Consider the following 288,358-nt stretch of genomic DNA (forward strand, 5'->3'; position numbering starts at 1 on the left):
AACAACTGAAATCTTGTGATCCACCTTTATATACAGATTATGCGTAACACTAAAACTATGAACTCACCAACCTTTGTGTTGACACCATGTTTATTCTCAGGTTCTCTAGAAGTTTTCCGATGTTTGCTTATATGTTAGAAAAGCTATGTGCATGGAGTCTTACATGGCATATTTATCAAGGAAACGTTGCATTCACCAAATCATCACCATGTAACTTATTTTGACTGCATTGTCAACGGAAGTACTATTGTAAACTATTATTTACGGTGATTGTCTATATGTAGAAATCATCAGATGTCTAAAACCTTTGATTTAAATATTCATTTATGGTGTGCCTTTTCAAAAGAATGCAATATTTACAAAACGTATCATATAGAGGTCAAATACCTCGCAATGAAATCAATGAATGACGTTTTCGTCCATATGGATTTGGAGTGATCGTCACAGTTGGTATCAGAGCGTTGGTCCTAGCGAACCAGGTCTTGCATGAGTGTGTCTAACTGATAATTGTTAGGATGCATTAGTAAGTCTGGACTTCGACCGTGTGTGCATGTTAAAAGTTTTGCTTATCATTTTTTGTCGAAAATTACATGCTTATCATTCTTAAGTCTAGACACGTTTTCCTGCATTTATTACATAAATAGTGTAAAGACAAAAATTCATATCTTAGCGTATCTGATACTGTAAACTTTTTCTGACATCTTCCGAAAATTTCTCCGTAATTTATGGAATTTTGGTATTATATATACATATGTAAATTATGTATTGAAAAATATCAATCTAAGTTCTATAATCTAATCCATATCAAAAATCATCTCCCTAATTATACAAAATGGATCCCGTATCTAGTTCAAATTCCTTAAACTCCGACAGCTATTCCGATATGGATATTCACCTGAATTTCGAAGACAATGTAACCGGAATGGATCAACCAATCAGCCATCACCTATTCTGGATGAATTGGGGATGGGTTCGTAGCTTACTTAATCATTGGATACAAGAAGAAGGTGATCCCTTGCATCCACCACATTGTCCTCTTGGCGAAGAACCTGAAGCACTTACCGGCGAACCTGTTCGTAATACCATTTTCTCTCTCATCTCCAGGATATCTCATCATGATCATATACTCTCTCAAATTCTGGATCTTATTCATCCGCTCGTCCGAACCGCCAATCATCCTGGTGTAGTAGAAGAAATTAATGAGCTTCGCGCTCGGGTAGTGGCTTTGGAGAATATGGTGCAAAGGTTACAAGCACCAGCAGTAGCACCGGCAGAAACAGTACCACCGACAACAACACCAACATTACCATTACCACCACCAACAACATCCGCATTGCAAACCTCAACTTCACAATCTGTTCCACGAGCATCAACGTCATACGCACCGTAGTTACCAAGAAATACCAGCAACAATAACCAATGAAGTATTAACACATTTCCCCTGAAGAAATTTTATGTATATTTAATCAAAATAAATCTTTTCGTACTAAGCTATTACGTGTGAATCTTAACTGGTAGGTACTACTCGGTTAGTTCATATTACTAATATGCAATAATGTACATACTTCCTTAACAACTTAACCATTGTTAACTACAATCTCTGTTTCAACCCAATGAATTCCATTTCATAATAAACTAAGTGTATTAATCAATTACATAATTGATTTTACATTTTCAATTTCGATATACTCGAAACTTTCCAAAAACATCATCTGTGCCTTGTAAAGTTCACAAAAATTCTACGAGCACCAACATCCTTCACCGAGGAATATCAATAAGAATAAATAATGAAGTATTGATTTCATTAGTGAAAAACTCCACAAAGATTATGTAATCTTTAATGTTTTAGAGATTAATCATTTCTAAGTCAAGCCGAAAATCAAATGAGCTTAATATGATATTAACTCATTAAATTCGTATTACATCTGAAGAAATATACATACATATATTTTCATAAAGACTGTAATGAAAATTCTTTTGTACAAAATATTAATTGTGAAATCTTTAACGGGTAGGTAATACCCGGGAAATATTTAAGTTCGCAATTAATATGTTACACTGTACATTCTTCAACTTTGATTCAAAAATTATTAACAATACTCACAATGATATACAATCGTTTTCATACAAATTCAATTACATATTCTGATATTGACGGATCAGAATCCAAGTCATAACTCTGAACCGGCGACATCATTCTTAGATCTTTATACCTTTCAAAGCTATACTTTGACTTCAAAACTGTGAAAGATCCTTTAGCATTGTTATTACCAAAAATAATCTTGCAATTCCTTTTCAAAGTATCCAGTTTTACCACACTTTCAACTAGTCAACTTCGAATTTTCAGATTAGCCTTATTATAACTTTGACATATACGTTCTTGTTACTGGGGAACCTTTCATGTTCCACCACATTAGCAGTAAATTTACCAACAACTTCATTGATCCCTGACCTTCCGAAAAATCATTATACTCATTGAAACCCTATCATGTACTCATCCACATCTTGTAACGGTAATTGCCATACCAACTACTGGGAATTAGCAATCAGTATTTTGAATTTCATAGCAATTTTTGGCCAACAGTTATATATATACATATAACGTTTACTTTCAATACTTACAGACTTCGAATGTGAAGTTTCTGAAAAACACCCTAAACTACGAACTAGTTCTATGAAATTGGAACAATGCTGATGAAGCAGCAAAAACTGTAAATGACCTTAACAGTCAAAAGTTTGATGATAAAGAATAGTATGGTGGTAAAGCTGAGAAAAAGAGAAGGTTTGGAACTGGAAAACGGATTGAGCAAAGTATGAAGGAGGCTGTGGATAAATCACAAAGACTGAACCTGTCTTCAAAGAATCCAAATGATTCAGTGTCTACTGAAATCCTTAGCAAATACCTTGCTCCTTACTCTAAAACCTTTGCGGAAAATATTCTTCATCATCATCTTATCTTAAATATTCTAAGATATCATCGTATCTCTCATTATAAATATCCTCCATATTTCTGAAGATATTTTCATAACCATTCTTATCTGAAATCATTACCTCTTCGCGCTATCTGTGTTACATCATAAAAGAAACTATTTTAGTTTCTAAATTCTAAAAATTTCAAAAAATGAATGTTTTTGAAGTAGTGTTGGGAACTGAAGCATGAGTTAGTATAATATAATGACACTTGATCAACGTGATTATATTACAGTAAGTCATGCTGAGTTTCTAATGGAACGTGATAAAGGTTCATGGATCCCACCCTCATCATGAACCATGTTATATAACTCTTTCATTCTATTTAACCTCTAAATATATCAAGAAAATATTTTTCTTGATGATTCGGTCTTTTTCGGATATTCTGGTAATTTGACAAATCAAGATTGTGCCATTACAATTTCTTTCTTAGAACATTGACTATGTTCATTCTGAAATGCATAAATACGAATTCTGGACCATTATCCGCTTGACTTAAGGTCGGGAAGAGAAAACGAAATCATGAAGCTCCGAAATATAATGGAGAATATAAAGCCCGATAACAAACCCAAAATTACAAACCGTGTGTATCAATGCGTATAGCAATATAAAGACACGGGAGAATGATAAACACTATAACCCCAAGGTAATAGTAGAAGAAAATAACCTCCTCTGGTGGCAGATGAAAAAGAAGAATGAAGGATACGATAGCCAAGAAAATATCAAGAATCAGAACTGGATTAAGCATTTTCACAATCTATTAGGAAGTATAAAATAAGGAAGAAGCTTATAGGAGTGGTGAAAATAAATGAAACGGGAGAGGTCAATTTAAAGTGAAATATCAGACATAGAAATCGAGGCAGATTACGCATTTAATTAAAGAAGATCTTAATCTCCTTAATTCCCGAAGAATCAAATCTTATTTAGAATATGAAGATTTTCTATTCCTTAAAGTCCGGAAATCAATCGTTACAACGTCAAAAATTAAGACGAATCTCTATTCCTTCATTTCACTCTTTTACAATCATTTCTCTCATACGCTTCGAATAATTGGATTGTTTTATCCATATTATTCAATGGTGATAAAACTCTAATTATCAACTCATATTCGTCATGAAATCATTTTTATTGTTAGCCATGACGACCTCACTCAAATTTCGGGACAAAATTTCTTTAACGAGTAGGTACTGTGACGACCCGAAAATTTCTGACCAAATTTAACTTTATCTTTAAATGATCTAATGTTTTCGACACGATAAGCAAAGTCTGTAATGTTGAGTCTCAAGTTTTGGAACTATATTCATGTAATCAATTATTATTTGACTGTTCTCGACGATTCCCGAACAATATATATATAACTTAATGTGCATATATATATATATATATATATATATATATATATATATATATATATATATATATATATATATATATATATATATATATATATATATATATATATATATATATATATATATATATATATATATATATATATATATATATATGATTTCAAGTTATTTAGTAAACGATAGTAACATTCGATTATTGATTCGATTAATATTTAGATAAGTTAACTAAAACGTTTAAGATGAACCAGTAAAACACTAATTTGCTACAGTATTTTCGAATTGCTACAGTACCCTAAAAGCTACAGTGTTTTCGAAAATCACTATTTGCTACAGTAAATTTGCTACAGTAAAACACTATTTCAAAATGAAAATGTATATATTATATATATATATATATATATATATATATATATATATATATATATATATATATATAATATATATATATATATATATATATATTAACAAATAGCGAGACGATGATTTATAGAAGTAAATGACCAAAACACTTGAAAGTTTAAGATATACTTTGAGTGGTGTAGTTTATGGATAATTTAAGGCTATATTTTGACAAAGGTACGTGTCACGAAACGTAAAATGCAAGTTTTCTAAGTGTACGAAAGGACATTCGAAAAACCGGAACCGAAACATAAGTCGAGTAACGACGTACGACTTATCGGAACAAAAATTACAAATCAACTATGCACGTGAATTTAATATAATATATAATTAATTATATAATATAAATATATTATATATATATTATTATAACATGTCGACGAGAATAAAAACAAACGTATATTAGCTGTGACAAGGGGCCATGCGATCGCATGGGTTCCCCTCACATTCCCCATGCGATCGCATGGAGGCTGGGGACAGAAGACACTATAAAGCTCGATCATTTTTGGCCAGTTTATATGATCTCAATCTCTCTGTCTCTCTAATATATATATATATATATATATATATATATATATATATATATATATATATATATATATATATATATATATATTAAGATTAATATTATTATTAATCTTATTATTATTATCAGTAGTATTAATATTATTATTATTAGTATTATACATAAAATACTACGACGAAGTACTGCTCAAATGATTTCAAACCGAGTTTTCAAATGAGTCAAAGCTAAGGAAACTATGGGTTATAGCTATGGAGGTTATGGGTAAAGTTCATGGGTATTGTTTGCAAATCAAACCTAGTGTTTATCATCTCTGTTGCGTCTACGTACTTTCCTGCAATATTGAATCACAATATTGATACGTGAGCATTCATATCTTATCTTTTATATATTAATTGTGTATCCATGTCTAGTGCTCGAGTAAATATATGTTTATGTATGCTTGTATGCTAAATTTCATCGTTAAACAGTTTATAATGAATCACGAATTAAATACAAATATTACTGATAAAAGGTATATGATATGCATGTCGTTTGAAAGCTGGCGAAAAATCAATAACTTTTCATTTAGAAACCGTGTAATTTCGGTGAACGAATTAAAATTTATGATCAACTGAATTATGATTAACGTTAATTGAAATTGCTTTTGAATCTGCAATTGATATTTAAACAACTTTTTAATAAGATTGATAAAGTGGATTTTTGAATATTACCTGCCGAGTAAATGAATCCTTATATAGGACACGTCTCGTTTTGTTAAACAACTGTCAAAATTGACTTTTTGAAACAACTTTGGATAACATTTACTGACCAACATATGTTCTCTAGGTTGAGATCTACGGTTATTTGGTAATCTGAGTTTCGGTCACATTTTGGTGAACGACTTTATATGCTGCTAAGGTGAGTTTCATTACTCCCTTTTTAAATACTTTTGCAATATATATTTTTGGGCTGAGAATACATGCACTTTATTTTAAACGCAATGGATACAAGTACATACTAAATTCTACACCGAGTTTGAATCGAAAATCCCTTAGCTTTGGTAACTAGTAACTGCCGGTTATAAGAACTGGTGGGCGTGAGTAGTTATATATGGATCCATAAGGCTTGACATCCCCGTCTGTTCCAGGTTTAGAAACCCTAGCCTGAACTATTAAACAGACGTATGCTATTTGAGTTTAGTACACGTTGGTTTGTGTGTATTGTACATGTTGGTTGCATGTATGTTAAAACAGGGGTACTTATTATAACATTAAAGCTTAGTTACCAGGGTGCTCAATCTTGTAGAATATTTTGATAAACGTTTCTGGATGAAACAACTGAAATCTTGTGATCCACCTTTATATACAGATTATGCGAAACACTAAAACTATGAACTCACCAACCTTTGTGTTGACACTTGTTAGCATGTTTATTCTCAGGTTCCCTAGAAGTCTTCCGCTGTTTGCTTATATGTTAGAAAAGCTATGCGCATGGAGTCTTACATGGCATATTTATCAAGGAAACGTTGCATTCACCAAATCATCACCATGTATCTTATTTTGACTGCATTGTCAACGGAAGTACTATTGTAAACTATTATTTACGGTGATTGTCTATATGTAGAAATCATCAGATGTCTAAAACCTTTGATTTAAATATTCATTTTTGGTGTGCCTTTTCAAAAGAATACAATATTTACAAAACGTATCATATAGAGGTCAAATACCTCGCAATGAAATCGAAGAATGACGTGTTCGTCCATATGGATTTGGAGCAATCGTCACATATACCATGCTAAGTCAAGCATACACAAAACTAATAATACGATATAAATTGAAAAGGTTCAAAGAGAACATTGAAAATGAGTAAAATGTCTTTTTCGGCATCCTGGCAACCTCGATTAGCAAGACACTTTTCGAGATTCTTGATGTTAGGGTCGTTTTAGGGTGATCTGGAGAATTTAATCACAATCTGAAACCAAAGGTGATGCTCCGCCAAATGTTACTCCATTTGGCTGCGCATCTTTGTAATTGAAAAAGCGTGTTTGATGAAGTGACATTAGATTCAAAATTATAAGTGTTACACATAATTACATTGTAAGTGAAATAATAGGCCTTAAAACTATATGTACCATGCAAAGTCATGCATACAAAGAAGGAATAATATGAAAGAAATTGAAAACGGTCAAAAGAGCGTCAAAAAAGGCAAAATTGAAAACTTAAGAGGTCTCGTTTCGAAAAATATTTGGGACAAACTCACTTCGGCAGTTTGCCAACGGATAGATCTCAAAAAAATACACGATTAAAAAAATGCTGACTAAATCAGAGATACGAGTCAAAAGATACGATAGATCTAACATTTTGGCCAAAGATACAAAATACTAAGCACCACGAAATGTCGGTGGTGTTTGGTGCGTGGTGCGAATTTTCCAGGAAAGATGTCTTTTTCGGAATCTAGACGACCTCGAATGGCAAGCACATTCTGAGAGTCTTGCTCGTTCGGCCGTTTTAGGGTGATCTGAGAATTTCAGCACAATTTGAAACCGATAGTTATGCACCGCCAAATGCGACTCCATCAGTCGGCGCATATTAACGATTTAAAAAGTATGTTTAATGAATTGACATTAGATTCGAAATTATATGCGTTATACATAATTACATTGCGAGTGAAATAATAGGCCTTAAACCTATATATACCATGCTAAGTCATGCATACACAAAACTAATAATTCGATATAAATTGAAAACGTTCAAAGAGAACATTAAAAATGAGTAAAATGTTTTTTCGGCATCCTGACGACCTCGAATGGCAAGACACTAATCGAGATTCTTGATGTTAGGGTTGTTTTAAGGTAATCTGGAGAATTTTAGCACAATCTGAAACCAAAGGTGAGGCGCCGCCAAATTTTACTCCATTTGACTGCGCATCTTTGTGATTTAAAAAGCGTGTTTGATGATGTGACATTAGATTCAAAATTATACATGTTATACATAATTACATTGTGAGTGAAATAATAGGCCTTAAAAATATATGTACCTTGCAAAGTCATGCATACACAAAAGGAATAGTATAAAAAATTGAAAACGGTCAAAAGTGCATCAAAAAGGCAAAATTGAAGGCTTAAGAGGTCTCGTTTGGTTAAATATTTGGGACAAATCGCCTTCGGTAGTTTGCCAACAGATAGATCTCGAAAAAAGACACGATTGAAAAAAACGGTGACTAAATCAGAGCTACAAGTCAAAAGATACTATAGATCTAACATTTTAGCCAAAGACACAAAAAACCAAGCACTATGAACTGTCGGGTGGTGTTTGGTGCGTGGTGCGAATTTGCCAGGAAAGATGTCTTCTTCGGAATATAGACAACCTCGAATGGCAAGCTCATTGCGAGAGTCTTGTTCATTCGGTCATTTTAGGGTGATCTTGAGAATTTCAGCACAATCTGAAACCGAAGGTTATGTGCCGCCAAATGCTACTCCATCTGGCGGCGCATATTAATGATTTAAAAATCATGTTTAATGAAGTGACATTAGATTCGAAATTATATGCGTTATACATAATTACATTGTGAGTGAAATAATAGGCCTTAAAACTATATATACCATGCTATGTCATGCGTACACAAAACTAATAATACGATATAAATTAAAAATGTTCAAAGAGAACATTAAAAATGAGTAGAATGTCTTTTTCGGAATCCTGACGACCTCGAATGGCAAGACACTTTCCGAGATTCTTGATGTTAGGATCGTTTTAGGGTGATCTGGAGAATTTCAGTATAATCTGAAACCAAAAGTGATGCGCCGCCAAATGTTACTCCATTTGGCGGCGTATCTTTGTGATTTTAAAAACGTGTTTGATGAAGTGACATTAGATTTAAAATTATACGTGTTATACTTAATTACAGTGTGATAGAAATAATAGTCCTTAAAACTATATGTACCATGCAAAGTCTTGCATACACAAAAGGAATAATATGAAAGAAATTGAAAATGGTCAAAAGAGCGTCAAAAAGGCAAAATTGAAGGCTTAAGAGGTCTCGTTTCGAAAAAATATGTAGGACAAACTCCCTTCGGCAGTTTTCCAATGGATAGATCTCGAAAAAATACACGATTAAAAAAACGGTGACTAAATCGAAGCTACGAGTCAAAAGATACGATAGATCTAACATTTTGGCCAACGACACAAAACACCAAGCACCACGAACCATCGGTGGTGTTTGGTGTGTGGTGCGAATTTTCCAGTAAAGATATCTTTTCGGAATCTAGACGACCTCGAATGACAAGCACATTCCGCTAATCTTGCTCGTTCGGCCGTTTTAGGGTGTACTGAGAATTTCAGCACAATTTGAAACCGAAGGTTATGCGCCGCCAAATGCGACTCCATCTGGCGGCGCATATTAATGATTTAAAAAGCGTGTTTGATTAAGTGACATTAGATTCAAAATTATACGTGTTATATATAATTACATTATGAGAGAAATAATAGGCCTTAAAACTATATGTACCATGCAAAGTCATACATACACAAAAAGAATAATATGAAAGAAATTGAAAACGGTCAAAAGAGCGTCAAAAAGGAAAAATTGAAGACTTAAAAGGTCTTGTTTCGAAAAATATTTGGGATAAACTCACTTCGACAGTTTGCCAACGGATAGATCTCGAAAAAATACACGATTAAAAAAAACGGTGACTAAATCGGAGCTACGAGTCAAAAGATACGATAGATCTAACATTTTGGCCAAAGACACAAAACACCAAGCACCACGAAACGTCGGTGGTGTTTGGTGCGTTGTGCGAATTTTCTAGGAAAGATGTATTTTTCAAAATCTGGACGACCTCGAATGGCAAACACATTCTGATATTCTTGGTCATTCGGCTGTTTTAGGGTGATATGAGAATTTTAGCACAATCTGAAAACGAAGGTTATGCGCCGCCAATTGCTACACCATCTCGCGGCGCATATTAATGATTTAAAAAGCATGTTTAATGAAGTGACATTAGATTCGAAATTATATGCGTTATACATAATTACATTGCGAGTGAAATAATAGGCCATAAAACTATATATACCATAATAAGTCATGCATACACAAAACAAATAATACGATATAAATTGAAAACGTTCAAAAAGAACATTAAAAATGAGTAAAATTTCTTTTTTCGGCATCCTGACAACCTCGAATGGCAAGACACCATCTGATATTCTTGATGTTAGGGTCGTTTTAGGGTGATCTGGAGAATTTCAGCACAATCAGAAACCAAAGGTGATGCGCCGCCAAATGGGCGCATCTTTGTGATTTAAAAAGCGTGTTTGATGAAGTGATATTAGATTTAAAATTATATGTGTTATACATAATTACATTGTGAGTGAAATAATAGGCCTTAAAATTATATGTACCATGCAAAGTCATGCATACACAAAAGGAATAATATGAAAGAAATTGAAAACAGTCAAAAGAGGGTCAAAAAAAGGCAAAACTGAAGGCTTTAGAGGTCTCGTTTCGAAAAATATTTGGGACAAACCGCGTTCGGCAGTTTGCCAACGCATACATCTCGAAAAAATACACGATTTAAAAAAACGGTGACTAAATTGGAGCTACGAGTCAAAAGATACGATAGATATAACATTTTGGCCAAAGAAATAAAACACCAAGCACCACAAACCGTCGGTGGTGTTTGGTGCGTGGTGCGAATTTTCCTAGAAAGATGTCTTTTTCAGAATCTAGATGACTCGAATGGCAAGCACATTCCGAGAGTCTTGATCGTTCGGCCGTTTTAGGGTGATCTTGAGAATTTCAGCGAAATCTGAAATCGAAGGTTATGCGACGCCAAATGCTACTCCATCTGGCGGCTTATATTAATGATTTAAAAAGCATGTTTAATGAATTGACATTAGATTCGAAATTATATGCGTTATACATATTACGAGTGAAATAATAGGCCTTAAAACTATATATACCATGCTAAGTCATGCATGCAAAAAAAAAACTAATAATACAATATAAATTGAAAACGTTAAAGAGAACACTAAAAATGAGTAAAATGTCTTTTTTCGGCATCCTAACGACCTCGAATGGAAAGACACTTTCCGATATGCTTGATGTTAGGGTCATTTTAGGGTGATCTGGAGAATTTCAGCACAATCTGAAACCAAAGGTGATGCACCGCCAAATATTACTCCATTTGGTGGCGCATCTTTGTGATTTAAAAAGCGTGTTTGATGAAGTGACATTAGATTCCAGATTATACGTTTTATACATAATTACATTTGTTAGAGAAATAATAGGCCTTAAAACTATATGTACCATGCAAAGTCATGCATGCACAAAAGGAATAATATGAAAGAAATTAATAACGGTCAAAAGCGCATCAAAAAGGCAAAATTGAAGGGTTAAGAGGTCTCGTTTCGAAAAATATTTGGGACAAACTCCCTTTGGCAGTTTGCCAACGGATAGATCTCGAAAAAATACATAATTTAAAAAAACGGTGACTAAATCGGAGCTACGATTCAAAAGATACGATAGATCTAACATTTCGGCCAAAGACACAAAACATCAAGCACCACGAACCGTCAACGGTGTTTGGTGCATGGTGCGAATTTTCCAGGAAAGATGTCTTTTTCGGAATCTAGACGACCTTGAATGGCAAGCACATTCCGATAGTTTTGCTCGTTCGCCCGTTTTAGGGTGATCTGAGAATTTTAGCATAATCTGAAACCGAAGGTTATGCGCCGCCAAATGCGAATCCATCTGGCGGCGCATATTAATGATTTAAAAAGTATGTTTAATGAAGTGACATTAGATTCGAAATTATATGCGTTATACATAATTACATTGCGAGTGAAATAATAGGCCTTAAACCTATATATACCAAGCTAAGTCATGCATACACAAAACTAATAATACGATATAAATTAAAAACGTTCAAAGATAACATTAAAAATGAGTAAAATGTTTTTATCGGCATCCTGACGACCTCGAATGGCAAGTCACTTTCCGAGATTCTTGATGTTAGGGTCGTTTTAAGGTGATCTGGAGAATTACAGCACAATCTGAAACCAAAGGTGATGCGCCGCCAAATGTTACTCCATTTGGCGGCGCATCTTTGTGATTTAAAAAGAGTGTTTGATGAAGTGACATTAGTTTCAAAATTATTCGTGTTATACATAATTACATTATGAGAGAAATAATAGGCCTTAAAACTATATGTACCATGCAAAGTCATGCATACACAAAAAGAATAATATGAAAGAAATTGAAAACGGTTAAAAGAGCGCAAAAAGGCAAAATTGAAGGCTTAAGAGGACTCGTTTCGAAAAATATTTGGGAAAAACTTCCTTCGGCAGTTTGACAATGGATAGATCTCGAAAAAACACAAGATTTAAAAAATACGGTGACTAAATCGAAGCTACGAGTCAAAAGATATGATAGATCTAACATTTTGGCCGAAGACACAAAATACCAAGCACCACGAACCGTCGGTGGTGTTTGGTGCGTGGTGCAAATTTTCCAAGAAAGATGTCTTTTTCAAAATCTAGACGACCTCGAATGGCAAGCACATTCTGATAGTCTTGCTCGTTCGGCAGTTTTAGGGTGATCTGAGAATTTCAGCACAATCTGAAACCGAAGGTTATGCGCCGCCAAATGCTACTCGATCTGGCGGAGCATATTAATGATTTAAAAAGCATGTTTAATGAAGTGACATTAGAATCGAAATTATATGCGTTATACATAATTACATTGCGAGTGAAATAATAGGCCTTAAAATTATATATACCATGCTAAGTCATGCATACACAAAACTAATAATACGATATAAATTGAGAACGTTCAAAGAGGACATTAAAAATGAGTAAAACATCATTTTCGGCATCCTGACGACCTCGAATGGCAAGACACCATCCGATATTCTTGATGTTAGGGTCTTTTTAGAGTGATCTGGAGAATTTCAGCACAATCAGAAACTAAAGGTGATGCGCCGCCAAATGTTACTCCATTTGGCGGCGCATCTTTGTGATTTAAAAAGCGTGTTTGATGAAGTGACATTAAATTCAAAATTATACGTGTTATACATAATTACATTGTGAGTAAAATAATAGGCCTTAAAACTATATGTACCATGCAAAGTCAAGCATACACAAAAGGAATAATATGAAAGAAATTGAAAACGGTCAAAAGAGCGTCTAAAAAGGCAAAATTGAAGGCTTTAGAGGTCTCGTTTCAAAAAATATTTGGGACAAACTGTAGTGACCCGAACTTTTCCATGTTTATATATATTAATTGAGATTGATATTTACATGATTAAATGTTTCCAACATGTTAAGCAATCAAACTTGTTAAGACTTGATTAATTGAAATATGTTTCATATAGATAATTGACCACCCAAGTTGACCGGTGATTCACGAACGTTAAAACTTGTAAAAACTATATGATGACATATATATGGATATATATATATATATAGTTAACATGATACTATGATAAGTAAACATATCATTAAGTATATTAACAATGAACTACATATGTAAAAACAAGACTACTAACTTAATGATTTTTAAACGAGACATATATGTAACGATTATCGTTGTAAAGACATTTAATGTATATATATCATATTAAGAGATATTCATACATGATAATATCATGATAATATAATAATTTAAAATCTCATTTGATATTATAAACATTGGGTTAACAACATTTAACAAGATCGTTAACCTAAAGGTTTCAAAACAACACTTACATGTAACGACTAACGATGACTTAACGACTCAGTTAAAATGTATATACATGTAGTGTTTTAATATGTATTTATACACTTTTGAAAGACTTCAATACACTTATCAAAATACTTCTACTTAACAAAAATGATTACAATTACATCCTCGTTCAGTTTCATCAACAATTCTACTCGTATGCACCCGTATTCGTACTCGTACAATACACAGCTTTTAGATGTATGTACTATTGGTATATACACTCCAATGATTAGCTCTTAGCAGCCCATGTGAGTCACCTAACACATGTGGGAACCATCATTTGGCAACTAGCATGAAATATCTCATAAAATTACAAAAATATGAGTAATCATTCATGACTTATTTACATGAAAACAAAATTACATATCCTTTATATCTAATCCATATACCAACGACCAAAAACACCTACAAACACTTTCATTCTTCAATTTTCTTCATCTAATTGATCTATCTCAAGTTATATCTTCAAGTTCTAAGTGTTCTTCATAAATTCTACAAGTTCTAGTTACATAAAATCAAGAATACTTTCAAGTTTGCTAGCTCACTTCCAATCTTGTAAGGTGATCATCCAACCTCAAAAAATCTTTGTTTCTTACAGTAGGTTAACATTCTAATACAAGGTAATAATCATATTCAAACTTTGGTTCAATTTTTATAACTATAACAATCTTATTTCAAGTGATGATCTTACTTGAACTTGTTTTCGTGTCATGATTCTGCTTCAAGAACTTCGAGCCATCCAAGGATCCTTTGAAGCTAGATCCATTTTTCTATTTTCCAGTAGGTTTATCCAAGGAACTTAAGGTAGTAATGATGTTCATAACATCATTTTATTCATACATATAAAGCTATCTTATTCGAAGGTTTAAACTTGTAATCACTAGAACATAGTTTAGTTAATTCTAAACTTGTTCGCAAACAAAAGTTAATCCTTCTAAATTGACTTTTAAAATCAACTAAACACATGTTCTATATCTATATGATATGCTAACTTAATGATTTAAAACCTGGAAACACGAAAAACACCGTAAAACCGGATTTACGCCGTCGTAGTAACACCGCGGGCTGTTTTGGGTTAGTTAATTAAAAACTATGATAAACTTTGATTTAAAAGTTGTTATTCTGAGAAAATGATTTTTATTATGAACATGAAACTATATCCAAAAATTATGGTTAAACTCAAAGTGGAAGTATGTTTTCTAAAATGGTCATCTAGACGTCGTTCTTTCGACTGAAATGACTACCTTTACAAAAACGACTTGTAACTTATTTTTCCGACTATAAACCTATACTTTTTCTATTTATATTCATAAAATAGAGTTCAATATGAAACCATAGCAATTTTATTCACTCAAAACGGATTTAAAATGAAGAAGTTATGGGTAAAACAAGATTGGATAATTTTTCTCATTTTAGCTACGTGAAAATTGGTAACAAATCTATTCCAACCATAACTTAATCAACTTGTATTGTATATTATGTAATCTTGAGATACCATAGACACGTATACAATGTTTCGGACTATCATGTCGACACATCTATATATATTTCGGAACAACCATAGACACTCTATATGTGAATGTTGGAGTTAGCTATACTAGGTTGAGGTTGATTCCAAAATATATATAGTTTGAGTTGTGATCAATACTGAGATACGTATACACTGGGTCGTGGATTGATTCAAGATAATATTTATTGATTTATTTCTGTACATCTAACTATGGACAACTAGTTGTAGGTTACTAACGAGGACAGCTGACTTAATAAACTTAAAACATCAAAATATATTAAAAGTTTTGTAAATATATTTTGAACATACTTTGATATATATGTATATATTGTTATAGGTTCGTGAATCAACCAGTGGCCAAGTCTTACTTCCCGACGAAGTAAAAATATGTGAAAGTGAGTTATTGTCCCACTTTTAAAATCTAATATTTTTGGGATGAGAATACATGCAGGTTTTATAAATGATTTACAAAATAGACACAAGTACGTGAAACTACATTCTATGGTTGAATTATCGAAATCGAATATGCCCCTTTTATAAAGTCTGGTAATCTAAGAATTAGGGAACAGACACCCTAATTGACGCGAATCCTAAAGATAGATCTATTGGGCCTAACAAACCCCATCCAAAGTACCGGATGCTTTAGTACTTCGAAATTTATATCATATCCGAAGGGTGTCCCGGAATGATGGGGATATTCTTATATATGCATCTTGTTAATGTCGGTTACCAGGTGTTCACCATATGAATGATTTTTATCTCTATGTATGGGATGTGTATTGAAATATGAAATCTTGTGGTCTATTGTTACGATTTGATATATATAGGTTAAACCTATAACTCACCAACATTTTTGTTGACGTTTAAAGCATGTTTATTCTCAGGTGAATACTAAGAGCTTCCGCTGTTGCATACTAAAATAAGGACAAGATTTGGAGTCCATGTTTGTATGATATTGTGTAAAAACTGCATTCAAGAAACTGATTTCGATGTAACATATTTGTATTGTAAACCATTATGTAATGGTCGTGTGTAAACAGGATATTTTAGATTATCATTATTTGATAATCTACATAAAGCTTTTTAAACCTTTATTTATGAAATAAAGGTTATGGTTTGTTTTAAAATGAATGCAGTCAAAAGATACGATAGATCTAACATTTTGGCCAAAGACATAAAACACCAAGCACCACAAACCGTCGGTGGTGTTTGGTGCGTGGTGCGAATTTTCCAGGAAATATGTCTTTTTCGGAATCTAGACGACTCGAATGGCAAGCACATTCCGAGAGTCTTGCTCGTTCGACCGTTTTAGGATGATCTTGTGAATTTCAGCAAAATCTAAAACCGAAGGTTATGCGACGCCAAATGCTACTCCATCTGGTGGCGCATATTAATGATTTAAAAAGCATGTTTAATGAAGTGGCATTAGATTCGAAATTATATGCATTATACATAATTACATTGCAGTGAAATAATAGGCCTTAAAACTATATATACCATGCTAAGTCATGATACACAAAACTAATAATACGATATAAATTGAAACTGTTGAGAACATTAAAAATGAGTAAAATATCTTTTTTCGGCATCCTTATGACCTCGACTGGCAAGACACTTTCTGAGATTCTTGATGTTAGGGTCGTTTTAGGGTGATCTGAAGAATTTCAGCACAATCTGAAACCAAAGGTGAAGCGCCGCCAAATGTTACACCATTTAGCGGCGCATCTTTGTGATTTAAAAAGCGTGTTTGATGAAGTGACATTAGATTCAAAATTATACGGGTTATACATAATTACATTGTCAGAGAAATAATAGGCCTTACAACTATATGTACCATGCAAAGTCATGCATACACAACAGGAATAATATGAAGGAAATTGAAAATTGTCAAAAGATCGTCAAAAAGGCAAAATTGATGGCTTAAGAGGCCTCGTTTCGAAAAATATTTGGGACAAAATCCCAACGGCATTTTGCCAACAGATAGATCTCGAAAAAATACACGATTTAAAAAAACACGGTTACTAAATCGATTCTACGAGTCAAAAGATACGATAGATCTAACACTTTGGCCAAAGACACAAAACACCAAGCACCACGAATCGTCGTCGGTGTTTGGTGCGTGGTGCGAATTTTCCAGGAAAGATGTCTTTTTCAGAATCTAGCGACCTCGAATGGCAAGCACATTCTGATAGTCTTGCTCGTTCGGCCGTTTTAGGGTGATCTGAGAATTTCAGTACAATCTAAAACCGAAGGTTATGCACCGTCAAATGCTACTCTATCTCGCGGCGCATATTAATGATTTAAAAAGCATGTTTAATTAAGTGACATTAGATTCAAAATTCTATGAGCTATACATAATTACATTGCGAGTGAAATAATAGGCCTTAAATGTAACATCCCGTGATTTTCCGTTAAATTTATTTTAACACCGTTTTTTTTTTATAATATCTTTCGTTATTCAAATTTGTATCTTTCGTTAACTAACGTTCATAATATTCTCGTTATCTAATTATAACGTCATCCGTTACTCGAACGTTTTTAAAATATTCGTTGGGTTAATTTTCGCACCCGACTACAAACTCGAGGGACTAAAATTGACACGGGGCAAACTAGTTGACTAGGTCACCTAGTCCACCCCAAACACCACCATTCAACCATCTCCATCTCTCTCTCTTTCTCTCTAGCAAGAACACACACACAAACCCATTCCATTCATTCATCATCTAAATTCAATCTTGGAAGCTCACAACAAATCCGACTACATATTCTTAATCCTCTCGTCATTCTCTACGATTTGATACTAACTTCATCGATTTTAGGTAACATTTCTAAAACTCTAGATTTTTCAAATTCGTGTTTTTGACTTGATATGTTGTTAGTTAGTGTCTATGGCTCGTGTATAACATGAATATATGATTTGTATGCTCGATCTTGATGTTTTGGTGTAACTAGCTTGAAAATGAAAAGTGTATGCTTAATCTTTGATTTTTGGATGATGAAATGTGTTTAGATGTTAATGTTGTGTGTTCAAAGTGTTAGTTACTTCAATAGCTTCGTTTTGGTGTGTTGATTGACATGAAAACCTTACATTAACATGATTAGTGATTTTGAGGTTTGGTTAGGGTTTGACAACTCTTAAAACGAACTTTTGATGCGTTGAATGCTTATTAATGTTATTGATAAGTGTTTAGTTGTATTACATGTTTCATTACCTTCAAAACGGCATATCATATGTATAAATTGGATTCCCGAAACTTGAATTGCAATTGATGAACTTGAAACCTTGTTTTGAAACGTTTAACGAACTTTCGACGAGATTTTTGTTGTCTAAAATGATAAATTTGATTTAGGAAATGTATCTAGTTGTGTTCCTTGTCGAAAGAGCTTTCCGGTGATATAAAATACATGTCTTGATTGTTTGCGGATCATAAACTAGGATTGATTGAAGTTTGGCTCGTGCCTTGTGTTTTCTGCAAACAGGACCTGTAAGCCTTTTGGGACGCCGTCCCAACCTCCTAGACGCCGTCCCACCCTTCATATTGGGACGCCGTCCTGACAATTGGGACGCCGTCCCACTCTTCATATCAGGACACCGTCCTGATTTTTGGGACACCGTCCTGATACACTAAAATGGGCTGTTTGCTTTGATATTTTGACGTAAAATGTTTGCTATGCTACGGACCTCCGATTAACATGAAACTTGGCCAACATGCTCATATATGATTATATAACTTAGAAAAATTGTCGGATACCCAACCCGACCCCGTTGACTTTTCCGTTGACTTTGACCCGACCAAGTTTGACTTTTTGTCAAACTTAACCAAATACTTATGCAACCTTTCTAACATGATTAATTACTTGTAACTTGCATGAAACTTGACTAGTTGATTCACATGTTAATATAATCGAGTCGTAACGAGCCATAGGACTAATTGAACATCTTTGACCGTTTGTGCTTACCGATATTGATATAACCTATATGTTTAGGTCAAGACTAGCTTTGTCTTTGCACGCGTTTACTTGTTGAAGTACTTTATTAACTCTCGCGCTCAAGGTGAGATCATAGTCCCACCTTTTCAACAACTTTTATACTTTTAAATCGTGGGCTGAGAAAACATATACTTTGTTACATCTTGTACTACTTACTTTTATGTTTTGAACACAAGTGTGAAAACAAACATTCCACGTGCGAGTTAGAACAAAAATGCCTCAATTCGATTATCATTAGTTACACTTGCAGGGTGTAAGCGAGAACTTATATTGTGTGGCCATACGGGTTTAACAAACCCTCATTCGGACGGTTCGCTACCGTTATGCGGATGAAATATATTTTTGTGTTTTAGTGTGGGTTCTAGCACTGCGTGATGGGGTAACGTTGGTTAAGTTTTGATAATTGAGTGCTCGCGTATAACAACACTTTTGGAATGCAAATGATTTGGATAATCTACGTTATGGAAATACAAAATCTTGTGGTTCAAAAACAACGTTTAATACTTACTAAACCTATGATGTCACCAACGTTTTCGTTGACAGATTCTTCTATGTTTTCTCAGGTTTTGAATGCTTAGTGATACATGCTTCCGCACTCTTTTGATACTTGCTTGGATGTCGAGTATACATGCATTTTGGAGCATCTTTTGAACTTATTTAAACTGTGTCGCATAGTTTTCATTTGTACTTATAACCTTGTAACTTAACTTGTGGTCAATTATCTTTGTAAACTTTGAAACAATCTTTACACTTGAATGGATGCGACATATTTTTGGTCAAACGTCTGTTTTAAAGACTTATGACCAGGTAATGGGACCTACGTAGTCGACGCCGTCACTTGACGATTTGTCGGGGTCGCTACAAGTGGTATCAGAGCCTTGGTTGTAGGGATTTAGAGTTCATTTGTGTCCACCCCGAGTCATAGGGTACATAGGTGAATCTAGACTACAACCGGCATATAGACTGAAGTAGGAATTACTTGACTATTTGTGCATCTATACTCGAACTCTTCTATCATATCTAACTCGTATTCGATCTTGATCTTACGTTGATAAATTTTGTTGACGCGCCACCTTGACTTTATGAGGTAATGTTAAATGCACATGAGAATCAGGGTAATATAATTTCCGGGATTATATTACGGTGATTCATATGGACATTCCGACATTATGACATAAAGAATTTAAGGCGAGTCAAGGAAAATTTTCTCTACATCATCATTCCCTATCATGATTAGTATTATTGAGAATACTAATCAACGATATTCTTGTGTCTTGAAGGAACAATGCCTCCCCGTCGCGGGCCACGTAATGAAACTTCCGAACAAGCTTTTCAACGCATGATAGCCACCGCCATAGGTGCGGCTATGGCTAGTATCTCCTCCGACATCAATAACAACCACAACCACAACAACCATGGAGCCGGTAATTCAAACGAGGGTTGCTCCTACAAAACTTTCATGGGGTGCAAACCTCACACCTTCGATGGGACCGGAGGACCGGTTGTGCTCACCCGATGGTTTGAGCAAACAGAAGCCGTTTTTAGCATAAGCGGTTGTCGGGACCAAGACAAAGTCAAATATTCCACCCACACTTTTGCCGGTATTGCCCTCACATGGTGGAATACGTATGTGCTATCAGTGGGTATCGATGAAGCTCACACTCTCTCATGGGCTAACTTAAAGAAAAAGATGATCACCGAATACTTCCCGCGCGAAGAGACCCGTAAGCTCGAACACGAACTAAGAACTTTAAAAGCGGTCGGGAATGACCTAAAGGCACATAATCAACGATTTTCTGAGCTATCCTTGATGTGCCCAAACCTCGTAACCCCCGAACCTCTAAGGGTTGAACTTTACATGGATGGTCTTCCCAAGAGCATCAAACAAGGAGTAATGTCATCCAAACCCAGTAATCACCAAGAGGCCCTGAATATGGCCCGTCAATTGATCGAAACGGTAGACGAGATTGAAGTGCCGGCACCTAAAGCCGAGGATGAGTCGGGTGACAACAAAAGAAAATGGGAAGCCCCCCAATCGAGTAACTACAACAACAACTTTGCCAAGGAACCTCTCACCCCCGTCGGCAAGAAAAGTTATGCCGGGACACGACCTTTTTGCAACAAATGCCACAAGCATCATTTTGGTGAATGTGGCAAGCTAATTTGCCATCGGTGCCAAGGTAGTGGTCATATTGCCAAGTATTGTGGAAGTACCGCCCCCGTCACTCAAAAGGGGCCCGACGCACCAAAGCCGAGTATTTGCTACAAATGTGGCCAATCGGGTCATTTTAGGAATGAATGCCCAAAGAATAAAGCAAAAACCAACGCGCGCCGTTGAACTTACAACATCGACACCTAGGATGCCCGAGACGATGATGGACTAGTCACGGGTACGTTTCTTCACAACAAACCGTATATTTCATACTTATTCGATTCGAGTACCGTTAGACGTTTTATAACCAAGGATTTGACTCGTGCTCTTTATATTCCACCTCTTTCCCCCAGATACTACTTAGACGATTTAAGTGACCGACGGAAAATATTGTGTGCCTATAAATTTTATCGGAGGATATGAGTTAAGAAATTGGACTCGACACCTATAGAACTAAGGAACTCAAAACCTATTCATTAAGGAGAAATTGTTGCCCTACATTTATGTATAGATTATCGTGAACTAAATAATTTCCGTTTAAGAACCGATATCCTCTTCCCCGTATCAACAACCTCTTGAACCGTTACACGGATCTCGCGTATATTCTAAAATCGACCTTCATTCTGGTTATCATCAATTGAGGGTTAAGGGAGAAGATGTCTCCTAAACCACTTTTCGAACTCGCTACGATAGTTATAAATTTCTTTTAGTACCGTTCAGTTTATCTAAGGCTCCGCCCGTATTCATAGACCTCCGGAACCGCGTATGCAAACTTATCTAGACAAATCCGTTACCGTACTTATAATTATAAGCTATTCAAGCGGAAAGGAAAAACGAACAACGTCTCCGTCTTACGCTCGAACTCTTGAGAAAAGAGCAACTCTATGCCGAATTCTCCAAGTGAGAATTTTGGTTAAACGAAGTCCAAATTCTAAACCATATTGTTAGTGGTCAAGGTATTACAGTAGATCTCGCAAAAAAAAAAAAAAAAAAAAAAAAAAAAAAAAAAAAAATTTGAATTAATTAATTAATTTTGGAGAAACCCTCACGACTCCGACTTGTATTCGTAAAATTTTGGATCTCGCGATTATTACCAAAGATTAATTTCCGATTTTTCCCGTATCGCTCGTCCTCTAACCTCGTTAACGTACTAAAAAAAAAAAAATAATAAAATTTAAACATTTTCCGTGTCCGGACTTTGAACGTGATTTTTCACACCAACCTTACTAGATAAATTCGTGTGACACAAAATGGAACTCAAATATAGAAATACTTCTACGTGAACGCCTGAAAGGCAACCCCTCTCGACTCGAAATCAAGGAAGCTGAAATTCGTTATTTTACACGGAGAATTTGAATACTTATTTATGGATCCGATCAATCTTCTCGTCATCGCGTACCACGATACATAGCTCTGCTATTTCACTATTACCGTCTGATATTACTGAGACCAAAGATAACACACAATCCAAGGATACCCCTTTCTTCTTTGACTTAACGTCCTTGTGTTTCTATTATACGGCCAACTACTACTCAACCCCGAGCTATACCACTACGTGTACTATCTCGTTTCCCACCAAGTCTCAACATTTGGCCACTAGATGCGCGATATGGCTACATCAAAATGTGAACTCATCCTATTCTAAGTTCTCATTTCACTCCTATCTTTTCGCTCGTACTTCCGTATACGGAAACCTTCTTATATAATTTCTCAATGGAGAGAGAGACTCTTCACGTGTTACTAGTATTCGCCACGAGGGTGACTAGCCCTTACGAACATTTTTCAGTAGCCGACAAGAAACCTGTTCCAACAAACGCTTTCAAACCCTAACTAACTTGTCCAAGCATATCTTAAGAAATTATATTCCAACACGGTGTACCATTGTCGACTATCTCGGATCACAATACTCGTTTCACTTCTAGTGTTACAAGAATCCTTAGAGACACGTTTAAACATGAGTACCATGTATCATCCACAACCAACGGACCAAACAAACGTACGTTTCACATCTTGGAAAGACATGTTACAAACATGTATTGTTGCCTTTAGTTGTCTCCTCTCACACAACAGTTACCATTCGTGTATTAACGCCGCACTTCCGAAACCCTATATGACCGCAAATGTCATACCCCTATTCGTTGGACCAAAGCATGTGGCAAGCAAATCACCGGATCCGAACTCATTCAAGAAACAACCTTTGAGATAGTTCAAGTCCGAGATGGGCTCAAGACGGCCCGTGGTCGCCAAAGGAGTTATACTAATGTTAGATGAAAATCTCTCAAATTTAAAGTCAGTAACCGTGTAATATTGAAAACCACACCTTGGAAAGGTGTAATCCGTTTCGGGAAATCGAGGAAATTTATATCCGCAATATTGATCCTTTTGAAATCTTAGGGCGTATTGGAACCGCTCCCTACCATTTAGAACTGCCGACTCAATTAAGTTTCCGTTTACCTTACATTTCGTGTAACAAACTTAGAAACGTGTCCTGCGGAACAGGAACTTGCAATCCTTCTAGATGCACCAACTATTGATGACAAACTACTCTTCATAGGAAAACCGGCTGAACTTGTGGATCGTAAAACCAAACCTTACTACTACGTAACACTCCGACTATTCATATTCGTGGAAATGCCTAAGGATGTATCTTCACTGCTCCGTAGATTGAACAACGCTAGGTCTCGAGTAAGAGACATCGACTACTACTTCCAACTAAATTTCGGGACGAAATTTCTTTTGAGGTGTGGATAATGTAACATCCCGTGATTTTCCGTTAAATTTATTTTAACACCGTTTTTTTTTATAATATCTTTCGTTATTCAAATTTGTATCTTTCGTTAACTAACGTTCATAATATTCTCGTTATCTAATTATAACGTCATCCGTTACTCGAACGTTTTTAAAATATTCGTTGGGTTAATTTTCGCACCCGACTACAAACTCGAGGGACTAAAATTGACACGGGGCAAACTAGTTGACTAGGTCACCTAGTCCACCCCAAACACCACCATTCAACCATCTCCATCTCTCTCTCTTTCTCTCTAGCAAGAACATACACACAAACCCATTCCATTCATTCATCATCTAAATTCAATCTTGGAAGCTCACAACAAATCCGACTACATATTCTTAATCCTCTCGTCATTCTCTACGATTTGATACTAACTTCATCGATTTTGGGTAACATTTCTAAAACTCTAGATTTCTCAAATTCGTGTTTTTGACTTGATATGTTGTTAGTTAGTGTCTATGGCTCGTGTATAACATGAATATATGATTTGTATGCTCGATCTTGATGTTTTGGTGTAACTAGCTTGAAAATGAAAAGTGTATGCTTAATCTTTGATTTTTGGATGATGAAATGTGTTTAGATGTTAATGTTGTGTGTTCAAAGTGTTAGTTACTTCAATAGCTTCGTTTTGGTGTGTTGATTGACATGAAAACCTTACATTAACATGATTAGTGATTTTGAGGTTTGGTTAGGGTTTGACAACTCTTAAAACGAACTTTTGATGCGTTGAATGCTTATTAATGTTATTGATAAGTGTTTAGTTGTATTACATGTTTCATTACCTTCAAAACGGCATATCATATGTATAAATTGGATTCCCGAAACTTGAATTGCAATTGATGAACTTGAAACCTTGTTTTGGAACGTTTAACGAACTTTCGACGAGATTTTTGTTGTCTAAAATGATAAATTTGATTTAGGAAATGTATCTAGTTGTGTTCCTTGTCGAAAGAGCTTTCCGGTGATATAAAATACATGTCTTGATTGTTTGCGGATCATAAACTAGGATTGATTGAAGTTTGGCTCGTGCCTTGTGTTTTCTGCAAACAGGACCTGTAAGCCTTTTGGGACGCCGTCCCAACCTCCTAGACGCCGTCCCACCCTTCATATTGGGACGCCGTCCTGACAATTGGGATGCCATCCCACTCTTCATATCAGGACACCGTCCTGATTTTTGGGACACCGTCCTGATACACTAAAATGGGCTGTTTGCTTTGATATTTTGACGTAAAATGTTTGCTATGCTACGGACCTCCGATTAACATGAAACTTGGCCAACATGCTCATATATGATTATATAACTTAGAAAAATTGTCGGATACCCAACCCGACCCCGTTGACTTTTCCGTTGACTTTGACCCGACCAAATTTGACTTTTTGTCAAACTTAACCAAATACTTATGCAACCTTTCTAACATGATTAATTACTTGTAACTTGCATGAAACTTGACTAGTTGATTCACATGTTAATATAATCGAGTCGTAACGAGCCATAGGACTAATTGAACATCTTTGACCGTTTGTGCTTACCGATATTGATATAACCTATATGTTTAGGTCAAGACTAGCTTTGTCTTTGCACGCGTTTACTTGTTGAAGTACTTTATTAACTCTCGCGCTCAAGGTGAGATCATAGTCCCACCTTTTCAACAACTTTTATACTTTTAAATCGTGGGCTGAGAAAACATATACTTTGTTACATCTTGTACTACTTACTTTTATGTTTTGAACACAAGTGTGAAAACAAACATTCCACGTGCGAGTTAGAACAAAAATGCCTCAATTCGATTATCATTAGTTACACTTGCAGGGTGTAAGCGAGAACTTATATTGTGTGGCCATACGGGTTTAACAAACCCTCATTCGGACGGTTCGCTACCGTTATGCGGATGAAATATATTTTTGTGTTTTAGTGTGGGTTCTAGCACTGTGTGATGGGGTAACGTTGGTTAAGTTTTGATAATTGAGTGCTCGCGTATAACAACACTTTTGGAATGCAAATGATTTGGATAATCTACGTTATGGAAATACAAAATCTTGTGGTTCAAAAACAACGTTTAATACTTACTAAACCTATGATGTCACCAACGTTTTCGTTGACAGATTCTTCTATGTTTTCTCAGGTTTTGAATGCTTAGTGATACATGCTTCCGCACTCTTTTGATACTTGCTTGGATGTCGAGTATACATGCATTTTGGAGCATCTTTTGAACTTATTTAAACTGTGTCGCATAGTTTTCATTTGTACTTATAACGTTGTAACTTAACTTGTGGTCAATTTTCTTTGTAAACTTTGAAACAATCTTTACACTTGAATGGATGCGACATATTTTGGGTCAAACGTCTGTTTTAAAGACTTATGACCAGGTAATGGGACCTACGTAGTCGACGCCATCACTTGACGATTTGTCGGGGTCGCTACATTAAAACTATATATACCATGTTAAGTCATGCATACACAAAACTAATAATACGATATAATTGAAAACGTTCAAAGAGAACATTAAAAATGAGTAAAATGTCTTTTTTTCAGCATCCTGACGACCTCGAATGGCAAGAAACTTTTCGAGATTCTTGATGTTAGGGACTTTTTAGGGTGATTTAGAGAATTTCAGCACAATCTGAAACCAAAGGTGATGCGCTGCCAAATGTTACTCCATTTGGCGGCTCATCTTTGTGATTTAAAAAGTGTGTTTGATGAAGTGACATTAGATTCAAAATTATACGTGTTATACATAATTACACTGTGAGTAAAATAATAGGCCTTAAAACTATATGTACCATGCAAAGTCATGCAAACACAAAAGGAATAATATGAAAGAAATTGAAAACGGTCAAAAGAGCGTCAAAAAATCAAAATTGAAGGCTTAAGAGGACTCGTTTCGAAAAATATTTGGGACAAACTTCCTTCGGCAGTTTGTCAACGGATAGATCTCAAAAAAATACACGATTTAAAAAAATGTTGACTAAATCGGAGCTACGACTCAAAAGATACGATAGATTTAACATTTTGGCCTAAGACACAAAACACCAAGCACCACGAACCGTCGGTGGTGTTTTGTGCGTGGTGCAAATTTGCTAGGAAATATGTCTTTTTCGAAATATAGACAACCTCGAATGGCAAGCACATTCCGAGAGTCTTGCTCGTTCGGCCATTTTAGCACAATCTGAAACTGAAGGTTATGCGCCGCCAAATTCTACTCCATCTGGCGGCGTATATTAATGATTTAAAAAGCATGTTTAATGAAGTGACATTAGATTCGAAATTATATGTGTTATAAATAATTACATTGCGAGTGAAATAATAGGCCTTAAAACTATATATACAATGCTAAGTCATGCATACACAAAACTAATAATACGATATAAATTGAAAACGTTCAAATAGAACATTAAAAATGAGTAAAATATCTTTTTTCGACATCCTAACGACCTCGAATGTCAAGACACTTTACGAGATTCTTGATGTTAGGGTCGTTTTAGGGTGATCTGGAGAATTTCAACACAATCTGAAACCAAAGGTGATGCGCCACCAAATATTACTCCATTTGGCGGCGCATCTTTGTGATTGAAAAAGCGTGTTTGATAAAGTGACATTAGATTCAAAATTATACGTGTTATACATAATTACATTGTGAGTGAAATAGTAGGCCTTAAAACTATATGTACCATGTAAAGTCATGCATGCACAAAAGGAATAGTATGAAACTAATTGAAAACGGTCAAAAGAGCGTCAAAAAGGCAAAATTGAAGGCTTAAGAGGTCTCGTTTCGAAAAATATTTAGGACAAACCGCCTTCGGCAGTTTGCCAATGGATAGAGCTCGAAAAAATACACGGTTTAAAAAAATGGTGACTAAATCAGAGCTACGAGTCAAAAGATACGATGGATATAACATTTTAGCTAAGGATACGCATATCCGCAAGACAATTCGGATTACGCATCCAAAGTCCTAAACCCCACGTAAATTGTCATGTCAGAGATATGACACAGGTATAGCCGCACTCTATGTGCCTATACCTTCTGATGCGAGTTTCGTATACTTGCATAAGGGTCTAGTATATTCTAGAAAGATGTATGATATAATCAATTCGGATTCTTTTCCTTAAATAACGAAAGTTAGTTGAGAAGAGATCGCATTTAATTAAGGAAGGGATTCTATCAAAACCCTAATTCGTGAGCCTATAAATACATAGCTCATAAACCTTAAAAATATATTCGGTTACTCATACGTAACATTAGCATACAAATTTTCATCGTACGAACAAGCTTCATATGATCCTAAACGTAAATACTTTCAGGTATGTCTTGAACAATAAGACCTTCATGTCTTTAGGTCACACAACCTCGTATGCTAGGTTGTTGGTGGACTCTCAAATCGGCCACCCTGTCGGAATCAAAACGATGAGTGGGTTATCCACGACTAAGTGTCGGAGATCCGAATGTTGTTAGTCCTTAAACCCCACTATGCACTCAAGTGTAGGTTCATCTTAACCTCGTGAAAATATTCTTGATCATTTGGCACCATCTGTGGGACCGGTTATACGAAACAAATAAGATTGGAATTTATGTTTTATACGATTTGTTATACGTGTCTTTTTCCATAAAACTTTTTTTTAATTAATCGGTCACTTTCAGGTTTTCAGATTGTCAGCAAGAATGGGTGGAGGAAATAAGAGTGCCAAAAATCAGGGGCGATCGGATTCTCCCGTAAGTCCAGGGTTTCAAACACCTACGGAGACTGTTACGAATACACCATTGATGCCACCTGCACCAGTCAAAGGCACGTCCAAGCCTCCATCAACATCAAGCATCGGAACAGGATCAGTTGCATCAGAAACGGTCCTTAAAGAATCATCTAAGAGTTAGTGGCATTCTCCAGATGGAAGCATATTAGAAATAGGAACTAGCTTTAAACCATTCGAGGATCTACCTCCAAAAAATCTGAGCTCCGGTTCTCCAAGCGAGACCATTCCACCAGGTTTTAAAGTTAAAACTACCTATGTGGGCACCATGCCCATCATCACTTCGGTGGAACCTGAAACTCCTATTGAAAGGGTTACCACCGAGAACGCTCAGGAAAGAATCAGGCAGATGGGTCTGAGAAATCAAGATGGTTCATATATCACGCTGACACCACAACAAGGGTCAACGACATATGCGTCTTCGCAACCTATCCCTAATGTTGCAACCAACCAATATAGCGGGTCACAACATGTCGTGACCCAGCCAAATAGTTTTATATCCCAGTTGCAGCAGGTCGCGCCACCGCATTTGGCACCAGCTTTTAATGAACCAGCAAGGGTTCAAGAATTCAAGAACAACTGGTTCGCGGTAATGCAAGGACAAAAAGCCAGGTAAAGCCTTGAGCTGGCTCCTACAACTGAAAAGTTTGTGCCACATATCGCAAATCATCCTTTTATAGTAGCACCAGTAGTACCCTTAATGTTAGGAAGTTACGATGGACTGTCAGATCCAGATGATGTTTTGCAAAAATTTGAAGGAACCGCAAGAACACACAGCTGGGGTGACGCAGTAGCATGTCATATGCTACCAATAGTACTGCAAGGGGTAGCAAGGGAATGGTTCAACAATTTGCCAGTGCAGAGCATCACAGGCTTTGCGAATCTGCGCTCAAGATTCTTATTAAATTTCCACAACATGCGCGCTCGCAAAAGAACACATGTTGAATGTCACGACATTAAACAAACCCAAAAAGAAAGTTTTGGGGAAGTCATCGATAGGTACACCAAGGAAGTGGAAAAAATACAAGACCTCCCGGAGAGTCAAAAGGTGTCCGGTTTTATACACTGCATAGACACCGATAGACATCTCTCTTTGTGGCAGCGGCTGCGCAGAAGAGTACCAGAAACTTTCGCGGAGGCTATAAAAGAAACACATGACTATATACGTGCGCAAGAAGATATAAAACAAACCCGCAGAAGTAACTCTTCGTACATGGACATTGATGAAGATTATTATCGAACGCAAGGACGAGCATCAGAGCATGGCAAAAGGTATAATAACAATGGGCCATCCCGAAGCGGTAATTACAATAACGATAAATACCGCAAATTTAACAACAACAAAGGGGGAGGAAGTCAGAGGTACAAAAGTAATCACACCGAAAATGTTGCAGTAGTAAAGGTCCTCACAAAAATGCCAAAAGAAATCCTGGCTACAGAGGCGGTGTGCAAAGACTTCGATCCACCGGTCCTTATGTCAAAATTTCCGAATAGGTACAAAAGTAAGTTTTGTGACTTTCATGACGATTACGATCATGAAACAAATGAATGTCGGCATCTAATCAAAAAGGTGGTTGCTGAACTTAAAAAGGGAAGATTACAACACTTGAAGAAAAGTGGAAAAGCATCAAGCGAGAAGTCAAAAGGAGAAAAAGAATATATGTGGCAAAATAAGAATGATGGAAGGGAAACGGATAAAACCATTAATATGGTAACCAGCGGACGAGTAAATCAGAGAAGCAAGTTAGAATTATCTGAAGAGTGGGAAAACACTCCCATCATGTTCCCGGTCATAGCACAGGAACCCTCAGATGCACCCATCACAATTAAAGGACGTGTTAAAAGCTTCGGGTACATCATAAAGTGATTACATATAGACACCGGCTGCGGTGTTGATATAATGTACGAACATTGTTTCCGCTTGCTGCCAGGAGCGGTGCGAGCCAAGCTAATATCTCCAAGCACCGCATTATCAGGATTTTCTGGGGAGTCTGCATGGCCAATTGGGATCATTGAATTAGAGCTAGAGCTGGTAGATGGTGATAATAAGGAGTTGGTAAGAAGTACAAAAATAGAATTTGCTGTAGTAAGGTCTTACTGAAAGTATAATGCGCTCTTGAGATGCACAACTTTGCAAAAGCTGGGAGCTATCCCTTCCACAGTGCATAGCCTCATCAAGTTCCCAACACCATTAGGAATTGCAACGATAAGGTCAGAAAAACTCGATGCAAATGTTACAGCCGTAAAACAAGCAGAAAAATAGCCAAGCGAGGCAGAACAGCTGTGAAGCTGCATGATTATCGCAAATTCGCGATATCCAGAGAAAAAAATAAAATCGGTGGAGGATTATTCGATGAGACAAAGTTTAAGCTTCGTAACATATTAGCTTCTAATACAGATGTCTTTGCACGAAAAGAAGCAAACATGACTGGCGTACTGATATTGCTCAATTACATCATATATATCTCGCAATATCGTGTGAAATACTCTCGAATCAAGGATAGTTAAGGCGGTTTCTACAAGTAATACACAAAGGTATGAAAAGTGTATCGGAAAGTGATTTATAAAGAGTTTTGGTGAATTATGACCATTCTATAAGTTTTGATTTCATCATAGTTGATCCTGATACAAGTTATGGTCAAATTAACGCTCTAAAATGATAAAACAAGGCTTCAGGTATGTTGGATGCCGTCCAAAATGATTGGGACTCCGTCCAAATGAAGGGAGATTATGAAAAAACGAGACAGAAACGAGACAGTGAAATTCAGCAAAACTGGACGCCGTCCAGATTTCTGGACGCCGTCCAGCCCTTTAAAACCGGACGCCGTCCAGAAATCTGGACGCCGTCCAGGCCTTTATAACTGGACGCCATCCAGTATCTTGGACGCCGTCTAGAAGTAGGTTTCAGCCTACTTTTGCTTTTTGACCAGCTTTAACTGCTTTAAAACCAAATAATTGAGAGGGATACGGGCAGATACGAACGAGAGGAGTTAGAAGACGATTTTAGGAGCAAAATTGGAGAACTCCAAGCTCTTGTAAGTGATCTAACATCCAAGAATCAATAAACCAATCCTTCTCCATCCAAGATTCATTCTCTATTAGGTTGATTTCTTGTTCTTAACAATGAATTCTACTTATAAATTGATTACTATTTTGTTTGTTAATATGATTGTTGGCTAAACTCTATTATGTTTTTCTAGATTAATAACTGAGGTATTGGATGTAATCTTATTGATTGAATGTATTATGTGTGATAGATTAAAGCTTGAATTAAAGAACCATGCTTATTGATGTCAAATCATTTGTATCTAGTTAATTGATATGTTGTTGATAAAGAGAACTCTTGTTGATGTATCATATTGATTTACAATCAACTTGTCTTAGATTGATTGTTTACTAAATCAGACCAAGGGGGTAAATTAGATCAAAATGATTAGACGATATAGGGATGAATTGTGTAGAGCGAACGCAAAGACAATTGGTATTCAAGTCTTTGATCTAGCTAATCAACTAGTCACAAACGAAAAGGTCTAGGTGATAGGGAACCCTCCACTTAGTAATTCTAGTTTGAGTACTTGCTAAAGAGAACTCTTGGCAAGTCGATTTGGGTGATTAGCATATATATCATAGTTATTTGGTTACAAACACGAGAACTATAGAAAAAAGGGAACCCTTGATCTTGTAATCGAGTTTGCGTGTTATTAAGAGAACTCTAAGTAAATCTATTAGGTAACTTACACACATATTCATTCAATCGGGTCTTAACTCTATAACTTACATCCAATAACCGAGGGTAAAATATCTAAATGAACATTTCGTATCTTTGATCTTAATCAAACTATCTTATTTGCTTTCTTTGCACTTGTTTTCATTATATAAACTTAAAAGACCAAAAATATTGTTTTTACTTTTAATCTTCTCTGATTTGGCTAAATCGTTAAATAGCCACAAAAACATAATATCTTATACCTTTAAGTTTGATTTACTTAGTTAATCATAATATATTTTCTAATTCTAGTTTGACAAATACAACTGTCCTTGAAACGATACACGGAACTAAACCATTATTTATACTACTACACGATCGGGTACACTGCCCGTTAGTGTGTAACAATCTTTAATCGGTATTTTTCCATATAATTTCATACAATAATTCATATACCACGTTTTGCACATCAAGTTTTTGGTGCCGCTGCCGGGGACAGTTTTGTGTCAAAATAGAATTGTTAACTAATTTGTTATTAAGTAGTTTCTTAATTATTTTAAATTATTAATTGTATTTGATTTTTAAACTTATAGAATTGGTGCATTTAATAGTTTTGTTAGTTGTGTGATTGACAGATTTTAGGTTGCATATGCCACATACCCGAAGTTCAGATTCTCCATTACTTATACCACTTACATAACCTGATAGAAAGCTTGGTAGGATCCCAAAAGAAGTACGTGAACTTTTTGAATCTTCATCAAAGAAAGAAACTTTTGATTCAGAATCAAGTACAACCAAGCCAAGATACTCTAAATTTGGTGAAAGTGTTCATCCTCCAAATTTTGAAATGGAAGGAGAGTTAAGGCAGGTGGTACCAAGACAATCAATGGCGGCCAAGATGAAAGCAACACGAACCGGACAAAGTAGTGCCATTACTCCGCCCACAGGTGAAGAAAAAATTGAAATAAAAGGACCTATTCTCCAAATGATTAACAAAAGATGTCAATTTGGTGGTGGTCTGAATGAAGACGCAAACGAACATATTCGTCTTTTTCAAGAGATATGACTTCTTTTCAAACTTAAACCAGACACTGACCAAGCCATATTTTTAAGACTTTTCCCATGGACACTCCATGGGGAAGCACGAAGTTGGTTAGATTCATTGACCGAGGCTACGATAGAAACTTGGGATGGTATGATGGAAAAATTTCTTAAGAAATATTTTCCAGCTTCTAAGTCCGCAAAACTCCAACAAGAAATTACCCAATTCTGTCAAAAGCCGATGGAAACCTTATATGAAGCATGGAATCAGTTTTCCAAAATCCTAAGAGGTTGTCCAAACCATGGTCTGGATACCTTCCAACAAGTTCAAATTTTTTACAAGGGTTGTGATGTTGCAACCCGAGTTTCCATTGATCAAGCGGCCGGAGGTTCACTCATGGACAAAACCGAGCAAGAGGCTTATGAGATAATCGAGAAGCAAGCCGATTATTCTCATGAGTGGCATCAAGAACGACCAATTACTCGTAATGCTCAAGTCCATAGCGCCGGTGCTTATGATGACCTTAGTTCACTAAGTGTGAAAATAGACGTTGTAGCTCGAAACATGGACAAAATCACCAAGGAAATTCATAGTATGAAGGTAGGTTGTGAATACTGTGGTGGTCTCCATTTAGGAAAAGATTGTGATGCTGGTTTAACAATGGCTCAAAAAGAAGAAGTGGCTTTCATAACCCAAAGAAATAATAGTCAATTTCAAGGAAGAGCCCAATTTAACCGAAACTTCAACAACCCCTACAATCCTCAAGGTCAAAATTCCAATTACCAACAAGGGTCAAGTAGTGGGTTCCAACAACAAACTCCGAGTTTTTATCAAAAACCCCAACAAGAAGAGAAAAAGTCAAATATGGAGAGTTTGTTAGAGAAGTTAATTGCATCTCAGACCCAGCTTATCACCAATATAAGCCAAACAAACGAGAAGAACGAACACCAATTTAAAAACCAACAAGCTGCAATTCAGAATCTGAAGAAGCAAATGAGTGGTTTAGCTAGTTTACTTAGTGAAAGAAAACCAGGGAGTTTACCAGGCGATACTAATAAGAACCCCCGAAATGAACACGCCAATGTTATCACCACACGGAGTGGTCTAGCGTACGAAGCTCCAAAAATGCCCGAAGATTCTAATTTTAGTATTCCGTTGAACAAAAATGACGAACCGGTTAAGGAGCCGGAACAAGTGGTTGAGAAGGGAGAACGGGAGAAACCCGTAGTGAAGCCATATAAACCACCGCTCCCATACCCAAGAAAGCAACAACAAGAAAGGCTCGAAGCCGAAAGGTTAAAATTTCTAGATATGTTTAAACAAATTAACATAAATATGCCTTTTATTGATGTGATTTCAGGTATGCCCAAGTATGCTAAGTTCATAAAAGACTTACTTACTAACCGCAAGAAGATGGAAAGCATTTCATCAGTCACTTTAAATGCTAGATGTTCAGCGCTGGTGTCCAACACACTTCCTGAAAAGCTTCAGGATCCAGGTTGTTTTACTATTCCATGTCTAATGGGTGACCTCGACTGTATGAGGGCATTGGCCGATTTGGGGGCTAGTATCAATTTAATGCCCTATTCAATTTACCTTAAATTAGCCCCTGGGGAACTCAAGACCACACAAATGGCTATTCAACTAGCTGATCGCTCTATAAAATTCCCTCGAGGAATAATAGAGAATTTGTTAGTTAAGATCGGGAATCTGATTTTTTCGGCAGACTTTGTGGTTTTAGACATGGAAGTTGATGAAAGAATACAAATTATTTTGGGTTGACCATTTTTGAATACTGCTAGATGTGTCATTGATGTTTATTACCAGCACTTGACCCTTAGAATTAGTGAAGCTAGTGTGACTTTTTCAATTGACAAGTCATTAAAATATCCTGAATCTTCAGATGATACTTGTTATTTTATGCAAAGCATAGATTCGCATTATGAGTTCTTGTAGGAATTTCCCGAATTCGATGAAATAGGTGTATATGATTTGGCAAGTGGAGATGAAGAATTTTTCGTTAAAGAAATGGATGTGATGGCCACTTTGATGGCAAATGGGTATGAACCAACTGAGGAGGAGATAGAACAACTGAACAAGGATAGCGAGTAACGGAGTAAATCCTCAATTGAGGAACCTCCAATTTTGGAGCTTAAGCCTCTCCCTGATCATCTTGAGTACGCTTTCCTTCAGGAAGATTCGAATCTTCCAGTAATTATTTCTTCACTTCTTTCTAAACATGAAAAAGAACGTCTTGTTTCCTTGTTACAGGCCCACAAACCGGCCATTGCATGGAAAATCCATGATATAAAAGGAATTAGTCCTTATTATTGCACGCACAAGATCTTGATGGAAGAAAATTCCAAACCAGTGGTGCAACGTCAAAGGAGACTAAATCCTCATATGCAAGATGTTGTCAAGAAGGAAATCATTAAATTGCTAGATGCAGGTCTAATCTACCCAATCTCAGATAGTCCGTGGATAAGCCTGGTCCATTGTGTTCCTAAAAAGGGTGGTATAACTGTTATCACCAATGATAAAGACGAGCTTATCACAACACGAACTGTCACGGGGTGGCGAGTTTGGATATATTATCGTAAGCTAAACGATGTCACGAGAAAAGACCATTTTCCGCTACCATTCATTGATCAAATGTTAGAGAGACTAGCAGAAAATAGCTTTTATTGTTTCCTAGATGGTTTTTCGGGGTACTTTCAGATTCCCATCTCCCCCGAGGATCTAGAAAAGACTACCTTCACGTGTCCCTATGGCACCTTTTCATACCGCCGAATGCCCTTTGGTCTATGTAATGCTCCCGCAACATTCCAAAGGTGCATGATGGCCATATTCCACGATATGATTGAAGAATGCATGGAAGTGTTCATGGATGACTTTTCAGTCTTCGGTGACACGTTCGATTCCTGCCTTCTAAATTTGGAGAAAATGCTAATTAGGTGTGAGAAATCAAACTTATTGCTAAATTGGGAAAAATGCCACTTTATGGTTAAAGAAGGCATTGTATTGGGGCACAAAATCTCAATTGTTGGTATTCAGGTGGATCCAGCAAAGGTTGACGTCATTGCCAACCTTTCACCTCCTTCAAATGTGAAGGGTGTGAGAAGTTTTCTTGGGCATGCCGGATTTTACTGGCGATTTATTAAAGATTTTTCAAAAATTGCAACGCCATTGAATAAACTTCTCGAAAAAGATGCACCCTTTGTTTTCACTAGTGAATTCACTAAGGCATTCAATGTTTTAAAACAAAAACTTTTCAACGCACCAATAATCATAGCTCCAAATTGGTTACTACCATTCGAGCTAATGTGCGATGCATCGAATTTTGCAGTTGGTTCAGTTTTGGGCCAACGGGTTGAGAAACGTTTTCAACCCATTTATTATGCAAGTAAGACTTTACAAGGAGCTCAATTGAACTACAAAACCACGGAAAAAGAGCTCCTTGCTATCGTCTTTTCTTTTGACAAATTCCGATCATATCTTGTCCTATCGAAGACAATTGTCTTCACCGATCATTCGGCATTGAAATACGTTTTCTCTAAGCCGGATGCAAAACCTCGATTGCTAAGATGGGTCTTGCTTTTGCAAGAATTTGATATCGAGATTAAGGACAAGAAAGGTGCCGAAAATCTGGCGGCTGACCATCTTTCTAGACTTGAAAATCCCAATCTTGAAGTACTCCATGAATCGAGTATTAAAGATGATTTTCCCGGTGAATACCTTATGCTAGTAGAGAAGGTGGAAGACCCGTGGTATGTTGACTTCGCCAATTACATTGTTGGGGGGTACCTAGAAACTGGTTGGTCACATCAGAAAAGAAAGAAATTCTTTAGTGACCTAAAATACTATTTTTGGGAAGACCCTTATCTATTTAGGTGATGTGCGGATGGAGTTATTCACAGGTGTGTTTCGGGGAAGGAATGCACCGTAATTCTGCTTAATTGTCACCTTGGTCCAACAGGTGGGCACTTTGGTCCCCAAATCACGGGGAGGAAAGTTTACGAGGCCAGTTTCTATTGGCCTACAATATTGAAAGATGCCTACACTGTTTATAAGGCTTGTGACGCATGCCAATGGGCCGGTCAAATCACTAAACGGAATGAAATGCCTCAATAAAGCATCCAAGTATGCGAGGTGTTCGATGTTTGGGGAATTGACTTTATGGGGCCCTTTCCAAAGTCTCATTCTTACCTCTACATACTTGTTGCCATAGACTATGTTTCCAAATGGGTGGAGGCAAAACCTCTACCAACAAATGATGGTCGAGTTGTAGTAACCTTTTTAATGGAACTTTTCTCAAGGTTTGGCACACCAAAAGCCTTTATCAGTGACTGGGGCACCCACTTTTGCAAAAAGCAATTAGAAAAGGTGTTGAAAAGATATGGATTGATCCATAAAATTTCAACATCCTATCATCCCCAAACAAGTGGGCAAGTGGAGAATACCAATCGGTCGTTAAAACGCATACTTGAAAAGAACGTTGGTACGAATTCAAAAGAGTGGTCAGTTAAGTTAAACGATGCATTGTGGGCCTTTCGCACGGCCTACAAAACACCTATTGGAACCACTCCTTTCTGTATGGTATACGAAAAATCATGCCATCTCCCGTTGGAGATTGAACACAAAGCGCATTGGGCGCTAAGGGCATGTAATTTGGATTACCAAGAGGCGGGTCGATTACGTTTGACCCAGTTGAATGAATTAGACGAGTTGAGGCTTGAAGCCTATGACAACTCTCTAATTTATAAGGAAAAGACCAAATAATGGCACGACAAGAGATTGAAAAGTCCAAAAGAATTCATGGAAGGAGACCGTGTCCTTTTTTATAATGCCCGTTTCAAGTTATCACCAGGAAAGCTTAAGTCCCGATGGTCGGGACCATTTGTTGTTAGAAGGGTGTACCCTTATGGTACAATTGAAGTGGTGAACTGGAAGGGCGATATTTTTAAAGTGAATGGCCACCGGGTCAAACACTATGTCGATGGTCCCCTGGAAATCGAAGACGAGGTTAGCCTCAACTTCGAGAACAAAGCCTAAATCAAAATGGGGACGAGTTGGGTGAACGACTCGTTAAAGAAAGTTCACGCGTGTAAATAGTGTGAATTAAGTATTTTATGATCGGTTTGATTGTTTTTAATGTACAAAATGATCTATGATGATGTTATGAGCTTTTGTGTGTTGAAAATGGGAGTTTTTAAGAGTTTTATGAAATTTTTGAGCCACCAGACCAGTGGGACGCCGTCCAAAATTCCTTGGACGCCGTCCAATTTCAAAGAGTTTTCTCAAAATGAGGTCAGTAGAATTTAGTGTAATTGGACGCCGTCCAGATTTCTGGACGCCGTCCCAGCTATTCTTTACTGGACGCCATCCAGAAATTTGGACGCCGTCCAGAAGCCTGACCCAGAAAAAAAACGCATTTTATATTCATTCTAACCCAATTTTCAACCACAAAACACACTTCTCTCTTATTTTCTCTCCCAAACACGAACCAACACTCTAAAAACCCTAATTTCTTCCTTCAAATTCGTGAATTCTTCCTTCAAATCCAAGCTTGAATCATGTTTTCTAGGGTATTGCTAATCTATTTTCATACTTTTCTTTCTTAATTACTTAATTTGTATGTCTATATGTATAATTTGGTGAAAGATAAGTGTGGGGTGTTTGATTTGCATGATTCTTGTTTAGATTAACATGCCTTAGTTGTTTAATTACCCATTATGTCTTGATTTTGCAATAATTATATGTTTGATGGGTATGTTCATGATTTTAGGGTCTGTAGTGATGAAATCCAAAATTAGGGTAATTAATTCAAGATATTGAGTTTGTTTGTGTTGTTTATGAAGCTTGTGAAGTGTTTAATTGTTGTTGATGATGTAGTTGTTAATTTGGCCGGGTTATAAATTGAATGTTCATGAATTTTTAGCATGCTTTGAATTGTAATGTTCTTATGAAAGATGTATGCTAGTTTCTCACCTATTTAAGCCTATTGAAGTGGATTGATGGTATGGAATGCTATAATGTAGTGGCGTTATAATGGTCATTTTGAACTAAATTGTGATAACTTGTGCTATGATTGTAATGAATATCATTAGAATGCAAGTTTAAAGGTCATGACCTATGAACGCAACATGCTTGAGTCCTAAGTTGACGCCTAATTATGGGTTATGTGACCAAATTTTTGAAAGTGTATTTGCAAGTATATGTTGACTTTGGTTGACTGTGATCAATCATTCTGAACATACGCTTTTGCTTATATGAATCATAATGCTTATGAACTTTGAATGGAATGACAAATTCCCCTTGCTACTCGGTTATGTTTTTAGCTAACATTAACACAACGGTTTCTATGTTCTTTGGTTTGGTGTTATTATGTTTTGCAGGGACAATCTAGTAGAGGTGGACAACCGAAAAGAGGCAGAACATCAAGAAACGTTCCACCACCACCACCGGTTCAACAACATTCATCATCATCATCTGGCGAAGAAGAAGACGCTCAAAATAATCCAATAGTATGGTTAGAACATCTTCGGGACAATGATGATTACGGGGAAACTTTTGCTCGAATTACCCGTAGGCCAATTAATGCTACATGGTATTTGGACTGGGCTCCTTTGATTGAGGCGGGTATGCACACCCATGTCACTCGTTTGTTAGCTATACCATATAATAACATATTGACCTACGCATGGGAACACATTTTCAGTCTACACGATCAAGTGTTTCCCGTGCTATGTAAAGAATTTTACTCAACTTTCCGATTCAATAATGTTCGCGATCCACTATCGGATGCTTTCTTTAGATTCTAACTAGGGGGTGATGAAAGAAGTTTGAGTAGTTTTGGGTTATGTAGAGTTTTGGGTATTTTTAACGAGCTTACTGATGCACAATTAAGGCAATATTTGATAAGCTCAGAATATCATGGGAGAGTGGGTTTTAATGAACAATCCTTTTGGAGAAGGATTAGGGGGCCAAATGCTTCTAGCCCATTCAAATCAAGCAGACACAGGTATACTGAAATAGCAACCCCGGATAATAAGCTTCTCCATCGACTTATCACATGTACTTTTAATGGGAGAGTCGAAGGACATGAAAAGGTAAAATCTCTGGATCTATGGATAATGGATCAAATAAAACGGGGTTGTCACACCGGATACCGGGGTTAATTGGGAACTATTTGCTGGGTATCGCTACGGATGCACGAAGAGACAAACCGCTTCTAGGGGCCACTACATTACGCGGATTGCTCGTCACTTTAATATTGATATTAATCGCCTGATAGAATGTGACCATGCAATGAAACCCTTGAAAAAGGTTTCTTATGTTAACGCTGAGAGTTTAATGTACGACGGAAATAGGCGTTTGGTACCTTTTGTGGCAGGTGGCGCGAGTGGTAGTGGAGCGAATGTATAACAGGAACAACAAGAGGAAGAAGAAGCGAAAATGGAAGCCCAGACAAATGTTCAAGATCAAGGTCATTGGTATCCGTCCCAATCTGGTTGGGATAATTTGGTTGATAGTGTAAATAATATGAGGTTGAGTCAGCAAGGAATGGAGCAACGCCAGATTGCTCAAGTGCATAATCAGGGATGGAACAGTTATGGTATTGATTGGAATAACCATAACACCGAGTTATTTTATTTCAACCCCGATCAGTACTATGGAACAACACGTCTGACACCCCAATATTACACTGATCCTCAAAACCCACCTCCGCCTTACCCAATTTATAATACTAACGATGCGATGCAGGATGCCAGGAACCGATTTGAGAAGGAATACCCGCAGGGACGTCGAAACAGAGATGGCTCAGAAAACTACTTTTGGCCTTACGATAACTGAAGGCCTGCGAGCCTATGATCCTTTTGTTACATTTTCAAACAATCTATTTATTTGTTATGGTGTGTATTAAAACAATATTGGTTTGTATTTTTAAACTAATTGTGTGGTTTGATAATGGTTGTGGTTGTGGAAACACCGTTATTTTTATTATTATTTGTGTGGTTTGTTATTTTGTGCAGCGTGGTTGAACTTCAAAGACTGGCATTAAGTTCAGCAACATTTGATATTATGATGTATGTATGTTGATAATCGAGGAATGGACGATGCTCTTATGCTGGCAGTAAGTTCAGCGGCATTCGTCTACATGTTCCACGATTTACAGGTTAAAAATTTGAAAATTTCTACAATCATCCTATCACTTTGCCCTCTAAATTTAATCCTTTTTCTGATTTCATACAATAAGGGCCTTGCATGATCTCAAGTGTGGGGTGGGAGATAGAAATTTATCAGGAATTCGTTTTACAAAAATTAAGGCGTTTATGATCAAAATTTTAAAATTTTCAGATAGCCTTAGAAACGAAAATTGTCCAAAAACCATTTTTCATACATTGTGTTCTAAAACTAGAAAAGAAATGTTGAGTTATGTTTTAAATTATTAATAGTCTTTGAAGTTGTACTATCATTCAATTATTTGAATGAAAATCCTATTAGTTTAGTAAAGCTAACTTGTAGGTCACATGTACCAAAACGAGTGTAAACCGTGAGAGAGCGGTGATTGCATAGCGTGGTCGGAAACCGGACCTCGCGCCAGATCGAAATCTAAAACAGGACGATCCTCATTGTTTCTCCTAACAAGGAAAATGTTGCGTCCGACCAATTTATTATTACCCATAGGATTTATCCATTCCATCCTCAACGAAGTAAAGTCTTCTGAACGACACACTTGCTGATTTATTTCAGAAGTTGTAGTCCAGACCAGTTGTAGGGTGACGAAATATCTTAAAAAGTCATTGCTAAAATTGACTGGAAATCTACCAGGCCTCAACGTCAAACAGGGAAACTGGTAGTCAAAGCTTATCTCAATGAGGGAGATTTGTTGGCCAAATGGGAAGCTTTAACGACCCGTCAAAGTACATTTAACGACCATCGTTATCTTGGTCCCACAGCTTGATCATAACTCTATATGAATTTAATAAATAACCTTGCATTCTTTATTTAAAAATGATTTCCTATAAAGGAAACCTACCAAAATGTGTAAGTTTAGAAAAACCATACATTATTACTTAACCAAAAGTTGACCAAAACAAAGTCAGCAATATCCACTATTAAATGTATCAAAATAGAATGCAAGTTAATGTTTAACAAAAGCTGCCATCATAGATATGCAGACTCTCTATGCATGGCGGAAGCAATCAATCATGAACCTGAGAATAAAACATGCGAGTAACTGTCAACAAAAATGTTGAGTGAATTATAGGTTTATTATTATAAACAATATCTAATTTAAACCATAAAAATTTATGTTTGAAAACATAAAAACTCCTTTGTGGACCACTAAATTATATGTTAGAAAACATATAAAAAAACATTATTCCATTTTTCCGTGAGCCACCTGGTAACCACTTAACCATTTATTTACCCTTGCCAAACACAATAAATAATATATACTGAACAAGTGTATCTACAATAAATTACGAAGTACTAAACATTTCGATTATAAATTGCTAGCGCGACTAGCTCGAAATGGGGTTGTCAAACCCGATAGATCTATCCGTAGGATTCACGTTCACCGGTAGAAACCAATGATTACAGTTACCAGACTAGGGAATATTTTTGTTCAACTCACAATGAATAATTTAAACTAACTTCCACTTGTGTCCAAAATATAAAATAAATTGCATGTATTCTCATCCCAAAAGATTTAAAATAGAAAATGGGACTATAACTCACCTTAATAGTAACGAAGTAACCAACATAATTAAGCGAACAGTAAATGAGTACAGTGATCACGAATGATCACAACGCCGACCTATAAATAAAGCAGGTCGATATAAATAACTAACTTAGGTCAAGTCTTAGTATGATAGCTATTGTACATGTTGCAAGTAGTCATAGAACAATACTCAATATGCATCAGTTTGATCGGAACAGCTTACGGACACACAGTTACTATTTTTAGAAAGTTTCTATTTTTAGCAGGTTTCCATTTTTGAAAAGTTTCTATTTTTGGAAAGTTTCTATTTTTGGAAAGTTTCTATTTTTGGAAAGTTCCTATTTTTGGAAAGTTTCCAAATTTAGAAAGTTGCTATTTTAGGAAAGTTTATAAGTTAGGAAAGTTTCCTTAATTAGAAAGTCAACAAAAGTCAACTGAAAGTCAAAGTCAACCGAAAGTCAACTCAAAAGTCAACCTTGGTCAAACATAGTCAACGTTAATTTTAAAAGTGTAAGTTATATTAATAATATAAGTTATAATGTTTATTAAAGTTAAATATGTCTAATTATGTCATAACATAAGTTTAATTAAATTAAAATGAATTATTAAAGTTAATATAAGTTTAAATGATATAATTAATATAACATAAGTATTTAATTAATTAATTAAATATTAGTCATAATATAAGTATTATTAATTAATAATAAATTTTAAATCATATCAAAAGTATTATTAATTAATAATGAATTATTAATCATCTCATAAGTTTCTAATTATAATTATTAAATCATAAGTATTTAATAATTAAATTATAATTAAATAATAACTAAGCCTTATAATAATTAAATAATTATTTAATCCTTATTATAAGTCTTATTATAGTAATCTCATAATAATAGTTTAATACTTATCATAAGTATTCCTCATTAATAATAAAAGTATTATTAATCATAAGTTTAATTAAAATGTTAATTAAATCATAAGTAATAATTAAATGATATAATAAATATATATCATAAGTCTTAAATAATAATAATTACTTTTTTATCATAAGTAATTAAATGATAATGAAATCCATTATTTATATCATAGGTTTAATAATTAATCACAAGTTTTAAATCAAAAGTTCATAGGGTCGTATCTTGAGCCTCGGGTCTCGGTTTTCGGCGAGCCTTACATATATCTCTGCCTAATCAAACCACCCGACACTTTGGTACACTCAAGAACACACCAAGAACAGCCCACAAATCGTGGTGATCAGCCAAGACATCACTTGAAACTTTAATTCAATCAAAATCATGTTTTAGACGTAACGGGTGATTCGTGGTCGGATTTAGATGACCCGAACATGAAAGTTCGTCCCACCATTAATCCTAACACACTAACACACCCTAAAGTCACCAAATATGGTCACAAAGTAGGACCAAACCTGGTTCATACCAAAATCACATTTCAATCTTAACAAAATACCACTTTGATCATATCTAGGGCTCCGGGAATCGAAACGACATGAAGCCGGAGTCTAAAATTAATGTATTGATGAGATGAACTCATCTAGATACTTTATTTTAACTTTTATAATAGTCACAATATCAGAAATACACGAAATAGCTGCTGTCCCAATTTTATCAAACCGAAAACATGTGTTTATGAGTAATTCTATGCATACAAACACCATTACAACAAGTAATCATCATACTATTAAAATATAATCAAAATACAGAAAAATAAAGAAAAATCAAAAGTTCTAGGGTTAGGGTTTATACCCTAATCGAGAAACAAGAAGTATGATCGCGTAGAGGAGATTGAGAGGAACACGTTTATGTATAACAATGGATGATCCAAGCCTTATGTTGAAGCAAGATGATGATGATGATGGTGATTATGGGCGACGGCTAGGGAGGGAGAAAAAAGGAGAGCAAAAATAAATTTAAGTTTAGGGAATAAATTGTGATGTAAATGAAAAAGAAAATTTAGAAGTGAAAAACAAAGGGGTATCCCCTCCCCCCTTTTGGTTCGGCCGATTGGTGGGGTGTAGGGTGGGCCCCACAATCCCAATTTGTTAAATGTTAATTTACTTGTGGCCCGAAATCCCGAACGAATCCCGAAACGCGAAAACACGATTACGCGATTAAAAATTCGGAGACATAACAAACGCGCGATGAAAAATAAATATAAATACTCTATATAATAATATGATCTTAAAATATCATATTTAAAATAATTAGGATTTAAATATCCCAAAAACTCGACCGTTGGTTTGATAACCAAAAAGATTCGCCGGATAGAAATTCGTGACACGTAGAAACGTACGATTTAAGATATGAATACAAATATTCATATAACACATAATAATTAATATATTATTACAAAAATAATAATATAGGTCATAGAAATGACGTGGCACGAATAACAGTTAACGGTCGTTAAATAATTAACGGTAAAAGATATTGGAAAAAGTAGGGTCGTTACAGAAGCGCACCATGATACACAAAATTTCAGTGATTGATCAGATTCCCAGTGGATAACCTCTGGAAAGGTAAGATATTAGCTTTTAAGCCTGATGAACCTCGATCTTTATGGTTGACTTAACGGATTAGATGATTACCTCATGATTATCGATGATATCTGGACGTAATGCGTATCCTCCTAAATACATTATTTTCTTACCAACATCTAGCGATGTTAGGTACCGTGGGAGGGATTGGCTTGACCAATAGCAAGAAACCCGTACTCATTTTTTTTAAATTCAGAAAATTCGACAAAAAAATCGGAAAACGTGCCTAGTGTAAAAATTAGCATTATATTTTCAAAAACATAAAACGTTTCCATTAGGTCCTGATTTCCGTAGGATCAAATTTTTCGGATACTTGGCTCTAAAATCCCAAAAATGTGTGCGTGTGTTCTCATTGTGTATATAGCGTGAGTGTGATTACAATAAAGATGTGTTATTCTTAAAGCGTGTGTTTCATATAGCGTGAGTTTGCATTTCAAATAAACGTGTGTGTTTCATGTGTTTCGCGTGACTTGTGTGATGTGTGTACTCTATATTATGTAAATGTGTTTGATAGTGTTCTACTTTGTAAGAATGAATTGCTTGAGGACAAGCAAGGTTTAAGTGTGGGGTGTTTTGATATTGCTCAATTACATCATATATATATCTCGCAATATCGTGTGAAATACTCTCGAATCAAGGATAGTTAAGGCGGTTTCTACAAGTAATACACAAAGGTATGAAAAGTGTATCGGAAAGTGGTTTATAAAGAGTTTTGGTGAATTATGACCATTCTATAAGTTGTGATTTCATCATATTTGATCCCGATACAAGTTATGGTCAAATTAACGCTCTAAAATGATAAAACAAGGCTTCAGGTATGTTGGACACCTTCTAAAATGATTGGGACTCCGTCCAAATGAAGGGAGATTATGAAAAAATGAGACAGAAACGAGACAGTGAAATTCAGCACAACTGGACAACGTCCAGATTTCTGGACGCCGTCTAGCCCTTCAAAACTGGACGCCGTCCAGAAATCTGGACGCCATCTAGGCCTTTACAACTGGACACCGTCCAGTATCTTGGACGCCGTCCAGAAGTAGGTTTCAGCCTACTTTTGCTTTTTGACCAACTTTAACTGCTTTAAAACCAAATAATTGAGAGGGATACGGGCAGATACGAACGAGAGGAGTTAGAAGACGATTTTAGGAGCAAAATTGGAGAACTCCAAGCTCTTGCAAGTGATCTAACATCCAAGAATCAAGAAACCAATCCTTCTCCATCCAAGATTCATTCTCTATTAGGTTGATTTCTTGTTCTTAACAATGAATTCTACTTATCAATTGATTGCTATTTGTTTGTTAATATGATTATTGGCTAAACTCTATAATGTTTTTCTAGATTAATAACTGAGGTATTGGATGTAATCTTATTGATTGAATATATTATGTGTGATAGATTAAAGCTTGAATTAAAGAACCATGCTTATTGATGTCAAATCATTTGTATCTAGTTAATTGATATGTTGTTGATAAAGACAACTCTTGTTGATGTATCATATTGATTTACAATCAACTTGTCTTAGATTGATTGTTTACTAAACCGGACCAAGGGGGTAAATTAGATCAAAACGATTAGAGGATATGATGAATTGTGTAGAGCGAAAGCAAAGACAATTGGTATTCAAGTCTTTGATCTAGCTAATCAACTAGTCACAAACGAAAAGGTCTAGGTGATAGGGAACCCTCTACTTAGTAATTTTAGTTTGAGTACTTGCTAAAGAGAACTCTTGGCAAGTCGATTTGGGGGATTAGCATATATATCATAGTTATTTGGTTACAAACACGAGAACTATAAAAAAAAAGGGAACCCTTGATCTTGTAATCGAGTTTGCGTGTTTACTAAGAGAACTCTAAGTAAATCTATTAGGTAACTTACACACATATTCATTCAATTGGGTCTTAACTATATAACTTTCATCCAATAACCGAGGGTAAAATATCTAGATGAACATTTCGTATCTTTGATCTTAATCAAACTATCTTATTTGCTTTCTTTGCACTTGTTTTCATTATATAAACTTAAAAGACCAAAAATATAGTTTTTACTTTTAATCTTCTCTGATTTGGCTAAATCGTTAAATAGCCACAAAAACATAATATCTTGTACCTTTAAGTTTGATTTACTTAGTTAATCATAATATAGTTTCTAATTCTAGTTTGACTAATACAACTGTCCTTGGAACGATACACGGAACTAAACCATTATTTATACTACTACACGATCGGGTACACTGCCCGTTAGTGTGTAACAATCTTTAATCGGTATTTTTCCATATAAATTCATACAACAATTCATATACCACGTTTTGCACATCACGTACCAAGAGAAATTGCTGAGCATAAACTTAATGCAAATCCAAGTCTGACGCCAGTACGATAAAAGAAACGCGGTATGGCACAGGAAAGAAGCGAATGGTTGAATGCGGAGGTTAAAAAGTTGGTCAAAGCAAATATATTATGAGAGGTAAGGTACCAAACGTGGGTAGCAAACCCGGTACTGGTAAAAAAGCCTGATGGGTCGTGGCATATGTATGTCGACTTCACGGACATTAACAAATCCTGTCCCCAAGATAATTATCCTCTACCCTAAATAGACTGGAAAGTCGAGTCGCTAGCAGGCTTCCGATATAAATGTTTTCTGGATGCATACAAAGGATACCATCAGATACAGATGGCAGCAGATGACGAGGATACAATTGCTTTTCACACAAGCCAGGGAATATACTGCTATACCAAGATGCCATTTGGTCTAAAGAATGCGGGAGAAACATACCGGCGCGTAATAGACAAGGCTTTCAAAGGTCAGATTGGTAGAAATTTGGAAGCGTATGTTGATGATTTGGTGATAAAAAGAACAACAGAACAAGGTTTGTTGGAAGATATATTAGAAACGTTTGCATCGTTGAGAAAGATAAATATGAAGCTCAACCCGTCGAAGTGCAGTTTTGGAGAAGAGGAAGGAAAGTTTCTTGGTCATATAATAACTGAGCACGGGATACGCGCAAATCCAAAGAAAATAGAGGCAATCAAAAATATGTCGTCACCCAGAAATAAAAAAGAAGTGCAAAGTTTAACGGGTAAATTGGCGGCATTAACAAGGTTCTTATCAAAATCCGCAGAGCGATCGCTCCACTTTTTCGGGTCATTAAAAAACTGCTTAAAGAAAACGGATTTCAAATGGACAGAGGAGGCAGAAGTGGCATTTCAGGAAATAAAAAAGTTGTTAAAAGAGTTGCCAACAATGACTGCGCCGATTGCGGGAGAAACATTGATACTATACTTAGCAGCATCAAAAGAAGCAATAAGTTCAGTATTGATAGCAAACAGGGGACAGGTACGCGCTTCAAATCAAAATCTAGTTGTTTCTTATTCAATAGTCATTTATCATTATATATTATGATGTGCGGACGGGTACAAATGCCTGTATATTTTGTTAGCAAAGTTTTAACAGGAAGCGAGTTAAACTACCCTGCAATTGAAAAACTGGTTTATGCACTCGTGCATACGGCTAGACGCTTAAGGAGATATTTCAAAGCACATCCAATAATGGTCCTAACAGACCAGCTAATAAAGCAGGTATGACAAAAAACAACGTATTGTCAAAAAACTTAAAATTGCTTGATAAATTCTAGCAAGTTTACATTCACTAACACTTGTTGAGCAGGTGTTATATAAACCAGAAAATTCTGGTCGCATGGCTAAATGGGCTATTGAATTGGGTGAGCACGAGATAAGCTTCTCACCAAGAAGTGCGGTAAAAAGGCAAGTCCTAGCAGATTACCTGGCTGAAACAGCCAGAGATATCGAAGTCTCACATGAATCAAAAGAAATACCACCTCCGCCCGAGCAGCTGTGGGAAATGCACACAGATGGGGCTTGTGGTCCAGAAGGCGCAGGGGCAGGAATAGTCCTAAAAAGTCCAGAAGGAGAAGAATATACCTTCACGCTGCGCTTTAGCTTCCACGTAACAAACAATGAAGCTGAGTATGAAGCATTGTTATCCGGAATGCGGGTAGCAAAATATCTAGAGGTAAAAGAGCTGTATGTATATGTCAATTCGTAGTTAGTTGCAAACCAATTCAACGGGATATTTGAAGCACATGACGAATCGATGCAAAAGTACTTAAAACTTGTGCAAGAGCTCGCGGTGGACTTCGATTTATTTCAGATAACTCAGGTTTCAAGAACATTAAATAAAAAGGCAGACGCGCTCAGTAAGTTAGTCGCCTTACCATTCAGCCATTTCAAGAAAGAAATTTGGGTCGAAGAAGTGAAAGTAAAATCCATCGAGACAGACGGTGTATCTGCCGTAGTTTAAGAAGAGGAGCAGAGTTGGATGACACCGATAGTAGAATTTCTGAACAAAGGAACATTGCCGATAGATTCAATAGAAGCAAGAAAGATTAAGATGAAAGCACCAATGTATTTGTTAGACAAAGGAATTCTATACAGAAAGTCTTTTCTGGGACCTCATTTGCGGTGTCCTAATCCAATTCAAGCAGAATCGATCATACAGGAGGTGCACGAGGGAATGTGCGCTTTGCACTCGGGATACAAAACGGTTGCGTCCAAAATAATGCGGCTCGGGTACTGTGAAGACCCGTCCTAATCCATCCGAACGAAGTCCACATTGATTATAAACGATTCACAACAGTTGATTACATCGCGAGGTACTTGACCTCTATATGATACATTTTACAAACATTGCATTCATTTTTAAAAGCCAACTTTCATTTCCTCGTAAGTTGACAGACATGCATACCATTTCATAATATATCTAAACTATAAATAACTTGATAATATTCTTGATGAACTCAATGACTCGAATGCAACGTCTTTTGAAATATGTCATGAATGACTCCAAGTAATATCTCTAAAATGAGCAAATGCACAGCGGAAGATTTCTTTCGTACCTGAGAATAAACATGCTTTCAAGTGTCAACCAAAAGGTTGGTGAGTTCATTAGGTTATCATAAATAATCATTTCATAATTTTAATAGACCACAAGATTTCATATTTCCATTTCTCATAAACATATGTCCCATGCATAGAGACAAAAATATCATTCATATGGATTGAACACCTGGTAACCGACATTAACAATATGCATATAAGAATATCCCCATCATTCCGGGATCCTCCTTCGGACATGATATAAATTTCGAAGTACTAACGCATCCGGTACTTTGGATGGGGCTTGTTGGGCCCGATAGATCTATCTTTAGAGTTCGCGTCAATTAGGGTTTCTGTTCCCTAATTCTTAGATTACCAGACTATATAGGGTGATATTCGATTTGATAATCCAACCATAGAATGTAGTTTCGATCACTTGTGTCTATTTTGTAAAGCATTTATAAAAGCAGCGCATGTATTCTCAGTCCCAAAAATATATATTGTAAAGGTATTTAAAAAGGGAATAATGAAACTCACCTAATGTATTTTGTAGTAAAAATACATATGACGACATTAGACAAACTGAACAATGCAGGGTTGGCCTCGGATTCACGAACCTATATCATTTGTATATATATATTAAAATGTATAATTGTATTAGAACAATTGTTTATATTATAACTTGAATTATATATTACACTTATTTAGTTTGTGTATATATTTAAAATGTTTAATATCTATATATTTGGTTATATTAATATATCTCTATATATATATGGTTAGTATTATATAAAAATATTCTTAATTCGTTATATATAAGTATTTATATAAATAATGTTATCATATTTGATATGTGATATATAAACTATTAATATGATTATAATATATGTATTAAGTATATTTTAGGTACAAAATATTTATTTGTAACGAAAATGATAGTTTTGATAATAATAATAATTTACTAATACTAATAATTTTATTAATATTGATAATACTAATATTAATAACGATATTGTTAAAATATGTTTATAAAAATAATAGTAAAACTAATAATTACGAAAAAATGATATTTATACCAATATTAGTGAGAATAATAATAACTTGTATTGTTTTATAACGACAATAATAATAATCCTAAACATATTCATAATAATAATAATAGTACTAGAAATGGTATAATTACTAATATTTACAAAAACAAATAATAATAAGTTGCATTATTTTTGTCACTAATTAATGTTTATAATAATAATTTTATTATGTTCCTAATAATGATAATAGTAATAATAATAATAATCCTAATACTTAATAATAATAATAATACTAAGTAATTATAATAACTTTAGTAATGATAACAATTATAACAATAATAATTAGTACTAACAATAACAATAACAATAACAATAACAATAACAATCATAGTAATAATAATAATAATAATAATAATAATAATAATAATAATAATAATAATAATAATAATAATAATAATAATAATATTAATAATAATAATAATAATAATAATAATAATAATAATAATAATAATAATAATAATAATAATAATAATAATAATAATAATAATAATAATAATAATAATAATAATAGTAATAATAATAATAATAATAATAATAATAATAATAATAATAATAATAATAATAATAATAATAATAATACTAACAGAAATTAAATTAAAAGTATATACCTATTTGGAACCTTTTCTAAAAAGATTTGTCTCAGAGAAGACTCGAACCCAAGACCCCTCGATAACTCGACACTCCCTCTAACCAACTGAGCTGGCAGACTTTTCTGATTCATTCTATCACTTAAATTATATAACCCGTATATTCTACTCCCCTATTCTTTCTTCTACTTCATCGTTTTATATCCACCAGGAGAAATCAATACTCAAAACTATCAATTATCAAACGATTTAGGTTCCTTATTTGAAACATAAACGACTTGTTTACTGTGATTTTAAATTGACAGACTCAACACAACAGAAAAAAATGACAGATAGCTGTGCGCGAGTAAAAAAAATAAAGAACAACTTGGTATTTGATTTTAAAATATAGATCATTTTAGTTCACGGTTATTACATGAAATAGTTCATAAATGACTCCTAGAAGCTATCAGAATCATCAATTTAACTTAGTACACAACAGGAAATTCGAATTTTGTTGAAGAACATAAGTTGACTTTTTGAAGTTTATACTTTGACTCGAAAATTCGATTTCAATTCAGTAAATTAAGGATTGAAACTTCTCAGATAGATTAAATAGGAGGTTTCTAACAACACTACATTTATAGATTTTTAAAAAATACTTCGATTTCGGTTTTTGATAAAAATAAATATGAAACAGAGGTATCACACTGATACGGTATCTTTTTCAGTTTTAATTCAAGGAATTTAACTAACTACTTTTGATAATTGATAATGATAAATGTTGGAAGGATTTATCTATAATACCTGTGTACAGAATCGATTTATAGTAATGAACTCGACAGTTGATTCAATCAGGAACAAACAGAAACAAAAAAATATAGTGGATATTGATTATAACTGAATTGTTTGATTATGGAACTTTATGGAAATTAATCGTACCAATCAACAGACAAAAACAAGAATTTAATACAGTTGATTGAGAAGTAAACGGATTCTAGCTCTAGATATATAAATCTGTTTATAAATAAATAAGTAAGTAACTATATAATAATATTAATACTCATAATAATTATATAAGTAATAAAAATAATAAAACTAATAATAATGGTAATAATATCAATAATAATAATAATTATTATATTAATATTAATAATAAATAATAATGATGTAAAAAAAATGATAATGTTGATAAGATTAATAATACTAATCATAATAAAAATGATATCACTAATATTATAACTAATACTAGTAACGACCGCACTTATAATAATATGTATAAAAAATGATATCAAATTAAATTGTATTACTTTTATAATAACGATTCTTAATGGTAAAGGTAAAAAATATCTAATAATATAATAATATTGTTAATTAACATTAATGAAAATGATAAAAATAATAATACTAATAATAATGATGTAACAAGTTACATGTAACAACTTTTAATACTATTAATAATACATATATTAATATCAATATTAACATTAGTAATAATAATGAAAGTAGTAATAATAATATTGATATATTATTTATATTCTAACTTGTAATTCATATTAACTTACATTTCATTACTTATGTAATACTTAATAACATGTTTGAATATTTAATATATATATATATATATTGTATTAATTGTGTATATAATTCATGCATATATTTATATATAATTATTTTATTATTTATTTACACACAATTGTTCATGAATCGTCGGAAGTAGTCAAAGGGTATTTGAATATAGGAACACAGTTCTAAAATTTTCGAAACTTAACATTACAGACTTTGCTTATCGTGTCGGAATTATATTATGATTAGGTTTAAATTTGGTCGGAAATTCCCGGGTCATCACAGTACCTACCCGTTAAAGAAATTTCGTCCCGAAATTTGAGTGAGGTCGTCATGGTTAACAAAAATAATGTTTTGTTGACGAATATGAGTGATAAATAGAGTTTTATCATTACCGAGTAATATAGATCAAACGATTCGGTTACTTGAAGCGTATGAGTGAAGCTATCGCAAAATAGTGGAAGGAGGAAAAATAAGTTTCATCATAACTTTTGACGTAGTCATGGTTGAATTTAGATAGTAAGGTGCGTCTTAGCTTTTGACGTTGTCTTGGTTGAATTTCGGAATTCAAGGGATTTAAAGAAAATCTTTGAAATCTAAAAGATCTGATTCTTCGTTTAATACGGTAATTAAGATCTCTTAAATTAAATGCGGATATCTGCCTTGATTGCTATGTCGGATACTCTTATTATAAATTTACCTCTACCGTTCCATTATTTTTACCACTTCTATATTTTCTTTCCTTGATTTACATTTCCAAGGATTGTGAAAATGCTTAATCCAGTTCTGATCATTGTTCTTATTCTGACTATCACGACATTCATTCCCCTCTTCTAACTCCTACCGGAGGAATCTGTTTTCTTCTACTACGCTCTTGGGGGTTATAGTGTTTTTAATTCTCCCGTGTCTTTACGTTGCGATAAACATTGACATACACGGTTTGTAATTCCTGTGTTGTTATCGGGTTTTGTATACTCCTTTATATTTCGGGGCTCCATGCTTTTATTTTCATTTCCCGACTTTAAGTCAAGCGAATAATGGTCCAAAATTTGTAGATATAGAGTTTCGAATGATTATAATGTTCTAAGCAGGAAGGAACATGATAGCACAATTTGATTATTATTTTTTTTTATTTATCAACATCACGGAAGATAGAACCCTCAAGAATACATTTTCTTGATTTGTTCAGGAGTTAAGTAGAATGTAAGAGTTATGTAATATGGCACATGATGACGGTATGTTCTGTGAATCATAACGTTCCATTAGAAACTCAGCATGACTTACTGTAATATAATCACGTTGATCAAGTGTCATTATATTATACTAACTCATGCATCAGTTCCCAACATTACTTTAATAATGTAATGACCCGCACTTTTTCGATCGTTCTATACTTATAAGATTAATATTTACATAAATTAAACCTTACCAACATGATAAGCAATCCAAATTGTTGAGACTTATGCCTTCGAAAAGAGTTTTACACAACGTTTGACCGTCTAGTTTGACCGATGATATCACGAACTATATAACATATGATAATTATACGTTTGTGTATATATATGTATATATACATATTTAACATGATCTAAGAATGTTTTAATACCTCATTTTGTATTAATAACAATAAGTTACAAGTATATTTTGAAACTACTAACCTAAGTTTTCAAAACGATAACCATACGTAACGTTATTTGACATAAATACTTATGACCTATAATGTTTATACATATATCGTATAAGTAATGTATTTAATCACTTTTAAGGACTTAAATACATAAAACAATATAAGTATATTCACAAAAGATAGCTATATTTGAATTCTCATTCCATTTTTCACAAGATTTCTATACGTATATCTAGAGTACATGTACTCGTATCATACCTAACCTCTATACGTATTTACTATTGGTATATACACATCAAATCACCACCAACCAGCCCTTGTTCAATGCCTTATGTATAAGGTAACTACTTTTGTTATCTAGTATGACAATTTCACATGATTAAAAGATTTTTTCACAAAATTACAAACTTATACACCTTTTACACCACCATTTATACTCCATTCCATTTTCATTTTACTACACATTTCCTTTAACTAAAACACACTCTTTTAAGAAAGAAAAAAAAATCCCTTAAACACTCCAGCAAATTTTCATCATGAACTAGCTTCAAAAACAACATTTAAACATCATAAGAAAATCCTTTCAAGAACACTTCAAAAATTCTTCCAACTATACAAGTTTACTTCCAATCTTTCATCCAATTCCATCACTCTTTTGGTTCTAGGTCTTTACTCCTCTTTTACAGCAATCTTGTCCAAGTAACTTGAGGTAGTAACTATGTTCATAACCTTATTCGATTCATATATGTATAGCTATCTTATTTTATGGTATAAAATTTTAACAACAAGAACATAGTTTGAATGTTTTCAAACTTGTTTGCAAACTAAATAGATCCTTCTAACTTAACTTTTAAAATACTTCAAGACCTGTAATATTTCATAAATATATGCTAATTTAACAAGGTATAACTTGGTTTTTCAAAGAACACCTTAAAAACTGAATTTACGACGTTGGAGTGCAACCGGGGGCTGTTTTGGGTTGGATAATTAAAAACTATCTTGAACTTTGAATTGGAGGTTTATTTTCTGGAAAAATGATATTTGCTATGAATATGATAACACATAAAAATTTCATGATTTAACTCAAAGTATAAGTATTTTTAGAAAAATAATCATTTAAGGTTGTTTACATGATGGAAAATGATTAACTTCATAAGTTTTACTAAAGTTTGACCTATGACCTGTGATTTCGAATACAAACTAAGGTATTTACAGTTCATAGTCTTAAAGAGGGACTCGATCCAAGGAAGTGGAAAGTTGAACCAACGAAAACGGAGTTGTAACGAAGAAACTATGACCAAAACGAGATCGGATATCTAAGACTAGTTAAGCCACGAAAATAATTGGAGAAAATAAAAAAAAATCACATCTTTCTAAAATAACATGATATTTTATATATATGTACTCATAATTTAATTTTATATGGTTCAGGATCACCCGTAAACAATACGAGAAGATTAATCATAAGATCCCATGATTGTACGCAACACGTCATTTGACAACACCGGTACTTTATGTACGCAACACGTCATTTGACAACACCGGTACCGTGGGTCAAGATTAATCTCGACCAATACATATACGATGGGGGTTTTATTTATTTCATTGGGGGTTTATTAAACACCTAAAAATGAACCATTAAAATTGAATTACTAACATCGGACTGCTAACTACGGACTAAGAAATTATTAAAAGTATAATAAGTATATATATGTGACGATTGTTTTAAAAAGAAAAGGTATTGATATATTATATATGGATAGGTTCGTGATATCAATCGGAGACCAAGTCGAAATTACATATCTTCAAGACAAAAGTGAGTATATAGTCCCACTTTTAAACTCTAAGTATTTCGGGATGAGAATACATGTATTTTATGTTTTACGTTATGGACACAAGTAACTGAAAAATATATTCTACGTTGAGTTGTACCACTGGCATACTTCCCTGTAGCTTGGTAACTGTTATTTACAGCGGTATTGTAAACGCGAATCCTGTTGATAGATCTATCGGGCCTGACAACCCCAACCGGACTGGACGACCAGTATTCAGCGGTTGCACAGTACTTCGTTTCGTGACTACACTTGGTACGGTGTAGTAAGATTTCATAATAAAGGGAATATGCGACGTGAATAAGTGTTAAGTATGGTTACCAAGTGCTCAACCACTTAGAATAGTTTTATTAAAATGTTTATATATGAAATCTTGTGGTCTATATATATATATTGCTGCCGGCATTAAACCTATATCTCACTAACTTTATGTTGACGTTTTAAGCATGTCTATTCTCAGGTGATAATTAGAAGCTTCCGCTGCAACATGTTGAATTTAAGCAGGATCTTGCGTACTCATATTTGTGTCAAAAACAAAACTGCATATCCAAGGATTTGTATTGTAAAATATGCCAGAAATCGGGTTGTTATCATCATATGTAAAGTTTGTAAGTCTAAGATTATCGCTAAACGATAATCATCTTTTTTTTATTGTCTAAAGCTTGTATCAAAAATAAGAATTATGGTTTGTAATGTAAAATATATGCAGTTGTTCTTTTAAAAATGTCGCATATAGAGGTCAATACCTCGCTATGGAATCATATGTTATCTAACACATTCTTATGGTTAAGGACGGGTTATGACATGTGGTATCAGAGCGGTGGTCTTAGCGAACCAGGTTTGCATTAGTGTGTCTAACTGATAAGTCGTTAGGATACATTAGTAAGTCTGGACTTTGACCGGGTCTGATTTAAAAACCATTGCTTATCATTGTTGGTTAAAATTTATATGTAAATATTATGTAGTACTAATGGGTTAGTTGTTGTGTGATAGATGTCGGGCTCAAAACTTGTTATCACATTCAGCGACTCCGAATCAGAATCTTCAGATGGTGTTCCAGTCATTAACCTATCCGATGACGAAAATGATATCTTTGGGGAAGACTCACAAATTCCGGATGAACCAACTATAAAGAACTCGGAAAGTGAACCCGAGGAGGAAAGTGAACCCGAGGAAGAAATACAGGAAATTACAAAAGACAAGTTCGAACTAGGAAAGAAACGAAAGGCTAATGAATTAGAAAATTCAAATCCCGAGTTTAGTGAGGATGATGTGGCACCAACTCCACTAGACACTACCACCCCTATTCCCGCTATCCCTATTCGTTCTATCCCGGCATCTAGTTCTTCAGCCCCACCGCCAAAATATAGGCAGACAGCTAGGATAAGCGTTAGGCCATTCCTTGAACCTAAACGTCCTAGAAAATAGACCAAACGATGCACTGCCGTATTAAACCATGGGATCATATAATGTTTTGTATAATATTACTAGTGTGGTTTGTTTAATATTTGATGTAAGATAAGCATATGTAAAATAGTGAAGTATGAAATGCAATAATTTTCCATGGTTAAGTATTATTTAGATGGTAGTAATTGATTCTGTACTAAGCTATTAAGTATGGACATTAACGGGTAGGTACTACCCTAGATATAATTATAAAACGCTAATAAGAAGAAAAGGCTTTTATAATAATACGTGGTTCATATTATTAATAAGCTATAATGTACTGTAAATATACACTACATCTATAATATTCCATGTGAATAATTATTTTCTTTTCATTCTTATAGAAGAATATGGCGCGATTGAACCGAATGACGGAACAAGAAATCCAGGAACTCATCAATCAGCGAGTGAACGACAGAATGTTATGGGTCGAGGCTGCAAGAGGTGCTGCAGTTAACCCAAATCCTCGTGTGGGGTGCACTTACAAAACTTTTCAAGCTTGCAAGCCCTCATCATTCAGTGGAACGGAAGGACCGATCGGTTTAACTCGGTGGATAGAAAAGATGGAGACTGTGTTTAAAATAAGTGGTTGTGTTGAAAAGGACATGACCAAGTATGCATCGTGCACTTTACAAGATAGTGCACTCACGTGGTGGAAAAATTATGTGAAGGCTGTAGGAGGAGATGTAGCTTATGATACTCCATGGGAAGAATTCAAAACAATGTTAATCAACGAATATTGTCCAAGGAACGAGGTTAGGAAGTTGGAAGATGAATTACGAAGTCTGAAGGTTGTTGGTACTGAAATCACCAACTACAATCAGCGATTCATGGAATTAGTTTTGCTATGTCCTGAATTGGTTCCAACCGAAGAACGAAAGATTGAAATGTACAAAGATGGTTTGCCCACAAAGGTCAAGGCAAACGTTACAGCATCGAGACCTAAGACAATTCATGAAGCTATAACCATGGAAAACGAGCTAATGGATCAGGTCATCTTGGATAAGAAAGCATCCAATACTGATGTGAAGGTATCAGGTAACAAAAGAAAGTGGAATGGAAGTTATGATCGAGGTAATCAACAACAATCTTTTAAGAAACAAGAAACCACGCAAGGTGCGGGTAGTAGTTCAGGCTTTGGTTACAAAGGACAAAATCCTTTATGTAACCGATGCCACAAACATCACTCTGGCTACTGTAATGTGGTATGCAACAAATGTAATCGACAGGGTCATCTTGCTGAAGATTGTAGGGCTCTCGTTACAAATACAAATGGTACCAAGACTCCTGCCACCAATGCAAATAGAACTGCTTTGGCTACCGTTACTTGTTTTGGGTGTGGAAAACAAGGTCACTATAAGAGCCAGTGCCCGAATCCAGAGAAGAATGTCGGACCTGCACGTGGGAGAGCATTTATTATTAATGCTAGAGAGGCACGTGAAGACCCGGAGCTTGTTACGGGTACGTTTACCATTAATAACTTATCAGCGTCTATTATATTTGATACTGGTGCCGATAGAAGTTACGTGTGTAGAAATTTTTACACTAAATTGAATTGTTCATCATTACCTCTAGATGCTAAGTACATGATTGAGTTAGCTAATGGTAAACTAATTAAAGCCGATAAAATTTGTCGTGATTGTGAAATAAATTTAGCCGGAGAAACGTTTAAAATTGACTTAATACCCGTAGAATTAGGAAGTTTTGATGTAATAGTCGACATGGACTGGATGTCCAAAGTAGGAGCTGAAGTTGTGTGTGCCAAGAAGGCAATTTGCATTCCTAGTAAGGATAAAATGCCGGTGATGATTTATGGAGAGAAGGGTAATTCAAAGCTAAAACTCATTAGCTGTTTGAAAGCCAAGAAGAGTTTAGAAAAGGGATGTTATGCTATTCTAGCACATGTTAATAAAGTCGAAAAGAAAGAAAAAGAGAAGTGCATCAACGATGTGCCTGTGGCAAGAGATTTTCCTGAAGTTTTTCCGGAAGAGTTGCCGGGATTACCTCCATTTAGATCTGTAGAATTTCAAATAGATTTAGTACCAGGAGCTGCACCAGTGGCTCGTGCTCCATATAGACTTGCACCGTCCGAATTAAAAGAACTTCAAAGTCAGTTAAAAGAATTACTAGACCGTGGATTCATACGACCAAGCACTTCACCATGGGGAGCTCCGATTCTATTTGTTAAAAAGAAAGATGGATCTTTTAGGATGTGTATAGATTATCGTGAATTAAATAAGTTAACTATCAAGAATCGGTATCCACTACCGAGAATTGACGACTTATTTGATCAACTCCAAGGATCATGTGTGTACTCGAAAATTGACCTAAGATCGGGCTATCATCAATTACGCGTCAAAGAAGAAGATATACCGAAAACTACTTTTCGGACACGTTACGGTCATTACGAATTTTTGGTCATGCCTTTTGGATTGACGAATGCGCCAGCTGTATTCATGGTCCTCATGAATCGAGTTTGTAGTCCATATTTAGATAAGTTTGTTATTGTTTTCATTGATGACATTCTTATCTATTCCAAGAGTGAGCAAGAGCATGAGCAGCATTTAAGGTTGATATTAGAGTTGTTGAGAAAAGAACAGCTATACGCTAAATTTTCTAAGTGTGCTTTCTGGTTAAAAGAAGTGCAATTTCTTGGCCACGTTGTTAGTAGCAAAGGAATTCAGGTTGATCCAGCAAAAATTGAAGCCATTGAAAAATGGGAGACTCCTAAGACACCAACGCAGATACGCCAATTTTTGGGTTTAGTCGGTTATTATAGAAGGTTTATTCAAGATTTTTCCCGAATAGCTAAGCCGTTGATAGCGTTAACACAAAAAGGGAAGAAATATGAATGGACCTCTGAGCAGGAGAGTGCATTTCAATTACTAAAGAAGAAGTTAACTACGGCGCCCATTTTATCGTTACCAGAAGGGAAAGATGATTTTGAAATATATTGTGACGCTTCGCGACAAGGTTTTGGTTGCGTTCTTATGCAACGGAAGAAAGTTATTGCATACGCATCCCGACAATTGAAGATTCACGAGCGGAATTATACGACGCATGATCTAGAACTGGGAGCAGTCGTGTTTGCATTAAAGATATGGAGACACTACTTGTATGGGGTTAAATGCACTGTGTTTACTGATCATAAAAGTCTTCAACATATTTTTGATCAGAAACAGCTGAACATGAGGCAACGTAGGTGGGTCGAGTTAATAAACGACTATGATTGTGAAATTCGTTATCATCCATGGAAAGCGAATGTGGTGGCTGACGCACTAAGCAGAAAGGAACGAGAACCAATTCGAGTACGAGCGATGAACATAAAAATTCGTATGAATCTCAACTCACAAATCAAAGAAGTTCAACGAGAAGCACTTACTAAAGAAAACATAAGAAATGAAATAATGAAGAAGTATGAGAAGCAACTCGTTATACGGGAAGACGGAATTCGATATTTTGCAAACCGTATTTGGGTACCGAAGTTGGGTGGATTAAGGAAGTTGATATTGAATGAGGCACATAAGACAAGATACTCGATACATCCTGAAGTTGGAAAGATGTACCAAGATCTTAAGACACGTTATTGGTGGCCTAATTTAAAGACATACGTTGCAACATATGTTGGGGAGTGTTTAACTTGTTCCAAGGTCAAAGTAGAACACCAGAAGCCGTCAGGGTTACTTCAACAACCAGAAATCCCAGAATGGAAATGGGATGGTATTACCATGGATTTCATCACGAAGTTACCAAAGACTGCCTGGGGATACGACACCATTTGGGTGATTGTTGATCGTCTCACCAAGTCTGCACATTTCTTTCCTATAAAGGAAACGGATAGAATGGAGAAACTATTACGATTGTATATAAAGGAAATTGTTTCAAGGCATGGAATACCTATTTCCATTATATCTGATCGTGATAGTAGATTTACCTCAAAGTTCTGGCAATCACTACAAGAGGCCCTAGGAACTCGTTTGGATATGAGCACCGCATATCATCCGCAAACCGACGGGCAGAGTGAAAGAACAATTCAGACTCTTGAAGACATGCTCAGGGCATGTGTGATCGATTTTGGAAACGGATGGGATAAGTATTTACCGTTAGCAGAATTCTCGTATAATAATAGTTATCATGCGAGCATTAAAGCTACACCATTCGAAGCATTGTATGGAAGGAAGTGTAGATCTCCTATCTGTTGGAATGAAGTAGGAGATTGACAATTAACTGGTCCCGAGATCATACACGAAACGACTGAGAAGATAGTACAAATCAAGGAGAGATTGAAAACAGCACGTAGTCGCCAAAAGAGCTACGCCGATGTTCGAAGGAAACCATTAGAGTTTCAAATCGGTGACATGGTTATGTTAAAGGTGTCACCATGGAAAGGTGTAATACGTTTTGGAAAAAAGGGGTAAACTAAACCCAAGATATGTAGGCCCGTTCAAGATTATCGAACGCATTGGACGGGAACTTATCGACTCGAGTTACCGCAACAACTCGCCGGAGTACATAATACCTTTCACGTCTCGAACCTTAAGAAGTGTCTTGCAAAGGAAGACCTCACCATTCCTCTTGAAGAAATCCATGTCGACGAAAAACTACAATTCATCGAAGAACCAATCGAAATCATGGACCGTGAAGTTAAACAGCTCAAGCAGAGCAACATACCGATTCTTAAGGTACGTTGGAATGCTCGAAGAGGTCCCGAGTTTACTTGGGAACGGGAGGATCAGATGAAACAAAAGTATCCACACTTGTTTCTCGATGACGCAATACAGGTACAATCTTAAAATTTCGGGACGAAATTTAATTAACGGGTAGGTACTGTAATGACCCGCACTTTTTCGATCGTTCTATACTTATAAGATTAATATTTACATAAATTAAACCTTACCAACATGATAAGCAATCCAAATTGTTGAGACTTATGCCTTCGAAAAGAGTTTTACACAACATTTGACCGTCTAGTTTGACCGATGATATCACGAACTATATAACATATGATAATTATACGTTTGTGTATATATATGTATATATACATATTTAACATGATCTAAGAATGTTTTAATACCTCATTTTGTATTAATAACAATAAGTTACAAGTATATTTTGAAACTACTAACCTAAGTTTTCAAAACGATAACCATACGTAACGTTATTTGACATAAATACTTATGACCTATAATGTTTATACATATATCGTATAAGTAATGTATTTAATCACTTTTAAGGACTTAAATACATAAAACAATATAAGTATATTCACAAAAGATAGCTATATTTGAATTCTCATTCCATTTTTCACAAGATTTCTATACGTATATCTAGAGTACATGTACTCGTATCATACCTAACCTCTATACGTATTTACTATTGGTATATACACATCAAATCACCACCAACCAGCCCTTGTTCAATGCCTTATGTATAAGGTAACTACTTTTGTTATCTAGTATGACAATTTCACATGATTAAAAGATTTTTTCACAAAATTACAAACTTATACACCTTTTACACCACCATTTATACTCCATTCCATTTTCATTTTACTACACATTTCCTTTAACTAAAACACACTCTTTTAAGAAAGAAAAAAAAATCCCTTAAACACTCCAGCAAATTTTCATCATGAACTAGCTTCAAAAACAACATTTAAACATCATAAGAAAATCCTTTCAAGAACACTTCAAAAATTCTTCCAACTATACAAGTTTACTTCCAATCTTTCATCCAATTCCATCACTCTTTTGGTTCTAGATCTTTACTCCTCTTTTACAGCAATATTGTCCAAGTAACTTGAGGTAGTAACTATGTTCATAACCTTATTCGATTCATATATGTATAGCTATCTTATTTTATGGTATAAAATTTTAACAACAAGAACATAGTTTGAATGTTTTCAAACTTGTTTGCAAACTAAATAGATCCTTCTAACTTAACTTTTAAAATACTTCAAGACCTGTAATATTTCATAAATATATGCTAATTTAACAAGGTATAACTTGGTTTTTCAAAGAACACCTTAAAAACTGAATTTACGACGTTGGAGTGCAACCGGGGGCTGTTTTGGGTTGGATAATTAAAAACTATCTTGAACTTTGAATTGGAGGTTTATTTTCTGGAAAAATGATATTTGCTATGAATATGATAACACATAAAAATTTCATGATTTAACTCAAAGTATAAGTATTTTTAGAAAAATAATCATTTAAGGTTGTTTACATGATGGAAAATGATTAACTTCATAAGTTTTACTAAAGTTTGACCTATGACCTGTGATTTCGAATACAAACTAAGGTATTTACAGTTCATAGTCTTAAAGAGGGACTCGATTCAAGGAAGTGGCAAGTTGAACCAACGAAAACGGAGTTGTAACGAAGAAACTATGACCAAAACGAGATCGGATATCTAAGACTAGTTTAGCCACGAAAATAATTGGAGAAAATAAAAAAAAATCACATCTTTCTAAAATAACATGATATTTTATATATATGTACTCATAATTTAATTTTATATGGTTCAGGATCACCCGTAAACAATACGAGAAGATTAATCATAAGATCCCATGATTGTACGCAACACGTCATTTGACAACACCGGTACTTTATGTACGCAACACGTCATTTGACAACACCGGTACCGTGGGTCAAGATTAATCTCGACCAATACATATACGATGGGGGTTTTATTTATTTCATTGGGGGTTTATTAAACACCTAAAAATGAACCATTAAAATTGAATTACTAACATCGGACTGCTAACTACGGACTAAGAAATTATTAAAAGTATTAAAAGTATAATAAGTATATATATGTGACGATTGTTTTAAAAAGAAAAGGTATTGATATATTATATATGGATAGGTTCGTGATAACAATCGGAGACCAAGTCGAAATTACATATCTTCAAGACAAAAGTGAGTATATAGTCCCACTTTTAAACTCTAAGTATTTCGGGATGAGAATACATGTATTTTATGTTTTACGTTATGGACACAAGTAACTAAAAATATATTCTACGTTGAGTTGTACCACTGGCATACTTCCCTGTAGCTTGGTAACTGTTATTTACAGCGGTATTGTAAACGCGAATCCTGTTGATAGATCTATCGGGCCTGACAACCCCAACCGGACTGGACGACCAGTATTCAACGGTTGCACAGTACTTCGTTTCGTGACTACACTTGGTACGGTGTAGTAAGATTTCATAATAAAGGGAATATGCGACGTGATTAAGTGTTAAGTATGGTTACCAAGTGCTCAACCACTTAGAATAGTTTTATTAAAATGTTTATATATGAAATCTTGTGGTCTATATATATATATTGCTGCCGGCATTAAACCTATATCTCACCAACTTTATGTTGACGTTTTAAGCATGTCTATTCTCAGGTGATAATTAGAAGCTTCCGCTGCAACATGTTGAATTTAAGCAGGATCTTGCGTACTCATATTTGTGTCAAAAACAAAACTGCATATTCGAGGATTTGTATTGTAAAATATGCTAGAAATCGTGTTGTTATCATCATATGTAAAGTTTGTAAGTCTAAGATTATCGCTAAACGATAATCATCTTTTTTTTATTGTCTAAAGCTTGTATCAAAAATAAGAATTATGGTTTGTAATGTAAAATATATGCAGTTGTTCTTTTAAAAATGTCGCATATAGAGGTCAATACCTCGCTATGGAATCATACGTTATCTAACACGTTCTTATGGTTAAGGACGGGTTATGACAAATAACATTCATATGTTAAGCTCGAAAGTTTACAGAATATAGAAACTAACAGTTTCTATATGATGTAACACTGATATCATGAAAAGATTAATGATTTCAGATAAGAATAGTTATGAAAATATCTTCAGAAATATAGAGGATATTTATAATGAAAGATACGATGATATCTTGGAATTTCTAATATCGATGGATTGATGAAGAAGATTTATCGGTAAGGGTTTAGATTCGGAAGCAAGATATTCGCTAGAGATTTCATCAGAAACAGAATCATTTGGATTCTTTGAAGTCAAACTTATTCTTTGTGATTTGTTCACGACTTCCTTCATAGTTTCGCATAATCTGCTTTTCGGTACTAAATTTTCTATTGAGTGTTTCCTAACACTCCTTTCTTTATCATCAAACTTTTGGCCGTTTAGACCATCTACCATTTTTCTATTTCCTCTGCATTTAATGCTATGATATCTGAATCATCGGTTATTAATCCGAGATGGTTTCAGGAGAATTGTGTTTTTAGATGATTAAACGCTGATGGTAATATGGTGGAATATGAAAGGTTCCCCGGTAACGATAAAAGAGCACGCGTATATATCAAGGTTATAATAAGGTTCTTTCGAACGAAAAGTCGAAGTTGTCTTGCTGAAGCTGTGACAAAATTGGCTATTTTGAAGAAGAACTGCAAAGTTATTTTGGGTAATAATAACACTAAAGGAATTAGCACAGCTATGTGTTAAGCGTTTACTCAGTTTCCGAGAGTTTTTCAGGTGCATAACTATATGCATCAATCTTTTCTTCCGTAGATGAATTGCGGTTGGTTCATCCTATCGATTGAGGTGTTTTCAAGAATCATGAAAGGTTTGAACGTAGATTGTAATCGTGAAGATACAATTGAGGTTTAAGATGAAATCAAGTGGCAAACTTGAAGAGTTGTTTAGTTTCATATGTTATAATCAATATTTTAATTCATTTTAAATTGTCCAATCTTGATAGTCCACAGTCGATAGTCCACAGTAACAGTCCAATAATTCATATATAGTTTAATATACAATATTCAAATTAATTAATACGTATCGTGACCCGTATACGTCTCAGACTCGATCACAACTCAAAGTATATATATTATTTGAGAATCAACCTCAACCCTGTATAGAGAACTCGATCATTACTGCATATAGAGTGTCTATGGTGATTCCAAATAATATATATAGATGTGTCGATATGATATGTCAAAACCTTGGATACGTGTCCCGATATTTAAAGTGCGTAAAAATAAATAACAGAAATTTAAATGACGATAAATAAAGTGCGTAAAGTAAATAACAGAAATTAAATGACGATAAATAAAATTGCGAGAATGTAAATTGCGATAATTAAATTGCGATAAATAAAATGTAATCAGTTAGCTAGGAACAATTAGCTAGGAACAGTTAGCGTGGATTCTTAACAAAATTTCTCATAGTTAATTTGTTTGTTTCTAACAAATTTTATTTTGTCAAATGTTTTCTTCATTATGCCACTTGTTGGATTCTGATAATCAAAATCCAAATATGAAATTGGATGAATATGGTTATTCTGTGGTGAACGGATTTGTATATCGGTGGATGTAAGTAGGATAGTATATGACTGTTGAAACAGATTCGAAGAACGTACAATGTAACTTATTAATGTGAAATTTAAATATTCCTCGGGTATTACCTACCCGTTAAAATATTTTCACCATTAACAGTTTGTACAAGAGAATTTTTAATTACAATCTTTATGAAAACATATATACATATATATTTTCTTCAGATGTATTCATGAATTTAATGAGTTAATATGATATTAAACTCATTTGCTTTTCGGTTGTAACTAGAATAAATAATCTCTAAAACCTTAGAGATTACATATTCGCCATGTCGAACGAAGATAAATGAGGTAGAATGATACGTAGAATGAAGATCATACTCCAAGTACAGATGATGATATTGAAGCATGGATTGTTGATGGTATTGGTGCTGTTATTGATGGTACTGTTGGTGCAAGTGATGTTGCTGAAGCTGGTACATTTTGCACCATATTCTCCGAATTGGTTATTCGAGCGCGAAGTTCGTTGACTTATTACTCCAGGATGATTGTCGGTCAGAACGAGCAGATGAATAAGGTTCAGAATTGTGGATAGAATATAATCTTGTCGAGTTACCCTGGAAATGAGACTGAAAATGGTGTTTCGAACAGGTTCGCCGGTAAACGCTTCAGGTTCATTGTCAAGAGGTAAATTCAGTTGGTGGAAGGGATTGCCTTCTGCGCGTTTCCATTAATTAAGTCGACTACGAACCCATCAGATGAATTGATAATGGCTAATTGGTTGATTCATGCCGGTGACGCTGTTTTCGGAGCTTAGGTGAACATTTATGTCGGAATAGCTGTCAGAATAACTATCAGAATAGCTATCGAAATCTGAGGGACTCGAACAGGTTGCAGGATTCATCTCATACGATCAGATGAAGGATTTTCGATAAGAAATAGATTATAGGATATAGATTAGTACCCTGCAATACATAATTTACATATGCATATATAATACTAACATCCCATAAGTTACGGAGGAATCTACGGAATATGTCAGGCAAAGTTACAGTAACAGATACGCTAAGATATAGATTAGCAGATACGATAAGATATAAATTTTGTCTATACACTATTCATGCAATCATTGCAGTAAGATGTGTCTAGACTAAGAATGATAAGCAGGTAATTTCCTAAGGATGATAAGCAGATGATTTCTGACTAGAAATGATAAGCAAAACTTTTGATATGCAGACACGGTCGAAGTCCAGACTCACTAATGCCTCCTAACGACTTATCAGTTAGACACACTAATGCAGACCTGGTTCGCTAAGACCTCTGCTCTGATACCAACTGTGAAGACCCGTCCTAATCCATCCGGACGAAGTCCACATTGATTATAAACGATTCACAACAGTTGATTACATCGCGAGGTACTTGACCTCTATATGATACATTTTACAAACATTGCATTCATTTTTAAAAGACAACTTTCATTTCCTCGTAAGTTGACAGACATGCATACCATTTCATAATATATCTAAACTATAAATAACTTTATAATATTCTTGATGAACTCAATGACTCGAATGCAACGTCTTTTGAAATATGTCATGAATGACTCCAAGTAATATCTCTAAAATGAGCAAATGCACAGCGGAAGATTTCTTTCGTACCTGAGAATAAACATGCTTTCAAGTGTCAACCAAAAGGTTGGTGAGTTCATTAGGTTATCATAAATAATCATTTCATAATTTTAATAGACCACAACATTTCATATTTCCATTTCTCATAAACATACGTCCCATGCATAGAGACAAAAATATCATTCATATGGATTGAACACCTGGTAACCGACATTAACAATATGCATATAAGAATATCCCCATCATTCCGGGATCCTCCTTCGAACATGATATAAATTTCGAAGTACTAAAGCATCCGGTACTTTGGATGGGGCTTGTTGGGCCCGATACATCTATCTTTAGAGTTCGCGTCAATTAGGGTTTCTGTTCCCTAATTCTTAGATTACCAGACTATATAGGGTGATATTCGATTTGATAATCCAACCATAGAATGTAGTTTCGATCACTTGTGTCTATTTCGTAAAACATTTATAAAAGCAGCGCATGTATTCTCAGTCCCAAAAATATATATTGCAAAGGTATTTAAAAAGGGAATAATGAAACTCACCTAATGTATTTTGTAGTAAAAATACATATGACGACATTAGACAAACTGAACAATGCAAGGTTGGCCTCGGATTCACGAACCTATATCATTTGTATATATATATTAAAATGTATAATTGTATTAGAACAAGTGTATATATTATAACTTGAATTATATATTATACTTATTTAGTTTGTGTATATATTTAAAATGTTTAATATCTATATATTTGGTTATATTAATATATCTCTATATATATATGGTTAGTATTATATAAAAATATTCTTAATTCGTTATATATAAGTATTTATATAAATAATGTTATCATATTTGATATGTGATATATAAAATATTAATATGATTATAATATATGTATTAAGTATATTTTAGGTACAAAATATTTATTTGTAACGAAAATGATAGTTTTGATAATAATAATTTACTAATACTAATAATTTTATTAATATTGATAATACTAATATTAATAACGATATTGTTAAAATATGTTTATAATAATAATAGTAAAACTAATAATTACGAAAAAATGATATTTATACCAATATTAGTGAGAATAATAATAACTTGTATTGTTTTATAACGACAATAATAATAATCCTAAACATATTCATAATAATAATAATAATAGTACTAGAAATGGTATAATTACTAATATTTACAAAAAAAAATAATAATAAGTTGCATTATTTTTGTCACTAATTAATGTTTATAATAATAATTTTATTATGTTCCTAATAATGATAATAGTAATAATAATAATAATCCTAATACTTAATAATAATAATAATACTAAGTAATTATAATAACTTTAGTAATGATAACAATTATAACAATAATAATTAGTACTAACAATAACAATAACAATAACAATAACAATCATAGTCATAATAATAATAATAATAATAATAATAATAATAATAATAATAATAATAATAATAATAATAATAATAATAATAATAATAATAGTAATAATAATAATAATAATAATAATAATAATAATAATAATAATAATAATAATAATAATAATAATAATAATAATAATACTAATAGAAATTAAATTAAAAGTATATACCTATTTGGAACCTTTTCTAAAAAGATTTGTCTCGGAGAAGACTCGAACCCAAGACCCCTCGATAACTCGACACTCCCTCTAACCAACTGAGCTGGCAGACTTTTCTGATTCATTCTATCACTTAAATTATATAACCCGTATATTCTACTCCCCTATTCTTTCTTCTGCTTCATCGTTTTATATCCACCAGGAGAAATCAATACTCAAAACTATCAATTATCAAACGATTTAGGTTCCTTATTTGAAACATAAACGACTTGTTTACTGTGATTTTAAATTGACAGACTCAACACAACAGAAAAAAATGACAGATAGCTGTACGCGAGTAAAAAAAATAATGAACAACTTGGTATTTGATTTTGAAATATAGATCATTTTAGTTCACGGTTATAACATGAAATAGTTCATAAATGACTCCTAGAAGCTATCAGAATCATCAATTTAACTTAGTACACAACAGGAAATTCGAATTTTGTTGAAGAACATAAGTTGACTTTTTGAAGTTTATACTTTGACTCGAAAATTCGATTTCAATTCAGTAAATTAAGGATTGAAACTTCTCAGATAGATTAAATAGGAGGTTTCTAACAACACTACATTTATAGATTTTTAAAAAATACTTCGATTTCGGTTTTTGATAAAAATAAGTATGAAACAGAGGTATCGAACTGATACGGTATCTTTTTCAGTTTTAATTTAAGGAATTTAACTAACTACTTTTGATAATTGATAATGATAAATGTTGGAAGGATTTATCTATAATACTTGTGTACAGAATCGATTTATAGTAATGAACTCGACAGTTGATTCAATCAGGAACAAACAGAAACAAAAAAAATATAGTGGATATTGATTATAACTGAATTGTTTGATTATGGAACTTTATGGAAATTAATCGTACCAATCAACAGACAAAAACAAGAATTTAATACAGTTGATTGAGAAGTAAACGGATTCTAGCTCTAGATATATAAATCTGTTTATAAATAAATAAGTAAGTAACTATATAATAATATTAATACTCATAATAATTATATAAGTAATAAAAATAATAAAACTAATAATAATGGTAATAATATCAATAATAATAATAATAATTATATTAATATTAATAATAAATAATAATGATGTAAAAAAAATGATAATGTTGATAAGATTAATAATACTAATCATAATAAAAATGATATCACTAATATTATAACTAATACTAGTAACGACCGCACTTATAATAATATGTATAAAAAATGATATCAAATTAAATTGTATTACTTTTATAATAACGATTCTTAATGGTAAAGGTAAAAAATATCTAATAATATAATAATATTGTTAATTAACATTAATGAAAATGATAAAAATAATAATACTAATAATAATAATGATGTAACAAGTTACATGTAACAACTTTTAATACTATTAATAATACATATATTAATATCAATATTAACATTAGTAATAATAATGAAAGTAGTAATAATAATATTGATATATTATTTATATTCTAATAATATATTATTTATATTCTAACTTGTAATTCATATTAACATTAGTAATAATAATGAAAGTAGTAATAATAATAATAAGTTGCATTATTTTTGATGTTTTAAGTTTATTAAGTCAGCTGTCCTCGTTAGTAACCTATAACTAGTTGTCCACAGTTAGATGTACAGAAATAAATTGATATATATATATTATCTTAAATCAATCTACGACCCAGTGTATACACGTCTCAGGCTAGATCACAACTCAAAGTATATATATTTTTGGAATCAACCTCAACCCTGTATAGCTAACTCCAACATTACTGCAGATAGAGTGTCTATGGTTGTTCCAAATAATATATATACATGGGTCGATATGATATGTCAAAACATTTGCATACGTGTCTATGGTATCCCAAGATTACATAGTATATTAGAATACATGTATAATACAATATAAGTTAGCTAGGATATGATTTGTATAGAATTGTTAATATTTCCCGTAGCTACAAAAATAAAAAATATCCAATCTTTTTTTACCCATAACTTCTTCATTTTAAATCCGTTTTGAGTGAATCAAATTGCTATGGTTTCATATTGAACTCTATTTTATGAATCTAAACAGAAAAAGTATAGGTTTATAGTCAGAAATATAAGTTACAAGTCGTTTTTGTAAGAGGTAGTCATTTCAGTCGAAAGAACGACGTCTTGATGACCATTTTGAAAAACATACTTCCACTTTGAGTTTAACCATGATTTTTGGATATAGTTTCATGTTCATAAGAAGAGTCATTTTCCCAGAAGAATAACTTTTAAATCAAAGTTTATCATAGTTTTTAATTATCAAACCCAAAACAGCCCGCGGTGTTACTACGACGGCGTATGTCCAGTTTTACGGTGTTTTTCGTGTTTCCAGGTTTTAAATCATTAAGTTAGCATATCATATAGATATAGAACATGTGTTTAGTTGATTTTAAAAGTCAAGTTAGAAGGATTAACTTTTGTTTGCGAACAAGTTTAGAATTAACTAAACTATGTTCTAGTGATTTCAAGTTTAAACCTTCGAATAAGATAGCTTTATATGTATGAATTGAATTATGTTATGAACATCACTACTACCTCAAGTTTTGTGGATAAACCTACTGGAAAAGAGACAAATGGATCTAGCTTCAAAGGATCTTGGATGGCTTGAAAGTTCTTGAAGTAGAATCATGACACGAAAACAAGTTCAAGTAAGATTTCCACTTGAAATAAGATTGTTATAGCTATAGAAATTGAATCAAAGTTTGAATATGAGTATTACCTTATATTAGAAAGATATCTTACTGTAAATAAGAAAAATCTCTTGAGGTTGGATGATCATTCTACAAGATTGGAAGTAAGCTAGCAAACTTGGAAGTATTCTTGATTTTATGAAACTAGAACATGTAGAATTTATGAAGAACACTTAGAACTTGAAGATAGAACTTGAGAGAGATCAATTAGATGAAGAAAATTGAAGAATGAAAGTGTTTGTAGGTGTTTTTGGTCGTTGGTGTATGGATTAGATATAAAGGATATGTAATTTTGTTTTCATGTAAATAAGTCATGAATGATTACTCATATTTTTGTAATTTTATGAGATATTTCATGCTAGTTTCCAAATGATGGTTCCCACATGTGTTAGGTGACTCACATGGGCTGCTAAAAGTTGATCATTGGAGTGTATATACCAATAGTACATACATCTAAAAGCTATGTATTGTACGAGTACGAATACGGGTGCATACGAGTAGAATTGTTGATGAAACTGAACGAGGATGTAATTGTAAGCATTTTTGTTAAGTAGAAGTATTTTGATAAGTGTATTGAAGTCTTTCAAAAGTGTATGAATACATATTAAAACACTACATGTATATACATTTTAACTGAGTCGTTAAGTCATCGTTAGTCGTTACATGTAAGTGTTGTTTTGAAACCTTTAGGTTAACGATCTTGTTAAATGTTGTTAACCCAATGTTTATAATATCAAATGAGATTTTAAATTATTATATTATCATGATATTATGATGTACGAATATCTCTTAATATGATATATATACATTAAATGTCGTTACAACGATAATCGTTACATATATGTCTCGTTTCAAAATCATTAAGTTAGTAGTCTTGTTTTTACAAATGAAGTTCATTGTTAATATACTTAATGATATGTTTACTTATCATAATATCATGTTAACTATATATATAACCATTTATATGTCATCATATAGTTTTTACAAGTTTTAACGTTCGTGAATCACCGGTCAACTTGGGTGGTCAATTGTCTATATGAAACCTATTTCAATTAATCAAGTCTTAACAAGTTTGATTGCTTAACATGTTGGAAACACTTAATCATGTAAATAACAATTTCATTTAATATATATATAAACATGGAAAAGTTCGGGTCACTACTGAAATGTCCCGTTCTTATTGATTAAAAATGTTCCATATTAATTGATTTCGTTGCGAGGTTTTGACCTCTATATGAGACGTTTTTCAAAGACTGCATTCATTTTAAAACAAACCATAACCTTTATTTCATCAATAAAGGTTTAAAAAGCTTTACGTAGATTATCAAATAATGATAATCTAAAATATCCTGTTTACACACGACCATTACATAATGGTTTACAATACAAATATGTTACAACAAAATAAGTTTCTTGAATGCAGTTTTTACACAATATCATACAAGCATGGACTCCAAATCTCGTCTTTATTTAAGTATGCGACAGCGGAAGCTCTTAATAATCACCTGAGAATAAACATGCTTAAAACGTCAACAAAAATGTTGGTGAGTTATAGGTTTAACCTATATATATATATATATATATATCAAATCATAATAATAGACCACAAGATTTCATATTTCAATACACATCCCATACATAGAGATAAAAATCATTCATATGGTGAACACCTGGTAACCGACATTAACAAGATGCGTATATAAGAATATCCCCATCATTCCGGGACACCCTTCGGATATGATATAAATTTCAAAGTACTAAAGCATCCGGTACTTTGGATGGGGTTTGTTAGGCCCAATAGATCTATCTTTAGGATTCGCGTCAATTAGGGTGTCTGTTCCCTAATTCTTAGATTACCAGACTTAATAAAAAGGGGCATATTCGATTTCAATAATTCAACCATAGAATGTAGTTTCACGTACTTGTGTCTATTTTGTAAATCATTTATAAAACCTGCATGTATTCTCATCCCAAAAATATTAGATTTTAAAAGTGGGACTATAACTCACTTTCACAGATTTTTACTTCGTCGGGAAGTAAGACTTGGCCACTGGTTGATTCACGAACCTATAACAATATATACATATATATCAAAGTATGTTCAAAATATATTTACAACACTTTTAATATATTTTGATGTTTTAAGTTTATTAAGTCAGCTGTCCTCGTTAGTAACCTACAACTAGTTGTCCACAGTTAGATGTACAGAAATAAATCGATAAATATTATCTTGAATCAATCCACGACCCAGTGTATACGTATCTCAGTATTGATCACAACTCAAACTATATATATTTTGGAATCAACCTCAACCCTGTATAGCTAACTCCAACATTCACATATAGAGTGTCTATGGTTGTTCCGAAATATATATAGATGTGTCGACATGATAGGTCGAAACATTGTATACGTGTCTATGGTATCTCAAGATTACATAATATACAATACAAGTTGATTAAGTTATGGTTGGAATAGATTTGTTACCAATTTTCACGTTGCTAAAATGAGAAAAATTATCCAATCTTGTTTTACCCATAACTTCTTCATTTTAAATCCGTTTTGAGTGAATCAAATTGATATGGTTTCATATTGAACTCTATTTTATGAATCTAAACAGAAAAAGTATAGGTTTATAGTCAGAAAAATAAGTTACAAGTCGTTTTTATAAAGGTAGTCATTTCAGTCGAAAGAACAACGTCTAGATGACCATTTTAGAAAACATACTTCCACTTTGAGTTTAACCATAATTTTTGGATATAGTTTCATGTTCATAATAAAAATCATTTTCTTAGAATAACAACTTTTAAATCAAATTTTATCATAGTTTTTAATTAACTAACCCAAAACAGCCCGCGGTGTTACTACGACGGCGTAAATCCGGTTTTACGGTGTTTTTCGTGTTTCCAGGTTTTAAATCATTAAGTTAGCATATCATATAGATATAGAACATGTGTTTATTTGATTTTAAAAGTCAAGTTAGAAGGATTAACTTTTGTTTGCGAACAAATTTAGAATTAACTAAACTATGTTCTAGTGATTACAGGTTTAAACCTTCGAATAAGATAGCTTTATATGTATGAATCGAATGATGTTATGAACCTCATTACTACCTTAAGTTCCTTGGATAAACCTACTGGAAAAGAGGAAAATGGATCTAGCTTCAACGGATCCTTGGATGGCTCGAATTTCTTGAAGCAGAATCATGACACGAAAACAAGTTCAAGTAAGATCATCACTTGAAATAAGATTGTTATAGTTATAGAAATTGAAACAAAGTTTGAATATGATTATTACCTTGTATTAGAATGATAACCTACTATAAGAAACAAAGATTTCTTGAGGTTGGATGATCACCTTACAAGATTGGAAGTGAGCTAGCAAACTTGAAAGTATTCTTGATTTTATGTAACTAGAACTTGTAGAATATATGAAGAACACTTAGAACTTGAAGATAGAACTTGAGAGAGATCAATTAGATGATAAAAATTGAAGAATGAAAGTGTTTGTAGGTGTTTTTGGTCGTTGGTGTATGGATTAGATATAAAGGATATGTAATTTTGTTTTCATGTAAATAAGTCATGAATGATTACTCATATTTTTGTAATTTTATGAGATATTTCATGCTAGTTACCAAATGATGGTTCCCACATATGTTAGGTGACTCACATGGGCTGCTAAGAGCTGATCATTGGAGTGATATACCAATAGTACATACATCTAAAAGATGTGTATTGTACGAGTACGAATACGGGTGCATACGAGTAGAATTGTTGATGAAACTGAACGAGGATGTAATTGTAAGCATTTTTGTTAAGTAGAAGTATTTTGATAAGTGTATTGAAGTCTTTCAAAAGTGTATAAATACATATTAAAACACTACATGTATATACATTTTAACTGAGTCGTTAAGTCATCGTTAGTCGTTACATGTAAGTGTTGTTTTGAAACCTTTAGGTTAACGATCTTGTTACATGTTGTTAACCCAATGTTTATAATATCAAATGAGATTTTAAATTATTATATTATCATGATATTATCATGTATGAATATCTCTTAATATGATATATATACATTAAATGTCTTTACAACGATAATCGTTACATATATGTCTCGTTTAAAAATCATTAAGTTAGTAGTCTTGTTTTTACATATGTAGTTCATTGTTAATATACTTAATGATATGTTTACTTATCATAGTATCATGTTAACTATATATATATCCATATATATGTCATCATATAGTTTTTACAAGTTTTAACGTTCGTGAATCACCGGTCAACTTGGGTGGTCAATTGTCTATATGAAACATATTTCAATTAATCAAGTCTTAACAAGTTTGATTGCTTAACATGCTGGAAACATTTAATAATATAAATATCAATCTCAATTAATATATATAAACATGGAAAATTTCAGGTCACTACAGTACCTAACCGTTAAATAAATTTCGTCCCGAAATTTTAAGCTGTTGAAGGTGTTGACGAATCTTCTGGAAATAGATGCGGGTATTTCTTCTTCATCTGATCTTCATGCTCCCAGGTGAACTCAGGTCCTCTACGAGCATTCCATCGAACCTTAACAATTGGTATCTTGTTTTGCTTAAGTCTTTTAACCTCACGATCCATTATTTCGACGGGTTCTTCGATGAATTGAAGTTTTTCGTTGATTTGGATTTCATCTAACGGAATAGTGAGATCTTCTTTAGCAAAACATTTCTTCAAATTCGAGACGTGGAAAATGTTATGTACAGCCGCGAGTTGTTGAGGTAACTCAATTCGGTAAGCTACTGGTCCGACACGATCAATAATCTTGAATGGTCCAATATACCTTGGATTTAATTTCCCTCGTTTACCAAATCGAACAACGCCTTTCCAAGGTGCAACTTTAAGCATGACCATCTCTCCAATTTCAAATTCTATATCTTTTCTTTTAATGTCAGCGTAGCTCTTTTGTCGACTTTGGGCGGTTTTCAATCGTTGTTGAATTTGGATGATCTTCTCGGTAGTTTCTTGTATAATCTCCGGACCCGTAATCTGTCTATCCCCCACTTCACTCCAACAAATCGGATACCTGCACTTTCTACCATAAAGTGCTTCAAACGGCACCATCTCAATGCTTGAATGGTACCTGTTGTTGTAGGAAAATTCTGCTAACGGTAGATGTCGATCCCAACTGTTTCCGAAATCAATAACACATGCTCGTAGCATGTCTTCAAGCATTTGTATCGTCCTTTCGCTCTGCCCATCAGTTTGTGGATGATAGGCAGTACTCATGTCTAGACGAGTTCCTAATGCTTGCTGTAATGTCTGCCAAAATCTTGAAATAAATCTGCCATCCCTATCAGAGATAATAGAGATTGGTATTCCATGTCTGGAGACGACTTCCTTCAAATACAGTCGTGCTAACTTCTCCATCTTGTCATCTTCTCTTATTGGCAGGAAGTGTGATGATTTGGTGAGACGATCAACTATTACCCAAATAGTATCAAAACCACTTGCAGTCCTTGGCAATTTAGTGATGAAATCCATGGTAATGTTTTCCCATTTCCATTCCGGGATTTGGGTTGTTGAAGTAGACCTGATGGTTTCTGATGCTCAGCTTTGACCTTAGAACACATCAAACATTATCCTACGTATTTAGCAACATCGGCTTTCATACCCGGCCACCAAAAATGTTTCTTGAGATCCTTGTACATCTTCCCCGTTCCAGGATGTATTGAGTATCTGGTTTTATGAGCTTCTCTAAGTACCATTTCTCTCATATATCCAAATTTTGGTACCCAAATCCTTTCAGCCCTATACTTGGTTCCGTCTTCCCGAATATTAAGATGCTTCTCCGATCCTTTGGGTATTTCATCCTTTAAATTTCCATCTTTTAAAACTCCTTGTTGCACCTCCTTTATTTGAGTAGTAAGGTTATTATGAATCATTATATTCATAGATTTTACTCGAATGGGTTCTCTGTCCTTCCTGCTCAAGGCATCGGCTACCACATTTTCCTTCCCCGGGTGGTAACGAATCTCAAAGTCGTAATCATTCAATAATTCAATCCACCTACGCTGCCTCATATTCAGTTGTTTCTGATTAAATATGTGTTGAAGACTTTTGTGGTCGGTATATATAATACTTTTGACCCCATATAAGTAGTGCCTCCAAGTCTTTAATGCAAAAACAACCGCGCCTAATTCTAAATCATGCGTCGTATAATTTTGTTCGTGAATCTTCAATTGTCTAGATGCATAAGCAATCACCTTCGTTCGTTACATTAATACACAACCGAGACCTTGCTTTGATGCGTCACAATAAATCACAAAATCATCATTCCCTTCAGGCAATGACAATATAGGTGTCGTAGTTAGCTTTTTCTTCAATAACTGAAACGCTTTCTCTTGTTCATCATTCCATTCAAATTTCTTCCCTTTATGCGTTAATGCAGTCAAGGGTTTTGCTATTCTGGAAAAGTCTTGGATGAACCTTTTGTAGTAACCAACTAGTCCTAAAAACTGGCGTATGTGTTTCGAAATTTTCGGGGTTTCCCACTTTTCAACAGTTTCTATCTTTTCCGGATCCACCTTAATACCTTCTTTGTTCACTATGTGACCGAGGAATTGAACTTCTTCCAACCAAAATGCACACTTTGAAAACTTAGCGTACAATTCTTCCTTCCTCAATACTTCTAACACCTTTCTCAAATGTTCACCGTGTTCTTGGTCATTCTTTGAGTAAATAAGTATGTCATCAATGAAAACAATGACAAACTTGTCAAGGTATGGTCCACACACTCGGTTCATAAGGTCCATGAACACAGCTGGTGCATTAGTTAAACCAAATGGCATGACCATAAACTCGTAATGACCGTAACGTGTTCTGAAAGCAGTCTTTGGAATATCATATTCTTTCACCCGCATTTGATGATACCCGAAACGTAAGTCAATCTTTGAATAAACTGACGAGCCTTGTAGTTGATCAAATAAGTCGTCGATTCTCGGTAGTGGGTAGCGGTTCTTGATGGTAAGTTTGTTCAACTCTCGGTAGTCGATACACAACCTGAATGTACCATCTTTCTTCTTGACAAACAAAACAGGAGCTCCCCACGGTGATGTGCTTGGTCGAATGAAACCACGCTCTAAAAGTTCTTGTAATTGGCTTTGCAGTTCTTTTATCTCGCTGGGTGCGAGTCTGTAAGGAGCACGAGCTATTGGTGCAGCTCCTGGTACAAGATCTATTTGAAATTCAACGGATCGATGTGGGGGTAATCCCGGTAATTCTTTCGGAAATACATCGGAAAATTCTTTTGCAATGGGAACATCATTGATGCTCTTTTCTTCAGTTTGTACTTTCTCAACGTGTGCTAGAACAGCATAGCAACCTTTTCTTATTAGTTTTTGTGCCTTCAAATTACTAATAAGATGTAGCTTCGTGTTGCCCTTTTCTCCGTACACCATTAAGGGTTTTCCTTTTTCTCGTATAATGCGAATTGCATTTTTGTAACAAACGATCTCTGCTTTCACTTCTTTCAACCAGTCCATACCGATTATCACATCAAAACTCCCTAACTCTACTGGTATCAAATCAATCTTAAATGTTTCGCTAACCAGTTTAATTTCTCGATTCCGACATATATTATCTGCTGAAATTAATTTACCATTTGCTAATTCGAGTAAAAATTTACTATCCAAAGGCGTCAATGGACAACTTAATTTAGCACAAAAATCTCTACTCATATAGCTTCTATCCGCACCCGATTCAAATAAAACGTAAGCAGATTTATTGTCAATAAGAAACGTACCCGTAACAAGCTCCGGGTCTTCCTGTGCCTCTGCCGCATTAATATTGAAAACTCTTCCGCGGCCTTGTCCATTCGTGTTCTCCTGGTTCAGGCAATTTCTAATATTGTGGACCGGTTTTCCACATTTATAACAAACTACATTGGCATAACTTGCTCCGACACTACTTGCTCCGCCATTACTCGTTCCGATACCATTTGTTCCTTTCGTTCTATTAACCCCTGGTCCGTAGACCTCACACTTCACCGCGCTATGACCATTTCTTTTACACTTGTTGCAAAATTTGGTGCAGAACCCCGAGTGATACTTTTCACACCTTTGGCATAGCTGCTTCTGATTGTTGTTGTTGTTGCGGTTATTATTATTGTTGGGATGATTGTTGTAGTTGCTGGTGGTGTTGTTGTTGTTGTTGTTGTTGGGCCGTTTGTTGTAGTTGCGATTGATGTTGCGATTGTTGGGATAATTGTTGCGATTATTGTTGTAATTGCTGTTGTTGTTGTATTGGTGATTTTTATCACCGTTTTCCTCCCACTTTCTTTTGACTTGCTTCACATTGGCCTCTTCAGCAGTCTGTTCTTTAATTCTTTCTTCAATCTGGTTCACTAGTTTGTGAGCCATTCTACATGCCTGTTGTATGGAGGCGGGCTCGTGTGAACTTATATCTTCTTGGATTCTTTCCTGTAATCCTTTCACAAACGAGTCGATCTTCTCTTCCTCATCTTCGAATGCTCCCGGACACAATAGGCACAATTCTATGAATCGTCTTTCGTACTTGGTAATATCAAATCCTTGGGTTCGTAACCCTCTAAGTTCTGTCTTGAGCTTATTGACCTCGGTTCTGGGACGGTACTTCTCGTTCATCAAGTGCTTGAATGCTGACCACGGTAGTGCGTACGCATCGTCTTGTCCCACTTGCTCTAGATAGGTATTCCACCATGTTAACGCAGAACCTTTGAAGGTATGCGTAGCGTACTTCACTTTGTCCTCTTCAGTACACTTACTTATGGCAAACACCGATTCGACCTTCTCGGTCCACCGTTTCAATCCGATCGGTCCTTCGGTTCCATCAAATTCCAAAGGTTTGCAGGCAGTGAATTCTTTGTAGGTGCATCATACACGATTTCCTGTACTGCTAGATCCAAGGTTATTGTTGGTATGTAGCGCAGCCTGTACTGCTGCTATGTTTGTAGCTAGAAAAGTACGGAATTCCTCTTCATTCATATTCACGGTGTGTCGAGTAGTCGGTGCCATTTCCTTCAAAATAGTCAAATGGAACAAGTTAATCATACAGAATATTAAGAGTAGTTAATAGTATTTCGTAGCATAATATGAACTCATTTATAAAAGCTTTTTCTTCATATTAGCATTTTATAAGTTTAAATTCGGGTAGTACCTACCCGTTAAGTTCATACTTAGTAGCTAATATACAATTCAACTACTACAATTCTATATGAAAAACTGATTATAATAATATTTCGCGTTCAAACTTTTACACAATATTTTACAAACTTACAATACCGCTTATTTTACATATAGCATGAAATATAGCACACAATAAATTTGATACAAGATGGTTGTGAAGATAATTCTAGCTAGTACACAAGTCGTTCAGCAAAGGCAATAAAGACACGTAATTCATACGTCCAGAAACAAGTCATGCATTCTGGTTTTACTAGGATTACTTCCCATCCTTGGTCTTGTGGAACATAACCGTTATGGCCGTTGATAAGACAGCGTGTTGTAACTTCGTCAAAGGGACGAGGGTTACGTAATGTCCAACAGTCCCGTAACAATCTAAAAACCTCATTTCTTACCCCAATTACCGACTCCGTCACTTGTGGGAACGTTTTGTTTAATAGTTGTAGCCCGATGTTCTTGTTCTCACTTTGGTGAGAAGCGAACATTACTAATCCGTAAGCATAACATGCTTCTTTATGTTGCATGTTAGCCGCTTTTTCTAAATCACGAAGTCCAATATTCGGATATATTGAGTCAAAATAATTTCTTAACCCATTGCGTAAAATAGCATTTGGGTTCCCCGCAATATATGCGTCAAAGTAAACACATCATAACTTATGGATTTTCCAATGTGATATCCCCCATCTTTCGAACGAAAGCCTTTTATAAACCAAGGCATTCTTGGAACGTTCTTCGAATGTCTTACAAACTGATCTCGCCTTAAATAGTTGTGCCGAAGAATTATGACCGACTCTAGACAAGATTTCATCAATCATGTCTCCGGGTAGGTCTCTTAAAATATTGGGTTGTGTATCCATTTTGTGTTTTTATACTGTAAAATAGACAAGAGTTAGATTCATAAAAAAAAATACTTATTAATACAAGCAATTTTTACATATATCATAAAGCATAAGCACACTATATTACATATATTACACCACACGAATACAACTATCTTATTCCGACTTGCTTGTTTCTTCTTCTTCGGTTTTGGTTCATTTTGCCAAGTTTCTTGGGATATATGATGTTCCCCTAATACGAGCCGTCGTTTTCCACATTGGTTTAGAAAAACCTGGTGGTTTAGAGGTTCCCGGGTCATTGTTACAACTTAAGGACTTCGGCGGTTAACGATACATATAAAGTTCATCGGGGTTGGAAATAGATTTCTCTATTTTTATGCCCTTTCCCTTATTATTTTCTTTTGCCTTTTTAAATTCAGTTGGGGTAATTTCTATAACATCATCGGAATTCTCGTCGGAATCCGATTCATAGGAGAATTGGTAATCCTCCCAATATTTTGCTTCCTTGGCGGAAACACCATTAACCATAATTAACCTTGGTCGGTTGGTTGATGATTTTCTTTTACTTAACCGTTTTATTATTTCCCCCACCGGTTCTATTTCTTCATCCGGTTCCGATTCTTCTTCCGGTTTCGATTCTTCTTCCGGTTCCGACTCTTCTTCCGGTTCCTCTTCGGGAACTTGTGAATCAGTCCACGAATCATTCCAATTTACATTTGACTCTTGATTATTATTAGGTGAGTCAATGGAACTTTTTCTAGAGGTAGACATCTATCACATAATATCAAACGCGTTAAGAGATTAATATATCACATAATATTCACATGTTAAAAATATATAGTTTCCAACAAAATTTGTTAAGCAATCATTTTTCAACTAAACACGGTCGAAGTCCAGACTCACTAATGCATCCTAACAAACTCGATAAGATACACTAATGCAAAATTCTGGTTCTCTAAGACCAACGCTCGGATACCAACTGAAATGTCCCGTTCTTATTGATTAAAAACGTTCCATATTAATTGATTTCGTTGCGAGGTTTTGACCTCTATATGAGACGTTTTTCAAAGACTGCATTCATTTTAAAACAAACCATAACCTTTATTTCATCAATAAAGGTTTAAAAAGCTTTACGTAGATTATCAAATAATGATAATCTAAAATATCCTGTTTACACACGACCATTACATAATGGTTTAAAATACAAATATGTTACAACAAAATAAGTTTCTTGAATGCAGTTTTTACACAATATCATACAAGCATGGACTCCAAATCTCGTCCTTATTTAAGTATGCGACAGCGGAAGTTCTTAATAATCACCTGAGAATAAACATGCTTAAAACGTCAACAAAAATGTTGGTGAGTTATAGGTTTAACCTATATATATATCAAATCATAATAATAGACCACAAGATTTCATATTTCAATACACATCCCATACATAGAGATAAAAATCATTCATATGGTGAACACCTGGTAACCGACATTAACAAGATGCATATATAAGAATATCCCCATCATTCCGGGACACCCTTCGGATATGATATAAATTTCGAAGTACTAAAGCATCCGGTACTTTGGATGGGGTTTGTTAGGCCCAATAGATCTATCTTTAGGATTCGCGTCAATTAGGGTGTCTGTTCCCTAATTCTTAGATTACCAGACTTAATAAAAAGGGGCATATTCGATTTCGATAATTCAACCATAGAATGTAGTTTCACGTACTTGTGTCTATTTTGTAAATCATTTATAAAACCTGCATGTATTCTCATCCCAAAAATATTAGATTTTAAAAGTGGGACTATAACTCACTTTCACAGATTTTTACTTCGTCGGGAAGTAAGACTTGGCCACTGGTTGATTCACGAACCTATAACAATATATACATATATATCAAAGTATGTTCAAAATATATTTACAACACTTTTAATATATTTTGATGTTTTAAGTTTATTAAGTCAGCTGTCCTCGTTAGTAACCTACAACTAGTTGTCCACAGTTAGATGTACAGAAATAAATCGATAAATATTATCTTGAATCAATCCACGACCCAGTATATATGTATCTCAGTATTGATCACAACTCAAACTATATATATTTTGGAATCAACCTCAACCCTGTATAGCTAACTCCAACATTCACATATAGAGTGTCTATGGTTGTTCTGAAATATATATAGATGTGTCGACATGATAGGTCGAAACATTGTATACGTGTCTATGGTATCTCAAGATTACATAATATACAATACAAGTTGATTAAGTTATGGTTGGAATAGATTTGTTACCAATTTTCACGTAGCTAAAGTGAGAAAAATTATCCAATCTTGTTTTACCTATAACTTCTTCATTTTAAATCCGTTTTGAGTGAATCAAATTGCTATAGTTTCATATTGAACTCTATTTTATGAATCTAAACAGAAAAAGTATAGGTTTATAGTCAGAAAAATAAGTTACAAGTTGTTTTTATAAAGGTAGTCATTTCAGTCGAAAGAACAACGTCTAGATGACCATTTTAGAAAACATACTTCCACTTTGAGTTTAACCATAATTTTTGGATATAGTTTCATGTTCATAATAAAAATCATTTTCTCAGAATAACTACTTTTATATCAAAGTTTATCATAGTTTTTAATTAACTAACCCAAAACAGCCCGCGGTGTTACTACGACGGCGTAAATCCGGTTTTACGGTGTTTTTCGTGTTTCCAGGTTTTAAATCATTAAGTTAGCATATCATATAGATATAGAACATGTGTTTAGTTGATTTTAAATGTCAAGTTAGAAGGATTAACTTTTGTTTGCGAACTAGTTTAGAATTAACTAAACTATGTTCTAGTGATTACAAGTTTAAACCTTCGAATAAGATAGCTTTATATGTATGAATTGAATGATGTTATGAACATCATTACTACCTTAAGTTCCTTGGATAACCCTACTGGAAAAGAGAAAAATTGATCTAGCTTCAACGGATCCTTGGATGGCTCGAAGTTCTTGAAGCAGAATCATGACACGAAAACAAGTTCAAGTAAGATCATCACTTGAAATAAGATTGTTATAGTTATAGAAATTGAACCAAAGTTTGAATATTATTATTACCTTGTATTAGAATGATAACCTACTGTAAGAAACAAAGATTTCTTGAGGTTGGATGATCACCTTACAAGATTGGAAGTGAGCTAGCAAACTTGAAAGTATTCTTGATTTTATGTAACTAGAACTTGTAGAATATATGAAGAACACTTAGAACTTGAAGATAGAACTTGAGAGAGATCAATTAGATGAAGAAAATTGAAGAATGAAAGTGTTTTTAGGTGTTTTTGGTCGTTGGTGTATGGATTAGATATAAAGGATATGTAATTTTGTTTTCATTTAAATAAGTCATGAATGATTACTCATATTTTTGTAATTTTATGAGATATTTCATGCTAGTTGCCAAATGATGGTTCCCACATGTGTTAGGTGACTCACATGGGCTGCTAAGAGCTGATCATTGGAGTGTATATACCAATAGTACATACATCTAAAAGCTGTGTATTGTACGAGTACGAATACGGGTGCATACGAGTAGAATTGTTGATGAAACTGAACGAGGATGTAATTGTAAGCATTTTTGTTAAGTAGAAGTATTTTGATAAGTGTATTGAAGTCTTTCAAAAGTGTATAAATACATATTAAAACACTACATGTATATACATTTTAACTGAGTCCTTAAGTCATCGTTAGTCGTTACATGTAAGTGTTGTTTTGAAACGTTTAGGTTAACGATCTTGTTAAATGTTGTTAACCCAATGTTTATAATATCAAATGAGATTTTAAATTATTATATTATCATGATATTATCATGTATGAATATCTCTTAATATGATATATATATACATTAAATGTCTTTACAACGATAATCGTTACATATATGTCTCGTTTAAAAATCATTAAGTTAGTAGTCTTGTTTTTACATATGTAGTTCATTGTTAATATACTTAATGATATGTTTACTTATCATAGTATCATGTTAACTATATATATATATATCCATATATATGTCATCATATAGTTTTTACAAGTTTTAACGTTCGTGAATCATCGGTCAACTTGGGTGGTCAATTGTCTATATGAAACATATTTCAATTAATCAAGTCTTAACAAGTTTGATTGCTTAACATGTTAGAAACATTTAATCATATAAATATCAATCTCAATTAATATATATAAACATGGAAAAGTTCGGGTCACTACAGTACCTACCCGTTAAATAAATTTCGTCCCGAAATTTTAAGCTGTTGAAGGTGTTGACGAATCTTCTGGAAATAGATGCGGGTATTTCTTCTTCATCTGATCTTCACGCTCCCAGGTGAACTCGGGTCCTCTACGAGCATTCCATCGAACCTTAACAATTGGTATCTTGTTTTGCTTAAGACTTTTAACCTCACGATCCATTATTTCGACGGGTTCTTCGATGAATTGAAGTTTTTCGTTGATTTGGATTTCATCTAACGGAATAGTGAGATCTTCTTTAGTAAAACATTTCTTCAAATTCGAGACGTGGAAAGTGTTATGTACAGCCGCGAGTTGTTGAGGTAACTCAAGTCGGTAAGCTACTGGTCCGACACGATCAATAATCTTGAATGGTCCAATATACCTTGGATTTAATTTCCCTCGTTTACCAAATCGAACAACGCCTTTCCAAGGTGCAACTTTAAGCATGAACATCTCTCTAATTTCAAATTCTATATCTTTTCTTTTAATGTCAGCGTAGCTCTTTTGTCGACTTTGGGCGGTTTTCAATCGTTGTTGAATTTGGATGATCTTCTCGGTAGTTTCTTGTATTATCTCCGGACCCGTAATCTGTCTATCCCCCACTTCACTCCAAAAAATCGGAGACTTGCACTTTCTACCATAAAGTGCTTCAAACGACGCCATCTCAATGCTTGAATGGTAGCTGTTGTTGTAGGAAAATTCTGCTAACGGTAGATGTCGATCCCAACTATTTCCGAAATCAATAACACATGCTCGTAGCATGTCTTCAAGCGTTTGTATCGTCCTTTCGCTCTGCCCATCAGTTTGTGGATGATAGGCAGTACTCATGTCTAGACGAGTTCCTAATGATTGTTGTAATGTCTGCCAGAATCTTGAAATAAATCTGCCATACCTATAAGAGATAATAGAGATTGGTATTCCATGTCTGGAGACAACTTCCTTCAAATACAGTCGTGCTAACTTCTCCATCTTGTCATCTTCTCTTAGTGGCAGGAAGTGTGCTGATTTGGTGAGACGATCAACTATTACCAAAATAGTATCAAAACCACTTGCAGTCCTTGGCAATTTAGTGATGAAATCCATGGTAATGTTTTCCCATTTCCATTCTGGGATTTCGGGTTGTTGAAGTAGACCTGATGGTTTCTGATGCTCAGCTTTGACCTTAGAACACGTCAAACATTCTCCTACGTATTTAGCAACATCGGCTTTCATACCCTGCCACCAAAAATGTTTCTTGAGATCATGGTACATCTTCCCCGTTCCTGGATGTATTGAGTATCTGGTTTTATGAGCTTCTCTAAGTACCATTTCTCTCATATCTCCAAATTTTGGTACCCAAATCCTTTCAGCCCTATACCGGGTTCCGTCTTCCCGAAAATTAAGATGCTTCTCCGATCCTTTGGGTATTTCATCCTTTAAATTTCTCTCTTTTAAAACTCCTTGTTGCGCCTCCTTTATTTGAGTAGTAAGGTTATTGTGAATCATTATATTCATAGATTTTACTCTAATGGGTTCTCTGTCCTTCCTGTTCAAGGCGTCGGCTACCACATTTGCCTTCCCCGGGTGGTAACGAATCTCAAAGTCGTAATCATTCAACAATTCAATCCACCTACACTGAAATGTCCCGTTCTTATTGATTAAAAACGTTCCATATTAATTGATTTCGTTGCGAGGTTTTGACCTCTATATGAGACGTTTTTCAAAGACTGCATTCATTTTTAAAACAAACCATAACCTTTATTTCATAAATAAAGGTTTAAAAAGCTTTACGTAGATTATCAAATAATGATAATCTAAAATATCCTGTTTACACACGACCATTACATAATGGTTTACAATACAAATATGTTACAACAAAATAAGTTTCTTGAATGCAGTTTTTACACAAAATATCATACAAGCATGGACTCCAAATCTCGTCCTTATTTAAGTATGTGACAGCGGAAGCTCCTAATAATCACCTGAGAATAAACATGCTTAAAACGTCAACAAAAATGTTGGTGAGTTATAGGTTTAACCTATATATATCAAATCATAATAATAGACCACAAGATTTCATATTTCAATACACATCCCATACATAGAGATAAAAATCATTCATATGGTGAACACCTGGTAACCGACATTAACAAGATGCATATATAAGAATATCCCCATCATTCCGGGACACCCTTCGGATATGATATAAATTTCGAAGTACTAAAGCATCCGGTACTTTGGATGGGGTTTGTTAGGCCCAATAGATCTATCTTTAGGATTCACATCAATTAGGGTGAAATGTCCCGTTCTTATTGATTAAAAACGTTCCATATTAATTGATTTCGTTGCGAGGTTTTGACCTCTATATGAGACGTTTTTCAAAGACTGCATTCATTTTTAAACAAACCATAACCTTTATTTCATTAATAAAGGTTTAAAAAGCTTTACGTAGATTATCAAATAATGATAATCTAAAATATCCTGTTTACACACGACCATTACATAATGGTTTACAATACAAATATGTTACAACAAAATAAGTTTCTTGAATGCAGTTTTTACACAATATCATACAAGCATGGACTCCAAATCTTGTCCTTATTTAAGTATGCGACAGCGGAAGCTCTTAATAATCACCTGAGAATAAACATGCTTAAAACGTCAACAAAAATGTTGGTGAGTTATAGGTTTAACCTATATATATCAAATCGTAACAATAGACCACAAGATTTCATATTTCAATACACATCCCATACATAGAGATAAAAATCATTCATATGGTGAACACCTGGTAACCGACAATAACAAGATGCATATATAAGAATATCCCCATCATTCCGGGACACCCTTCGGATATGATATAAATTTCGAAGTACTAAAGCATCCGGTACTTTGGATGGGGTTTGTTAGGCCCAATAGATCTATCTTTAGGATTCGCGTCAATTAGGGTGTCTGTTCCCTAATTCTTAGATTACCAGACTTAATAAAAAGGGGCATATTCGATTTCGATAATTCAACCATAGAATGTAGTTTCACGTACTTGTGTCTATTTTGTAAATCATTTATAAAACCTGCATGTATTCTCATCCCAAAAATATTAGATTTTAAAAGTGGGACTATAACTCACTTTCACAGATTTTTACTTCGTCGGGAAGTAAGACTTGGCCACTGGTTGATTCACGAACCTATAACAATATATACATATATATCAAAGTATGTTCAAAATATATTTACAACACTTTTAATATATTTTGATGTTTTAAGTTTATTAAGTCAGCTGTCCTCGTTAGTAACCTACAACTAGTTGTCCACAGTTAGATGTACAGAAATAAATCGATAAATATTATCTTGAATCAATCCACGACCCAGTGTATACGTATCTCAGTATTGATCACAACTCAAACTATATATATTTTGGAATCAACCTCAACCCTGTATAGCTAACTCCAACATTCACATATAGAGTGTCTATGGTTGTTCCGAAATATATATAGATGTGTCGACATGATAGGTCGAAACATTGTATACGTGTCTATGGTATCTCAAGATTACATAATATATAATACAAGTTGATTAAGTTATGGTTGGAATAGATTTGTTACCAATTTTCACGTAGCTAAAATGAGAAAAATTATCCAATCTTGTTTTACCCATAACTTCTTCATTTTAAATCCGTTTTGAGTGAATCAAATTGCTATGGTTTCATATTGAACTCTATTTTATGAATCTAAACAAAAAAAGTATAGGTTTCTAGTCGGAAAAATAAGTTACAAGTCGTTTTTGTAAAGGTAGTCATTTCAGTCGAAAGAACGACGTCTAGATGACCATTTTAGAAAACATACTTCCACTTTGAGTTTAACCATAATTTTTGGATATAGTTTCATGTTCATAATAAAAATCATTTTCTCAGAATAACAACTTTTAAATCAAAGTTTATCATAGTTTTTAATTAACTAACCCAAAACAGCCCGCGGTGTTACTACGACGGCGTAAATCCGGTTTTACGGTGTTTTCGTGTTTCCAGGTTTTAAATCATTAAGTTAGCATATCATATAGATATAGAACATGTGTTTAGTTGATTTTAAAAGTCAAGTTAGAAGGATTAACTTTTGTTTGCGAACAAGTTTAGAATTAACTAAACTATGTTCTAGTGATTACAAGTTTAAACCTTCGAATAAGATAGCTTTATATGTATGAATCGAATGATGTTATGAACATCATTACTACCTTAAGTTCCTTGGATGAACCTACTGGAAAAGAGAAAAATGGATCTAGCTTCAATGGATCCTTGGATGGCTCAAAGTTCTTGAAGCAAAATCATGACACGAAAACAAGTTCAAGTAAGATCATCACTTGAAATAAGATTGTTATAGTTATAGAAATTGAACCAAAGTTTGAATATGATTATTACCTTGTATTAGAATGATAACCTACTGTAAGAAACAAAGATTTCTTGAGGTTGGATGATCACCTTACAAGATTGGAAGTGAGCTAGCAAACTTGAAAGTATTCTTGATTTTATGAAACTAGAACTTTTGGAATTTATGAAGAACACTTAGAACTTGAAGATAGAACTTGAGAGAGTTCAATTAGATGAAGAAAATTGAAGAATGAAAGTGTTTGTAGGTGTTTTTGGTCGTTGGTGTATGGATTAGATATAAAGGATATGTAATTTTGTTTTCATGTAAATAAGTCATGAATGATTACTCATATTTTTGTAATCTTATGAGATATTTCATGCTAGTTGCCAAATGATGGTTCCCACATGTGTTAGGTGACTCATATGGGCTGCTAAGAGCTGATCATTGGAGTGTATATACCAATAGTACATACATCTAAAAGCTGTGTATTGTACGAGTACGAATACGGGTGCATACGAGTAGAATTGTTGATGAAACTGAACGAGGATGTAATTGTAAGCATTTTTGTTAAGTAGAAGTATTTTGATAAGTGTATTGAAGTCTTTCAAAAGTGTATAAATACATATTAAAACACTACATGTATATACATTTTAACTGAGTCGTTAAGTCATCGTTAGTCGTTACATGTAAGTGTTGTTTTGAAACCTTTAGGTTAACGATCTTGTTAAATGTTGTTAACCTAATGTTTATAATATCAAATGAGATTTTAAATTATTATATTATCATGATATTATCATGTATGAATATCTCTTAATATGATATATATACATTAAATATCTTTACAACGATAATCGTTACATATATGTCTCGTTTAAAAATCATTAAGTTAGTAGTCTTGTTTTTACATATGTAGTTCATTGTTAATATACTTAATGATATGTTTACTTATCATAGTATCATGTTAACTATATATATATCCATATATATGTCATCATATAGTTTTTTTACAAGTTTTAACGTTCGTGAATCACCGGTCAACTTGGGTAGTCAATTGTCTATATGAAACCTATTTCAATTAATCAAGTCTTAACAAGTTTGATTGCTTAACATGTTGGAAACATTTAATCATGTAAACATCAATCTCAATTAATATATATAAACATGGAAAAGTTCGGGTCACTACAGTACCTACCCGTTAAATAAATTTCGTCCCGAAATTTTAAGCTGTTGAAGGTGTTGACGAATCTTCTGGAAATAGATGCGGGTATTTCTTATTCATCTGATCTTCACGCTCCCAGGTGAACTCGGGTCCTCTACGAGCATTCCATCGAACCTTAACAATTGGTATCTTGTTTTGCTTAAGTCTTTTAACCTCACGATCCATTATTTCGACGGGTTCTTCGATGAATTGGAGTTTTTCGTTGATTTGGATTTCATCTAACGGAATAGTGAGATCTTCTTTAGCAAAACATTTCTTCAAATTCGAGACGTGGAAAGTGTTATGTACAGCCGCGAGTTGTTGAGGTAACTCAAGTCGGTAAGCTACTGGTCCGACACGATCAATAATCTTGAATGGTCCAATATACCTTGGATTTAATTTCCCTCGTTTACCAAATCGAACAACGCCTTTCCAAGGTGAAACTTTAAGCATGACCATCTCTCCAATTTCAAATTCTATATCTTTTCTTTTAATGTCAGCGTAGCTCTTTTGTCGACTTTGGGCGGTTTTCAACCGTTGTTGAATTTGGATGATCTTCTCGGTAGTTTCTTGTATAATCTCCGGACCCGTAATCTGTCTATCCCCCACCTCACTCCAACAAATCGGAGACCTGCACTTTCTACCATAAAGTGCTTCAAACGGCGCCATCTCAATGCTTGAATGGTAGCTGTTGTTGTAGGAAAATTCTGCTAACGGTAGATGTCGATCCCAACTGTTTCCGAAATCAATAACACATGCTCGTAGCATGTCTTCAAGCGTTTGTATCGTCCTTTCGCTCTGCCCATCAGTTTGTGGATGATAGGCAGTACTCATGTCTAGACGAGTTCCTAATGCTTGCTGTAATGTCTGCCAGAATCTTGAAATAAATCTGCCATCCCTATCAGAGATAATAGAGATTGGTATTCCATGTCTGGAGACGACTTCCTTCAAATACAGTCGTGCTAACTTCTCCATCTTGTCATCTTCTCTTATTGGTAGGAAGTGTGCTGATTTGGTGAGACGATCAACTATTACCCAAATAGTATCAAAACCACTTGCAGTCCTTGGCAATTTAGTGATGAAATCCATGGTAATGTTTTCCCATTTCCATTCCGGGATTTCGGGTTGTTGAAGTAGACCTGATGGTTTCTGATGCTCAGCTTTGACCTTAGAACACGTCAAACATTCTTCTACGTATTTAGCAACATCGGCTTTCATACCCGGCCACCAAAAATGTTTCTTGAGATCCTTGTACATCTTCCCCGTTCCAGGATGTATTGAGTATCTGGTTTTATGAGCTTCTCTAAGTACCATTTCTCTCATATCTCCAAATTTTGGTACCCAAATCCTTTCAGCCCTATACCGGGTTCCGTCTTCCCGAATATTAAGATGCTTCTCCGATCCTTTGGGTATTTCATCCTTTAAATTTCCCTCTTTTAAAACTCCTTGTTGCGCCTCCTTTATTTGAGTAGTAATGTTATTATGAATCATTATATTCATAGATTTTACTCGAATGGGTTCTCTATCCTTCCTGCTCAAGGCATCGGCTACCACATTTGCCTTCCCCGGGTGGTAACGAATCTCAAAATCGTAATCATTCAATAATTCAATCCACCTACGCTGCCTCATATTCAGTTGTTTCTGATTAAATATGTGTTGAAGACTTTTGTGGTCGGTATATATAATACTTTTGACCCCATATAAGTAGTGCCTCCAAGTCTTTAATGCAAAAACAACCGCGCCTAATTCTAAATCATGCGTCGTATAATTTTGTTCGTGAATCTTCAATTGTCTAGACGCATAAGCAATCACCTTCGTTCGTTGCATTAATACACAACCGAGACCTTGCTTTGATGCGTCACAATAAATCACAAAATCATCATTCCCTTCAGGCAATGACAATATAGGTGCCGTAGTTAGCTTTTTCTTCAATAACTGAAACGCTTTCTCTTGTTCATCATTCCATTCAAATTTCTTCCCTTTATGCGTTAATGCAGTCAAGGGTTTTGCTATTCTGGAAAAGTCTTGGATGAACCTTCTGTAGTAACCAGCTAGTCCTAAAAACTGGCGTATGTGTTTCGGACTTTTCGGAGTTTCCCACTTTTCAACAGTTTCTATCTTTGCCGGATCCACCTTAATACCTTCTTTGTTCACTATGTGACCGAGGAATTGAACTTCTTCCAACCAAAATGCACACTTTGAAAACTTAGCATACAATTCTTCCTTCCTCAATACTTCTAACACCTTTCTCAAATGTTCACCGTGTTCTTGGTCATTCTTTGAGTAAATAAGTATGTCATCAATGAAAACAATGACAAACTTGTCAAGGTATGGTCCACACACTCGGTTCATAAGGTCCATGAACACAGCTGGTGCATTAGTTAAACCAAACGGCATGACCATAAACTCGTAATGACCGTAACGTGTTCTGAAAGCAGTCTTTGGAATATCATCTTCTTTCACCCGCATTTGATGATACCCGGAACGTAAGTCAATCTTTGAATAAACAGACGAGCCTTGTAGTTGATCAAATAAGTCGTCGATTCTCGGTAGTGGGTAGCGGTTCTTGATGGTAAGTTTGTTCAACTCTCGGTAGTCGATACACAACCTGAATGTACCATCTTTCTTCTTGACAAACAAAACAGGAGCTCCCCACGGTGATGTGCTTGGTCGAATGAAACCACGCTCTAAAAGTTCTTGTAATTGGCTTTGCAGTTCTTTCATCTCGCTGGGTGCGAGTCTGTAAGGAGCACGAGCTATTGGTGCAGCTCCTGGTACAAGATCTATTTGAAATTCAACGGATCGATGTGGGGGTAATCCCGGTAATTCTTTCGGAAATACATCAGGAAATTCTTTTGCGACGGGAACATCATTGATGCTCTTTTCTTCAGTTTGTACTTTCTCGACGTGTGCTAGAACAGCATAGCAACCTTTTCTTATTAGTTTTTGTGCTTTCAAATTACTAATAAGATGTAGCTTCGTGTTGCCCTTTTCTCCGTACACCATTAAGGGTTTTCCTTTTTCTCGTATAATGCGAATTGCATTTTTGTAACAAACGATCTCCGCTTTCACTTCTTTCAACCAGTCCATACCGATTATCACATCAAAACTCCCTAACTCTACTGGTATCAAATCAATCTTAAATGTTTCGCTAACCAGTTTAATTTCTCGATTCCGACATATATTATCTGCTGAAATTAATTTACCATTTGCTAATTCGAGTAAAAATTTACTATCCAAAGGCGTCAATGGACAACTTAATTTAGCACAAAAATCTCTACTCATATAGCTTCTATCCGCACCCGAATCAAATAAAACGTAAGCAGATTTATTGTCAATAAGAAACGTACCCGTAACAAGCTCCGGGTCTTCCTGTGCCTCTGCCGCATTAATATTGAAAACTCTTCCACGGCCTTGTCCATTCGTGTTCTCCTGGTTCGGGCAATTTCTAATAATGTGGCCCGGTTTTCCACATTTATAACAAACTACATTGGCATAACTTGCTCCGACACTACTTGCTCCGCCATTACTCGTTCCGACACCATTTGTTCCTTTCGTTCTATTAACCCCTGGTCCGTAGACCTCACACTTCGCCGCGCTATGACCATTTCTTTTACACTTGTTGCAAAATTTGGTGCAGAACCCCGAGTGATTCTTTTCACACCTTTGGCATAGCTGCTTCTGATTGTTGTTGTTGTTGCGGTTATTATTGTTGTTGGGATGATTGTTGTAGTTGCTGTTGTTGTTGTTGTTGTTGTTGTTGGGCCGTTTGTTGTAGTTGCGATTGATGTTGCGATTGTTGGGATAATTGTTGCGATTATTGTTGTAATTGCTGTTGCTGTTGTATTGGTGATTCTTATCACCGTTTTCCTCCCACTTTCTTTTGACTTGCTTCACATTGGCCTCTTCAGCAGTCTGTTCTTTAATTCTTTCTTCAATTTGGTTCACGAGTTTGTGAGCCATTCTACATGCCTGTTGTATGGAGGCGGGCTCGTGTGAACTTATATCTTCTTGGATTCTTTCCGGTAATCCTTTCACAAACGCGTCGATCTTCTCTTCCTCATCTTCGAATGCTCCCGGACACAATAGGCACAATTCTGTGAATCGTCTTTCGTACGTGGTAATATCAAATCCTTGGGTTCGTAACCCTCTAAGTTCTGTCTTGAGCTTATTGACCTCGGTTCTGGGACGGTACTTCTCGTTCATCAAGTGCTTGAATGCTGACCACGGTAGTGCGTACGCATCATCTTGTCCCACTTGCTCTAGATAGGTATTCCACCATGTTAACGCAGAACCTGTGAAGGTATGCGTAGCGTACTTCACTTTGTCCTCTTCAGTACACTTACTTATGGCAAACACCGATTCAACCTTCTCGGTCCACCGTTTCAATCCGATCGGTCCTTCGGTTCCATCAAATTCCAAAGGTTTGCAGGCAGTGAATTCTTTGTAGGTGCATCCTACACGATTTCCTGTACTGCTAGATCCAAGGTTATTGTTGGTATGTAGCGCAGCCTGTACTGCGGCTATGTTTGAAGCTAGAAAAGTACGGAATTCCTCTTCATTCATATTCACGGTGTGTCGAGTAGTCGGTGCCATTTCCTTCAAAATAGTTAAATGGATCAAGTTAATCATACAGAATATTAAGAGTAGTTAATAGTATTTCGTAGCATAATATGAACTCATTTATAAAAGCTTTTTCTTCATATTAGCGTTTTATAAGTTTAAATTCGGGTAGTACCTACCCGTTAAGTTCATACTTAGTAGCTAATATACAATTCAACTACTACAATTCTATATGAAAAACTGATTATAATAATATTTCGCGTTCAAACTTTTATACAATATTTTACAAACTTACAATACCGCTTATTTTACATAAAGCATGAAATATAGCACACAATAACTTTGATACAAGATAGTTGTGAAGACAATTCTAGCTAGTACACAAGTCGTTCAGCAAAGGCAATAAAGACACGTAATTCATACGTCCAGAAACAAGTCATGCATTCTGGTTTTACTAGGACTACTTCCCATCCTTGGTCTTGTGCAACATAACCGTTATGGCCGTTGATAAGACAGCGTGTTGTAACGTCATCAAAGGGACGAGGGTTACGTAATGTCCAACAGTCCCGTAATAATCTAAAAACCTCATTTCTTACCCCAATTACCGACTCCGTCACTTGTGGAAACGTTTTGTTTAATAGTTGTAGCCCGATGTTCTTGTTCTCACTTTGGTGAGAAGCGAACATTACTAATCCGTAAGCATAACATGCTTCTTTATGTTGCATGTTAGCCGCTTTTTCTAAATCACGAAGTCCAATATTCGGATATATTGAGTCAAAATAATTTCTTAACCCGTTGCGTAAAATAGCATTTGGGTTCCCCGCAATATATGCGTCAAAGTAAACACATCGTAACTTATGGGTTTCCCAATGTGATATCCCCCATCTTTCAAACGAAAGTCTCTTATAAACCAAGACATTCTTGGAACGTTCTTCGAATGTCTTACAAACTGATCTCGCCTTAAATAGTTGTGCCGAAGAATTCTGGCCGACTCTAGACAAGATTTCATCAATCATGTCTCCGGGTAGGTCTCTTAAAATATTGGGTTGTCTATCCATTTTGTGTTTTTAAACTGTAAAATAGACAAGAGTTAGATTCATAAAAAAAATACTTATTAATACAAGCAATTTTTACATATATCATAAAGCATAAGAACACTATATTCCATATATTACACCACACGAATACAACTATCTTATTCTGACTCGCTCGTTTCTTCTTCTTCGGTTTTGGTTCGTTTTGCCAAGTTTCTAGGGATATATGATGTTCCCCTAATACGAGCCGTCGTTGTCCACATTGGTTTAGAAAAACCTGGTGGTTTAGAGGTTCCCGGGTCATTGTTACAACTTAAGGACTTCGGGGGTTGACGATACATATAAAGTTCATCGGGGTTGGAATTAGATTTCTCTATTTTTATGCCCTTTCCCTTATTATTTTCTTTTGCCTTTTTAAATTCAGTTGGGGTAATTTCTATAACATCATCGGAATTCTCGTCGGAATCCGATTCATCGGAGAATTGGTAATCCTCCCAATATTTTGCTTCCTTGGCGGAAACACCATTGACCATAATTAACTTTGGTCGGTTGGTTGAGGATTTTCTTTTACTTAACCGTTTTATTATTTCCCCCACCGGTTCTATTTCTTCATCCGGTTCCGATTCTTCTTCTGGTTCCGATTCTTCTTCCGGTTCCGACTCTTCTTCCGGTTCCTCTTCGGGAACTTGTGAATCAGTCCACAAATCATTCCAATTTACATTTGACTCTTCATTATTATTAGGTGAGTCAATGGGACTTGTTCTAGAGGTAGACATCTATCACATAATATCAAACACGTTAAGAGATTAATATATCACATAATATTCATATGTTAAAAATATATAGTTTCCAACAAAAATGTTAAGCAATCATTTTTAAAGAAAACACGGTCGAAGTCCAGACTCACTAATGCATCCTAACAAACTCGATAAGACACACTAATGCAAATTTTCTGGTTCTCTAAGACCAACGCTCTGATACCAACTGAAATGTCCCGTTCTTATTGATTAAAAACGTTCCATATTAATTGATTTCGTTGCGAGGTTTTGACCTCTATATGAGACGTTTTTCAAAGACTGCATTCATTTTTAAACAAACCATAACCTTTATTTCATTAATAAAGGTTTAAAAAGCTTTACGTAGATTATCAAATAATGATAATCTAAAATATCCTGTTTACACACGACCATTACATAATGGTTTACAATACAAATATGTTACAACAAAATAAGTTTCTTGAATGCAGTTTTTACACAATATCATACAAGCATGGACTCCAAATCTTGTCCTTATTTAAGTATGCGACAGCGGAAGCTCTTAATAATCACCTGAGAATAAACATGCTTAAAACGTCAACAAAAATGTTGGTGAGTTATAGGTTTAACCTATATATATCAAATCGTAACAATAGACCACAAGATTTCATATTTCAATACACATCCCATACATAGAGATAAAAATCATTCATATGGTGAACACCTGGTAACCGACAATAACAAGATGCATATATAAGAATATCCCCATCATTCCGGGACACCCTTCGGATATGATATAAATTTCGAAGTACTAAAGCATCCGGTACTTTGGATGGGGTTTGTTAGGCCCAATAGATCTATCTTTAGGATTCGCGTCAATTAGGGTGTCTGTTCCCTAATTCTTAGATTACCAGACTTAATAAAAAGGGGCATATTCGATTTCGATAATTTAACCATAGAATGTAGTTTCACGTACTTGTGTCTATTTTGTAAATCATTTATAAAACCTGCATATATTCTCATCCCAAAAATATTAGATTTTAAAAGTGGGACTATAACTCACTTTCACAGATTTTTACTTCGTCGGGAAGTAAGACTTGGCCACTGGTTGATTCACGAACCTATAACAATATATACATATATATCAAAGTATGTTCAAAATATATTTACAACACTTTTAATATATTTTGATGTTTTAAGTTTATTAAGTCAGTTGTCCTCGTTAGTAACCTACAACTAGTTGTCCACAGTTAGATGTACAGAAATAAATCGATAAATATTATCTTGAATCAATCCACGACCCAGTGTATACGTATCTCAGTATTGATCACAACTCAAACTATATATATTTTGGAATCAACCTCAACCCTGTATAGCTAACTCCAACATTCACATATAGAGTGTCTATGGTTGTTCCGAAATATATATAGATGTGTCGACATGATAGGTCGAAACATTGTATACGTGTCTATGGTATCTCAAGATTACATAATATATAATACAAGTTGATTAAGTTATGGTTGGAATAGATTTGTTACCAATTTTCACGTAGCTAAAATGAGAAAAATTATCCAATCTTGTTTTACCCATAACTTCTTCATTTTAAATCCGTTTTGAGTGAATCAAATTGCTATGGTTTCATATTGAACTCTATTTTATGAATCTAAACAAAAAAAGTATAGGTTTCTAGTCGGAAAAATAAGTTACAAGTCGTTTTTGTAAAGGTAGTCATTTCAGTCGAAAGAACGACGTCTAGATGACCATTTTAGAAAACATACTTCCACTTTGAGTTTAACCATAATTTTTGGATATAGTTTCATGTTCATAATAAAAATCATTTTCTCAGAATAACAACTTTTAAATCAAAGTTTATCATAGTTTTTAATTAACTAACCCAAAACAGCCCGCGGTGTTACTACGACGGCGTAAATCCGGTTTTACGGTGTTTTCGTGTTTCCAGGTTTTAAATCATTAAGTTAGCATATCATATAGATATAGAACATGTGTTTAGTTGATTTTAAAAGTCAAGTTAGAAGGATTAACTTTTGTTTGCGAACAAGTTTAGAATTAACTAAACTATGTTCTAGTGATTACAAGTTTAAACCTTCGAATAAGATAGCTTTATATGTATGAATCGAATGATGTTATGAACATCATTACTACCTTAAGTTCCTTGGATGAACCTACTGGAAAAGAGAAAAATGGATCTAGCTTCAATGGATCCTTGGATGGCTCAAAGTTCTTGAAGCAAAATCATGACACGAAAACAAGTTCAAGTAAGATCATCACTTGAAATAAGATTGTTATAGTTATAGAAATTGAACCAAAGTTTGAATATGATTATTACCTTGTATTAGAATGATAACCTACTGTAAGAAACAAAGATTTCTTGAGGTTGGATGATCACCTTACAAGATTGGAAGTGAGCTAGCAAACTTGAAAGTATTCTTGATTTTATGAAACTAGAACTTTTGGAATTTATGAAGAACACTTAGAACTTGAAGATAGAACTTGAGAGAGTTCAATTAGATGAAGAAAATTGAAGAATGAAAGTGTTTGTAGGTGTTTTTGGTCGTTGGTGTATGGATTAGATATAAAGGATATGTAATTTTGTTTTCATGTAAATAAGTCATGAATGATTACTCATATTTTTGTAATCTTATGAGATATTTCATGCTAGTTGCCAAATGATGGTTCCCACATGTGTTAGGTGACTCATATGGGCTGCTAAGAGCTGATCATTGGAGTGTATATACCAATAGTACATACATCTAAAAGCTGTGTATTGTACGAGTACGAATACGGGTGCATACGAGTAGAATTGTTGATGAAACTGAACGAGGATGTAATTGTAAGCATTTTTGTTAAGTAGAAGTATTTTGATAAGTGTATTGAAGTCTTTCAAAAGTGTATAAATACATATTAAAACACTACATGTATATACATTTTAACTGAGTCGTTAAGTCATCGTTAGTCGTTACATGTAAGTGTTGTTTTGAAACCTTTAGGTTAACGATCTTGTTAAATGTTGTTAACCTAATGTTTATAATATCAAATGAGATTTTAAATTATTATATTATCATGATATTATCATGTATGAATATCTCTTAATATGATATATATACATTAAATATCTTTACAACGATAATCGTTACATATATGTCTCGTTTAAAAATCATTAAGTTAGTAGTCTTGTTTTTACATATGTAGTTCATTGTTAATATACTTAATGATATGTTTACTTATCATAGTATCATGTTAACTATATATATATCCATATATATGTCATCATATAGTTTTTTTACAAGTTTTAACGTTCGTGAATCACCGGTCAACTTGGGTAGTCAATTGTCTATATGAAACCTATTTCAATTAATCAAGTCTTAACAAGTTTGATTGCTTAACATGTTGGAAACATTTAATCATGTAAACATCAATCTCAATTAATATATATAAACATGGAAAAGTTCGGGTCACTACATAGGGTGTCTGTTCCCTAATTCTTAGATTACCAGACTTAATAAAAAGGGGCATATTCGATTTCGATAATTCAACCATAGAATGTAGTTTCACGTACTTGTGTCTATTTTGTAAATCATTTATAAAACCTGCATGTATTCTCATCCCAAAAATATTAGATTTTTAAAAGTGGGACTATAACTCACTTTCACAGATTTTTACTTCGTCGGGAAGTAAGACTTGGCCACTGGTTGATTCACGAACCTTAAGTTTCTTGGATAAACCTACTGGAAAAGAGAAAAATGGATCTAGCTTCAACGGATCCTTGGATGGCTCGAAGTTCTTGTATTAGAATAATAACCTACTGTAAGAAACAAAGATTTCTTGAGGTTGGATGATCACCTTACAAGATTGGAAGTGAGCTAGCAAACTTGAAAGTATTCTTGATTTTATGAAACTAGAACTTTTGGAATTTATGAAGAACACTTAGAACTTGAAGATAGAACTTGAGAGAGATCAATTAGATGAAGAAAATTGAAGAATGAAAGTGTTTGTAGGTGTTTTTGGTCGTTGGTGTATGGATTAGATATAAAGGATATGTAATTTTGTTTTCATGTAAATAAGTCATGAATGATTACTCATATTTTTGTAATTTTATGAGATATTTCATGCTAGTTGCCAAATGATGGTTCCCACATGTGTTAGGTGACTCACATGGGCTGCTAAGAGCTGATCATTGGAGTGTATATACCAATAGTACATACATCTAAAAGCTGTGTATTGTACGAGTACGAATACGGGTGCATACGAGTAGAATTGTTGATGAAACTGAACGAGGATGTAATTGTAAGCATTTTTGTTAAGTAGAAGTATTTTGATAAGTGTATTGAAGTCTTTCAAAAGTGTATAAATACATATTAAAACACTACATGTATATACATTTTAACTGAGTCGTTAAGTCATCGTTAGTCGTTACATGTAAGTGTTGTTTTTAAACCTTTAGGTTAACGGTCTTGTTAAATGTTGTTAACCCAATGTTTATAATATCAAATGAGATTTTAAATTATTATATTATCATGATATTATCATGTATGAATATCTCTTAATATGATATATATACATTAAATGTCTTTACAACGATAATCGTTACATATATGTCTCGTTTAAAAATCATTAAGTTAGTAGTCTTGTTTTTACATATGTAGTTCATTGTTAATATACTTAATGATATGTTTACTTATCATAGTATCATGTTAACTATATATATATCCATATATATGTCATCATATAGTTTTTACAAGTTTTAACGTTCGTGAATCACCGGTCAACTTGGGTGGTCAATTGTCTATATGAAACATATTTCAATTAATCAAGTCTTAACAAGTTTGATTGCTTAACATGTTGGAAACATTTAATCATGTAAATATCAATCTCAATTAATATATATAAACATGGAAAAGTTCGGGTCACTACAGTACCTACCCGTTAAATAAATTTCGTCCCGAAATTTTAAGCTGTTGAAGGTGTTGACGAATCTTCTGGAAATAGATGTGGGTATTTCTTCTTCATCTGATCATCACGCTCCCAGGTGAACTCGGGTCCTCTACGAGCATTCCATCGAACCTTAACAATTGGTATCTTGTTTTGCTTAAGTCTTTTAACCTCACGATCCATTATTTCGACGGGTTCTTCGATGAATTGAAGTTTTTCGTTGATTTGGATTTCATCTAACGGAATAGTGAGATCTTCTTTAGCAAAACATTTCTTCAAATTCGAGACGTGGAAAGTGTTATGTACAGCCGCGAGTTGTTGAGGTAACTCAAGTCGGTAAGCTACTGGTCCGACACGATCAATAATCTTGAATGGTCCAATATACCTTGGATTTAATTTCCCTCGTTTACCAAATCAAACAACGCCTTTCCAAGGTGCAACTTTAAGCATGACCATCTCTCCAATTTCAAATTCTATATCTTTTCTTTTAATGTCAGCGTAGCTCTTTTGTCGACTTTGGGCGGTTTTCAACCGTTGTTGAATTTGGATGATCTTCTCGGTAGTTTCTTGTATAATCTCCGGACCCGTAATCTGTCTATCCCCCACTTCACTCCAACAAATCGGAGACCTGCACTTTCTACCATAAAGTGCTTCAAACGGCGCCATCTCAATGCTTGAATGGTAGCTGTTGTTGTAGGAAAATTCTGCTAATGGTAGATGTCGATCCCAACTGTTTCCGAAATCAATAACACATGCTCGTAGCATGTCTTCAAGCGTTTGTATCGTCCTTTCGCTCTGCCCATCAGTTTGTGGATGATAGGCAGTACTCATGTCTAGACGAGTTCCTAATGCTTGCTGTAATGTCTGCCAGAATCTTGAAATAAATCTGCCATCCCTATCAGAGATAATAGAGATTGGTATTCCATGTCTGGAGACGACTTCCTTCAAATACAGTCGTGCTAACTTTTCCATCTTGTCATCTTCTCTTATTGGCAGGAAGTGTGCTGATTTGGTGAGATGATCAACTATTACCCAAATAGTATCAAAACCACTTGCAGTCCTTGGCAATTTAGTGATGAAATCCATGGTAATGTTTTCCCATTTCCACTCCGGGATTTCGGGTTGTTGAAGTAGACCTGATGGTTTCTGATGCTCAGCTTTGACCTTAGAACACGTCAAACATTCTCCTACGTATTTAGCAACATCGGCTTTCATACCCGGCCACCAAAAATGTTTCTTGAGATCCTTGTACATCTTCCCCGTTCCAGGATGTATTGAGTATCTGGTTTTATGAGCTTCTCTAAGTACCATTTCTCTCATATCTCCAAATTTTGGTACCCAAATCCTTTCAGCCCTATACCGGGTTCCGTCTTCCCGAATATTAAGATGCTTCTCCGATCCTTTGGGTATTTCATCCTTTAAATTTCTCTCTTTTAAAACTCCTTGTTGCGCCTCCTTTATTTGAGTAGTAATGTTATTATGAATCATTATATTCATTGATTTTACTCGAATGGGTTCTCTGTCCTTCCTGCTCAAGGCATCGGCTACCACATTTGCCTTCCCCGGGTGGTAACGAATCTCAAAGTCGTAATCATTCAATAATTCAATCCACCTACGCTGCCTCATATTCAGTTGTTTCTGATTAAATATGTGTTGAAGACTTTTGTGGTCAGTATATATAATACTTTTGACCCCATATAAGTAGTGCCTCCAAGTCTTTAATGCAAAAACAACCGCGCCTAATTCTAAATCATGCGTCGTATAATTTTGCTCGTGAATCTTCAATTGTCTAGATGCATAAGCAATCACCTTCGTTCGTTGCATTAATACACAACCGAGACCTTGCTTTGATGCGTCACAATAAATCACAAAATCATCATTCCCTTCAGGCAATGACAATATAGGTGCCGTAGTTAGCTTTTTCTTCAATAACTGAAACGCTTTCTCTTGTTCATCCTTCCATTCAAATTTCTTCCCTTTATGCGTTAATGCAGTCAAGGGTTTTGCTATTCTGGAAAAGTCTTGGATGAACCTTCTGTAGTAACCAGCTAGTCCTAAAAACTGTCGTATGTGTTTCGGAGTTTTCGGGGTTTCCCACTTTTCAACAGTTTCTATCTTTGCCGGATCCACCTTAATACCTTCTTTGTTCACTATGTGACCGAGGAATTGAACTTCTTCCAACCAAAATGCACACTTTGAAAACTTAGCGTACAATTCTTCCTTCCTCAATACTTCTAACACCTTTCTCAAATGTTCACCGTGTTCTTGGTCATTCTTTGAGTAAATAAGTATGTCATCAATGAAAACAATGACAAACTTGTCAAGGTATGGTCCACACACTCGGTTCATAAGGTCCATGAACACAGCTGGTGCATTAGTTAAACCAGACGGCATGACCATAAACTCGTAATGACCGTAACGTGTTCTGAAAGCGGTCTTTGGAATATCATCTTCTTTCACCCGCATTTGATGATACCCGGAACGTAAGTCAATCTTTGAATAAACAGACGAGCCTTGTAGTTGATCAAATAAGTCATCGATTCTCGGTAGTGGGTAGCGGTTCTTGATGGTAAGTTTGTTCAACTCTCGGTAGTCGATACACAACCTGAATGTACCATCTTTCTTCTTGACAAACAAAACAGGAGCTCCCCACGGTGATGTGCTTGGTCGAATGAAACCACGCTCTAAAAGTTCTTGTAATTGGCTTTGTAGTTCTTTCATCTCGCTGGGTGCGAGTCTGTAAGGAGCACGAGCTATTGGTGCAGCTCCTGGTACAAGATCTATTTGAAATTCAATGGATCGATGTGGGGGTAATCCCGGTAATTCTTTCGGAAATACATCAGGAAATTCTTTTGCGACGGGAACATCATTGATGCTCTTTTCTTCAGTTTGTACTTTCTCGACGTGTGCTAGAACAGCATAGCAACCTTTTCTTATTAGTTTTTGTGCCTTCAAATTACTAATAAGATGTAGCTTCGTGTTGCCCTTTTCTCCGTACACCATTAAGGGTTTTCCTTTTTCTCGTATAATGCGAATTGCATTTTTGTAACAAACGATCTCCGCTTTCACTTCTTTCAACCAGTCCATACCGATTATCACATCAAAACTCCCTAACTCTACTGGTATCAAATCAATCTTAAATGTTTCGCTAACCAGTTTAATTTCTCGATTCCGACATATATTATCTGCTGAAATTAATTTACCATTTGCTAATTCGAGTAAAAATTTACTATCCAAAGGCGTCAATGGACAACTTAATTTAGCACAAAAATCTCTACTCATATAGCTTCTATCCGCACCCGAATCAAATAAAACGTAAGCAGATTTATTGTCAATAAGAAACGTACCCGTAACAAGCTCCGGGTCTTCCTGTGCCTCTGCCGCATTAATATTGAAAACTCTTCCACGGCCTTGTCCATTCGTGTTCTCCTGGTTCGGGCAATCTCTAATAATGTGGCCCAGTTTTCCACATTTATAACAAACTACATTGGCATAACTTGCTCCGACACTACTTGCTCCGCCATTACTCGTTCCGACACCATTTGTTCCTTTCGTTCTATTAACCCCTGGTCCGTAGACCTCACACTTCGCCGCGCTATGACCATTTCTTTTACACTTGTTGCAAAATTTGGTGCAGAACCCCGAGTGATTCTTTTCACACCTTTGGCATAGCTGTTTCTGATTGTTGTTGTTGTTGCGGTTATTATTGTTGTTGGGATGATTGTTGTAGTTGCTGTTGTTGTTGTTGTTGTTGTTGTTGTTGTTGGGCCGTTTGTTGTAGTTGCGATTGATGTTGCGATTATTGGGATAATTGTTGCGATTATTGTTGTAATTACTGTTGTTGTTGTATTGGTGATTCTTATCACCGTTTTCCTCCCACTTTCTTTTGACTTGCTTCACATTGGCCTCTTCAGCAGTCTGTTCTTTAATTCTTTCTTCAATCTGGTTCACGAGTTTGTGAGCCATTCTACATGCCTGTTGTATGGAGGCGGGCTCGTGTGAACTTATATCTTCTTGGATTCTTTCCGGTAATCCTTTCACAAACGCGTCGATCTTCTCTTCCTCATCTTCGAATGCTCCCGGACACAATAGGCACAATTCTGTGAATCGTCTTTCGTACGTGGTAATATCAAATCCTTGGGTTCGTAACCCTCTAAGTTCTGTCTTGAGCTTATTGACCTCGGTTCTGGGACGGTACTTCTCGTTCATCAAGTGCTTGAATGCTGACCACGGTAGTGCGTACGCATCGTCTTGTCCCACTTGCTCTAGATAGGTATTCCACCATGTTAACGCAGAACCTGTGAAGGTATGCGTAGCGTACTTTACTTTGTCCTCTTCAGTACACTTACTTATGGCAAACACCGATTCGACCTTCTCGGTCCACCGTTTCAATCCGATCGGTCCTTCGGTTCCATCAAATTCCAAAGGTTTGCAGGCAGTGAATTCTTTGTAGGTGCATCCTACACGATTTCCTGTACTGCTAGATCCAAGGTTATTGTTGGTATGTAGTGCAGCCTGTACTGCGGCTATGTTTGAAGCTAGAAAAGTACGGAATTCCTCTTCATTCATATTCACGGTGTGTCGAGTAGTCGGTGCCATTTCCTTCAAAATAGTTAAATGGAACAAGTTAATCATACAGAATATTAAGAGTAGTTAATAGTATTTCGTAGCATAATATGAACTCATTTATAAAAGCTTTTTCTTCATATTAGCGTTTTATAAGTTTAAATTCGGGTAGTACCTACCCGTTAAGTTCATACTTAGTAGCTAATATACAATTCAACTACTACAATTCTATATGAAAAACTGATTATAATAATATTTCGCGTTCAAACTTTTATACAATATTTTACAAACTTACAATACCGCTTATTTTACATAAAGCATGAAATATAGCACACAATAACTTTGATACAAGATAGTTGTGAAGATAATTCTAGCTAGTACACAAGTCGTTCAGCAAAGGCAATAAAGACACGTAATTCATACGTCCAGAAACAAGTCATGCATTCTGGTTTTACTAGGACTACTTCCCATCCTTGGTCTTGTGCAACATAACCGTTATGGCCGTTGATAAGACAGCGTGTTGTAACGTCGTCAAAGGGACGAGGGCTACGTAATGTCCAACAGTCCCGTAATAATCTAAAAACCTCATTTCTTACCCCAATTACCGACTCCGTCACTTGTGGAAACGTTTTGTTTAATAGTTGTAGCCCGATGTTCTTGTTCTCACTTTGGTGAGAAGCGAACATTACTAATCCGTAAGCATAACATGCTTCTTTATGTTGCATGTTCCGCTTTTTCTAAATCACGAAGTCCAATATTCGGATATATTGAGTCAAAATAATTTCTTAACCCGTTGCGTAAAATAGCATTTGGGTTCCCCGCAATATATGCGTCAAAGTAAACACATCGTAACTTATGGGTTTCCCAATGTGATATCCCCCATCTTTCAAACGAAAGTCTCTTATAAACCAAGACATTCTTGGAACGTTCTTCGAATGTCTTACAAACTGATCTCGCCTTAAATAGTTGTGCCGAGGAATTCTGGCCGACTCTAGACAAGATTTCATCAATCATGTCTCCGGGTAGGTCTCTTAAAATATTGGGTTGTCTATCCATTTTGTGTTTTTAAACTGTAAAACAGACAAGAGTTAGATTCATAAAAAATACTTATTAATACAAGCAATTTTTACATATATCATAAAGCATACGAACACTATATTACATATATTACACCACACGAATACAACTATCTTATTCCGACTCGCTCGTTTCTTCTTCTTCGGTTTTGTTTCGTTTTGCCAAGTTTCTAGGGATGTATGATGTTCCCCTAATACGAGCCGTCGTTATCCACATTGGTTTAGAAAAACCTGGTGGTTTAGAGGTTCCCGGGTCATTGTTACAACTTAAGGACTTCGGGGGTTGACGATACATATAAAGTTCATCGGGGTTGGAATTAGATTTCTCTATTTTTATGCCCTTTCCCTTATTATTTTCTTTTGCCTTTTTAAATTCAGTTGGGGTAATTTCTATAACATCATCGGAATTCTCGTCGGAATTCGATTCATCGGAGAATTGGTAATCCTCCCAATATTTTGCTTCCTTGGCGGAAACACCATTGACCATAATTAATCTTGGTCGGTTGGTTGAGGATTTTCTTTTACTTAACCGTTTTATTATTTCCCCCACCGGTTCTATTTCTTCATCCGGTTCCGATTCTTCTTCCGGTTCCGATTCTTCTTCCGGTTCCGACTCTTCTTCCGGTTCCTCTTCGGGAACTTGTGAATCAGTCCACGAATCATTCCAATTTACATTTGACTCTTCATTATTATTAGGTGAGTCAATGGGACTTGTTCTAGAGGTAGACATCTATCACATAATATCAAACGCGTTAAGAGATTAATATATCACATAATATTCACATGTTAAAAATATATAGTTTCCAACAAAATTTGTTAAGCAATCATTTTTCAAGTAAACACGGTCGAAGTCCAGACTCACTAATGCATCCTAACACACTCGATAAGACACACTAATGAAAAATTCTGGTTCTCTAAGACCAACGCTCGGATACCAACTGAAATGTCCCGTTCTTATTGATTAAAAACGTTCCATATTAATTGATTTCGTTGCGAGGTTTTGACCTCTATATGAGACGTTTTTCAAAGACTGCATTCATTTTTAAAACAAACCATAACCTTTATTTCATAAATAAAGGTTTAAAAAGCTTTACGTAGATTATCAAATAATGATAATCTAAAATATCCTGTTTACACACGACCATTACATAATGGTTTACAATACAAATATGTTACAACAAAATAAGTTTCTTGAATGCAGTTTTTACACAAAATATCATACAAGCATGGACTCCAAATCTCGTCCTTATTTAAGTATGTGACAGCGGAAGCTCCTAATAATCACCTGAGAATAAACATGCTTAAAACGTCAACAAAAATGTTGGTGAGTTATAGGTTTAACCTATATATATCAAATCATAATAATAGACCACAAGATTTCATATTTCAATACACATCCCATACATAGAGATAAAAATCATTCATATGGTGAACACCTGGTAACCGACATTAACAAGATGCATATATAAGAATATCCCCATCATTCCGGGACACCCTTCGGATATGATATAAATTTCGAAGTACTAAAGCATCCGGTACTTTGGATGGGGTTTGTTAGGCCCAATAGATCTATCTTTAGGATTCGCGTCAATTAGGGTGTCTGTTCCCTAATTCTTAGATTACCAGACTTAATAAAAAGGGGCATATTCGATTTCGATAATTCAACCATAGAATGTAGTTTCACGTACTTGTGTCTATTTTGTAAATCATTTATAAAACCTGCATGTATTCTCATCCCAAAAATATTAGATTTTTAAAAGTGGGACTATAACTCACTTTCACAGATTTTTACTTCGTCGGGAAGTAAGACTTGGCCACTGGTTGATTCACGAACCTTAAGTTTCTTGGATAAACCTACTGGAAAAGAGAAAAATGGATCTAGCTTCAACGGATCCTTGGATGGCTCGAAGTTCTTGTATTAGAATAATAACCTACTGTAAGAAACAAAGATTTCTTGAGGTTGGATGATCACCTTACAAGATTGGAAGTGAGCTAGCAAACTTGAAAGTATTCTTGATTTTATGAAACTAGAACTTTTGGAATTTATGAAGAACACTTAGAACTTGAAGATAGAACTTGAGAGAGATCAATTAGATGAAGAAAATTGAAGAATGAAAGTGTTTGTAGGTGTTTTTGGTCGTTGGTGTATGGATTAGATATAGAGGATATGTAATTTTGTTTTCATGTAAATAAGTCATGAATGATTACTCATATTTTTGTTATTTTATGAGATATTTCATGCTAGTTGCCAAATGATGGTTCCCACATGTGTTAGGTGACTCACATGGGCTGCTAAGAGCTGATCATTGGAGTGTATATACCAATAGTACATACATCTAAAAGCTGTGTATTGTACGAGTACGAATACGGGTGCATACGAGTAGAATTGTTGATGAAACTGAACGAGGATGTAATTGTAAGCATTTTTGTTAAGTAGAAGTATTTTGATAAGTGTATTGAAGTCTTTCAAAAGTGTATAAATACATATTAAAACACTACATGTATATACATTTTAACTGAGTCGTTAAGTCATCGTTAGTCGTTACATGTAAGTGTTGTTTTTAAACCTTTAGGTTAACGGTCTTGGTAAATGTTGTTAACCCAATGTTTATAATATCAAATGAGATTTTAAATTATTATATTATCATGATATTATCATGTATGAATATCTCTTAATATGATATATATACATTAAATGTCTTTACAACGATAATCGTTACATATATGTCTCGTTTAAAAATCATTAAGTTAGTAGTCTTGTTTTTACATATGTAGTTCATTGTTAATATACTTAATGATATGTTTACTTATCATAGTATCATGTTAACTATATATATATCCATATATATGTCATCATATAGTTTTTACAAGTTTTAACGTTCGTGAATCACCGGTCAACTTGGGTGGTCAATTGTCTATATGAAACATATTTCAATTAATCAAGTCTTAACAAGTTTGATTGCTTAACATGTTGGAAACATTTAATCATGTAAATATCAATCTCAATTAATATATATAAACATGGAAAAGTTCGGGTCACTACATACGCTGCCTCATATTCAGTTGTTTCTGATTAAATATGTGTTGAAGACTTTTGTAGTCGGTATATATAATGCTTTTGACCCCATATAAGTAATGCCTCCAAGTCTTTAATGTAAAAACAACCGCGCCTAATTCCAAATCATGCGTCGTATAATTTTGTTCGTGAATCTTCAATTGTCTAGACGCATAAGCAATCACCTTCGTTCGTTGCATTAATACACAACCGAGACCTTGCTTTGATGCGTCACAATAAATCACAAAATCATCATTCCCTTCAGGCAATGACAATATAGGTGCCGTAGTTAGCTTTTTCTTCAATAACTGAAACGCTTTCTCTTCTTTATCCTTCCATTCAAATTTCTTCCCTTTATGCGTTAATGCAGTCAAGGGTTTTGCTATTCTGGAAAAGTCTTGGATGAACCTTCTGTAGTAACCAGCTAGTCCTAAAAACTGGCGTATGTGTTTCGGAGTTTTCAGGGTTTCCCACTTTTCAACAGTTTCTATCTTTGCCGGATCCACCTTAATACCTTCTTTGTTCACTATGTGACCGAGGAATTGAACTTCTTCCAACCAAAATGCACACTTTGAAAACTTAGCGTACAATTCTTCCTTCCTCAATACTTCTAACACCTTTCTCAAATGTTCACCGTGTTCTTGGTCATTCTTTGAGTAAATAAGTATGTCATCAATGAAAACAATGAAAAACTTTTCAAGGTATGGTCCACACACTCGGTTCATAAGGTCCATGAACACAGCTGGTGCATTAGTTAAACCAAATGGCATGACCATAAACTCGTAATGACCGTAACGTGTTCTGAAAGTAGTCTTTGGAATATCATCTTCTTTCACCCGCATTTGATGATACCCGGAACGTAAGTCAATCTTTGAATAAACAGACGAGCCTTGTAGTTGATCAAATAAGTCGTCGATTCTCGGTAGTGGGTAGCGGTTCTTGATGGTAAGTTTGTTCAACTCTCGGTAGTCGATACACAACCTGAATGTACCATCTTTCTTCTTGACAAACAAAACAGGAGCTCCCCACGGTGATGTGCTTGGTCGAATGAAACCACGCTCTAAAAGTTCTTGTAATTGGCTTTGCAGTTCTTTCATCTCGCTGGGTGCGAGTCTGTAAGGAGCACGAGCTATTGGTGCAGCTCCTGGTACAAGATCTATTTGAAATTCAATGGATCGATGTGGGGGTAATCCCGGTAATTCTTTCGGAAATACATCGGGAAATTCTTTTGCGACGGGAACATCATTGATGCTCTTTTCTTCAATTTGTACTTTCTCGACGTGTGCTAGAACAGCATAGCAACCTTTTCTTATTAGTTTTTGTGCCTTCAAATTACTAATAAGATGTAGCTTCGTGTTGCCCTTTTCTCCGTACACCATTAAGGGTTTTCCTTTTTCTCGTATAATGCGAATTGCATTTTTGTAACAAACGGATCTCTGCTTTCACTTCTTTCAACCAGTCCATACTGATTATCATATCAAAACTCCCTAACTCTACTGGTATCAAGTCAATCTTAAATGTTTCGCTAACCAGTTTAATTTCTCGATTCCGACATATATTATCTGCTGAAATTAATTTACCATTTGCTAATTCGAGTAAAAATTTACTATCCAAAGGCATCAATGGACGACTTAATTTAGCACAAAAATCTTACTCATATAGCTTCTATCCGCACCCGAATCAAATAAAACGTAAGCAGATTTATTGTCAATAAGAAACGTACCCGTAACAAGCTCCGAGTCTTCCTGTGCTTCTGTCGCATTAATATTGAAAACTCTTCCGCGGCCTTGTCCATTCGTATTCTCCTGGTTCGGGCAATTTCTAATAATGTGGCCCGGTTTTCCACATTTATAACAAACTATATTGGCATAAATTGCTCCGACACTACTTGCTCTGCCATTACTCGTTCCGACACCCTTTGTTCCTTTCGTTCTGTTAATCCCTGGTCCGTAGACCTCACACTTCGCCGCGCTATGACCATTTCTTTTACACTTGTTGCAAAATTTGGTGCAGAACCCCGAGTGATACTTTTCACACCTTTGGCATAGCTGCTTCTGATTGTTGTTGTTGTTGCGGTTGTTATTGTTGTTGGAATGATTGTTGTAGTTGTTGTTGTTATTGTTTTGCCATTTGTTGTAGTTGCGATTGATGTTGTGATTGTTGGGATAGTTGTTGTTGTTTTGGTGACTCTTATCACCTTTTTCCTCCCACTTTCTTTTGACTAGCTTCACGTTGGCCTCTTCGGCCGCCTGTTCTTTAATTCTTCCCTCAATCTGGTTCACTAGTTTGTGAGCCATTCTACATGCCTTTTGTATGGAGGCAGGCTCGTGTGAACTTATATCTTCTTGGTTTCTCTCCGGTAACCCTTTCACAAACGCGTCGGTCTTCTCTTCCTCATCTTCGAATGCTCTCAGACACAATAGGCACAATTCTGTGAATCATCTTTCGTACGAAGTAATATCGAATCCCTGTGTTCGTAACGCTCTAACTTCTGACTTGAGCTTATTGACCTCGGTTCTAGGACGGTACTTCTCGTTCATCAAGTGCTTGAATGCTGACCACGGTAGCGCGTAAGTAGCATCTTGTCCCACTTGCTCTAGATAGGTATTCCACCATGTTAACGCAATACCTGTGAAGGTATGCGTAGCGTACTTCACTTTGTCTCCTTCAGCACACTTACTTATGGCAAAGACCGATTCAACTTTCTCGGTCCACCGTTTCAATCCGATTGGTCCTTCGGTCCCATCAAATTCTGAAGGTTTGCAGGTAGTGAATTCCATGTAGGAGCATCCTACACGATTTCTTGCGCCGTTATCTGTATTGCTAGATTCAGAGTTATTGTTGGTATGTAGCGCGGCCTATACTGCGGCTATGTTTGAAGCAAGAAAGGCACGAAATTCCTCTTCGCTCATATTCAAGGTGTGTCGAGTAGTCGGTGCCATTTCCTTCAAAATAGTCAAATGAAACGAGTTAATCATATAGAATATCAAGAGTAGTCAATAGTATTTCGTAGCATAACATGAACTTATTTATAAAAGCTCTTTCTTCATATTAGCGTTTTATACTCTTTAATTCGGGTAGTACCTACCCGTTAAGTTCATACTTAGTAGCTAACATACCATTTCAACTATTACTATTCTATATGAAAAACTAATCACAACAAAAAAAAATATATCATATTCAAACCTTTATACAATAACTTGCAAACTTACAATACCGCTATTTTACATATAGCATGAAATATAGCACATAAAACTTTGATACAAAGTAGTTGCGAAGATAATTCTTGTTAATAAATAAGGCGTTCAGCAAAGGCAATAAAGACACGTAATTCATACGTCCAGAAACCAGTCATGCATTCTAGTTTTACTATTACCACTTCCCATCCTTGGTTTTGTGGAACATAACCGTTGTGACCGATAGTAAGACAATGTGTTGTAACGTCGTCAAAAGGATGAAGGTGACGTAATGACCAACAGTCTCGTAATAACCTAAAAACCTCATTTCTTACCCCAATTACCGACTCCGTCACTTGTGGGAACGTTTTGTTTAATAGTTGTAGCCCGATGTTCTTGTTCTCACTTTGGTGAGAAGCGAACATTACTAACCCGTAAGCATAACATGCTTCTTTATGTTGCATGTTAGCCGCTTTTTCTAAATCACGAAGTCCTATATTCGGATATATTGAGTCAAAATAATTTCTTAACCCGTTGCGTAAAATAGCATTTGGGTTCCCCGCAATATATGCGTCAAAGTAAACACATCGTAACTTATGGATTTCCCAATGTGATATCCCCCATCTTTCGAATGAAAGCCTTTTATAAACCAAGGCATTCTTGGAACGTTCTTCGAATGTCTTACAAACTGATCTCGCCTTAAATAGTTGTGCCGAGGAATTCTGACCGACTCTAGACAAGATTTCATCAATCATGTCTCCGGGTAGGTCTCTTAAAATATTGGGTTGTCTATCCATTTTGTGTTTTTATACTGTAAAATAGACAAGAGTTAGATTCATAAAAAAATACTTATTAATACAAGCAATTTTTACATATATCATAAAGCATAAGCACACTATATTATATATATTACACCACACGAATACAACTATCTTATTCCGATTCGCTTGTTTCTTCTTCTTCGGTTTTGGTTCGTTTTGCCAAGTTTCTAGGGATATATGATGTTCCCCTAATACGAGCCGTCGTTTTCCACATTGGTTTAGAAAAACCTGGTGGTTTAGAGGTTCCCGGGTCATTGTTACAACTTAAGGACTTCGGCGGTTAACGATACATATAAAGTTCATCGGGGTTGGAAATAGATTTCTCTATTTTTATGCCCTTTCCCTTATTGTTTTTTTTTGCCTTTTTAAATTCAGTTGGGGTAATTTCTATAACATCATCGGAATTCTCGTCGGAATCCGATTCATAGGAGAATTGGTAATCCTCCCAATATTTTGCTTCCTTGGCGGAAACACCATTGACCATAATTAACCTTAGTCGGTTGGTTGAGGATTTTCTTTTACTTAACCGTTTTATTATTTCCCCCACCGGTTCTATTTCTTCATCCGGTTCCGATTCTTCTTCCGGTTTCGATTCTTCTTTCGGTTCCGACTCTTCTTCCGGTTCCTCTTCGGGAACTTGTGAATCAGTCCACGAATCATTCCAATTTACATTTGACTCTTGATTATTATTAGGTGAGTCAATGGGACTTTTTCTAGAGGTAGACATCTATCACATAATATCAAACGCGTTAAGAGATTAATATATCACATAATATTCACATGTTAAAAATATATAGTTTCAAACAAAATTTGTTAAGCAATCATTTTTCAAGTAAACACGGTCGAAGTCCAGACTCACTAATGTATCCTAACAAACTCGATAAGACACACTAATGCAAAATTCTGGTTCTCTAAGACCAACGCTAGGATACCAACTGAAATGTCCCGTTCTTATTGATTAAAAATGTTCCATATTAATTGATTTCGTTACGAGGTTTTGACCTCTATATGAGACGTTTTTCAAAGACTGCATTCATTTTAAAACAAACCATAACCTTTATTTCATCAATAAAGGTTTTAAAAAGCTTTACGTAGATTATCAAATAATGATAATCTAAAATATCCTGTTTACACACGACTATTACATAATGGTTTACAATACAAATATGTTACAACGAAATAAGTTTCTTGAATGCAGTTTTTACACAATATCATACAAGCATGGACTCCAAATCTTGTCCTTATTTAAGTATGCGACAGCGGAAGCTCTTAATAATCACCTGAGAATAAACATGCTTAAAACGTCAACAAAAATGTTGGTGAGTTATAGGTTTAACCTATATATATCAAATCGTAACAATAGACCACAAGATTTCATATTTCAATATACATCCCATACATAGAGATAAAAATCATTCATATGATGAACACCTGGTAACCGACATTAACAAGATGCATATATAAGAATATCCCCATCATTCCGGGACACCCTTCGGATATGATATAAATTTCGAAGTACTAAAGCATCCGGTACTTTGGATGGGGTTTGTTAGGCCCAATAGATCTACCTTTAGGATTCGCGTCAATTAGGGGCATATTCGATTTCGATAATTCAACCATAGAATGTAGTTTCACGTACTTGTATCTATTTTGTAAATCATTTATAAAACCTGCATGTATTCTCATCCCAAAAATATTAGATTTTAAAAGTGGGACTATAACTCACATTCACAGATTTTTACTTCGTCGGGAAGTAAGACTTGGCCACTGGTCGATTCACGAACCTATAACAAATATGTACATATATATCAAAGTATGTTCAAAATATATATACAACACTTTTAATAAATACATTTTGATGTTTTAAGTTTATTAAGTCAGTTGTCCTCGTTAGTAACCTACAACTAGTTGTCCACAATTAGATGTACAGAAATAAATCGATATATATATTATCTTGAATCAATCCACGACCCAGTGTATACACGTCTCAGGCTAGATCACAACTTAAAGTATATATATTTTTGGAATCAACCTCAACCCTGTATAGCTAACTCCAACATTACTGCATATAGAGTGTCTATGGTTGTTCCAAATAATATATATACATGGGTCGATATGATATGTCAAAACATTTGCGTACGTGTCTATGGTATCCCAAGATTACATAATATATTAGAATACATGTATAATACAATATAAGTTGGCTAGGATATGATTTGTAGAGAATTGTTAATATTTCCCGTAGCTACAAAAATAAAAAATATCCAATCATGTTTTACCCATAACTTCTTCATTTTAAATCCGTTTTGAGTGAATCAAATTGCTGAGGTTTCATATTGAACTCTATTTTATGAATCTAAACAGAAAAAGTATAGGTTTATAGTTAGAAATATAAGTTACAAGTCATTTTTGTAAGAGGTAGTCATTTCAGTCGAAAGAACGACGTCTTGATGACCATTTTGAAAAACATACTTCCACTTTGAGTTTAACCATGATTTTTGGATATAGTTTCATGTTCATAAGAAAAATCATTTTCCCAGAAGAACAATTTTTAAATCAAAGTTTATCATAGTTTTTAATTATCAAACCCAAAACAGCCCGCGGTGTTACTACGACGGCGTATGTCCAGTTTTACAGTGTTTTTCGTGTTTCCAGGTTTTAAATCATTAAGTTAGCATATCATAGAGATATAGAACGTTTAGTTGATTTTAAAAGTCAAGTTAGAAGGATTAACTTTTGTTTGCGAACAAGTTTAGAATTAACTAAACTATGTTCTAGTGATTTCAAGTTTAAACCTTCGAATAAGATAGCTTTATATGTATGAATCGAATGATGTATGAACATCACTACTACCTCAAGTTTTGTGGATAAACATACTGGAAAAGAGACAAATGGATCTAGCTTCAAAGGATCTTGGATGACTTGAAAGTTCTTGAAGTAGAATCATGACACGAAAACAAGTTCAAGTAAGATTTCCACTCGAAATAAGATTGTTATAGTTATAGAAATTGAATCAAAGTTTGAATATGAGTATTACCTTATACTAGAAAGATATATTACTGTAAATAAGAAAGATTTCTTGAGGTTGGATGATCACTCTACAAGATTGGAAGTAAGCTAGCAAACTTGGAAGTATTCTTGATTTTATGAAACTAGAACTTGTAGAATTTATGAAGAACACTTAGAACTTGAAGATAGAACTTGAGAGAGATCAATTAGATGAAGAAAATTGAAGAATAAAAGTGTTTGTAGGTGTTTTTGGTCGTTGGTGTATGGATTAGATATAAAGGATATGTAATTTTGTTTTCATGTAAATAAGTCATGAATGATTACTCACATTTTTGTAATTTTATGAGATATTTCATGCTAGTTGCTAAATGATGGTTCCCACATGTGTTAGGTGACTCACATGGGCTGCTAAAAGCTGATCATTGGAGTGTATATACCAATAGTACATACATCTAAAAGCTGTGTATTGTACGAGTACGAATACGGGTGCATACGAGTAGAATTGTTGATGAAACTGAACGAGGATGTAATTGTAAGCATTTTTGTTAAGTAGAAGTATTTTGATAAGTTTCTTGAAGTCTTTCAAAAGTGTATGAATACATATAAAACACTACATGTATATACATTTTAACTGAGTCGTTAAGTCATCGTTAGTCGTTACATGTAAGTGTTGTTTTGAAACCTTTAGGTTAACGATCTTGTTAAATATTGTTAACCCAATGTTTATAATATCAAATGAGATTTAAATTATTATATTATCATGATATTATGATGTACGAATATCTCTTAATATGATATATATACATTAAATGTCGTTACAACGATAATCGTTACATATATGTCTCGTTTCAAAATCATTAAGTTTTAATGATATGTTTACTTATCTTAATATCATGTTAACTATATATATAACCATATATATGTCATCATATAGTTTTTACAAGTTTTAACGTTCGTGAATCACCGGTCAACTTGGGTGGTCAATTGTCTATATGAAACCTATTTCAATTAATCAAGTCTTAACAAGTTTGATTGCTTAACATGTTGGAAACACTTAATCATGTAAATAAAAATTTCATTTAATATATATATATATATATAAACATGGAAAAGTTCGGGTCACTACAACAATGGTACACAGTTTGAGGGTAATCCATTCAGCGATTGGTGCCAAGAGCTGAACATAAAGCAAACATTCACATCAGTTGCACACCCCCAGGTGAACGATCAGTGTGAGGTCACAAATCGGGATATCGTGTTAGGAATCAAAGCAAGGCTTGGATGATTGTGCCGAAGGGGTTGGATAGATGAACTACCGAATGTACTGTGGGCGCACCGCACAACTTCAAAAGGCGCGACCAATGAAACACCTTTCAGTTTGGTATACGGGTCCGAGGCTGTAATACCCGCTGAAATAAATGTGCCAACTATGCGCATAGCTTCCTTCGATGAAAGTAGCAATAGCGAAGAACTGCGTGAAAATCTAAACTTAGTTGAAGAGCGCAGGGAAATGGCGGCTATAAAAGAAGCAATCAAGAAACAAAGAATCGCAAGCTACTATAATAAGCGCGTACAACCATTATCTTTCCAATTGGATGACTTGATATGGCGAAAGAATGAAGCAAGCAGAGAAGAAGACACGGGTAAACTCAGACCCAAATGGGAAGGACCATACAAGGTTATTGGCGTAAGCGATACAGGGGCGTATCGACTAGCAAGTTTAGATGGAAAAGCAATAAAATGCACCAGGCATGCGCAAACACTGAAACGGTGCTACATATGAAAAAACTACAGAGGGATTGATCACCCCAAATAACTGTTTAAAGTTTTTAATATGTAAACTTTTTATTTTCCATTGTAAACATGACAACTAAGTGTTGGTCAAGTGATATGTTTGAAATAAATTGAATCATGCAATTTAAGCCAATAACTTGTGCATTTTTATATTTGTTGATTGCATGCCCCTTAAGCTACACAGGGACACACTCAGAGTCTCAAGTGGCATAGTTTAGTTTGGTTACTAATACTATTTTTAATGGTGACAGTAGTAAAACATTGGTGTGTTTCAAATGCTCGTACACGCGCAAGACGGAGACTTGCACAGTCTAGACTATAAAACACAAGTTTGGTTTACTTGTTTAAATAACCCGGACATTGGCGTGGCCGAAAGACTCTTGAGTATAGACATTGGTTTGTCTATAGTACGGGTAAATTACATTGGATTGTATATGCGTACATACTTATAAAAAATTTTACAAAATTCTTGAGTATAAACTTATAAGCATTGGTTTGCTTACTTTTGCATAAAACATTGGATTGTTATCGCAAGAATAAAAAGATCGTGAAATGATTGAAGGGTTGCTCCCGTCATGAATTCATGGCATTTATTCTAAACATGGGTTATTGAATGCATAAAATTGTAACGAATCATTATAACCGCCATAGTGATTTCATAAAAACGCAATACTTGCACTTTAACCAAAAGAGATATCGAATTATATTCAATGAAAGCTAACAAATTACAGTTAGAAAATATAAAGTCAACTGCTTAGCATAAAAGCGGGACATGTGCCAAAATTAGACCTAATATACGATAAAAAGTAAAAAAGGGGGTGGCATTGGCTGGAACGTTTGCCCTACACTAAGGAGAGTATGCCATCCTCGCACGCAGCGATCAGATGCATACCCTATTTTAAACATAAAATAAAAATATAATATAGGGATGCGAAACCTCCAAGATTGTAAGGCCCATCCCTCACTAGCAAAAAAATGCCACCCAAACATGGATAAATAATATCCATCCGGGGTAGCATAACAAACTCAGTCGAGTTTGTCATTGATTATCTCCTGCGCAGAGATGGTAGGATCGTTGATGAGAAATTGTAGACGGGGGATCGGAATTTGTTGAAGTCGGGCACACGCTTCTTCACACTTTTCTTTGGCTTCTTAAGAGAGTAGCTCAGCAATATTTGGAGGAATCACGGGGGGTACATACAACTCCTGGCGAACAACATTCCAGAACAGGGTTCGCTCATACGCACGTGCGGTAACCATGGCTGCACCAAATTGCTGCTCGACAACTTTGCAGTCGAGAGCATGCTGGACAATGTTCGGTAAACTCTTTCGAAGAATGTCATACTCTGCCTTTATATCATCGTGTTTCGTGCCCCAAGACTCCTGGGACGCAATCCATTCACTAAAGCTTTCATTTAAAAACACGACATGGCCCTCTGCTTCCTTCAGTTTCGCAGACAGGGACGTAATCTCAGACTCCATAAATCTTTTTTCAGCAACATGCTGATCCTCCTCTTGCTGCCTTTTAAACATCAGAACATTGATCCGATCTTCTGCCTACAAGTGCGCGGTTACCGCAACTGCGAGTTGGGCAGTTAGTTTTGCATTATCCTCTTGCAAAGCATTTATCTTGAACGTCTCTGTTGATGAGGGTGGTGGGGGATGAGCAAGCAATGTAGATTTAAGTTGCAAACGATTTAGATCCTTGGCAAAGTTAAACAGCATCGATTGCGTGTCCATGTAAAGTTCTTCGGAAGGTGAAAGCGAGGAAAATTTCTGCATTAGTTGATGAGGGGCACATGATTGTAAAAAAGATAACTGTTGTGCAAAAACTGAAAGAGGAACGTTCATGAACTCATTTACGTTCAGAATCAGTAAAGATGAATCATCAGGATTCGGGAATACACGCTTGGAGTGATTGGACACACCACTTGGACCTGCAAATACGATAAACATGGCGTATAAAAACTTAAAGCCAATATAAAAAAAAAAGTCAGACTGTCGAAAGTAATACCTTCATCATGTGACCTTTTGTGGTTACCCAAGATTCTGGAATCATGAGTGTGGTATATTGAAGGTATTGTTTCTGAGTGACTGACTGGCGAGCGAGAATGGCTATCGGAGTCGGTGGTAGGATTGGGTGCATAAGATTCCAACTTCATCTACAATGTTAGAATCAGAACAACACATGAATGATACATAAATATGTAACTAGGGTTACATAGCGTAATGCAAAGTATAAAAGTATGAAATATACCTTTTTTGATCAAGAACAGGTCTTTGCGGAGAAGATGAAAAGGGTTGGATGATTTAAAAAGGAAAAGATTGTGAGATACGAAAAAGCCAATGTGCCATTAATAGAAAAAATATGGGAATCAAAAAGTAACAAGGGTATAATAATAGCCGTACACGTGTATCAATCTTAAGCTAAACACTTTGTTAAGATGTCCGGTACACGGTGGCATCAACAAGCGATTGCATAATTACAATCATTACCTTTTCAAAAAATAGTGACAGTTCTTACCTCGGGTGCAGGAAATGCAGCCGAAAAGACAAGTTGGTGACTGCACGCATACATTTCATTTAATGCTAATAAAGTATCCAGTTACACATATATACTTAAATAATCTTATGCACTGTCCGGTTATATTTGGAATCCAACAAGGATTTTTTAGCAAAATCATTAAGCATGCTAATTTGGATCAAGGGTGTTGTTATGGTTCATTATGAGTACATTTTCTTTCTAGTTCGACGTCATACACTAATTTTCATTGTATATAACATCGAACTGGGGGACTTAATGATACCCATATCCGCAAGACTATGCGGATTACGCATCCAAAGTCCTAAACCGCACGTAAATTGTCATGTTAGAGATATGACACGGGTATAGCCGCACTCTATGCGCCTATACCATCTGATGCGAGTTTTGTATACTTGCATAAGGGTCTAGTATATTCTAGAAAGATGTACGATATAATCAATTCGGATTCCTTTCCTTAAATAACGAAAGTTAGTTGGGAAGAGATCGCATTTAATTAAGGAAGGGATTCTATCAAAACCCTAATTCGTGAGCCTATAAATGCATAGCTCATAAACGCTAAAAATATATTCGGTTACTCATACATAACATTAGCAAATATATCTTCATCGTACGAACAAGCTTCATACGATCCTAAATGTAAAGACTTTCAGGTATGTCTTGAACTATAAAACCTTCATGTCTTTAGGCCACACAACCTCGTATGCTAGGTTGTTGGTGGACTCTCAAATCGGCCACCCTGTCGGAATCGAAACGATACTGGTGTGGGTTATCCACGACTAAGTGTCGGAGGTCCGAATGTTGTTAGTCCTTAAACCCCACTATGCACTCAAGTGTAGGTTCACCTTGACCTCGTGAAAATATGCTTGATCATTTGGCGCCATCCGTAGGACCGGTTATACGAAACAAATAAGATACGATATAAATTGAAAACGTTCAAATAGAACATTAAAAATGAGTAAAATATCTTTTTTCGACATCCTAACGACCTCGAATGGCAAGACACTTTCCGAGATTCTTGATGTTATGTTCGTTTTAGGGTGATCTGGAGAATTTCAGTACAATCCGAGATTCTTGATGTTACTCCATTTAGCGGCGCATCTTTAGGATTTAAAAAGCGTGTTTGATGAAGTGACATTAGATTCAAAATTATACATGTTATACATAATTACATTGTGAGTGAAATAATAGGCCTTAAAACTATATGTACCATGCAAAGTCATGCATACACAAAAGGAATAGTATGAAACTAATTGAAAACGGTCAAAAGAGTGTCAAAAAGGCAAAATTGAAGGCTTAAGAGGTCTCGTTTCGGAAAATATTTGGGACAAACCGCCTTCAGCAGTTTGCCAATGGATAGATCTCAAAAAAAGACACGATTTGAAAAAAACTATGACTAAATCGGAGCTGCGTAGTCAAAAGATACGATAGATCTAACTTTTTAGCCAAAGACACAAAACACCAAGCACCACGAACCATCGGGTGGTGTTTGGTGCGTGGTGCGAATTTGCCAGGAAAGATGTCTTTTTCGGAATATAGACGACCTCGAATGGCAAGCTCATTCCAAGAGTCTTGTTCGTTCGGCCGTTTTAGGGTGATCTTGAGAATTTCAGCACAATCTGAAACCGAAAGTTATGCGCCGCCAAATGCTACTCCATTTGGCGGTGCATATTAATGATTTAAAACTCATGTTTAATGAAGTAACATTAGATTCGAAATTATATGCGTTATACATAATTACATTACGAGTGAAATAATAGGCCTTAAACTATATATACCATGCTAAGTCATGCATACACAAAACTAATAATATGATATAAATTGAAAACGTTCAAAGAGAACATTAAAAATGGGTAAAATGACTTTTTTAGAATCCTGACGACCTCGAATAGCAAGACACTCTCCGAGATTCTTGATGTTAGGGTCGTATTAGGATGATCTGGAGAATTTTAGCACAATCTGAAACCAAAGTTGATGTGCCGCCAAATGTTACTCCATTTGGCGGCGCATCTTTATGATTTAAAAAGAGTGTTTGATGAAGTGACATTAGATTCAAAATTATACGTGTTATACATAATTACATTGTGAGATAATGTAACCCGGATTTTTCCGCTAATACATAGAAGATTAATATTTACATAATTAATGTTTCCAACATGTTAAGCAATTAAACTCATTATGATTTGGTTATTGGAAATGAATTTTATACAAATGTTTGGCCACCCAGTTTGTCTGACGATTCACGAACGTCATAACTCGAAATAATTATATAATGATGTATATATGGATATATATATATATATATATATATATATATATATATATATATATATATATATATATATATATATATATATATATATATATATATATATATATACACACACACACAATTATGATTTGATAAAATGATATTTAAGTATATCATTACATATAATAACAATTGGTTATATACATAAAATGAGATTACTAACTTAAAGACTTCAAGACTATATACATATATATAACGATTAACGTTGTAGTAACTTCTAAATTAAAATGTATGTATATGTATTGTATTAATATGTATTAATACACTTTTGAAGGACTTAAACATATATACTAACATACTTATACTCAACAACGATAGCTATACTCATTTTTCTCATTCAATTTTATCAAGAATTCTACTCGTATTCATTCGGTATTTATACCCGTATCATACCCAGCTTCTATACGTATTCATTATTGGTATATACACATCAAATCAACATACTAATCAACCTAAAATCTTCCCTAAATATGAGGTAAACTCAAATTGGAAGTTAGCTTGACTAATTACACAAAATTACAACATGAAAATTTGTTCTTGTCCCCCCCCCCTTGTTTCACGTCACATACACACACATATATACACTTGTTTCATTTCCATTTTTCTTAGATTACTAACTCTAAAACACACTCTTTAAAGGATTGAAAAACCCTTAAACACTTCAGAAAATATTCATCAACAACTAGCTTCAAAAACAACCTATAATCATCATAAGAAAGCTTAATCAAGAACATATCAAGATAACCTTCCAAGTGTACAAGTTTACTTCCAACCTTTCAATCCAACTCCACCACTCTTTAGGATCAAGAATTATACTTCCTTTCCAGTAGCTTTTCATCTTTTAATCAAGGTAAGAATTGTATATAAGCTTTGGTTCAATTTATATACTTATAACTATCTTAATTCAAGATAGAATTCTTATTCGAACTTTTGTTCATTCCATGTTCATACTTCAAGAGTTTTCAAGCCATCAAAGATACTTTTGATTCCAAGATTATTTCCTATATTTTCCAGTAGCTTTATCCAAGTAACTTGAGGTATTAACCTTATTCATAATCTTATTCAATTCATATTCATATAGCTATCTTATTTTGAGTTATAACTAATAACAACAAGAACATAGTTTAGATTATTTCTAAACTTGTTCGCAAACAAACTTAATCCTTCTAACTTGACTTTTAAAATACTTCAACACATGTATTATGACAATATGTCAAGCTAACATAAGGATATAAAACTTGTAAACACGAAGAACACATTAAAATCGAATATACGCCGTCTTAGTCGAACGGGGGCTGTTTTGGGTTTAATTTTAAAAACCTATCTTAAACTTTGAATTAAAAGATTTCCTTTGGTAAAAAATCTTATTTTATATGGATATGAAACATATCTAAAATCCATGGTTTAACTCTAAGTGTAAGTATGTTTTTCAAAAGAGTCATCAAGATGTCGTTCTTACGACGCAAATGACTATCTTCTCTTATTTGACACCTAAGCTGTATTTTTGACTATAAACCTATACTTTTTCTGTTAAGATTAATAATATTGAGTTCGATACGAAATCATGGCAACTCGAATCACTCAAAACGGATTTGTAACGAAAACATTATGGGTAAAACAAAATTGGATATTTTTCTTAATTTTTAGCTACGGACATGATTCATAAAAATGGATGCTAACCTTATCCTAGCTAACTTACCTTGTATCCTACATGTATTTATACATGTCTTATTCCCGAACTTCTGGAAATACAATTTATAATAGTCGTGATTAAGTTCTACGACAATATATTATAGTCTTAATAAAGATCGTAAGGCACCATATATATATATGACTTGATCACCGTGGATCCGTATACAGCGTTTTGACATATCATTTTGATTTCTTCTATATATATTATTGGAACAAACTATAAGACACCATTGGCAGTAATTTCGAGTTAGCTGTGGGTCGAAGTGGATTCCAAAATAATATATATACTTTGAGTTGTGATCGAGCCTTAGACATGTATACAATGGGTCGCGGATTGCTTCAGATAATATACATATTATGTGTCTTACTATATTAAGATAATATATTATAGTGTTAGTAAATTCTAACACAATATACGCATTTATATTTATATTTATATATATAAATATATATATATATATATATATATATATATATATATATATATATATATATATATATATATATATATATATATATATATATATATATATATATATATATATATATATATATATATATATACTGTTGGACTATCGGACTATTGGACTACGAAAGTTGGACTACTAACAATGGACAATTAAAATTATCACAAGTATCATACGTATGAAATATTAATTATATATATATATATATATATATATATATATATGTATATATATATATATATATATGTATATATATATATATATATATGTATATATATATATATATATATATATATATATATATATATATATATATATATATATATATATCTTGACACAAGAATATTATTATTAGGTTCGTGAATTTGTCAAAGGCCAAGTCTTATTACCATCTATTCGAAAATCATCACAAGTGAGTTATAGTCCCATTTTTACTATCTAAATTATTTTGGGATGAGAATACATGCAAATTTATAAATGTTTTATAAAATAAGCACAAGTTCATGAAACTACATTCTACGGTTGTTTTGTTATACCGGATATCTGTACTTATTATTATTATGCTTGGTAACCTAAGAATTAGTGAAAAACACTAATTGACGCGAACCCTAAAGATAGATCTACGGGCACCAACACCCCTCATTTTCGAATAGTGGAAATGCTTTAGTAATTCGAAGGGTTCTTGTCATACATTTGAATAGTGGAATGTATGATGCCAGATATCTTAAGTGCTCCATGTTAAGGTCGGTTACCAGGCGACTCATCGTATGAATGATTTTTGCAGTTGTAATGATCCTGCGCATTTAATTAAATGAAATCTTGTGCTTATTAAATATTATGATTATTATATAGAAATTAAACCTATGACTCACCAACATTTTTGTTGACATTTTAAGCATGTTTATTCTCAGGTGAATATTAAAAACTCTTCCGCTGTCGTATGTCAACCCAAGGTCAAGATTTGGAGTCGGCATAATTGTTTATATTGTTCAAACTTGCATTCGGAGTGTTTGTTGTAATATATTTGATCATGTTGTAATGGGTTGTGTAAAAACTTATTTATTTGAGGAGATTGTCTTTGATAGACAATCTAAATTATGTCATTAAGACCTTTATTCAATAATAAAGGTTATGGTTGTTTTTAAAAACGAATGCAAGATTTAAAAAACGTCTCATATAGAGGTCAAAGCATCGCAAAGAAACCAATTAATATGAAACGTTTATAATTAATATGAACGGGGCATTTCAGTTGGTATCCGAGCGTTGGTCTTAGAGAATCAGAAAATTTTTCATTAGTGTGTCTAACTGATTTTTGATGCATTAGTGAGTCTGGACTTCGACCGTAATTGTTTTAAAAATGATTGCTTAATATAATTGTTGGAAACATAAGATTATTAACATATAAATATTATAAGATATATCATTCTCTTAACGTGCCTGCTATTATGTGATAGATGACTTCATTCGATCATATAAGCATCTCTAGTGACTCAAATTTCATTTACTTATCAAGCGATTCAGAGGTTGAGACAAAGCATACGACTTATGAACTAACGGAAAAGTTAACTTTTGGTACTACCATTAAAGAGGAAAATTGTTGGGAAAATTAGGAAGATTCACAATTGCCAGAAGAGGTTCATATTAAGCTACAAAATACTTTTTTGCTACTTCTAAAAATTCTATATGATTAACTCATTCGGCTATTTTTGAAGGAAATGACTCCTCCAGCTACTAGACAACAACAATTTTCCAGGAAAGATGTCTTTTTTGGAATCTAAATGACTCGAATGGCAAGTACATTTCGAGAGTCTTTCTCGTTCGGCCATTTTAGGGTGATCTATATATAACATGCTAAGTCATGCATACACAAAACTACTAATACGATATACATTGAAAACGTTCAAAGACAACACTAAAAATGAGTAAAATGTCTTTTTCGGCATCATGACGACCTCGAATGGCAAGACATTTTCCAAGATACTTGATTTTAGGGTCGTTTTAGGGTGATCGGGAGAATTTCAGCACAATCTGAAACCAAAGGTGATGCGCCGCCAAATGTTACTCCATTTGGCAGCGCATCTTTGTGATTTAAAAAACGTGTTTGATGAAGTGACATTAGATTCAAAATTATAAATGTTATACAGAATTACATTGTGAGAGAAATAATAGGCCTTAACACTATATGTACAATGAAAAATCATGCATACACAAAAGGAATAATATGAAAGAAATTGTAAACGGTCAAAAGAGCGTCAAAAAGGCAAAATTGAAGGCTTAAGAGGTCTCTTTTCAAAAAATATTTGGGACAAACTCCCTTTGGCAATTTGCCAATGGATAGATCTCGAAAAATACACGATTTAAAAAAACACAGTGACTAAATCGGTTCTACGAGTCAAAAGATACGATAGATCTAACATTTTGGCCAAAGACACAAAACACCAAGCACCACGAACCGTCGTCGGTGTTTGGTGCGTGGTGAGAATTTTCCAGGAAAGATGTCTTTTTCAGAATCTAGAAGACCTCGAATGGCAAGCACATTCCGATAGTCTTGCTCGTTCGGCCGTTTTAGGGTGATCTGAGAATTTCAGCACAATCTAAAATCGAAGGTTATGCGCCGCCAAATGCTACTCCATATCGCGGCGCATATTAATGATTTAAAAAGCATATTTAATGAAGTAACATTAGATTCGAAATTATATGCGCTATACATATTTACATTGCGAGTGAAATAATAGGACTTAAAACTATATATACCATGCTAAGTCATGCATACACAAAACTAATAATACGATATAAATTGAAAACGTTCAAAGAGAACATTAAAAATGAGTAAAATGTCTTTTTTCGACATCCTGACGACCTCGAATGGTAAGACACTTTTAAAGATACTTGATGTTAGGGTCGTTTTAGGGTGATTTGGAGAATTTCAGCACAATCTGAAACCAAAGGTGATGCGCCGCCAAATGTTACTCCATTTGGCGGCGCATCTTTGTGATTTAAAAAACGTGTTTGATGATAGGCCTTAAACTATATGTAACATAATAGGCCTTAAACTATATGTACCATGCAATGTCATGCATACACAAAAGGAATAACATGAAAGAAATTGAAAACGGTCAAAAGAGCGTCAAAAAGGCAAAATTGAAGGCTTAAGAGGACTCGTTTCAAAACTATTTGGGACAAAATTTCTTCGGCTGTTTGCCAAAGGATAGATCTTAAAAAAATACACGATTTAAAAAAAACGGTGACTGAATCGGAGCTACGAGTCAAAAGATACGATTGATTTAAGATTTTGGCCTAAGACACAAAACACCAAGCACCACGAACTGTCGGTGGTGTTTGGTGCGTGGTGCGAATTTGCCAGATAAGATGTCTCTTTCAGAATATAGATGACCTCGAATGGCAAGCACATTCCGAGAGTCGTGCTCGTTCTGCCATTTTAGGGTGAACTTGAGAATTTCATCACAATCTGAAACTGAAGGTTATACGCTGTCAAATGCTACTCCATCTGGCAGCGCATATTAATGATTTAAAAAGCATTTTTAATGAAGTGACATTAGATTCGAAATTATATGCATTATAAATAATTACATTGCGAGTGAAATAATAGGCCTTAAAACTATATATACCATGCTAAGTCATGCATACACAAAACTAATAATACGATATAAATTGAAAACGTTCAAAGAGAACATTAAAAATGAGTAAAATGTCTTTTTTCGACATCCTGACGACCTCGAATGGCAAGACACTTTTAAAGATACTTGATGTTAGGGTCGTTTTAGGGTGATTTGGAGTATTTCAGCACAATCTGAAACCAAAGGTGATGCGCCGCCAAATGTTACTCCATTTAGCGACGCATCTTTGTGATTTAAAAAACGTGTTTGATGATAGGCCTTAAACTATATGTAACATAATAGGCCTTAAACTATATGTACCATGCAAAGTCATGCATACACAAAAGGAATAACATGAAAGAAATTGAAAACGGTCAAAAGAGCGACAAAAAGGCAAAATTGAAGGCTTAAGAGGACTCGTTTCAAAACTATTTAGGACAAAATTTCTTCAGATGTTTGCCAAAGGATAGATCTTAAAAAAATACACGATTTAAAAAAAACGGTGACTGAATCGGAGCTACGAGTCAAAAGATACGATTGATTTAAGATTTTGGCCTAAGACACAAAACACCAAGCACCACGAACTGTCGGTGGTGTTTGGTGCGTGGTGCGAATTTGCCAGATAAGATGTCTCTTTCAGAATATAGACGACCTCGAATGGCAAGCACATTCCGAGAGTCATGCTCGTTCTGCCATTTTAGGGTGAACTTGAGAATTTCATCACAATCTGAAACTGAAGGTTATACGCTGCCAAATGCTACTCCATCTGGCAGCGCATATTAATGATTTAAAAAGCATTTTTAATGAAGTGACATTAGATTCGAAATTATATGCGTTATAAATAATTACATTGCGAGTGAAATAATAGGCCTTAAAACTATATATACCATGCTAAGTCATGCATACACAAAACTAATAATACGATATAAATTAAAAAAGTTCAAATACAACATTAAAAATGAGTAAAATATCTTTTTTCGACATCCTAACGACCTCGAATGGCAAGACACTTTTCGAGATTCTTGATGTTAGATTCGTTTTAGGGTGATCTGGAGAATTTCTGCACAATCTGAAACCAAAGGTGATGCGCCGCCAAATGTTACTCCATTTGGCGGCGCATCTTTGTGATTTAAAAAGCGTGTTTGATGAAGTGACATTAGATTCAAAATTATACATGTTACACATAATTACATTGTGAGTGAAATAATAGGCCTTAAAACTATATGTATCATGCAAAGTCATGCATACACAAAAGGAATAGTATGAAACTAATTGAAAACGGTCAAAAGAGCGTCAAAAAGGCAAAATTGAAGGCTTAAGAGGTCTCGTTTCGAAAAAAATTTCGGACAAACCGCCTTCGGCAGTTTGCCAACGGATAGATCTCGAAAAAAGACACGATTTAAAAAAACGGTGACTAAATCAGAGCTACGAGTCAAAAGATACGATAGATCTAACTTTTTAGCCAAAGACACAAAACACTAAGCACCACGAACCGTCGGGTGGTGTTTGGTGCGTGGTGCGAATTTTCCAGGAAAGATGTCTTTTTCGAAATATAGACGACCTCAAATGGCAAGCTCATTCCGAGAGTCTTGCTCGTTCGGCCGTTTTAGGGTGATCTTGAGAATTTCAGCACAATCTGAAACTGAAGGTTATGCGCCGCCAAATACTACTCCATCTGGCGGCGCATATTAATGTTTTAAAAATCTTGTTTAATGAAGTGACATTAGATTCGAAATTATATGCGTTATACATAATTACATTGCGAGTGAAATAATAGGCCTTAAAACTATATATACCATGCTAAGTCATGCATACACAAAACTAATAATAGATATAAATTGAAAACGTTCAAAGAGAACATTAAAAATGAGTAAAATGTCTTTTTTTGGAATCCTGACGACCTCGAATGGCCAGACACTTTTCGAGATTCTTGACGTTAGAATCGTTTTAGGGTGATCTGGAAAATTTCAGCACAATCTGAAAACAAAGGTTATGCGCCGCCAAAAGTTACTCCATTTGGCAGAGCATCTTTGTTATTTAAAAGGTGTGTTTGATGAAGTGACATTAGATTCAAAATTATACGCGCTATACATAATTACATTGTAAGAGAAATAATAGGCCTTAAAACTATATGTACCTAGTAAAGTCATGCATACACAATAGGAATAATATGAAAGAAATTGTAAACGGTCAAAAGAGCGTCAAAAAGGCAAAATTGAAGGCTTAAGAGGTCTTGTTTCGAAAAATATTTGGGACAAACTGTGACGACCCGGAAATTTTTGACTAAATTTAAACTTAATCTTTATATAATTCCAACTTGATAAGCAATGAATTTTAATAAATCTTGAACCTCCGGAAAGAGTTTTACACAAGCTTTTGGTCACCCTTTTATTCCGACGATTCACGAACGTCATAACTTGATTTAATTGTTTAATTGTTTAATTATTGTGTATATATATGGATTTATATATATTTAACTTGAAAATATGATAATTAAATATCTCATTAAGTATATTAACAAAGTATTGTATATATATTTTCATACTACTAATTTAAAGAGTTTTTGAACAATATATATGTTACTATTTAAACGACGTAATTAACTTATGTTAAAATGTATTTACATATAATGTATTACGAGTGTAAATACATCCTTACAAGTATTGAATACACTTTATAATATACCAATACATATAAAGGATAGCTATACTCGTATTTCCGTTCAATTTTCTCAAGAATTCTACTCGCATTCATACGGTATTTTTACCCGTATTATACACAGCTTCTAGAAGTATTTACTATTGATATATACCAATAGAAATCTGCAATTATTTGTGTAATATGTCATCCATGACCTAATCAATTTAATATGTCATCCATGACTTAATACATTTTAACTTATCTTAGATATTTTCACTAAAAGCCAAATTTTCAAGCCTATAAATAAGCACCATTTCTAACTCATTTTTACATATTCATTTTCCAAATTTTACTTCCAATTTTCATACACACTTGCAAGAACTCTCTCAAATTTTGTTCTACTACTTCTTTCCAGCAACTTTACATTCTAAACTTGAGGTAAAAACTCTACTTCAACTCTTGTTCAATTCATATGTTTATAGCTATCTATATAAGAGTTTATAAACTAGAACATAGTTTAGTTGATTCTAAACTTGTTTGAAAAACTAATCTAATCTTTCTAACTTAACTCTAATAACACTTATTTATATGTATTATGATGTTATATTAAGTTAATATAAGAACTTATAACTTGTACATATGAAGAACACCTTGAAACTTAACATATATCCTTTAATCTCCATTCAGTAAAAAGCGGGCAGTTTTGGGTTGGGAATTAAAAACCTATCTTAGACATTGAGTTCGAGGCTAAGACTTTGAAAATATGTTAATATATGTAAATAAGACTTCCAGTATTTTTTTCATGATTTTAGACAAAGTGGAAGTATTTTATCAAAAATCATATATTGGGTGGATGCACCGATTTTTCCAAATCTGTCCACCAATAAAAAAAGAGGGTAAATCTCTAAAAATTACTACTTGGGATGAACTTTTAAAATTGGTTTTGTAAAATTGACTTCTTAAGGAATCCATATCAATTTGATTCACTTTAAACGGAGTTGTAATGAATATTTAGCCAGCAAAATAAAACCTGCTAAAATTAACGTTGTATGGACGAAATTTATATTATAAAAACTATATTAACCATATCCTTGTTAACTTTTCCTATATCTTATATATATTTGGACATGTTATCATTATTATAACAAAATATTACAATCTTGATTAATTTCGTGATTGTATATATATAATAATCTTGGTATGTTCCATGACAATACGTGCACAATAAGTTTTGATAAATCCTAAGACAATACGTACACAATACACCTTAGTTAATTCTAAGACAATACGTATACAATACGTCTCTGGATTGATGCAATACAATACGTACACAATACGCCGTGGGGTAATTATAAGATTATATATATATATATATATATATATATATATATATATATATATATATATATATATATATATATATATATATATATATATATATATATATATATATATACCGATTATTGGACTGTTGGACTTTTCGAACTATTTTTGACTACTAAACTTGACAACTTAAATAATCACATGTGATTGAAAATATAAACTTAAATAATCACATGTGATTGAAAATATAAATAATCACATGTGATTTAAAATATAAACTTAAATAATCACATGTGATTGAAAATATAAATAATCACATGTGATGGAAAATATAAACTTAAACAATCACATGTGATTGAATATATGATATGAACTTGCTATATTAATTTTGTTCACATGTATTATTATCAGAATCGTTATTATTATTATAGGTTCGTGAATCCAAGGACGACGGCTATATTTTTAATAAGTTAAAAACTTATTATTAATATACTTTTACTACCGTGAGTATATAGTCCCATTTTTAACCTCAAAAATACTTTGGGATGAGAATACATGCATTTTATGTTTTACGCCATGGACACAAGTACTTTAAATATATTCTACGTTGAGTTGTACCACATTGCATATCTTCCCTAATAGCTTGGTAACTAATATTTACATTTTGTGAGAACATGTAAGCGCGAATCCTATTGATAGATCTATCGGGTTTGACAACCCCAACCGGGCTAGTCGCTCTAGTATCGTAATCGATTGCAGAGTACTTCATTTTTACTACACTTGGTACAGTGTAGGGAGATTTCATAATAAAGGGAATATGCCACATTAATGGTTAAGTATGGTTACCAAAGCGCTCAACAACTTATAGAATACTTTTATACACTTGCGAGTGTACATATAATTATAACTATGAAATCTTGTGGTCTATATTTATATCAATGCTAAACCTATATATCTCACCAACCTTTGTGTTGACTGTTTACGCATGTTTATTCTCAGGTCCTTAAGAAAGTCTTCCGCTGTTGCATTATCTGAGCAAGCTGTGCATGGAGTCTCATACTTTTATTTAAATAAAGTGTTGCATTCAATAAAACCTTTGTCATGTATTATATTCGACTGTAACGTCACAAGTGTAGTATTTGGTAACCGATGTATTTTGGGGATTATTTCTTAAATAATTGCCCACTTGTTTAAAACATGCATTATGTATAATAATGGTGTGCTTTTTATGAAACGAATGCAATATTTTCTAAAACGTATCATATAGAGGTCAAATACCTCGCTATGGGACCAATGGGTAACGTACTGCGTTTATAGTAATATGGACGGGTTGTTAAAGTTGGTATCAGAGTGGTGGTCTTAGCAAACCAGGTCTGCATTAGTGTGTCTAACTGATAAGTCGTTAGGATGCATTAGTGAGTCTGGACTTCGACCGTGTCTGCATGTCAAAAGTTTTGCTTTTCATTTGTGTCGAAAATTACTTTCTTATCATCCTTAGGAAAATACCTGCTTATCATTCTTAGTCTAGACACATCTTGCTGCATTGATTGCATGAATAGTGTATAGACAAAATTCATATCTTAGCGAATCTGCTAAATCATATCTTATCGTATCTATTACTGTAAACTTTGCCTGACATATTCCGTAAATTCCTCCGTAATCTATGAAATCTTTTGATATATATATATATATATATATATATATATATATATATATATATATATATATATATATATATATATATATATATATATATATATATATATATATATATATATATATATTCTATGTAGTTAGAATACCACCCGATAGCAGAAAAATCATTTCGTATCGAAAAATCCTTTATTCAATCGTATGATATGGAACTCGCCACTAGTTCAAGTCCCTCGGATTCCGATATGAAGTTTCACTGGAGCTCCGAAAGCAGTGTGACCGGAATGGATCAACCAATTAGCCATCATCTATTCTGGATGAATTGGGGATGGGTTCGTAGTCTACTTAATCATTGGAGACAAGAAGAAGGTGATTCCTTTCATCCACCACATTTCCCTCTTGGCGAAGAACCTGAAGCACTTATCGGTGAACCTGTCCGAAACACCATTTTCTCTCTCATTTCCGGAGTATCTCGTCACGATTATATACTATCTCACATTCTAGATCTTATTCATCCGCTCGTCGGAACCGACAATCATCCCAGTGTAATAGAAGAAGTCAACTAGCTTCGCACTCGGGTAGTGGAATTAGAGAATATGGTGCGAAGGTTACAAGCACCAGCAGCATCACTGGCATCGACAATACCACCATCATCAACACCAACAGTACCATTACCACCACCAACAATAACCGCATCGCAAACCTCAACTTCATAATCTGTTCCACGAGCATCAACGTTATACGCCCTGTAGATACCAAGGAATACCAACAACAACAAACGATGAAGTATTGATTCATAACTTCATTGAAGAAATACTTTGCGGTAATTATGTAATCTCTAAAGTCTTAGAGATTATTTATTCTAATTCTGACCGCAAATCAGATGAGTGAACGGAAACGGTAGAGTAGAAACCCTGACAGGAATAATGCGCGATGTACAAGCTAGACTTGTTATACAAGCAGCATCAACAGTACTGTCAACATCACCAACACGTCAGTACCATCAACATAGTCAACACCAGCAGCACCTATAACATCACAATCTCCGCCAGTTCCATAATCACCGCGGACATCATCACGAATCAACAACAAGTATATCATATCAATGAGTTATGAAGTATTAACTCATTCCCTCTGAAGAATTTATATGTATATATCTTATATATATAAATTTTGAAACCATAATAAATCTTTTCGTACTAAGTTATTACGTGTGAATCTTAACTGGTAGGTACTACTCGGTTAATTCATGTTACTAATATGCTATGATGTACATCCTTCGTTAATGATTTGACAATCGTTAACTATAATCTCTGCTTTAAGTTAATATATTCCATGTCACAATAAACCAAGTGTACTATTCAAATACATGTTTGATGTTACACTTTCATTTTTTATGTACTCGAAACTTTCTGGAAAACATCAATCGTGCTTTACGAAATTCACAAGAACTCCACAAACATCAACATCATTCACCAAAAAAAATGTCAATAAGAATAAATAATGAAGTATTGACTACATTAGAGAAATACTCCGCGAAGATTATGTAATCTCTAATGTTTTAGATATTATTCATTCCTAGTTCCAGCCGAAAATAAAATGAGTTTAATATTATATTAACTCATTAAATCTATGTTACATCTACAGAAAATATACATATATATTTTCATAAAGACTGTAATAAAAGTTCTCTTGTATAAAATATTACTTGTGAAACTTTTAACGGGTAGGTAATACCCGAGAGATATACAAATTCACAATTAATATGTTACATTCTTTGATTCTGATTCAACAAATCATCAACTATACTCACTACTTTCACAACGATATACATCCTTTCATAAAAATCAGGACACCATTTTCTTACAAATTCGATTACATATTCTGATTTTGACAAATCAAAATCCAAGTTAAGATTTAACAGAAGACATCACTCTTAAACCCCTACATCTTTCAAAGTTATACTTTGATTCCAATAGAACATCACTTCTATTCTTAAAACCCAGAAAAATATTCATTGCATTCAAAATTCTAGAACACCATATGTATACTGACGAATACAATCTGTGTTCAAACCCTTCATGATTCTTGAAAACACCTCAATTAAGGAACAATCGAGAGGATGAACCAATCACACGATACATACGAAGAATATATGCACCTGGAGGACACTTGGAACCTAAGTGAAAGTTTAACACATATCTGTGTCAGATCCTTTGGCATTTATTACCAAAAATACCTTTACGATCCCTTTTCAAAGTAACAAATTTTGTCACAGCTCCAGCAAACCAACTTCAATTGTTCATTCGAATAAGCCTTATTATAACGATTACCCCTTCATCATTATTACTAGGGAACCTTTCATATCTCACCACATTAGCAGTAAACTTATTAACAACTTCATTGATCTTTGACTTTCCGAAAAATCTTTATATTTATCAAAACCCCATTATATACTTATCTGCATCTTGTAACGAGAATTGTCATACGAATCATTGGGAATTAGCAATCAGTATTTTGAAATCTCGCAGCATGTCTACGCCAACAATTATATGTGTCTATCTTCTAGACTTACATACTTTGAATGTGAAGTTTCTGAAAAATACCCTAAACTGCGAACTAGTTCTCGAAATGCTGATGAAGTAGCAAAAACTATAGACGACCTTAACAGTAAAAAGTTTGATGATAAAGAGTAGTGTGTTGGCAAAGCTCTGAAAAAGAGAAGATTTGGTACTGAAAAATACGGATTGAGCAAACCATGAAGGAGGCTGTAGATAAATCACAAGGACGAAATCTACCTTCAAAGAATCCAAATGATTCTGTGTCTGCTGAAGTCATTATCGAATACTTTGCTCCTGACTCTAAACCTATGATATTAGAAATTCTAAGATATCATCGTATCTTTCATTATAAATATCCTCCATATTTCTGAAGATATTTCCATAATTATTCTTATCTGAAATCATTTACCTCTTCGCGCTGTCTGTATTACATCATAAAAGAAACTATTTTAGTTTCTAAATTCTGAAACTTTCGAATTTAAAATAGGAATATTTTTGAAGTAGTGTTGGGAACTGAAGCATGAATTAGTATAATATAATGACACTTGATCAACGTGATTATATTACAGTAAGTTATGCTGAGTTTCTAAATGGAACGTGATGATTCACAGATCATTACATCATCATGTGCTATGTTACACGACTCTTGTATTCTCTTTAACCTCTAAAATATCAAGAAAATATTTCTTGATGATTTGGCCTTTTCCGAGGTATTCTAGTAATTTGACAAGTCAAGATCATGCCATTACAATTTTCTTCTTAGAACATTAACAATGTTCATTCCGAAATTTATATCTGCGAATTCTGGACTATTACAAGCGGTGCTTAATCGCAAGAAGAAGAAACGAAAGGACAAAACTTTGAAACAGAAATTGGGGTATAAATCGCAGCAAATAAAAGAGAGCATTAACCGGGGATGACAATGATTATAGAAGACAGAAGTAAGGACTTTGAAATATAAGGGAAGATATAAAACCCAACAACAACCCAGAAATTACAAACCATATATATCAAAGCATATAGCAATATAAAGACACGGGAGAACTAAAAACACTATAAACCCAAGGGTATAGTAAAAGTAAAAAAAGATTCTTCCGGTGGTAGATGAAAAAGAAGAATGACATATATGAAGGTTAGGAATATATCAAGAAGTAGAACTGGATGAAGCATATTGATGAATGCTTTAAAATATGAGTTGAGGGGGAAAGAATAGAAGGTGTGAGTTGTAAGGAAACGAAAGAAGTAGATTTATAGTGAAATATCGGACAGAGAAATCGAGACAGATTATTGCATTAAATCGAAGAGGATCATAATTTTCTTAATTGCCGAAGAATAAAATCTTATATAGATTATAAAGATTTTCTTTAATACGGAGATCAACCGTGATGACATCAAAAGATAAGACGAATCCCTATTTTCTCATTTCACTCTTTTACGATAGCTTCACTCATACGTTTCGAGTAATCGAATTATTTTATCCATATTTCTCAATCATGATAAAACCCTATGAATCAACTTATATTCGACATAATAACATTCTTATTGTTAGCCATGACGATCTCGATCAAATTTCGGGACGAAATTTCTTTAACGGGTAGGTACTGTGACGATCCGGAAATTTCCGACCAAATTTAAACTTAATCTTTATATAATTCCGACTTGATAAGCAATGAATTTTAATAAATCTTGAACCTCCGGAAAGAGTTTTACACAAGCATTTGGTCACCCTTTTATTCTGACGATTCACGAACGTCATAACTTGATTTAATTGTTTAATTGTTTAATTATTGTGTATATATATGGATTTATATATATTTAACTTGAAAATATGATAATTAAATATCTCATTAAGTATATTAACAAAGTATTGTATATATATTTTCATACTACTAATTTAAAGAGTTTTTGAACAATATATATGTTACTATTTAAACGACGTAATTAACTTATGTTAAAATGTATTTACATATAATATATTACGAGTGTAAATACATCCTTACAAGTATTGAATACACTTTATAATATACCAATACATATAAAGGACAGCTATGCTCGTATTTCCGTTCAATTTTCTCATGAATTCTACTCGCATTCATACGGTATTTTTACCAGTATTATATACAGCTTCTAGAAGTATTTACTATTGGTATATACCAATAGAAATATGCAATTATTTGTGTAATATGTCATCCATGACCTAATCAATTTAATATGTCATCCATGACTTAATACATTTTAACTTATCTTAGATATTTTCACTAAAAGCCACATTTTCAAGCCTATAAATAAGCACCATTTCTAACTCATTTTTACACATTCATTTTCCAAATTTTACTTCCAATTTTCACACACACTTGCAAGAACTCTCTCAAATTTTGTTCTACTACTTCTTTCCAGCAACTTTATAATCTAAACTTGAGGTAAAAACTCTACTTCAACTTTTGTTCAATTCATATGTTTATAGCTATCTATATAAGAGTTTATAAACAAGAACATAGTTTAATTGATTCTAAACTTGTTTAAAAACTAATCTAATCTTTCTAACTTAACTCTAATAACACTTATTTATATGTATTATGATATTATATTAAGTTAACATAAGAACTTATAACTTGTACATATGAAGAACACCTTGAAACTTAACATATATCCTTTAATCTCCATTCAGTAAAAAGCAGGCTGTTTTGGGTTGGGAATTAAAAACCTATCTTAGACATTGATTTCGAGGCTAAGAATTTGGAAATATGTTAATATATGTAAATAAGACTTCCAATATTTTTTTCATGATTTTAGACAAAGTGGAAGTATTTTATCAAAAATCATATATTGGGTGGATGCACCGATTTTTCCAAATCTATCCACCAACAAAAAAAGAGGGTAAATCTCTAAAAATTACTACTTGGGATGAACTTTTGGATTGGTTTGGTAAAATTTACTTCTTAAGGAATCCATAGCAATTTGATTCACTTTAAACAGAGTTGTAATGAATATTTGGCGAGCAAAACAAAACCTGCTAAAATTAACGTTGTATGGACGAAATTTATATTATAAAAACTATATTAACCATATCCTTGTTAACTTTTCCTATATCCTATATATATTTGGACATGTTATCATTATTATAAAAAATATTACAATCTTGATTAACTTCGAGATTGTATATATATAATAATCTTGGTATGTTCCATGACAATACGTGCACAATACGTTTTGATAAATCCTAAGACAATACGTACACAATACGCCTTAGTTAATTCTAAGACAATACGTATACAACACATCTCTGTATTGATGCAAGACAATACGTACACAATACGCCGTGGGGTAATTCTAAGATTATATATATATATATATATATATATATATATATATATATATATATATATACCGATTATTGGACTGTTGGACTGTTGGACTGTTGGACTTTTCGGACTATTTTGGACTACTAAACTTGACAACTTAAATAATCACATGTGATTGACAATATAAACTTAAATAATCACATGTGATTGAAAATATAAATAATCACATGTGATTTAAAATATAAACTTAAATAATCACATGTAATTGAAAATATAAATAATTACATGTGATTGAAAATATAAACTTAAACAATCACATGTGATTGAATATATGATATGAACTTGCTATATTAATTTTATTCACATGTATTATTATCTGAATCGTTATTATTATTATAGGTTCGTGAATCCAAGGACGACGGCTATATTTTTAATAAGTTAAAAACTTATTATTAATATACTTTTATTACCGTGAGTATATAGTCCCATTTTTAAACTCTAAAATACTTTGGGATGAGAATACATGCATTTTATGTTTTACGCCATGGACACAAGTACTTAAAATATATTCTACGTTGAGTTGTATCACATTGCATATCTTCCCTAATAGCTTGGTAACTAATATTTACATGTTGTGAGAACATGTAAGCGCGAATCCTATTGATAGATCTATCGGGTTTGACAGCCCCAACTGGGCTAGTCGCTCTAGTATTGTAAACGGTTGCATAGTACTTCGTTTTTACTACACTTGGTACAGTGTAGGGAGATTTCATAATAAAGGGAATATGCCACATTAATGGTTAAGTATGGTTACCGAAGCGCTCAACAACTTATAGAATACTTTTATACACTTGTGAGTGTACATATAATTATAACTATGAAATCTTGTGGTCTATATTTATATCAATGCTAAACCTATATATCTCACCAACCTTTGTGTTGACTGTTTACGCATGTTTATTCTCAGGTCCTTAAGAAAGTCTTCCGCTGTTGCATTATCTGAGCAAGCTGTGCATGGAGTCTCATACTTTTATTTAAATAAAGTGTTGCATTCAATAAAACCTTTGTCATGTATTATATTCGACTGTAACGTCACGTGTGTTGTGTTTGGTAACCGATGTATTTTGGGTTTTATTTCTTAAATAATCGCCCACTTGTTTAAAACATGCATTATGTAAAATAATGGTGTGCTTTTTATGAAACGAATGCAATATTTTCTAAAACGTATCATATAGAGGTCAAATACCTCGCTATGGGACCAATGCATAACGTACTGCGTTTATAGTAATATGGACGGGTTGTTAAACAAATTCCCATCAGCAGTTTGCCAACGGATAGAACTCGAAAAAAATACAGGATTTAAAAAAACGGTGACTAAATCGGAGCTGCGAGTCAAAAGATACGATAGATCTAACATTTCGGCCAAAGGCACAAAACACCAAGCACCACGAACCGTCGGTGGTGTTTGGTGTTGAAATGTCCCGTTCTTATTGATTAAAAACGTTCCATATTAATTGATTTCGTTGCGAGGTTTTGACCTCTATATGAGACGTTTTTCAAAGACTGCATTCATTTTAAAACAAACCATAACCTTTATTTCATAAATAAAGGTTTAAAAAGCTTTACGTAGATTATCAAATAATGATAATCTAAAATATCCTGTTTACACACGACCATTACATAATGGTTTACAATACAAATATGTTATATCGAAATCAATTTCTTGAATGCAGTTTTTACACAATATCATTCAAACATGGACTCCAAATCTTGTCCTTATTTTAGTATGCAACAGCGGAAGCTCTTAGTATTCACCTGAGAATAAACATGCTTAAAACGTCAACAAAAATGTTGGTGAGTTATAGGTTTAACCTATATATATCAAATCATAATAATAGACCACAAGATTTCATATTTCAATACACATCCCATACATAGAGATAAAAATCATTCATATGGTGAACACCTGGTAACCGACATTAACAAGATGCATATATAAGAATATCCCCATCATTCCGGGACACCCTTCGGATATGATATAAATTTCGAAGTACTAAAGCATCCGGTACTTTGGATGGGGTTTGTTAGGCCCAATAGATCTATCTTTAGAGTTCGCGTCAATTAGGGTGTCTGTTCCCTAATTCTTAGATTACCAGACTTAATAAAAAGGGGCATATTCGATTTCGATAATTCAACCATAGAATGTAGTTTCACGTACTTGTGTCTATTTTGTAAATCATTTATAAAACCTGCATGTATTCTCATCCCAAAAATATTAGATTTTAAAAGTGGGACTATAACTCACTTTCACAGATTTTTTTACTTCGTCGGGAAGTAAGACTTGGCCACTGGTTGATTCACGAACCTATAACAATATATACATATATATCAAAGTATGTTCAAAATATATTTACAACACTTTTAATATATTTTGATGTTTTAAGTTTATTAAGTCAGCTGTCCTCGTTAGTAACCTACAACTAGTTGTCCACAGTTAGATGTACAGAAATAAATCGATAAATATTATCTTGAATCAATCCACGACCCAGTGTATACGTATCTCAGTATTGATCACAACTCAAACTATATATATTTTGGAATCAACCTCAACCCTGTATAGCTAACTCCAACATTCACATATAGAGTGTCTATGGTTGTTCCGAAATATATATAGATGTGTCGACATGATAGGTCGAAACATTGTATACGTGTCTATGGTATCTCAAGATTACATAATATATAATACAAGTTGATTAAGTTATGGTTGGAATAGATTTGTTACCAATTTTCACGTAGCTAAAATGAGAAAAATTATCCAATCTTGTTTTACCCATAACTTCTTCATTTTAAATCCGTTTTGAGTGAATCAAATTGCTATGGTTTCATATTGAACTCTATTTTATGAATCTAAACAAAAAAAGTATAGGTTTCTAGTCGGAAAAATAAGTTACAAGTCGTTTTTGTAAAGGTAGTCATTTCAGTCGAAAGAACGACGTCTAGATGACCATTTTAGAAAACATACTTCCACTTTGAGTTTAACCATAATTTTTGGATATAGTTTCATGTTCATAATAAAAATCATTTTCTCAGAATAACAACTTTTAAATCAAAGTTTATCATAGTTTTTAATTAACTAACCCAAAACAGCCCGCGGTGTTACTACGACGGCGTAAATCCGGTTTTACGGTGTTTTTCGTGTTTCCAGGTTTTAAATCATTAAGTTAGCATATCATATAGATATAGAACATGTGTTTAGTTGATTTTAAAAGTCAAGTTAGAAGGATTAACTTTTGTTTGCGAACAAGTTTAGAATTAACTAAACTATGTTCTAGTGATTACAAGTTTAAACCTTCGAATAAGATAGCTTTATATGTATGAATCGAATGATGTTATGAACATCATTACTACCTTAAGTTCCTTGGATGAACCTACTGGAAAAGAGAAAAATGGATCTAGCTTCAATGGATCCTTGGATGGCTCAAAGTTCTTGAAGCAAAATCATGACACGAAAACAAGTTCAAGTAAGATCATCACTTGAAATAAGATTGTTATAGTTATAGAAATTGAACCAAAGTTTGAATATGATTATTACCTTGTATTAGAATGATAACCTACTGTAAGAAACAAAGATTTCTTGAGGTTGGATGATCACCTTACAATATTGGAAGTGAGCTAGCAAACTTGAAAGTATTCTTGATTTTATGAAACTAGAACTTTTGGAATTTATGAAGAACACTTAGAACTTGAAGATAGAACTTGAGAGAGTTCAATTAGATGAAGAAAATTGAAGAATGAAAGTGTTTGTAGGTGTTTTTGGTCGTTGGTGTATGGATTAGATATAAAGGATATGTAATTTTGTTTTCATGTAAATAAGTCATGAATGATTACTCATATTTTTGTAATCTTATGAGATATTTCATGCTAGTTGCCAAATGATGGTTCCCACATGTGTTAGGTGACTCACATGGGCTGCTAAGAGCTGATCATTGGAGTGTATATACCAATAGTACATACATCTAAAAGCTGTGTATTGTACGAGTACGAATACGGGTGCATACGAGTAGAATTGTTGATGAAACTGAACGAGAATGTAATTGTAAGCATTTTTGTTAAGTAGAAGTATTTTGATAAGTGTAATGAAGTCTTTCAAAAGTGTATAAATACATATTAAAACACTACATGTATATACATTTTAACTGAGTCGTTAAGTCATCGTTAGTCGTTACATGTAAGTGTTGTTTTGAAACCTTTAGGTTAACGATCTTGTTAAATGTTGTTAACCCAATGTTTATAATAACAAAAGAGATTTTAAATTATTATATTATCATGATATTATGATGTACGAATATCTCTTAATATGATATATATACATTAAATGTCGTTACAACGATAAACGTTACATATATGTCTCGTTTCAAAATCATTAAGTTAGTAGTCTTGTTTTTACATATGTAGTTCATTGTTAATATAATTAATGATATGTTTACTTATCATAATATCATTTTAACTATATATATAACCATATATATGTCATCATATAGTTTTTTTACAAGTTTTAACGTTCGTGAATCACCGGTCAACTTGGGTGGTCAATTGTCTATATGAAACCTATTTCAATTAATTAAGTCTTAACAAGTTTGATTGCTTAACATGTTGGAAACATTTAATCATGTAAACATCAATCTCAATTAATATATATAAACATGGAAAAGTTCGGGTCACTACAGTACCTACCCGTTAAATAAATTTCGTCCCGAAATTTTAAGCTGTTGAAGGTGTTGACGAATCTTCTGGAAATAGATGCGGGTATTTCTTCTTCATCTGATCTTCACGCTCCCAGGTGAACTCGGGTCCTCTACGAGCATTCCATCGAACCTTAACAATTGGTATCTTGTTTTGCTTAAGTCTTTTAACCTCACGATCCATTATTTCGACGGGTTCTTCGATGAATTGGAGTTTTTCGTTGATTTGGATTTCATCTAACGGAATAGTGAGATCTTCTTTAGCAAAACATTTCTTCAAATTCGAGACGTGGAAAGTGTTATGTACAGCCGCGAGTTGTTGAGGTAACTCAAGTCGGTAAGCTACTGGTCCGACACGATCAATAATCTTGAATGGTCCAATATACCTTGGATTTAATTTCCCTCGTTTACCAAATCGAACAACGCCTTTCCAAGGTGAAACTTTAAGCATGACCATCTCTCCAATTTCAAATTCTATATCTTTTCTTTTAATGTCAGCGTAGCTCTTTTGTCGACTTTGGGCGGTTTTCAACCGTTGTTGAATTTGGATGATCTTCTCGGTAGTTTCTTGTATAATCTCCGGACCCGTAATCTGTCTATCCCCCACCTCACTCCAACAAATCGGAGACCTGCACTTTCTACCATAAAGTGCTTCAAACGGCGCCATCTCAATGCTTGAATGGTAGCTGTTGTTGTAGGAAAATTCTGCTAACGGTAGATGTCGATCCCAACTGTTTCCGAAATCAATAACACATGCTCGTAGCATGTCTTCAAGCGTTTGTATCGTCCTTTCGCTCTGCCCATCAGTTTGTGGATGATAGGCAGTACTCATGTCTAGACGAGTTCCTAATGCTTGCTGTAATGTCTGCCAGAATCTTGAAATAAATCTGCCATCCCTATCAGAGATAATAGAGATTGGTATTCCATGTCTGGAGACGACTTCCTTCAAATACAGTCGTGCTAACTTCTCCATCTTGTCATCTTCTCTTATTGGTAGGAAGTGTGCTGATTTGGTGAGACGATCAACTATTACCCAAATAGTATCAAAACCACTTGCAGTCCTTGGCAATTTGGTGATGAAATCCATGGTAATGTTTTCCCATTTCCATTCCGGGATTTCGGGTTGTTGAAGTAGACCTGATGGTTTCTGATGCTCAGCTTTGACCTTAGAACACGTCAAACATTCTCCTACATATTTAGCAACATCGGCTTTCATACCCGGCCACCAAAAATGTTTCTTGAGATCCTTGTACATCTTCCCCGTTCCAGGATGTATTGAGTATCTGGTTTTATGAGCTTCTCTAAGTACCATTTCTCTCATATCTCCAAATTTTGGTACCCAAATCCTTTCAGCCCTATACCGGGTTCCGTCTTCCCGAATATTAAGATGTTTCTCCGATCCTTTGGGTATTTCATCCTTTAAATTTCCCTCTTTTAAAACTCCTTGTTGCGCCTCCTTTATTTGAGTAGTAATGTTATTATGAATCATTATATTCATAGATTTTACTCGAATGGGTTCTCTATCCTTCCTGCTCAAGGCATCGGCTACCACATTTGCCTTCCCCGGGTGGTAACGAATCTCAAAATCGTAATCATTCAATAATTCAATCCACCTACGCTGCCTCATATTCAGTTGTTTCTGATTAAATATGTGTTGAAGACTTTTGTGGTCGGTATATATAATACTTTTGACCCCATATAAGTAGTGCCTCCAAGTCTTTAATGCAAAAACAACCGCGCCTAATTCCAAATCATGCGTCGTATAATTTTGTTCGTGAATCTTCAATTGTCTAGACGCATAAGCAATCACCTTCGTTCGTTGCATTAATACACAACCGAGACCTTGCTTTGATGCGTCACAATAAATCACAAAATCATCATTCCCTTCAGGCAATGACAATATAGGTGCCGTAGTTAGCTTTTTCTTCAATAACTGAAACGCTTTCTCTTGTTCATCATTCCATTCAAATTTCTTCCCTTTATGCGTTAATGCAGTCAAGGGTTTTGCTATTCTGGAAAAGTCTTGGATGAACCTTCTGTAGTAACCAGCTAGTCCTAAAAACTGGCGTATGTGTTTCGGAGTTTTCGGGGTTTCCCACTTTTCAACAGTTTCTATCTTTGCCGGATCCACCTTAATACCTTCTTTGTTCACTATGTGACCGAGGAATTGAACTTCTTCCAACCAAAATGCACACTTTGAAAACTTAGCGTACAATTCTTCCTTCCTCAATACCTCTAACACCTTTCTCAAATGTTCACCGTGTTCTTGGTCATTCTTTGAGTAAATAAGTATGTCATCAATGAAAACAATGACAAACTTGTCAAGGTATGGTCCACACACTCGGTTCATAAGGTCCATGAACACAGCTGGTGCATTAGTTAAACCAAACGGCATGACCATAAACTCGTAATGACCGTAACGTGTTCTGAAAGCAGTCTTTGGAATATCATCTTCTTTCACCCGCATTTGATGATACCCGGAACGTAAGTCAATCTTTGAATAAACAGACGAGCCTTGTAGTTGATCAAATAAGTCGTCGATTCTCGGTAGTGGGTAGCGGTTCTTGATGGTAAGTTTGTTCAACTCTCGGTAGTCGATACACAACCTGAATGTACCATCTTTCTTCTTGACAAACAAAACAGGAGCTCCCCACGGTGATGTGCTTGGTCGAATGAAACCACGCTCTAAAAGTTCTTGTAATTGGCTTTGTAGTTCTTTCATCTCGCTGGGTGCGAGTCTGTAAGGAGCACGAGCTATTGGTGCAGCTCCTGGTACAAGATCTATTTGAAATTCAATGGATCGATGTGGGGGTAATCCCGGTAATTCTTTCGGAAATACATCAGGAAATTCTTTTGCGACGGGAACATCATTGATGCTCTTTTCTTCAGTTTGTACTTTCTCGACGTGTGTTAGAACAGCATAGCAACCTTTTCTTATTAGTTTTTGTGCCTTCAAATTACTAATAAGATGTAGCTTCGTGTTGCCCTTTTCTCCGTACACCATTAAGGGTTTTCCTTTTTCTCGTATAATGCGAATTACATTTTTGTAACAAACGATCTCCGCTTTCACTTCTTTCAACCAGTCCATACCGATTATCACATCAAAACTCCCTAACTCTACTGGTATCAAATCAATCTTAAATGTTTCGCTAACCAGTTTAATTTCTCGATTCCGACATATATTATCTGCTGAAATTAATTTACCATTTGCTAATTCGAGTAAAAATTTACTATCCAAAGGCGTCAATGGACAACTTAATTTAGCACAAAAATCTCTACTCATATAGCTTCTATCCGCACCCGAATCAAATAAAACGTAAGCAGATTTATTGTCAATAAGAAACGTACCCGTAAAAATCTCCGGGTCTTCCTGTGCCTCTGCCGCATTAATATTGAAAACTCTTCCACAGCCTTGTCCATTCGTGTTCTCCTGGTTCGGGCAATTTCTAATAATGTGGCCTGGTTTTCCACATTTATAACAAACTACATTGGCATAACTTGCTCCGACACTACTTGCTCCGCCATTACTCGTTCCGACACCATTTGTTCCTTTCGTTCTATTAACCCCTGGTCTGTAGACCTCACACTTCGCCGCGCTATGACCATTTCTTTTACACTTGTTGCAAAATTTGGTGCAGAACCCCGAGTGATTCTTTTCACACCTTTGGCATAGCTGCTTCTGATTGTTGTTGTTGTTGCGGTTATTATTGTTGTTGGGATGATTGTTGTAGTTGCTGTTGTTGTTGTTGTTGTTGTTGTTGTTGTTGTTGGGCCGTTTGTTGTAGTTGCGATTGATGTTGCGATTGTTGGGATAATTGTTGCGATTATTGTTGTAATTGTTGTTGTTGTTGTATTGGTGATTCTTATCACCGTTTTCCTCCCACTTTCTTTTGACTTGCTTCACATTGGCCTCTTCAGCAGTCTGTTCTTTAATTCTTTCTTCAATTTGGTTCACGAGTTTGTGAGCCATTCTACATGCCTGTTGTATGGAGGCGGGCTCGTGTGAACTTATATCTTCTTGGATTCTTTCCGGTAATCCTTTCACAAACGCGTCGATCTTCTCTTCCTCATCTTCGAATGCTCCCGGACACAATAGGCACAATTCTGTGAATCGTCTTTCGTACGTGGTAATATCAAATCCTTGGGTTCGTAACCCTCTAAGTTCTGTCTTGAGCTTATTGACCTCGGTTCTGGGACGGTACTTCTCGTTCATCAAGTGCTTGAATGCTGACCACGGTAGTGCGTACGCATCGTCTTGTCCCACTTGCTCTAGATAGGTATTCCACCATGTTAAAGCAGAACCTGTGAAGGTATGCGTAGCGTACTTTACTTTGTCCTCTTCAGTACACTTACTTATGGCAAACACCGATTCGACCTTCTCGGTCCACCGTTTCAATCCGATCGGTCCTTCGGTTCCATCAAATTCCAAAGGTTTGCAGGCAGTGAATTCTTTGTAGGTGCATCCTACACGATTTCCTGTACTGCTTGATCCAAGGTTATTGTTGGTATGTAGCGCAGCCTGTACTGCGGCTATGTTTGAAGCTAGAAAAGTACGGAATTCCTCTTCATTCATATTCACGGTGTGTCGAGTAGTCGGTGCCATTTCCTTCAAAATAGTTAAATGGAACAAGTTAATCATACAGAATATTAAGAGTAGTTAATAGTATTTCGTAGCATAATATGAACTCATTTATAAAAGCTTTTTCTTCATATTAGCGTTTTATAAGTTTAAATTCGGGTAGTACCTACCCGTTAAGTTCATACTTAGTAGCTAATATACAATTCAACTACTACAATTCTATATGAAAAACTGATTATAATAATATTTCGCGTTCAAACTTTTATACAATATTTTACAAACTTACAATACCGCTTATTTTACATAAAGCATGAAATATAGCACACAATAACTTTGATACAAGATAGTTGTGAAGACAATTCTAGCTAGTACACAAGTCGTTCAGCAAAGGCAATAAAGACACGTAATTCATACGTCCAGAAACAAGTCATGCATTCTGGTTTTACTAGGACTACTTCCCATCCTTGGTCTTGTGCAACATAACCGTTATGGCCGTTGATAAGACAGCGTGTTGTAACGTCATCAAAGGGACGAGGGTTACGTAATGTCCAACAGTCCCGTAATAATCTAAAAACCTCATTTCTTACCCCAATTACCGACTCCGTCACTTGTGGAAACGTTTTGTTTAATAGTTGTAGCCCGATGTTCTTGTTCTCACTTTGGTGAGAAGCGAACATTACTAATCCGTAAGCATAACATGCTTCTTTATGTTGCATGTTAGCCGCTTTTTCTAAATCACGAAGTCCAATATTCGGATATATTGAGTCAAAATAATTTCTTAACCCGTTGCGTAAAATAGCATTTGGGTTCCCCGCAATATATGCGTCAAAGTAAACACATCGTAACTTATGGGTTTCCCAATGTGATATCCCCCATCTTTCAAACGAAAGTCTCTTATAAACCAAGACATTCTTGGAACGTTCTTCGAATGTCTTACAAACTGATCTCGCCTTAAATAGTTGTGCCGAAGAATTCTGGCCGACTTTAGACAAGATTTCATCAATCATGTCTCCGGGTAGGTCTCTTAAAATATTGGGTTGTCTATCCATTTTGTGTTTTTAAACTGTAAAATAGACAAGAGTTAGATTCATAAAAAAAATACTTATTAATACAAGCAATTTTTACATATATCATAAAGCATAAGCACACTATATTACATATATTACACCACACGAATACAACTATCTTATTCCGACTCGCTCGTTTCTTCTTCTTCTTCGGTTTTGGTTCGTTTTGCCAAGTTTCTAGGGATATATGATGTTCCCCTAATACTAACTGTCGTTGTCCACATTGGTTTAGAAAAACCTGGTGGTTTAGAGGTTCCCGGGTCATTGTTACAACTTAAGGACTTCGGGGGTTGACGATACATATAAAGTTCATCGGGGTTGGAATTAGATTTCTCTATTTTTATGCCCTTTCCCTTATTATTTTCTTTTGCCTTTTTAAATTCAGTTGGGGTAATTTCTATAATATCATCGGAATTCTCGTCGGAATCCGATTCATCGGAGAATTGGTAATCCTCCCAATATTTTGCTTCCTTGGCGGAAACACCATTGACCATAATTAACCTTGGTCGGTTGGTTGAGGATTTTCTTTTACTTAACCGTTTTATTATTTCCCCCACCGGTTCTATTTGTTCATCCGGTTCCGATTCTTCTTCCGGTTCCGATTCTTCTTCCGGTTCCGACTCTTCTTCCGGTTCCTCTTCGGGAACTTGTGAATCAGTCCACGAATCATTCCAATTTACATTTGACTCTTCATTATTATTAGGTGAGTCAATGGGACTTGTTCTAGAGGTAGACATCTATCACATAATATCAAACGCGTTAAGAGATTAATATATCACATAATATTCACATGCTAAAAAATATATAGTTTCCAACAAAATTTGTTAAGCAATCATTTTTCAAGTAAACACGGTCGAAGTCCAGACTCACTAATGCATCCTAACAAACTCGATAAGACACACTAATGCAAAATTCTGGTTCTCTAAGACCAACGCTCGGATACCAACTGAAATGTCCCGTTCTTATTGATTAAAAACGTTCCATATTAATTGATTTCGTTGCGAGGTTTTGACCTCTATATGAGACGTTTTTCAAAGACTGCATTCATTTTAAAACAAACCATAACCTTTATTTCATAAATAAAGGTTTAAAAAGCTTTACGTAGATTATCAAATAATGATAATCTAAAATATCCTGTTTACACACGACCATTACATAATGGTTTACAATACAAATATGTTATATCGAAATCAATTTCTTGAATGCAGTTTTTACACAATATCATTCAAACATGGACTCCAAATCTTGTCCTTATTTTAGTATGCAACAGCGGAAGCTCTTAGTATTCACCTGAGAATAAACATGCTTAAAACGTCAACAAAAATGTTGGTGAGTTATAGGTTTAACCTATATATATCAAATCATAATAATAGACCACAAGATTTCATATTTCAATACACATCCCATACATAGAGATAAAAATCATTCATATGGTGAACACCTGGTAACCGACATTAACAAGATGCATATATAAGAATATCCCCATCATTCCGGGACACCCTTCGGATATGATATAAATTTCGAAGTACTAAAGCATCCGGTACTTTGGATGGGGTTTGTTAGGCCCAATAGATCTATCTTTAGAGTTCGCGTCAATTAGGGTGTCTGTTCCCTAATTCTTAGATTACCAGACTTAATAAAAAGGGGCATATTCGATTTCGATAATTCAACCATAGAATGTAGTTTCACGTACTTGTGTCTATTTTGTAAATCATTTATAAAACCTGCATGTATTCTCATCCCAAAAATATTAGATTTTAAAAGTGGGACTATAACTCACTTTCACAGATTTTTTTACTTCGTCGGGAAGTAAGACTTGGCCACTGGTTGATTCACGAACCTATAACAATATATACATATATATCAAAGTATGTTCAAAATATATTTACAACACTTTTAATATATTTTGATGTTTTAAGTTTATTAAGTCAGCTGTCCTCGTTAGTAACCTACAACTAGTTGTCCACAGTTAGATGTACAGAAATAAATCGATAAATATTATCTTGAATCAATCCACGACCCAGTGTATACGTATCTCAGTATTGATCACAACTCAAACTATATATATTTTGGAATCAACCTCAACCCTGTATAGCTAACTCCAACATTCACATATAGAGTGTCTATGGTTGTTCCGAAATATATATAGATGTGTCGACATGATAGGTCGAAACATTGTATACGTGTCTATGGTATCTCAAGATTACATAATATATAATACAAGTTGATTAAGTTATGGTTGGAATAGATTTGTTACCAATTTTCACGTAGCTAAAATGAGAAAAATTATCCAATCTTGTTTTACCCATAACTTCTTCATTTTAAATCCGTTTTGAGTGAATCAAATTGCTATGGTTTCATATTGAACTCTATTTTATGAATCTAAACAAAAAAAGTATAGGTTTCTAGTCGGAAAAATAAGTTACAAGTCGTTTTTGTAAAGGTAGTCATTTCAGTCGAAAGAACGACGTCTAGATGACCATTTTAGAAAACATACTTCCACTTTGAGTTTAACCATAATTTTTGGATATAGTTTCATGTTCATAATAAAAATCATTTTCTCAGAATAACAACTTTTAAATCAAAGTTTATCATAGTTTTTAATTAACTAACCCAAAACAGCCCGCGGTGTTACTACGACGGCGTAAATCCGGTTTTACGGTGTTTTTCGTGTTTCCAGGTTTTAAATCATTAAGTTAGCATATCATATAGATATAGAACATGTGTTTAGTTGATTTTAAAAGTCAAGTTAGAAGGATTAACTTTTGTTTGCGAACAAGTTTAGAATTAACTAAACTATGTTCTAGTGATTACAAGTTTAAACCTTCGAATAAGATAGCTTTATATGTATGAATCGAATGATGTTATGAACATCATTACTACCTTAAGTTCCTTGGATGAACCTACTGGAAAAGAGAAAAATGGATCTAGCTTCAATGGATCCTTGGATGGCTCAAAGTTCTTGAAGCAAAATCATGACACGAAAACAAGTTCAAGTAAGATCATCACTTGAAATAAGATTGTTATAGTTATAGAAATTGAACCAAAGTTTGAATATGATTATTACCTTGTATTAGAATGATAACCTACTGTAAGAAACAAAGATTTCTTGAGGTTGGATGATCACCTTACAATATTGGAAGTGAGCTAGCAAACTTGAAAGTATTCTTGATTTTATGAAACTAGAACTTTTGGAATTTATGAAGAACACTTAGAACTTGAAGATAGAACTTGAGAGAGTTCAATTAGATGAAGAAAATTGAAGAATGAAAGTGTTTGTAGGTGTTTTTGGTCGTTGGTGTATGGATTAGATATAAAGGATATGTAATTTTGTTTTCATGTAAATAAGTCATGAATGATTACTCATATTTTTGTAATCTTATGAGATATTTCATGCTAGTTGCCAAATGATGGTTCCCACATGTGTTAGGTGACTCACATGGGCTGCTAAGAGCTGATCATTGGAGTGTATATACCAATAGTACATACATCTAAAAGCTGTGTATTGTACGAGTACGAATACGGGTGCATACGAGTAGAATTGTTGATGAAACTGAACGAGAATGTAATTGTAAGCATTTTTGTTAAGTAGAAGTATTTTGATAAGTGTAATGAAGTCTTTCAAAAGTGTATAAATACATATTAAAACACTACATGTATATACATTTTAACTGAGTCGTTAAGTCATCGTTAGTCGTTACATGTAAGTGTTGTTTTGAAACCTTTAGGTTAACGATCTTGTTAAATGTTGTTAACCCAATGTTTATAATAACAAAAGAGATTTTAAATTATTATATTATCATGATATTATGATGTACGAATATCTCTTAATATGATATATATACATTAAATGTCGTTACAACGATAAACGTTACATATATGTCTCGTTTCAAAATCATTAAGTTAGTAGTCTTGTTTTTACATATGTAGTTCATTGTTAATATAATTAATGATATGTTTACTTATCATAATATCATTTTAACTATATATATAACCATATATATGTCATCATATAGTTTTTTTACAAGTTTTAACGTTCGTGAATCACCGGTCAACTTGGGTGGTCAATTGTCTATATGAAACCTATTTCAATTAATTAAGTCTTAACAAGTTTGATTGCTTAACATGCTGGAAACATTTAATCATGTAAACATCAATCTCAATTAATATATATAAACATGGAAAAGTTCGGGTCACTACAGGTGTGTGGTGCGAATTTTCCAAGAAAGATGTCTTTTTCGGAATCTAGACGACCTCGAATAGCAAGCACATTCCGATAGTCTTGCTCGTTCGTCCGTTTTAGGTTGATCTGAGAATTTCAGCACAATCTGAAACCGAAGGTTATGCGCCTCCAAATGCGACCCCATCTGTTGGCGCATATTAATGATTTAAAATGTATGTTTAATGAAGTGACATTAGATTCAAAATTATATGCGTTTTACATAATTACATTGCGAGTGAAATAATAGGCCTTAATCCTATACATACCATACTAAGTCATGCATACACAAAACTAATAATACGATATAAATTGAAAACGTTCAAAGGAACATTAAAAATGAGTAAAATGTCTTTTTTTGGAATCCTTACGACCTCGAATGGCAAGACACTTTCTGAGATTCTTGATGTTAGGGTCGTTTTAGGGTGATCTGGAAAATTTCAGCACAATCTGAAACCAAAGGTGATGCGCCGCCAAATGTTACTCCATTTGGCAGCGCATCTTTGTTATTTAAAAAGCGTGTTTGATGAAGTGACATTAGATTCAATGCATACACAAAAGGAATAATATGAAAGAAATTGAAAACAGTCAAAAGAGCGTCAAAAAGGCAAAATTGAAGGCTTTAGAGGTCTCATTTTGAAAAATATTTAGGACAAACCGTCTTCAGCAGTTTCCCAAGGAATAGATCTCAAAAAAATAGACGATTTAAAAAAAAACGGTGACTAAATCGGAGCTACGAGTCAAAAGATACGATAGATCTAACATTTTTACCAAAGACAGAAAACACCAAGCACCACAAACCGCCGTGGTGTTTGGTGCGTGGTACGAATTTTCTAGGAAAGATGTCTTTTTCAGAATCTAGATGACCTCGAATGGCAAGTACATTCCGAGAGTCTTGCTCGTTCGGCCGTTTTAGGGTGATACTGTAAATTTCAGCAAAATCTGAAACCGAAGGTTATGCGATGCCAAATGCTACTCCATCTGGCGCATATTAATGATTTAAAAAGCATGTTTAATGAAGTGACATTAGATTCGAAATTATATGCGTTATACATAATTACATTGCAGTGAAATAATGGCCTAAAAACTATATATTTCATGCTAAGTCATGCATACACAAAACTAATAATACGATATAAATTGAATACGTTCAAAGAGAACATTAAAAATGAGTAAAATGTCTTTTTTCGGCAACCTGGCGACCTCGAATGGCAAGACACTTTCCGAGATCCTTGATGTTAGGGTCGTTTTAGGGTGATCTGGAGAATTTCAGCTCAATCTGAAACCAAAGGTGATGCGCCGCCAAATGTTACTCCATTTGGCGGCGCATCTTTGTGGTTAAAAAGCGTGTTTGATGAAGTGACATTAGATTCAAAATTATACGTGTTATACATAATTACATTGTGAGTGAAATAATAGGCCTTAAAACTATATGTACCATGCAAAGTCATGCATACACAAAAGAAATAATATGAAAGAAATTGAAAACGGTCAAAAGAGCGTCAAAAAAGGAAAAATTAAAGGCTTTAGAGGTCTCGTTTCGAAAAATATTTGGGACAAACTGCCTTCAGCAGTTTGCTAACGTATAGATCTCGAAAAAATACACGATTTAAAAAAATGGTGACTAAATCGGAACTACGAGTCAAAAGATACGATAGATCGAACATTTTGGCCAAAGACATAAAACACCAAGCACCACAAAGTCGGTAGTGTTTGGTGCGTGGTGCGAATTTTCCAAGAAAGATGTCTTTTTTGGAATTTAGATGACTCGAATGGCAAGTACATTCTAAGATCTTGTGAATTTCAGTAAAATCTGAAATCGAAGGTTATGCGATGCCAAATGCTACTCCATCGCATATTAATAATTTAAAAAGCATGTTTAATGAAGTACATTAGATTCGAAATTATATGCGTTATACATAATTATAGGATGTCTTGATCGTAGTGCCGTTTTCTAGTTATCTTGCGAAAATGTGCCTAATCTGCAATTTAAAATTTTTCGGAAAATTCTCTACAAAATTTTGCGCAATTTTTGTGGGGAAAAGTGACTTTAAATATGTGTTTTGCGGCCATTAATTATCATTAAAATGAAACTACACTCTAATATATTCGCATTCAATATGAAATTTAGAAACAAAAACAAAAATAAAGTTATGAATCTAAAGAAATAAAAAAGCGGCTAAAAATACTCGAACAATAAAACAAAGACGTTATAAAAGCAAGCAACGTCTTGTAGCTAGTAGTGAGATAGTAACCCCAACATGATTCTCGATGTACCAAAATACAATATTAAATAAAAACTAGTATCATAATGGTATTTAAACATGCACAACAATTCACATGTGAAAGTATTACTTATCCTACAATCTAAAAGTGCACAAATTCACCTTTAAAATAGTAAAATATTATTTTTGGAATCTAAACTGCTTCGAAAGGGGGAAATCCATAAGGAAGTTTTGCTAGTTGCGACGTTTTTTAGTTATCTTACGAAAATAAGCCTAATCTGCAATTGAAATTTTTTTGAAAAATTCTCCACAAAATTTTGCTCGATTTTATGGGGAGTGTAGTGACTTCAAATATGTGTTTTGCGGCCATTAATTACCATCAGAACGAAGCTAAACTCTTATATATTTGCTTTAAATATGAAATTTAGAAAGAAAAAAACAAAAATATGGTTATGAATCTAGAGAAATAAAAAAGCGGCTAAAAATACTCGAACAATAAAACCAAGACGTTATTAAAGCAGCAAGGTTTTATGGCTAGTGGTGAGATAGTAGCCCCAACATGATTCTCGATGTACCTAAATACAATAATAAATAATAACAAGTATCATAGTGGTATTGAAACAGACACAACAATTCACATGTGAAGGTATTACTTATCCTAAGATCTAAAAGTGCAAAATTCACCTTTAAAAATAGTAAAATGTCATTATCGTCATCTAAACAGCTTCAAACGGGGGAAAGCCTTAAGGAAGTCTTGCTCGTAGTGTCGTTTTCGAGTTATCTTACAAAAATGGGCCTTATCTGCAACAGAAAATTTTTCGGGAAATTCTCCACAAAATTTGGCCGATTTTGTGGGAAATGTAGTAACTTCAAATTTGTATTTTGTGTCCATTAATTATCATCAAAACGAAACTACACTCTCATATATTCGATTCAATATGAAATTTAGAAACTAAAACAAAAATAAGGTTATGAATCTCGAGAAATAAAAAAGCGGCTAAAATTCTCGAACAATAAAACTAAGACGTTAAAAAGTAGCAACATTTTGTAGCTAGTGCTGAGATAGTAGCCCCAACATGATTATCAATGTACACAAATATAATATTAAATAAAAACAAGTGTCATAGTGATATTTAAACAGGCACAACAATTCACATGTGAAAGTATTCCTTATCCTAAGATCTAAAATTGCAAAATTCACCTTTAAAATAGTAAAATTTCAATTTCGGAATCTAAACTGCTTCGAACGAGAAAAGCCTTAAGGAAGTCTTGCTCGTAGTGCCGTTTCTCGTTATCTTGCGAGAATAGACCTAATCTGCGATTGAAAAGTTTTTGAAAAATGCTACACAAAATTTTGCCCGATCTTGTGGGGAATGTAATGACTTTAAATATGTGTTTTGCGGCCATTAATTATCATCAAAACGAAACTACACTCTCATATATTCGCATTCAATATGAATTTTAGAAAGAAAAAAACAAAAATAAGGTTATGAATCTAGAGAAATAAAAAAGGCGGCTAAAAATACTCGAACAATAAAAAAAACGTTATAAAAGCAGCAAGGTTTTATGGCTAGTGGTGAATAGTAGTCCCCAACATTATTCTTAATGTACCTAAATATAATATTAAATAAAAACAAGTATCATAGTGATATTTAAACTGGCACAACAATTTACATGTGAAGGTATAACTTATCCTAAGATCTAAAAGTACAAAATTCACCTTTAAAATAGTAAAATGTCATTTTCGGCATCTAAACAGCTTCGAACGGAGGAAAGCCTTAAGGATGTCTTGCTCGTAGCGCCGTTTTCTAGTTATCTTGCGAAAATGGGCTAATCTTGAAAATTGTTTGGAAAATTCTCCACAAAATTTTGTCCGAGTTTGTGGGGAATGTAGTGACTTCAAATATGTGTTTTTGCGGAAATTGATTATCATCAAAATGAAACTATACTCTCATATATTCGCATTCAATATAAAATTTATAAACAAAAACAAAAATAAGGTTATGAATCTAGAGAAATAAAAAAGCGGCTAAAAATACTCGAAAAATAAAACCTTGACGTTATAAAAGCAGCAATGTTTTGTAGCTAGTGATGAGATAGTAGTCTCAACATAATTCTCGATGTACCTAAATACAATATTAAATAAAAATAAGTATCATAGTGGTATTTAAACAGACAAAACAATTCACATGTGAAGGTATTACTTATCTTATGATCTAAAAGTGAAAATTCACCTTTAAACATAGTAAAATGTCATTTTCAGAATCTAAGCTGCTTCGAATAGTGGAAAGCCTTAAGGAAGTCTTGCTCGTAGCTCCGTTTTCTAGTTATCTTGCAAAAATGAACCTAATCTGCAATTGAAAATTTTTCAGAAAATTCTTCACAAAATTTTGCTCGATTTGTGGGGAATGTAGTGACTTCAAATATGTGTTTTACGGCCATTAATTATCATTAAAGCGAAACTACACTCTCATATATTCGCATTCAATATGAAATTTAAAAACAAAAACAAAAATAAGGTTATTGATGTGTAAAATCGTGTATATTATTTATCAATGGAAAATACCAGTTATTAAAAGATTACACACTAACGGGCAGTGTACCCGATCGTGTAGCAGTATAGATATTGATAAAATCCAAGATCGTTCCAAGGACAGTATTTAGTGCAATTCAAGATTATTAACTAAATGCAATTAACTAAACAAATAAAATAAAATAAATGAATAACAGATATTTGGTTTTGGTTATTTGTTTAGTTAATTGCATTTAGTTAATAATCTTGAATTGCACTAAATACTGTCCTTGGAACGATCTTGGATTTTACCAATATCTATACTGCTACACGATCGGGTACACTTCCCGTTAGTGTGTAATCTTTTAATAACTGGTATTTTCCATTGATAAATAATATACACGATTTTACACATCAAGTTTTTGGCGCCGCTGCCTGGGACAGTTGTGTGTCAATTTGAGATTGTTTGCTATTTGTGATTTATTTGAGTCTATTTGTTTTTAGTAGTATTATTTTTAGATTTAGTTTTACTTTCTATCTTATTTTATTTTACATTAGATTATGTCGGTGCTTTTATTCTTTTCTAGTTTTTGTCAGTTGCAGGAAAATTCTTAATTGTTGGAGCCATTTAGACGATGAAATTAACAAGATGGTCAGATTAAATGAAGAAAGTAACCGATTTTATGATCAAATGAACAAAGAGATGGAGGCATCCCGTGAGAACTTGAATCAAAGTTGTAGATGGTTATATGGTCTTCAGGATGAGCAACTAAACGTTGTAACCACGAGTTTTGGGAATAAAATTGTAGAAGATGTTGTTGAACTAAATTATCAAAATTCCAATTTAGAGGATATGATGTGTAAGTTTATTGCCACTCAAACAGAGTTTATTGCATCTCAAACACAAAATAATGAGAGGTATGCACAAATGTTTAGAGATCAGGAGCTATCCATTCAAAATTTAAAGCGACATATAAGCAACCTAACACAGGTGTTGGTTTATATTCTGAGTGAGCAAGAGTGTGCGGGTATTGGGGACGATTTGATGATAAATGAAGTTGATCAAGAGCCTATCCTTATAGACACACATTCCGAGTTATTGATGGAGTTCCCAGAATTGCAGGATTTGCATACTTGTTCATTTATTGGTGAGGAAGAGGTTGATATGGTTGATGATAAAGATTTGTTGGCTGTTCTTATTGCTAATGGTTATAAGCCTACAACTGAAGAATTGAAGGAATTGAAGTCAGAGGTTGAGTCCCATTCCATAGTTGAGATTCAGAGCGAGTCCACACTTATTCCAGAGGATGTCATTATTGAGGAGAGTAATGGTTCATTTTTGGGTGGATACCACAGTGTGTGTAGCATGGGAAAGACGATCTATGATGACCCGTTTGATGTGAGCATGAACATGGGGTACATTCGGGTGTCCCAAGCTGATTTTAAGGGTGACGCATTTTCGGATATTCGGGTTAGTGTAAAGCGTTTAAGGGATGAGACAACAGGATTACTGGACATTATATTTACTACTCGAGGTGTTAAAAACTGGTTGACAATGCTGATTCGTGGAACATACTCTACTGATTTCTCGTATCGTCAGCTAAGTGTGGACGATTCAGACCCCACTAAAGGCTGATTATAGGGGTCGAGTCGGGTGCACGACTCGATGAAATGCACCATTTTTATAGAGTGTGACGACCCCGTCAAAACACTTAACGGATCCGTCAGTTGGTCCCATAGCTTGATCGGACTTAAATGAATTAAATAAACAAAGTTGCATTCTATTATTTCAAAATGTTGCCCAAAAAGGAAACAAACCCAATTAAGTAGTTTAAAATCAACCAACATAGTAATGAACCAAAAGTTGACACAAAACATTGCCAACAAACCCACAATTTAAATTATCCAAAATAGAATGCAAACTTAAGTTTCATAAATAGTTTCATAAAATCTGCCCAAATGCATGCAGACTCTTCTAACGACAGCGGAAGCATCAAATAACTCAAGTACCTGTGAAAACATGCAAGTAAACTGTCAACACAAAGGTTGAGTGAATTATAGGTTTAAATAAATAAGTAAACTTTAGACCACAAGTTTTAAAAATGTTAGAAAACATTAAACATTATTCCATTATCAATGAGCCACCTGGTAACCACTTAACCCTTTATTTACCCTTGCCAAACACAATAAAAATATACACTTGTACAGTGTATCTACAACAAATTACGAAGTACTAAACATTCCGATTATAATTTGCTAGCGCGACTAGCTCGAAATGGGGTTGTCAAACCCGATAGATCTATCCGTAGGATTCGCGTTCACCGGTAGAAACCAATGATTACAGTTACCAGACTAGGGAATATTTTTGTCCAACTCACAATGAATAATTAAATTTAACTGTTACTTGTGTCTAACCGTAAATAAAAATATGCATGTAATCACATCCCAAAAAGTATACTTTGAAAAGTATATAAAAACGGGACTATAACTCACCTTAATTAGCAACCGAAGAAATCTCACAAACAAGCGAACAGCAAGTAAAGTAAAGTGATCAAGAAAGATCACAACGCCGACCTATAAATAAAGAAGGTCGAAATAAATAACTATCTTAGGCCAAGTCTTAGTATGATAGCTATTGTACATGTTGAAAGTAGGCATAGAACATTACTCAGCAAGCATCGGTTTGATTGGAACAGCATAAGGACACACACTTTCTATTTTTAGAAAGTTTCTATTTTTGGAAAGTTTCTATTTTTGGAAAGTTTCCTTATTTAGAAAGTCAACAGAAGTCAACTGAAAGTCAAAGTCAACCGAAAGTCAACTCAAAAGTCAACCTTGGTCAAACATAGTCAACATTAATTTGAAAAGTGTAAGTTATAATAATAACATAGGTTATAATGTTATTTAAAGTCAAAAGTGTATAATAATGTCTTAACATAAGTTTAATTAAATAAAATGAATTATTAAAGTTAATATAAGTTGAAATGTTATAATTAGTACGACATAAGTATTTAAATAAATTAATTAAATACTAATCATAATATAAGTATTATTAATAATAATAATTTTTAAATTATATCATAAGTATTTTTAATTAATAATGAATTATTAATCATATCATAAGTTTCTAATTAAAATTATTAAATCATAAGTATTTAATAAATAAATCATAATTAAATAATAATTAAGTCTTATAATAATTAAATAATTATTTAATCTTTATTATAAGTCTTTTAATAATTTCTCAAAAAAAAATTTAATACTTATCATAAGTATTTTCCTTTAATAATAAAAGTATTATTAATCATAAGTTTAATTAAAATGTTAATTAAATCATAATTAATAATTAAATGATATAATAAATATTTATATCATAAGTTTTAAATAATAATAATTACTTCTTTTATCTAAAGTAATTTATTAATAATGAAATCCATAATTTTTATCATAAGTTTAATCATTAACCACAAGTTTTAAGTTTAAAAGTTCATCGGGTCGTATCTTGAGCCCCGGGTGTCGGTTTCGGGCGAGCCACATATGCATTTCCGCCTACTCAAACCACCCAACACAATTATGAACTCAAGAACACTCCAAGAACAGTCCCTAGGTCGTGGATATCAGCCATGACCACACTTGGGAAAATCAATTTACTCAAAACAGTAATTTAGGCACAACGGGTGAACCGTGGCTCGGATTTAGGTGACCCGAACATGAAAATTCGTCCCACCATCAGTCCTAACCAAATGAAACACCCTAAAGACACCAAGGATGGTCACAAAGTCAGACCCAACCTTGTTCATGCCAAGAACACCTTTCAATCTTTAACAAAAATCAAATTAAGCATATCTAGGGCTCCGGGAATCGAAACGACATGAATCCGGAGTCTAAAATTAATGTCTTGATGAGAGGAACTCATTTATGTACTTTATTTTAACATTCATATCAGTTACAAAGTCAGAAAACACGAAATCAAACTGCTGTCCAAAATTTACAAACCGAAAACATATGCAAACGAGTAATTCTACGCATCCAAACAACATTACAACAACTAATAAACATCATACTAATAATATAAACACAAAATACAGAAATATAAATAAAAATGAAAAGTTCTAGGGTTAGGGTTTATACCCAAATCGAGAATCAAAGTATATAATCGCGTAGAGAACGAAGAGAGGAACACGTTTATGCTAGCTATCTCTTGATCCAAGCTTGAAAATTAATGAAGATGATGATAATGGTGGTGGTAGGCGATGGCTAGGGAGAAGGGAGAAGAGGGAGAGAAAAACTAAATTAGGTTTAGATGAAAGTAGAAGTAAAATTGCAAAAATGGGAAAACAAGAGCCAACACTCCCTCCCCTTGGGAGTGTTCGGCCGAATTTGCAAGGGGGTGGGCCCCTTAGTGGGCCAACTTGTCCATTATTGAAAAACGTACAATTCCTGATGGCCCAAAAGCCCGAACGAATCCCGAAACGCGAAAACAAGCTTACGCGATTAAAATTTCGGAAAGATAACAAATGCGCGACGAAAAATAAATATAAATACACCTATTAATAATATGATCATAAAATATCATATTTAAAATATTTAGGATTTAAAAATCCCGAAAGCTCGACCGTTGGTTTAAAAACCGAAAAGATTCGCCGGATGGAAATCCGCGAGACGTAGAAACGTATAAATTAAAATATGAATACATATATTCACATAACACATAATAATTATTATATATATATTATTACAAAAATAATAATATAGGTCATAGAAATGACGTGGCACACTAACAGTTAACGGTCGTTAAATAATTAACGGAAAAAGATAACGGAAAAAGTAGGGTCGTGACAGTACCTTCCCGTTACGGAAATTTCGTCCCGAAATTTAAGCAGGCGCAGGGGTTGACTCGGCATCTGAGAACAAATGCGGGTACTTCTGCTTCATTTGATCCTCACGCTCCCAAGTGAACTCGGGACCGCGTCTAGCGTTCCATCGGACCCGAACAATAGGAATTCTGCTTTGTTTAAGAGTCTTAACCTCTCGGTCCATGATCTCAACTGGCTCCTCAATAAAATGCAATTGCTTGTCAACTTGAAGTTCCTCCAAAGGAATAGTCTGATCAAATTCAGCCAAACACTTCTTTAAGTTCGAAATATGGAAAACATCGTGAACAGCACTGAGTTCTTGTGGCAACTTCAAACGATAAGCCATCGGTCCAACTCTTTCAATGATCTCAAACGGTCCCACGAAACGAGGACTTAACTTCCCTCTTTTACCAAAACGAATAACACCCTTCCAAGGCGAAACTTTTAACATAACACGATCACCAACTTGAAATTCAACATCTTTCCTTCCTTTGTCGGCATAACTCTTTTGCCGACTTCTAGCAGTTCTCAACCTTTCTTTAATTTGAACAATCTTCTCAGTAGTCTCGTGAATAATCTCTGGACCTGTAAGTTGAGCATCCCCAACCTCATTCCAACAAATAGGAGACCTACATTTCCTACCGTACAAAGCTTCAAACGGTGCGGCTTTAATACTTGCGTGATAACTGTTGTTATAAGAAAACTCAGCTAACGGCAAATACTTATCCCACCCATTCCCAAAATCAATCACACAAGCTCGCAACATATCTTCTAATGTCTGAATGGTCCTCTCACTTTGACCATCCGTTTGAGGATGATAAGCGGTGCTCATATCTAATCTAGTTCCTAAAGCTTCCTGTAAAGATCGCCAAAACCTCGATACAAAACGACTGTCTCGGTCCGAAATAATGGATACAGGAACACCATGCCTAGAAACAATCTCCTTCAAGTACAAACGAGTGAGCTTCTCCATTGAATCTGTTTCCCTGATTGGCAAAAAGTGAGCCGACTTAGTGAGTCGATCTACAATTACCCAGATAGTGTCATAGCCACCTGCAACTCTCGGTAACTTAGTAATAAAATCCATTGTAATTCCTTCCCACTTCCACTCGGGAATCTCGGGTTGTACCAACAGTCCAGACGGTTTTTGATGTTCAGCTTTAACCTTAGCACAGGTCAAACACTTAGCCACATACGTAGCCACATCACCTTTCAAATTTGGCCACCAATACAGCTCCTTAAGATCATGATACATCTTTCCTGAACCAGGATGAATAGAGTACCTAGACTTATGAGCCTCATCCAAAACAAGTTGTCGCAGTTCACCAAACTTCGGAACCCAAAGACGTCCTACAAAGTACCTAGTACCATCTGCTCGAATCTCAAATTTCTTAGCCATACCTCTTACGTTCTCTTTCACAAAATTCTCTTCCTTTAAGGCTTCTTGTTGTGCCTCAAGAATCTGCCTTGCGAGGTTTGTTCTAATTGTCATATTCAAGGCCCTAAACCTGCGAGGTTCAGCCCTTTCTTTACGACTCAACGCATCCGCCACCACATTGGCCTTACCCGAATGATACAAAAGTTCACAATCGTAATCATTCAACGTCTCAATCCATCTTCGTTGTCTCATGTTCAACTGTTTCTGATCGAGGATATGTTGAAGACTTTTGTGATCTGTGTACACAGTACTCTTGACCCCATACAAATAATTTCTCCAAATCTTAAGTGCAAAAACAACGGCCCCCAACTCTAAATCATGAGTTGTATAGTTCTGCTCGTAAATCTTCAACTGACGTGATGCGTACGCAATAACTTTCTTTCGTTGCATCAAAACACAACCAAAGCCTTGACGCGAAGCGTCACAATAAACAACAAAATCATCATTACCCTCAGGTAGTGACAATATCAGAGCGGTAGTCAACTTCTTCTTTAAAATCTGAAAAGCAGTCTCTTGTTCATCCTTCCACTCGTACTTCTTCCCTTTATGCGTTAAAGCAGTCAGAGGTTTCGCGATACGAGAGAAATCTTGTATGAACCTTCTATAGTAACCTGCTAATCCTAGGAACTGACGAATCTGAGTGGGAGTTTTTGGGGTTTCCCACTTTTCAATCGCCTCAATTTTAGCAGGATCAACTTGTATTCCCTGTTTACTAACAATATGACCAAGGAACTGAACTTCTCTTAACCAAAAAGCACACTTAGAGAACTTAGCGTACAACTCTTCTTTCTTTAACAAATCAAGCACTAACCTCAAGTGTTCTTCGTGCTCTTCATCACTCTTAGAATAGATAAGGATGTCGTCGATGAAAACAATAACGAACTTGTCCAGATAGGGTCTACACACACGGTTCATGAGGTCCATGAACACAGCAGGTGCATTTGTCAATCCGAACGGCATAACAAGAAATTCAAAGTGACCGTAACGGGTGCGAAAAGTAGTTTTTGAAACATCAGATTCTTTAACACACAACTCATGATAGCCAGAACGAAGATCAATTTTTGAATAAACAGAAGAACCCTGAAGCTGATCGAACAGATCATCAATTCTCGGAAGAGGATAACAATTTTTAACAGTGAGCTTATTCAGTTCACGATAATCAATGCATAAACGAAAAGAACCATCCTTCTTCTTAACAAACAGAACAGGAGCTCCCCAAGGGGACGAACTAGGACGAATAAAACCTTTGTCTAACAACTCACGGAGTTGACTTGACAATTCTTGAAGTTCAGAAGGCGCAAGACGATAAGGAGCACGTGCTACAGGAGCAGCGCCGGGAACAAGATCAATCTGAAATTCTACCGCGCGTTGTGGCGGAAGGCCAGGTAAGTCATCGGGAAACACCTCGGGAAAATCCCTAACAATATGAACGTCATCAACGTTCTTTACTTCCTTACTAGGATCAACAACATGAGCAAGGATAGCATGACAGCCTTTGCGGAGATGTTTACGAACTTTCATACAGCTAATAAGGTTTAACTGTGTGCATTTCTTATCTCCAAAGACCATCAGTGGCTCTCCAATCACATCAGTAATACGAATAGCCTTATCATAACACACGATCTCAGCATGGTTCGCAGACAGCCAATCCATACCAATAACAATATCAAAACTACCAAGTTCAATCGGTATCAAATCTATCTCGAAATCCCTACCACCCAGGTTAATGTTACACTTACGATGTACAGTCTTAGCAGTAAGTTCCTTACCATTAGCTACTTCAACAACATAAGTATTGTCTAAGAGAGTTAACGGCGTTTTGATTCTCGGACTTAATTTACTCGACACGAAACTTAAATCAGCCCCTGAATCAAATAACACATAAACTGATAAATCGTTGACTGAGAACGTACCAGTAACAAGCTTAGGATCTTCCTCCACATCCTTAGCATTAATGTTGAACGCTCGGCCGCGTGCAGTCTCTGCAGTCTTCTTGTTGGGACAAGCATCTCGGAAATGCCCCGACTTCCCACACTCATAACAAACCCTTGGATTACCTCCATTATTCGATTTCCCATTACCGTTACCATTACCACCTCTATTACCAACATTATTATTACCACCAGTCGCGGGAGTAGCAGACCCCGGCAAAAGCACTGTACAATCTTTAGCAATGTGCCCTTGCTTAGAGCACCTCTTACAAGTAACTGTGCAGTAACCATCATGAGCTTTATAGCAACGAGGACACACAAGCTGATTTCTGTTATTAGCACCTGAGGTATCATGTTTCTTCTGCTGACCCTGGTTTTGATTGCGGTTGTTATCCCACTTTCGTTTCCCATTATCAGCCTTCTTGACAACCTCCTCACTACTTTCAACAACTGTAGTCTTGCTTCTTCTCAACACCTTGTCATTAAGTTTGTGGGCCATAGACATAGCTGCCTCAATAGTCTGGGGTTCACTGGACTCAAACCCGTGTTCAATCTTCTCGGACAAACCATCAATGTAAGCCTCAATTTTGCGGTCCTCATCCACATAAACCCTAGGACACAGCAAAGTTAACTCGAAAAACCTTCGTTCATAGGCATCTAACTCGGTGCCATGCATTTTCAAATTCTTGAGCTCAACCTCTAGCTTCTTAAGCTCACCCCGAGGTCTATAGCGGGTGATCAATCTTTCCTTAAAATCATTCCAGGCCAAACCATAAGCTACATCGCTTCCCAAACTACTAACCAGATTGTTCCACCATGTCAAGGCACTATCCTTGAGAGTGCAACTAGCGAAACTAACTTTGTCCTCTTCACGGACCCGACTGACCCTGAAAATAGATTCGATTTTCTCGAACCAACGAGTAAGCCCTATTGGTCCTTCCGTACCACTGAATTCTTGGGGTCGACCAGCCATAAAAGTTTTGTGGGAGCATCCCACGTTGTTGTTCACATTGGCGTTAACATTAGCATTTGCTGCCATAGCAGCAGCAATTCCTTCATTAATCAGGCGTTGCATACGCGCTTCAGTGGACTCCCTTGGAGGCATGATCTTCAAAATAGAATAACACATCCGTTAGTACCAAGAATAATACTAGTGTCATAAAGGAATAGATCAAAACACGAAAAGACTAACCATTAAGATATTAGTCAACTAACACTATGAGTAATAACATGACAGTTATGATTGTTATAGAAATAACCATCACATGCATACATATTTTATGATAACATCATACAACATACATAGCACCTAACATACATGAACATATATTACGCATAATATAACATGCCAAGAGCCATAATATCAGAAATAAAACATGATAATAGACGTCATAAAAATAACCATCCATACATAATGAAAAAAATATCCCATAACAAAATCTTAATAAAATCCTCGGCAAAACGCCGTACATAACCCAAAATGTATGTATAAAAAGGACATTAAGTCTGATGAAATAGATAATCAATATGAATAATCACATCACATTCGCTTAGAGCGGGTGTGATAAGCTGGTCCAGCATGAGTCTCAGCAGGATCCTCATACTTACGCAACTTCCCTTTCACAACATCCAACTCTTCCTTCAACACACGAACAGTGCTCTCGAGAGCCTCGAACTTAGCATTAACTTCTCGATCACGCTTACGGTTCGCATCCTCAACCCTATGCTTGAAAGTGATAAAGTTACCCATGTCGGCACGGATCTCGTCCATAACTTCATTATGTGGCAAGGTGCGCAAACAATCACTAAGGGCGTTAATACGTGTCACCTCATTATAAGCCCGGTTCATATGAGTAATGGTAGAAAAATAGTAATGAACAGGATCATCGATCTCTGGTTGATTAGCACGACGTCTAGCAGGAGACGGTGGAGCAGGAGCAGCAACAGAGTTATCGCTCGAAGTCGACATCTGCAAACAGCAAAACCGCAAACCACATACTAAAAAGATATGAAAGCTAACAATATAACTTATACGAAATGAAATGCATAATAATGCTATAGCAAAAAGGTCGGGCTGTAGACTAGACTCTAATGCACCCTAATAACCACGGGTTTACCACATTAAGACCGCCTAGTTCTCTACAACCAGAGCTCTGATACCACATGTGACGACCCCGTCAAAACACTTAACGGATCCGTCAGTTGGTCCCATAGCTTGATCGGACTTAAATGAATTAAATAAACAAAGTTGCATTCTTTTATTTCAAAATGTTGCCCAAAAAGGAAACAAACCCAATTAAGTAGTTTAAAATCAACCAACATAGTAATGAACCAAAAGTTGACACAAAATATTGCCAACAAACCCACAATTTAAATTATCCAAAATAGAATGCAAACTTAAGTTTCATAAATAGTTTCATAAAATCTGCCCAAATGCATGCAGACTCTTCTAACGACAGCGGAAGCATCAAATAACTCAAGTACCTGTGAAAACATGCAAGTAAACTGTCAACACAAAGGTTGAGTGAATTATAGGTTTAAATAAATAAGTAAACTTTAGACCACAAGTTTTAAAAATGTTAGAAAACATTAAACATTATTCCATTATCAATGAGCCACCTGGTAACCACTTAACCCTTTATTTACCCTTGTCAAACACAATAAAAATATACACTTGGACAGTGTATCTACAACAAATTACGAAGTACTAAACATTCCGATTATAAATTGCTAGCGCGACTAGCTCGAAATGGGGTTGTCAAACCCGATAGATCTATCCGTAGGATTCGCGTTCACCGGTAGAAACCAATGATTACAATTACCAGACTAGGGAATATTTTTGTCCAACTCACAATGAATAATTAAATTTAACTGTTACTTGTGTCTAACCGTAAATAAAAATATGCATGTAATCACATCCCAAAAAGTATACTTTGAAAAGTATATAAAAACGGGACTATAACTCACCTTAATTAGCAACCGAAGAAATCTCACAAACAAGCGAACAGCAAGTAAAGTAAAGTGATCAAGAAAGATCACAACGCCGACCTATAAATAAAGAAGGTCGAAATAAATAACTATCTTAGGCCAAGTCTTAGTATGATAGCTATTGTACATGTTGCAAGTAGGCATAGAACATTACTCAGCAAGCATCGGTTTGATTGGAACAGCATAAGGACACACACTTTCTATTTTTAGAAAGTTTCTATTTTTGGAAAGTTTCTATTTTTGGAAAGTTTCTATTTTTGGAAAGTTTCCTTATTTAGAAAGTCAACAGAAGTCAACTGAAAGTCAAAGTCAACTGAAAGTCAACTCAAAAGTCAACCTTGGTCAAACATAGTCAACATTAATTTGAAAAGTGTAAGTTATAATAATAACATAGGTTATAATGTTATTTAAAGTCAAAAGTGTATAATAATGTCTTAACATAAGTTTAATTAAATAAAATGAATTATTAAAGTTAATATAAGTTGAAATGTTATAATTAGTACGACATAAGTATTTAAATAAATTAGTTAAATACTAATCATAATATAAGTATTATTAATAATAATAATTTTTAAATTATATCATAAGTATTTTTAATTAATAATGAATTATTAATCATATCATAAGTTTCTAATTAAAATTATTAAATCATAAGTATTTAATAAATAAATCATAATTAAATAATAATTAAGTCTTATAATAATTAAATAATTATTTAATCTTTATTATAAGTCTTTTAATAATTTCTCAAAAACAAATTTAATACTTATCATAAGTATTTTCCTTTAATAATAAAAGTATTATTAATCATAAGTTTAATTAAAATGTTAATTAAATCATAATTAATAATTAAATGATATAATAAATATTTATATCATAAGTTTTAAATAATAATAATTACTTCTTTTATCTAAAGTAATTTATTAATAATGAAATCCATAATTTTTATCATAAGTTTAATCATTAACCACAAGTTTTAAGTTTAAAAGTTCATCGGGTCGTATCTTGAGCCCCGGGTGTCGGTTTCGGGCGAGCCACATATGCATTTCCGCCTACTCAAACCACCCAACACAATTATGAACTCAAGAACACTCCAAGAACAGTCCCTAGGTCGTGGATATCAGCCATGACCACACTTGGGAAAATCAATTTACTCAAAACAGTAATTTAGGCACAACGGGTGAACCGTGGCTCGGATTTAGGTGACCCGAACATGAAAATTCGTCCCACCATCAGTCCTAACCAAATGACACACCCTAAAGACACCAAGGATGGTCACAAAGTCGGACCCAACCTTGTTCATGCCAAGAACACCTTTCAATCTTTAACAAAAATCAAATTAAGCATATCTAGGGCTCCGGGAATCGAAACGACATGAATCCGGAGTCTAAAATTAATGTCTTGATGAGAGGAACTCATTTATGTACTTTATTTTAACATTCATATCAGTTACAAAGTCAGAAAACACGAATCAAACTGCTGTCCAAAATTTACAAACCGAAAACATATGCAAACGAGTAATTCTACGCATCCAAACAACATTACAACAACTAATAAACATCATACTAATAATATAAACACAAAATACAGAAATATAAATAAAAATGAAAAGTTCTAGGGTTAGGGTTTACACCCAAATCGAGAATCAAAGTATATAATCGCGTAGAGAACGAAGTGAGGAACACGTTTATGCTAGCTATCTCTTGATCCAAGCTTGAAAATTAATGAAGATGATGATAATGGTGGTGGTAGGCGACGGCTAGGGAGAAGGGAGAAGAGGGAGAGAAAAACTAAATTAGGTTTAGATGAAAGTAGAAGTAAAATTGCAAAAATGGGAAAACAAGAGCCAACACTCCCTCCCCTTGGGAGTGTTCGGCCGAATTTGCAAGGGGGTGGGCCCCTTAGTGGGCCAACTTGTCCATTATTAAAAACGTGCAATTCCTGATGGCCCGAAAGCCCGAAAGAATCCCGAAACGCGAAAACACGCTTACGCGATTAAAATTTCAGAAAGATAACAAACGCGCGACGAAAAATAAATATAAATACACCTATTAATAATATGATCATAAAATATCATATTTAAAATATTTAGGATTTAAAAATCCCGAAAGCTCGACCGTTGGTTTAAAAACCGAAAAGATTCGCCGGATGGAAATCCGCGAGACGTAGAAACGTATAAATTAAAATATGAATACATATATTCACATAACACATAATAATTATTATATATATATTATTACAAAAATAATAATATAGGTCATAGAAATGACGTGGCACACTAACAGTTAACGGTCGTTAAATAATTAACGGAAAAAGATAACGGAAAAAGTAGGGTCGTGACATAGAGTATTGTATATTTGTTTGGATTCATTGCAGGTACTTTTGATGATGAACATCGCGTGATAGCTATTGTGGAATGTCATTAAGTGCAGGCCGGTCTGTCACTAGCATTCCGCGGTTCATGGTTGTAACTTTGCAAGTTTACCTTATTTCTCCTTTTACCCTTTCGAATTTAATTTATTTTTGATCTCAAGTAATGGGGACATTACTTGATCTCAAGTGTGGGGTGGGAATATAAATTCTTGCGGGTTGGTAAAATATGTGTTTGAAACATGAGTGTTGGTTTACATATGGCTTGGTATTTTGAATTTTAAAAAGAGTGAAACATCACGTTTTAGGCCATTTTTAGGGAATTTTAAAAATTTTATGGTTTATTTCGTGATTTCAAAGAAGCCAAAACCTTTTGCTATGAAAATTGGCAAGTTGTTACCTACGAATTGACGAGCACATAATGTCATTTCCTGTATTCTTTCCGCCCTACACCGATACCGGGTTTAGTTGGCTCGGAAATTATACTTGTTTCGTGTCGTTTCCTAAATCCCAGGGAAACTGTGGGTGACACTAGCCGTAAACCGAATCACGTTCATTACCATTGAATGTGAAATCCTACTAATTCTTTGAAATTCAATAGTAGGTCACTTGTGCCAAAATGGGTGTCAACCGTATGAGCGGTGATTGGATCGCATGGTCGAAACTGGGCCATGCGCTAGATCAAAAACTTTAACAGGGTGATCCTCATTGTTTCTCCTAACAAGGACAATGTTGCACCTGACCACTTTATTTAACCACACAGAATGTATCCATTCCATCCTAAAGGGAGTCAAGTCTTCCGAACGACACACTAGCTGATTTGTTTCAGAAGTTGTAGTCCAGACCAGTTGTAGGGTGACGAAAAATCTTGAAAAGTCATTGCTAAAATCGACTAAAAATCTACCAGGCCTCAACGTCAAATAGGGAAACTGGTAGTCAAAGCTTATCTCAATGAGGGAGATTTGCTAGCCAAATGGGAAGCGCACCATGATACACAAAATGTTAGTGATTGATCAGATTCCCAGTGGATAACCTCCGAAAAGGTAAGATATCAGCTTTTAAGCCTGATGAACCTCAATCTTTATGGTTGACTTAACGGATTAGATGATCACCTCATGATTATCGATGATATCTGGACATAATGTGTATCCTCCTAAGCACATTATTTTCTTACCGACATCTCACGATGTTAGGTACTGTGGGAGGCATTGGCTTGACCAATTGCGGGGTAGCCCGTGCGATCTTTTTGGCACACATGTTCGATAGCTATATTTTTGGTGCTCTGTTCCCACTTGATTCTCGGTTTCTTTGAAGACTTATATTACGGTTCGAGATTCTCTACCTCATTATTATGGTATGTTATTCGAGACTATCTTTGGTTACTTTATTCATCACATATTGCTTGAGGTTTGGGAAAGTGTTATTTTGGGAATGCAAGTGGGAGCCATGGTTGATATCTACTTCAAATTCGTGCCCATGCTAGTACTTGTTTGGTTTGTTGTTCGTTTGGTTCTACATATACTTTTGAAGATGTTACTTTATGGTAGAAGATTATTTTCAAGTCGAATTTGCTTGAGGACAAGCAAGACTCTAGTGTGGGGTGATTTGATATTGTATAAATTTCATATGTTTATCTTAGCAATATCGTTCATTTTTTGTGTAGTGACCCGAAGTTTTCCATGTTTATATATATTAAATGAAATTGATATTTACATGATTAAGTGTTTCCAACATGTTAAGCAATCAAACTTGTTAAGACTTGATTAATTGAAATAGGTTTCATATAGACAATTGACCACCCAAGTTGACCGGTGATTCACGAACATTAAAACTTGTAAAAACTATATGATGACATATATATGATTATATATATATATATAGTTAACATGATATTATGATAAGTAAGTATCTCATTAGGTATTTTAACAATGAGTTATATACATAAAATTGTGTTTATTGAATTAAGAAACTCGAAACGATATATATAACGATTATCGTTATAACAACGTCTTACTAATTACATATGAATCATATTAAGATATTGTTACACTATATTTAATCATGATAAATGATAACTAAACATGTCATTATGTATATTAACAATTAACTACATATGTAAAAACAAGACTACTAACTTAAGGATTTCGAAACGAGACATATATGTAACGATTATCATTGTAACGACATTTAAATATATATATATCATATTAAGATATATTAATATATCATAATATCATGATAATATAATAATTTAACATATCATTAGATATAATAAACATTGGGTTAACAGCATTTAACAAGATCGTTAACTTAAAGGTTTCAAATCAACATTTACATGTAACGACTAACGATGACTTAACGACTCAGTTAAAATGTATATACATGTAGTGTCTTAATATGTATTCATACACTTTTGAAAGACTTCAAGACACTTATCAAAATACTTCTGCTTAACAAAAATGTTTACAATTACATCCTCGTTCAGTTTCATCAACAATTCTACTCGTATGCACCCGTATTCGTACTCGTACAATACACAGCTTTTAGATGTATGTACTATTGGTATATACACTCCAATGATTAGCTCTTAGCAGCCCATGTGAGTCACCTAACACATGTGGGAACCATCATTTGGCAACTAGCATGAAATATCTCATAAAATTACAAAAATATGAGTAATCATTCATGACTTGTTTACATGAAAACAAAATTACACATCCTTTATATCTAATCCATATACCAACGACTAAAAACACCTATAAACACTTTCATTCTTCAATTTTCTTCATCTAAGTGATCTCTCTCAAGTTCTATCTTCAAGTTCTAAGTGTTCTTCATAAATTCTATAAGTTCTAGTTTCATAAAATTAAGAATACTTCCAAGTTTGCTAGCTTACTTCCAATCTTGTAAAGTGATCATCCAACTTCAAGAAATCTTTCTTATTTACAGTAAGATATCTTTCTAATACAAGGTAATACTCATATTCAAACTTTGATTCAATTTCTATAACTATAACAATCTTATTTCGAGTGGAAATCTTACTTGAACTTGTTTTCGTGTCATGATTCTGCTTCAAGAACTTTCAAGCCATCCAAGGATCCTTTGAAGCTAGATCCATTTTTCTCATTTCCAGTAGGTTTATCCACAAAACCTGAGGTAGTAATGATGTTCATAACATCATTCAATTCATATATATAAAACTACCTTATTCGAAGGTTTAAACTTGAAATCACTAGAACATAGTTTAGTTAATTCTAAACTTGTTCGCAAACAAAAGTTAATCCTTCTAACTTGACTTTTAAAATCAACTAAACACATGTTCTATATCTATATGATATGCTAACTTAATGATTTAAAACCGGAAAACACGAAAAACACCGTAAAACCGGATATACGCCGTTGTAGTAACACAGCGGGCTGTTTTGGGTTAGTTAATTAAAAACTATGATAAATTTTGATTTAAAAGTTGTTCTTCTGGGAAAATGATTTTTCTTATGAACATGAAACTATATCCAAAAATCATGGTTAAACTCAAAGTTTATCATAGTTTTAAATCAAAGTTTATATGAAAAATCATGTTCCCAGAAGAACAACTTTTAAATCAAAGTTTATCATAGTTTTTAATTATCCAAACCAAAACAGCCCCCGGTTTCACTACGACGGCGTATATCCGATTTTATGGTGTTCATCGTGTTTCCAACTTTTAAATCATTAAGTTAGCATATCATATAGATATAGAACATGTATTTAGTTGATTTTAAAAGTCAAGTTAGAAGAATTAACTTTTATTTGCGAACAAGTTAAAAATTAACTAAACTATGTTCTAGTGATTACAAGTTTAAACCTTCGAATAAGATAGCTTTATATGTATGAATCGAATGATGTTATGAACATCATTACTACCTCAAGTTTTCTGGATAAAACAACTAGAAATGAGAAAAATGGATCTAGCTTCAAAGGATCCTTGGATGGCTTGAAAGTTCTTGAAGCAGAATCATGACACGAAAACAGTTCAAGTAAGATTTTCACTCGAAATAAGATTGTTATAGTTGTAGAAATTGAATCAAAGTTTGAATATGAATATTACCTTGAATTAGAAAGATAACCTACTATAAATAACAAAGGTTCCTTAATCTTAGATGATTACTTGGAATGGATTAGAAAGCTTGGAATTAGACTTGCAAACTTGGAAGTATTCTTGATTTTTATGAAACTATACTTATGGAATTTATGAAGAACACTTAGAACTTGAAGATGGAACTTGAGAGAGATCAATTAGATGAAGAAAATTGAAGAATGAAAGTGTTTGTAGGTGTTTTTGGTCGTTGGTATATGGATTACATATAAAGGATATGTAATTTTGTTTTCATGTAAATAAGTCATGAATGATTACTAATATTTTTGTAATTTTATGAGATATTTCATGCTAGTTGCCAAATGATGGTTCCCACATGTGTTAGGTGACTCACATGGGCTGCTAAGAGCTAATCATTGGAGTGTATATACCAATAGTACATACATCTAAAAGTTGTGTATTGTACGAGTACGAATACGGGTGCATACGAGTAGAATTGTTGATGAAACTGAACGAGGATGTAATTGTAAGCATTTTTGTTAAGTAGAAGTACTTTGATATGTGTCTTGAAGTCTTAAAAAAGTGTAAGAATACATATCAAAACACAACATGTATATACATTCTAATGGAGTCGTTAAGTCTTCGTTAGTCGTTACATGTAAGTGTTGTTTTGAAACCTTTAAGTTAACGATCTCAATTAATGTTGTTAACCCAATATTTATTATATCAAATGAGATGTTAAATTATTATGTTATCATGATGTTATGATGTATGAATATCTCTTAATATGATATATACATTAAAATACCGTTACAACGATAATCGTTACATATAAGTCTCGTTTCATAATTCTTGAGTTAGTAGTCTTGTTTTTACATATGTAGTTCATTGTTAACACACTTAATGATATATTTAAATATCATTTTATCATGTTAAATATAGTGTATAAATATCTTAATATGATACATATGTATTTAGTACACGTTATCATAACGATAATCGTTATATATATCATTTCGAGTTTCTTAACTTAGTAATCTCATTTCTTATGTATATCACACATTGTTAATATACTTAGTGAGATACTTACTCATTATAATCTCATGTCAACCATATATATATATATGTCTATATATACCACAACATGTAGTTTTTACAAATTTGTAACGTTCGTGAATCGCCGGTCAACTTGGGTGATCAATTGTCTATATGAAACTTATTTCATTTAATCAAGTCTTAACAAGTTTGATTGCTTAACACGTTGGAAACATTTAGTCGTGTAAATATCAATCTCAATTAATATATATAAACATGGAAAAGTTCGGGTCACTACAGTACCTACCCGTTAAATAAATTTCGTCCCGAAATTTTAAGCTTTTGAAGGTGTTGACGAATCTTCTGGAAATAGATGCGGGTATTTCTTCTTCATCTGATCTTCATGCTCCCAGGTGAACTCGGGTCCTCTACGAGCATTCCATCGAACCTTAACAATCCGTATCTTGTTTTGCTTAAGTCTCTTAACCTCACGATCCATTATTTCGACGGGTTCTTCAATGAATTGAAGTTTTTCATTGATTTGGATTTCGTCCAATGGAATAGTGAGATCTTCTTTAGCAAAACATTTCTTCAAATTCGAGACGTGGAAAGTGTTATGTACAGCCGCAAGTTGTTGAGGTAGCTCCAGTTGGTAAGCTACTGGTCCGACACGATCTATAATCTTGAATGGTCCAATGTACCTTGGATTTAGTTTCCCCCGTTTACCAAATCGAACAACGCCTTTCCAAGGTGAAACCTTAAGCATGACCATTTCTCCAAATTCAAACTCTATATCTTTTCTTTTACTGTCCGCGTTGCTCTTTTGTCGACTCTGGGCGGTTTTCAATCATTGTTGAATTTGGATGATTTTCTCGGTAGTTTCTTGTATTATCTCCGGACCCGTAATCTGTCTATCCCCCACTTCATTCCAAAAAATCGGAGACCTGCACTTTCTACCATAAAGTGCCTTAAACGGCGCCATCTCAACACTAGAATGATAACTGTTGTTGTAGGAAAATTCTACTAACGGTAGGTGTCGATCCCAGCTGTTTCCGAAATCAATAACACATGCTCGTAGCATGTATTTAAGCGTTTGTATCATTCTTTCGCTTTGCCCATCAGTTTGTGGATGATAGGCAGTACTCATGTCTAGATGAGTCCCCAATGCTTGTTGCAACGTCTGCCAGAACCTTGAAACAAATCTACCATCCCTATCAGAGATAATAGAGATGGGTATTCCATGTCTGGAGACAACCTCCTTCAAATACAATCACGCGAACTTCTCCATTTTGTCATCTTCTCTCATTGGTAGGAAGTGTGCTGACTTGGTGAGACGATCAACTATTACCCAAATAGTATCATAACCACTTGCAGTCCTTGGCAATTTAGTAATGAAATCCATGGTAATGTTTTCCCATTTCCATTCCGGGATTTCGGGTTGTTGTAGTAGACCTGATGGTTTCTGATGTTCAGCTTTGACCTTAGAACACGTCAAATATTCTCCTATATATTTAGCAATATCGGCTTTCATACCCGGCCACCAAAAGTGTTTCTTGAGATCTTTATACATCTTCCCTTCTCTGGGATGTATTGAATATCTGGTTTTATGTGCTTCCTTAAGTACCATTTCTCTCACATCTCCAAACCTTGGTACCCAAATTCTATCAGCCCTATATCGGGTTCCGTCTTCCCGAATATTAAGATGTTTCTCTGATCCTTTGGGTATCTCATTCTTCAACTTTCCTTCTTTTACAACCCCCTGTGGCGCCTCCTTTATTTGAGTAGTAAGGTTAGTACGAATAATTATATTCATAGATTTTACCCGTATAGGTTCTCTGTCCTTTATACTCAAAGCGTCAGCTACCACATTCGCCTTCCCCGGGTGGTATCGAATCTCAAAATCATAATCATTCAACAGTTCAATCCACCTGCGTTGTCTCATATTCAGTTGCTTCTGATTAAATATATGTTGGAGACTTTTGTGGTCGGTATATATAATACTTTTGACCCCATATAAATAATGCCTCCAAGTCTTTAATGCAAAAACAACAGAACCCAATTCCAAATCGTGAGTCGTATAATTTTGCTCGTGAATCTTTAATTGTCTAGACGCATAAGCAATCACCTTCGCTCGTTGCATTAATACACAAATGAGACCTTGCTTTGATGTGTCACAATAAATCACAAAATCATCATTCCCTTCAGGCAATGACAATATAGGTGTCGTAGTTAGCTTTTTCTTCAATAACTGAAACGCCTTCTCTTTTTCATCCTTCCATTCAAATTTCTTCCCTTTATGCGTTAATGCAGTCAAGGGTTTTGCTATTTTGGAGAAATCTTGGATGAATCTTCTGTAGTAACCAGCCAATCCTAAAAATTGACGTATATGCTTCGGAGTTTTTGGGGTTTCCCACTTTTCAACGGTTTCTATCTTTACCGGGTCCACCTGGATACCTTCTTTGTTCACTATGTGACCGAGGAATTGAACTTTTTCCAACCAAAATGCACACTTTGAAAACTTAGCGTACAGTTTTTCTTTCCTCAATACTTCTAGCACTTTTCTCAAATGTTCTTCGTGCTCTTGATCATTCTTTGAGTAAATAAGTAAGGAATCGATGAAAACAATGACAAACTTGTCAAGATATAGCCCACACACTCGGTTCATAAGGTCCATGAACACAGCTGGTATGTTAGTCAATCCAAACGGCATAACCATAAACTCGTAATGGCCATAACGCGTCCTAAAAGCAGTTTTTGGATTATCATCCTCCTTTACTCGCATTTGATGATATCCAGAACGTAAATATATTTTCGAATAAACTGACGAGCCTTGTAGTTGATCAAATAAGTCGTCAATTCTCAGCAGTGGATAACGGTTTTTGATGGTAAGTTTATTCAACTCTCTGTAGTCAATACACAACCTAAATGTACCATCCTTCTTCTTGACAAACAAAACAGGAGCTCCCCATGGTGATGTGCTTAGTCGAATGAAACCACGTTCTAATAGTTCTTGCAGTTGGCTTTGCAGTTCTTTCATCTCGCTGGGTGCGAGTCTGTAAGGAGCACGAGCTATTGGTGCAGCTCCTGGTACAAGATCTATTTGAAATTCAACAGATCGATGTGGAGGTAGTCCCGGTAATTCTTTCGGAAATACATCGGGAAATTCTTTTGCGACGGGAACATCATTGATGCTCTTTTCTTCAGTTTGTACTTTCTCGACGTGTGCTAGAACAGTATAGCAACCTTTTCTTATTAGTTTTTGTGCCTTCAAATTACTAATAAGATGTAGCTTCGTGTAGCCCTTTTCTCCGTACACCATTAAGGGTTCTCCTTCTTCTCGTACAATGCGAATTGCATTTTTGTTACATACGATCTCTGCTTTCATCTCCTTCAGCCAGTCCATGCCAACTATTACATCAAAACTCCCTAACTCTACTAGTATCAAATCAATCTTAAATATTTCGCTACCCAGTTTAATTTCTCGATTCCGGCATATATAATCTGCTGAAATTAATTTACCGTTTGCTAATTTGAGTAAAAATTTACTATCCAATGGCGTCAATGGACAACTTAATTTAGCACAAAAATCTCTACTCATATAGCTTCTATCTGCACCCGAATTAAATAAAACGTAAGCAGATTTATTGTCAATAAGAAACGTACCCGTAACAAGTTCTGGGTCTTCCTGTGCCTCTGCTGCATTAATATTGAAAACTCTTCCGCGGCCTTGTCCATTTGTGTTCTCCTGGTTCGGGCAATTTCTAATAATGTGGCCCGGTTTTCCACATTTATAACAAACTACATTGGCATAACTTGCTCCGACACTACTTGCTCCGCCATTACTCATTCCGAAACCATTTGTTCCTTTCGTTCTGTTAACCCCTGGTCCGTAGACCTCACACTTCGCCGCGTTATGAACATTTCTTTTACACTTGTTGCAAAATTTGGTGCAGAACCTCGAGTGATACTTTTCACACCTTTGGCATAGCTGCTTCTGATTGTTGTTGTTGTTGCGGTTGTTATTGTTGTTGGGATGATTGTTGTAGTTGTTGTTGTTGTTGTTGTGCCGTTTGTTGTAGTTGCGATTGATGTTGCGATTGTTGGGACAGTTCTAATGACCCGGAATTTTCCGACCAAATTATACTTATGAGATTAATATTTACATAAATTAAACCATACCAACATGATAAGCAATCCAAATTGTTGAGACTTGTGTTTTTGAAAAGAGTTTTACACAACGTTTGACCGTCCAATATGACCGATGATATCACGAACTATATAACATACGATAATTATACATTTGTGTATATATATGTATTTATATATATTTAACATGATCTAAGGATGGTTTAACATCTCATTGTGTACTAATGACAATGAGTTATAAGTATATTTTGAAACTACTAACTTAAGTTTTCAAAACGATAACTATACGTAACATTCTTTGATATATATACTTATAATCTATAATGTTTATACATGTATCGTATATATAATGTATTTAATCACTTTTAAGGACTTAAATACATAAAACAATATAAGTATATTCACAAAAGATAGCTATATTTGAATTCTCATTCCGTTTCCTCAAGATTTCTATACGTATATCTAGGCTATATGTACCCGTATCATACCCAGCTTCTATACGTATTTACTATTGGTATATACACATCAAATCAATATCCTAATCAACATTATTACTGCCCTAGATATGAGGTAACTAGAATTTGTCAAGTAGTATGAATTATTAGTAAGAAAACAAAATTAGGAATCCTTTTCTTTCTTTATAAACTAAAAACGTTTGTATAAATGAACACCATTTCTTCACTCCATTTTCTCATAACTACACCCTCATTTCTCTCTCAAAATACTCCTAACTTCATACTTGATCATCTCCAAGCATTTTCCCCATCATTTAGCTTCAATTACAAGCCTTAAACACCATAAGAAAACTCTTTCAAGAACATATCAAAATAACCACCCATTTGAAGAAGTTTACTTCTAACCTTTTGATCTAACTCCACTACTCTTTGATTCCAAGATTATTTCTTATCTTTTTCAGTAACTTTGTCCAAGTAACTTGAGGTAGTAACCTTGTTCATAATCTTATTCAATTCATATTCATATAGCTATCTTATTTTGTGGTATAAAATTTTAACAACAAGAACATAGTTTGAATGATTTCAAACTTGTTCGCAAACTAAATAGATCCTTCTAACTTGACTTTTAAAACACTTCAAGACCTGTAATATATCATAATGATATGCTAACCTAACAAGATATAACTTGGTTTGACAAAGAACATCTTAAAAACTGAATCTACGTCGTCGGAGTGCAACCGGGGGCTGTTTTGGGTTGGATAATTAAAAACCATCTTGAACTTTGAATTAGAAGTTCATGTTCTGGAAACATGATATTTCGTATGAATATGTTAACACATAAAAATTTCATGGTTTAACTCAAAGTGTAAGTATTTTTAGAAAAATGATCATTAAATGTTGTATTTATGATGGAAAATGATCACTTTCATAAGTTTCACCAAAGTTTGACCTATAACCTATGATTTTGAATACAAATTAAGGTATTTTCAGTTCATATTCTTAAAATTTGACTCGATCCAAGGAAGTGGCAAGTTGAACCAATAAAAACGGAGTTGTAATGAAGAAACTACGACTAAAACAAGATTGGGTATCCGAAGCTAGTTTAGCTACGAAAATATTTGGAGAAAAAGTAAATTAATCATATCTTTTCTAATTAATATGATATTTTATATATAATTACTTATGATTTGATTTTATATATTTCAGGACCACCCGTAAACAACACGAGAAGATTAATCATAAGACCTCATGATTGTACGCAACACGTCATTTGACAACACGGTACTTTATGTACGCAACACGTCATTTGACAACATGGTACCATGGGTCGAGATTAATTCTGATCAATACGAATATGATGGGGTCTTTATTTATTTTATTTAAGCAACTAATTGTGGACCACTAACATCGGACTGCTAACTACGGACTAAGAAAATATTAAAAGTATTAAAAGTATATATATATGTAACGATTACTTAAAAAGAAAATATGTTGATATATTATATATATGGTTAGGTTCGTGATATCTATCGGAGACCAAGTCGAATTAAATACCTTCAAGGAAAAGGTGAGTTTCATTTGCTCCCTTTTTAATTGCTTTTGCAATATATATTTTTGGGCTGAGAATACATGCGCTGCTTTTATAAATGTTTACAAAATAGACACAAGTACTTAAAAATATATTCTACGTTGAGTTGTACCACTAGCATATTTCCCTGTAGCTTGGTAACTACTATTTACATGGGTATTGTAAACGCGAATCCTGTTGATAGATCTATCGGGCCTGACAACCCCAACCGGACTGGACGACCAGTATTCAACGGTTGCACAGTACTTCGTTTTGGTGACTACACTTGGTACGGTGTAGTGAGATTTCATAATAAAGGGAATATGCGACGTTGATTAAATGTTAAATATGGTTACCAAGTGCTCAACCACTTAGAATGCTTTACATACACTTGCGAGTGTATTATGTTTATGATTATGAAATCTTGTGGTCTATTAACATATTGAAATGATTGTTATGATAAACCTATGAACTCACCAACCTTTTGGTTGACACTTTAAAGCATGTTTATTCTCAGGTACGAATTAAGTCTTCTGCTGTGCATTTACTCAATATAAGGACATTACTTGGAGCCGATCATCGCAATGGGACCAAATGTTGATGACTTCGTCCAGGTGGATTAGGACGGGTCCTTTCAGTTGGTATCAGAGCGGTGGTCGTAGCGAACCAGGTCTTGCATTAGTGTGTCTAACTAGTAGTTGTTAGGATACATTAATGAGTCTGGACTTCGACCGTGTCTACATGTCAAAAGTTTTGCTTATCATTTCTAGTCGGAAATCATCTGCTTATCATCCTTAGGAAATTACCTGCTTATTATTCATAAGTCTAGACACGTTTTACTGCATTTACTGCATTGATAGTGTATAGACGAATTCTTATCTTAGCATATCTGTTATTGCGAACTTTGACTGATATCTTTTCAAAGATTTTCCGTAATTTACGGGATTTTGGTATTATATATACATATGTAAATTATGTATTGAAGAGTACCAAATCTAACTCCTATTATCTATTCCATACCAAAAATTCATTTTTTCCATTATACAAGATGGATTCTGCATCTAGTTCGAATTCTTCAGATTCCGACAGTTATGCCGATATGGATTTCCATTTGGGCTCCGAAAGCAGCGTCACCGGAATGGATCAACCAATTTCCCATCATCTATTCTGGATGAATTGGGGATGGGTTCGTAATATACTAAATAACTGGAGACAAGAAGAAGGTGATCCATTCCATCCACCAAATTGCCCTCTTGGCGATGAACCTGAAGCACTTACCGGCGAACCTATTCGAAACACCATTTTCTCTCTCATTTCTAGAGTATCTCGTTACGATTATATACTATCCCACATTACAAATCTTGTTCATTCGCTCGCTCCAACCGCCAATCATCCCGGTGTACTAGCAGAAGTTAACGAACTTCGCGCTCGCGTGACGGCTTTGGAGAACATGGTGCGAAGGTTGCAAACACCATCAGCAGTACCAGCAGCATAATCAGCACCACCATCAATAACATCAACAATACCATCATCACCACTAACAAACAACATCCGCGTCACACGTCTCGACATCATAATCTGTCCCACAAACATCAACATCATACGCACCATAGATACCAAGGAGTACCAACAATAATGAACGATGAAGTATTGATCCATAACTTCATTGATATTCTGCAAAGAATATGTGGTCTCAAAAAGTTTTAGAGATTTCTTATTCTAGCTCAAACCGAAAAGCAAATGAGATTAATATCATATTAACTCATTAAATTCATGATTTCATCTGAAGAAAATATATATGTATATATGTTTTCATAAATATTGTAATTAAAAGTTCTTTTGTACAAAATATTAATGGTGAAATTTTTTTTTTTAACGGGTAGGTAATACCCGAGGAATAATTAGATTTCATCTTAATAAGTTACATTGTACATTCATCGAAGCTGATTCAATAGTCATTTACTATCCTACTTACAACCACCGATATACATATCCGTTCACCGCAGAATAACCATTTTCATTCAATTTCATATTTGGATTTTGACTTTCCAGAATCCAACAAGTGGCATATGAAGAAAACATATGACAAAATAAAATCTGTTAGAAACAAACAAATTAACTATGAAAAATTTTGTAAAGAATCCACGCTAACTGTTCCAGCTAACTGTTCCTAGCTAACTGATTACATTTTATTTATCGCAGTTTATTTATCACAATTTAATTATCGCACTTTTATTTATTGTCATTTAATTTCTGTAATTATTTTACGCACTTTAAATATCGGGACACGTATACAATGTTTTGACATATCATATCGATGCATCTATATATATTATTTGGAATCACCATAGACACTCTATATGCAGTAATGATGGAGTTCTCTATACAGGGCTGAGGTTGATTCTACAATAATATATATAGTTTGAGTTGTGATCGAGTCTGAGAGGTATACGGGTCACGACACGTATTAATTAATTCGTATATTATATATTAAACTATATATGAATTATTGGACTGTTACTGTGGACTATCGACTGTGGACTAATGACATTGGACAATTAAAATGAATTAAAATATTGATTATAACATATGAAACTAAACATTTCTTCAAGATTGCCACTTGATTTCATCTTAAACCTCATTGTATCTCGACGATTACAATCAGCGTTCAAATCTATCATGATTCTTAAAAACACCTCAATCGAGAGGATAAACCAACCGCACTTCATCTACAGAAGAAAAGATTGATGCATATAGTTATGCACCTGAAAAACCCTCGGAAACTGAGTAAACGTTTGACACGTATCTGTTCTAGTTCCTTTGACATTGTTATTACCGAAGATCGTTTTGCAATCCCTTTCCAAAGTAGCTAATTTTGTCACAGCTCCAGCAAGTCAACTCCGACTTTTCATCCGAAAAAACTTTATTATAACCGCGATATATATGCGTACTCTTTATTGTTACTAGGGAACCTTTTATATTCCACAATATTACCATCAGCGATTAATCATTCTAAAAACACAATTCTCCTGAAACTACCTCGGTTTGATAACCGATAACCCAGATCAGTTAACTTTGAAAATGCTGACGAAGCAGCATGTTGTAGATGATCTTAATGGCCAAAAGTTTGATGATAAAGAAAGGAGTGTTAGGAACGCTCGATAGAAAATTTAGTACCGAAAATCGGATTATGTGAAACTATGAAGAAAGTCGTGGCAAAATCACAACGAATAAGTTTGCCTTCAAAGAATCCAAATGATTCTGTGCCTGCTGAAATCGTTAGCAAACATCTTATTTCTCATTCTAAACCTTCAAAGACAAATCTTCTTCATCATCCATTGATATTAGAAATTCTAAGATATTCTCGTATGTTCTATTATAAATATCCTCCAAATTTCTGGCGATATTTTCACAACTATTCTTATATGAGATCATTTATCTCTCCGTAATATCTTCAACATAAAAAAAACTGTGTTAGTTTCTAAATTCTGAAACCTTCGAGTTTAAAATATGAATGTTTTGAAGTAGTGTTGGGAACTGAAGCATGGATTAGTATAATATAATGACACTTGATCAACGTCATTATATTACAGTAAGTCATGCTGAGTTTCTAATGAAGCATGATGATTCACAGTACCGTCATCATGTGCCATTCATTCTATATAATCTCTAAACATATCAAGAGAATATTTTTCTGGATGACTCGGTCTTCTCCAGGGTATTCTGGTAATTTAACAAATCAAAATCGTTCTATTACCATTTTCTTCTTAGAGCATTAGCTATGTTCATTCTGAATTTCATATCTACGAATTCCGGACCATTACTCGCTTGACTCGAAGTCGGGAAGAGAAAATGAAAGCATGAAGCTCCGAAAAATAATGAAGAATATAAACTTCGATAATAACCCCGAAATTACAAACCATGTATATCGATACAGATAGCAATATAGAGACATGGGAGAATTAGGAACACTATAAACATAAGAGTATAATAGAAGTAAATAGATTCTTCTGGTGGTAGATGAAAAAGAAGAATTACAGATATAAAAGTTAGGAGTATATCAAGAATCAGGACTGGATGGAGCATATTGATGAATGCTTTAAAGTAAGAATCAAGGGAGAAAGAATAGAAGGTGTGAGTCGTGGAAAATAAAGAAATGAAGGGGTAAATTTATAGTGAAATATCCGACAGAGCAATCGAAACAGATTATTGCATATAATCAGAGAAGATCCTGATTTTCTTAATCACCAAAGAACCAAATCCTATTACGTAAGATTCTCTTTAAATCCCTTAAATCCCGGAAATCAATCATAACTACGTCATCGGTTAAGACGAATATATTTTACTCATCTCACTCTTTTATGATAGTCTCATTTATATACTTCGCATAATCAAATCGTTTTATCTACATTACTCAATGATGATAAAACTCCATTATCACCTTATATTTGTCATGAAAACCTTCTTATTGTTATCCATAACAATCTCTATCAAATTTCGGGGACGAAATTTCTGTAACGGGTAGGTACTGTAATGACCCGGAATTTTCCGACCAAATTATACTTATGAGATTAATATTTACATAAATTAAACCATACCAACATGATAAGCAATCTAAATTGTTGAGACTTGTGTTTTTGAAAAGAGTTTTACACAACGTTTGACCGTCCAATATGACCGATGATATCACGAACTATATAACATACGATAATTATACGTTTGTGTATATATATGTATTTATATATATTTAACATGATCTAAGGATGGTTTAACATCTCATTGTGTACTAATGATAATGAGTTATAAGTATATTTTGAAACTACTAACTTAAGTTTTCAAAACGATAACTATACGTAACATTCTTTGATATATATACTTATAATCTATAATGCTTATACATGTATCGTATATATAATGTATTTAATCACTTTTAAGGACTTAAATACATAAAACAATATAAGTATATTCACAAAAGATAGCTATATTTGAATTCTCATTCCGTTTCCTCAAGATTTCTATACGTATATCTAGGCTATATGTACCCGTATCATACCCAGCTTCTATACATATTTACTATTAGTATATACACATCAAATCAACATCCTAATCAACATTATTACTGCCCTAGATATGAGGTAACTAGAATTTGTCAAGTAGTATGAATTATTAGTAAGAAAACAAAATTAGGAATCCTTTTCTTTCTTTATAAACTAAAAACGTTTTTATAAATGAACACCATTTCTTCACTCCTTTTTCTCATAACTACACCCTCATTTCTCTCTCAAAATACTCCTAACTTCATACTTGATCATCTCCAAGCATTTTCCCCATCATTTAGCTTCAATTACAAGCCTTAAACACCATAAGAAAACTCTTTCAAGAACATATCAAAATAACCACCCATTTGAAGAAGTTTACTTCCAACCTTTTGATCTAACTCCACTACTCTTTGATTCCAAGATTATTTCTTATCTTTTGCAGTAACTTTGTCCAAGTAACTTGAGGTAGTAACCTTGTTCATAATCTTATTCAATTCATATTCATATAGCTATCTTATTTTGTGGTATAAAATTTTAACAACAAGAACATAGTTTGAATGATTTCAAACTTGTTTGCAAACTAAATAGATCCTTCTAACTTGACTTTTAAAACACTTCAAGACCTGTAATATATCATAATGATATGCTAACCTAACAAGATATAACTTGGTTTTACAAAGAACATCTTAAAAACTGAATCTACGTCGTCGGAGTGCAACGGGGGGCTGTTTTGGGTTGGATAATTAAAAACCATCTTGAAATTTGAATTAGAAGTTCATGTTCTGGAAACATGATATTTCGTATGAATATGTTAACACATAAAAATTTCATGGTTTAACTCAAAGTGTAAGTATTTTTAAAAAAATGATCATTAAATGTTGTATTTATGATGGAAAATGATCACTTTCATAAGTTTCACCAAAGTTTGACCTATAACCTATGATTTTGAATACAAATTAAGGTATTTTTAGTTCATATTCTTAAAATTTGACTCGATCCAAGGAAGTGGCAAGTTGAACCAACAAAAACAGAGTTGTAATGAAGAAACTACGACTAAAACAAGATTGGGTATCCGAAGCTAGTTTAGCTACGAAAATATTTGGAGAAAAAGTAAATTAATCATATCTTTTCTAATTAATATGATATTTTATATATAATTACTTATGATTTGATTTTATATATTTCAGGACCACCCGTAAACAACACGAGAAGATTAATCATAAGACCTCATGATTGTACGCAACACGTCATTTGACAACACGGTACTTTATGTACGCAACACGTCATTTGACAACATGGTACCATGGGTCGAGATTAATTCTGATCAATACGAATACGATGGGGTCTTTATTTATTTTATTTAAGCAACTAATTGTGGACCACTAACATCGGACTGCTAACTATGGACTAAGAAAATATTAAAAGTATTAAAAGTATATATATATGTAACGATTACTTAAAAAGAAAATATGTTGATATATTATATATATGGTTAGGTTTGTGATATCTATCGGAGACCAAGTCGAATTAAATACCTTCAAGGCAAAGGTGAGTTTCATTTGCTCCCTTTTTAATTGCTTTTGCAATATATATTTTTGGGCTGAGAATACATGCGCTGCTTTTATAAATGTTTACAAAATAGACACAAGTACTTAAAAATATATTCTACGTTGAGTTGTACCACTGGCATATTTCCCTGTAGCTTGGTAACTACTATTTATGAAATGTCCCGTTCTTATTGATTAAAAACGTTCCATATTAATTGATTTCGTTGCGAGGTTTTGACCTCTATATGAGACGTTTTTCAAAGACTGCATTCATTTTAAAACAAACCATAACCTTTATTTCATCAATAAAGGTTTAAAAAGCTTTACGTAGATTATCAAATAATGATAATCTAAAATATCCTGTTTACACACGACCATTACATAATGGTTTACAATACAAATATGTTACAACAAAATAAGTTTCTTGAATGCAGTTTTTACACAATATCATACAAGCATGGACTCCAAATCTCGTCCTTATTTAAGTATGCGACAGCGGAAGCTCTTAATAATCAACTGAGAATAAACATGCTTAAAACGTCAACAAAAATGTTGGTGAGTTATAGGTTTAACCTATATATATCAAATCATAATAATTGACCACAAGATTTCATATTTCAATACACATCCCATACATAGAGATAAAAATCATTCATATGGTGAACACCTGGTAACCGACATTAACAAGATGCATATATAAGAATATCCCCATCATTCCGGGACTCCCTTCGGATATGATATAAATTTTGAAGTACTAAAGCATCCGGTACTTTGGATGGGGTTTGTTAGGCCCAATAGATCTATCTTTAGGATTCGCGTCAATTAGGGTGTCTGTTCCCTAATTCTTAGATTACCAGACTTAATAAAAAGGGGCATATTCGATTTCGATAATTCAACCATAGAATGTAGTTTCACGTACTTGTGTCTATTTTGTAAATCATTTATAAAACCTGCATGTATTCTCATCCCAAAAATATTAGATTTTAAAAGTGGGACTATAACTCACTTTCACATATTTTTACTTTGTCGGGAAGTAAGACTTGGCCACTGGTTGATTCACGAACCTATAACAATATATACATATATATCAAAGTATGTTCAAAATATATTTACAACACTTTTAATATATTTTGATGTTTTAAGTTTATTAAGTCAGCTGTCCTCGTTAGTAACCTACAACTAGTTGTCCACAGTTAGATGTACAGAAATAAATCGATAAATATTATCTTGAATCAATCCACGACCCAGTGTAAACGTATCTCAGTATTGATCACAACTCAAACTATATATATTTTGGAATCAACCTCAACCCTGTATAGCTAACTCCAACATTCACATATAGAGTGTCTATGGTTGTTCCGAAATATATATAGATGTGTCGACATGATAGGTCGAAACATTGTATACGTGTCTATGGTATCTCAAGATTACATAATATACAATACAAGTTGATTAAGTTATGGTTGGAATAGATTTGTTACCAATTTTCACGTAGCTAAAATGAGAAAAATTATCCAATCTTGTTTTACCCATAACTTCTTCATTTTAAATCCGTTTTGAGTGAATCAAATTGCTATGGTTTCATATTGAACTCTATTTTATGAATCTAAACAGAAAAATTATAGGTTTATAGTCGGAAAAATAAGTTACAAGTCGTTTTTGTAAAGGTAGTCATTTCAGTCGAAAGAACGACGTCTAGATGACCATTTTAGAAAACATACTTCCACTTTGAGTTTAACCATAATTTTTGGATATAGTTTCATGTTCATGATAAAAATCATTTTCTCAGAATAACAACTTTTAAATCAAAGTTTATCATAGTTTTTAATTAACTAACCCAAAACAGCCCGCGGTGTTACTACGACGGCGTAAATCCGGTTTTACGGTGTTTTTCATGTTTCCAGGTTTTAAATCATTAAGTTAGCATATCATATAGATATAGAACATGTGTTTAGTTGATTTTAAAATTCAAGTTAGAAGGATTAACTTTTGTTTGCGAACAAGTTTAGAATTAACTAAACTATGTTCTAGTGATTACAAGTTTAAACCTTCGAATAAGATAGCTTTATATGTATGAATCGAATGATGTTATGAACATCATTACTACCTTAAGTTCATTGGATAAACCTACTGGAAAGAGAAAAATGGATCTAGCTTCAACGGATCCTTGGATGGCTCGAAGTTCTTGAAGCAGAATCATGACACGAAAACAAGTTCAAGTAAGATCATCACTTGAAATAAGATTGTTATAGTTATAGAAATTGAACCAAAGTTTGAATATGATTATTACCTTGTATTAGAATGATAACCTACTGTAAGAAACAAAGATTTCTTGAGGTTGGATGATCACCTTACAAGATTGGAAGTGAGCTAGCAAACTTGAAAGTATTCTTGATTTTATGTAACTAGAACTTGTAGAATATATGAAGAACACTTAGAACTTGAAGATAGAACTTGAGAGAGATCAATTAGATGAAGAAAATTGAAGAATGAAAGTGTTTGTAGGTGTTTTTGGTCGTTGGTGTATGGATTAGATATAAAGGATATGTAATTTTGTTTTCATGTAAATAAGTCATGAATGATTACTCATATTTTTGTAATTTTATGAGATATTTCATGCTAGTTGCCAAATGATGGTTCTCACATGAAATGTCCCGTTCTTATTGATTAAAAACATTCCATATTAATTGATTTCGTTGCGAGGTTTTGACCTCTATATGAGACGTTTTTCAAAGACTGCATTCATTTTAAAACAAACCATAACCTTTATTTCATCAATAAAGGTTTAAAAAGCTTTACGTATATTATCAAATAATGATAATCTAAAATATCCTGTTTACACACGACCATTACATAATGGTTTACAATACAAATATGTTACAACAAAATAAGTTTCTTGAATGCAGTTTTTACACAATATCATACAAGCATGGACTTCAAATCTCGTCCTTATTTAAGTATGCGACAGCGGAAGCTCTTAATAATCACCTGAGAATAAACATGCTTAAAATGTCAACAAAAATGTTGGTGAGTTATAGGTTTAACCTATATATATCAAATCATAATAATAGACCACAAGATTTCATATTTCAATACACATCCCATACATAGAGATAAAAATCATTCATATGGTGAACACCTGGTAACCGACATTAACAAGATGCATATATAAGAATATCCCCATCATTCCGGGACACCCTTCGGATATGATATAAATTTCGAAGTACTAAAGCATCCGGTACTTTGGATGGGGTTTGTTAGGCCCAATAGATCTATCTTTAGGATTCGCGTCAATTAGGGTGTCTGTTCCCTAATTCTTAGATTACCAGACTTAATAAAAAGGGGCATATTCGATTTCGATAATTCAACCATAGAATGTAGTTTCACGTACTTGTGTCTATTTTGTAAATCATTTATAAAACCTGCATGTATTCTCATCCCAAAAATATTAGATTTTAAAAATGGGACTATAACTCACTTTCACAGATTTTTACTTCGTCGGGATGTAAGACTTGGCCACTGGTTGATTCACGAACCTATAACAATATATACATATATATCAAAGTATGTTCAAAATATATTTACAACACTTTTAATATATTTTGATGTTTTAAGTTTATTAAGTCAGATGTTCTCGTTAGTAACCTACAACTAGTTGTCCACAGTTAGATGTACAGAAATAAATCGATAAATATTATCTTGAATCAATCCATGACCCAGTGTATACGTATCTCAGTATTGATCACAACTCAAACTATATATATTTTGGAATCAACCTCAACCCTGTATAGCTAACTCCAACATTCACATATAGAGTGTCTATGGTTGTTCCGAAATATATATAGATGTGTCGACATGATAGGTCGAAAAATTATATACGTGTCTATGGTATCTCAAGATTACATAATATACAATACAAGTTGATTAAATTATGGTTGGAATAGATTTGTTACCAAATTTCACGTAGCTAAAATGAGAAAAATTATCCAATCTTGTTTTACCCATAACTTCTTCATTTTAAATCCGTTTTGAGTGAATCAAATTGCTATGGTTATATATTGAACTCTATTTTATGAATCTAATCAGAAAAGTATAGGTTTATAGTCGGAAAAATAAGTTACAAGTCGTTTTTGTAAAGGTAGTCATTTCAGTCGAAAGAACGACGTCTAGATGACCATTTTAGAAAACATACTTCCACTTTGAGTTTAACCATAATTTTTGGATATAGTTTCATGTTCATGATAAAAATCATTTTCTCAGAATAACAACTTTTAAATCAAAGTTTATCATATTTTTTAATTAACTAACCCAAAACAGCCCGCGGTGTTACTACGACGGCGTAAATCCGGTTGTGTTTTTCATGTTTCCAGGTTTTAAATCATTAAGTTAGCATATCATATAGATATAGAATATGTGTTTAGTTGATTTTAAAATTCAAGTTAGAAGGATTAACTTTTGTTTGCGAACAAGTTTAGAATTAACTAAACTATGTTCTAGTGATTACAAGTTTAAACTTTCGAATAAGATAGCTTTATATGTATGAATCGAATGATGTTATGAACATCATTACTACCTTAAGTTCCTTGGATAAACCTACTGGAAAGAGAAAAATAGATCTAGCTTCAACGGATCCTTGGATGGCTCGAAGTTCTTGAAGCAGAATCATGACACGAAAACAAGTTCAAGTAAGATCATCACTTGAAATAAGATTGTTATAGTTATAGAAATTGAACCAAAGTTTGAATATGATTATTACCTTGTATTAGAATGATAACCTACTGTAAGAAAAAAAGATTTCTTGAGGTTGGATGATCACCTTACAAGATTGGAAGTGAGCTAGCAAACTTGAAAGTATTCTTGATTTTATGTAACTAGAACTTGTAGAATATATGAAGAACACTTAGAACTTGAAGATAGAACTTGAGAGAGATCAATTAGATGAAGAAAATTGAAGAATGAAAGTGTTTGTAGGTGTTTTTGGTCGTTGGTGTATGGATTAGATATAAAGGATATGTAATTTTGTTTTCATGTAAATAAGTCATGAATGATTACTCATATTTTTGTAATTTTATGAGATATTTCATGCTAGTTGCCAAATGATGGTTCTCACATGAAATGTCCCGTTCTTATTGATTAAAAACGTTCCATATTAATTGATTTCGTTGCGAGGTTTTGACCTCTATATGAGACGTTTTTCAAAGACTGCATTCATTTTAAAACAAACCATAACCTTTATTTCATCAATAAAGGTTTAAAAAGCCTTACGTATATTATCAAATAATGATAATCTAAAATATCCTGTTTACACACGACCATTACATAATGGTTTACAATACAAATATGTTACAACAAAATAAGTTTCTTGAATGCAGTTTTTACACAATATCATACAAGCATGGACTTCAAATCTCGTCCTTATTTAAGTATGCGACAGCGGAAGCTCTTAATAATCACCTGAGAATAAACATGCTTAAAACGTCAACAAAAATGTTGGTGAGTTATAGGTTTAACCTATATATATCAAATCATAATAATAGACCACAAGATTTCATATTTCAATACACATCCCATACATAGAGATAAAAATCATTCATATGGTGAACACCTGGTAACCGACATTAACAAGATGCATATATAAGAATATCCCCATCATTCCGGGACACCCTTCAGATATGATATAAATTTCGAAGTACTAAAGCATCCGGTACTTTGGATGGGGTTTGTTAGGCCCAATAGATCTATCTTTAGGATTCGCGTCAATTAGGGTGTCTGTTCCCTAATTCTTAGATTACCAGACTTAATAAAAAGGGGCATATTCGATTTCGATAATTCAACCATAGAATGTAGTTTCACGTACTTGTGTCTATTTTGTAAATCATTTATAAAACCTGCATGTATTCTCATCCCAAAAATATTAGATTTTAAAAATGGGACTATAACTCACTTTCACAGATTTTTACTTCGTCGGGAAGTAAGACTTGGCCACTGGTTGATTCACGAACCTATAACAATATATACATATATATCAAAGTATGTTCAAAATATATTTACAACACTTTTAATATATTTTGATGTTTTAAGTTTGTTAAGTCAGCTGTCCTCGTTAGTAACCTACAACTAGTTGTCCACAGTTAGATGTACAGAAATAAATCGATAAATATTATCTTGAATCAATCCACGACCCAGTGTATACGTATCTCAGTATTGATCACAACTCAAACTATATATATTTTGGAATCAACCTCAACCCTGTATAGCTAACTCCAACATTCACATATAGAGTGTCTATGGTTGTTCCGAAATATATATAGATGTGTCGACATGATAGGTCGAAACATTGTATACGTGTCTATGGTATCTCAAGATTACATAATATACAATACAAGTTGATTAAGTTATGGTTGGAATAGATTTGTTACCAATTTTCACGTAGCTAAAATGAGAAAAATTATCCAATCTTGTTTTACCCATAACTTCTTCATTTTAAATCCGTTTTGAGTGAATCAAATTGCTATGGTTTCATATTGAACTATATTTTATGAATCTAAACAGAAAAAGTATAGGTTTATTGTTGGAAAAATAAGTTACAAGTCGTTTTTGTAAAGGTAGTCATTTCAGTCGAAAGAATGACGTCTAGATGACCATTTTAGAAAACATACTTCCACTTTGAGTTTAACCATAATTTTTGGATATAGTTTCATGTTCATGATAAAAATCATTTTCTCAGAATAACAACTTTTAAATCAAAGTTTATCATAGTTTTTAATTAACTAACCCAAAACAGCCCGCGGTGTTACTACGACGGCGTAAATCCGGTTTTACGGTGTTTTTCATGTTTCCAGGTTTTAAATCATTAAGTTAGCATATCATATAGATATAGAACATGTGTTCAATTGATTTTAAAATTCAAGTTAGAAGGATTAACTTTTGTTTGCGAACAAGTTTAGAATTAACTAAACTATGTTCTAGTGATTACAAGTTTAAACCTTCGAATAAGATAGCTTTATATGTATGAATCGAATGATGTTATGAACATCATTACTACCTTAAGTTCCTTGGATAAACCTACTGGAAAAGAGAAAAATGGATCTAGCTTCAACGGATCCTTGGATGGCTCGAAGTTCTTGAAGCAGAATCATGACACGAAAACAAATTCAAGTAAGATCATCACTTGAAATAAGATTGTTATAGTTATAGAAATTGAACCAAAGTTTGAATATGATTATTACCTTGTATTAGAATGATAACCTACTGTAAGAAACAAAGATTTCTTGAGGTTGGATGATCACCTTACAAGATTGGAAGTGAGCTAGCAAACTTGAAAGTATTCTTGATTTTATGTAACTAGAACTTGTAGAATATATGAAGAACACTTAGAACTTGAAGATAGAACTTGAGAGAGATCAATTAGATGAAGAAAATTGAAGAATGAAAGTCTTTGTAGGTGTTTTTGGTCGTTGGTGTATGGATTAGATATAAAGGATATGTAATTTTGTTTTCATGTAAATAAGTCATGAATGATTACTCATATTTTTGTAATTTTATGAGATATTTCATGCTAGTTGCCAAATGATGGTTCTCACATGAAATGTCCCGTTCTTATTGATTAAAAACGTTCCATATTAATTGATTTCGTTGCGAGGTTTTGACTTCTATATGAGACTTTTTTCAAAGACTGCATTCATTTTAAAACACACCATAACCTTTATTTCATCAATAAAGGTTTAAAAAGCTTTACGTAGATTATCAAATAATGAAAATCTAAAATATCCTGTTTACACACGACCATTACATAATGGTTTACAATACAAATATGTTACAACAAAATAAGTGTCTTGAATGCAGTTTTTACACAATATCATACAAGCATGGACTCCAAATCTCGTCCTTATTTAAGTATGCGACAGCGGAAGCTCTTAATAATCACCTGAGAATAAACATGCTTAAAACGTCAACAAAAATGTTGGTGAGTTATAGATTTAACCTATATATATCAAATCATAATAATAGACCACAAGATTTCATATTTCAATACACATCCCATACATAGAGATAAAAATCATTCATATGGTGAACACCTGGTAACCGACATTAACAAGATGCATATATAAGAATATCCCCATCATTTCGGGACACCCTTCGGATATGATATAAATTTCGAAGTACTAAAGCATCCGGTACTTTGGATGGGGTTTGTTAGGCCCAATAGATCTATCTTTAGGATTCGCGTCAATTAGGGTGTCTGTTCCCTAATTCATAGATTACCAGACTTAATAAAAAGGGGCATATTCGATTTCGATAATTCAACCATAGAATGTAGTTTCACGTACTTGTGTCTATTTTGTAAATCATTTATAAAACCTGCATGTATTCTCATCCCAAAAATATTAGATTTTAAAAGTGGGACTATAACTCACTTTCACAGATTTTTACTTCGTCGGGAAGTAAGACTTGGCCACTGGTTGATTCACAAACCTATAACAATATATACATATATATCAAAGTATGTTCAAAATATATTTACAACACTTTTAATATATTTTGATGTTTTAAGTTTATTAAGTCAGTTGTCCTCGTTAGTAACCTACAACTAGTTGTCCACAGTTAGATGTACAGAAATAAATCGATAAATATTATCTTGAATCAATCCATGACCCAGTGTATACGTATCTCAGTATTGATCACAACTCAAACTATATATATTTTGGAATCAACCTCAACCCTGTATAGCTAACTCCAACATTCACATATAGAGTGTCTATGGTTGTTCCGAAATATATATAGATGTGTCGACATGATAGGTCGAAAAATTGTATACGTGTCTATGGTATCTCAAGATTACATAATATACAATACAAGTTGATTAAGTTATGGTTGGAATAGATTTGTTACCAAATTTCACGTAGCTAAAATGAGAAAAATTATCCAATCTTGTTTTACCCATAACTTCTTCATTTTAAATCCGTTTTGAGTGAATAAAATTGCTATGGTTTTATATTGAAATCTATTTTATGAATCTAATCAGAAAAAGTATAGGTTTATAGTCGGAAAAATAAGTTACAAGTCATTTTTGTAAAGGTAGTCATTTCAGTCGAAAGAACGACCTCTAGATGACCATTTTAGAAAACATACTTCCACTTTGAGTTTAACCATAATTTTTGGATATAGTTTCATGTTCATAATAAAAATCATTTTCTCAGAATAACAACTTTTAAATCAAAGTTTATCATATTTTTTAATTAACTAACCCAAAACAGCCCGCGGTGTTACTACGACGGCGTAAATCCGGTTTTACGGTGTTTTTCGTGTTTCCAGGTTTTAAATCATTAAGTTAGCATATCATATAGATATAGAATATGTGTTTAGTTGATTTTAAAATTTAAGTTAGAAGGATTAACTTTTGTTTGCGAACAAGTTTAGAATTAACTAAACTATGTTCTAGTGATTACAAGTTTAAACCTTCGAATAAGATAGCTTTATATGTATGAATCGAATGATGTTATGAACATCATTACTACCTTAAGTTCCTTAGATAAACCTACTGGAAAATAGAAAAATGGATCTAGCTTCAACGGATCCTTGGATGGCTCGAAGTTCTTGAAGCAGAATCATGACACGAAAACAAGTTTAAGTAAGATCATCACTTGAAATAAGATTGTTATAGTTATAGAAATTGAACCAAAGTTTGAATATGATTATTACCTTGTATTAGAATGATAACCTACTGTAATAAACAAAGATTTCTTGAGGTTGGATGATCACCTTACAAGATTGGAAGTGAGCTAGCAAACTTGAAAGTATTCTTGATTTTATGTAACTAGAACTTGTAGAATATATGAAGAACACTTAGAACTTGAAGATAGAACTTGAGAGAGATCAATTAGATGAATAAAATTGAAGAATTAAAGTGTTTGTAGGTGTTTTTGGTCATTGGTGTATGGATTAGATATAAAGGATATGTAATTTTGTTTTCATGTAAATAGTCATGAATGATTACTCATATTTTTGTAATTTTATGAGATATTTCATGCTAGTTGCCAAATGATGGTTCCCACATGTGTTAGGTGACTCACATAGGCTGTTAAGAGTTGATCATTGGAGTGTATATACCAATAGTACATACCTCTAAAAGCTGTGTATTGTACGAGTACGAATACGGGTGCATACGAGTAGAATTGTTGATGAAACTGAACGAGGATGTAATTGTAAGCATTTTTGTTAAGTAGAAGTATTTTGATAAGTGTATTGATGTCTTTCAAAAGTGTATAAATATATATTAAAACACTACATGTATATACATTTTAACTGAGTCGTTAAGTCATCGTTAGTCGTTACATGTAAGTGTTGTTTTGAAACCTTTAGGTTAACGATCTTGTTAAATGTTGTTAACCCAATGTTTATAATATCAAATGAGATTTTAAATTTTTATATTATCATGATATTATCATGTATGAATATCTCTTAATATGATATATATATATATATATATATATACATTAAATGTCTTTACAACGATAATCATTACATATATGTCTCGTTTAAAAATCATTAAGTTAGTAGTCTTGTTTTTACATATGTAGTTCTTTGTTAATATACTTAATGATATGTTTACTTATCATAGTATCATGTTAACTATATATATATCCATATATATGTCATCATATAGTTTTTACAAGTTTTAACGTTCGTGAATCACCGGTCAACTTGGGTGGTCAATTGTCTATATGAAACATATTTCAATTAATCAAGTCTTAACAAGTTTGATTGCTTAACATGTTGGAAACATTTAATCATGTAAATATCAATCTCAATTAATATATATAAACATGGAAAAGTTCGGGTCACTACAGTACCTACCCGTTAAATAAATTTCGTCCCGAAATTTTAAGCTGTTGAAGGTGTTGACGAATCTTCTGGAAATAGATACGGGTATTTCTTCTTCATCTGATCTTCACGCTCCCAGGTGAACTCGGGTCCTCTACGAGCATTCCATCGAACCTTAACAATTGGTATCCTGTTTTGCTTAAGTCTTTTAACCTCACGATCCATTATTTCGACGGGTTCTTCGATGAATTGAAGTTTCTCGTTGATTTGGATTTCATCTAACGGAATAGTGAGATCTTCTTTAGCAAAACATTTCTTCAAATTCGAGACGTGGAAAGTGTTATGTACAGCCGCGAGTTGTTGAGGTAACTCAAGTCGGTAAGCTACTGGTCCGACACGATCAATAATCTTGAATGGTCCAATATACCTTGGATTTAATTTCCCTCGTTTACCAAATCGAACAACGCCTTTCCAAGGTGCAACTTTAAGCATGACCATCTCTCCAATTTCAAATTATATATCTTTTCTTTTAATGTCAGCGTAGCTCTTTTGTCGACTTTGGGCGGTTTTCAACCGTTGTTGAATTTGGATGATCTTCTCGGTAGTTTCTTGTATAATCTCCGGACCCGTAATCTGTCTATCCCCCACTTCACTCCAACAAATCGGAGACCTGCACTTTCTACCATAAAGTGCTTCAAATGGCGCCATCTCAATGCTTGAATGGTAGCTGTTGTTGTAGGAAAATTCTGCTAACGGTAGATGTCGATCCCAACTGTTTCCGAAATCAATAACACATGCTCGTAGCATGTCTTCAAGCGTTTGTATCGTCCTTTCACTCTGCCCATCAGTTTGTGGATGATAGGCAGTACTCATGTCTAGACGAGTTCCTAATGGTTGCTGTAATGTCTGCCAGAATCTTGAAATAAATCTGCCATCCCTATCAGAGATAATAGAGATTGGTATTCCATGTCTGGAGACGACTTCCTTCAAATACAGTCGTGCTAACTTCTCCATCTTGTCATCTTCTCTTATTGGAAGGAAGTGTGCTGATTTGGTGAGACGATCAACTATTACCTAAATAGTATCAAAACCACTTGCAGTCCTTGGCAATTTAGTGATGAAATCCATGGTAATGTTTTCCCATTTCCATTCCAGGATTTCGGGTTGTTGAAGTAGACCTGATGGTTTCTGATGTTCAGCTTTGACCTTAGAACACGTCAAAAATTCTCCTACGTATTTGGCAACATCGGCTTTCATACCCGGCCACCAAAAATGTTTCTTGAGATCCTTGTACATCTTCCCCGTTCCAGGATGTATTGAGTATCTGGTTTTATGAGCTTCTCTAAGTACCATTTCTCTCATCTCTAAATTTTGGTACCCAAATCCTTTCAGCCCTATACCGGGTTCCGTCTTCCCGAATATTAAGATGCTTCTCCGATCCTTTGGGTATTTCATCCTTTAAATTTCCCTCTTTTAAAACTCCTTGTTGCGCCTCCTTTATTTGAGTAGTAAGGTTATTATGAATCATTATATTCATAGATTTTACTCGAATGGGTTCTCTGTCCTTCCTGCTCAAGGCATCGGCTACCACATTTGCCTTCCCCGGGTGGTAACGAATCTCAAAGTCGTAATCATTCAATAATTCAATCCACCTACGCTGCCTCATATTCAGTTGTTTCTAATTAAATATGTGTTGAAGAATTTTTTGGTCAGTATATATAATACTTTTGACCCCATATAAGTAGTGCCTCCAAGTCTTTAATGCAAAAACAACCGCGCCTAATTCCAAATCATGCGTCGTATAATTTTGTTCGTGAATCTTCAATTGTGTAGACGCATAAGCAATCACCTTCGTTCGTTGCATTAATACACAACCGAGACCTTGCTTTGATGCGTCACAATAAATCACAAAATCATCATTCCCTTCAGGCAATGACAATATAGGTGCCGTAGTTAGCTTTTTCTTCAATAACTGAAACGCTTTCTTTTGTTCATCATTCCATTCAAATTTCTTCCCTTTATGCGTTATTGCAGTCAAGGGTTTTGCTATTCTGGAAAAGTCTTGGATGAACCTTCTGTAGTAACCAGCTAGTCCTAAAAACTGGCGTATGTGTTTCGGAGTTTTCGGGGTTTCCCACTTTTCAACAGTTTCTATCTTTGCCGGATCCACCTTAATACCTTCTTTGTTCACTATGTGACCGAGGAATTGAACTTCTTCCAACCAAAATGCACACTTTGAAAACTTAGCGTACAATTCTTCCTTCCTCAATACTTCTAACACCTTTCTCAAATGTTCACCGTGTTCTTGGTCATTCTTCGAGTAAATAAGTATGTCATCAATGAAAACAATGACAAACTTGTCAAGGTATGGTCCACACACTCGGTTCATAAGGTCCATGAACACAGCTGGTGCATTAGTTAAACTAAACGACATGACCATAAACTCGTAATGACCGTAACGTGTTCTGAAAGCAGTCTTTGGAATATCATCTTCTTTCACCCGCATTTGATGATACTCGGAACGTAAGTCAATCTTTGAATAAACAGACGAGCCTTGTAGTTGATCAAATAAGTCGTCGATTCTCGGTAGTGGGTAGCGGTTCTTGATGGTAAGTTTGTTCAACTCTCGGTAGTCGATACACAACCGGAATGTACCATCTTTCTTCTTGACAAACAAAACAGGAGCTCCCCACGGTGATGTGCTTGGTCGAATGAAACCATGCTCTAAAAGTTCTTGTAATTGGCTTTGCAGTTCTTTCATCTCGCTGGGTGCGAGTCTGTAAGGAGCACGAGCTATTGGTGCAGCTCTTGGTACAAGATCTATTTGAAATTCAACGGATCGATGTGGGGGTAATCCCGGTAATTCTTTCGAAAATACATCGGGAAATTCTTTTGCAATTGGAACATCATTGATGCTCTTTTCTTCAGTTTGTACTTTCTCGACGTGTGCTAGAACAGCATAGAAATCTTTTCTTATTAGTTTTTGTGCCTTCAAATTACTAATAAGATGTAGCTTCGTGTTGCCCTTTTCTCCGTACACCATTAAGGGTTTTCCTTTTTCTCGTATAATGCGAATTGCATTTTTGTAACAAACGATATCTGCTTTCACTTCTTTCAACCAGTCCATACCGATTATCACATCAAAACTCCCTAACTCTACTGGTATCAAATCAATCTTAAATGTTTCACTAACCAGTTTAATTTCTCGATTCCGACATATATTATCTGCTGAAATTAATTTACCATTTGCTAATTCGATAAAAAATTTACTATCCAAAGGCGTCAATGGACAACTTAATTTAGCACAAAAATCTCTACTCATATAGCTTCTATCCGCACCCGAATCAAATAAAACGTAAACAGATTTATTGTCAATAAGAAATGTACCCGTAACAAGCTCCGGGTCTTCCTGTGCCTCTGCCGCATTAATATTGAAAACTCTTCCGCGGCCTTGTCCATTCGTGTTCTCCTGGTTCGGGCAATTTCTAATAATGTGGCCCGGTTTTCCACATTTATAACAAACTACATTGGCATAAATTGCTCTGACACTACTTGCTCAGCCATTACTCATTCCGACACCATTTGTTCCTTTCGTTCTATTAACCCCTGGTCCGTAGACCTCACACTTCGCCGCGCTATGACCATTTCTTTTACACTTGTTGCAAAATTTGGTGCAGAACCCCGAGTGATACTTTTCACACCTTTGGCATAGCTGCTTCTGATTGTTGTTGTTGTTGCGGTTATTATTGTTGTTGGGATGATTGTTGTAGTTGCTGTTGTTGTTGTTGTTGTTGTTGGCCGTTTGTTGTAGTTGCGATTGATGTTGCGATTGTTGGGATAATTGTTGCGATTATTGTTGTAATTGCTGTTGTTGTTGTATTGGTGATTCTTATCACCGTTTTCCTCCCACTTTCTTTTAACTTGCTTCACATTGGCCTCTTCAGCAGTCTGTTCTTTAATTCTTTCTTCAATCTGGTCCACTAGTTTGTGAGCCATTCTACATGCTTGTTGTATGGAGGCGGGCTCGTGTGAACTTATATCTTCTTGGATTCTTTCCGGTAATCTTTTCACAAACGCGTCGATCTTCTCTTCCTCATCTTCGAATGCTCCCGGACACAATAGGCACAATTCTGTGAATCGTCTTTCGTACGTGGTAATATCAAATCCTTGGGTTCGTAACCCTCTAAGTTCTGTCTTGAGCTTATTGACCTCGGTTCTGGGACGGTACTTCTCGTTCATCAAGTGCTTGAATGCTGACCATGGTAGTGCGTACGCATCTTCTTGTCCCACTTGCTCTAGATAGGTATTCCACCATGTTAACGCAGAACCTGTGAAGGTATGCGTAGCGTACTTCACTTTGTCCTCTTCAGTACACTTACTTATGGCAAACACCGATTCGACCTTCTCGGTCAACCGTTTCAATCCGATCGGTCCTTCGGTTCCATCAAATTCCAAAGGTTTGCAGGCAGTAAATTCTTTGTAGGTGCATCCTACACGATTTACTGTACTGCTAGATCCAAGGTTATTGTTGGCATGTAGCGCAGCCTATACTATGGCTATGTTTGAAGCTAGAAAAGTACGGAATTCTTCTTCATTCATATTCACGGTGTGTCGAGTAGTCGGTGCCATTTCCTTCAAAATAGTCAAATGGAACAAGTTAATCATACAGAATATTAAGAGTAGTTAATAGTATTTCGTAGCATAATATGAACTCATTTATAAAAGCTTTTTCTTCATATTAGCGTTTTATAAGTTTAAATTCGGGTAGTACCTACCCGTTAAGTTCATACTTAGTAGCTAATATACAATTCAACTACTACAATTCTATATGAAAAACTGATTATAATAATATTTTGCGTTCAAACTTTTACACAATATTTTACAAACTTACAATACCGCTTATTTTACATATAGCATGAAATATAGCACACAATAAATTTGATACAAGATGGTTGTGAAGATGATTCTAGCTAGTACACAAGTCGTTCAACAAAGGCAATAAAGACAAGTATTTCATATGTCCAGAAACAAGTCATGCATTATGGTTTTACTAGGATTACTTCCCATCCTTGGTCTTGTGGAACATAACCGTTATGGCCGTTGATAAGACAGCGTGTTGTAACATCGTCAAAGGGACGAGGGTTACGTAATGTCCAACAGTCCCGTAACAATCTAAAAACCTCATTTCTTACCCCAATTACCGACTCCGTCACTTGTGGGAACATTTTGTTTAATAGTTGTAGCCCGATGTTCTTGTTCTCACTTTGGTGAGAAGCGAACATTACTAATCCGTAAGCATAACATGCTTCTTTATGTTGCATGTTAGCCGCTTTTTCTAAATCACGAAGTCCAATATTCGGATATATTGAGTCAAAATAATTTCTTAACCCATTGCGTAAAATAGCATTTGGGTTCCCCGCAATATATGCATCAAAGTAAACACATCGTAACTTATGGATTTCCCAATGTGATATCCCCCATCTTTCGAACAAAAGCCTTTTATAAACCAAGGCATTCTTGGAACATTCTTCGAATGTCTTTCAAACTGATCTCGCCTTAAATAGTTGTGCCGAAGAATTCTGATCGACTCTAGACAAGATTTCATCAATCATGTCTCCGGGTAGGTCTCTTAAAATATTGGGTTGTCTATCCATTTTGTGTTTTTATACTGTAAAATAGACAAGAGTTAGATTCATAATAAAAAAATACTTATTAATACAAGCAATTTTTACATATATCATAAAGCATAAGCACACTATATTACATATATTACACCACACGAATACAACTATCTTATTCCGACTCGCTTGTTTCTTCTTCTTCAATTTTGGTTCGTTTTGCCAAGTTTCTAGGGATATATGATGTTCCCCTAATACGAGCCGTCGTTTTCCACATTGGTTTAGAAAAACCTGGTGGTTTAGAGGTTCCCAGGTCATTGTTACAACTTAAGGACTTCGGGGGTTGACGATACATATAAAGTTCATCGGGGTTGGAATTAGATTTCTCTATTTTTATGCCCTTTCCCTTATTATTTTCTTTTGCCTTTTTAAATTCAGTTGGGGTAATTTCTATAACATCATCGGAATTCTCGTCGGAATCCGATTCATCGGAGAATTGGTAATCCTCCCAATATTTTGCTTCCTTGGCGGAAACACCATTGACCATAATTAACCTTGATCGGTTGGTTGAGGATTTTCTTTTACTTAACCGTTTTATTATTTCCCCCACCGGTTCTATTACTTTATCCGGTTCCGATTCTTCTTCCGGTTCCGATTCTTCTTCCGGTTCCGACTCTTCTTCCGGTTCCTCTTCGGGAACTTATGAATCAGTCCACGAATCATTCCAATTTATATTTGACTCTTCATTATTATTAGGTGAGTCAATGGGACTTGTTCTAGAGGTAGAAATCTATCACATAATATCAAACGCGTTAAGAGATTAATATATCACATAATATTCACATGTTAAAAATATATAGTTTCCAACAAAATTTGTTAAGCAATCATTTTTCAAGTAAACACGGTCGAAGTCCAGACTCACTAATGCATCCTAACAAACTCGATAAGACACACTAATGCAAAATTATGGTTCTCTAAGACCAACGCTCGGATACCAACTGAAATGTCCCGTTCTTATTGATTAAAAACGTTCCATATTAATTGATTTCGTTGCGAGGTTTTGACCTCTATATGAGACGTTTTTCAAAGACTGCATTCATTTTAAAACACACCATAACCTTTATTTCATCAATAAAGGTTTAAAAAGCTTTACGTAGATTATCAAATAATGATAATCTAAAATATCCTGTTTACACATGACCATTACATAATGGTTTACAATACAAATATGTTACAACAAAATAAGTTTCTTGAATGCAGTTTTTACACAATATCATACAAGCATGGACTCAAAATCTCGTCCTTATTTAAGTATGCGACAGCGGAAGCTCTTAATAATCACCTGAGAATAAACATGCTTAAAACGTCAACAAAAATGTTGGTGAGTTATAGGTTTAACCTATATATATCAAATCATAATAATAAACCACAAGATTTCATATTTCAATACACATCCCATACATAGAGATAAAAATCATTCATATGGTGAACACCTGGTAACCGACATTAACAAGATGCATATATAAGAATATCCCCATCATTCCGGGACACCCTTCGGATATGATATAAATTTCGAAATACTAAAGCATCCGGTACTTTGGATGGGGTTTGTTAGGCCCAATAGATCTATCTTTAGGATTCGCGTCAATTAGGATGTCTGTTCCCTAATTCTTAGATTACCAGACTTAATAAAAAGGGGCATATTCGATTTCGATAATTCAACTATAGAATGTAGTTTCACGTACTTGTGTCTATTTTGTAAATCATTTATAAAACCTGCATGTATTCTCATCCCAAAAATATTAGATTTTAAAAATGGGACTATAACTCACTTTCACATATTTTTACTTCGTCGGGAAGTAAGACTTGGTCACTGGTTGATTCACGAACCTATAACAATATATACATATATATCAAAGTATGTTCAAAATATATTTACAACACTTTTAATATATTTTGATGTTTTATGTTTATTAAGTCAGCTGTCCTCGTTAGTAACCTACAACTAGTTGTCCACAGTTAGATGTACATAAATAAATTAATAAATATTATCTTGAATCAATCCACGACCCAGTGTATACGTATCTCAGTATTGATCACAACTCAAACTATATATATTTTGGAATCAACCTCAACCCTGTATAGCTAACTCCAACATTCACATATAGAGTGTCTATGGTTGTTCCGAAATATATATAGATGTGTCGAAATGATAGGTCGAAACATTGTATACGTGTCTATGGTATCTCAAGATTACATAATATACAATACAAGTTGATTAAGTTATGGTTGGAATAGATTTGTTACCAATTTTCACGTAGCTAAAATGAGAAAAATTATCCAATCTTGTTTTACCCATAACTTCTTCATTTTAAATCCGTTTTGAGTGAATCAAATTGCTATGGTTTCATATTGAACTCTATTTTATGAATCTAATCATAAAAAGTATAGGTTTATAGCCGGAAAAATAAGTTACAAGTCGTTTTTGTAAAGGTAGTCATTTCAGTCGAAAGAACGACCTCTAGATGACCATTTTAGAAAACATACTTCCACTTTGAGTTTAACCATAATTTTTGGATATAGTTTCATGTTCATAATAAAAATCATTTTCTCAGAATAACAACTTTTAAATCAAAGTTTATCATATTTTTTAATTAACTAACCCAAAACAGCACGCGGTGTTACTACGACGGCGTAAATCCGGTTTTACGGTGTTTTTCGTGTTTCCAGGTTTTAAATCATTAAGTTAGCATATCATATAGATATAGAACATGTGTTTAGTTGATTTTAAAAGTTAAGTTAGAAGGATTAACTTTTGTTTGCGAACAAGTTTTGAATTAACTAAACTATGTTCTAGTGATTACAAGTTTAAACCTTCGAATAAGATAGCTTTATATGTATGAATCGAATGATGTTATGAACATCATTACTACCTTAAGTTCCTTGGATAAACCTACTGGAAAAGAGAAAAATGGATCTACCTTCAACGGATCCTTGGATGGCTCGAAGTTCTTGAAGCAGAATCATGACACGAAAACAAGTTCAAGTAAGATCATCACTTGAAATAGGATTGTTATAGCTATAGAAATTGAACCAAAGTTTGAATATGATTATTACCTTGTATTAGAATGATAACCTACTGTAAGAAACAAAGATTTCTTGAGGTTGGATGATCACCTTACAAGATTGGAAGTGAGCTAGCAAACTTGAAAGTATTCTTGATTTTATGTAACTAGAACTTGTAGAATATATGAAGAACACTTAGAACTTGAAGATAGAACTTGAGAGAGATCAATTAGATGAAGAAAATTGAAGAATGAAAGTGTTTGTAGGTGTTTTTGGTCGTTGGTATATGGATTAGATATAAAGGATATGTAAGTTTGTTTTCATGTAAATAAGTCATGAATGATTACTCATATTTTTGTAATTTTATGAGATATTTCATGCTAGTTGCCAAATGATGGTTCCCACATGTGTTAGGTGACTCACATGGGCTGTTAAGAGCTGATCATTGGAGTTTATATACCAATAGTACATACATCTAAAAGCTGTGTATTGTACGAGTACGAATACGGGTGCATACGAGTAGAATTGTTGATGAAACTGAACGAGGATGTAATTGTAAGCATTTTTGTTAAGTAGAAGTATTTTGATAAGTGTATTGAAGTCTTTCAAAAGTTTATAAATACATATTAAAACACTACATGTATATACATTTTAACTAAGTCGTTAAGTCATCGTTAGTCGTTACATGTAAGTGTTGTTTTGAAACCTTTAGGTTAACGATCTTGTTAAATGTTGTTAACCCAATGTTTATAATATCAAATGAGATTTTAAATTTTTATATTATCATGATATTATCATGTATGAATATCTCTTAATATGATATATATACATTAAATGTCTTTACAACGATAATCGTTACATATATGTCTCGTTTAAAAATCATTAAGTTAGTAGTCTTGTTTTTACATATGTAGTTCATTGTTAATATACTTAATGATATGTTTACTTATCATAGTATCATGTTAACTATATATATATCCATATATATGTCATCATATAGTTTTTACAAGTTTTAACGTTCGTGAATCACCGGTCAACTTGGGTGGTCAATTGTCTATATGAAACATATTTCAATTAATCAAGTCTTAAAAAGTTTGATTGCTTAACATGTTGGAAACATTTAATCATGTAAATACCAATCTCAATTAATATATATAAACATGGAAAAGTTCGGGTCACTACATCACATGTGTTAGGTGACTCACATGGGCTGTTAAGAGCTGATCATTGGAGTTTATATACCAATAGTACATACATCTAAAAGCTGTGTATTGTACGAGTACGAATACGGGTGCATACGAGTAGAATTGTTGATGAAACTGAACGAGGATGTAATTGTAAGCATTTTTGTTAAGTAGAAGTATTTTGATAAGTGTATTGAAGTCTTTCAAAAGTGTATAAATACATATTAAAACACTACATGTATATACATTTTAACTGAGTCGTTAAGTCATCGTTAGTCGTTACATGTAAGTGTTGTTTTGAAACCTTTAGGTTAACGATCTTGTTAAATGTTGTTAACCCAATGTTTATAATATCAAATGAGATTTTAAATTTTTATATTATCATGATATTATCATGTATGAATATCTCTTAATATGATATATATACATTAAATGTCTTTACAACGATAATCGTTACATATATGTCTCGTTTAAAAATCATTAAGTTAGTAGTCTTGTTTTTACATATGTAGTTCATTGTTAATATACTTAATGATATGTTTACTTATCATAGTATCATGTTAACTATATATATATCCATATATATGTCATCATATAGTTTTTACAAGTTTTAACATTCGTGAATCACCGGTCAACTTGGGTGGTCAATTGTCTATATGAAACATATTTCAATTAATCAAGTCTTAACAAGTTTGATTGCTTAACATGTTGGAAACATTTAATCATGTAAATATCAATCTCAATTAATATATATAAACATGGAAAAGTTCGGGTCACTACATCACATGTGTTAGGTGACTCACATGGGCTGCTAAGAGCTGATCATTGGAGTGTATATACCAATAGTACATACATCTAAAAGTTGTGTATTGTACGAGTACGAATACGGGTGCATACGAGTAGAATTGTTGATGAAACTGAACGAGGATGTAATTGTAAGCATTTTTGTTAAGTAGAAGTATTTTGATAAGTGTATTGAAGTCTTTCAAAGGTGTATAAATACATATTAAAACACTACATGTATATACATTTTAACTGAGTCGTTAAGTCATCGTTAGTCGTTACATGTAAGTGTTGTTTTGAAACCTTTAGGTTAACGATCTTGTTAAATGTTGTTAACCCAATGTTTATAATATCAAATGAGATTTTAAATTATTATATTATCATGATATTATCATGTATGAATATCTCATAATATGATATATATATACATTAAATGTCTTTACAACTATAATCGTTACATATATGTCTCGTTTAAAAATCATTAAGTTAGTAGTCTTGTTTTTACATATGTAGTTCATTGTTAATATACTTAATGATATGTTTACTTATCATAGTATCATGTTAACTATATATATATCCATATATATGTCATCATATAGTTTTTACAAGTTTTAACGTTCGTGAATCACCGGTCAACTTGGGTGGTCAATTGTCTATATGAAACATATTTCAATTAATCAAGTCTTAACAAGTTTGATTGCTTAACATGTTGGAAACATTTAATCATGTAAATATCAATCTCAATTAATATATATAAACATGGAAAAGTTTGGGTCACTACAGTACCTACCCGTTAAATAAATTTTGTCCCGAAATTTTAAGCTGTTGAAGGTGTTGACGAATCTTCTGGAAATAGATGCGGGTATTTCTTCTTCATCTGATCTTCATGCTCCCAGGTGAACTCGGGTCCTCTACGAGCATTCCATCGAACCTTAACAATTGGTATCTTGTTTTGCTTAAGTCTTTTAACCTCACGATCCATTATTTCGACGGGTTCTTCGATGAATTGAAGTTTTTCGTTGATTTGGATTTCATCTAACGGAATAGTGAGATCTTCTTTAGCAAAACATTTCTTCAAATTCGAGAAGTGGAAAGTGTTATGTACAGCCGCGAGTTGTTGAGGTAACTCAAGTCGGTAAGCTACTGGTCCGACACGATCAATAATCTTGAATGGTCCAATATACCTTGGATTTAATTTCCCTCATTTACCAAATCGAACAACGCCTTTCCAAGGTGCAAATTTAAGCATGACCTTCTCTCCAATTTCAAATTCTATATCTTTTCTTTTAATGTCAGCGTAGCTCTTTTGTCGACTTTGGGCGGTTTTCAACCGTTGTTGAATTTGGATGATCTTCTCGGTAGTTTCTTGTATAATCTCCGGACCCGTAATCTGTCTATCCCCCACTTCACTCCAAAAAATCGGAGACCTGCACTTTCTACCATAAATTACTTCAAACGGTGCCATCTCAATGCTTGAATGGTAGCTGTTGTTGTAGGAAAATTCTGCTAACGGTAGATGTCGATCTCAACTGTTTCCGAAATCAATAACACATGCTCGTAGCATGTCTTCAAGCGTTTGTATTGAAATGTCCCGTTCTTATTGATTAAAAACGTTCCATATTAATTGATTTCGTTGCGAGGTTTTGACCTCTATATGAGACGTTTTTCAAAGACTGCATTCATTTTTAAAACAAACCATAACCTTTATTTCATAAATAAAGGTTTAAAATGCTTTACGTAGATTATCAAATAATGATAATCTAAAATATCCTGTTTACACACGACCATTACATAATGGTTTACATTACAAATATGTTACATCGAAATCTGTTTCTTGAATGCAGTTTTTACACAATATCATACAAACATGGACTCCAAATCTTGTCCTTATTTTAGTATGCAACAGCGGAAGCTCTTAATATTCACCTGAGAATAAACATGCTTTAAACGTCAACAAAAATGTTGGTGAGTTATAGGTTTAACCTATATATATCAAATCGTAACAATAGACCACAAGATTTCATATTTCAATACACATCCCATACATAGAGATAAAAATCATTCATATGGTGAACACCTGGTAACCGACAATAACAAGATGCATATATAAGAATATCCCCATCATTCCGGGACACCCTTCGGATATGATATAAATTTCGAAGTACTAAAGCATCCGATACTTTGGATGGGGTTTGTTAGGCCCAATAGATCTATCTTTAGGATTCGCGTCAATTAGGGTGTCTGTTCCCTAATTCTTAGATTACCAGACTTAATAAAAAGGGGCATATTCGATTTCGATAATTCAACCATAGAATGTAGTTTCACGTACTTGTGTCTATTTTGTAAATCATTTATAAAACCTGCATGTATTCTCACCCCAAAAATATTAGATTTTAAAAGTGGGACTATAACTCACTTTCACAGATTTTTACTTCGTCGGGAAGTAAGACTTGGCCACTGTTGATTCACGAACCTATAACAATATATACATATATATTAAAGTATGTTCAAAATATATTTACAACACTTTTAATATATTTTGATGTTTTAAGTTTATTAAGTCAGCTGTCCTCGTTAGTAACCTATAACTAGTTGTCCACAGTTAGATGTACAGAAATAAATCGATAAATATTATCTTGAATCAATCCACGACCCAGTGTATACGTATCTCAGTATTGATCACAACTCAAACTATATATATTTTGGAATCAACCTCAACCCTGTATAGCTAACTCCAACATTCACATATAGAGTGTCTATGGTTGTTCCGAAATATATATAGATGTGTCGACATGATAGGTCGAAACATTGTATACGTGTCTATGGTATCTCAAGATTACATAATATACAATACAAGTTGATTAAGTTATGGTTGGAATAGATTTGTTACCAATTTTCACGTAGCTAAAATGAGAAAAATTATCCAATCTTGTTTTACCCATAACTTCTTCATTTTAAATCCGTTTTGAGTGAATCAAATTGCTATGGTTTCATATTGAACTCTATTTTATGAATCTAAACAGAAAAAGTATAGGTTTATAGACGGAAAAATAAGTTACAAGTCATTTTTGTAAAGGTAGTCATTTCAGTCGAAAGAACGACGTCTAGATGACCATTTTAGAAAACATACTTCCACTTTGAGTTTAACCATAATTTTTGGATATAGTTTCATGTTCATAATAAAAATCATTTTCTCAGAATAACAACTTTTAAATCAAAGTTTATCATAGTTTTTAATTAACTAACCCAAAACAGCCCGCGGTGTTACTACGACGGCGTAAATCCGGTTTTACGGTGTTTTTCGTGTTTTCTGGTTTTAAATCATTAAGTTAGCATATCATATAGATATAGAACATGTGTTTAGTTGATTTTAAAAGTCAACTTAGAAGGATTAACTTTTGTTTGCGAACAAGTTTAGAATTTACTAAACTATGTTCTAGTGATTACAAGTTTAAACCTTCGAATAAGATAGCTTTATATGTATGAATCGAATGATGTTATGAACATCATTACTACCTTAAGTTCCTTGGATAAACCTACTGTAAAAGAGAAAAATGGATCTAGCTTCAATGGATCCTTGGATGGCTCGAAGTTCTTGAAGCAGAATCATGACACGAAAACAAGTTCAAGTAAGATCATCACTTGAAATAAGATTGTTATAGTTATAGAAATTGAACCAAAGTTTGAATATGATTATTACCTTGTATTAGAATGATAACCTACTGTAAGAAACAAAGATTTCTTGAGGTTGGATGATCACCTTACAAGATTGGAAGTGAGCTAGCAAACTTGAAAGTATTCTTGATTTTATGAAACTAGAACTTTTGGAATTTATGAAGAACACTTAGAACTTGAAGATAGAACTTGAGAGAGATCAATTAGATGAAGAAAATTGAAGAATGAAAGTGTTTGTAGGTGTTTTTGGTTTTTGGTGTATGGATTAGATATAAAGGATATGTAATTTTGTTTTCATGTAAATAAGTCATGAATGATTACTCATATTTTTGTAATTTTATGAGATATTTCATGCTAGTTGCCAAATGATGGTTCCCACATGTGTTAGGTGACTCACATGGGCTGCTAAGAGCTGATCATTGGAGTGTATATACCAATAGTACATACATCTAAAAGCTGTGTATTGTACGAGTACGAATACGGGTGCATACGAGTAGAATTGTTGATGAAACTGAACGAGGATGTAATTGTAAGCATTTTTGTTAAGTAGATGTATTTTGATAAGTGTATTGAAGTCTTTCAAAAGTGTATAAATACATATTAAAACACTACATGTATATACATTTTAACTGAGTCGTTAAGTCATCGTTAGTCGTTACATGTAAGTGTTGTTTTGAAACCTTTAGGTTAACGATCTTGTTAAATGTTGTTAACCCAATGTTTATAATATCAAATGAGATTTTAAATTATTATATTATCATGATATTATCATGTATGAATATCTCTTAATATGATATATATACATTAAATGTCTTTACAACGATAATCGTTACATATATGTCTCGTTTAAAAATCATTAAGTTAGTAGTCTTGTTTTTACATATGTAGTTCATTGTTAATATACTTTATGATATGTTTTCTTATCATAGTATCATGTTAACTATATATATATATATCCATATATATGTCATCATATAGTTTTTACAAGTTTTAACGTTCGTGAATCACCGATCAACTTGGGTGGTCAATTGTCTATATGAAACATATTTCAATTAATCAAGTCTTAACAAGTTTGATTGCTTAACATGTTGGAAACATTTAATCATGTAAATATCAATCTCAATTAATATATATAAACATGGAAAAGTTCGGGTCACTACAGTACCTACCCGTTAAATAAATTTCGTCCCGAAATTTTAAGCTGTTGAAGGTGTTGACGAATCTTCTGGAAATAGATGCGGGTATTTCTTCTTCATCTGATCTTCACGCTCCCAGGTGAACTCGGGTCCTCTACGAGCATTCCATCGAACCTTAACAATTGGTATCTTGTTTTGCTTAAGTCTTTTAACCTCACGATCCATTATTTCGACGGGTTCTTCGATGAATTGAAGTTTTTCGTTGATTTGGATTTCATCTAACGGAATAGTGAGATCTTCTTTAGCAAAACATTTCTTTAAATTCGAGACGTGGAAAGTGTTATGTACAGCCGCGAGTTGTTGAGGTAACTCTAGTCGGTAAGCTACTGGTCCGACACGATCAATAATCTTGAATGGTCCAATATACCTTGGATTTAATTTCCCTCGTTTACCAAATCGAACAACGCCTTTCCAAGGTGCAACTTTAAGCATGACCATCTCTCCAATTTCAAATTCTATATCTTTTCTTTTAATGTCAGCGTAGCTCTTTTGTCGACTTTGGGCGGGTTTCAACCGTTGTTGAATTTGGATGATCTTCTCGGTAGTTTCTTGTATAATCTCCGGACCCGTAATCTGTCTATCCCCCACTTCACTCCAACAAATTGGAGACCTGCACTTTCTACCATAAAGTGCTTCAAACGGCGCCATCTCAATGCTTGAATGGTAGCTGTTGTTGTAGGAAAATTCTGCTAACGGTAGATGTCGATCCCAACTGTTTCCGAAATCAATAACACATGCTCGTAGCATGTCTTCAAGCGTTTGTATCGTCCTTTCGCTCTGCCCATCAGTTTGTGGATGATAGGCAGTACTCATGTCTAGACGAGTTCCTAATGCTTGCTGTAATGTCTGCCAGAATCTTGAAATAAATCTGCCATCCCTATCAGAGATAATAGAGATTGGTATTCCATGTATGGAGATGACTTCCTTCAAATACAGTCGTGCTAACTTCTCCATCTTGTCATCTTCTCTTATTGGTAGGAAGTGTGCGGATTTGGTGAGACGATCAACTATTACCCAAATAGTATCAAAACCACTTGCAGTCCTTGGCAATTTAGTGATGAAATCCATGGTAATGTTTTCCCATTTCCATTCCGGGATTTCGGGTTGTTGAAGTAGACCTGATGGTTTCTGATGCTCAGCTTTGACCTTAGAACACGTCAAACATTCTCCTACGTATTTAGCAACATCGGCTTTCATACCCGGCCACCAAAAATGTTTCTTGAGATCCTTGTACATCTTCCCCGTTCCAGGATGTATTGAGTATCTGGTTTTATGAGCTTCTCTAAGTACCATTTCTCTCATATCTCCAAATTTTGGTACCCAAATCCTTTCAGCCCTATACCGGGTTCCGTCTTCCCGAATATTAAGATGCTTCTCCGATCCTTTGGGTATTTCATCCTTTAAATTTCCCTCTTTTAAAACTCCTTGTTGCGCCTCCTTTATTTGAGTAGTAAGGTTATTATGAATCATTATATTCATAGATTTTACTCGAATGGGTTCTCTGTCCTTCCTACTCAAGGCATCGGCTACCACATTTGCCTTCCCCGGGTGGTAACGAATCTCAAAGTCGTAATCATTCAATAATTCAATCCACCTACGCTGCCTCATATTCAGTTGTTTCTGATTAAATATGTGTTGAAGACTTTTGTGGTCGGTATATATAATACTTTTAACCCCATATAAGTAGTGCCTCCAAGTCTTTAATGCAAACACAACCGCGCCTAATTCCAAATCATGCGTCGTATAATTTTGTTCGTGAATCTTCAATTGTCTAGACGCATAAGCAATCACCTTCGTTCGTTGCATTAATACACAACCGAGACCTTGCTTTGATGCGTCACAATAAATCACAAAATCATCATTCCCTTCAGGCAATGACAATATAGGTGCCGTAGTTAGCTTTTTCTTCAATAACTGAAACGCTTGCTCTTGTTCATCATTCCATTCAAATTTCTTCCCTTTATGCGTTAATGCAGTCAAGGGTTTTGCTATTCTGGAAAAGTCTTGGATGAACCTTCTGTAGTAACCAGCTAGTCCTAAAAACTGGCGTATGTGTTTCGGAGTTTTCGGGGTTTCCCACTTTTCAACAGTTTCTATCTTTGCCGGATCCACCTTAATACCTTCTTTGTTCACTATGTGACCGAGGAATTGAAATTCTTCTAACCAAAATGCACACTTTGAAAACTTAGCGTACAGTTTTTCCTTCCTCAATACTTCTAACACCTTTCTCAAATGTTCACCGTGTTCTTGGTCATTCTTTGAGTAAATAAGTATGTCATCAATGAAAACAATGACAAACTTGTCAAGGTATGGTCCACACACTCGGTTCATAAGGTCCATGAACACAGCTGGTGCATTAGTTAAACCAAACGGCATGACCATAAACTCGTAATGACCATAACGTGTTCTGAAAGCAGTCTTTGGAATATCATCTTCTTTCACCCGCATTTGATGATACCCGGAACGTAAGTCAATCTTTGAATAAACAGACGAGCCTTGTAGTTGATCAAATAAGTCGTCGATTCTCGGTAGTGGGTAGCGGTTCTTGATGGTAAGTTTGTTCAACTCTCGGTAGTCGATACACAACCTGAATGTACCATCTTTCTTCTTGACAAACAAAACAGGAGCTCCCCACGGTGATGTGCTTGGTCGAATGAAACCACGCTCTAAAAGTTCTTGTAATTGGCTTTGCAGTTCTTTCATCTCGCTGGGTGCGAGTCTGTAAGGAGCACGAGCTATTGGTGCAGCTCCTGGTACAAGATCTATTTGAAATTCAACGGATCGATGTGGGGGTAATCCCGGTAATTCTTTCGGAAATACATCGGGAAATTCTTTTGCAATGGGAACATCATTGATGCTCTTTTCTTCAGTTTGTACTTTCTCGACGTGTGCTAGAATAGCATAGCAACCTTTTCTTATTAGTTTTTGTGCCTTCAAATTACTAATAAGATGTAGCTTCGTGTTGCCCTTTTCTCCGTACACCATTAAGGGTTTTCCTTTTTCTCGTATAATGCGAATTGCATTTTTGTAACAAACTATCTCCGCTTTCACTTCTTTCAACCAGTCCATACCGATTATCACATCAAAACTCCCTAACTCTACTGGTATCAAATCAATCTTAAATGTTTCGCTAACCAGTTTAATTTCTCGATTCCGACATATATTATCTGCTGAAATTAATTTACCATTTGCTAATTCGAGTAAAAATTTACTATCCAAAGGCGTCAATGGACAACTTAATTTAGCACAAAAATCTCTACTCATATAGCTTCTATCCACACCCGAATCAAATAAAACGTAAGCAGATTTATTGTCAATAAGAAACGTACCCGTAACAAGCTCCGGGTCTTCCTGTGCCTCTACCGTATTAATATTGAAAACTCTTCCACGGCCTTGTCCATTCGTGTTCTCCTGGTTCGGGCAATTTCTAATAATGTGGCCTGGTTTTCCACATTTATAACAAACTACATTGGCATAACTTGCTCCGACACTACTTGCTCCGCCATTACTCATTCCGACACCATTTGTTCCTTTCGTTCTATTAACCCCTGGTCCGTAGACCTTACACTTCGCCGCGCTATGACCATTTCTTTTACACTTGTTGCAAAATTTGGTGCAGAACCCCGAGTGATTCTTTTCACACCTTTGGCATAGCTGCTTCTGATTGTTGTTGTTGTTGCGGTTATTATTGTTGTTGGGATGATTGTTGTAGTTGCTGTTGTTGTTGTTGTTGTTGTTGTTGGGCCGTTTGTTGTAGTTGCGATTGATGTTGCGATTGTTGGGATAATTGTTGCGATTATTGTTGTAATTGCTGTTGTTGTTGTATTGGTGATTCTTATCACCGTTTTCCTCCCACTTTCTTTTGACTTGCTTCACATTAGCCTCTTCAGCAGTCTGTTCTTGAATTCTTTCTTCAATCTGGTTCACTAGTTTGTGAGCCATTCTACATGCCTGTTGTATGGAGGCGGGCTCGTGTGAACTTATATCTTCTTGGATTCTTTCCGGTAATCCTTTCACAAACGCGTCGATCTTCTCTTCCTCATCTTCGAATGCTCCCGGACACAATAGGCACAATTCTGTGAATCGTCTTTCGTACGTGGTAATATCAAATCCTTGGGTTCGTAACCCTCTAAGTTCTGTCTTGAGCTTATTGACCTCGGTTCTGGGACGGTACTTCTCGTTCATCAAGTGCTTGAATGCTGACCACGGTAGTGCGTACGCATCATCTTGTCCCACTTGCTCTAGATAGGTATTCCACCATGTTAACGCAGAACCTGTGAAGGTATGCGTAGCGTACTTCACTTTGTCTTCTTCAGTACACTTACTTATGGCAAACACCGATTCAACCTTCTCGGTCCACCGTTTCAATCCGATCGGTCCTTCGGTTCCATCAAATTCCAAAGGTTTGCAGGCAGTGAATTCTTTGTAGGTGCATCCTACACGATTTCCTGTACTGCTAGATCCAAGGTTATTGTTGGTATGTAGCGCAGCCTGTACTGCGGCTATGTTTGAAGCTAGAAAAGTACGGAATTCCTCTTCATTCATATTCACGGTGTGTCGAGTAGTCGGTGCCATTTCCTTCAAAATAGTTAAATGGAACAAGTTAATCATACAGAATATTAAGAGTAGTTAATAGTATTTCGTAGCATAATATGAACTCATTTATAAAAGCTTTTTCTTCATATTAGCGTTTTATAAGTTTAAATTCGGGTAGTACCTACCCGTTAAGTTCATACTTAGTAGCTAATATACAATTCAACTACTACAATTCTATATGAAAAACTGATTATAATAATATTTCGCGTTCAAACTTTTATACAATATTTTACAAACTTACAATACCGCTTATTTTACATAAAGCATGAAATATAGCACACAATAACTTTGATACAAGATAGTTGTGAAGACAGTTCTAGCTAGTACACAAGTCGTTCAGCAAAGGCAATAAAGACACGTAATTCATACGTCCAGAAACAAGTCATGCATTCTGGTTTTACTAGGACTACTTCCCATCCTTGGTCTTGTGCAACATAACCGTTATGGCCGTTGATAAGACAGCGTGTTGTAACGTCATCAAAGGGACGAGGGTTACGTAATGTCCAACAATCCCGTAATAATCTAAAAACCTCATTTCTTACCCCAATTATCGACTCCGTCACTTGTGGAAACGTTTTGTTTAATAGTTGTAGCCCGATGTTCTTGTTCTCACTTTGGTGAGAAGCGAACATTACTAATCCGTAAGCATAACATGCTTCTTTATGTTGCATGTTAGCCGCTTTTTCTAAATCACGAAGTCCAATATTCGGATATATTGAGTCAAAATAATTTCTTAACCCGTTGCGTAAAATAGCATTTGGGTTCCCCGCAATATATGCGTCAAAGTAAACACATCGTAACTTATGGGTTTCCCAATGTGATATCCCCCATCTTTCAAACAAAAGTCTCTTATAAACCAAGACATTCTTGGAACGTTCTTCGAATGTCTTACAAACTGATCTCGCCTTAAATAGTTGTGCCGAAGAATTCTGGCCGACTCTAGACAAGATTTCATCAATCATGTCTCCGGGTAGGTCTCTTAAAATATTGGGTTGTCTATCCATTTTGTGTTTTTAAACTGTAAAATAGACAAGAGTTAGATTCATAAAAAAAATACTTATTAATACAAGCAATTTTTACATATATCATAAAGCATAAGAACACTATATTACATATATTACACCACACGAATACAACTATCTTATTCCGACTCGCTCGTTTCTTCTTCTTCGGTTTTGGTTCGTTTTGCCAAGTTTCTAGGGATATATGATGTTCCCCTAATACGAGCCGTCGTTGTCCACATTGGTTTAGAAAAACCTGGTGGTTTAGAGGTTCCCGGGTCATTGTTACAACTTAAGGACTTCGGGGGTTGACGATACATATAAAGTTCATCGGGGTTGGAATTAGATTTCTCTATTTTTATGCCCTTTCCCTTATTATTTTCTTTTGCCTTTTTAAATTCAGTTGGGGTAATTTCTATAACATCATCGGAATTCTCGTCGGAATCTGATTCATCGGAGAATTGGTAATCCTCCCAATATTTTGCTTCCTTGGCGGAAACACCATTGACCATAATTAACTTTGGTCGGTTGGTTGAGGATTTTCTTTTACTTAACTGTTTTATTATTTCCCCCACCGGTTCTATTTCTTCATCCGGTTCCGATTCTTCTTCCGGTTCCGATTCTTCTTCCGGTTCCGACTCTTCTTCCGGTTCCTCTTCGGGAACTTGTGAATCAGTCCACAAATCATTCCAATTTACATTTGACTCTTCATTATTATTAGGTGAGTCAATAGGACTTGTTCTAGAGGTAGACATCTATCACATAATATCAAACACGTTAAGAGATTAATATATCACATAATATTCATATGTTAAAAATATATAGTTTCCAACAAAAATGTTAAGCAATCATTTTTAAAGAAAACACGGTCGAAGTCCAGACTCACTAATGCATCCTAACAAACTCGATAAGACACACTAATGCAAATTTTCTGGTTCTCTAAGACCAACGCTCGGATACCAACTGAAATGTCCCGTTCTTATTGATTAAAAACGTTCCATATTAATTGATTTCGTTGCGAGGTTTTGACCTCTATATGAGACGTTTTTCAAAGACTGCATTCATTTTTAAAACAAACCATAACCTTTATTTCATAAATAAAGGTTTAAGATGCTTTACGTAGATTATCAAATAATGATAATCTAAAATATCCTGTTTACACACGACCATTACATAATGGTTTACATTACAAATATGTTACATCGAAATCTGTTTCTTGAATGCAGTTTTTACACAATATCATACAAACATGGACTCCAAATCTTGTCCTTATTTTAGTATGCAACAGCGGAAGCTCTTAATATTCACCTGAGAATAAACATGCTTTAAACGTCAACAAAAATGTTGGTGAGTTATAGGTTTAACCTATATATATCAAATCGTAACAATAGACCACAAGATTTCATATTTCAATACACATCCCATACATAGAGATAAAAATCATTCATATGGTGAACACCTGGTAACCGACAATAACAAGATGCATATATAAGAATATCCCCATCATTCCGGGACACCCTTCGGATATGATATAAATTTCGAAGTACTAAAGCATTCGATACTTTGGATGGGGTTTGTTAGGCCCAATAGATCTATCTTTAGGATTCGCGTCAATTAGGGTGTCTGTTCCCTAATTCTTAGATTACCAGACTTAATAAAAAGGGGCATATTCGATTTCGATAATTCAACCATAGAATGTAGTTTCACGTACTTGTGTCTATTTTGTAAATCATTTATAAAACCTGCATGTATTCTCATCCCAAAAATATTAGATTTTAAAAGTGGGACTATAACTCACTTTCACAGATTTTTACTTCGTCGGGAAGTAAGACTTGGCCACTGTTGATTCACGAACCTATAACAATATATACATATATATTAAAGTATGTTCAAAATATATTTACAACACTTTTAATATATTTTGATGTTTTAAGTTTATTAAGTCAGCTGTCCTCGTTAGTAACCTATAACTAGTTGTCCACAGTTAGATGTACAGAAATAAATCGATAAATATTATCTTGAATCAATCCACGACCCAGTGTATACGTATCTCAGTATTGATCACAACTCAAACTATATATATTTTGGAATCAACCTCAACCCTGTATAGCTAACTCCAACATTCACATATAGAGTGTCTATGGTTGTTCCGAAATATATATAGATGTGTCGACATGATAGGTCGAAACATTGTATACGTGTCTATGGTATCTCAAGATTACATAATATACAATACAAGTTGATTAAGTTATGGTTGGAATAGATTTGTTACCAATTTTCACGTAGCTAAAATGAGAAAAATTATCCAATCTTGTTTTACCCATAACTTCTTCATTTTAAATCCGTTTTGAGTGAATCAAATTGCTATGGTTTCATATTGAACTCTATTTTATGAATCTAAACAGAAAAAGTATAGGTTTATAGACGGAAAAATAAGTTACAAGTCATTTTTGTAAAGGTAGTCATTTCAGTCGAAAGAACGACGTCTAGATGACCATTTTAGAAAACATACTTCCACTTTGAGTTTAACCATAATTTTTGGATATAGTTTCATGTTCATAATAAAAATCATTTTCTCAGAATAACAACTTTTAAATCAAAGTTTATCATAGTTTTTAATTAACTAACCCAAAACAGCCCGCGGTGTTACTACGACGGCGTAAATCCGGTTTTACGGTGTTTTTCGTGTTTCCTGGTTTTAAATCATTAAGTTAGCATATCATATAGATATAGAACATGTGTTTAGTTGATTTTAAAAGTCAAGTTAGAAGGATTAACTTTTGTTTGCGAACAAGTTTAGAATTTACTAAACTATGTTCTAGTGATTACAAGTTTAAACCTTCGAATAAGATAGCTTTATATGTATGAATCGAATGATGTTATGAACATCATTACTACCTTAAGTTCCTTGGATAAACCTACTGGAAAAGAGAAAAATGGATCCTTGGATGGCTCGAAGTTCTTGAAGCAGAATCATGACACGAAAACAAGTTCAAGTAAGATCATCACTTGAAATAAGATTGTTATAGTTATAGAAATTGAACCAAAGTTTGAATATGATTATTACCTTATATTATAATGATAACCTACTGTAAGAAACAAAGATTTCTTGAGGTTGGATGATCACCTTACAAGATTGGAAGTGAGCTAGCAAACTTGAAAGTATTCTTGATTTTATGAAACTAGAACTTTTGGAATTTATGAAGAACACTTAGAACTTGAAGATAGAACTTGAGAGAGATCAATTAGATGAAGAAAATTGAAGAATGAAAGTGTTTGTATGTGTTTTTGGTCGTTGGTGTATGGATTAGATATAAAGGATATGTAATTTTGTTTTCATGTAAATAAGTCATGAATGATTACTCATATTTTTGTAATTTTATGAGATATTTCATGCTAGTTGCCAAATGATGGTTCCTACATGTGTTAGGTGACTCACATGGGCTGCTAAGAGCTGATCATTGGAGTGTATATACCAATAGTACATACATCTAAAAGCTGTGTATTGTACGAGTACGAATACGGGTGCATACGAGTAGAATTGTTGATGAAACTGAACGAGGATGTAATTGTAAGCATTTTTGTTAAGTAGATGTATTTTGATAAGTGTATTGAAGTCTTTCAAAAGTGTATAAATACATATTAAAACACTACATGTATATACATTTTAACTGAGTCGTTAAGTCATCGTTAGTCGTTACATGTAAGTGTTGTTTTGAAACCTTTAGGTTAACGATCTTGTTAAATGTTGTTAACCCAATGTTTATAATATCAAATGAGATTTTAAATTATTATATTATCATGATATTATCATGTATGAATATTTCTTAATATGATATATATATACATTAAATGTCTTTACAACGATAATCGTTACATATATGTCTCGTTTAAAAATCATTAAGTTAGTAGTCTTGTTTTTACATATGTAGTTCATTGTTAATATACTTTATGATATGTTTTCTTATCATAGTATCATGTTAACTATATATATATATATATATATATATATCCATATATATGTCATCATATAGTTTTTACAAGTTTTAACGTTCGTGAATCACCGATCAACTTGGGTGGTCAATTGTCTATATGAAACATATTTCAATTAATCAAGTCTTAACAAGTTTGATTGCTTAACATGTTGGAAACATTTAATCATGTAAATATCAATCTCAATTAATATATATAAACATGGAAAAGTTCGGGTCACTACATGTATCGTCCTTTCGCTCTGCCCATCAGTTTGTGGATGATAGGCAGTACTCATGTCTAGACGAGTTCCTAATGCTTGCTGTAATGTCTGCCAGAATCTTGAAATAAATCTGCCATCCCTATCAGAGATAATAGAGATTGGTATTCCATGTCTAGAGACGACTTCCTTAAAATACAGTCGTGCTAACTTCTCCATCTTGTCATCTTCTCTTATTGGCAGGAAGTGTGCTGATTTGGTGAGACGATCAACTATTACCCAAATAGTATCAAAACCACTTGCAGTCCTTGGCAATTTAGTGATGAAATCTATGGTAATGTTTTCCCATTTCCATTCCGGGATTTCGGGTTGTTGAAGTAGACCTGATGGTTTCTGATGCTCAGCTTTGACCTTAGAACACGTCAAACATTCTCCTACATATTTAGCAACATCGGCTTTCATACCCGGCAACCAAAAATGTTTCTTGAGATCCTTGTACATCTTCCCCGTTCCAGGATGTATTGAGTATCTGGTTTTATGAGCTTCTCTAAGTACCATTTCTCTCATATCTCCAAATTTTGGTACCAAATCCTTTCAGCCCTATACCAGGTTCCGTCTTCCCGAATATTAAGATGCTTCTCCGATCCTTTGGGTATTTCATCCTTTAAATTTCCCTCTTTTAAAACTCCTTGTTGCGCCTCCTTTATTTGAGTAGTAAGGTTATTATGAATCATTATATTCATAGATTTTACTCGAATGGGTTCTCTGTCCTTCCTGCTCAAGGCATCGGCTACCACATTTGCCTTCCCCGGGTGGTAACGAATCTCAAAGTCGTAATCATTCAATAATTCAATCTACCTACACTGCCTCATATTCAGTTGTTTCTGATTAAATATGTGTTGAAGACTTTTGTGGTCGGTATATATAATACTTTTGACCCCATATAAGTAGTACCTCCAAGTCTTTAATGCAAAAACAACCGCGCCTAATTCCAAATCATGCGTCGTATAATTTTGTTCGTGAATCTTCAATTGTCTAGACGCATAAGCAATCACCTTCGTTCTCTGCATTAATACACAACCGAGACCTTGCTTTGATGCGTCACAATAAATCACAAAATCATCATTCCCTTCAGGCAATGACAATAAAGGTGTTGTAATTAGCTTTTTCTACAATAACTGAAACGCTTTCTCTTGTTCATCATTCCATTCAAATTTCTTCCCTTTATGTGTTAATGCAGTCAAGGGTTTTGCTATTCTGGAAAAGTCTTGGATGAACCTTCTGTAGTAACCAGCTAGTCCTAAAAACTGGCGTATGTGTTTCGGAGTTTTCGGGGTTTCCCACTTTTCAACAGTTTCTATCTTTGCCGGATCCACCTTAATACCTTCTTTGTTCACTATGTGACCGAGGAATTGAACTTCTTCCAACCAAAATGCACACTTTGAAAACTTAGCGTACAATTCTTCCTTCCTCAATACTTCTAACACCTTTCTCAAATGTTCACCGTGTTCTTGGTCATTCTTTGAGTAAATAAGTATGTCATCAATGAAAACAATGACAAACTTGTCAATGTATGGTCCACACACTCGGTTCATAAGGTCCATGAACACAGCTGGTGCATTAGTTAAACCAAATGGCATGACCATAAACTCGTAATGACCGTAACGTGTTCTGAAAGCAGTCTTCGGAATATCATCTTCTTTCACCCGCATTTGATGATACCCGGAACGTAAGTCAATCTTTGAATAAACAGACGAGCCTTGTAGTTGATCAAATAAGTCATCGATTCTCGGTAGTGGGTAGCGGTTCTTGATGGTAAGTTTGTTCAACTCTCGGTAGTCGATACACAACCTGAATGTACCATCTTTCTTCTTGATAAACAAAATAGGAGCTCCCCACGGTGATGTGCTTGGTCGAATGAAACCACGCTCTAAAAATTCTTGTAATTGGCTTTGCAGTTCTTTCATCTCGCTGGGTGCGAGTCTGTAAGGAGCACGAGCTATTGGTGCAGCTCCTGGTACAAGATCTATTTGAAATTCAATGGATCGATGTGGGGGTAATCCCGGTAATTCTTTCGGAAATACATCGGGAAATTCTTTTGCAATGGGAACATCATTGATGCTCTTTTCTTCAGTTTGTACTTTCTCGACATGTGCTAGACCAGCATAGCAACCTTTTCTTGTTAGTTTTTGTGCCTTCAAATTACTAATAAGATGTAGCTTCGTGTTGCCCTTTTCTCCGTACTCCATTAAGGGTTTTCCTTTTTCTCGTATAATGCGAATTGCATTTTTGTAACAAACGATCTCTGCTTTCACTTCTTTCAACCAGTCCATACCGATTATTGCATCAAAACTCCCTAACTCTACTGGTATCAAATCAATCTTAAATGTTTCGCTAACCAGTTTAATTTCTCGATTCCGACATATATTATCTGCTGAAATTAATTTACCATTTGCTAATTCGAGTAAAAATTTACTATCCAAAGGCGTCAATGGACAACTTAATTTAGCACAAAAATCTCTACTCATATAGCTTCTATCCGCACCCGAATCAAATAAAACGTAAGCAGATTTATTGTCAATAAGAAACGTACCCGTAACAAGCTCCGGGCCTTCCTGTGCCTCTGTCGCATTAATATTGAAAACTCTTCTGCGGCCTTGTCCATTCGTGTTCTCCTGGTTCGGGCAATTTCTAATAATGTGGCCCGGTTTTCCACATTTATAACAAACTACATTGGCATAACTTGCTCCGACACTACTTGCTCCGCCATTACTCGTTCCGACACCATTTGTTCCTTTCATTCTCTTAACCCCTGGTCCGTAGACCTCACATTTCGCCGCGCTATGACCATTTCTTTTACACTTGTTGCAAAATTTGGTGCAGAACCCCGAGTGATACTTTTCACACATTTGGCATAGCTGCTTCTGATTGTTGTTGTTGTTGCGGTTATTATTGTTGTTGGGATGATTGTTGTAGTTGCTGTTGTTGTTGTTGTTGTTGTTGTTGTTGTTGGGCCGTTTGTTGTAGTTGCGATTGATGTTGCGATTGTTGGGATAATTGTTGCGATTATTGTTGTAATTGCTGTTGTTGTTGGTGATTCTTATCACCGTTTTCCTCCCACTTTCTTTTGACTTGCTTCACATTGGCCTCTTCAGCAGTCTGTTCTTTAATTCTTTCTTCAATCTAGTTCACTAGTTTGTGAGCCATTCTACATGCCTGTTGTATGGAGGCGGGCTCATGTGAACTTATATCTCTTGGATTCTTTCCGGTAATCCTTTCACAAACGCGTCGATCTTCTCTTCCTCATCTTCGAATGCTCCCGGACACAATAGGCACAATTCTGTGAATCGTCTTTCGTACGTGGTAATATCAAATCCTTGGGTTCGTAACCCTCTAAGTTCTGTCTTGAGCTTATTGACCTCGGTTCTGGGACGGTACTTCTCGTTCATCAAGTGCTTGAATGCTGACCACGGTAGTGCGTACGCATCGTCTTGTCCCACTTGCTCTAGATAGGTATTCCACCATGTTAACGCAGAACCTGTGAAGGTATGCGTAGCGTACTTCACTTTGTCCTCTTCAGTACACTTACTTATGGCAAACACCGATTCGACCTTCTCGGTCCACCGTTTCAATCCGATCGGTCCTTCGGTTCCATCAAATTCCAAAGGTTTACAGGCAGTGAATTCTTTGTAGGTGCATCCTACACGATTTCCTGTACTGCAAGATCCAAGGTTATTGTTGGTATGTAGCGCAGCCTGTACTGCGGCTATGTTTAAAGCTAGAAAAGTAAGGAATTCCTCTTCATTCATATTCACGGTGTGTCGAGTAGTCGGTGTCATTTCCTTCAAAATAGTCAAATGGAACAAGTTAATCATACAGAATATTAAGAGTAGTTAATAGTATTTTGTAGCATAATATGAACTCATTTATAAAAGCTTTTTCTTCATATTAGCGTTTTATAAGTTTAAATTCGGGTAGTACCTACCCGTTAAGTTCATACTTAGTAGCTAATATACAATTCAGCTACTACAATCTATATGAAAAACTGATTATAATAATATTTCGCGTTTAAACTTTTACACAATATTTTACAAACTTACAATACCGCTTATTTTACATATAGCATGAAATATAGCACACAATAAATTTGATACAAGATGGTTGTGAAGATAATTCTAGCTAGTACACAAGTCGTTCAGCAAAGGCAATAAAGACACGTAATTCATACGTCCAGAAACAAGTCATGCATTCTGGTTTTACTAGGATTACTTCCCATCCTTGGTCTTGTGGAACATAACCGTTATGGCCGTTGATAAGACAGCGTGTTGTAACGTCGTCAAAGGGACGAGGGTTACGTAATGTCCAACAGTCCCGTAACAATCTAAAAACCTCATTTCTTACCCCAATTACCGACTCCGTCACTTGTGGGAACGTTTTGTTTAATAGTTGTAGCCCGATGTTCTTGTTCTCACTTTGGTGAGAAGCGAACATTACTAATCCGTAAGCATAACATGCTTCTTTATGTTGCATGTTAGCCGCTTTTTCTAAATCACGAAGTCCAATATTCGGATATATTGAGTCAAAATAATTTCTTAACCCATTGCGTAAAATAGCATTTGGGTTCCCCGCAATATATGCGTCAAAGTAAACACATCGTAACTTATGGATTTCCCAATGTGATATCCCCCATCTTTCGAACGAAAGCCTTTTATAAACCAAGGCATTCTTGAAACGTTCTTCAAATGTCTTACAAACTTATCTCGCCTTAAATAGTTGTGCCAAAGAATTCTGACCGACTCTAGACAAGATTTCATCAATCATGTCTCCGGGTAGGTCTCTTAAAATATTGGGTTGTCTATCCATTTTGTGTTTTTATACTGTAAAATAGACAAGAGTTAGATTCATAAAAAATAATACTTATTAATACAAGCAATTTTTACATATATCATAAAGCATAAGCACACTATATTACATATATTACACCACACAAATACAACTATCTTATTCCGACTTGCTTGTTTCTTCTTCTTCGGTTTTGGTTCGTTTTGCCAAGTTTCTAGGGATATATGATGTTCCCCTAATACGAGCCGTCATTTTCCACATTGGTTTAGAAAAACCTGGTGGTTTAGAGGTTCCCGGGTCATTGTTACAACTTAAGGACTTCGGGGGTTGACGATACATATAAAGTTCATCGGGGTTGGAATTAGATTTTTCTATTTTTATGCCCTTTCCCTTATTATTTTCTTTTGCTTTTTAAATTCAGTTGCGGTAATTTCTATAACATCATCGGAATTCTCGTCGGAATCCGTTTCATCGGAGAATTGGTAATCCTCCCAATATTTTGCTTCCTTGACGGAAACACCATTGACCATAATTAACCTTGATCGGTTGGTTGAGGATTTTCTTTTACTTAACCGTTTTATTATTTCCCCCACCGATTCTATTTCTTCATCCGGTTCCGATTCTTCTTCCGGTTTCGATTCTTCTTCCGGTTCCGACTCTTCTTCCGGTTCCTCTTCGAGAACTTGTGAATCAGTCCACGAATCATTCCAATTTACATTTGACTCTTCATTATTATTAGGTGAGTCAATGGGACTTGTTCTAGAGGTAGACATCTATCACATAATATCAAACGCGTTAAGAGATTAATATATCACATAATATTCACATGTTAAAAATATATAGTTTCCAACAAAATTTGTTAAGAAATCATTTTTCAAGTAAACACGGTCGAAGTTCAGACTCACTAATGCATCCTAACAAACTTGATAAGACACACTAATGCAAAATTCTGGTTCTCTAAGACCAACGCTCGGATACCAACTGAAATGTCCCGTTCTTATTGATTAAAAACGTTCCATATTAATTGATTTCGTTGCGAGGTTTTGACCTCTATATGAGACGTTTTTCAAAGACTGCATTCATTTTAAAACAAACCATAACCTTTATTTCATCAATAAAGGTTTAAAAAGCTTTACGTAGATTATCAAATAATGATAATCTAAAATATCCTGTTTACACACGACCATTACATAATGGTTTACAATACAAATATGTTACAACAAAATAAGTTTCTTGAATGCAGTTTTTACACAATATCATACAAGCATGGACTCCAAATCTCGTCCTTATTTAAGTATGCGACAGCGGAAGCTCTTAATAATCACCTGAGAATAAACATGCTTAAAACGTCAACATAAATGTTGGTGAGTTATAGGTTTAACCTATATAAATCAAATCATAATAATAGACCACAAGATTTCATATTTCAATACACATCCCATACATAGAGATAAAAATCATTCATATGGTGAACACCTGGTAACCGACATTAACAAGATGCATATATAAGAATATCCCCATCATTCCGGGACACCCTTCGGATATGATATAAATTTTGAAGTACTAAAGCATCTGGTAATTTGGATGGGGTTTGTTAGGCCCAATAGATCTATCTTTAGGATTCGCGTCAATTAGGGTGTCTGTTTCCTAATTCTTAGATTACCAGACTTAATAAAAAGGGGCATATTCGATTTCGATAATTCAACCATAGAATGTAGTTTCACGTACTTGTGTCTATTTTGTAAATCATTTATAAAACCTGCATGTATTCTCATCCCAAAAATATTAGATTTTAAAAGTGGGACTATAACTCACTTTCACAGATTTTTACTTCGTCGGGAAGTAAGACTTGGCCACTGGTTGATTCACGAACCTATAACAATATATACATATATATCAAAGTATGTTCAAAATATATTTACAACACTTTTAATATATTTTGATGTTTTAAGTTTATTAAGTCAGCTGTCCTCGTTAGTAACCTACAACTAGTTGTCCACAGTTAGATGTACAGAAATAAATCGATAAATATTATCTTGAATCAATCCACGACCCAGTGTATACGTATCTCAGTATTGATCACAACTCAAACTATATATATTTTGGAATCAACCACAACCCTGTATAGCTAACTCCAACATTCACATATAGAGTGTCTATGGTTGTTCCAAAATATATATAGATGTGTCGACATGATAGGTCGAAACATTGTATACGTGTCTATGGTATCTCAAGATTACATAATATACAATACAAGTTTATTAAGTTATGGTTGGAATAGATTTGTTACCAATTTTCACGTAGCTAAAATGAGAAAAATTATCCAATCTTGTTTTACCCATAACTTCTTCATTTTAAATCCGTTTTGAGTGAATCAAATTGCTATGGCTTCATATTGAACTCTATTTTATGAATCTAAACAGAAAAAGTATAGGTTTATAGTCGGAAAAATAAGTTACAAGTTGTTTTTGTAAAGGTAGTCATTTCAGTCGAAAGAACGACGTCTAGATGACCATTTTAGAAAACATACTTCCACTTTGAGTTTAACCATAATTTTTGGATATAGTTTCATGTTCATGATAAAAATCATTTTCTCAGAATAACAACTTTTAAATCAAAGTTTATCATAGTTTTTAATTAACTAACCCAAAACAGCCCGCGGTGTTACTACGACGGCGTAAATCCGGTTTTACGGTGTTTTTCGTGTTTCCAGGTTTTAAATCATTAAGTTAGCATATCATATAGATATAGAACATGTGTTTAGTTGATTTTAAAATTCAAGTTAGAAGGATTAACATTTGTTTGCGAACAAGTTTAGAATTAACTAAACTATGTTCTAGTGATTACAAGTTTAAACCTTCAAATAAGATAGCTTTATATGTATGAATCGAATGATGTTATGAACATCATTACTACCTTAAGTTCCTTGGATAAACCTACTGGAAAAGAGAAAAATGGATCTATCTTCAACAGATCCTTGGATGGCTCGAAGTTCTTGAAGCAGAATCATGACACGAAAACAAGTTCAAGTAAGATCATCACTTGAAATAAGATTGTTATAGTTATAGAAATTGAACCAAAGTTTGAATATGATTATTACCTTGTATTAGAATGATAACCTATTGTAAGAAACAAAGATTTCTTGAGGTTGGATGATCACCTTACAAGATTGGAAGTGAGCTAGCAAACTTGAAAGTATTCTTGATTTTATGTAACTAGAACTTGTAGAATATATGAAGAACACTTAGAACTTGAAGATAGAACTTGAGAGAGATCAATTAGATGAAGAAAATTGAAGAATGAAAGTGTTTGTAGGTGTTTTTGGTCGTTGGTGTATGGATTAGATATAAAGGATATGTAATTTTGTTTTCATGTAAATAAGTCATGAATGATTACTCATATTTTTGTAATTTTATGAGATATTTCATGCTAGTTGCCAAATGATGGTTCCCACATGTGTTAGGTGACTCACATGGGCTGCTAAGAGCTGATCATTGGAGTGTATATACCAATAGTACATACATCTAAAAGTTGTGTATTGTACGAGTACGAATACGGGTGCATACGAGTAGAATTGTTGATGAAACTGAACGAGGATGTAATTGTAAGCATTTTTGTTAAGTAGAAGTATTTTGATAAGTGTATTGAAGTCTTTCAAAAGTGTATAAATACATATTAAAACACTACATGTATATACATTTTAACTGAGTCGTTAAGTCATCGTTAGTCGTTACATGTAAGTGTTGTTTTGAAACCTTTAGGTTAACGATCTTGTTAAATGTTGTTAACCCAATGTTTATAATATCAAAAGAGATTTTAAATTATTATATTATCATGATATTATGATGTACGAATATCTCTTAATATGATATATATATACATTAAATGTCGTTACAACGATAATCGTTACATATATGTCTCGTTTCAAAATCATTAAGTTAGTAGTCTTGTTTTCACATATGTAGTTCATTGTTAATATACTTAATGATATGTTTACTTATCATAATATCATGTTAACTATATATATAACCATATATATGTCATCATATAGTTTTTACAAGTTTTAACGTTCGTGAATCACCGGTCAACTTGGGTGGTCAATTGTCTATATGAAACATATTTCAATTAATCAAGTCTTAACAAATTTGATTGCTTAACATGTTGGAAACATTTAATCATGTAAATATCAATCTCAATTAATATATATAAACATGGAAAAGTTCGGGTCACTACAATTTACATGGGTATTGTAAACGCGAATCCTGTTGATAGATCTATCGGGCCTGATAACCCCAACCGGACTGGACGACCAGTATTCAACGGTTGCACAGTACTTCGTTTTGGTGACTACACTTGGTACGGTGTAGTGAGATTTCATAATAAAGGGAATATGCGACGTTGATTAAATGTTAAGTATGGTTACCAAGTGCTCAACCACTTAGAATGCTTTACATACACTTGTGAGTGTATTATGTTTATGATTATGAAATCTTGTGGTCTATTAACATATTGAAATGATTGTTATGATAAACCTATGAACTCACCAACCTTTTGGTTGACACTTTAAAGCATGTTTATTCTCAGGTACGAATTAAGTCTTCCGCTGTGCATTTGCTCAATATAAGGACATTACTTGGAGCCGATCATCGCAATGGGACCAAATGTTGATGACTTCGTCCAGGTGGATTAGGACGGGTCCTTTCAACAGTTGTTGTTGTATTGGTGACTCTTATCACTGTTTTCCTCCCACTTTCTTTTGACTAGCTTCACGTTGTCCTCTTCGGCCGCCTGTTCTTTAATTCTTCCCTCAATCTGGTTCACTAGTTTGTGAGCCATTCTACATGCCTTTTGTATGGAGGCAGGCTCGTGTGAACTTATATCTTCTTCAATTCTCTCCGGTAACCCTTTCACAAACGCGTCGATCTTCTCTTCCTCGTCTTCGAACGCTCTCGGACACAATAGGCACAATTCTATGAATCGTCTTTTGTACGAAGTAATATTGAATCCCTGTGTTCGTAACCCTCTAAGTTCTAACTTGAGCTTATTGACCTCGGTTCTGGGACGGTACTTCTCGTTCATCAAGTGCTTGAATGCTGACCACGGTAGCGCGTAAGCAGCATCTTGTCCCACTTGCTCTAGATAGGCATTCCACCATGTTAATGCAATACCTGTGAAGGTATGCGTAGCGTACTTCACTTTGTCTCCTTCAGCACACTTACTTATGGCAAACACCGATTCAACTTTATCGATCCACCGTTTCAATCTGATTGGTCCTTCGGTCCCATCAAATTCTGAAGGTTTGCAGGCAGTGAATTCCTTGTAGGAGCAACCTACACGATTTCTTGCGCCGTTAGCTGTATTGCTAGATTCAGAGTTATGGTTGGTATGTAGCGCGGCCTGTACTGCGGCTATGTTTGAAGCAAGAAAAGCACGAAATTCCTCTTCGCTCATATTCAAGGTGTGTCGAGTAGTCGGTGCCATTTCCTTCAAAATAGTCAAATGAAACAAGTTAATCATACAGAATATTAAGAGTAGTCAATAGTATCTCGTAGCATAATATGAACTCATTTTTAAAAGTTTTTTCTTCATATTAGCGTTTTATATGTTTAAATTCTGGTATTACCTACCCGTTAAGTTCATACTTAGTAGCTAATATACAATTCAACTACTACAATTCCATATGAAAAACTGATTATAATAATATATCACATACAAATATTCTTCAAACTTACAACTTCGCTATATTACATATAACATGAAATATAGTACACTATGATACAGGACAGATTTGGAGATAAATCTAGTTAATACGCAAGTTGTTCAGCAAAGAAAATAAAGACACGTAATTCATAAGTCCAGAAACAAGTCATGCATTCTGGTTTTACTAAGACGACTTCCCATCCTTGGTCTTGTGGAAAATAACCGTTATGACCATTGGCTAGGCAGCATGTTGTAATGTCGTCAAAAGGACGAGGGTTTCGTAATGTCCAACAGCCCCGTAATAATCTAAAAACCTTGTTTCTCACCCCAACTACTGAATCCGTCACTTGTGAGAAAGTTTTATTTAAAAGCTGCAATCCGATGTTCTTTTTCTCACTTTGGTAAGAAGCGAACATCACTAACCCGTAAGCATAACATGCTTCTTTATGTTGCATGTTAGAAGCTCTTTCTAATTCACGAAATCCTATGTTGGGATATGTTGAGTCAAAATAGGTTCTTAACCCGTAGCGTAAAATTGCATTTGGGTTCCCCGCATTTAACGCTTTAAAGAAAACACGGAGTAACTTAAAGTCTCCCCAATGTGATATACCCTGATAGTGCCTATTTTATACATGTTTTTAGATATTATGTATAGGCATTATCGTTGTTATTTTGTATTTATTTGAATCAATTATGCGAACTTTCGATACTTAATAAATTATAATTGATTTCAGATAATTATGGAGTATTGATGACTTTTTGGAGTGAATAGATAATCGAGTTATAAAGTCAAGAAGATTGAAGCTGAAAAGAAGCTTAGATGAAAAGCGTTACTTGTGTGACGAAATCGCCACTTAATTATTCGGACAGCAAGTGGGCTGATTTATTTATATTGAAGATGGGCTGAATATAATTAGTTGGACTTATAATATTTGGGCTCTTATTAATTTTAAGACCCAATTATACAAATTTGAGCCCCAAGTTGTTTAAGCCTATAAATACAAGAGAAGGGGCAAATAAAAAAGAGGGAGATACGTAGTTTTTTTTGGGGAGGTTGGAGCAGCTACGTGGGACCCCTGTTGGGGGCTGTAACCAATCGCCAGAAACAAGAAGAAAAAGAAGGTGTTCTTATTTGCAATTTGGTGGGACCCACATCTTGTGGTGTTCTTCTGTTTGTACGAGCAAAAAAAAAAAGAAACAAGATTTCAAGTTGTTGGTGGGGTCCACGTGTGAGAAGCACAAGGGAGGTGATCAATTTTTGATCTTACTTTGACTATTTTATTTTATTATTGTTCAACAATTAATTAAATACGGAGTAGTACTTATATTTTGATCCTAAGTTTCATACTTTGTTTATTTAATTGTTGGTTCAATTTTGATAGTTCATGATAACACATATTTTTGCTAATTAATTTTATTATTCATGTCTATGTGGATGATAAATTTTGTATGCATTGTTAATTTGTGTTTGTGTTCAATCTATATTATGGTCATGGGCTAAAATTATTATGTTCATCTAGATTAATAACCTTAATGTTGGATGATTTCTTTTATAGTTATATAATTTTTTGCATGATAAATTAGAGTTTGGATAAAGAACCACACTTGTGGGTGTTGCTGTATGTTATGAGATTGATTAGTGTACTTGTTTGGACAAAGGGAACCCTGTTTCAATTTAGTGCATTAATTTTCAATTGATTTGTCTTAATTAATTGAGTGCTTACCGAACTAAGGGGGTAAATTGGGTAACATATGTTGAACAAAACAGGGGTGAATTGTGTGGAGCGAACGCGTAACCAATTTAATCTAAATCTCTAAAGTAGTTAATTACTTAGTCACAAGCAACGAAGTCTTTGGTGAGAGGGAACCCTAAGCCAATAAATCCTAGCTTGAGTGTTCGTAAAAGAGAACTCTACATGAACCGACTTAGTAATTACATGCATTTTATCACTATAACTTGTGTTTAATATCTATCATCCAACACTGAGGGTAAAAGATCTAGGCGAGCATTCTTTTATCTATTGAATTCAAACTATCTTTATTTTTCGTTGAGTCTGCAATTTGATTTATTTAAACTTAAAAACCCAAAAATATCGTCTTTTACTTTTAATCAATCTTTGATTTGGCTAATCGTTAAATAGCCACAAAACAAACTATCTCGTACTTTCGATTTTCATAGATTAACTTAGTTTACTTTATTAGTTGCAATCTTAATTCTCACGTTAAAACTGTCCTTGGAACGATTTCGGAATTACTAATTTTATACTATTACACGATCGGGTACACTGCTCGTTAGTGTGTAGTAATCATTTAACCGGCATTTTTCCAATATAAATTATAGACACGATATTACACATCAAGTTTTTGGCGCCGCTGCCGGGGACAGTTGTGTCAATTTGAGATTGTTGCTAGTTGTGATTTGTTTGAGTCTTTTTTGTTTTTAGGTAGTTCTTGTTTCTTTTTAGTGTTTATCATTTTCTAGAGTCGGTGCTTTTATTCTTTTCTTTGTTTTTGTCAGTTGCAGGGAAATGGTTGACTACAGGAATATGACAATGGCTGAGAGAATGAGAGTTGAACGGAGGAAACTAATCGCATTATATTCATCTCCTAGTGTTACCAACGAGGGGCACCAAGAGAAAGAAATCGATGAAACTGTGGTTAACACTCGAAAAACGTCTATGAAAGAGAAGATGATAGCTGAAGGTTTCTGCCAGTGTTTTTATGGGTCTTGGCAATATTGCATGAATTCGGACGTAAAACATTCGAGTCCCATACCTATTACGCAACTTGCTACCGATCTTTATTCACCATTGATTCTGTTTTCAGAACATTTAGATGTGATAGAGTCTGGTCCAGCTCCACAACTTATAACTTCACAATCTATTTTGCAAGAGGAACTGGTTGTTGATAAACGTACTCGTTTAGATCCACTTTCTGAGCTTTTGCAGGATTTTCCCGAGTTACATTCTTACTCTTCTAGTTATATAGATGAGACTCTGGTGGAAGAGAAAGATGGTTTGTTAGTTGTTCTCATGGCTAATGGTTATAAACCTACGACTGAAGAACTGAAGGAATTAAAGTTGTAAGTTGAGTCTCGTTCCATAGTTGAGATACAGAGCGGGTCCACACATGTTTTAGAGGATGTCGTAATTCAGGAGAGTATTTTTTATTATCGGGTGGAAATCACGGTGTGTATAGTGCGGAGGAGACAGTGTACCATGTCTCTTTTGATTTGATCATGATCGTGGACTACATTCAAGTGTCTCAATATGATTTTAAGGGTGACACGTCTTCTAAATTTTGGGTTATTTTAGCGTTCTCCATAAAGAATCTAGGAGAACTTCCAAATTTAATGTTTACAACCTGCGGTGTTAATGATTGGTTGACGTTGCTTATTCGTGAAACATATTTCACCAATTTCTCGTACCGTCAGATAAGTTTGGAAGAGTTAGGACCCCATTGAAGGCTGATTATGAGGGGTCGAGTCAGGTGCACAAATTTGGGAAAGGTTGCACAACTTGTAAAGTTTTGAAATTGTGAAAGAGGCGAGGAAGCTGACTTTTGAGTTGCAGCTATTATACTATTTCGCGTGTAGTGACCCGAACTTTTCCATGTTTATATATATTAAATGAAATTGTTTCATATAGACAATTGACCACCCAAGTTGACCGGTGATTCACGAACGTTAAAACTTGTAAAAAATATATGATGACATATAAATGGTTATATATATAGTTAACATGATATTATGATAAGTAAACATATCATTAAGTATATTAATAATGAACTACATATGTAAAAACAAGACTACTAACTTAATGATTTTGAAACGAGACATATATGTAACGATTATCGTTGTAACGACATTTAATGTATATATATCATATTAAGAGATATTCGTACATCATAATATCATGATAATATAATAATTTAAAATCTCTTTTGATATTATAAACATTGGGTTAACAACATTTAACAAGATCGTTAACCTAGAGGTTTCAAAACAACACTTACATGTAACGACTAACGATGACTTAACGACTCAGTTAAAATGTATATACATGTAGTATTTTAATATGTATTCATACACTTTTGAAAGACTTCAAGACACTTAGAAAAATACTTCTACTTAACAAAAATGCTTACAATTACATCCTCGTTCAGTTTCATCAACAATTCTACTCGTATGCACCCGTATTCGTACTTGTACAATACACAGCTTTTAGATGTATGTACTATTGGTATATACACTCCAATGATCAGCTCTTAGCAGCCTATGTGAGTCACCTAACACATGTGGGAACCATCATTTGGCAACTAGCATGAAATATCTCATAAAATTACAAAAATATGATTAATCATTCATGACTTATTTACATGAAAACAAAATTACATATCCTTTATATCTAATCCATACACCAACGACCAAAAACACCTACAAACACTTTCATTCTTCAATTTTCTTCATCTAATTGATCTCTCTCAAGTTCTATCTTCAAGTTCTAAGTGTTCTTCATAAATTCCAAAAGTTCTAGTTTCATAAAATCAAGAATACTTTCAAGTTTGCTAGCTCAATTCCAATCTTGTAAGGTGATCATCCAACCTCAAGAAATCTTTGTTTCTTACAGTAGGTTATCATTCTAATACAAGGTAATAATCATATTCAAACTTTGGTTCAATTTCTATAACTATAACAATCTTATTTCAAGTGATGATCTTACTTGAACTTGTTTTCGTGTCATGATTCTGCTTCAAGAACTTCGAGCCATCCAAGGATCCGTTTGTAGTGACCCGAACTTTTCCATGTTTATATATATATTAAATGAAATTGTTATTTACAAGATTAAGTGTTTTCAACATGTTAAGCAATCAAACTTGTTAAGACTTGATTAATTGAAATAGGTTTCTTATAGACAATTGACCACCCAAGTTGACCGGTGATTCACGAACGTTAAAACTCGTAAAAACTATACGATGACATATATATGGTTATATATATAGTTAACATGATTTTATTATAAGTATGTATCTCATTAGGTATTTTAACAATGAGTTATATACATAAAAATGAGACTATTAATTTAAGAAACTCGAAAACGATATATATAACGATTATCGTTATAACAGCGTCTTACTAGGTACATATGAATCATATTAAGATATTGATACACTTGGTTAATTATGTTAAATGATAAGTAAATATATTATTAAGTGTATTAACAATGAAATACATATGTAAAAATAAGACTACTAACTTAATGATTTCGAAACGAGACATATATGTAACGATTATCGTTGTAACGATATTTAACTGTATATATATCATACTAAGATATATTATATATCATAATATCATGATAATATAACAATTTAACATCTCATTTATTATAATAAACAATGGGTTAACAACATTCAACAAGATCGTTAACCTAAAGGTTTCAAAACAACATTTACATGTAACGACTAACGATGACTTAACGACTCAGTTAAAATGTATATACATGTAGTGTTTTAATATGTATTCATACACTTTTGAAAGTCTTTAAGACACTTATCAAAATACTTCTACTTAACAAAAATGCTTACAATTACATCCTCGTTCAGTTTCATCAACAATTCTACTCGTATGCACCCGTATTCGTACTCGTACAATACACAGCTTTTAGATGTATGTACTATTGGTATATACACTCCAATGATCAGCTCTTAGCAGCCTATGTGAGTCACCTAACACATGTGGGAACCATCATTTGGCAACTAGCATGAAATATCTCATAAAATTACAAAAATATGATTAATCATTCATGACTTATTTACATGAAAACAAAATTACATATCCTTTATATCTAATCCATACACCAACGACCAAAAACACCTACAAACACTTTCATTCTTCAATTTTCTTCATCTAATTGATCTCTCTCAAGTTCTATCTTCAAGTTCTAAGTGTTCTTCATAAATTCCAAAAGTTCTAGTTTCATAAAATCAAGAATACTTTCAAGTTTGCTAGCTCAATTCCAATCTTGTAAGGTGATCATCCAACCTCAAGAAATCTTTGTTTATTATAGTAGGTTATCATTCTAATACAAGGTAATAATCATATTCAAACTTTGGTTCAATTTCTATAACTATAACAATCTTATTTCAAGTGATGATCTTACTTGAACTTGTTTTCGTGTCATGATTCTGCTTCAAGAACTTCGAGCCATCCAAGGATCCGTTTGTAGTGACCCGAACTTTTCCATGTTTATATATATATTAAATGAAATTGTTATTTACAAGATTAAGTGTTTTCAACATGTTAAGCAATCAAACTTGTTAAGACTTGATTAATTGAAATAGGTTTCTTATAGTCAATTGACCACCCAAGTTGACCGGTGATTCACGAACGTTAAAACTTGTAAAAACTATACGATGACATATATATGGTTATATATATAGTTAACATGATTTTATTATAAGTATGTATCTCATTAGGTATTTTAACAATGAGTTATATACATAAAAATGAGACTATTAATTTAAGAAACTCGAAAACGATATATATAACGATTATCGTTATAACAGCGTCTTACTAGGTACATATGAATCATATTAAGATATTGATACACTTGGTTAACTATGTTAAATGATAAGTAAATATATTATTAAGTGTATTAACAATGAAATACGTATGTAAAAATAAGACTACAAACTTAATGATTTCGAAACGAGACATATATGTAACGATTATCGTTGTAACGACATTTAACTGTATATATATCATACTAAGATATATTATATATCATAATATCATGATAATATAACAATTTAACATCTCATTTGTTATAATAAACAATGGGTTAACAACATTCAACAAGATCGTTAACCTAAAGGTTTCAAAACAACATTTACATGTAACGACTAACGATGACTTAACGACTCAGTTAAAATGTATATACATGTAGTGTTTTAATATGTAATCATACACTTTTGAAAGACTTTAAGACACTTATCAAAATACTTCTACTTAACAAAAATGCTTACAATTACATCCTCGTTCAGTTTCATCAACAATTCTACTCGTATGCACCCGTATTCGTACTCGTACAATACACAACTTTTAGATGTATGTACTATTGGTATATACACTCTAATGATCAGCTCCTAGCAGCCCATGTGAGTCACCTAACACATGTGGGAACCATCATTTGGCAACTAGCATGAAATATCTCATAAAATTACAAAAATATGAGTAATCATTCATGACTTATTTACATGAAAACAAAATTACATATCCTTTATATCTAATCCATACACCAACGACTAAAAACACCTACAAACACTTTTATTCTTCAATTTTCTTCATCTAATTGACCTCTCTCAAGTTCTATCTTCAAGTTCCAAGTGTTCTTCATAAATTCTAAAAGTTCTAGTTTCATAAAATCAAGAATACTTCCAAGATTGCAAGTTTACTTCCAAGTTTTCTAAATCCATTCCAAATAATCATCCAAGATCAAGAAACCTTTGTTACTTACAGTAGGTTATATTTCTAATACAAGGTAATAATCATATTCAAACTTTAATTCAATTTCTATAACTATAACAATCTTATTTCGAGTGGAAATCTTGAAATTGTTTTCGTGTCATGATTCTGCTTCAAGAACTTTCAAGCCATCCAAGGATCCTTTGAAGCTAGATCTATTTTTCTCATTTCCAGTAGGTTTATCCAAGGAACTTGAGGTAGTAATGATGTTCATAACATCATTCGATTCATACATATAAAGCTATCTTATTCGAAGGTTTAAACTTGTAATCACTAGAACATAGTTTAGTTAATTCTAAACTTGTTCGCAAATAAAAGTTAATCCTTCTAAATTGACTTTTAAAATCAACTAAACACATGTTCTATATCTATATGATATGCTAACTTAATGATTTAAAACCTGGAAACACGAAAAACACCGTAAAACCGGATTTACGCCGTCGTAGTAACACCACGGGCTGTTTTGGGTTAGTTAATTAAAAACTATGATAAACTTTGATTTAAAAGTTGTTATTCTGAGAAAATGATTTTTATTATGAACATGAAACTATATCCAAAAATTATGGTTAAACTCAAAGTGGAAGTATGTTTTCAAAATGGTCATCAAGATGTCGTTCTTTCGACGGAAATGACTACCTCTTTCAAAAACGACTTGTAAATTATTTTTCCGACTATAAACCTGTACTTTTTCTGTTTAGATTCATAAAATAGAGTTCAATATGAAACCATAGCAATTTGATTCACTCAAAACGGATTTAAAATGAAGAAGTTATGGGTAAAACAAGATTGGATAATTTTTCTTATTTTAGCTACGTGAAAATTGGTAACAAATCTATTCCAACCATAACTTAATCAACTTGTATTGTATATTATGTAATCTTGAGATACCATAGACACGTATACAATGTTTCGACCTATCATGTCGACACATCTATATATATTTCGGAACAACCATAGACACTCTATATGTGAATGTTGGAGTTAGCTATACAGGATTGAGGTTGATTCCAAAATATATATAGTTTGAGTTGTGATCAATACTGAGATACGTATACACTGGGTCGTGGATTGATTCAAGATAATATTTATCGATTTATTTCTGTACATTTAACTGTGGACAACTAGTTGTAGGTTACTAACGAGGACAGCTGACTTAATAAACTTAAAACATCAAAATATATTAAAAGTGTTGTAAATATATTTTGAACATACTTTGATATATATGTATATATTGTTATAGGTTCGTGAATCAACCAGTGGCCAAGTCTTACTTCCCGACGAAGTAAAAATCTGTGAAAGTGATTTATAGTCCCACTTTTAAAATCTAATATTTTTGGGATGAGAATACATGCAGGTTTTATAAATGATTTACAAAATAGACACAAGTACGTGAAACTACATTCTATGGTTGAATTATCAAAATCGAATATGCCTCTTTTTATTAAGTCTGGTAATCTAAGAATTAGGTAACAGACACCCTAATGGACGCGAATCCTAAAGATAGATCTATTGGGCCTAACAAACCCCATCCAAAGCACCGGATGCTTTAGTACTTCAAAATTTATATCATATCCGAAGGGTGTCCCGGAATGATGGGGATATTCTTATATATGCATCTTGTTAATGTCGGTTACTAGGTGTTTACCATATGAATGATTTTTATCTCTATGTATGGGATGTGTATTGAAATATGAAATCTTGTGGTCTATTGTTACGATTTGATATATATAGTTTAAACCTATAACTCACCAACATTTTTGTTGACGTTTAAAGCATGTTTATTCTCAGGTGAATACTAAGAGCTTCCGCTGTTGCATACTAAAATAAGGACAAGAGTTGGAGTCCATGTTTGTATGATATTGTGTAAAAACTGCATTCAAGAAACTGATTTCGATGTAACATATTTGTATTGTAAACCATTATGTAATGGTCGTGTGTAAACAGGATATTTTAGATTATCATTATTTGATAATCTACGTAAAGCTTTTTAAACCTTTATTTATGAAATAAAGGTTATGGTTTGTTTTAAAAATGAATGCAGTCTTTGAAAAACGTCTCATATAGAGGTCAAAACCTCGCAACGAAATCAATTAATATGGAACGTTTTTAATCAATAAGAACAGGACATTTCAGTTGGTATCCGAGCGTTGGTCTTAGGGAACCAGAATTTTGCATTAGTGTGTCTTATCGAGTTTGTTAGGATGCATTAGTGAGTCTAGACTTAGACCGTGTTTACTTGAAAAAAAAAAAAGATTGCTTAACAAATTTTGTTGGAAACTATATATTTTTAACATGTGAATATTATGTGATATATTAATCTCTTAACGTGTTTGATATTATGTGATAGATGTCTACCTCTAGAACTAGTCCCATTGACTCACCTAATAATAATGAAGAGTCAAATGTAAATTGGAATGATTCGTGGACTGATTCACAAGTTCCCGAAGAGGAACCGGAAGAAGAGTCGGAACCAGAAGAAGAATCGGAACCGGAAGAAGAATCAGAACCGGAAGAAGAACCAGTGGGGGAAATAATAAAACGGTTAAGTAGAAGAAAATCCTCAACCAACAGACCAAAGTTAATTATGGTCAACGGTGTTTCCGCCAAGGAAGCAAAATATTGGGAGGATTACCAATTCTCCGATGAATCGAATCCCGACGAGGATTCCGATGATGTTATAGAAATTACCCCAACTGAATTTAAAAAGGCAAAAGAGAACAATAAGGGGAAGGGCATAAAAATAGAGAAATCTGATTCTAACCCCGATGAACTTTATATGTATCGTCAACACGCGTATTTCTTAAGTTGTAACAATAACCCGGGAACCACTAAACCACCAGGTTTTTCTAGACCAATGTGGAAAACGACGGCTCGTATTAGGGGAACATCATATATCGTTAAAAACTTAGCAAAAAAGAACCAAGTTTGAAAAAAAAGAAACTAGTGAGTCGGAATAAGATAGTTGTATTTGATCGGTGTAATATATGTAATATAGCGTGCTTATGCTTTACGATATATGTAAAAATTGCTTGTATTAATAAGTATCTTTTATGAATCTAACTCTTGTCTATTTTACAGTATAAAAACACAAAATGGATAGACAACCCAATATTTTAGAAGACTTACCCGGAGACATGATTGATGAAATCTTGTCTAGAGTCGGTCAGAATTCCTCGGCACAACTATTTATGGCAAAATCAGTTTGTAAGACATTCGAAGAACATTCCAAGAATGCCTTGGTTTATAAAAGGCTTTCGTTTGAAAGATGGGGGATATCACATTGGGAAACCCATAAGTTACGATGTGTTTACTTTGACGCATATATTGCGGGGAACCCAAATGCTATTTTACGCAACGGGTTAAGAAATTATTTTGACTCAATGTATCCGAATATAGGACTTCATGATTTAGAAAAAGCGACTAACATGCAACATAAAGAAGCATGCTATGCTTACGGGTTAGTAATGTTCGCTTCTCACCAAAGTGAGAAAAAGAACATCGGGCTACAACTATTAAACAAAATGTTCCCACAAGTGACGGAGTAGGTAATTGGGGTAAGAAATGAGGTTTTTAGGTTATTACGAGACTTTTGATCATTACGTAACCCTCTTCCCTTTGACGACGTTACAACACGATGTCTTATCAACGGCCATAACGGTTATGTTCCACAAGACCAAGGATGGGAAGTAGTCCTAGTAAAACCAAAATGCATGACTTGTTTCTGGACGTATGAATTACGTGTCTTTATTGCCTTTGCTGAACGACTTGTGTACTAGCTAGAATTATCTTCACAACTATCTTGTATCAAAGTTATTGTGTGCTATATTTCATGCTTTATGTAAAATAAGCGGTATTGTAAGTTTGTAAAATATTGTATAAAAGTTTGAACGTGAAATATTATTATAATCAGTTTTTCATATAGAATTGTAGTAGTTGAATTGTATATTAGCTACTAAGTATGAACTTAACGGGTAGGTACTACCCGAATTTAAACTTATAAAACGCTAATATGAAGAAAATTTTTTTATAAATGAGTTCATATTATGCTACGAAATACTATTATCAACTCTTAATATTCTGTATGATTAACTTGTTCCATTTGACTATTTTGAAGGAAATGGCACCAACTACTCGACACACCATGAATATGAATGAAGAGGAATTCCGTACTTTTCTAGCTTCAAACATAGCCGCAGTACAGGCTGCGCTACATACCAACAATAACCTTGGATCTAGCAGTACAGGAAATCGTGTAGGATATACCTACAAAGAATTCACTGCTTGCAAACCTTTGGAATTTGATGGAACCGAAGGACCGATCGGATTGAAACGGTGGACCGAGAAGGTCGAATCAGTGTTTGCCATAAGTAAGTGTACTGAAGAGGACAAAGTGAAGTATGCTACGCATACCTTCACAGGTTCTGCGTTAACATGGTGGAATACCTATCTAGAGCAAGTGGGACAAGATGATGCGTACGCACTACCGTGGTCCGCATTCAAGCACTTGATGAACGAGAAGTACCGTCCCAGAACCGAGGTCAATAAGCTCAAGACAGAACTTAGAGGGTTACGAACCCAAGGATTTGATATTACCACGTATGAAAGATGATTCACAGAATTGTGCCTATTGTGTCCGGGAGCGTTCGAAGATGAGGAAGAGAAGATCGACGCGTTTGTGAAAGGATTACCGGAAAGAATCAAAGAAGATATAAGTTCACACGAGCCCGCCTCCATACAACAGGCATGTAGAATGGCTCACAAACTAGTGAACCAGATTGAGAAAAGAATTAAAGAACAGACGGCTGAAGAGACCAATGTGAAGCAAGTCAAAAGAAAGTGGGAGGAAAACGGTGATAAGAATCACCAATACAACAACAACAGCAATTACAATAATAATCGCAACAATTATCCCAACAATCGCAACATCAATCGCAACTACAACAAACGGCCCAACAACAATAACAACAACAACAACAACAACAACAACAACAGCAGCAACTACAACAATCATCCCAACAACAATAACAACTGCAACAACAACAACAACAACAATCAGAAGCAGCTATGCCAAAGGTGTGAAAAGTATCACTCGGGGTTCTGCACCAAATTTTGCAACAAGTGTAAAAGAAAACGTCATAGTGCGGCAAAGTGTGAGGTCTACGAACCAGGGGTTAACAGAACGAATGGAACAAATGGTGTCGGAACGAGTAATGGCAGAGCAAGTAGTGTCGGAGCAAGTTATGCCAATGTAGTTTGTTATAAATGTGGAAAACCGGGCCACATTATTAGAAATTCCCCGAACCAGGAGAACACGAATGGAAAAGGTCGCGGAAGAGTTTTCAATATTAATGCGGCAGAGGCACAGGAAGACCCGGAGCTTGTTACGGGTACGTTTCTTATTGACAATAAATCTGCTTACGTTTTATTTGATTCGGGTGCAGATAGAAACTATATGAGTAGAGATTTTTGTGCTAAATTAAGTTGTCCATTGACGCCGTTGGATAGTAAATTTTTACTCGAATTAGCAAACGGTAAATTAATTTCAGCAGATAATATATGCCGGAATCGATAAATTAAACTGGGTAGCGAAATATTTAAGATTGATTTGATACCAGTAGAGTTAGGGAGTTTTGATGTAATAGTTGGCATGGACTGGCTGAAGAAGGTGAAAGCAGAGATCGTATGTTATAAAAATGCAATTCGCATTGTACGAGAAGAAGGAGAACCCTTAATGGTGTACGGAGAAAAGGGCAACATGAAGCTACATCTTATTAGTAATTTGAAGGCACAAAAACTAATAAGAAAAGGTTGCTATGCTGTTCTAGCATACGTCGAGAAAGTACAAACTGAAGAAAAGAGCATCAATGATGTTCCCGTCGCAAAAGAATTTCCCGATGTATTTCCGAAAGAATTACTGGGACTACCTTCACATCGATCTGTTGAATTTCAAATAGATCTTGTACCAGGAGCTGCACCAATAGCTCGTGCTCCCTATAGACTCGCACCCAGCGAGATAAGAGAACTGCAAAGCCAACTGCAAGAACTATTAGAACGTGGTTTCATTCGACCAAGCACATCACCATGGGGAGCTCCTGTTTTGTTTGTCAAGAAGAAGGATGGTACATTTAGGTTGTGTATTGACTACAGAGAGTTGAACAAACTTACCATCAAAAACCGTTATCCACTGCCGAGAATTGACGACTTATTTGATCAACTACAAGGCTCGTCGGTTTATTCGAAGATCGATTTACGTTCTGGATATCATCAAATGCGAGTAAAGGAGGATGATATTCCAAAAACTGCTTTTAGGACGCGTTATGGTCATTACGAGTTTATGGTTATGCCGTTTGGATTGACTAACGCACCAGCTGTGTTCATGGACCTTATGAACCGAGTGTGTGGGCCATATCTTGACAAGTTTGTCATTGTTTTCATCGATGACATACTTATTTACTCAAAGAATGATCAAGAGCACGAAGAACATTTGAGAAAAGTGCTAGAAGTATTGAGGAAAGAAAACTGTACGCTAAGTTTTCAAAGTGTGCATTTTGGTTGGAAGAAGTTCAATTCCTCGGTCACATAGTGAACAAAGAAGGTATCCAGGTGGACCCGGCAAAGATCGAAACCGTTGAAAAGTGGGAAACCCCAAATACTCCGAAGCATATACGTCAATTTTTAGGATTGGCTGGTTACTACAGAAGATTCATCCAAGATTTCTCCAAAATAGCAAAACCCTTGACTACATTAACGCATAAAGGGAAGAAATTTGAATGGAAGGATGAATAAGAGAAGGCGTTTCAATTATTAAAGAAAAGCTAACTACGGCACCTATATTGTCATTGCCTGAAGGGAATGATGATTTTGTGATTTATTGTGACTCATCAAAGCAAGGTCTCGGTTGTGTATTAATGCAACGGACGAAGGTGATTGCTTATGCATCTAGACAATTGAAGATTCACGAGCAAAATTATACAACGCATGATTTGGAATTAGGCGCGGTTGTTTTTGCATTAAAGACTTGGAGGCACTACTTATATGGGGTCAAAAGTATTATATATACCGACCACAAAAGTCTTCAACACATATTTAATCAGAAACAACTGAATATGAGGCAGCGTAGGTGGATTGAATTGTTGAATGATTACGACTTTGAGATTCGTTACCACCCGGGGAAGGCAAATGTGGTAGCCGACGCCTTGAACAGAAAGGACAGAGAACCCATTCGAGTAAAATCTATGAATATAATGATTCACACTAACCTTACTACTCAAATAAAGGAGGCGCAACAAGGAGTTTTAAAAGAGGGAAATTTAAAGGATGAAATACCCAAAGGATCAGAGAACCATCTTAATATTCGGGAAGACGGAACCCGGTATAGGGCTGAAAGGATTTGGGTACCAAAATTTGGAGATATGAGAGAAATGGTACTTAGAGAAGCTCATAAAACCAGATACTCAATACATCCTGGAACGGGGAAGATGTACAAGGATCTCAAGAAACATTTTTGGTGGCCGGGTATGAAAGCCGATGTTGCTAAATACGTAGGAGAATGTTTGACGTGTTCTAAGGTCAAAGCTGAGCATCAGAAACCATCAGGTCTACTTCAACAACCCGAAATCCCAGAATAGAAATGGGAAAACATTACCATGGATTTCATCACTAAATTGCCAAGGACTGCAAGTGGTTTTGATACTATTTGGGTAATAGTTGATCGTCTCACCAAATCAGCACACTTCCTGCCAATAAGAGAAGATGACAAGATGGAGAAGTTAGCACGACTGTATTTGAAGGAATTCATCTCAAGACATGGAATACCAATCTCTATTATCTCTGATAGGGATGGCAGATTTATTTCAAGATTCTAGCAGACATTACAGCAAGCATTAGGAACTCGTCTAGACATGAGTACTGCCTATCATCCACAAACTGATGGGCAGAGTGAAAGGACAATACAAATGCTTGAAGACATGCTGCGAGCATGTGTTATTGATTTCGAAAACAGTTGGGATCGACATCTACCGTTAGCAGAATTTTCCTACAACAACAGCTACCATTCAAGCATTGAGATGGCGCCGTTTGAAGCACTTTATGGTAGAAAGTGTAGGTCTCCGATTTGTTGGAGTGAAGTGGGGGATAGACAGATTACGGGTCCGGAGATAATACAAGAAACTACCGAGAAGATCATCCAAATTCAACAACGGTTGAAAACCGTCCAAAGTTGACAAAAGAGCTACGCTGACATTAATAGAAAAGATATAGAATTTGAAATTGGAGAGATGGTCATGCTTAAAGTTGCACCTTGGAAAGTCGTTGTTCGATTTGGTAAACGAGGGAAATTAAATCCAAGGTATATTGGACCATTCAAGATTATTGATCGTGTCGGACCAGTAGCTTACCGACTTGAGTTACCTTAACAACTTGCGGCTGTACATAACACTTTCCACGTCTCGAATTTGAAGAAATGTTTTGCTAAAGAAGATCTCACTATTCCGTTAGATGAAATCCAAATCAACGAAAAACTTCAATTTATCGAAGAACCCATCGAAATAATGGATCGTGAGGTTAAAAGACTTAAGCAAAACAAGATACCAATTGTTAAGGTTCGATGGAATGCTCGTAGAGGACCCGAGTTCACCTGGGAGCGTGAAGATCAGATGAAAAAGAAATACCCGCATTTATTTCCAGATGATACGTCAACACCTCCAACTGCTTAAAATTTCGGGACGAAATTTATTTAACGGGTAGGTACTGTAGTGACCCGAACTTTTCCATGTTTATATATATATTAAATGAAATTGTTATTTACATGATTAAGTGTTTTCAACATGTTAAGCAATCAAACTTGTTAAGACTTGATTAAGTGAAATAGGTTTCTTATAGACAATTGACCACCCAAGTTGACCGGTGATTCACGAACTTTAAAACTTGTAAAAACTATACGATGACATATATATGGTTATATATATAGTTAACATGATTTTATTATAAGTATGTATCTCATTAGGTATTTTAACAATGAGTTATATACATAAAAATGAGACTATTAATTTAAGAAACTCGAAAATGATATATATAACGATTATCGTTATAACAACGTCTTACTAGGTACATATGAATCATATTAAGATATTGATACACTTGGTTAATTATGTTAAATGATAATTAAATATATTATTAAGTGTATTAACAATGAAATACATATGTAAAAATAAGACTACTAACTTAATGATTTCGAAAAGAGACATATATGTAACGATTATCGTTGTAACGACATTTAACTGTATATATATCATACTAAGATATATTATATATCATAATATCATGATAATATAACAATTTAACATCTCATTTATTATAATAAACAATGGGTTAACAACATTCAACAAGATCGTTAACCTAAAGGTTTCAAAACAACATTTACATGTAACGACTAACGATAACTTAACGACTCAGTTAAAATGTATATACATGTAGTGTTTTAATATGTATTCATACACTTTTGAAAGACTTCAAGACACTTATCAAAATACTTCTACTTAACAAAAATGCTGACAATTACATCCTCGTTCAGTTTCATCAACAATTCTACTCGTATGCACCCGTATTCGTACTCGTACAATACACAACTTTTAGATGTATGTACTATTGGTATATACACTCCAATGATCAGATCTTAGCAGCCCATGTGAGTCACCTAACACATGTGGGAACCATCATTTGGCAACTAGCATGAAATATCTCATAAAATTACAAAAATATGAGTAATCATTCATGACTTATTTACATGAAAACAAAATTACATATCCTTTATATCTAATCCATACACCAACGACCAAAAACACCTACAAACACTTTCATTCTTCAATTTTCTTCATTTAATTGATCTCTCTCAAGTTCTATCTTCAAGTTCCAAGTGTTCTTCATAAATTCCAAAAGTTCTAGTTTCATAAAATCAAGAATACTTCCAAGATTGCAAGTTTACTTCCAATTCCAAATAATCATCCAAGATCAAGAAACCTTTGTTACTTATAGTAGGTTATCTTTCTAATACAAGGTAATAATCATATTCAAACTTTAATTCAATTTCTATAACTATAACAATCTTATTTCGAGTGGAAATCTTACTTGAAATTGTTTTCGTGTCATGATTCTGCTTCAAGAACTTTCAAGCCATCCAAGGATCCTTTGAAGCTAGATCTATTTTTCTCATTTCTAGTAGGTTTATCCAAGGAACTTGAGGTAATAATGATGTTCATAACATCATTCGATTCATACATATAAAGCTATCTTATTCGAAGGTTTAAACTTGTAATCACTAGAACATAGTTTAGTTAATTCTAAACTTGTTCGCAAATAAAAGTTAATCCTTCTAATTTGACTTTTAAAATCAACTAAACACATGTTCTATATCTATATGATATGCTAACTTAATGATTTAAAACCTGGAAACACGAAAAATACCGTAAAACCGGATTTACGCCGTCGTAGTAACACCGCGGGCTGTTTTGGGTTAGTTAATTAAAAACTATGAAAAACTTTGATTTAAAAGTTGTTATTCTGGGAAAATGATTTTTATTATGAACATGAAACTATATCCAAAAATTATAGTTAAACTCAAAGTGGAAGTATGTTTTCAAAATGGTCATCAAGATGTCGTTCTTTCGACGAAAATGACTACCTCTTTCAAAAATGACTTGTAACTTATTTTTCCGACTATAAACCTATACTTTTTCTGTTTAGATTCATAAAATAGAGTTCAATATGAAACCATAGCAATTTGATTCACTCAAAACGGATTTAAAATGAAGAAGTTATGGGTAAAACAAGATTGGATAATTTTTCTTATTTTAGCTACGTGAAAATTGGTAACAAATCTATTCCAACCATAACTTAATCAACTTGTATTGTATATTATATAATCTTGAGATACCATAGACACGTATACAATGTTTCGACCTATCATGTCGACACATCTATATATATTTCGGAACAACCATAGACACTCTATATGTGAATGTTGGAGTTAGCTATACAGGGTTGAGGTTGATTCCAAAATATATATAGTTTGAGTTGTGATCAATACTGAGATACGTATACACTGGGTCGTGGATTGATTCAAGATAATATTTATCGATTTATTTCTGTACATTTAACTGTGGACAACTAGTTGTAGGTTACTAACGAGGACAGCTGACTTAATAAACTTAAAACATCAAAATATATTAAAAGTGTTGTAAATATATTTTGAACATACTTTGATATATATGTATATATTGTTATAGGTTCGTGAATCAACCAGTGGCCAAGTCTTACTTCCCGACGAAGTAAAAATATGTGAAAGTGAGTTATAGTCCCACTTTTAAAATCTAATATTTTTGGAATGAGAATACATGCAGGTTTTATAAATGATTTACAAAATAGACACAAGTACGTGAAACTACATTCTATGGTTGAATTATCGAAATCGAATATGCCCCTTTTTATTAAGTCTGGTAATCTAAGAATTAGGAAACAGACACCCTAATTGACGCGAATCCTAAAGATAGATCTATTGGGCCTAACAAACCCCATCCAAAGCACCGGATGCTTTAGTACTTCGAAATTTATATCATATCCGAAGGGTGTCCCGGAATGATGGGGATATTCTTATATATGCATCTTGTTAATGTCGGTTACCAGGTGTTCACCATATGAATGATTTTTATCTCTATGTATGGGATGTGTATTGAAATATGAAATCTTGTGGTCTATTGTTACGATTTGATATATATAGGTTAAACCTATAACTTACCAACATTTTTGTTGACGTTTAAAGCATGTTTATTCTCAGGTGAATACTAAGAGCTTCCGCTGTTGCATACTAAAATAAGGACAAGATTTGGAGTCCATGTTTGTATGATATTGTGTAAAAACTGCATTCAAGAAACTGATTTCGATGTAACATATTTGTATTGTAAACCATTATGTAATGGTCGTGTGTAAACAGGATATTTTAGATTATCATTATTTGATAATCTACGTAAAGCTTTTTAAACCTTTATTTATGAAATAAAGGTTATGGTTTGTTTTAAAAATGAATGCAGTCTTTGAAAAACGTCTCATATAGATGTCAAAACCTCGCAACGAAATCAATTAATATGGAACGTTTTTAATCAATAAGAACGGGACATTTCACCATTGAAGCTAGATCCATTTTTCTCTTTTCCAGTAGGTTTATCCAAGGAACTTAAGGTAGTAATGATGTTCATAACATCATTCGATTCATACATAAAAAGCTATCATATTCGAAGTGGTAAACTAGTAATCACTAGAACATAGTTTAGTTAATTCTAAACTTGTTCGCAAATAAAGTTAATCCTTCTAACTACACTTTTAAAATCAACTATACACATGATCTATATCTATATGATATGCTAACTTAATGATTTAAAACCCGGAAACACGATAAACACCATAAAACCGGATTTACGCCGTCGTAGTTACAACCGGGGGCTGTTTTGGTTTGGATAATTAAAACTATGAAAAACTTTGATTTAAACGCTATACTTCTGGGAAAATGATTTTTCTTATGAACATGAAACCATATCCAAAAATCATGGTTAAACTCAAAGTGAAAGTATGTTTTTCAAAACAGTCATCAAGATGTCGTTCTTTAGACGGAAATGACTACCTCTTTCAAAAACGACTTGTAACTTGTATTTCCGACTATAAACCTATACCTTTTCTGTTTAGTTTCATAAAGTCAAGTTCAATACGAAACCGTAGCCGCTTAAATCACTCAAAACGGATTAGAAACGAATAAATGGCGAGCAAAACAAAATTGGTAAAAACTACTCATTTTAGCTACGTGAAAATTGGTAACAAATCTATTCCAACCATAACTTAATCAACTTGTATTGTATATTATGTAATCTTGAGATACCATAGACACGTATACAATGTTTCGACCTATCATGTCGACACATCTATATATATTTCGGAACAACCATAGACACTCTATATGTGAATGTTGGAGTTAGCTATACAGGGTTGAGGTTGATTCCAAAATATATATAGTTTGAGTTGTGATAAATACTGAGATACGTATACACTGGGTCGTGGATTGATTCAAGATAATATTTATCGATTTATTTCTGTACATTTAACTATGGACAACTAGTTGTAGGTTACTAACGAGGACAGCTGACTTAATAAACTTAAAACATCAAAATATATTAAAAGTGTTGTAAATATATTTTGAACATACTTTGATATATATGTATATATTGTTATAGGTTCGTGAATCAACCAGTGGCCAAGTCTTACTTCCCAACGAAGTAAAAATCTGTGAAAGTGAGTTATAGTCCCACTTTTAAAATCTAATATTTTTGGGATGAGAATACATGCAGGTTTTATAAATGATTTACAAAATAGACACAAGTACGTGAAACTACATTCTATGGTTGAATTATCGAAATCGAATATGCCTCTTTTTATTAAGTCTGGTAATCTAAGAATTAGGTAACAGACACCCTAATTGACGCGAATCCTAAAGATAGATCTATTGGGCCTAACAAACCCCATCCAAAGCGCCGGATGCTTTAGTACTTCGAAATTTATATCATATCCGAAGGGTGTCCCGGAATGATGGGGATATTCTTATATATGCATCTTGTTAATGTCGGTTACAGGTGTTCACCATATGAATGATTTTTATCTCTATGTATGGGATGTGTATTGAAATATGAAATCTTGTGGTCTATTGTTACGATTTGATATATATAGGTTAAACCTATAACTCACCAACATTTTTGTTGACGTTTAAAGCATGTTTATTCTCATGTGAATACTAAGAGTTTCCGCTGTTGCATACTAAAATAAGGACAAGATTTGGAGTCCATGTTTGTATGATATTGTGTAAAAACTGCATTCAAGAAACTGATTTCGATGTAACATATTTGTATTGTAAACCATTATGTAATGGTCGTGTGTAAACAGGATATTTTAGATTATCATTATTTGATAATCTATGTAAAGCTTTTTAAACCTTTATTTATGAAATAAAGGTTATGGTTTGTTTTAAAAATGAATACAGTCTTTGAAAAACGTCTCATATAGAGGTCAAAACCTCGCAACGAAATCAATTAATATGGAACGTTTTTAATCAATAAGAACGGGACATTTCATCGCAGTCCAACGATTTTTCTGCTAAAACCCCGGGAAGTTTCAGTTCCTTTACTCTTATTGTTTATTATTTTATTTACTCCACTTTTGCTTTGTAATATAAAATGCTAGTGAGGACATAGCATGAAATAAGTGTGGAGGGGGGTTTACGGTTTATTTACACTTGGTTTTTGTCTATTTGATTGCATGAAAACGGTTGCTTTTATGTTTAATTAATATATGTTATTAAAGTGACTGGTTTTTGACTCCCTAGGTAGTAAAATTTTTAAATTTTTATGAGATCACCTAGTGAGAGGTATTGTAAATGATGAAGAAATATTTAGGATTATTTTTAGCCTTTTTATTTTAACACCAATTTTTATCCAGTTTACCCAGGTCGTTAGTACTCGATTTGAGTATTAACATTCCAATTAGAAAACCTTAGAAGCCTTAGCCTTTAGATGAAAATCAAATGAAACCAGTTCCCTTTTCTACCCTATTTTCGAAAGTTTAAATTCTTAGTCAAGTTTATGTCTTCTTACTATATTAATCTTAATGTTAATAGAACTACTTTTACTTGTTTTATTATTGAAGTGGGAGTGTAATTATTTGCGTGCCTAAAACTCACTTGAGTAGTTGTGTAAAAAGCACAATGAAGGTGGGGGTAAACAGATATTTTCATCATTCCTTACGACAATATATGTGTGTATAAAAAAACAAAAAAGATGAGAAAAATCAGAAAATGTAAATGATTCCTGAAAATGTAATTATTACTTGAAGCATGTTAATTATAGTTTGATGCATAAGCCTTTGGAATTCGAATAAGTAGTTCCTTTGGGGTGCTTGTCACTTAACCACCTAAGGTCCTTTCCGGATTTGGGATCGGTTGGTTCGAAAGTTCGTTACACGGGTTCCATAGGAAGCCGGCATGAAATTGTAATTGACACAATAATTTTTGAGGTTCGAATAATTAGATCCGCGGGGTGCGTTATCACCTAACTTACTAAGGTCGTTTCCCGGTCTGGATAAGTTGGTCGAAAGTTCGCTACACGGACCAAGGGAGTTGTTGGTTGAAAGTAATGAGTATAGAAGGTTGATACAAAAAAATAAAAATAAATAAAATAAATAAAATTGAAAAAATAAAATAAAAAATATATATACAGCAGATATATAAATATATGTGAAATAAAAAGAGTTCCTATGTGGACCATGTGTTTTTAGGTGATAGTAGTTCTTAATAATAAATTCGCTTTTTAGTAGCTAGATATCTATTTGACTTTGCATTTAACTTCCACTTTTACACCATTTTATATCTTGTGTCATATCCTACCTGATAAACCCATGAACATTTACCCGAATTAATATTTCATTTGATACAATACCTAGGTGAGTTTAACTTGTTGATGTTAGTCTTTAAAATTTGAAAGATATTGTTTTCGTGTACTTATGAACTTAATGAAAAATCTTTTACATAAAATGATTAACATGATATTGCCTAGGGAGTGTAGTTCTAAATTGTTTTGTCTTTATTTGTTTTAGGACAAGCAAAAGCCAAGTGTGGAGGAGTTTGATAGTGCCTATTTTATACATGTTTTTAGATATTATGTATAGGCACTATCGTTGTTATTTTGTATTTATTTGAATCAATTATGCGAACTTTTGATACTTAATAAATTATAATTGATTTCAGATAATTATGGAGTATTGATGACTTTTTGGAGTGAATAGATAATCGAGTTATAAAGTCAAGAAGATTGAAGCTGAAAAGAAGCTTAGATGAAGAGCGTTACTTGTGTGACGAAATCGCCACTTAATTATTGGGACAGCAGGTGGGCTGATTTATTTATATTGAAGATGGGCTGAATATAATTAGTTGGACTTATAATATTTGGGCTCTTATTAATTTTAAGACATAATTATACAAATTTGAGCCCCAAGTTGTTTAAGCCTATAAATACAAGAGAAGAGGCAAATAAAAAAGAGGGAGATACGTAGTTTTTTTGTGGAGGTTGGAGCAGCTGCGTGGGACCCCTGTTGGGGGCTGTAACCAATCGCCAGAAACAAGAAGAAAAAGAAGGTGTTCTTATTTGCAATTCGGTGAGACCCGCATCTTGTGGTGTTCTTCTGTTTGTACGAGCAAAAAAAAGAAACAAGATTTCAAGTTGTTGGTGGGGTCCATGTGTGAGAAGCACAGAAGCACAAGGGAGGTGATCAATTTTTGATCTTACTTTGACTATTTTATTTTATTATTGTTCAACAATTAATTAAATACGGAGTAGTACTTATATTTTGATCCTAAGTTTCATACTTTATTTATTTAATTGTTGGTTCAATTTTGATAGTTCATGATAACACATATTTTTGCTAATTAATTTTATTATTCATGTCTATGTGGATGATAAATTTTGTATGCATTGCTAATTTGTGTTTGTGTTCAATCTATATTATGGTCATGAGCTAAAATTATTATGTTCATCTAGATTAATAACCTTAATGTTGGATGATTTCTTTTATAGTTATATAATTTTTTGCATGATAAATTAGAGTTTGGATAAAGAACCACACTTGTGGGTGTTGATGTATGTTATGAGATTGATTAGTGTACTTGTTTGGACAAAGGGAACCCTGTTTCAATTTAGTGCATTAATTTTCAATTGATTTGTCTTAATTAATTGAGTGCTTACCGGACTAAGGGAGTAAATTGGGTAACATATGTTGAACAAAATAGGGGTGAATTGTGTTGAGCGAACGCGTAACCAATTTAATCTAAATCTCTAAAGTAGTTAATTACTTAGTCACAAGCAACGAGGTCTTTGGTGAGAGGGAACCCTAAGCCAATAAATCCTAGCTTGAGTGTTCGTAAAAGAGAACTCTACATGAACCGACTTAGTAATTACATGCATTTTATCACTATAACTTGTGCTTAATATATATCATCCAACACTGAGGGTAAAAGATCTAGGCGAGCATTCTTTTATCTATTGAATTCAAACTATCTTTATTTTCCGTTAAGTCTGCAATTTGATTTATTTAAACTTAAAAACCCAAAAATATCGTCTTTTACTTTTAATCAATCTTTGATTTGGCTAATCGTTAAATAGCCACAAAACAAACTATCTCGTACTTTCGATTTTCATAGATTAACTTAGTTTACTTTATTAGTTGCAATCTTAATTCTTGTAGAGACCCGTCCTAATCCATCCGGACGAAGTCCATATCGATTACAAACGATTCACAACAGTTGATTACATCGCGAGGTAATTAACCTCTATATGATAAATTTTACAAACATTGCATTCGTTTTTAAAAGACAAACTTTCGTTACATCGACAGTTGACAGGCATGTAAAGCATTTCATAATATATCCAAATATAATTGACTTAATAATAATCTTGATGAACTCAACGACTCGAATGCAACATTTTTTGAAATATGTCATGAATGACTCCAAGTAATATCTCTAATATGAGCAAATGCACAGCGGAAGATTTCTTTCGTACCTGAGAATAAACATGCTTTAAAGTGTCAACCAAAAGTTTGGTGAGTTCATTAGTTTATCGTAAAGAATCATTTCATAATTTTAATAGACCACAAGATTTCATACTTCCATTTCTCATAATCATACGTCCCATGCATAGAGACAAAAATATCATTCATATGGATTGAACACCTGGTAACCGACATTCACAATATGCATATAAGAATATCCCCATCATTCCGGGATCCTCCTTCGGACATGATATAAATTTCGAAGTACTAAAGCATCCGGTACTTTGGATGGGGCTTGTTGGGCCCGATAGATCTATCTTTAGAGTTCGCGTCAATTAGGGTGTCTGTTCCCTAATTCTTAGATTACCAGACTTAATAAAAAGGGGCATATTCAGTTTCGATCATTCAACCATAGAACGTAATTTCGATTACTTGTGTCTATTTCGTAAAACAGTTATAAAAGTTGCGCATGTATTCTCAGCCCAAATATATAAAGGGTAAAAAGGTAAATGAAAACTCACAATACTGTATTTTGTAGTAAAAATACATATGACGGCATTGAACAAATGTAGGGTTGGCCTCGGATTCACGAACCTATATCAGGTATATATATTAATACATATAATTGTAATCGAACAATTTATATATATTATTAATGGTTATTTAGTAAATTATATGCTTCCTTTAATAATTTAAATTAACTATATTTATCTTATATACTTTAAATAAATAATTAGCATTTATAAAAATATTAATATGGTTATGTTATATATATTAAATAAGTCTTTATATAACTAATATTTATTTGGTAAAATAATAATAAGAAGTTGTATCTTTATATAATAATAATAATAATGATAAAAATAATGTTAATAATGATAATAATAATAAATATAGTAGTAGTAATAATAATAATAATAATAATAATAATAATAATGATAATATTAATAATAAAAGTAAATACAACCTTTGAAGACACGCTTAAAAAGAATACGCCACTGCCGGGACTCGAAACCGTGACCTCTCGATAACCCGAAAACTATCCTAACCATTCCTCCGCTTATTTCGTTCTTGAATTACTTCGCACACTTAATTAATTAACCCATATTAATCGTCTATCATCTTCCTAGTATCAACATCTTAATCTAATCATCTAATCATCATATATCACGACATCATTGTCATCATTTAACAATGCCATAACATCATAATCATCACTAAACCATTATCAACATCTCATAATCATCATTACCATTCATTCATTATCGTCCATAACATCATCCTAATCACTTCATCATCCTTATTACTATTATCTTATCTTCATCCGAACTATCTTCCACGTAGGATTTAGTAAAAGGACGTGGTCAACATGATACAAATATACATGTTTTCTTAAATAGAAATGTGAATATGTCTTAATAGCCATTGAAGTGGGTCATGATAGGAAAAGTTATAATATTGATCGTATATCCCTTGATCATGTAACATACTTCATAAAAAAAAATATCCAAATGCCTTTACACTTATATTTGTCTGCCACTATGTTGTTACTAGCTCCATTTGCTTACTTTTATCTTGGAGATTAATATAAAATACATCATCTTTATAATTCTTTAATCATCTTTAAACATCATTATCAACTCGTTATATAGAATAGGAATAAGAAGAATGAAACGCATCAGTAACTTTGACAAGGGCTGCAGTAACAGTAGTTAATAATGGAAAAATTCAAGTGAGTTTCATCAAAGACGATGGTGATCATGGGTTTGATGTAGCATAGAATATGAAGAAGAGGAATGTGATTGTTTGGACAAAAATTAGCAACAATAAACGAGTGGGGATCGAGCAAGGAGTAGCAGTAAAATTTGCTGCAAATACAAGTAGGTTTGCAATCGATAACAAGTAGCGACAACAAAACTCGAATAGAAAACAAAATGAACATCAGAGGTTGCAGGTGGTGTCGTTTTGGTGGTCGAACTGAACTAGAAATAGGAATAGCATTAGTGAATAGAAATGTAACAAACCAATAGTGTTTGATTAGTATGCGTTTGAATAGAAAGGCAGCAACAGTCCTTTGTTTCTTCCTTTGTTGAGTGAGGTTTGATGATGACTTAGTAACCCGAAGATGATGATGATATGGTGAGAGTCTCTCTTGACTAGTTCCAGTAGTCAATCTCGATGGGGTTGTGATTTGTAAATGGGTGGTTCCTTGAGTGGATTGTGGAGGTCTCTCCCTTGGTGGTTTGTATAGTCAAAGGTGGTGGCGTGTTATTATGGGTTTGAAACACAAATAGTGATAGCACAAGATAACGTTTTGGGTGGTGTTCTAAATGATGGTGCTCGATGAAGGTAGTGATCAAGTGTGGGTGTGGTGAGTTGAAGTGATGTTTTACTGGAAAACATATAAGGTGTGGTGTTTTGCGATTATGATTGAAAACAGATACAACTATTATTATTTAGTGATCAATACATAGTTGAATGGTGATTAAATCCTTACTTGAATATGAAACATGGAACTGAGGTGGTGGTTAAACTAGTATTAGAAAGAAATAGCAATAGGAGCAGCGAACAAAAGTGATCAACGAAGTTGATGGTGTTTTTCTTTGGTCATCGAGTTGTTGGGTGTTCGGTTGATGATAGTTTTGATTGAGGTGGTTCTCTCATGGTGATTTGTAGGGTGGGTGAAGGTTTATGAGGTGATTAAGCATGTGAATATGTTTAAAAAAAAAATATTCCTCACTTCTCTGCATATATGTATATCATACATATATAAATATAATTAAATGAACTACACAGTAACATGTTGAATAATATCTATAAATTCAAATAGTATTATATATATAACTTTATAATGATATTGGAATGGATTGAAACAAAAATAGTGACCAATGATTTTGACAGGAAACAAGAAAAGTAAGAAAAAGAATATTGTGAGGTTCATGAATTGGATATAAAATGGAAACTAGTAATCAAGTGGTGTTCAAAGGGGTGATTTAATAGTAGTAGTCTTGGTTAGTAGTAGAAAAAGGAGTCAATAACGAAAATTAAAAAGAAGAAAAAGATGTGTGATGTTATAGGTTGTATGTATGTGAATATATTAATAATATGTTATTGTACCAAGGAATTTAATAATACTCCCACATGTTGATTTAAAGAATCTACAACAAAATTGTAACTTATTTACGAACGATTTCATTCGGGTAGTAGTACAGAGAAGTTGCATGAACTTCTCTCAAGTTGATCAACAAGTGGGTGTAGAAGCATAAGTGGATTAATAATCAAGGAAGATAATAATCTAATACAATAAAAAAAACATGTAAATCAAATAATTAACATACTAATAATTATAACATTAACTCAAAGTCATAAATATATATATTTGCATTATACTTTATATATAAATTTATTTTAATAATAAATTTATTATCTCATATTATTTTACATTGTGATTTCCAATAATTAAGTCGTATATTATTTCCAATTATATTTCAATTCATTATATATATATATTTATTTAATCATATATGTATCTATTTACTAATAGTTGTTCGTGAATCGTCGGGAATGGTCGAAGGTCAAAAGATTTCTTAAAATAGTTCAAAATTTTTGAGATTCAATTAAATAGACCTTGCTTATCGTATCGAAATCAAATAAGATTCAGGTTTAAATTTGGTCGGAAATTCCCGGGTCATCACAGTACCTACCCGTTAAAGAAATTTCGTCCCGAAATTTGAGTGAGATCGTCATGGCTAACAATAAATATGTTTCCCTGATGAGTATGAGCTGATAAATAGAGTTTTATCATTATTGAATGATACAGATAAAATAATTTGATTATTCGAAGAGCACGAGTGAAGCTATCATAAAAGATTGAAATGAGGAAAATAAGAATTGCCTTAGCTTTTGAAGCAGTCAGGGTTGATTTTAGAAATTAAGTGCGTCTTAACTTCTGACGTTGACTTGACTGAATTCCGGAATTCAAGGGATTTAAAGAAAATCTTCAAAATCTAAAAGATTTGATTCTTCGGCGATTAACGAAATTAAGATCTCTATAATTAATTACGGTGATCTGCCTTGATTACTTTGTCTGATATTTTCACTATTAATTAAGCTTTTCCATTCCATTATTCTCACAATTCCTATACTTTCTTTCTAAGTTCATACATCCAAAAGATCGTGAAAATGCTTAATCCCGTTCTAATCATTGATATTTTCCAAACTATCCTTTCTGTCATCTTTCTTTTAAATCTTCCACCAGAAAAATCTGTTTACTTCTACCATTACCTTGGGGTGATACTATTCTTAATTCTACCATGTCTTTATATTGCTATTCGTATTAATATCCATGGTTTGTAACCTCCCTGTTGTTATTGGGCTATATATCTCCCCTTATATTTCAATGTCCCTATTTATTTTTCCTATAATCATTGTTATCTGCAGTTAATACTCCCTCCTATTTGCTGCGATTTATACTCCATTTTCTATTTCGGACCTTTGTCCCTTCGTTTCCTCTTCTTGCGATTGGGCATCTCTTGTAATGGTCCAGAATTCGCGGATATAAGTTTCAGAATGAACATTGTTAATGTTAATGTTCTAAGAAGGAAATTGTAATAGCACGATCTTGATTTTTCAAATTACTAGAATATCTGAAAAGATAGAACTATTAAGAATATATGTTCTTGATATACTTGGAGATTGGGTAGAATGTAAGAGTCGTGTAACATGGCACATGATGACGTTATGATCTGTGAATCATCACGTTCCATTAGAAACTCAGCATGACTTACTGTAATATAATCACGTTGATCAAGTGTCATTATATTATACTAACTCATGCATCAGTTCCCAACATTACTTCAATAATATTCATATTTCAAGCTCGAAAGTTTACAGAATATAGAAACTAACAGCTTCTATATGATGTAACACTGATAGCACGAAGAGATTAATGATTTCAGATAAGAATTGTTATGAAAATATTCTCAGAAATATCAAAGATATTTATGATGATATTTTCAGAATTTCTGAGATCGAATGTTGATGAAGAAAATCCTTTCGCAAGGATTTAGAATAAATAAGGAGCAAGATATTCACTAAAGACTTCATCAGAAATAGAATCATCAGGGTTCTTTATGTACAAGTTTAGTCCTTGTGATTTGCTCAGAGTCTCCTTCATGGTTTGCTCAATTCGTTTTTCAGTACCAAACTTCCTTTTGAGCTTTTCCAACGTATTTTTTTTTATCAAACTTTTGACTGTTAAAATCATCCATAGTTTTTGTTGCTTCATTCAACTTTTCAAAATTTAGAGCATTAATTCACAGACTGGGTGCTTTTATGAATTTCAGAATGGAAGATCATAGTTCTAAGAGATAAATGTTATATGGATACATATAACTGTTGATGTGGAAACGTTGTGAGACTCAAAATACAAATTTGCTGATTCCCGGTAATTGGTATGGCAGTTCTCATTACAAGATGCGGATGAGTATATGATAGGGTTTCAATGAATAAATATAATGATTTGTCAGAGAGATTTAAGCCAAAAAAAACAACGAGGCTGCTGGTACGTCTTCTGGTAATATGGTGGAATATAAAAGAATTCTCCATTATAAAAAGGGTAATTGTATATATCAGGATTATAGTAAGGCTACTTCGAATGAAAAGTCGAAGTTGACTTGCTGGAGCTGTGACAAAATTGGCTACTTTGAAAAGGGATCGCAAAGTTATTTTTGCTAATAAATGCCAAAGGATCTGATGCGGCTACGTGTTAAACTTTTACTCAGTTGCCGAGAGTTTCTCAGGTGCAAAACTATATGCATAAACCTTTCCTTCTGTAGATGAAGTGCGGTTGATTCATCCTATCGATTGAGGTGTTTTCAAGAATCATGAAAGGTTTGAACGCAGATTGTAATCGTCAAGATACAGATGAGGTTTAAGATGAGATCAAGTGGCAAACTTGAAGATATGTTTAGTTTCATATGTTATAATCAATATTTTAATTCATTTTAATTATCCAATGTCGACAGTCCATATTTGATAGTCCACAATTAACAGTCCGATAATACATATATAGCTTAATATATAATATCCGAATTAATTAATACGTATCGAGACCCGTGTACATGTCTCAGACTCGATCACAACTCAAAGTATATATATTATTATAGAATCAACCTCAACCCTGTATAGAGAACTCGATCATTACTGCATATAGAGTGTCTATGGTGATTCCAAATAATATATATAGATGCATCGATATGATATGTCAAAACCTTGTATACGTGTCCCGATATTTAAAGTGCGTAAAATAAATAACAGGAATTAAATAACGATAACTAAAGTGCTTAAAGTAAATAACAGAAATTAGATGACAATAAATAAAATTGCGGGAATGTAAATTGCGATAATTAAATTGCAATAAATAAAATGCGATAAATAGAATGTAATCAGTTAGCTAGGAACAGTTAGCTGGAACAGTTAGCATGGTTTCTTAACAAAATTCCATATTGTTAATTAGTCTGTTTCTAATCAATTTTTATTGCGTCCATTATTTCTTCATTATGCCACTTGTTGGATTCTGGTAAGTAAAAATCCAAATATGAAATTGAATTTGAATGAAAATGGTTATTCTGTGGTGAACGGATTCGTATATCGATAGATGTAGGTAGGATGGTAATCGACCGTTGAATCAGATTCGAAGACTGTACAATGTAACTTATTAAAATTAATGTGAAATCTTAAATATTTCTCAGGTATTACCTACCCGTTAAAATATTTTTACCATTAACAGTTTGTACGAAAGAATTTTTAATCACAATCTTTATGAAAATATATTTACATATATATTTTCTTCAGATGTAATTATGGATTTAATGAGTCAATGTGATATTAAACTCATCGGATTTACGATTAGAACTATGATACATAATCTCTAAAACATTAAAGTTTATATAATCGTCATGTCGAACGAAGATAAATGATGTAGAATGATTTGTGGAACGATAATTATACTCGAGGTACAGAATGAGATGTTGAGGCATGGATTGTTGAAACTTGGGTTGTTGGTGGTACTGGTGCCATTGGTGCTAAGGCTGGTGATGTTACTGGTGTTGGTGATACTGTTGATGATTGCAAATTGTATACCGTGCTCTCTAAAGTTAATACTCGAGCTCGGAGTTCTCTAACTTCTTCTACTAACCCGAGTTGTTTATCAATGTGAGGTAGAGGTCGGATATCTTCTCTAGTTCCATTAATGGTAGTTTCAAGACGAAAAATTCTTGCAAATAGGGTATAAACGGTATTGCGAACGGGTTCGCCGGTGAGCGGGTCAAGTACTCCAAGGTTAGGTGGTTGATTTGATTCATGATATGGAGTACCTTCTTCCTTTCTCCATAGGGTGAGTATGTCGCGAACCCATCCCCATTTTCTACAGTAATCACGGTAGTTGATTGGTTGGTGTGCTCCTGTCACGCTGTCTTCGGAGTCAGAGGAACTTGGTTGATTCGTAGAGGCCATCTTAAACGATCTCAGGAAAGATTTTTGGTATGAAGAGTTTAGTGGCATCAATTGATAGTTAGATGGTATTCTCAATGCATAATTTGCATAGATATATATAGTACCAGGATCCCTTAAATTAAGGAGAAATTTACGAGAGATATCAGGCAAGGTCTACAGTAACAGATACACTAAGATATGAATTGTCAGATACGCTAAGATATGAATTTTGTCTATACACTATTCATGCAGTCAATGCAGTAAAATGTGTCTAGACTAAGAATAATGAGTAGGTAATTTCCTAAGGATGATAAGCAGATGTTTTCCGATAAAAATGATAAGCAAAACTTTTGACATGCAGACACGGTCGAAGTCCAGACTCACTAATGCATCCTAACGACTATCAGTTAGGCACGCTAATGCAAGACCTGGTTCGCTAAGACCACCGCTCTGATACCAACTGTAGAGACCCGTCCTAATCCATCCAGACGAAGTCCATATCGATTACAAATGATTCACAGCAGTTGATTACATCGCGAGGTAATTAACCTCTATATGATAAATTTTACAAACATTGCATTCGTTTTTAAAAGACAAACTTTCGTTACATCGACAGTTGACAGGCATGTAAAGCATTTCATAATATATCCAAATATAATTGACTTAATAATAATCTTGATGAACTCAACGACTCGAATGCAACATCTTTTGAAATATGTCATGAATGACTCCAAGTAATATCTCTAATATGAGCAAATGCACAGCGGAAGATTTCTTTCGTACCTGAGAATAAACATGCTTTAAAGTGTCAACCAAAAGGTTGGTGAGTTCATTAGTTTATCATAAAGAATCATTTCATAATTTTAATAGACCACAAGATTTCATACTTCCATTTCTCATAATCATACGTCCCATGCATAGAGACAAAAATATCATTCATATGGATTGAACACCTGGTAACCGACATTCACAATATGCATATAAGAATATCCCCATCATTCTGGGATCCTCCTTCGGACATGATATAAATTTTGAAGTACTAAAGCATCCGGTACTTTGGATGGGGCTTGTTGGGCCCGATAGATCTACCTTTAGAGTTCGCGTCAATTAGGGTGTCTGTTCCCTAATTCTTAGATTACCAGACTTAATAAAAAGGGGCATATTCAGTTTCGATCATTCAACCATAGAACGTAATTTCGATTACTTGTGTCTATTTCGTAAAACAGTTATAAAAGTTGCGCATGTATTCTCAGCCCAAATATATAAAGGGTAAAAAGGTAAATGAAAACTCACAATACTGTATTTTGTAGTAAAAATACATATGACGGCATTGAACAAATGTAGGGTTGGCCTCGGATTCACGAACCTATATCAGGTATATATATTAATACATATAATTGTAATTGAACAATTTATATATATTATTAATGGTTATTTAGTAAATTATATGCTTCCTTTAATAATTTAAATTAACTATATTTATCTTATATACTTTAAATAAATAATTAGCATTTATAAAAATATTAATATGGTTATGTTATATATATTAAATAAGTCTTTATATAACTAATATTTATTTGGTAAAATAATAATAAGAAGTTGTATCTTTATATAATAATAATAATAATGATAAAAATAATGTTAATAATGATAATAATAATAAATATAGTAATAATAATAATAATAATAATAATAATGATAATATTAATAATAAAAGTAAATACAACCTTTGAAGACACGCTTAAAAAGAATACGCCACTGCCGGGACTCGAAACCGTGACCTCTCGATAACCCGAAAACAATCCTAACCATTCCTCCGCTTATTTCGTTCTTGAATTACTTCGCACACTTAATTAATTAACCCATATTAATCGTCTATCATCTTCCTAGTATCAACATCTTAATCTAATCATCTAATCATCATATATCACGACATCATTGTCATCATTTAACAATGCCATAACATCATAATCATCACTAAACCATTATCAACATCTCATAATCATCATTACCATTCATTCATTATCGTCCATAACATCATCCTAATCACTTCATCATCCTTATTACTATTATCTTATCTTCATTCGAACTATCTTCCACGTAGGATTTAGTAAAAGGACGTGGTCAACATGATACAAATATACATGTTTTCTTAAATAGAAATGTGAATATGTCTTAATAGCCATTGAAGTGGGTCATGATAGGAAAAGTTATAATATTGATCGTATATCCCTTGATCATGTAACATACTTCATAAAAAAAAAATATCCAAATGCCTTTACACTTATATTTGTCTGCCACTATGTTGTTACTAGCTCCATTTGCTTACTTTTGTCTTGGAGATTAATATAAAATACATCATCTTTATAATTCTTTAATCATCTTTAAACATCATTATCAACTTGTTATATAGAATAGGAATAAGAAGAATGAAACGCATCAGTAACTTTGACAAGGGCTGCAGTAACAGTAGTTAATAATGGAAAAATTCAAGTGAGTTTCATCAAAGACGATGGTGATCATGGGTTTAATGTAGCAGAGAATATGAAGAAGAGGAATGTGATTGTTTGGACAAAAATTAGCAACAATAAACGAGTGGGGATCGAGCAAGGAGTAGCAGCAAAATTTGCTGCAAATACAAGTAGGTTTGCAATCGATAACAAGTAGCGACAACAAAACTCGAATAGAAAACAAAATGAACATCAGAGGTTGCAGGTGGTGTCGTTTTGGTGGTCGAACTGAACTAGAAATAGGGAATAGCATTAGTGAATAGAAATGTAACAAACCAATAGTGTTTGATTAGTATGCGTTTGAATAGAAAGGCAGCAACAGTCCTTTGTTTCTTCCTTTGTTGAGTGAGGTTTGATGATGACTTAGTAACCCGAAGATGATGATGATATGGTGAGAGTCTCTCTTGACTAGTTCCAGTAGTCAATCTCGATGGGGTTGTGATTTGTAAATGGGTGGTTCCTTGAGTGGATTGTGGAGGTCTCTCCCTTGGTGGTTTGTATAGTCAAAGGTGGTGGCGTGTTATTATGGGTTTGAAACACAAATAGTGATAGCACAAGATAACGTTTTGGGTGGTGTTCTAAATGATGGTGCTCGATGAAGGTAGTGATCAAGTGTGGGTGTGGTGAGTTGAAGTGATGTTTTACTGGAAAACATATAAGGTGTGGTGTTTTGCGATTATGATTGAAAACAGATACAACTATTATTATTTAGTGATCAATACATAGTTGAATGGTGATTAAATCCTTACTTGAATATGAAACATGGAACTGAGGTGGTGGTTAAACTAGTATTAGAAAGAAATAGCAATAGGAGCAGCGAACAAAAGTGATCAACGAAGTTGATGGTGTTTTTCTTTGGTCATCGAGTTGTTGGGTGTTCGGTTGATGATAGTTTTGATTGAGGTGGTTCTCTCATGGTGATTTGTAGGGTGGGTGAAGGTTTATGAGGTGATTAAGCATGTGAATATGTTTAAAAAAAAAATATTCCTCACTTCTCTGCATATATGTATATCATACATATATAAATATAATTAAATGAACTACACAGTAACATGTTGAATAATATCTATAAATTCAAATAGTATTATATATATAACTTTATAATGATATTGGAATGGATTGAAACAAAAATAGTGACCAATGATTTTGACAGGAAACAAGAAAAGTAAGAAAAAGAATATTGTGAGGTTCATGAATTGGATATAAAACGGAAACTAGTAATCAAGTGGTGTTCAAAGGGGTGATTTAATAGTAGTAGTCTTGGTTAGTAGTAGAAAAGGAGTCAATAACGAAAATTAAAAAGAAGAAAAAGATGTGTGATGTTATAGGTTGTATGTATGTGAATATATTAATAATATGTTATTGTACCAAGGAATTTAATAATACTCCCACATGTTGATTTAAAGAATCTACAACAAAATTGTAACTTATTTACGAATGATTTCATTCGGGTAGTAGTACAGAGAAGTTGCATGAACTTCTCTCAAGTTGATCAACAAGTGGGTGTAGAAGCATAAGTGGATTAATAATCAAGGAAGATAATAATCTAATACAATAAAAAAAAAAACATATAAATCAAATAATTAACATACTAATAATTATAACATTAACTCAAAGTCATAAATATATATATTTGCATTATACTTTATATATAAATTTATTTTAATAATAAATTTATTATCTCATATTATTTTACATTGTCATTTCCAATAATTAAGTCGTATATTATTTCCAATTATATTTCAATTCATTATATATATATATTTATTTAATCATATATGTATCTATTTACTAATAGTTGTTCGTGAATCGTCGAGAATGGTCGAAGGTCAAAAGATTTCTTAAAATAGTTCAAAATTTTTGAGATTCAATTAAATAGACCTTGCTTATCGTATCGAAATCAAATAAGATTCAGGTTTAAATTTGGTCGGAAATTCCCGGGTCATCACAATTCTCACGTTAAAACTGTCCTTGGAACGATTTCGGAATTACCAATTTTATACTATTACACGATCGGGTACACTGCCCGTTAGTGTGTAGTAATCATTTAACCGGCATTTTTCCAATATAAATTATAGACACGATATTACACATCATACCCCACCTATCAAAGGAAAGCCTTTTATAAACTAAGGCATTTCTGGAAAGTCTTTCAAATGTTTGACAAGTTAATTTCGCCATAACTAAATGTGCTGATGAATTCTGACCGACTCTAGACAATATTTCCTCAATCATATCCTCTGGTAGGTCTTCTAAAATATTCGGTTGTCTACCCTTAACGTCCATTTTATTTTTATAATGTAAAATAGACAAGGATTAGATTCGTAATAACAAACAATACAAGCAATTTTTACATAGAACATAAAAGTACAAGCACACTACAATACATTTATTACACAACATGCTCACACCCCTCTAATCTGAATCACTACTTTCTTCTTCTTCAGACTTGGTTCTTTTTCCTAATTTTTTAGGGATATATGATGTTCCTCTAATACGAGCCGTCGTTTTCCACTTTGGTTTAGAAAAACCTGGTGGTTTAGAGGTTCCCGGGTTATTGTCACGATATTGAAAATACGGGTGTTGACGGTACATATAAAGTTCATCGGGGTCGGAATCAGATTTCTCTATTTTGATGCCTTTTCCCTTATTATTTTCTTTTATCTCATTAAATTGGGTCGGGGTAATTTCTATAACATCATCGCAATCCTCATCAGGATCCGATTCATCGAAAAATTGGTAATTTTCCCAATACTTTGCTTCCTTAGCGGAAACACCATTGACCATTATTAACTTTGTTCCATTGGTTGAGGATTTTCTTTTATTTGACCGGTTTTCTGTGGTTCCTACTATTCTCCCCTCCGAAACCTCTTCTTCTTCCGGTTCCTCTTCTTCTGGTTCCTCTTCTTCCGATTCCTCTTCTTCCGGTTCCGTTTCCTCTTCTTCCGGTTCTTCGGGAACTTGTGAATCTTGCCAATATATATTCGACTCTTCGTTATTATTAGGTGAGTCAATAGGATTTGTGCTAGAGGTAGACATCTATCACACAATATCAAACATGTTAAGAGATTAATATATCACATAATATTTACATGTTAATAATATATAGTTTCCAACAAAAATGTTAAGCAATCATTTTTAAAGAAAACACGGTCGAAGTCCAGACTCACTAACGCATCCTAACAAACTCGATAAGACACACTAATGCAAATTTTCTGGTTCTCTAAGACCAACGCTCAGATACCAACTGAAATGTCCCGTTCATATTGATTATAAACGTTCCATATTAATTGATTTCGTTGCGAGGTTTTGATCTCTATATGAGATGTTTTTCAAAGACTGCATTCATTTTTAAAACAACCATAACCTTTATTTTATCAATAAAGGTTTTAAAAGCATTACGTAGATTATCAAATAATGATAATCTAAAATATACTGTTTACACATGACCATTACATAATGGTTTACAATAGAAATATATTACATCGACATATGTTTCTTGAATGCAGTTTTTACACAATATCATACAAACATGGACTTCAAATCTTGTTCTTATTTTAGTATGCAATAGCAGAAGCTCTTAGTATTCACCTGAGAATAAACATGCTTTAAACGTCAACAAAAATGTTGGTGAGTTATAGGTTTAACCTATATATATCAAATCGTAACAATAGACCACAAGATTTCATATTTCAATACACATCCCATACATAGAGATAAAAATCATTCATATGGTGATCACCTGGTAACCGACATTAACAAGATGCATATATAAGAATATCCCCATCATTCCGGGACACCCTTCGGATATGATATAAATTTTGAAGTACTAAAGCATCCGGTACATTGAATGGGGTTTGTTAGGCCCAATAGATCTATCTTTAGGATTCGCGTCAATTAGGGTGTCTGTTCCCTAATTCTTAGATTACCAGACTTAATAAAAAGGGGCATATTCGATTTCGATAATTCAACCATAGAATGTAGTTTCACGTACTTGTGTCTATTTTTTAAATCATTTATAAAACCTGCATGTATTCTCATCCCAAAAATATTAGATTTTAAAAGTGGAACTATAACTCACTTTCACAGATATTTCCTTCCTCGGAAATAAGACTTGGCCACAGATCGATTCACGAACCTATACAAATATGTACATATATATCAAAGTATGATCAAAATATAATTACAACCATTTTTATTATGTTTTAAAGATTTAAGTGTATTAAGTCAGCTTTCCTCGTTAATAACCTACAACTAGTTGTCCACAGTTAGATGTACAGAAATAAATCAATATATATTATCTTGAATCAATCCACGACCCAGTGTATACATGTCTCAGGCTAGATCACAACTCAAAGTATATATATTTTTTGGAATCAACCTCAACCCTGTATATCTAACTCCAACATTACTGCATATAGCGTGTCTATGGTTGTTCCAAATAATATATATACATGGGTCGATATGATATGTCAAAACATTTGCATACGTGTCTATGGTATCCCAAGATTACATAATATATTAGAATACATGTATAATACAATATAAGTTAGCTAGGGTATGATTTGTATAGATTTGTTAAACATTTCCCGTAGCTAAAAAGATCAAAAATATCCAATCTTGTTTTACCCATAACTTCTTCATTTTAAATATGTTTTGAGTGAATCAAATTGCTATGGTTTCATATTGAACTCTAATTTAAGAATCCAAACAGAAAAAGTATAGGTTTATAGTTGGAAATTTAAGTTACATGTCAATTACTAAAGAGGTAGTCATTTCCGTCGAAAGAACGACATCTTGATGACCATTTTGAAAAACATACTATCACATTGAGTTTAACCAAGATTTTTGGATATAGTTTCATGTTCATATGAAAATTTATTTTCCCAGAAGAACAACTTTTAAATCAAAGTTTATCATAGTTTTTAATTATCCAAACCAAAACAGCCCCCGGTTTCACTACGACGGCGTATATCCGATTTTATGGTGTTCATCGTGTTTCCAGGTTTTAAATCATTAAGTTAGCATATCATATAGATATAGAACATGTGTTTATTTGATTTTAAAAGTCAAGTTAGAAGGATTAACTTTTGTTTTCGAACAAGTTTAGAATTAACTAAACTATGTTCTAGTGATTACAAGTTTAAACCTTTGAATAAGATAGCTTTATATGTATGAATCGAATGATGTTATGAACATCATTACTACATCAATTTTTCTGGATAAAACAACTGGAAATGAGAAAAATGGATCTAGCTTCAAAGGATCCTTGGATGGCTTGAAAGTTCTTGAAGCAGAATCATGACACGAAAACAGTTCAAGTAAGATTTTCACTCGAAACAAGATTGTTATAGTTTTAGAAATTGAATCAAAGTTTGAATATGAATATTACCTTGAATTATAAATATAACCTACTATAAATAACAAAGGTTCCTTGATCTTATATGATTACTTGAAATGGATTAGAAAGCTTGGAAGTAGACTTACAAACTTGGAAGAATTCTTGATTTTTATGAAACTATACTTATGGAATTTATGAAGAACACTTAGAACTTGAAGATGGAACTTGAGAGAGATCAATTAGATGAAGAAAATTGAAGAATGAAAGTGTTTGTAGGTGTTTTTGGTCGTTGGTATATGGATTAGATATAAAGGATATGTAATTTTGTTTTATGTAAATAAGTCATGAATGATTACTAATATTTTTGTAATTTTATGAGATATTTCATGCTAGTTGCCAAATGATGGTTCCCACATGTGTTAGGTGACTCACACGGGCTGCTAAGAGCTGATCATTGGAGTGTATATACCAATAGTACATACATCTAAAAGCTGTGTATTGTACGAGTACGAATACAGGTGCATACGAGTAGAATTGTTGATGAAACTGAACGAGGATGTAATTGTAAGCATTTTTGTTAAGTAGAAGTACTTTGATATGTGTCTTGAAGTCTTTCAAAAGTGTAAGAATACATATCAAAACACAACATGTATATACATTCTAATGGAGTCGTTAAGTCTTCGTTAGTCGTTACATGTAAGTGTTGTTTTGAAACCTTTAAGTTAACGATCTCAATTAATGTTGTTAACCCAATGTTTATTATATCAAATGAGATGTTAAATTATTATGTTATCATGATATTATGATGTATGAATATCTCTTAATATGATATATACATTAAAATATCGTTACAACGATAATCGTTACATATAAGTCTCGTTTCGTAATTCTTGAGTTAGTAGTCTTGTTTTTACATATGTAGTTCATTGTTAACACACTTAATGATATATTTAAATATTATTTTATCATGTTAAATATAGTGTATCAATATCTTAATATGATACATATGTATTTAGTAGACGTTATCATAACGATAATCGTTATATATATCATTTCGAGTTTCTTAACTTAGTAATCTCATTTCTTATGTATATCACACATTGTTAATATACTTAGTGAGATACTTACTCATCATAATCTCATGTCAACCATATATATATGTCTATATATACCACAACATGTAGTTTTTACAAATTTGTAACGTTCGTGAATCGCCGGTCAACTTGGGTGATCAATTGTCTATATGAAACTTATTTCATTTAATCAAGTCTTAACAAGTTTGATTGCTTAACACGTTGGAAACATTTAGTCATGTAAATATCAATCTCAATTAATATATATATACATGGAAAAGTTCGGGTCACTATAGATCTATTGGGCCTAACGAACCCCATCCAAAGTACCGGATGCTTTAGTACTTCGAATTCATTTTTATCATGTTCGAAGGATTTCCTGGAATGATAGGGGATATTCTTATATGCATCTTGTTAATGTCGGTTACCAGGTGTTCACCATATTAATGATTTTTATCTCTATGTATGGGATGTATATTGAAATATGAAATCTTGTGGTCTATTATTATGATTTGATAATATATAGGTTAAACCTATAACTCACCAACATTTTTGTTGACATTTTAAGCATGTTTATTCTCAGGTGATTATTAAGAGCTTCCGCTGTTGCATACTAAAATAAGGACAAGATTTGGAGTCCATGCTTGTATGATATTATGTAAAAACTGCATTCAAGAAACTTATTTTTGATGTAATATATTCTTATTGTAAACCATTATGTAATGGTCGTGTGTAAATGGTATATTTTAGATTATCATTATTTGATAATCTACGTAATGCTTTTTAAACCTTTATAGATAAAATAAAGGTTATGGTTGTTTTAAAAATGAATGCAGTCTTTGAAAAATGTCTCATATAGAGGTCAAAACCTCACGACGAAAATCAATTAATATGGAACGTTTAAAATCAATATGAACGGGACATTTCAGTTGGTATCCGAGCGTTGGTCTTAGAGAACCAAAAAATTGCATTAGTGTGTCTTACCGAGTTTATTAGGATGCATTAGTGAGTCTGGACTTCGACCGTGTTTTTCTTCAAAAACGATTGCTTAACATTTTTTTTCTTGGAAACTATATATTATTAACATGTAAATATTATGTGATATATTAATCTCTTAACGTGTTTGATATTGTGTGATAGATGTCTACCTCTAGTACAAATCCCATTGATTCACCTAATATTAATGAAGAGTCGAATATATTTTGGGAAGATTCACAAATTCCCGAAGAGGAACCGGAAGAGGAGGAACAGGAAGAGGAGGAACCGGAAGAAGGGGAACCAGAAGAGGATGAATCGGAAGAGGAGGAACCAGAAGAAGAAGAGGTTCCGGAGGAAGAAATATTGATACCTATAGTAAATCGATTAAATAAAAGAAAATCCTCAACCAACGGACCACAGTTAATAATGGTCAATGGTGTTTCCACCGAGGAAGCAAAATATTGGGAAGATTACCAATTTTCTGATGAATCGGATCCCGATGAGGATTCCAATGATGTTATAGAAATTACCTCGACCCAATTTAATAAAGTGAAACAAAAAAATAAGGGAAAAGGTATAAAAATAGAGAAACCCGATTCCAACCCCGATGAACTTTATATGTATCGACAACATCCGTATTTCCTAAAATGTAACAATGACCCGGGAACCTCTAAACCACCAGGTTTTTCTAAACCATTATGGAAAACGATGGCTCGTATTAGAGGAACACCATATATTCCTAGAAAATTAGGAAAACGAACCAAGTCCGAAGAAGAAGAAACCAATGATTCAGATTAGAAGGTTGTAATCATGTTGTGTATTATATGTATTGTAGTGTGCTTGTACTTTTATGTTCTATGTAAAAATTGCTTGTATTGTTTGTTAATTATCTTTTACGAATCTAATCCTTGTCTATTTTACAGTATAAAAACAAAATGGATGTTAAGGGTAGACAACCGAATATTTTAGAAGACCTACCAGAGGATATGATTGAGGAAATCTTGTCTAGAGTCGGTCAGAATTCATCAGCACATTTAGTTATGGCAAAATTAACTTGTCAAACATTTGAAAGACTTTCCAGAAATGCCTTAGTTTATAAAAGGCTTTCCTTTGATAGGTGGGGTATATCACATTGGGGAGACCGTAAGTTACGCCGTGTTTTCTTTAAAGCGTTAAATGCGGGGAACCCAAATGCAATTTTACGCTACGGGTTAAGAACCTATTTTGACTCAACATATCCCAACATAGGCTTTCGTGAATTAGAAAGAGCTTCTAACATGCAACATAAAGAAGCATGTTATGCTTACGGGTTAGTGATGTTCGCTTCTTACCAAAGTGAGAAAAAGAACATCGGATTGCAGCTTTTAAATAAAACTTTCCCACAAGTGACGGATTCAGTAGTTGGGGTGAGAAACAAGGTTTTTAGATTATTATGGGGCTGTTGGACATTACGAAACCCTCGTCCTTTTGACGACATTACAACATGCTACCTAGCCAATGGTCATAACAGTTATTTTCCACAAGACCAAGGATGGGAAGTCGTCTTAGTAAAACCAGAATGCATGACTTGTTTCTGGACTTATGAATTACGCGTCTTTATTTCCTTTGCTGAACAACTTGCGTATTAACTAGATTTATCTTCAAAACTGTCCTGTATCAAAGTGTACTATATTTTATGTTATATGTAATATAGCAATGTTGTAAGTTTGAAGAATATTTATATGTGATATATTATTATAATCAAATTTTCATATGGAATTGTAGTAGTTGAATTGTATATTAGCTGCTAAGTATGAACTTAACGGGTAGGTAGTACCCAAATTTAAACTTATAAAACGCTAATATGAAGAAAAAGGTTTTATGAATGAGTTCATTTATGCTACGAAATACTATTGACTACTCTTAATATTCTGTATGATTAACTCGATTCAGTTGGCTATTTTGAAGGAAATGGCACCGACTACTCGAGACACCATGAATATGAGCGAAGAGGAATTTCGTACCTTTCTTGCTGCAAACATAGCCGCAGTACAGGCTGCGCTACATACCAACTATAATTCTGAATCTAGCAATGCAGCTAACGGCGCAAGAAATCATGTAGGATGCTCCTACAAAGAATTCACTGCCTGCAAACCTTTGGAATTTGATGGAACTGAAGGACCAATTGTATTGAAACAGTGGACCGAGAAAGTCGAATCGGTGTATGCCATAAGTAAGTGTACTGAAGAGGACAAAGTTAAGTACGCTACGCATACCTTCACAGGTACTGCGTTAACGTGGTGGAACACCTATCTTGAACAGGTAGGACAAAATGCTGCTTACGCACTACCGTGGTCGGCATTCAAGCAATTGATGAACGAGCAGTACCGTCTTAGAAACGAAGTGAATAAACTCAAGGCAGAACTTAGAGAGTTACGATCACAAGGGTTCGACGTTACCACATATGAATGACGATTCACAGAGTTGTGCCTATTGTGTCCGGGAGCATTCGAAGATGAAAAAGAGAAGATCGACGCGTTTCTAAAAGGGTTACCAGTAAGGATTCAAGAAGATGTGAGTTCACACGAGCCCGCTTCTATACAGAAGGCAAGTCGAATGGCTTATAAACTCATAAATCAGATTGAGGGAAGAATTAAAGAGCAGGCGGCCGAAGAAGCCAACACGAAACAACTCAAGAGAAAGTGGGAGGAAAACGGTAACAAGAGTCACCAGTACAACAACAACAATTACAACCACAATCGCAACAACTATCCCAACAACTGCAACAACAATCGCAACAATAACCGCAATCCTAACAATAACTACAACAAACATCCTAACAACAACTACAACAACCGTTTCAACAACAATAACAATCCCAACAACAATCTCAATAACAACAACGGCAACAAAAACCAAAAACGGCCATGTCATAGGTGTGAAGAAAATCATCAGGGGTTTTGCGCGACATTTTGCAACAGGTGTAAAAGAAATGGTCATAGCGCGACAAAGTGTGAGGTCTACGGACCAAAGTTTAACAGAACTAAAGGAACAAATAATGTCGGAACAAGTAATGCCGAAACGA

Source organism: Rutidosis leptorrhynchoides, chromosome 3 (assembly GCF_046630445.1).
Source record: "Rutidosis leptorrhynchoides isolate AG116_Rl617_1_P2 chromosome 3, CSIRO_AGI_Rlap_v1, whole genome shotgun sequence".
NCBI lineage: Eukaryota > Viridiplantae > Streptophyta > Magnoliopsida > Asterales > Asteraceae > Rutidosis > Rutidosis leptorrhynchoides.